The 250,230-nt window shown below is 42.8% G+C and overlaps 2 protein-coding genes and 2 long non-coding RNA genes across 26 annotated transcripts, besides 24 other annotated features; 2 read left to right on the top strand and 2 right to left on the bottom strand.

Annotated features, from left to right (window-relative positions):
- Positions 13,693–13,762: a silencer, noted in NCBI's record as "silent region_2346". NCBI's record gives its function as "represses an Ori minimal core promoter by ATAC-STARR-seq in GM12878 lymphoblastoid cells {active_cell/tissue: GM12878}" and the evidence as "EXISTENCE:reporter gene assay evidence [ECO:0000049][PMID:35858748]".
- Positions 13,859–154,181, top strand: MARCHF8 (membrane associated ring-CH-type finger 8). 15 transcript variants are annotated; one of them, XM_047424764.1, is made up of 10 exons: positions 13,859–14,531; positions 15,142–15,382; positions 18,192–18,242; positions 75,477–75,656; positions 119,349–119,399; positions 144,439–144,527; positions 144,770–145,615; positions 147,355–147,535; positions 149,499–149,646; positions 150,223–154,181. In XM_047424764.1, the coding sequence occupies exons 4-10, from the start codon at positions 75,555–75,557 to the stop codon at positions 150,525–150,527; spliced, it is 1,722 nt and encodes a 573-aa protein (XP_047280720.1). In that variant the 5' UTR covers positions 13,859–14,531; positions 15,142–15,382; positions 18,192–18,242; positions 75,477–75,554; the 3' UTR covers positions 150,528–154,181. The 15 variants fall into 15 exon arrangements, 14 of the variants coding, with proteins under 14 accessions (XP_047280720.1, NP_001388574.1, XP_011537794.1 ...); NM_001401645.1 differs by lacking the exons at positions 15,142–15,382; positions 18,192–18,242 and adding an exon at positions 55,562–55,654; XM_011539492.4 differs by lacking the exon at positions 15,142–15,382.
- Positions 14,043–14,202: a silencer, noted in NCBI's record as "silent region_2345". NCBI's record gives its function as "represses an Ori minimal core promoter by ATAC-STARR-seq in GM12878 lymphoblastoid cells {active_cell/tissue: GM12878}" and the evidence as "EXISTENCE:reporter gene assay evidence [ECO:0000049][PMID:35858748]".
- Positions 14,303–14,372: a silencer, noted in NCBI's record as "silent region_2344". NCBI's record gives its function as "represses an Ori minimal core promoter by ATAC-STARR-seq in GM12878 lymphoblastoid cells {active_cell/tissue: GM12878}" and the evidence as "EXISTENCE:reporter gene assay evidence [ECO:0000049][PMID:35858748]".
- Positions 17,164–17,664: an enhancer, noted in NCBI's record as "H3K27ac hESC enhancer chr10:46086550-46087050 (GRCh37/hg19 assembly coordinates)". NCBI's record gives its function as "activates a minimal SCP1, AML or CMV promoter by ChIP-STARR-seq in primed H9 embryonic stem cells {active_cell/tissue: H9 hESC(primed)}" and the evidence as "EXISTENCE:reporter gene assay evidence [ECO:0000049][PMID:30033119]".
- Positions 33,254–33,914: an enhancer, noted in NCBI's record as "OCT4-NANOG-H3K27ac hESC enhancer chr10:46070300-46070960 (GRCh37/hg19 assembly coordinates)". NCBI's record gives its function as "activates a minimal SCP1, AML or CMV promoter by ChIP-STARR-seq in naive and primed H9 embryonic stem cells {active_cell/tissue: H9 hESC(naive and primed)}" and the evidence as "EXISTENCE:reporter gene assay evidence [ECO:0000049][PMID:30033119]".
- Positions 48,544–51,332: an enhancer, noted in NCBI's record as "VISTA enhancer hs2065". NCBI's record gives its function as "enhancer in: blood vessels[9/9]" and the evidence as "EXISTENCE:transgenic organism evidence [ECO:0001131][PMID:17130149]".
- On the bottom strand, positions 97,201–144,491 carry LOC105378286 (uncharacterized). 2 transcript variants are annotated; one of them, XR_945919.1, is made up of 3 exons: positions 144,408–144,491; positions 99,050–99,230; positions 97,201–97,239 (listed from the first exon to the last, which is right to left on the bottom strand). It is a non-coding gene; the product is annotated as an uncharacterized LOC105378286 (long non-coding RNA). The 2 variants fall into 2 exon arrangements; XR_945920.1 differs by lacking the exon at positions 97,201–97,239 and adding an exon at positions 97,265–97,301.
- Positions 104,891–105,391: an enhancer, noted in NCBI's record as "H3K4me1 hESC enhancer chr10:45998823-45999323 (GRCh37/hg19 assembly coordinates)". NCBI's record gives its function as "activates a minimal SCP1, AML or CMV promoter by ChIP-STARR-seq in primed H9 embryonic stem cells {active_cell/tissue: H9 hESC(primed)}" and the evidence as "EXISTENCE:reporter gene assay evidence [ECO:0000049][PMID:30033119]".
- Positions 132,916–133,415: an enhancer, noted in NCBI's record as "H3K4me1 hESC enhancer chr10:45970799-45971298 (GRCh37/hg19 assembly coordinates)". NCBI's record gives its function as "activates a minimal SCP1, AML or CMV promoter by ChIP-STARR-seq in primed H9 embryonic stem cells {active_cell/tissue: H9 hESC(primed)}" and the evidence as "EXISTENCE:reporter gene assay evidence [ECO:0000049][PMID:30033119]".
- Positions 133,416–133,917: an enhancer, noted in NCBI's record as "H3K4me1 hESC enhancer chr10:45970297-45970798 (GRCh37/hg19 assembly coordinates)". NCBI's record gives its function as "activates a minimal SCP1, AML or CMV promoter by ChIP-STARR-seq in primed H9 embryonic stem cells {active_cell/tissue: H9 hESC(primed)}" and the evidence as "EXISTENCE:reporter gene assay evidence [ECO:0000049][PMID:30033119]".
- Positions 138,425–138,534: an enhancer, noted in NCBI's record as "active region_3321". NCBI's record gives its function as "activates an Ori minimal core promoter by ATAC-STARR-seq in GM12878 lymphoblastoid cells {active_cell/tissue: GM12878}" and the evidence as "EXISTENCE:reporter gene assay evidence [ECO:0000049][PMID:35858748]".
- Positions 144,281–145,480: an enhancer, noted in NCBI's record as "CDK7 strongly-dependent group 2 enhancer chr10:45958734-45959933 (GRCh37/hg19 assembly coordinates)". NCBI's record gives its function as "activates an origin of replication core promoter dependent on BRD2, BRD4, P300/CBP, MED14 and CDK7 cofactors, with strong dependence on CDK7, by STARR-seq in HCT116 cells {active_cell/tissue: HCT116}" and the evidence as "EXISTENCE:reporter gene assay evidence [ECO:0000049][PMID:35650434]".
- A 1,463-nt stretch (positions 154,182–155,644) lies between the features above and the next one.
- On the top strand, positions 155,645–164,198 carry LOC102724323 (uncharacterized). The gene is made up of 3 exons (NR_120674.1): positions 155,645–155,726; positions 155,826–155,922; positions 163,914–164,198. It is a non-coding gene; the product is annotated as an uncharacterized LOC102724323 (long non-coding RNA).
- Positions 162,649–234,550, bottom strand: ALOX5 (arachidonate 5-lipoxygenase). 8 transcript variants are annotated; one of them, NM_001320862.2, is made up of 14 exons: positions 234,299–234,550; positions 226,085–226,283; positions 212,830–212,911; positions 196,453–196,575; positions 184,619–184,725; positions 183,634–183,806; positions 180,002–180,148; positions 168,133–168,336; positions 167,336–167,422; positions 165,550–165,728; positions 165,229–165,350; positions 164,938–165,038; positions 164,480–164,650; positions 162,649–163,258 (listed from the first exon to the last, which is right to left on the bottom strand). In NM_001320862.2, exons 4-14 carry the CDS (start codon positions 196,569–196,571, stop codon positions 163,079–163,081), a joined length of 1,590 nt encoding a protein of 529 aa, NP_001307791.1. In that variant the 5' UTR covers positions 196,572–196,575; positions 212,830–212,911; positions 226,085–226,283; positions 234,299–234,550; the 3' UTR covers positions 162,649–163,078. The 8 variants fall into 8 exon arrangements, with proteins under 8 accessions (NP_001307791.1, NP_000689.1, NP_001307790.1 ...); NM_000698.5 differs by having other exon boundaries at positions 234,337–234,550; NM_001320861.2 differs by having other exon boundaries at positions 165,550–165,641; positions 234,337–234,550.
- Positions 165,057–165,825: an enhancer, noted in NCBI's record as "H3K4me1 hESC enhancer chr10:45938389-45939157 (GRCh37/hg19 assembly coordinates)". NCBI's record gives its function as "activates a minimal SCP1, AML or CMV promoter by ChIP-STARR-seq in primed H9 embryonic stem cells {active_cell/tissue: H9 hESC(primed)}" and the evidence as "EXISTENCE:reporter gene assay evidence [ECO:0000049][PMID:30033119]".
- Positions 165,826–166,596: an enhancer, noted in NCBI's record as "H3K4me1 hESC enhancer chr10:45937618-45938388 (GRCh37/hg19 assembly coordinates)". NCBI's record gives its function as "activates a minimal SCP1, AML or CMV promoter by ChIP-STARR-seq in primed H9 embryonic stem cells {active_cell/tissue: H9 hESC(primed)}" and the evidence as "EXISTENCE:reporter gene assay evidence [ECO:0000049][PMID:30033119]".
- Positions 166,953–167,184: a silencer, noted in NCBI's record as "fragment chr10:45937030-45937261 (GRCh37/hg19 assembly coordinates)". NCBI's record gives its function as "represses an EF-1alpha promoter that drives an FKBP-Casp9 reporter gene in an ReSE screen in K562 erythroleukemia cells {active_cell/tissue: K562}" and the evidence as "EXISTENCE:reporter gene assay evidence [ECO:0000049][PMID:32094911]".
- Positions 169,834–171,033: an enhancer, noted in NCBI's record as "MED14-independent group 3 enhancer chr10:45933181-45934380 (GRCh37/hg19 assembly coordinates)". NCBI's record gives its function as "activates an origin of replication core promoter dependent on BRD2, BRD4, P300/CBP and CDK7 cofactors, and independent of MED14, by STARR-seq in HCT116 cells {active_cell/tissue: HCT116}" and the evidence as "EXISTENCE:reporter gene assay evidence [ECO:0000049][PMID:35650434]".
- Positions 174,922–175,460: an enhancer, noted in NCBI's record as "H3K27ac-H3K4me1 hESC enhancer chr10:45928754-45929292 (GRCh37/hg19 assembly coordinates)". NCBI's record gives its function as "activates a minimal SCP1, AML or CMV promoter by ChIP-STARR-seq in primed H9 embryonic stem cells {active_cell/tissue: H9 hESC(primed)}" and the evidence as "EXISTENCE:reporter gene assay evidence [ECO:0000049][PMID:30033119]".
- Positions 175,461–176,000: an enhancer, noted in NCBI's record as "H3K27ac-H3K4me1 hESC enhancer chr10:45928214-45928753 (GRCh37/hg19 assembly coordinates)". NCBI's record gives its function as "activates a minimal SCP1, AML or CMV promoter by ChIP-STARR-seq in primed H9 embryonic stem cells {active_cell/tissue: H9 hESC(primed)}" and the evidence as "EXISTENCE:reporter gene assay evidence [ECO:0000049][PMID:30033119]".
- Positions 180,416–181,079: an enhancer, noted in NCBI's record as "H3K27ac-H3K4me1 hESC enhancer chr10:45923135-45923798 (GRCh37/hg19 assembly coordinates)". NCBI's record gives its function as "activates a minimal SCP1, AML or CMV promoter by ChIP-STARR-seq in naive H9 embryonic stem cells {active_cell/tissue: H9 hESC(naive)}" and the evidence as "EXISTENCE:reporter gene assay evidence [ECO:0000049][PMID:30033119]".
- Positions 182,399–182,899: an enhancer, noted in NCBI's record as "H3K4me1 hESC enhancer chr10:45921315-45921815 (GRCh37/hg19 assembly coordinates)". NCBI's record gives its function as "activates a minimal SCP1, AML or CMV promoter by ChIP-STARR-seq in naive H9 embryonic stem cells {active_cell/tissue: H9 hESC(naive)}" and the evidence as "EXISTENCE:reporter gene assay evidence [ECO:0000049][PMID:30033119]".
- Positions 187,912–188,413: an enhancer, noted in NCBI's record as "H3K4me1 hESC enhancer chr10:45915801-45916302 (GRCh37/hg19 assembly coordinates)". NCBI's record gives its function as "activates a minimal SCP1, AML or CMV promoter by ChIP-STARR-seq in naive H9 embryonic stem cells {active_cell/tissue: H9 hESC(naive)}" and the evidence as "EXISTENCE:reporter gene assay evidence [ECO:0000049][PMID:30033119]".
- Positions 188,442–189,133: an enhancer, noted in NCBI's record as "H3K27ac-H3K4me1 hESC enhancer chr10:45915081-45915772 (GRCh37/hg19 assembly coordinates)". NCBI's record gives its function as "activates a minimal SCP1, AML or CMV promoter by ChIP-STARR-seq in primed H9 embryonic stem cells {active_cell/tissue: H9 hESC(primed)}" and the evidence as "EXISTENCE:reporter gene assay evidence [ECO:0000049][PMID:30033119]".
- Positions 189,134–189,827: an enhancer, noted in NCBI's record as "H3K27ac-H3K4me1 hESC enhancer chr10:45914387-45915080 (GRCh37/hg19 assembly coordinates)". NCBI's record gives its function as "activates a minimal SCP1, AML or CMV promoter by ChIP-STARR-seq in primed H9 embryonic stem cells {active_cell/tissue: H9 hESC(primed)}" and the evidence as "EXISTENCE:reporter gene assay evidence [ECO:0000049][PMID:30033119]".
- Positions 233,563–234,171: an enhancer, noted in NCBI's record as "H3K27ac-H3K4me1 hESC enhancer chr10:45870043-45870651 (GRCh37/hg19 assembly coordinates)". NCBI's record gives its function as "activates a minimal SCP1, AML or CMV promoter by ChIP-STARR-seq in naive H9 embryonic stem cells {active_cell/tissue: H9 hESC(naive)}" and the evidence as "EXISTENCE:reporter gene assay evidence [ECO:0000049][PMID:30033119]".
- Positions 234,172–234,782: an enhancer, noted in NCBI's record as "H3K27ac-H3K4me1 hESC enhancer chr10:45869432-45870042 (GRCh37/hg19 assembly coordinates)". NCBI's record gives its function as "activates a minimal SCP1, AML or CMV promoter by ChIP-STARR-seq in naive H9 embryonic stem cells {active_cell/tissue: H9 hESC(naive)}" and the evidence as "EXISTENCE:reporter gene assay evidence [ECO:0000049][PMID:30033119]".

The raw sequence follows: 250,230 nt of genomic DNA, 5'->3' as shown, positions 1-250,230 counted from the left end.
AGTATGATATCTTTTCTGTAATCCAAGCTCGCTAAACCTGTGATAGGCAAAGGTTCATTTTCTAAACATAGAGATAAAACTGATTCCCCTTAAATTCCTTCATTTGTCTAAAATTATGCCATAGTTTATTTTGCTTTTTAATTTCTTTTTTTTGTGAAGCTCATGGGTTTTTGTTTTCCCATTACTTTTCTTGTTTATTAATGTCATTGGAAAAATATACCTGGATCTTATCATCAGATTAAGACTGTCCCTATTAAGGCTACTAATCATATAATTAGTATATTGAGAATTATTCTTCTTGAAGACATTCTTCACATAATCACTTGACTTTTAATTTAGTATTCTTATAATTTATGTTGAAATACTTTCAACTTTATAGAAAAGTTATAAGTACAGAAAAAGAACTTTCTTGGTCCCCAGCTATTAATATTTCACCATATTTGCACTCTCTGTCAGCACATGTTTAGCAATTACCATTAGCCTTTTTCTGAATGAGAGAGTAAGAGGCAGACCTCATGCGCATCCATCTCTATGTATTTCTAGTATGTGTTTTCCCTGAACAAGGACACACTCTTACCTAACTCCTCCTTTCTTTCTTTTTCCCCCTTCCTTCCCTTTCCCTTCCCCCTCCCCCTTCCCCCTTTTCCCTCCCCCATCTAGTCCCCTGGGAACTGGCTTTTGTTTATAATTTCTCATATCCTCCTCCACTCCTCAGGTTCCCTCTCTACCAGCCTCAGAGTATCCTTCTTTGCAGACTTGGGGGTTGGGAGGTAGAGTGGGATCCCAGTTTTGGGGAGAAGAGGGTCTCCCTTAGGTGACATGCAGCTTTGACTTCTGTCTCCCTGGCTTTGGGAAGCCATGGGAACCAAAGTCACACTACTTGGTTTGTCACATGTACATAGGACACAGGATTTCAGTGCTCTGTGTTCCACTTTGGATGCATGCTTTCACTTAGATTTTATCCCAGTGATTCTTGAGAGTTGTCCCAGTTCTTTGATTCTTTAAGCATATATACGTTTAAATTTTTTTTTCCAGCATTTTTAGTTTGAGGAGTGGCTCAATTAACCTATTCAGCCTTATTCCTAGAAATTTTTTATTTTAATTGAATTTTTTATTTTAATTGAATTTTTTCCAATTCATTCTCTTGGATTCTTTGTCAGTCACAATTTCTTTCTTTTGTACTGTTGGTTTTTCTCAAATGTTTGAGAATTTTGTACATAGCGAGGAAGTAAGAATATGACCAATTAGCATGGGTGGGGCCTAAGGATAAGAGTGGAAGTATTGCTTAACTTATATGTACTTGGTCACTATGCTTTATTAGGTAATCTTTTGCAAATTTATTCATTCAGATGGTTATGGAGTGCCTCCCAGGTGCAAGGGACTGTAATTAGTGTTTGGAATATAGTAGTAAATTAGGTGGAGTTTACATTGCAATATAGGCAGACTTTAAACAACTAAGTGTGTCATTATATAATTATAATTTTGATAAATATTTTAAAGGGGAAGTATGCGAAGCTATGCAAATATGAAACACAGGCACCTGACCTAGTACAGGACTCCTGAAGTTGAAACTTCTGAAAGAGTAATGAAAATTAGCTAGGAAAGTGGTGAAGGAGATGATGGGGGAGAGGTCTAGGAGAAAAAATACATATAGTTGGCCCTTCATATCTGTATTAGTCCATTTTCACGCTGCTGATAAAGACATACTCAAGACTGGGCAATTTACAAAAGAAAGAGGTTTATTGGACTTACAGTTCCACGTGGCTGGGGAGGCCTCACAATCATGATGGAAGGTGAAAGGCATGTCTCACATGGCAGCAGACAAGAAGAGTTTGTGCAGGGAAATGCCCATTTTTATTCATTTATTAGTATTACTATTATTGAGATGGAGTCTTACTCTGTCACCCAGGCTGGAGTGCGGTGGCACAATCTCAGCTCATTGCAACCTCCCCTCCAAGATTCAAGTGATTCTCCCACCTCAGCCTCCCGAGTAGCTGGGACAACAGGCATGCGCCATAATGCCTGGCTAACTTTTTTGTACTTTTAGTAGAGACTAGGTTTTGCCATGTTGGCCAGGCTGGTCTCAAACTCCTGACCTCAAGTGATCTGCCCACCTCGGCCTCCCAAAGTGCTGGGATTATAGGTGTGAGCTACCACGCCCGGCCAAAACTCCGTTTTTAAACTTCCAGATCTTGTGAAACCTGTTTATTAGCATGAGAACAGCAAGGGAAAGACCCGCCCCCATGATTCAGTTATCTCCCACTGGGTACCTCCCACAACACTTGGGAATTATGGGAGCTACAAGATGAGATTTGGGTGGGGACACAGAGCCAAATCATATCAGTATCCATGGGTTCCATGTTCATGGATTCAACCAAGGATTGAAAATATTCGAAAAAAATAGATGGTTGCATCTGTACTGAACACATACAGAAGTTTTTTCTTGTCATTATTCCCTAAACAACACAGTATAACAACTATTTACATAGCACTTATGCTGTATGAGGTATTATAAGTAATCTAGAGAATATTTAAATTATACAGGAGCATGTTTGTAGGTTATGTGCAAATACTATACCATTTTATATAAGAGACTTAAGCATCTGTGGATTTTGGTATCTGTAGGGGATCCTGGAGCCAATAGCTGACAGATACCAAGAGACAACTGTATATTCTGAAGGACTTTTTCCTAGTCAAACTTTATTCTCTATTTAGGAATGGGTGCCCTGCTGAGTGACTTCAGCCTATACTTCATTGATCAGAATCTGTTAAAAGGGTAGCCTTTCCATTATAGCAGTTTCAATCAAGGGAGAACAAGTTTGGAAAAAAAGATTGAGCTAATGATCTACAATATCTGCTACAGAAGATGATTTGATTCCAAAAGAGTATTTAAGGTTTGTTGAGACAGAAAGAAAATATAAAGAACAAAATCCTAATGAAGAGAATGCAGGAACACTAAATCAGCCCCAAAACTCATATCCAATTTGTCCAAGAAAGAAATGAAACATTTTATTATGCACGTAGAATAGAAAAAAAAGAATAAGGTTGAGGTTTTAAGTCTATATAGTATTTTAAAATTATAATCATATGTTTAGTATTTAATGATATTCAATTCTACTTTACCACAGCTAACATCTGTCAATAGAATTACTTATAAAACAAAGACCTTAAGGGGAGAAAATGTTGATAAAGTATAGAATAAATACAAATAGACTTTAGTCTTTAATAAAAAGAAAAAATTACAGATAGGATTAAAAAATAAAATCTGGTACCTTGCTGCCTATAAGAAACACCTGAAGTAGAAAGATATAGACAAATAGTAGGCTAATCTTTTACTGTTAGCTCATTTCCTTGTACTTGTAAATCATGTTTTATTATGTGAATATATTTCATTGTGACATCAGCTGAGGGGTCCTAGACGCAACAATACCCTAGCAGCAATGAGCACATGTACTGCCCACGTCTTACTTTCTAATACCATTCTCTAAAGAGGGGACACGGTTCCTTGGAGAGATGCCTGATTGTGGAACTGGGGCAGGAAATATGTCTTTTTTTTTTTTTTTTTTTGAGATGGAGTCTCGCTCTTGTTGTCCAGGCTGGAGTGCAATGGCATGAACTGGGCTCACTGCAACCTCCACCTCCTGGGTTCAAGCAATTCTCCTGCCTCAGCCTCCCGAGCAGCTGGGATTACAGGCGCACACCACCACGCCCGGCTAATTTTTTGTATTTTTAGTAGAGACGGGGTTTCATCATGCTGGCCAGGCTGGTCTCGAACTCCTGACCTCAGGTGATCTGCCCGCCTTGGCCTTCCAAAGTGTTGGGATTACAGGCGTGAGCCACCATGCCCAGCCAAAAGTATGTCTTAAAGTGCCAAAAAGTAAGGAAGTACTGAAAAACCCCAAGATATCAAAAACTTACAAGAACTATGGGGTATGCCAGGGGGACACAGGAACCAAATGAAAGCATTCTCGATGGCCAAATCTAAAACAATTTGAGCAACAAAATACAGTAGTATTGGCTTATAACTCAGTATAAAATAAATATCCATGATTCTACACTGATATAAATAAATAGATTAATAAATAAGGGAGAAGGGCCGTATTCTCCACACAAAAGAATTCTGTAGATACTCCACTCCCAAGGAGGAGGAGGAGCAAACGCCTCAAGTCTTAGGTGTGGGCTATGCATAATGACTTTCTTCCAAGTAGTACAGTCTGGAAATGGAGAAAAGAGTAACTTTATAGTGGAGAGACCTGACAAACTCCTCAGCCAAGTAGTGAAGGTCAACATCAGCAGGCATAAATCATGTTGCTAGTGTGTTCACTTGATACCATGTGGTGAGAATGACACTTTAGTAGTCTTCCTCTCAAAACCCACAACCCCAGTGTAACCATGAGGAAAACATTAGACACTGTCCATTGAGGCTCATTCTACACAATACCTGACCAGTACTTCTCAACACTGTCAAGGTTATTGAAAAGAGGAAAGTATGAGAAACTGTCACAACCAAGAGTACGGGGACATACTGACAAATGTCATGTCGTACCCTGGATGGGGTCCTGAAACAGAAAAGGGAAGGCTGAGGGAATCTGAAGAAAGCATGGACTTTAAATAATGTCTCATTATTGGCTCATTAATTGTAACAAATATACCATAGTAACGTAAGATGTTCATAGGGGAGAGTGGGTGTGAGATGTATGGGAACTACCTTTGCAAATTTTCAGTAAATCTAAACTTGTTCTAAGAATAGTTTATTAAAAAAAACTTTTAAGAAAAGATACCTGCAGAAAGAAGTGGAATAGACTAGGTACCAAGTGCCTTGATACCCATTGTAGATAGAGTGAGTCTGCAGAGAAAAACAAGGTGGCTTTTAGATTTTTGTAGAGAATGGGACAAACAGTAGGGGTTTCATTTTCTCATTTATATAATTGCTTTATAAAAAGTTCACTTTGGAGGCAGGAAAATTCATATAAAATATAAAAGTCAGCATTGCCTTCTTAGAAATACTGTGTTGCAAAATACTGTCATTAAAATCTATAGCAATAATGGCTAAAAAAATCTTCACATGTAGATCAAAGAATTCTAGAATCAATTATACTACATTTTAAAGTAGTACCTATTAAGTTTTTGAGAGCACCATCAAAGCTGTCATTACCAGAAAATTTATAGTGCTATATTCTTTATTCCAGAAAGGATTGAATATAGAAATGTCCATGTTACCAAGAAAGAAAAACTATAATCTAAAACTTGAGAAAAGATGTCAGAAAACCAAAATAGAGGAGGAAATGGAAATTAGGAAAAAAGTGAATACTGGGAATTGTATAAAATTGCAGTTGTCCTGAAATATTTCAACCAAATTCACATCAACCTTACCTTAAGAAAGAAAAGCAAACTAGCAAAATTAGAAATGAAAATAAAGTTCAATGCAGAGGAGTCTAAAAATTTATTAGAGAAAGTTAGCAAAATGAGTAGAGCCACAGAAAGATTTTCTTTGAACTTTTTCATTAAAATGCAGTATTCAGTAATTTAATAGATATTAATTGAGCCTTTGGTAGGTGTCAGGCTCAATTAAGTACTGTGGATACAGTGTTGAACTAAACATCCTTGCTTTCATCACACATTTATATTCTAGAGGAAATAAAACAAATATGCCAGATGGTGTTAGGATTCTGCATTCATTTGTAGGGCTGCCATAACAAAGTATCACAGACTGAGCGGCTTCAGGGACAAATTAATTTTCTCACATTTTTGGTCAGAAACCAGCTCTTCTGACACCTCCTTGCCTTGCAGATGGCCATCTTCTCCTTGTGTGCTCTCACGGTCTTTCCTCTGTGTGTGTCTGTGTCCTAATCGCCTGTTCTTTTTTTTTTTTTTGAGATGGAGCCTCGCTCTGTCACCCAGACTGGAGTGCAGTGGTGCTATCTTGGCTCACTGCAACCTCCACCTCCCAGGTTCAAGCGATTCTCCTGCCTCAGCCTCCTGAGTAGCTGGGATTACAGGTGTGCACCACCACTCCTGGCTAATTTTTGTATTTTTGATAGAGATGGGGTTTCACCACATTGGTTAGGCTAGTCTCGAACTCCTGACCTCATCTGCCCACCTTGGCCTCTCAAAGTGCTGGAATTACAGGTGTAAGCCACCGCACCCGACCTAATCACCTCTTCTTATGAGGACATCTGTCATATTGGATTAGGGCCCACTCTAATCTCCTTTTTTAACCTCCTCTTTAAGGACCCTATCTCAAAATGCAGTCACATTCTGAGATCTGGGAGTTAGGACTTCAACATATGAATTTTGGGGGTGGAGGGACACAATTTAGACCATATCAGATAATACATTATGCTGTGGTAACAAATCAATCCCAAAAGCTCAGTGATTTAACACAACAAAGTTTATTTTTCCACCATGGAAAACTCACTGAGCCAGGCAACTTCCCAGAACAGCTGACCCAGGCAGTGACTCAGTGATTTAGGCTGTGTCCACTCTGTGGCTTCACCACTGCAACATGTGGTCTAGATCACTGCAGCAGGGGAAGACAGAGCTGGAGGGTTGCATTTGGTGCTTTTGCCTAGATGTGTATATGCCCCTTTTTGCTCACAGCCCATTGTTTATAGGGCCTGACCTAATTGCAAGGGTTATATGAAAGGAGCTGGTAGCAAATGGATATTTAATGTGCTATAAATCTCTGCCAGAGATGGCAATAAGTGCTAATAACAAAAACCAAGCAGGGGAAGGTGACATTGATAGGAGTGCTGTTTCACAAAGGATGGTCAAAGACAACCTCGAGAAAGTCACATTTAAATAAGCTATAAAGGAAGTGAGGAAACATGTCCGGAATTGGTGGGTTCTTGGTCTCACTGACTTCAGGAATGAAGCCGCGGACCCTCACGGTGAGTGTCACAGTTCTCAAAGGCAGCGTGTCCGGAGTTTGTTCCTTCTGATGTTCAGATGTGTTCGGAGTTTTTTCCTTCTGGTGGGGTTCCTGGTCTCGCTGGCTTAGGAGTGAAGCTGCGGACCTTCCTGGTGAGTGTTACAGCTCTTAAGGCCGCGCGTCTGCAGCTGTTCATTCCTCCCGGTGGGTTTGTGGTCTCGCTGGCTTCAGGAGTGAAGCTGCAGACCTTCATGGTGAGTGTTACAGCTCATAAAGGCAGTGTGGACCCAAAGAGTGAACAGCAGCAAGATTTACTGCAAAGAGCGAAATAACAAAGTTTCCACAGTGTGGAAGGTAACCCAAGGGGGTTGCCACTGCTGGCTCAGGCAACCTGCTTTTACTCTCTTATCTGGCCCCACCCACATCCTGCTGATTGGTAGAGCCAAGTGGTCTGTTTTGACAGGGCACTGATTGTTGCGTTTACAATCCCTGAGCTAGACACAAAAGTTCTCCACCTCCCCACCAGATTAGCTAGATACAGAGTGTCCATTGGTGCATTCACAAACCCTGAGCTAGACACAGGGTGCTGATTGGTGTGTTTACAAACCTTGAGCTAGATACAGAGTGCCGATTGGTGTATTTACAATCCCTGAGCTAGACATAAAGGTTCTCCACGTCCCCACCAGACTCAGAAGCCCAGCTGGCATCACCCAGTGGATCCCACACCAGGGCTGCAGGTGGAGCTGCCTGCCAGTCCCGCGCCGTGCGCCCGCACTGCTCAGCCCTTGGGTGGTCGATGGGACTGGGTGCCCTGGAGCAGGGGGCGGCGCTGGTCGGAGAGGCTCTGGCCGCACAGGAGCCCACGGAGGAGGGGGAGGCTCAGGCATGGCTGGCTGCAGGTCCAGAGCCCTGCCCTGCAGGGAGGCAGCTAAGGCCCGGCGAGAAATGGAGTGCAGCGCCGGTGGGCCGGCACTGCTGGGGGACCCAGCACACCCTCCGCAGCCGCTGGCCTGGGTGCTAAGCCCCTCATTGCCCGGGGCGGCAGGGCCGGCAGGCCGCTCCCAGTGCCGGTCCGCCAAGCCCACTCCCACCGGGAACTCCAGCTGGCCCGCAAGCGCCGCGCGCAGCCCCGGTTCCTGCTCACGCCTCCTCCACACCTCCCTGCAAGCTGAAGGTGCCGGCTCCGGCCTTGGCCAGCCCAGAAAGGGGGTCCCACAGTGCAGTGGTGGGCTGAAGGGCTCCTCAAGCGCCGCCAGAGTGGGCGCCAAGGTCGAGGAGGCGCCGAGAGCGAGCGAGGGCGCACGCTGTCACCTCTCAGAAATGGAAGGAAATGTTCTACTCTTGAGGAGACTAAGGAACAGCAAGGAAGTCAGGTGGCTAGAGCAAAGCAAGTGAGAGGACGATGGGAAATAGGGGCTAGATCATGCAGGACTTAGAGCCAAACACTTCTGGATTTTATTCTGAATTGGGAAAATACTGGGGTTGACATGGTTTTGAAAAGTCACTTTGGCGATTGTGTAGGAAAAAAAAGACTGTAAGGAGGCAAGGATGGAAGTTGAGAGAAATATACAGCAGTCATCCACGTGGGAGATCCTAGGGCTGGGCTGGGCTGTAGCAGCTCCTGGATGATAGTCACATGCTCTCCTTTCTCAAACCACCAGCACCTCTCTCCCTCTTGTCATGCTCAGCTTTTATTTTATTAAACTATCAACAATCGAAGAGAAATTCCACATGATACAGAAACATCGGGGATTCTGTCTAAGTCTTGGTGCTCACTGCTGAGGAAGAAGACTTTAATCAGGTGTTGCAGCCAAGGAGATGGGAGGTCAGTCTCAAATCCATCTCCCTGACTAAAATTTGGGGTTTATATAGCGGGGAAGAAGTGTAACAGTGTGTTAGAAAACACGAACTAGGGAGCGGTAAGGAAACAAAAGGAAGGGTCTGGCATCTCATTGTCTGAATGTGGTAATCTGGTAAGTTTCAATTATTTGATACTTTTTCAGAGGCCAGGGGTCCTTCCCGAGAAAGGAACTCAGATAAAACAAATGTAAGTTTCGAGCTTTAAGAAAAGAAGGGTCACTTTCTATGTTTGGCCAAAAGAACTGTCTATGGGACTATTGGGTCAGTTTCATGTTCAACAACGAATCTACCAAGCTATCTGTATCTGTGGCCTGCTATTCCCCTTCTCTTGTTTTTTCCTTATCTAAGGATGACTCCTCCAATCTACTCAAGATTTTCCTTCTTACAGTTGTCACTTTCTTGTACATCCAGTTATTACAGCATTTGTATTAGCATATAAATATTTAAACAGAAAACCTCAATCCTGCATCTCTTACCTACTATGATCCTATTTCCCTGCTCTCCTTTACAGCAAGAAAGCAATGATTGTATTTACTTGTCGTCACCATCTGTTATCTCAAGAATCAGGCTTTTAATCCTACCACTTTATCTTAATTGCTCTGTTCCCAAGGTCTCAGTGATCTCTACACTGACAGTTCAGAGGTCAATCCTCAACTGACTCAGCCTCTCAGTGCAAATGACACCTTTAGGCACTTGTCTCCTGAAACATTTCTTCACTTGATCAGGACTCCTCTGTTCCAGTTCTCCTCTTAACTCTGATTGCTTCTTCTAAATTTCCTTCTTATCTCTACAGTACCAGATGTCTAGCCTTTCAGTCTCTTCTTTTGCTGCAATTATGCAATTCGGACTTATGAACGTCCTAGATCGGTGACTTTCAATGATTTTCAAACTGTAGGCCACAACTGTTACTGGGTTAAAAAAATCAATTGAGTTCGGAGTGAAAAATTTAAACAGAAGAAATCGTGCATCACACGTAGGAATGGTAAATTTGTTTCTGGAAACTTTTAAATTATATACATGTATTTGGTTAATATGTAAAATGTATTTTGTATTTTGGGTTGAGGTCAAAGATATGAAAATAATTCTCTGTGTGATCTCATCCAATCATGTGGCTTTTTGAATACCACTGCCTAATCTTCAATTTATATCTCTATATCTCTCCTCTGAATTCCAGTCTGGTGAACTCGAGTCTGGTGAAACTATATCTTTATTAAGGTTATTAATAAAAAGGAAAAAGTATTATATCAAGGCAACAACAACAACAACAACAAAAAAAAAGGAAAAGGCATTTAGATTTGGGACCAGGAAACGTGAATTCAATGTTGGCTCTACCACATAGCTTTGCAACACTTTACTAGGTTATTGCTAGTTTCTTCCTTTGTTTGCAAGCTCCCCATTAGTCCTTACATTCATCTATTCTAGTGGGAACACTAGCATATCTGTTGTATTAGATTGGGTGGCATTATAGAGCCATGCACTGTACATTTGCCATATATTTTGTCATACATAACACATTTTATTTTATTTTATTTCGAGATGGAGTTTCAGTCTGTCGCCCAGGCTGGAGTGCAGTGGCGCGATCTCGGCTCACTGCAAGCTCTGCCTCCCAGGTTCACGCCATTCTCCTGCCTCAGCCTCCCGAGTAGCTGGGACTACAGGTGCCCGCTACCACGCCTGGCTAATTTTGTGTATTTTTAGTAGAGATGGGGTTTCACCTTGTTAGCCAGGATGGTCTCGATCTCCTGACCTTGTGTTCTGCCCACCTCGGCCTCCCAAAGTGCTGGGATTACAGGCGTGAGCAACTGCGCCTGGCCAACACATTTTATTTTTTGCAATGAAACTCTTTAAAGAACTAGAACATGGTTGGGCGTCGTGGCTCACACCTGTAATCCCAGTGAGAGGTGAAGCCAGCTGGACTTCCTGGGTCAAGTGGAGACTTGGAGAACTTTTCTGTGTCTAGCTAAAGGATTGTAAATGCACCAATAAGCACTCTGTAAAATGGACCAATCAGTGCTCTGTAAGATGGACCAATCATCAGGATGTGGGCAGGGACAAATAAGGGAATAAAAGTTGGCCACCCCAGCCAGCAGAAGCAACCTGCTCGACTCCCTTTCCACACTGTGGAAGCTTTGTTCTTTTGCTCTTTACAATAAATTTTGCTGCTGCTCGCTCTTTGGGTCCGTGCCACCTTTAAGAGCTGTAACACTCACTGCAGAGGTCCGTGGCTTCATTCTTGAAGTCAGTGAGACCAAGAACCCACCAGAAGGAACCAACCCCGGGCACACCAGCACTTTGAGAGGCCGAGGCGGGCGGGTCACCTGAGGTCAGGAGTTCGAGACCAGCCTGGCCAACATGGTGAAACCCTGTCTCTACTAAACATACCAAAAATTAGCTGGGTGTGGTGGCAGGCGCCTGTAATCCCAGCTACTCAGGAGGCTGAGATGGGAGAATTGCTTGAACCAGATAGGTGGAGGTTGCAGTGAGCTGAGATCGCATCATTGCTCTCCAGCCTTGGCAACACAAGCAAAACTCGTCTCAAACAACAACAACAACAACAACAACAAAACTAGAACATGGTTGATGGGTTGATGTATTTAACCATTTGGTAGGGAGTCAGTGTGACTGGTTCTGGAGATAACACTGATCACTTGGCTCAAGCCTGAATTCTTTCTTATGTCTTCATGTCCCACAAACTGTAGGAGAGGGTAGGTAATTTCCCTATGTGGGCTAAGGCAAAGGAAAGGCAGTGTATTAGGAGTCCCCATTAACACAAGCAGGGAGGATTTGGAATTAAGCTGTTGCCACAAGGCCAGTATGCCTCTTGGAGTGAGCACCTGGTGCCCTATGAGCAATTCCCTTACTGGCTGCCTTACATTCTGAGTGCAACAGTTTCTTCCCAATTGTGCTTTGTTTCCTTGCTGGCAATCCGCCCCCCCCTTTTTTTTTTTTGGAGATGGAGTCTCACTCTGTCACCTAGGCTGGAGTGCAGTGGCATGATCTTGGCTCACTGCAGCATCTGCCTCCTAGGTTCAAGTGATTATCCTGTCTCAGCCTCCCGAGTAGCTGGGATTACAGATACCCGCCACCATGCCTGGCTAATTTTTGTATTTTTAGTAGAGAGGAGGTTTCATGTTGGCTAGGCCACGTTGGCCAGGCCGGTCTTGAACTCCTGAGCTCAGGTGATCTGCCTGCCTCGGCCTCCCAAAGTGCTAGTATTACAGACGTGAGCCACCACGCCTGGCTGGCAATCCCTTCTTGAACTACACTCCAGGTGGCAAGAATCTGGACCCAGGACCTGGACACGTTCAAGTTGTCAGCTCCCTTTCCCTCAGGACTCTGACCTCCTATACTAATACCCCGTCGCCAAAGACCATATTGGTTAACATTTACCCAACACTGTATGTATTGGGCACTTAAAAGTGTTATACAGGCATTACCTCATTTTGTCTCATAACCACTCTATTCAGTAGATATCTTTCAGAAAGCTGAAGAGAGGCTCGGAAAGGTTAAGGAAATTGCCTAGACAGTAATGGTTGCGCCAGGACTCACCCTAGCTTTGTCTCCATGAGTGCTGCTTATCAGCCCTGCATAGCTCACAGATCCCTGTTGAACTACGAAGGTTCTGCCGCTTCCTGTAGAAGGATGACAGGATTCCATATCCATTCATCAGTCAGCCAACCCTTTGGCTCAACAAGCCTGGTCTAGGCATAAGCTATACCAATGGAAGATATTGGTACTACCTTCATGGAACACCTGCTGCCAGAAGCAGTAGAGCCAACCAGGTTGTGGCAACTGGCCTTGATAACCTATTTTCCACAGTAAAAGACAAATGGAGAAAATTCATCATTTTTCTGCTCTTTGTAATACTGTATTGTAAGTGTGTTATAGAAATGGAGATGTTTTGACCTTGCTGATCCAGAGGATATCTTGAGCACACTGTTTTGAACCTGACAATCTGCTTTTTACTTAGCCAAAAATTCAAAGTGGTCAGAATTGTAGGGAGGAATTGATTAGCTATATGATAGATCACTCCGGGACAACAGAACAACTATGGAATATTTGAGAGGATTTGCTTATAATTCACTCATGAATTTACTAAGAAATACAAATTATTCATCTTTTATGCATGATTATGGGAGAAATAAAACTGGCAGTGGTTGAAACTATTTCTGGGAAGTTTGATGTAGGAAAATTGGATTTGGTAGACAGTGATGAAAGTGACAGAGGAATAATGAGAGTTTTATGTGGACAAAAGATGAATGCAGAGTCTGGCCCGGTGCAGTGGCTCATGCCTGTATTCCCAGCACTTTGGCAGGCAGAGGCAGGCGGATCACGAGGTCAGGAGATTGAGACCATCCTGGCTAACACGGTGAAACCTCGTCTCTACTAAAAACACAAAAAAATAGCCGGGCGTGGTGGCGGGCGCCTGTAGTCCCAGCTACTGGGGAGGCTGAGGCAGGAGAATGGCGTGAACCCAGGAGGTGGAGCTTGCAGTGAGCCGAGATCGTACCACTGCACTCCAGCCTGGGCTACAGAGTGAGACTCCGTCTCAAAAAAAAAAAAAAGAGATGAATGCAGAATCAAATATTTAGACGTCTGTATGTACACAGAGATGATTCCCCCATAAAAATTAAAATACAACTTAAAAGTAAGAAGTCGTATAAACCTCCTTCACGTGCTTTCTCTGGCTGAGAGGCTATGCTGTGGGAATCTTTCAGTCCAGATTAGGGAGCGAAAGCAAACAAAAATCTGTCAAGGCAAAAACCGTTATTACTTATTCCTTCGCTTTTCCTCCCGTTTGATAGCCTCAGGTAAGAAAGTATTTTCCATCTTCTTCTCCAAGTAAAACATCCTTTTGCCAGACAAAATTTCCTTTTCCTTCCAAAACACTAATATTAATAACATGTAGTCAGGGCCAGGAGACACTAAACGACACACACAGAGCTGGGGAAGTCTTTTCGGTTCCAAGCCCAGTGGGTTGTCGCCTGGGCACTGCGAAGGGGTGGAAGCACAGAAAGGCCGCGCGGCGGCACCCGCTGCAGCCCGCCCCCAGCGCGCTGCAGTCGCCGGGGCAACGCCTCCACCCAACTCGGCCGGACACGTGACGCCCGCGTCACGTGACCTGCCACTCGGTGTCCTCCCGCGGAGGGGCGTAGGGTGTAAACAGGCGACGCGCTGGGGGAGGTGCGGCCTTGCTGCGTCCACGTCTCGGGCATGCTCGAGGCGGGCCAGGGCGGTAGCGCCGCCAGCTCAGAGCCCACCTGAGGTAACTCCTGCGGCCTCTAGGATCGGAGTCCCCCACGCCGCGCGCAGCCGCCGCCGCTGGCCGCCAATAAGGGCGGCCGAGCCCCCGGCCCGGGCAGGGGGTGTGGCTGCCGGCAGCGCGTCGGCTACAGGTGGGCTGGGCTGGGCTGGGCTGGGCTGGGCTGGGTGGGGGCGGCCGCCAAGGACCCATCCCTGCGCTGCGGGCCCGGCGTGGAGCCCGCGGAGAGGCAGCGCGACTCCAGGCAGTGGGTCTCTCTGCCCCGGTGCTCGCGTCTGCCCCTGGGGCCGGGCCGAGCGGAACCAGGAATCGCAGAAACGGTCAGCGCCCAGGGCTCTAGGCCGGCCGCCCCGGGTGCCAGGTGAATTCCTTTCCCTGACCGGCTGTGAGACGTTGGCCCGTCAGCCGTCGTCTTTGGCCTGAGTGTGCACATCTGTAAAATGGAAGCTCGGACTAGTGATCCGTGAGGACCTTCCACGTCTGACGTGTGATCTCGAGAGACCTGCGTACATTCGGGGTGCCAGAAGGAAAGCATAGGTAACTATTTTGTCCTTTAATTGCTAACTTTTCTTTGGTCTTTAAATCTGTTTTCATCTTAAACGATTCGTATTCCTGTCCACCTGGGTGAAGTTTTTAATAGAAAACTTATTGGGTGGGGGTTATAATGGTTTATGTTACCGTTTTCATGTTTCTTTAATGCAACAAAACCTTTTTTTCTTAAAACCTATTTGGAAGCCCAAATTGTAAAAATAAATAAATAAAAATGGAACCCTTTTCTGCCTCACTATCACTATTCTCACCACCCATCCCCACGCTAACTACCCTTGAGGACCCCTGCAAGTCATAGGTTGAGGAGCTCTGTATGGAGTTGAGGAAATGTTTTGTGTATTTTTTAATTTGATGGGATCTGGAAAATGAATTCTTTGCATGTGTGGAGTTTTCTGTTATTTTTCTCTTTATTTTGTTCGATTGCATGCTATGTAATTAGACAGCTAGCATAACCCTCACATACCATACTTCGGGGCCTTTTTGGCCCCAAAATTTCTGATAAAGACGTTTCTCTTTCCATGTTTCCTTGCATCCCAGTCCCTGGGGAAGTAAGTGTATGTTTATAATAGTGAGACTTCATTCCTCATTGCTGATTTAGTTGCTCCGATACAGAATGGGAATGGGAGACTTTTGAGGCCAACCGAATGGGTTAGGACATATCTGAAAAACATGAAAACGCTAAAAAGCATGAAAACTGAAGGAGTATACGAACTCAAGTCGTTGAGAGTCATGAAATAATGTGAACATGCTCTTGTGTGAAATCTTGAGACCCTGGAGCAAGAGAATTTTGGATTTTGAGAGAACTGAGTTCAGGAGAGAAGGATGTCCTGTTTCATATGGTGAGTGAAAATATAAACAGTATGAGGTGGTAGTGTGTAGACAAAATTATCAGGTTTTTTTTTTTTAAGAGTAGCACATAGTTTCCTAATTGATTTTGGAGACTAGGGTTTTAAGAGATGTACTGAAACTTGAAGTTTAATGTTACAAGAGGGAAACCATACTCTTTTACACCTTGTCTGCTTGGTGCTTCTGTGAGTTGAGCAAGAATTGGAAGTGGAATGTACTGTAAGTGGTACCCAAGGTGACCTAGTGGAAAGGTTTTCTCTTTTCAAAACCAACTTACTTCCCTGATCTTTGGCTTAAGCTTAAGCAAGTCAGTTCCTTTCTTTGGTTCTCAGTTTCTGCTGAAAAATGAGGAAATTGGATTGATTACTATTCTACCTTTTGGCTCCAGCTAGGTTTGCCAGATAAAATACAGGATGCCTAGTTGATATGAATTTCAGATAAACAGTGAATTTTTGTAAAATTTTTAAAATAAATTTTTACTATAAATATTACGTGGGAGCATACTTGTACTAAAAAAAAGATTCGTTGTTTGTCTGAAATTAAAGTGTAACTGGGCTTGCTGTATTTATATTTCCTAAATCTGGCAGCCTTAGCTCCAACATTTTTGTCTCCTTTAAATTAGTGCCAGCTCAAAGCAGAGCTGGGAATGAATTGATTCAAGCAGCCAAGAAACCCTAATGGTTGTCAGTAGTAGCGTCTGGTTCTTGAGGGTTGTCGTTGATTCACTTGTGGTTTGTTTCTTTTTCCCTTATGTAGTAGTTCCATTTCTGCTATAATCACATAATGTTTAGGTTTATACTTCTGGTGGTAAGTAGTTTAAAATATCTGAAAGCAAGTTAAAAATATTGCTGAAATTTCTAAAAGTAACCTCATTTTTTCGAGCCTTGAAATGGTATGTGCTTTTTCCCCCCCGTAAAAGACACTTTACAACCCTACCTGTTCCCTAGGTTTGTGGTTGACTGCAAGACATTTTCTAAAGCCGTGGACTGTTCTGATGCCAAGTAATCAGGAAGTTATTCTTATGGCTTCTAATTTTGTTCCCTGTGAATATGAAAAATTATCACTGTATACACTATAAACATTTTATATTTTATCTGACTGTTGTCAGCTTTGTCTTTGCTGTATTGAAGGGTTTTCAATTTTGAAATTCTTTTTCAAGGAGTGTAATTTTAAACTCTTTCTTTCTTTCTTGTCCAGACCAATTTCTTAACTCACTTGGAAATGCCTGAATTTTCTAATTCATTTTTTAAATCAATAGTCAACAAAAAATTTGGTGTGTTTGGAGAGCCAGGTTGATGATGTGACTGGTGTTCTAGTTCTCCAGGTGCTAATTTCTGATAGAGGAGTTAAAACGTGTAATCTGAGGATAATATGATGAAGGCTTTGAAGAGGTACAAATGCTATGGAAATTGAGAGGAAGGATGGGTGCCCTTCAGATTGATATATGGAAGAAAATCTCTGGAGGAGGTAGAAGTGGATTCTGGACATGGAAGTAGAGGTGGGATCAGGAAGACAGAGGTGGACAGAACGGTGGAAAGAAGTGGATAAGGGCAAGGAATCTGTCTTCTCAGTTCTACAAAGCATACACTTTGCTGGATTTAAAATACTTTACAATATTGTGTATGTGTGGTGTTTGGTTCACTGTGATGCTCTCATCTCCTTTATATTTACTTTGAACTGCTCTGGTGTCTTTCTGTATTAGAAAGACCTTCAGTTGTCAGTGAAGCTCTTTGAAAAAATGTTTATTAAATGTGTCACGCATATAAGAGTATGTATTGAAAAAAGTAGAATATTACCAATAGCATTGAGACCTCCTGTGTACTTCTTCCTTCCTCTCAAAGGTAACCAGCATGCTGAATTCTGTGTCTGTCATTTCTTTGCTTGCTGCTGCTGCTGCTTTTTTTTTTTTGAGACAGAGTTTTGCTCTGTCACTCAGGCTGGATGGAGTGCAGTGGCACCATCTTGGCTCACTGCAACTCTGCCTCCTGGGTTGAAGCAATTCTCCTGCCTCAACCTCCCAAGTAGCTAGGACTATGGGCACACGCCACCATGCCCTACTAATTTTTGTATTTTTGTAGAGACAGGCTTTCACCATGTTGGCCAGACTGGTCTGTGTCTCAGGCGTCCATGTGAAGAGACCACCAAACAGGCTTTGTGGGAGCAGCAAGGCTGTCTGTTTCACCTGGGTGCAGGCAGACTGAGTCCGAAAAGAGAGTCAGCAAAGGGTGGTGGATTATCATTAGTTCTTATAGGTTTCTCAACACCTATAAGGTGGTGGAGTTAGGAGCAATGTTTTGCGGGCAAGGGGTGGAACTCACAAAGTACATTCTCAAGGGTGGGGAGAATTACAAAGAACCTTCTTAAGGGTGGGGGAGATTACAAAGTACGTTTATCAGTTAGGGTGGGGCAGAAACCAATCACAATGGTGGAACGTCATCAGTTAAGACTATTTTCACTTCTTTTGTGGATCTTCAGTTGCTTCAGGCCATCTGGATGTATAAGTGCAGGTCACAGGGGATATGTTGGCTTAGCTTGGGCTCAGGCCTGACAGTCTTAGACTCCTGACCTCAAGTGATCTGCCTGCCTTAGCCTTCCAAAGTGCTGGGATTGCAGGTATAAGCCACTGCGCCTGGCCTGCTTTCTTGATAATGTTATTTTACGTTGTATATGTATATCCCCCCAAAATATTGTTTGCTTATGCATATTTTTAAACTTTATATAAATGGCATCATGCTATGTGGACTTTTTTTCCTGCAACTTTTTAAATTAGTTACTAAGTTTCATCCATGTTTTTCTTCAAAGGTAAGAATTTCTCTGGAATATACATCTAGGATTGGAGTTGTTGTTTGTCAGGTGCGTACACCAGTAACTACTAGATACAAATTGCTTTCCAATGTAGCTGTACGGTTTTATTGTCCTACAAGCAGTGGGAGAGTTCCTGTTTTTATCCTGTCTACATGCTCCCCAGTGTTTGGTATGAGAAAACCATGTATCTATTAAAGGTCTAGTATCCAGAGTAAGTATCCAGAGTATTTAAGGAACTCTTATACCTCAGTCATAAAAAGAAAAGGAACTCAAAAAAATCGACAAAGGATTTGAATAGGCAGTTCTTCAGATAAGACATACAAATAGCCAGTAAGCACATGAAAAGATGTTTTACATCATTAGCTACCATGTAAATGGAAATCAAAACCACAGTGAAATACCATGTTACACCAACGAAGTAACTAAGACGGTTACTAAGTGACTGTCTAAGTGACCATCTTAGTAAACTAAGATGGCTATGTATAATAAAAAAGACAGGTAATAATAAGTGTTGGTGATGTTGTGGAGAAATTGGAATCTACATGTTGGAATGTAAACTGGAGCAACTGCTTTGAGAAACAGTCTGGCAGTTCTTGAAATGGCTAGATTTGGGATAAGGGATGATAAAGCAGTTCCACTCCTAGGTATATACCCAAGAGAAATGAAAACATATATTTATGCCAATATTTGTATGTACATGTTCACAGTAGCGGTAGCCATAATAGCCAAAAAGTTGAAACAACTCAAACATATATCAACTGATGAATGGTTTAAATAATGTGGTCTATCCATGCAGTGGACTATTATTCAGGAATAAAAAGGAATGAAGTACTGACTCATGCTACAAATGGATGAACCTTGAAAACATTCTAAGTGATAAAAGAAACAGTCACAAAAGGCAACACATTGTGTGATTACATTTATATGGAATGTCCAGAATACAAATATAGAATTAGATAGTAGATTACTGGTTGCCTAGAACTGGTGTTGGGGTAGGGGGTGGGGAAAAATGGGGGTTTGACAGCTAAAGAGGACTAGGTTTCTTTTTGGGGTGATAAAATATTCTAAAATTGATTGTGGTGATGGTTGTACAGTTCTGTGCATTTGCTAAAAACTATTGAATTGCACACCTGCAAAAAAGCTATTAGTGGAAAGAAGGAAATTTTTTTTAACAAAGATGCCATGTTGTATGCCTCCTGGAGAATCCTAGGTGGTAGGGACTGAGACTTGCTTATAGCCATGTGACTGAGATGGGAACCATATCCTTTTAATACATGGAGGCCTTCAGAGGATCCCACAGCTTGGCCAGCAGCTTGACTGCAACCCCATGATAGACTTTGACCCAGAAGTACCCAGCTAAGCTGTGCCTAGATTTCTGGCCTATGGTAACTATGAGGTAATAAATGTCCATTGTTTTAAACTACTGAGTTTTGGGTTAACTTGTGTGCAACAGTAAACACTCATAAGCAGCAGTGTTGCAATGTGTATTTTTTAAATTTTAGTTTTCTGGAAAACTATGGTGATTAAATTACTAAATTATAATATGGATTCTTTTTTTTTTTTTTTTTTTTTTGAAACGTAGTCTTGCTCTGTCACCCAGGCTGGAGTGCAGTGGCGTGATCTTGGCTCACTGCAAGCTCCACCTCCCATGTTCATGCCAGTCTCCCTGCCTCAGCCTCCTGAGTAGCTGGAACTACAGGCACCTGCCACCATGCCAGGCTAATTTTTTGTATTTTTAGTAGAGACGGGGTTTCACTGTGTTAGCCAGGATGGTCTCGATCTCTTGACCTCGTGATCCACCCACCTTGGCCTCCCAAAGTGCTGGGATTACAGGCATGAGCCACTGCACCCGGCCTATAATGGATTCTTTTATTCATTATTTTGTTAACCACAATTCATAACCAATAGTCAATGATACATTTATTGAGATATCCTGCCAATTATTGGGGATAAATTATACTTAAAATGGCTAAAATTTCTTTTATTACAGTTTGAAAAAATGTGTAATCTCTGTATAATACAAGTCTTTATCAACCAAAACAGGCAATTTTAAGACAATATAGCAGTACATAACATTTCACATATTGGTATGGTTTTCTGGTAACTTTTATATTTAAAACATAAGTGGTATTAATATGTTGGGAGATTTATTTATTTATGACTTCAGCAAAGGCACTCAAAAAAGAATCATCAAGGCAAAACTACCGTCTCATAGAAGCCAACCCGTTCTTGTAGGAACTATATGAAAGGAGGTTAAAAAGATTTTTGTTCTTTTCCTTTGAATATTTCTGTTCTTCAGTTGAAGAAATGTTGTATGACTGTATGGATAAGGAAAGTGTTTCGAAATTTCATTTAAGAAATGAAGACATGTTTTCACAGTTTGTAAGGATTTTCTTTTTTTTTTTTTACTTTTGACAAAATGAAAAAATATATTTATTAGCATGTAAGGATAGCTGAAATATTGTGTGAAAAAAAGCCTACTGAATTTTCTCCTATGTTCTAGAGGTTTTATAGCTCCACTATTAAGGTTCATGATCAATTTTTAGGGGTTGATAGGGTGTTTGGTATGAGCTATGGGTCTAGGTTCTTTACTTTCCTTTATGAATACACAGTTTTTTAATTTTAATTTTATTTTTTGTCCGAGGAGGCCTTGGGCTCAAGCTAGCTGGTCTAATATACATTTTTTAATATCATTTGTTGAAAAGGTAATTCTTTCCCTATTGAGTTTCTTCCCCTTTCTCTATCCTTTGCCCATTGAGTTCTCTTGGCATTTTTGTTGAAAGTCAACTGGTGATGTATGTGTGGATCTGCTTTTGGACTCTCTCCTGTTGCTTTTGCTGTCTGTTCTTATGTCGGTACCATATTATCTTTATCTATAACTTTATATGAGGTTTGAAATTGGTTAGTGTAAATCCTCCAACTTTGTTCCTTATTTTCAAAAATTTTCTGGGTATTATAGGTCCTTTGTGTTTTCAAAAGTATTTTAAAATCAGCTTGTTAGGTTTTTTAAAAAAGAAAACAACTTGTGGTTTCAATTGGGATTGTCTTGGTTCTATAGATCAGTTTGTGGAGAATTGCTATTTTAATGTCATCGAACCTTTCAATACATGAACATGGTATAGCTCTCCATTTATTTAGTTCTTTAATTTCTTGCAACATGTTTTTTAGTTTTGCAGTGTACAGGTCCTATGCATATTTTGTTGAATTTATATCTTAATATCTTACATTTTTAATGTCATTGTAAATAGGATTAAAAAATCATTTCTCAAGTATTCCTTGCTAATGTGTAAAAATACAGCTGATTTTTGTATATTGTCTTTGTGTCTTGTAGCCTTTCTGAATCCACTTACTAGTTCTGGTAGTCTTTTGGTTGGATTTTCTCCACATACAGTCATTGAATAAAGACAGTTTTACGTCTTCCTTTCCACTCATGTGCTTTCTATTTCTTTTTCTTGCCTTATGACACTGATGAGGACCTCAAGTCCAATATTATGATAGAAGTGGTGAGAGCAGATGTCCATGTCCTGTTGTCAATTTGAGGGAGAAAGCATTTAGTCTTATATGTGGTACAAAAAGCACTAACTACAACATTTTAAAAATGTTAAATTGGACTTAATAAAATTAAAACGTATGCACTTTAGGAGATGTTAAGGAAAAGAAACAGTATACTATAGACTGGGAGCAAATGTTGGCAATTTATGTATCTGACAGAGGACTTTTATCCAGCATATATAAAGAACTTCAGTAAATTAAGAAGAAGCTAGAGAACTCAAATTGCAAAATCGGTAAAAAAAAAATTTGTGGAGCAACTTCACAAAATAAGGTATTTGAAATTCTAGTAGACATACTAAAAATTCCCAATATATTTATTAAAGGAAATTATGAGCAACTTTTTGCCTACAAGAAGGGTCAAAATGAAAAAGACTAACAATACCAAGTGTTGGTGAGGATGTAGAGCAATCAGAATTTTACATAAATTGCTGATAGGAATGTACAGGCACTTTGGAAAACTGTTTGACAGTTTCCTATTAACTTAAACATGCACTTACTGTATGACCTAGACATTTACACCCCTGGGTGTAAAATAAAACCTTAAATTCACAAATGACTTGTACTCAGTGCTTAACACCGGAAAGAGTATAATCTTTCAACAAGTCTGCAATGGGATATTAGGAGAAAAAAGGAGTGAATTGCACAGTGTCACTATATGAAATTAAAAACATTATGCTGAGCAAAAGAAGCCAGACAAAACACTACATTCTGTATGATTTGATTGATGTGTAATTCTAGAACCACCAAAACATTAAGAGAGCAGATTAGTGGTTGCCTGAGGTTATAGGTAGGGGTGGGGAATGACTGCAGAGGAGCAAAAGAGAACTTTCTGTGGTGATGGAATTACTCTGTATTTTGATTGGGTGGTGGTTATACTACGTATACACTTTTTATACACTTTTGTCAGAACTTCACATTATGCTTAAGATGGGTGCATTTTATTTTATGTAAATTATGTCTTAATAGAGTTGTTTTTAAAAAGGGTCTAAAAAGCATTTACAGACTGAACATATACCTATGTGTATATATACTGAGATTTTATGTAAAATATTTAAATGTATGTATACTCATAGGAAATGTCTAGAAGGATGTTAAGCAAATTGTTACTAATTATGTCCAGGTGGTGAGAATTTTAGGTGATTAAAAAAATGATTGGACTCTTTATATCATTTGAATTATTCCTTTCAATGAACACATCTTTGCCAAAGAAAAGAAGTTTTTTTTGTTATGTAGAAGTTTGATTATCTAGATGTTTTCATTTTTCAAATATTGAATAGATATTACAATATTTATAAATTATGTATAGAATGTAAGTGCTGTTATTCTGTAATCACCAGTTAGGAACAATCTACATTACTTTTGATGCCCTTCATCTCTCTTCTCTGATCCCATTCTGTTATGTTCCCAGAGACATAACTGCTACCCTGAATTTTGTTTTTATTATTTCATTGCTATAGTTTTACCACATTTGTATCTCTAAGCTGTGTTGTTTTGCCCTGCATGCTGTTGAACTTTATGACTAGAATTGTATTGTGGGTAAACTTCTTTCATTTGCTTTTTTATTCCGTATGAGATTTGAGACTCATTCATATTTTTGTATGGCCGTAGTTCATTGGTGTCTCCTTGTCTTATTGTGTTACATTATGAATATTCCACAATTTGTCCTTTGTAGTACTGATGAATGACTGGATTGTCCATTTTTTTTCTATCATGAGCAGTGGTGATGTGAACATTGTGCATGTCTTTTTATGCTCTTGGGCAAGAGTTTCTCTTTGTGTATGGTCAGGTGTATAGCTGCTGGGTTGTAGGATAATGCATTTCTTCAACTTTTCTAGAAGTAGTAGTTTTCTGTTGCTGTGTAACTAATTACCACAAACTTAGAGGCTTAAAACAACACACATTTTAAAATCTCATGGTCCTATAGGTCAGAAATGCAGTAGGCTTGGCTGGGTTATCTGCTCTGGGTCTTAGGAGGCTGAAATCAAGTTGTCAGTAGGACTGCATTCTTTTCTGGAGGCTCTGGAGATAAATCAACTCCCACACTTATTTGGGTTGTTGGTAGAATTCAGTTCATATGGTTGTAGGACTGAGGTCCATGTGTCCTTGCTGGATGTTAGCTGATGGTCGTTCTCAGCTTCTACAGGCCATACATTTCTTGCCTTGTGATCCTCTTTCTTTCTTCATCTTCAAAGCCGGCAATAGGAGGTTGAATCTCTCTCATGCTTTGAATCTCTCTGACTCATATTTTTTTCCTTCTCTAGATGGAGACCATTCTCTGCTTTTAAGGGCTCATATGATTTGATTGGGTCCACTGGGATAATCTAGATTACTCTATTTTATCTCCGTGGTCCTTTCACAGCTATACTCAAATTAGTGTTTGAATAACCAGGGGCAGGAATCTTGGAGGACTATCTTTAGATTTCTGACTACCACTGTATATAATGTTGTTTTCCATAGTGGTGGTACCAGTATGCATTTACCTTAGCAGACATTGGAGTTCTTGTTCCATGTCCTTAATATTGTCACTTAATATTGTCAGATATTTAGGCTGAGAAGTGGTATCTCATGGTGTTTTTAATCTGTGGGTCCATAATCTGTGGGTCCATATTTATCCATAAGTAAAGATAGTTTTATTTTGTTGCTTTTTAAAAAGTTTTACATAAATAATTTTATTCTGTATGTATTCTCTAACATGTGAGATTTTCCCTCAGATTTGTGCTTTTGTGGTTTGAGTTTTAATAACTACTGTATGGTGTTTTATTGTATGAATAGATCACAATTTGTTCATTCTTTCATTGATGAAAATTTAGATTGTTTCTTAGTTCTTGTGAATGTGTGAGAGAATTTCTTGATATATATATATATATATATATATATATATATATATATATATGATTGTATATATGTTGGTAGAATCTAGAAGTGGAAATCATGTGCATCTTCCCTGTTTTACTATATAGACTTACAAAAAGTAGATTCTTTCCTTTCCTCCTTTTTTTTTTTTTTTTTTTTTGGAAATGAAGTCTCGCTCTGTCACCCAGGCTGGAGTGCAGTGGCACGATCTTGGCTCACTGCAACCTCCGCCCCTCCAGGTTTAAGCAATTCTCTGCCTCAGCCTCCGGAGTAGCTGGGATTGCAGGCGCGTGCCATCACCTTCCCTCCATTCTTTTTTGCTTTCTTTTGTTACTGCTTTTATCCAATCTGACAAGCATATGTCTTTATTGTCTTTAAAAGAGCTACACAGGTAATGTCACAATGCTAAAAAAGTCAAATACTGTAAGTACATAAAGAAAAAGTCTCATCTAGTTATACTGGGTATTTTAATAAAAGTAGCATCATACTACATACTATATTTTGAAATATGCTTTTTCACCTAGATCAATACATACAGATCCGCATTCTTTTAATAATGATGTAGTATTCCTTTGCAGGTTGAGTTTTATTTACTATTCTATACTTAGTACCTAGCAATCAATAAATATTTGTGGGATGAGTGTGAAGAATATATGGGTACATATATTCATGAATTATTCAGCCCTTCCCCTGTTAGTTGATATTTAGTGTGCTCTGATTTGTATCTTTTAAAATGGTGTCACAGTGATCATTCTCATATATATATCTTTGAACATTTATGGGTGTATTCTTAGTCTAGAGCCCTAGAAGTGGAATTGCCTGGTCAAAGGAGATTTAAATTGGATAGTGGCAATTGGTTGTCCCGTTTTTATTTCAGTCTGTACTCCCACTAATGGTGTTTTGGTGTTCTTTCCCCTATTCACTTGCCTACAACATTATCTATTACCGATCCCTTATTTTTCTGTATCTTAAAATTAATGTTGAAATTTTTATCAAAATAATACTTGGACATTGTTTAAAAATAGCGAGCATAAAGTCTTGCAATGAAAAATAGAGGCAAACTCTATTCTTGTTATAATACCTATTTTTAATATTTCTAAACATTTTATTCCACTGTTATTTGTTTATCCACTTTAAATATTATGCATTGCCTTCCCAGTTTGATAGGTGAGGATTTGGACATCTTAAACTCCTCATTTACCATTTCCCACTCTCTGACTGTGGTTACATCCGTATTTTTAGTGAAATCAATAAGAAATATTTAGTTAGTGACAACTTAACTATTCATCTGCAAAGCCAGGTAGTAGTCTATGACTACATTTCCTTTCTTATGTATTTTTTAAGTTAAGTTACCTAGTTTTTTTCACCTGCATCACTTTTTAATACAGATTCTTGGTAGATGGATCATCTTTTCTCTCAGTATTTATATTTTTATAAAACAAAAACTGTCAATCCTTTCACACAACATCTGTACAACTTGATACAGTTCTGAGGGGCGAAAGAGTTAGGAAACTTGAATTCTGCTCCTGACTTTTCTGAATAGCTTGACCTCTGGCAAGCAGCCTTGCCTCACCTCTCTCTGCCTTGTTTACTCATTTATAAAAATGGGATTGGGTTTGAACTGGCTGGTCTCTGATTCCTTTCAGTTCTGCCATTCTGGTTTTTTTGGTCTCCTGTTTAATCTTAATTGTATCACTTAAATAGCTAACTGTAACAGCTTGTGGGGGGAGTGCATTTTACAACTTGGAGAAGAAAAAGGCTTGGATGAGAAAGACAAGATAATATGGAAACTTGAAGGGCTGCTGTATAGAGAATAATTAGGCTGGTTTCATGTGATTCAAAACTAATAGCTGTAGTTGAACGGGAGGTGCTCTGGATTCAGCATAATGGACACACTCCTAACAGTTAATTCCTGTCCAACATTGAAGGGGGCCACCTTAAGTGGTGGGTATTTCCTAACACTGAAAGGACAGAGGTCAAGGTAGATAGGCAAAATGATGCTTTAGAGACAGGTTGAAGTTATTTAAGTCCCAGCCAGCCAGGGATAGTACTGGATGGCTTCTCTAACCTTTTGGCCTCCCATAGGTGGACATTATGGCATGATAAGGTTGTTAAAATAATTTTAAAAAACATATTGTGGCGTGACTCATTGGTCATTACTTTAACCAAATTATAATAATGATGATTCATATACTTTTTTGAAAATCTGCTTTTTTTTTTTTTTTGGTTGAAGTGCCTAAGTACTGTTCTCAGTTTTGAAAATGTTACTCCTTTAAGTCTTGTGTAGTTCTTGATGATTCATCTGGGAAAGCAGCCCTTTTCTTCTTTTTGAGTGATCTTTGAAAGCTTGACACTTTCCCCGTAAACTAAGCTGGGAACTTTGAGTTTGAGTTTTTAGTTGCCACAACTGTGGGGGTGCTAATGGCACCTAGTAGGAAGGGCCTGTTGAGATACACAGCTAAATTAAATTTGTCATTGATTATGTGGGTGTGTTGCCAAGTTTTCTGGAGATGTTTACCAGTCTGGGCAATTTTGATAGTATTATCTTCTTACAGTTTCTGCTGTGAAGCAGTCTTTGAAGAAATATAAGATATTTATAGGAGCAAGCCCTTGGGGAAAAAAGCATTCTTACTAGTTTTATTTGATTAATTAATTAATTACAATGCCCTCATTCCCAATTCTTGAGGTAGAATTTTGATCACCTTAGCATCTGAGTGAGGAGGTAATGTGTGTGTTTACATTTCCTGAACTACCTCAGGTCTCCTCTAACCACTGGGTGTCTTGTTCCTGCTGAATTGTACTGTGCAGTAGACTCCACTGTATTAGTGGATGCATCAGTCTGTGGTAGGATTTCTTGACCTTAGCTCTGCTGACAGTTGGGGTTGGATAATTCTTTGTTGTGGGGAACTGTTCTGTGTATTGTAGGATGTTCAGTAGCATCCCTGGCCTCTTCCTACTAGGTGCCATTAGCACCACCACAATTGTGGCAACTAAAAATATCTCCAAGACACTGGCAAAATCCCCTGGGGTGATAAACTGCCCCTGTTGAGAACCACAGACTTACGAATACCGCTCAGCTGGTCCTCTGCCATGGTTAAGGTCTTCCTACTCTTGTCTGGTTTCTCCGTGTTCCCAGCCTTGCTCACAGCCTCCTCTTACCTGACTGTGCTCTGCTTAGCTAATTAGGCAGAAAGTTGCCAAGTAGAAGGTGGAATCAGTGGGGAATAGGGCAGAGCTGGAGTCAGGTGTGGCCCTGGGTAGGGGCTAAGCTCTGGCAGCACACAGATGGGTGTGTTTTTTTGTGGTAGCTAAGATTAGACTGCTAAAGCAAATGATCTTTGACATGAAAATAAACTGACAATACCACCGGTGGTCCTAGCGCACAATACTAATCAGGTATGTGGTATCTTTATATTGTCTCAAGCCTGCCTTGGAGTCTGTTGTTAACGAAAGCTCCAAGCATGTTTCCTCCTTAATGTTTTTATTTGAAAGAAGCAAAGAAAAGTGAAACTGGTTCTTGACGAACTTCATATTCAATATAGTTTCAGTTTTCAGGTGACTTAAATAGCTAGATACATTTTTTACATATATGAAATGAGGTGGGAGAGTTTGTAAATTTGAAGCAGCAAATGTTTACTGAATGCAGCCAGGTATGGTGCCATGGCCTCAAGAAATACTTGGAGTGCACAGGGAGTGAGACAGGCACCATCATGTAAGCGGTGGTAGTTCACAGATGGTGAGGGGTGAGATCTCATAAACTGGAGACTGGGACAGGTGTTCATATTCCCTACTTATTTTCATTTTCAAACAGTCACTGTTTATAATATGTCTGTTCTGAGCTTTATGAATTTTTTTTTTTACTTAAGATCATCCTAACTGCCCATTTTGTAAACTTTATTCTCTTAACATTTATTATGTCATATTTCCTGATTTTAAATAACTTCTAATGACTGCATATTGCGTTTTGTGGTTATATCCTAAGTTGTTTACGTAATGATTTCGCTATTGTTTAATGTGGATTATTTTAAGAATTTTGCTATTATAGTTATCATTTGATGAATATCTTCAGCATAAATTTTAGTCCACAGTTTAGATTATTTCTTTCAGATAGTGTCATGAAGTAGAATACTGTGGATTTTTTTTTTTTTTTTTTTTTTTTTTTTGGAGACGGAGTCTTTCAGGCTGGAGTGCAGTGGTATGATCTCGGCTCACTGCAACCTCCGCCTCCCGAGTTCAAGCAATTCTCCTGTCTCAGCCTCCCGAGTAGCTGGGATTACAATGCCCGCCACCACGTCCGGCTAACTTTTGTATTTTTAGTAGAGACAGGGTTTCACCATGTTGGCCAGGCTGGTCTCGAACTCCTGATCTCAGGTAATCCACCCACCTCTGCCTCCCAAAGTGCTGGGATTATAGGCGTGAGCCACCACGCCTGGCCTGGTGTGGATATTTTTAAGGCTCTTGATTCATATTGCTGAACTGCTTTCCTAAAAGATTCTAATTAATGCTTCCACTAGCAAGGTGTTGAGTGGCCATTTTAGGACATCCTTGCCAATGTTGATGTTTTCTAAAAAGAAAATTACCGATTTAACAGGTGGAAAACATCTCATCTTTCATTGACTTTTTGTTTTTGCTTTCCTTTAAAACTTCATTAGCTTCTTTTGTGCAGTTGGCTGTACATGTCCTTTTCCTGTTAATCTTTTGGAGGGGTTATAGTGCTTTTTAAAAGAAATTTGCTTTATATAGCTTGTTTATATATGAAAGGTAGTGACTTTTTGTCTGTCATTTTTGTAAAAAAAAAAAGCTTACCTAGTTTTCTAGTTATGTCTTTTGCTTTATGTGTAACTTACAGAAAAAATACACAAAGAATATAGAGAATTACTACATATAATTTACTAAGATTCACCAGTTGTTTGTATTTTACCTCATTAGCTTTATCACTCTTTCCCCCTTTCTTTTTATGCATATATGTGAATGTATTTTTTGTGATTCATTTGAGTTTAAGTTGTATAAGTCCTAAGAATACTTCAACATGTATTTCTAAGAGCCAGGGTATTCTCTTGCATAACCACAGTAAAATTAGCAGTCAAGAAATTTAACAATTGGTACGGTGTTGTTATCTAATTCATAGTGCAGTTTCAACAGTTGTCCCTATAATGTCCTTTATTGCCCTTTTGTTTTCCATGTCCAGTATCCAGTCCTGAATCGCCATGAAATTATCATATTTCTTTAGTCTCCTTTAATCTGGAGTACTTTGTTAACCTTTCATTGTCATTCTTGACATTGATCTTTTGGAAGAGTACAGATCAGTTATTTTTTTAGAATGTCCCTCACTTTTTACTTGTCTGAAATTTCCTCATGGTTAGATTCAGTTCATGCATTTTATGCAAGGATAACAAAAAAGTGATTTTTATTTTTCTCAGTGCAGCATATTAGGAGCAACCTGATGTCAGTTTGTTCTAATATTGCTGATAACATCAAACAGTTGGTTTAGTTGGTATCTGCCAGATTTCTCTACTGCCATGATACTGTTTTTCTCTTTGAAGTTAATATTTGTTGACAATGTGTTAATATCCTGTTCCTCATCAAACTTTCACCCACTAGTTTTAGCGTCCAGTGATGACTTTCCAACTGCATGCTTCCTTCTGTAGCTATTGATTGGCATTCTACTGTAAGGAAGACCTTTCCCTCCTCCCTCCACATCCCATTTATTTATTTGTTCAATTATTTATTTGAATGATTCATATACATATTCTTATTTAGTGGTCTGTAACTCATTACTGTTATTATCTTGATACTAAAATCATCCCAAATTTGGTCTGTGTAAACTCTTTCAAACTGGCTTCTGTGTTTTCATATGTCTCCAGAATTCTTTGAGTACCTATTTACTTTCTGGTGCAACAAGATGATCTGGGCTCATTTTGTATGGCCCACCCCTCAAATCAGCTTTTCTTCGAGGAGTATTGTTACTATTAGTGAGGAAAAAATGGTATTTGGAAATCAAGATCTGGATATATGATGTGCTTATTGTGACTGATGTGTCATTATTTCTAGGCCTACTCAGTGGCCACAGCTAGGATATGTTTGTTTGTGTGTAAATAGATATATGTATATCCATATTTTAATTTTTTATTAAACAATTTTTTTAGAGACAGGGTCTCACTCTGTCTCCTAGGCTGGAATGCAGTGGTATGATCATAGCTCACTGTAACCTCGAACTCCTGGGCTCAAGCAAATCCCCCTACCTTGGTTTCCCAAGTAGCTAGGACTACAGACATGGGCCACCATGCCCAGCTATTTTTAAAATTTTTAGTAGAGATGGGATCTTGCTGTATTCTCCAGGCTGGTCTTAACTCCTAGCCACAGGCAGTCCTCTGCTTTGGCCTCCTTAAAGTGGTAGGATTACAGATACTTATTTTAAATTTATATATCTTAGTTCGTTATGCTGCTATAACAAAATACCTGAGACTGGGTAATTTATAAACAGTGGAAATTGATTTCTTATGGTTCTAGCAGCTGGGAAGTTCAAGGCACCAGCATTCATTCTCTGGTGAGGGCCTTCTTGCTGTATCTTCGTGTGATGGAAAAGTGGAAGGGCAAAAGGGCTGACTAGCTCCTCCAGCCCTTTTTTAAATAATATTTTTAATTTTTAATTTTTGTGGGCACATAGTAGGTATATATATATTTGTGAGGTGCATGAGATATTTTGATACAGGCATGCAATGTGAAATAATCATATCGCGGCAAATAGGGTATACATCCCCTCATGCATTTATCCTTTGTGTTACAAGCAATCCAATTACACTCTTATTTTAAAATGTATAATTGTTACTATTGACTGTAGTCATCCTGTTGTTCTATCAAATAGTGAGTCTTATTCATCCTTTCAATTTTTTTTTTGTGCCCATTAACCATCCCCACCTTCCCCACAGCCCCCCATTAACTTCCCAGCCTCCAGTAACCATCCTTCTACTGTCTATGTTCATTAGTACAATTGTTTTGATTTTTAGATCCCACAAATAAGTGAGAACATGTGATGTTTCTCTTTCTGTGCCTGGCTTATTTCACCCTCTGGCTCTTTGATGAGTCCCTAATCCCATTCATGAAGTCTCTGCCCTCATGATTTAATCACCTCATAAAGTCCTCAAGTCTTAATATTAGCATTGGCAATTAAGTTTCTTTTTTTTTTTTTTTTCTTTTCTCTTTTTGTTTAGAGACAGAGTCTCACTTTATCACCCAGGCTGGAGTGCAGTGGTGCAATTGTAGCTCACTGTAGCCTTGACTTCCTGAGCTCCAGTGATCTTCCCACCTTAGCTTCGTGCGTAGCTGGGACTTTTAAGCTGGGATGCTTTAAGGTGCTTGCCACCATGCCTGGCTAGTTTTTTTTTTTTTTTTTTAATTTTTATTTGTAGTAGAGATGAAGCCTCACTGTGTTGTCCAGGCTAGTTTTGTATTCCTGAGCTCAAACAATTCTCCTGCCTTGGCCTCCCAGAGTGCTAGGATTACAGGCTTGAGCCAGGACACCAGGGCGTGATTAAGTTTCAACATGAGAATTTTGGGGACACGTTCATACCCTAGCAACATCTATGTATACACACATATATTAACAACTATTAACAATATGATTTCATATTGATTCTACCAGTGTTATTCTAACACCATGAGGGGGTGGTACTTCTTGCATCTTCCTTAGGTTGAATTTCATCAAATGCTTTTCTTGCATCTTGCCTACACTCTGTGCAAAGATATGCTGTATTTATTTCTAGAAGTTTTATAGTTTTGGCTTTAGGTTCAGATCTATGATCAATCTCAAATTATTTTTTATTCATGGTGTGAGATGGGGTTGAAGTTCATCATTGTTCTGTATTGGATATCCAACTGATCCAGCACTATTTGTTGAAAAGCAATTCCCCATTGAATTGCTTTGATGCCTCCCCTGAAAATCATTTAACTGTATATGTGTGAGTCTGTTTCTGGACTTTGTATTCTGTTCTCTTGATCTGTTTGTTTGTCTTTAGGCCAGCACAGTACTCTCCTGATTATTGTAGCTCTGTAAGAAGCCTTGAAGTCAGATAGTTTAAATTTCACTCATGTCCCTGTGAAGAGACCACGGAACAGGCTTTGTGTGAGCAATAAAGCTTTTTAATCACCTGGGTGCAGGCGGTCTGAGTCCGAAAAGAGTCAGCAAAGGGAGAAAGGGGTGGGGCCATTTTATAGGATTTGGGTAGGTAAAGGAAAATTAGTCAAAGCGGGTTGTTCTTTGGTGGGGGTCACAAGGTGTTCATTGGGGGAGCTTTCGAGCCAGGATGAGCCAGGAGAAGGAATTTCACAAGGTAATGTCATCAGTTAAGGCAGGAACAGGCTATTTTCACTTCTTTTGTGATTCTTCAGTTACTTCAGGCCATCCGGATATATATGTGCAGGTCACAGGGCATATGATGGCTTAGCTTGGGCTCAGAGGCCTAACATTCCTGTAGTCTTATATTAATAAGAAAAATAAAACGAAATAGTGGTAAAGTGTTGGGGTAGCGAAAATTTTTGGGGCTGGTATGGATAGATAATGGGCGATGTTTCTCAGGGCGGGATTAGGAGCGGCATGGGAACCTAGAGTGGGAGAGATTAAGCTGAAGGAAGATTTTGTGGTAAGAGGTGATATTGTGGGGTTGTTTGAAGGAGCATTTGTCGTATAGAATTATTGGTGATGGCCTGGATATGGTTTTGTATGAATTGAAAAACTAAACAGAATAAGAGGAGAAAAACAGGTATTAAAAGACGACAGAATAGAGTGGGCCTGTGAGGCTGGAAGGATATATTTTCCTTGGTCCAAAAACCCTTGCCTTGTGTGGGAAGAGATTGATAGGTGGAAGTTTCAGTGGGGGAGTAGGTGGGAGTGGCCAGATGAGAAGGAGAAAAACTGCTCTGTGAGATAGAAGTTGGAACGCTGGCTGCTTTTTTTAGTTGCCCTATTAGCATAAGCATTGTCCTGGGCGATGGGATCTGATACTTTTTGATGGCTGCTTTTTTAGCTACCTTATCAGCATAAGCGTTGTCCTGAGCAATGGGATCTGATGCCTTTTGATGGCCCTTGCAGTGAATGACCCCAGCTTCCTTCAGAAGTAAAGCGGCTTTGAGAAGAGTTTTTATTAAAGAGGTATTAGTGATGGAGGACCCTTGCATAGTGAGGAATTTTTTTTTTTTTTTGCCTATATAACAGCATGGTGGTGCAGGATATGGAAGGCATATTTAGAGTCAGTATAAATATTGATGTGTAGTCCTTTTGGAAGAGTGAGGGCTCAAGTTAAGGCAATGAGTTTGGCTTGCTGAGAGGTAGTGGGGTGGGCAGAAAGTATATGCATCAGGTGTGAGAAAGAAAATAGATTTTGGAAGTTATGAGAACTGTAGAGAGTGAGTTGAGCATAGTTTGTGATTTTGAAAGCCTCTGAAAGTATTAAGGCAGCGGTAGCCGCCACATGCAGACAGGAGGGCTAGGCTAAAACAGTAAGGTCAAATTGTTTGGATAAAAAGGCTACAGGGCGCGGTCCCAGCTCTTGTGTAAGAACACTGGCTTGACTGAGGTGATGGGGGCTGTCTGTGAAGCCTTGTGGCAGTACAGCCCAGGTAATTTGCTGAGCCTGATGGGTGTTAGGGTCAGTCCAAGTGAAAGCGAAGAGAGGCTGGGATGAAGGGTGCAAAGGACTAGTAAAGAAAGCATGTTTGAGATCCAGAACAGAATAATGGGTTGTGGAGGGGAGGTATTGAGGATAGGAGAGTATATGGGTTTGGCACCACGGGGTAGATAGGCAAAACAATTTGGTTGATAAGATGCAGATCCTGAACTAACCTGTAAGACTTGTCTGGTTTTTGGACAGGTAAAATGGGGGAATTGTAAGGAGAGTTTATAGGCTTTAAAAGTCCATGCTGTAACAGGTGAGTGATAACAGGCTTTAATCCTTTTAAAGCGTGCTGTGGGATGGGATATTGGCATTAAGTGGGGTAAGGGTGACTAGGTTTTAATGGGATGGTAAGAGGTGCATGATCGGTTGCCAAGGAGGGAGTAGAGGTATACTATACTACGGTTTAAGGTGGGGAGATACAAGGGGAGGATGTGTGAAGGAGGCTTTGAACTGGGGGAAAAGGCAACAATGAGGTGTGGCTGTAGCCCAGGAATAGTCAGGGAAGCAAATAATTTAGTTAAAATGTTTTGACCTATTCAGGGAGCTGGGCAGGTGGGGATAACTAAAAAGGAGTGCTTAAAAGAGTATTGTCCAAGTTGGCACCAGAGTTGGGGAGTGTAAGAGGTTTTAGAAGCGTGGTCTTCAATACCCACAACAGTTATGGAGGCAAAGGAAACAGGCCCTTGAAAAGAAGGTAATGTGGAGTTGGTAGCCTCTGTATTGATTAAGAAGGGGATGGACTTACCCTCCACTTTAAGAGTTACCTAAAGCATCTGTGATGGTCCAGGAGGCTTCTGTGGTGATCGGGCAGCATCAGTCTTTAGCCACGAAGCTGAGAAGATCTGGGAAGGAGTCAGTCAGAGAGCCTTGGGCCGGAGTTCCAGGGGCTCTGGGAGTGGCTGCTGGGCGAGTTGGATTTCCAGTGGGGTCCCGCACAGATGGGACAAGGCTTAGGAGGAATCCCGGGCTTCAGGCATTCCTTCGCCCAGTGGCCAGATTTCCGGCACCTGAAGCAAGTTCCTGGGGGAGGAGGTTCTGGAGGAACCCCTGGCAGCTGCAGTTCAGGTGTTTGGAGTTCTTGTGTGCTGGAGATGTGGCTGGGGTTTTTCTCACAGTGGAGGCAAGGAATTGCAACTCAGAAATACATTGCTACTTGGCTGCCTCTACTTTATTATTGTACACCTTGAAGGAGAGGTTAATTAAGTCCTGTTGTGGGGTTTGAGGGCCGGAATTTAATTTTAGGAGTTTTATTTAATGTCAGGAGCTGACTGGGTGTTAAAATGCATAATTAGAATGAGATGGCCTTCTGACCCTTCAGGGTCTAGGGCTGTAAAGAGTCTTAAGGGTTGCTGCTAAATGGGCCATGAACTGGGCTGGGTTTTTCATATTTGATGAAAAAGAGCCTAAACGCTAACTGATTTGGGAGAGGTCCGATAAAGAAAAAGGAGCATTAACCTTTACTATGCCTTTAGCTCCAGCCACCTTTTTAAGAGGAAATTGCTGGGCAGGTGGGGGAGGGCCAGTCGCAGAACGAAACTGTAAGCTGGACCAGGTGTGAGGAGGGGGAGGTGATAAAAGGATTGTAGGGTGGCGGGGCGGAGGCTGAGGAAAAAATGGAAAGACTTGGGACTGTCTTCCCAAGTCCATGACCAGCGCTGGAGTTTTGGGTCCACGGATAAAACACGTTTCCTATGTCTCTACCAGAAAAGCAGCCTGGGGAGGAGGGGAGAGGTCAGATGGGTCAGTAGAAAAGGAAGATTCAAAAGACTCAGAGACGCTTGGGGTTGGGACTGAAGGGACAGGCGGGAGGGAAAGAAGGAAGATTTGGGACGAGTTGCATTGGGGAACAGAGACTAGGGATGGACCGATGTGTAAAAGAATGCCTGGACGTCAGGCACCTCAGACCGTTTGCCTATTTTACAACAAGAATTATTTAGGTCTTATAGGATGGAGAAATCGAAAATGCCGTTTTCTGGCCATTTAGAGCCGTTATCGAGTTTGTATTGGGGTTAAGTGGCATTGCAGAAGAAAATATTGCAGAAGAAAATAAGGCATTTAGGTTTTAGGTCAGGTGTGAGTTGAAGAGGTTTTAAGTTCTTGAGAACACAGGCTAAGGGAGAAGAAGGAGGAATGGAGGGTGGAAGGTTGCCTATAGTGAAGGAGGCAAGTCCAGAGAAAAGAGAGGGTAGAGACATGGAGAAAAGGGGTGGGGGTGCTTGCCCCCCAGGAAAGTGGAGAGAAAAGAGAGGGTAGAGACACAGAGAAGGGGTGAGGGGGTGCTTGCCCCCCAGGAAAGTGGAGAAGGGGTGGGGACACAGAGAGAAGGGGTAAGGGGTGCTTGCCCCCCAGGAAAGTGGAGAAGGGGTGGGGACACAGAGAGAAGGGGTAAGGGGTGCTTGCCCCCCAGGAAAGTGGAGAAGGGGTGGGTGAGCAGCCAAAGCAGGTGTCCCTGCAATTGACTTGCCACCAAGGGAATGTGGGTGAATGACAAAGGCAGGCGTCCCCGCGGTGATAAGACACCAATGAAATGTGGGTGAATAATCAGGTAGGTGTCCCCGCGTGATTAAACACCAAGGGAAGACTGTCTTCCTGAGTCTATGACTGGTGCTGGAGTTTTGGGTCCACGGATAAAACATGTCTCCTTTGTCTCTACCAGAAAAGGAAAGGAACTGAAATTAAGAGAAGGGAGAGATTGAAGTGTGGCGCGAAGATTGAAAGGAGAAAGAGATTGAGGGATAGTGAGAGAGGTTGGAGAAGAGAGTAAAAAGAGGCCGCTTACCCAATTTAAAATTGGTGAGATGTTGCTTGGGCTGGTTGGTCAGAGGACCAGAGGTCGTAGGTGGACCTTTCTCACAGAGCAAAGAGCAGGAGGACAGGGGATTGATCTCCCAAGGGAGGTCCGCCGATCCGAGTCACGGCACCAAATTTCACTCACGTCTGTGAAGAGACCACCAAACAGGCTTTGTGTGAGCAATAAAGCTTTTTAATCACCTGGGTGCAGGTGGGCTGAGTCCAAAAAGAGAGTCAGCAAAGGGAGAAAGGGTGGGGCCATTTTATAGGATTTGGGTGGGTAAAGGAAAATTACAGTTAAAGGGGGTTGTTCTTTGGTGGGCAGGGGTCGGGGTCACAAGGTGCTCAGTGGGGGAGCTTTTGAGCCAGGATGAGCCAGGAGAAGGAATTTCACAAGGTAATGTCATCAGTTAAGGCAGAAACAGGCTATTTTCACTTCTTTTGTGATTCTTTAGTTACTTCAGGCCATCTTGATGTATAGGTGCAGGTCACAGGGGATATGATAGTTTAGCTTGGGCTCAGAGGCCTGACATTAACTCCTTCAACTTTGTTCTTTTTTAAGATTGTTTTGGCCGTTCTAGGTCTTTTGAATTTTCATATACTTTCATATTTCATATACTTTTATATTTCATAGGCTTTTAGAATCAAAAGCCTAATTTCTATAAAAGTGCCTGGTGGGAATATGGTTGGAATTGTGATTTGGGCAGAATCAACATCTTGACAGTGTTGAAATTTTCGAATTACAAACATGGTATATATCTTCATTTACTTAGGTATTTCTTTCAGCAGTGTTTTGTGGTTTTCAGTATATGGGGCTTCCATATCTTTTGTTAAGTTTATTCTTAAGTAATCTGCTTTTTGGTATTGAGAAACGTTTTTAAAATTTCATTTTGTTGGTGGAATATAGAAATACAATTGTTTATTGACCTGCCATCCTGCAACTTTGCCAAACTTACTTAAATGAATCTTGTTAGATTGACATAATTCTTAAAAATTTGTTTGTTAACAATTATATTGCCTCTGAAAAGAAAGTTTTATAACTTCGTTTCAAATATTTATGCGTAGTATTTCTTTTCCTTGCCTATTACATTGGCTAGGATCTTCTATATAATATAATGTTGAGTAGACTTGCTGCGATTTCTATCACTATCTTTGCCATGTTGCCAATCTTTGAGGGAAAGTCCTCAGAATTTCATTATTTGCTGAAGGTTTATATGATAGAGGAAGTTTCTTTCTGTTTGTAGGTGTGCTAAAATTTTTATTTTTTTTAACCCGGAATGGATATGGAACTTCGTCAAATGCTTTCATTGCATCTGGTATTATAGTAAATGAAATTGCCTTTTATATGTGAATCCAAATTTTATATTCCTGGGATAAATACTGCAGTATCATGATATATTATTCTTTTTGTAAGTTACTGATTTTGATCTTTCCATTGTTTTGCTGAGGATGTTTTCATCTGTGTTAATCACCTATGGTCATGTTTTATAGTTTTTTTATAAATGAAAAATATTTTGGTAATGGGTTTATGCAAACCTTCTAAAATGAATTGGGAATTGTTTACTCCTTTATTTTCTTCCACATGTGTCTGATAGACTTCACCAGTGAAACCATCTGAGTTTTGAGTCTTCTTTTTGTAAAAGGGTAGGCTGAGTATTTTAACTTAATAAATACATGGCTGTTTAGATTTTAAAAGTTTTATCTTGTGTCAGTTGTGGAAAGTGTTGTGCTTTTCACTCTATTATTAGTGCTGTGTGGTTTATCTTTCCATCCTCTTTATTTTAACCCGTGTCTTTATATTCAAAAGGTATCTCTTGTAGACATAATTGGGTCTTGTTTTTTTCTTCTCCCCAATCTGAAAAAAAGCTACATTTTAATTGGAATATTTAGTCTCCTTGATACACAATTGATCCTCATTATTTGAGGATTCCATACATGTGAAAATTGCAAATTTTATTTGTAACCCCTAAATCAATACTTGAAGTGTTCCCGTGGTCATTCATAGACATGTACAGAGTAGCGAAAAATTTGAGTCATCTTCACACATTTTTTCCCAACTGAGGTCAAATAAGGTGACGCTCTGCCCTCCTGTTTCAGCTCTCATACTTTGAAAAACAAGGGTCCTTTTCCACACATCAAAAAAAGAAAACTGCAGGCCAATATCTCTGATGAATATTGAGGCAAAAATCCTCAACAAAATACTAGTAAACTAAATTGAGCAATACATTAGAAAGATCATTCAACATGACCAAGTGGGATTTATCCCTGGGATGCAAGGATGCTTCAGCATATGCAGATCAGTCTGTATGGTACATGATATCAACAGAATGAAGGATAAAAACCATATAATCATTTCAATTAGTGCTGAAAAAAATTTGATGAAATTTAACATCTCTTTATGTTGAAAAACCCTCAAAAAACTGGGGATAGAGGGAACATACCTCAACGTAATTAAAGCCATATATGACAGACTCACAGCTAATATCACACTGCATGGGGAAAAACTGAAAGCCTTTTGTCTAAGGCAGGTTTGTTCAATCCATGGCTTAAGGGCTGCATTCAGTCCAATACAAATTTGTAAACTTTCTTAAAACATTATGATGTGGTTTTTTTTTGCAATTTTTTTTTTTTTTTTTTTTTTGAGATGGAGTCTTGCTCTGTCGCCCCGGCTGGAGTGCAGTGGCGCCATCTCGGCTCACTGCAAGCTCCGCCTCCCGGGTTCATGCCATTCTCCTGCCTCAGCCTCCCGAGTAGCTCGGACTACAGGCGCCCACTACCACACCCGGCTTTTTTGTATTTTTAGTAGAGACAGGGTTTTACCGTGTTAGCCAAGATGGTCTCGATCTCCTGACCTCGTGATCCACCTGCCTTGGGCTCCCAAAGTGTTGGGATTACAGGTGTAAGCCAGCACACCCGGCTTGTTTTGCAATTTTTTTAAAGCTCACCAGCTATCATTAGTGTTAGTGGTTTTTTTTTTTTTTTTTTTTTTTGAAACAGTCTCGCTCTGTCACCAGGCTGGAGTGCAGTGGTGCCATCTCAACTCACTGCAACCTCCGCCTCCTGGGTTCAAGTGATTCTCTTGCCTCAGTCTCCCGAGTAGCTGGGATTACAGGCACGTGCCACCACACCCAGCTAATTTTTGTATTTTTAGTAGGCATGGGGTTTCACCACGTTGGCCAGGATGGTCATGATCTCTTGACCTCGTGATCTGCCCGTCTCGGCCTCCCAAAGTGCTGAGATTACGGGTGTGAGCCACTGCACCTGGCTTAGTGTTAGTGTATTTTATGTGTGGTTCAAGACAGTTCTTCCAGTGTGGTCCAGGGAAACCGAAAATTGGACACCCTTGCTCCAAGATCTGGAATATGACAAGGATGCCCACTGTCACCACTGTTATTCAATGCAGTACTAGAAGTCCTAGCTAGAGCAGTCAGACAAGACAAGGATATAAAGGGTATCCAGATTGGAAAGGAAGAAGTCAAATTATCGTTGTTTACAGATGGTGTAATTTTATATTTGGAAAAACCTAAAGACTCCACAAGAAAATTATTAGAACTGGTAAATTCAGTGAAGCTGCAGGATACAAAATTAACGTACCAAAATCAGTAGCATTTCTATTTGTCAACAGTGAACAATGTGAAAAAGAAATAAAAAAGTATCCCATTTGGAAGCCACACATAAAATAAAGCACCTAGGAATTACCCAAATAAATGAAAGGTCTCTATAATGAAAACTATAAAACACTGATGCAAGAAATTGAAGAGGACACCAAAAAATGGAAAAATATTACATGTTCATGGATTGGAAGAATCAGTATTGTTAAAATGTCCATACTACCCAAAGCAGTCTACAGATTAAATGCAAACCCTACCAAAATATCAATGACATTCTTCACAGAAACAGAAAAAACAATCCCAAAATTTTTATGGAACAACAGAAGACCCAGAATAGCCAAAGCCGTTCTAAGCAAAAGAACAAGACTGGAGGAATTACATTACCTGACTTCAAATTATACTATGGAGATACAGTAACCAAAACAGCATGGTACTGGCATGAAAACAGATCCATAGACCAATGGAACAGAATAGAGAACCGAGAACCCAGAAATAAATCCACACACGTACAGTGAGCTCATTTTTGACAAAGGAGCCAAGAACATACTCTGGGGAAAAGACAGTCTCTTCAATAAATCGTGCTGAGAAAACTGGATATCCATATGCAGAAGAATTAAACTAGACCCCTATCTCTTACTGTATAAAAAATCAAATCATAATGGGTTAAAGGCTTAAAGCTAAGACCTCAAACTATGAAACTACTACAAGGAAACATTAGGAAAATCTTCAAGACATTGTTCTGGGCAAAAATGCCTTGAGCAATAACCCACAAGTACAGGCAACCAAAGCAAAAATGGACAAATGGGGTCACATCAAGTTAAAAAGCTTCTGCACAGCGAAGGATACAGTCAACAAAAGGAAGAGACAACGTACAGAATGGGAGAAAATATTTGCAAACTACCCAGCTGGCAAGGGCTTAATAACCAGAGTATATAAGGAGTTCTACTAACTCTATAGGAAAAAATAATGTAATAATCCAATTAAAAATGGGCAAAAGATTCTAGTAGACATTCTCAAAAGAAGATGTACAAGTGGCAAACAGGTATATGAAAAGGTGCTCAACATCAATCATCAGAGAAATGCAAATCAAAACTACAATGAGATATCTCACCTAATTAATATGTCATATCCAAAAGACAGGCAATAATAAATGCTGGTGAGGATGTGGAGAAAAGGAAACCCTCATACACTGTTGGTAGGAATGGAAATTAGTATAACCACTATGGAGAACAGTTTGGAGGTTCCTCAAAAAACTAAAAATTGACCTATCGTATGATCTGGCAATCCCACTGCTAGGTATATACCCTCCCCCCCTCCCCCCGCCAGAAAGAAATCAATATATCAAAGAGATACCTGCACTCCTGTTTTTGTTGCAGCACTGTTTACAATAGCTAAGATTTGCCAGCAACCTAAGTGTTCATCAGCAGATGAATGGATAAAGAAAATGTGATACACAGTGGAGTACTTACTATTCAGCTGTCAAAAATAATGAGATCCAGTCATTTGCAGCAATATGGATGGAACTGGAGATCATTATGTTAAGTGAAATAAGCCAGGCACAGAAAGACAAGCCTTGCGTGTTCTCACTTATTTGTGGGATCTAAAAATCAAGACAATTGAACTCATGGACGTAGAGAGTAAAAGGGTGGTTACCAGAGGCTAGGAAGGGTAGTGGGGTGCTGAAGGGAAAGTAGGATTGTTAATGGGTACAAAAAAAAATAGAATGGATAAGACTTACTGTTTGATAGCACAATAAAGTGGTTATAGTCAATAATAATTGCACATTTTAAAATAACTTAGAGTATAATTGGATTGTTTGAAACTCAGAGGATAAACGCTTTAGGGTATGGATACCCTATTCTTCATGATGTACTTACTTCACATTGCTTACCTGTATGAAAACATCTAATGTACCTCATAAATATATACACCTACTGTGTGCCCACAGAAATCTAAGAAAGGGTTCTTTTCCAGTCTGTTCAGTGCCACATTTTCCACATTTTTATACTTCTTTTGGGGTGACTTTGCTGTTTAAAATGACCCTCAAGTGTAGGGCCGATGTGCCACCTGGTGATCCCAAGTGCAAGAGGCTGTGATGTGCCAATGGAGAAAATACATGTATTAGATAAGCTTCACTCAGACAAGAATTGTAGTGCTGTTGGCCATGGGTTTAATATAAGTAAATTAACAATAGATATTAAATGAGGTGTTTTAAACAAAAACACATATAAAACAAGATTATGTATTGCTCAGCTGACTAAGGTAGCAGGACCAGAGGCTTGCACGGACTTAATACTATTTTCCCAAGAGCAGTGGTTCCATATTTGGTAACTCAGTGTTCATGATGACTTTATAGAGCATAACTACTATGAATAAGGAGAATTCACTGTAGTTGGGTTTAGGTCTACTAGTTTGCTGTTTGTCTTCTGGTGTCCTTTTTTTTTCCTGCTACTCTTTTTCTACTTTAGGGCTAATTGAATATTTTTTAGTATTCCATGTAATGACTTTTTTTTTTTATTTTTTTGCAGTTGCATCCTTATCCTTGCCTACTTAGAATTAACATACCACTTCTCATAAAATTAAGAATTGCAATAACACAGTTCCATTCCCTACCCAGTCATTGTGCTATTGTTGTCATATATGTTTATATTTATTTTTATTTTTATGATGCAGGGTCTTACTCTCTCGCCCAGGCTGGAGTGCAGTCACAATCTTGGCACACTGTATCCTCTGCCTCCTGGGTTCAAGCGATCCTCCTATCTCAGTTTCCTAAGTAGCTGGGACTACAGGCATGCACCACTAGGCCCGGTTAATTTTTGTACTTTTTGTAGAGTTGGGATTTCACCATGTTGCCCAGGCTGGTCTTGAACTCCTGGGCTCAAGTGATTCACCCCCCTTGGCCTCCTAAAGTGCTGGGATTACAGAGATGACAGCCTACTGTCATGTATTTTATGTACACCTATGTTATAAGCCCCATGATACAGTGTTGTTATTGCTTTCAACAGCCAGCGTGTGTCTTCTAAAGAAATTAAGAGAATAAATTGAAAAATAGTTCTTTATATTTATCCACACATTTAACACTTCCAGTATTTTTTTTTTTTTTTTTTTTAGTGGATCCTAGTTTTTATATGTTATTTGCTGGGGATTAATTTCCTTAGTTTTTGTTTATCAGACCATGTCTTTATTTTGTCTTCACTGTTGAAGGATGTTTTTGCTGCATGTGGAGTTCTGGGCTGATAGTTCTCTTTGAGCATTATAGATGTTGTTGCATTACTTCCTGGCTTCTTTTTCTGATTAAAAAAAAAATCAGCTGGCCGTCATATTACTGTTATTGTCGTCGTTGTTGTTGTTTATTCTTAGTTACTGTCAATATTTTTCTCCTTTTGGTTTTCAGCAGTTTATCTACAGTGTGCTCAGTTGTATTTCTATTTGTATTAATCCTACTTAGTGTTCTCTGAGTCTTTTGGATTTATAAGTCAGTATTTTTTGCTAAATTTGGGAAGTTTTTGGTTATTGCATCTTCAATTATTTTCTCTGGTCCAGTTTCACTTTCTTCCCCTCCACCTGCATTTCTGATTATGTACATGTCATAATGATTGATATTATCTCAGAAGTTTGTGAGAGTTTGTTCATTTTTCTCCAGTCTTTTTTTCTGTTTTTCAGTGTGGGTAATTCCTATTGGTTTGTTTTCCAGTTCAGTGACTGTGTCATATTCAGTCTACTGTTAAGATCATAAAGTGCATTTTTTGTTTTAATTTTCAGTCTTTTCTGTTTTTGAATTTCTATTTGGTTCTGTTTTATACTTCTTATTTATATTTTTTGAGACGGAGTCTCACTCTGTTGCCCAGGCTGGAGTGCAGTGGCACAATCTGCTCACTGCAGCTTCCGCTTCCCAGGTTCAAGCGATTCTCCTGCCTCAGCCTCCTGAGTAGTTGGGATTACAGGTGCCTGCCACCACATCTGGCTGATTTTTGTATTTTTAGTAGAGACAGTGTTTCACCATGTTGGCCAGGCTGGTTTCGAACTCCTGACCTCAGGTGATCCACCTGCCACGGCCTCCCAAAGTGCTGGGATTACAGGCGTGAGACACCACGCCTAGCCACTTTTTATTTCTTTGCTGAGATTTCCTACCTGTTTGCTCAATAAGACCATGTGTTGTCAACTTTCTCTTACTTTTGGTGGGTAATAGCTGAAATAAGCCTTATTCTGATATGGTAATTCTTGTTAACTTTTGACTGGTGCTTACTTAACCTTTTTAGTCCTCACTTTAAACTTTTTGTGCTATTCATTGGGTATGTCTTATGTAAATAATATGTAACTGAAATTAATTTATGTTTTATAAAATAATCTTATTTGTCTTTTAATTGGCAAGTTTAATTCATTTACATAGATTATGGTTATTGATATATTTGTAATGAATATTTGCCATTTTACTTTTTGCTTTCTGTTGACACTTTCCGTGCTCTTTTCTTTTTTGTTCCTTTTAAAAATACAATTAAGGTTTTTTCACTTGATTTTTTTCTTATGGTATTTTTCCTCTGAATTGGTTTGGAAGTATTTTTGTGGTTTATTCTTGAGATATTATCATAGACTTACGTTAACAAAGCTGAATGAACCTTATCAATATCTTAATTGCCTGCTAAGACAAAGACTTTATCATCTCTCATATATACAGAGGATTGGTTCCAGAACCCTTGCGTATACTACAGCCTGCATATACTCATATCATGCTGTTGACCCAGCAGAACCTGTCTTTAAGAAAAATCGGGGCTGGGCGCAGTGGCTCACGGCTGTAATTCCAGCACTTTGGGAGGCCGAGGCAGGAGGATTGCTTGAGGCCAGGAGCTTGAGACCAGCCTGGACAACAAAGTGAGACAGTGTCTCTACAAAAAATAAAAAAATTACCCAGGTATGGTGGTGCAGGCCTGTAGTCCCAGCTACCCCGAAAGCTGAGGCAGTAGGATCACTTGAGCCCAGGAGTTGGAGGCTGCAGTGAGCTATGATGGTGCCACTGCACTCCAGCCTGGGTGACAGAGTGAGACTCTGTCTTGGAAGGGAGGGGAAGGAGAGAGGAAGGGAGGGAGGGAGAGAGACTGTATATATGTGGGTTTTGCATCCCTCATCTATGTTTGGTTTAAAAAAAAAAAACCCACATATAAGTCAACCTGCACAGTGGAAACCCGTACTATTCAAAGGGTCAACTGTACTTTAATGACCTCCCCTTCCTCATGCCCTTACCTTAAACACTGATTTTTGAGATTTTTATTTTCTCACTGTTGTTTAAATCCTGTTGCTAATTATTATTATTTTTAGCATGGGGAATGTTTGCTGACACATACTTGCGTGTTTAATACTTGAATGTCATTTCATCTGACATCTCAGATCTCTATTCTGAGCTCATTTTCTGTTTTGCTACAGTATATTCTTTTGAAGTTTCTTTTTTTTAAAAAAAATAAGCTTATCTAAGGACGAGGTTTCTTTAGTGATCATCTGCTGGTCATAAACTCTGTTACTTTAGCTGGGAATATCTTGATTTCATCTTTGTTCTTGAAGGATAGTTTTGTTGTGCATATGATGACAGTTGACAAGTTTCCTTGATACTTCGAAGATAATATTCTACTGTCTGCTGGCTTGTTACTGGTGAGAATTCTATAGTCTGAGCTAATTGTAGTAGTCTGTCTTCTGTCTTTACTCTCTGTGTTTTAAAATCTTTTCTTTGGCTTTATTTTGCGATTTACCACAATGCCTGTGAGTCTAGGGGTGGATTTCTTTTTGTTTATATTGGTAGGTGTATGTTGTGCTTCTTAAATCTAGATTTAAGTCTTTTATCTGTTTTTGAAAATTCTCAGCCCTTAACCTCTTCATGTATTGCTTCTCTTCTATTCTCTGTATTGTTTCCCACTAGGACTTAAATTAGTCATGTGTGAGTCCATCTCAGTCTATTCTTTATGTCCCTTAATCTCTTTAGTGTTTTTCATTTCCCTAACTCTGAGTAATTTATTCCAATTTGGCATGTAGTTTGGTAATCTCTCCTTAGCTGTGACTAATATGCTATTTAATTAACTCATTTGGTTTTCATTTTAATACTTAGATTTTTAATTTGTGAAAGCAATGTTTTATTGTTTGAAACTGGCTGTTTTTAGTACTTTGTTGTTTGCTCATTTTAAAATTTCTTTTTTTTTTTTTTTTTTTTTGAGACGGAGTCTTGCTCCGTTGCCCAGGCTGGAGTGCAGAGGCTCCATCTTGGCTCACTGCAAGCTCTGCTTCCTGGGTTCACGCCATTCTCTTGCCTCAGCCTCCTGAGTAGCTGGAACTACAGGCACCTGCCACCACGCCCTGCTAATTTTTTGTATTTTTTAGTAGAGACAGGGTTTCACCGTGTTAGCCAGGATGGTCTCGATCTCCTGACCTTGTGATCTGCCCGCCTCAGCCTCCCAAAGTGCTGGGATTACAGACTTGAGCCACCACGCCTGGCCTAAAATTTCTTTATTTACATAATTCGCTATTTAATAATCTGTTTCGGCTGGGCGTGGTGGCTCACGCCTGTAATGCCAGCACTTTGGGAGGCTGAGGTGGGCAGATTACTGAGGTCAGGAGTTCAAGACCAGCCTGGCCAACATGGTGAAACCCCGTCTCCACTAAAAATACAAAAATTAGCCGGATGTGGTGGCACACGCCTGTAATCCCAGCTACTTGGGAGGCTCAGGCAGAAGAATTGCTTGAGCTCAGGAGATGGAGGTTGCAGTGAGCCGAGATCATGCCACTGCACTCCAGCCTGGGTGACAGATGGAGAGTCTGTCTCAAAAAAAAAAAAAAAAATTCTGTTTCATAATTACATTATCTGAAATGATAGTGAAGGCAGTATCTGATGTTTGTTCTTTCTGCTTGCTCTCACTCATATTTACTTCTCTATGTATATAGTAATTTTTTTATTGTGAGCTTATTTTTCCAGATTTATTTTTATTCCCTTTTTGACAGATTTCATTATTACCATATTTGAATGCACTAGACAGGTGCCCTGCCATCATAGAGAACTGAAATTCTTTTCCTGTGTATAGAGATGACATAGTTTTATCATAAAGAACTGGGAAAGGACTGTTACCTTTTTTGTACTCCTTTCTCTCTTTGCCTTATTTCCCTTGCATGTTTAAACATATCTTATCCTTGTATGTATCTTATACGAGGCTTTTTTGATTTTAAGGAACAGAAACTCACATCAGTGTTCTTTAAGAATAAAGTGTTTATTTTCAGATCACAAGGAAACTGGAGCTGAATGGCTTTCAGGATCCAACACAGTTCTAGGGAGCAGCTACACTTACTGCTTATTGCATTTCTGCTGTTCTCTTCATGTCTGCTACACTCTTCCCACGAGGACAGATGTGGGGTCCGACCCGCAGACCCTGGCTGAACGACAGGAGAAAAAATGCACTCACATGCAGGTATCCAATGAAACAGTGAGCTAGGGGAGCGGGCTAGGGGACCGGGCTGCTCACAGACCCCGAGGAGGGTGCTGTAAAGAGTCAGCAGCTGCGGCCTTGACAAGCTGGCACTGTGGGCATTTATTCAGCACGGATTTAATGACAATGGCTTTGAGTCAACACACTTGTGGGTAATCAACATGGTCGCCCTCCCCGGAGTGAGCAGTCCTGTGTGCGGATGATGAAAGGCCAGGTTCGGAGGCCTAAGTAAACTAACTTATCTAGATCAGTTTTTTTACATCCCCTTGTTATCTAACCTAAGCTTTCAGGCACCAGATAAGAGAGTCTAGCTGCCTTCAGCCAAATCGTTTTCCAAAGCTTTTATAAAACCTCTTGGCCTTCCAAGAAGGTTTGCATCGTTCTGCAATTGTTCCTACCACCCTGATGGATCTCCTACAGCCAGAAGGCTTCCTCATCTACAACATTATCTTTTCTCTATTTCATATCTCGTTTTTCTGGTTCTCAGCTCCCTCTCACCTCATCTTTGCTTGTGAATCTTTGAGGATCTTCCTTTATATATTCTTTCAGCCTCACCTCCCTTTTAGTGCCTAATTTGCCAGCTTACCTAATTAGCCTCTTCCCAGCCAGCAGATTGGCTGTCCTTGGAGCAGCTGCCTGTCTGTGTGTTGCGGGGAGGAAGGATTCTGTGTTCAAATCTCACTGCCGAGGCCCGCTCCCTTGGAAGGGTGCCGTGATGTATACTTAGTGTGTATACTTACAAGGTATTTAAAATTCTTTTTGAAGCCACAAAGGATATAAAAATAAAAGGCCTCTAACTTAGAAAATGAATGACCCAGTTGCAGAAATATATTTGGTGAATTAAAAATTTTTATGCCATTCATACTTGTATGAAAACTATTGTGAGTCTAATGCACACTTGGAATTTTTTTTATGGGTTTCTAGCCAAGAAGGAATTGCAGGTTTCCAGTTATATTTATACAGGTTTTAATCTCAAAGATTTAATGTTCATGTTTATTTAAATATCAGTATACATAAGAGCATCTTCAATTAAATGAAAACAAATTCTTATGTGTATGAATTAGTAATATAAGAAATGGCCAATGAAATCCCGTCTCTACTAAAAAATACAAACATTAGCTGGGCGTGGTGGCGCATGCCCGTAATCTCAGCTGAGGCTGAGGCAGGAGAATTGCTTGAACCTGGGAGGCAGAGGTTGCAGTGAGCCGAGATTGTGCCACTGCCCTCCAGCCTGGGCAACAGAGTGAGACTCCGTCTCAAAAAAGAAGGAAGTAGCCTTAGGGACCATTGTATTTCTTAAAAATTCATTATACTGTGTTCTGTAATATAAAGTCAGATAAAAAAATTATAGCACATTTGTGATGGTAGAAACTTAACTATCATCTATGTACATACCACCGTATAGTTTGCAAGTGATTTTCACATATGTTATGGCATTCATTCTTACCCAGAGCCGTAAGGTGAAAAGCATACAGGCAGGTTAGATTTACGGTATGTTTACCAACTTCTAATTTCCAGATGATGACAGGGCTAAAGTTATTCATTCCTTTCCTAAAATACATATTCCTCCTGAATAATTGAAATTGCCATAAATTACTACATCTTAAACTATACCTTTTCTTTCTTTAAAGATGTATTTACTTGGAATATTACTTGGTTTAAAAGGCAAGAATTGTCAAAGCACAAGTGGGACTTTATTATAAATTCTTTTTTCTGATTTTACTACATATTTCTTCCCTTTAGGCCTCAATGTGTTCTGTTCTATTTATTCAAAATAGAAGTTTTATTTGTGGTACTACATAATTATAAAACAGTTAATATTGAAGAGGTGAAAGATCCTTTGTACCTCTGCTCCCATTTTCTCCCCGCATGCTCTCCGGTCTCACTGTCAGTAGCTGGGTGTTATACATACATACACATATGTATGTTTGTATGTACACACAGCCTGCTAGTGCTGGAGGCAGAACTGAGAGCCACCACCGTGCGCCTGGCACCAGAAGTGCAGCCACTGTTGTCAGTGCAAAGATCGTTTGGTTGATAGGTCAACTGTCATGGCTGTGGCCATCAGGATGTTCCTTGTTACCCACGCTGCTGTCAGTCCTGTGGCAACAGCTGCTGCTTTCCGTGCTGCTGATTCCTTGAAGTGTTACTGTTCTTCAGAGCCTTTTGAGAATGCCTTTAATTTGATTGTTCTTCTTAGAACAAATCACACAATACCACTATCATCCCTTGCTTTTATGTAGGATAGTGTGAATGACAGATACCATGTTGTCCTCCAAGCCACTACTCTCTTCTCATGGTCTGTGGCTTTCTTTGGATTAACCTGAACTCTTGCTGTAGAATGAATGTCCGTTCCCCAAGATCCCTGCCCCCTGGAGATTTCTAGGTGCTTTTGGTAAACAGGTCCTTGTCTGCCTTGACTCTGCTATTATCCTCAGTCATGTACAAAATCTCTATCTTTCCTGGAGTTGTCCCAGTGCAGACTCAGGCTAGGAGTCATGCTTCTGAAGAATAATGTATGAAAATGATTTTGAAAAAGGAGTGATTGACTAAGCGTTCATCTATTACCAAAGATAATTAGAACTATAGTAACACATGGAAAAATATCAGTGATCACTGGTCACTGATACTGATCATTGACATTTCTTACATAATATACTAAGTTATTATTACCAAATTTATAGCTAAGTCATTTTTTTTGCAGGCCTGCATAAGCATATTTAACTAAAAGTCTGTTGAATGAGACTTGCATAGTGCTTCCCCAGGTACCTGACCTAAGGCACCTGTGAGTCTGTGTGCTTACCAGGGGCCTTTCCATCATTGTTATGGGGCTGCCTAAGCAGTGGTAAGCCTTTGTTAAATGCAGACATGGAATGAGTCCTTCTGCAGCCCGTGTGGCCTCCTCTTAGCTGTGGGCCTGCCTCTTCCTGTTTTGGTTCCTCACTTCCGTTTAGAGTGACCCTGAAACCACATTCCAGCCCTATCTTCATTTCCTCTGCACAGGAGGTCGTATGGTCTTCTGTTCACAGTCAGACTTAAGACCCTTCCTATTTTCTTTAAGGACTGGTTGTTTTCTATTTGATGTTATTGTGCTGGTGATCCACAATGTATATTGTCAGAAAATAATACTTTGAAAGCTGTGGTAGCTAGAGGTCTGTGTAGGATAGAATAGACAATGGGTAGGAAGTATTAAGAATAAGCACCTTTTGGGCCAGGCGTGGTGTCTCACGTCTGTAATCCCAGCACATTGGGAGGCTGAGGCAGGTGGATCACCTGAGGTCAGGAGTTCAAGACCAGCCTGGCCAACGTGGCAAAACCCCGTCTCTACTAAAAATAGAAAAGTTAGCCAGGCGTGATGGCGCACACCTGTAATCTCAGCTACTCGGGAGGCTGAAGCAAGGAGAATCGCTTGACCCAGGGAGGCGGAGGTTGCAGTGAGCCGAGATTGTTCCATTGCACTCCAGTCCAGGCAACAAGAGCGAAACTCCCGTCTCAAAAAAAAAAAAAAAAAAAAAAAAAAAGAATAGGCACCTTTTGTTGTTCAATGGGTATAGTTTCAGTTTTGCAAGATGAAAAAATTCTGGATATCTGTTTCACAACCATGTGAATATGCTTAACACTGTTGAATGCTGTACACTTACAGATAGTTAATTTGATAAATTTTATGTTTTGTGTTTTTTACCACAAGAAAAAAACAACCATTTTTTTATGGAACATAGACTTAAAAGGTTAAGTACATACAGGGTTTTGGATTTTTTGTCTTTTTAATACTTGATTCTATTTACTCATCCTTTACTACAAGTTGGATCACTAGATTAGGGTTTTGGAAGGTTTAGCAGAGCAGAGAAGTATAGCAAACAGAATTCGTTCATTTAACATTTATTGAGCACTTCCTGGGTAGCAGGCCCTATGCTTTAAGTTGATAATTCAGAGAAATAAGGGACTTGACCCCCAGATGCCTCTTTTGTGGAAAGAACCGGAGAAGCCGTTTTAACATAAAGCAGGAAATCCTGAAAAATTTTATATGCCATTAACATTTTATTATTAAAGCATACAGACATACAGTCATACATCAAAGTTTCAAAACTTTTATTATGGAGAATTTAAAACATACACAGAAGTAAAGGAAGAATACCGTGAACCGCCTTGTGCCTGGCTCTAGCTGGCATCCACTCATAGCGTCTTTTGTTTCTTTATATCCCTCTCCCAGTCCATTTTTGGGGGTACATTCTTGTTCTTTTCATTTTATCTGTAAATATTTTAGTACTTTCACTGAAAGATAAGGGCTGTTTTTCTTAGAATGAATCACACAATACCACTATCATCCCAAAGTTATTTCACAGTTTTGTGTGTGTGTTTGTGTGTACTGTGATTTGTTTGCATCAGGATGTAAACAAGGTCTACACATTACATTCGGTTGATAGGTTTTCTTCAATATCTTTTAAGCTATAGGTTTTCCTTATTTTCTGTCTTATTGAAATGTTATTTACTGAAAAAATCATGCCGTTTATCTTGTGCACTTGCTCATACTATTATATATGAATTTTGCGAAATGATTTTTTTGCTTTGAAACAGTAGTGACCACTTATTCTTCACATAGATCCATTACTTAATCATGGGCATGCAAGATGTTGCAATTCTAATTTCATCATTCCTTTTTCATTTATTCGCTGGAATACTAGTACAGAGAAGACTCTTTTTACAGACTGTTCAGTTACCCAGAGGTATAGCTTATACAGGGAAGTCAGGTTAAATGAGTGACTCTTTCTCTTTACTTACAACTCTTGGAGGGTCCCTAGCATTTCCAAAAATGGCCAGTGCTTTTTCCTTTATTTAAAAAGTATCATTATAAACACATACTCTTTTCTTTTTCTTTTTCTTTTTTTTTTTTTTTGAGACAGGGTCTTACAATGTCGCTCAGGCTGGAGTGCAGTGGTGTAATCATGGCTCATTGCAGCCTCAACCTCCTGGGCTCAAGCGATCCTCCTGCCTCAGCCTCCCAAGTAGCTGGGACCACAGGCATGCACCACCAAACACAGCTAATTAAAAAAGAAATCGTTTTTGGAGAGATGGGATCTCACTGTGTTGCCCAGGCTGGTCTTGAACTCTTGGCCCTCAAGAGATTTTCCTACCTCGGCCTCACAAAGTACTGAGATTACAGGTGTGAGCCATCACGCCCAGCCAGCATGTGAATTTAATATGTTTGATGATTTCTTAAGTTCATTGCAGTTATTCTTTAATGAGTTAATTACATTAATTAATGATAGATCTCACTATGTTGCCCAGGCTGGTCTCAAGTGATCCTCTCTCCTTACCCTCCCAGGTAGCTGGGACTATAAGGCACAAACCAGTTTACCCAGCCACAGTTATTCTTATTAATGATCAAATTGTCCCTTCTTTTTTTCTTGAGACAAGAGTGTTGCTTTTGTTGCCCAGGCTGGAGTGCAATGGCATGATCTCAGCTCACTGCAACCTCTACCTTCTAGGTTCAAGCGATTCTCTTCCCTTGGCCTCCTGAGTAGCTGTGATTACAGGCATGCACCACTACGCCCGGCTAATGTTTTATTTCTTATTTTTATTTTTGGAGACAGAGTCTCACTCTGTCGCCCAGGCTGGAATGCAGTGGCGCAATCTCAGCTCACTTCAGCCTCTGCCTCCGGGTTCAAGCAATTCTTCTGCCTCAGCCTCCCAAGTAGCTGGGACAACAGGTGCGCACCACTACGCCTGGCTAATTTTTGTATTTTTAGTAGAGACGGGGTTTTATCACATCGGCCAGGCTGGTCTTGAACGCTTGACCTCAGGCAATCCGCTAGTCTTGGCCTTCCAAAGTACTGGGATTACAGGTGTGGGCAACCACGCCCGGCCCTAATTTTATATTTTTACTAGAGATGGGATTCTCCATTTTGGTCAGGCTGGTCTCGAATTCCCGACCTCCGGTGATCCCCCTGCCTCAGTCTCCCAAAGAGCTAAGATTACAGGCATGAGCCACTGCACCTGGTCCACATTGTCTCTTCTTTGGCCAATGGGAGTGCCTTCACATTAGCTCCTGGGTCATTTTGGCATGGGTGCTTCTGATGGCTTCTTGCTTTCTTGTGTGACAAGATGTCCAGGCTCATCTTGTACATTAACAGCCATAGATCTGGAATTATCCCTTTCTTTAACCAGCCCTGGTTCCTTTCAGAGGGAAATTGTATTTAGTGACCACAGTCTGGAAACTACAGATTGGTTGTTACTTCTAGGCCTTTTCAGTGAATGGGGCTAGGAAATACGTTATTTTTAAGGTAAAATATTTTATGAGTTTCATACTGATTTTTCCATTATAAACTTAGGAACAGATGATTTTGTTGAATTTCTTTAATTTTATCTTTGTCTCATGCTAAAAATTTTGGTTCTTGATCATAATCATATTGATACCATTACTTGTCAGTGTTACTGCTAACAATATGATTACTGAAAATAGTTTAAGAATTAAAAGCACTTTCCCAAATTCTTTTCATTTTTAGGATAGATTCCTATAGGGATGTCTGGTAAAACTGTTTTAAATCATTTGAAATAATTCCTTTTTGCATGATTATACCACCAATTCAACAAATATTTAGGGTCATTTCATTTTGCTTTTGAATTTTAGAGATGACAGTTTTTCAATTATTTTTTAAACAATTATGGAAAACATATACATGGTTCCAGAGCTAAATGTGTAAAACAAGGCAGAATCAGAGAAATCCATCTCTGATTGTGGTTCCCTCTATTTTTTTTCCTGCATTCCATTTAAAACATGAGCAAGAGTGTGTGTGTGTGTGTGTGCATGTCCATGCATGTGCACACACGTATAGTTTCTGCCTCCTAATCCCGTCTTAGGTGAATGGTAGCACACTATGTATAATTTTCTTCTTGCTTTTTTGTCTTCCTATTTTTCCTGCTGATCACTCCATAGAAGTATATAGAGACATTTGTCATGCCTTTTTGTCTATTTCATTGTGTGAATTTACCAGTTTATTGTCAGTCCCATATTAATGGACATTTGGATTGTCTTTAGTGTCTTGCTGTTAGAAATAGTGCTGCAGTGAATACCTTGTATATACATACTTATTTTTTGTTGTTGTTGTTGTCTTTTAGAGGGATATTTCAGTTTTAAATAAAACAACTTGACTTCAGGAAGTATTCAAGCGTAATGTTACTGCTACTGATGGATTGTTCTGGGAATAGTGGAGGATGCAAAAGGCCAGTCTTGTGATCTAGGGTAGTAATCTTTCTTTGAGTATTATGGGTCCTCTCAGTTCTGTATTATTGTTCTTGTAAAAACCACATTTATAGAGTAGCTTCTGTGTTTTCTAGTTTCACTCTGTTTAAAGTAGATTGAGACTTTAGGAACATCTGAAGCAGTCAGAGCATAGAATTCTATCTTTTTTTTTAAATGTAAATTTTTTTTGTAGAGATGGGGTCTTGCTGTGTTGCCCAGACTGGTCTCAAACTCCTGGCCTCAAGTGATCCTTCTGCCTCAGCTTCCCAAAGTACTGGGATTACAGGTATGAGCCATTGCACCTAGCCAGGATTCTGGTATTTTAGTGTTGTTTTCTAGTCTTTTATAGTTGTTTTATATATACTCAATTTGTCAAAAAATTTTAAGGAAAGTAATATGCCTGTATGGATGCTTTCCAAAGTATTCAACATAGGTTTTATAGAAATAGTAACTTCTTACTTTTGTAGCCACATGTTTGTCCATTTGTGATCAGTTTATATAGTATTCAATTAAATTATACCATTGCAGAATGAGTACAACTGACATAAACAGGTTTGGAGATGAAACAATAGGTTTTTGATAATGTGCACAATTCAACTGGTAGTAGCAGAAATATGCACATTGTTAGAGAGTAGCTTAAATGTGAGCATTCTTTATTTTCTGGGCATTCACTAATCTATTTTAGGGACGAATGATAGCACCAGTTCACTTCTAAAATTTTCCAGTTCCTAGTAGGAGCCTGGCACTTGGAAGATGCTCGGAAAATTGGGTCAGACTATGAGAATACGTCCTTGTCCATTTGTTTGCTTAGGTTAAATGAATGAAATATTCTAGGTCTTCCCAAAGGGATTTAAAATAAACTAAAAATCTCTAAGACGTGATAGCTGACTTTAAAAACTATTCCTGATTTACGTTTATATTACTTTAAATTTGGTCTTGGGTTATTATTTTGATGATTGACTAAAACATTTTTTTGCTTTTATTATAGTTTTTTCACTAAAAGATGTTTTCTAGGTGGAGAAAATTGAAAAGAATGGATTCCAGGATCATAAAGCAAATAATAGTTTATAGTGTTTTTTTTTTTTTTTAAATTCTACCACCTGTGTGCCAGTTAGTAATAAAACTACTAGTTTTTAATAGACATTAACCACCTTTGGGATTTCACCATGGGAAAATGGGAGCAGTATTCCTTTTCTTTCTTTCACCTTCTTTAGTATGTATACATATCACAGTCAATGGTGCAGAAAGGTTAGGAAACTGGAAGGATACAAAGTTTAGTCATAAGGAAGCACAAATTCAAGTTCCTGGAATATTTTTACCCCTGCTCTGTATGGAACACCGTAGGGAATACTAAAGAAACATGATGGTACAGAAGACTGTAGGAATTGCCAAAAAATATGCAACACTCCAGGGATCATATAGCCTTTTAAGTAGGCCAGGCTTTGTACCCTGCAAGGAATGATCTAAACTATGTGATATATTGTATCAGTCAGAGTTCTGCAAAGAAACAAAACCAATAGGGTGTGTGTGTCTGTGTGTGTGTGTGTGTGTGTGTGTACAGATATACCTATATATATAGATAGATAGCTAGATGAGATTGGGAGAGAGAGATTTATTTTAAGGAATTGGTTCATATGATTGTGGAGACTAACAAGTCCAAAATCTGTAGGGTGGGCTGGCAGGCTGGAGGCTCAGGGAAGAGTTGATTCTGGAGTTCAAGGCTGAAGGCAGTCTGCTGGCAGAATTCCCTCTTCTTCTAGGGGAGGTCAGTCATTTTTATATTAAGGCCTTCAACTGATTGGTTGAGGCCCACGCACATTATGGAAAGCAGGATATTTTACTCAGAATCCACCAATTTAGAAGCTGGGTGTGGTGACAGGCACCTATAGTCCCAGATACTTGGGAGGCTGAGGCAAGAGGATCACTTGAGCCTAGGAGTTAAGTCCAGCCTAGGCAACATAGTGAAACCCCATCTCCTAAAAAAAAAAATTGCATCTCTAAAAAAAATGTTGAACTCAAACCAGGGGCAGTTGACAGAAACTCTTGGTATCCTTTCTGTGTATCTTCCCACTCCCAATCTGCACTGTGATTTTATGTTCTTAATGACAGACTTCTGACTTATGATAATGTTATGTGCACAGGGAGGGCCTGGTGAATATTTACTTTCTAGTTGTCAGAAGAATGAGACTAAAACAGTTTTCTTGTGCATATCTGTTTTGAGAAGCAGGTCTGGCATTACTCTCATTGTATATCTAGGAGAGGAAGTTTCAGCTGAGTCATGTATTGACCTAGAGCAGGTGGATCACTTGACCTCTCTGAGTGTTTCCTCGTCTATAAAATGGGAATAAATCCGGTCTTGCCTTAAAAAAAAGTCTGCCAATTTAAATGTCAGTCTTATCTTAAAAATACCTTCACAGAAACATTCAGAATAATGTTTGACCAAATATCTGCATATTGTGGCCTAGTCAAGTTGACATGTGAAATTAACCATCACTTATATTGAAGGACTGTTTTTAATGTGACTAATGTCCACCTGTAAAGAAATTGGGTAACTGCTATGGGTTGTAAAGAAGGGAAAGGGGAACATGTTTTGCTTGTAGAGAAGAAATGCTTTGAGGTGTGGTCTGAAGGCCAGGGAATTTTGGGCCTGATGGGCAAAGAGGAAAGAGCATCCCAAGAAGGTGGGACAGAATGAACAAGGGTAAGGTTGTACATGGCATGTACAGGGGTCCTTGAGAAGATTTGTCCTGCCTGGGCAGACATATCTCGGATGGTCAGGGGGTAAGGTGAGTAGTGAGGCAAATTCTGCTCTGGTTTTTCTGGTTTACTGCAGTATGTGGAGAATATGCTTGTTCTGGCCTGAGATGACAGCTGACTGGTGCAGAGCAGTGTGTGCCACTGTCCTTACATGCTGCATTGTACAATGACATGCTGAGAATTCTTTCTGCAGGAAGCACTTCAAATGAAGTATAATTGCCTTCGATTTTTCTGTTACAAACTTTGGCCACAGTTTCTTCCTCTGTCAGCCTACTAAAGATGCTTCACAAGATCCATGTGTTTGTTAAGGAACGTGAGATCTTCAAGCGGTATGGATTGCTAGAAGGAATTCAAGTATCTAAACCTTGGGAATATTTTTGGATCTTTATTAATGTTATTCTGTAGTAGAAATAGAGTTGAGCACCTTTTTCCCCGTATTATAAAGATCATAATTAGCTTTGAATTTATAATAGGTGTGAAAACACCTTATAAAAACACTCTACTGATAAAAACTATTATTATCAGAGGAAAAAGCAGCGAAAACAACATGTGGTAAATTGTTACAAAACGGCTCCTAATGAATCACTGCCCCCTGTCCCCGCTCCCAGCTCTGCCTGTTTGCAGTATGACTTCACTTGTTTCTCCCATTGTCTTAGTCTGTGTTGTGCTGCTGTAACAGAGTACCTGAGATGGGGTAATTAATAAAGTACAGAGATTTAGTTCTTACAGTTCTGCAGCCTGGGAAGTCCAAGGTTGAGGGGCTCACATCTGGTGAGGGCTTTCTTGCTGCATCATCCCATGGTGGAAGGCAGATGGGCAAGAGAGCATGTGCCTGGGATGGAGAGAAGGGAAGGAGGCTGAACTTATTCTTCTGTTAGGAACCCACTCCCATGATAACTAACCTACTTCCTCAATAACAGCATTAATCCATTAGTGAGGGCAGAGCCCTCATGGCTTGATCACGTCTTACAAGTCCCACCTGTCAACACTGTTGCATTGGGGATTAAGTTTCCAATACATGAACTTGGGGGACACATTCAAACCACAGGACCCATCAAGTGGTAGAGTCTCTTTTCCCCCTTCTTGACTTTGGTCTCAATCAGCAGACACAGTGCAAGCAGAGGCACCATGTGTAGTGGGTGAACTGTCTTGGGATGCTGCTGCCAACATGTGAAGAAGCCTAGAAGAAAAGGCCACATGGAGAAGGCCCTGCCTTCCCTGCTGAGCCCAGCGAAGCAGCCTTTGTAAGTCAGGTAAGGGCAGCAGAAGAGCTGCCCAGCCAACCCATGGAATTATGAGAAATAGGAAATCATGGCTGTTCAAGCAACAAAGTTTTGGGTAGTTTGTTACATAGCAAGAGAAAATGGAACATCTTGTGATAAGTGGCTGGAATCCATGACTGCAATTCTAATCATGGCTTCATTACTGAGCCTTCAAGGAGGCAGCAAAGTAAACAGGTTTATTCTCTAATGATGTGCTGAATACCCAGGGAGAACGCTGGGCTGCTGGAGCCTTGACCTCTCCTTCATCCCCCTTTCGTTATCTATAGGGATCAGACACTGTTCTCTGCAGGGCAAGCACTGAAGAGCTCTTGTAGGAGCTCAAGAAGGTAGACTATTTCTTTTCTTTCTTTTTTTTTTTTTTTGAGATGGAGTCTTGCTCTTGTCACCCAGGCTGGAGTGCAATGGCATGATCTTGGGTCACTGCAACCTCCACTTCCCAGGTTCAAGCAGTTCTCTTGCCTCAGCCTCCTGAGTAGCTGGGATTACAGGCGCCTGCCACTACTCTCGGCTAATTTCTGCATTTTTAGTAGAGACAGGGTTTCACCATGTTGGCCAGGCTGGTCACGAACTCCTGACCTCAGGCGATCCACCGCCTCGGCCTCCCGAAGATTACAGGCATGAGCCACCGTGCCTGGCCAAACGCAGACTATTTCTGTGCTTGATGGATTGAAGGTGTTTTCCAAGTGTTGAAAACACCTGTTCTGTTTCTCAGACGTGAAATGCTAAAAGAACCCTAACAAATCTTCTCTTTTCCCTTTTCTTAACTTTGAGTGTTTTCAGTATTTTTGCATTCTATTACCAAGGGAATACTGTGGCTATTCCATAATTTCCCTGAGATGCAAAATCTTTCAGAAAGCCCAGACATTAGTCCAGGCCCTTTTTCCAGTTAATTGCACCTGGTTTACCTAATTCACGTACCTGCCCCGGTGGTTGTACTGAGGTCTTCCCGAGTCATGGAAGGTGTCCTGATAGCATGCACTGTCTGGAGCCGAGTCCTGCCTGCCCCACATTAGCATCTCACTCTCATGCAGCTGTGGTGTCTCTCTGTTACTCTACTTCTGGGGATTCTAAATTGCATACACTGCCTTTCAGTCTACAGCCTGACTGCTCTCTCTTAGCCAAGCACTTGCATTTGGACAGGACTTCAGCATTAGGCTTTGTTGTTTTCCTTAGGGGCCCAGTTTTTATGGAATTTTTTCCTACTGGGTAGCATTGTTGGCACACCTTGAATCCATCCATTCTGCCGCTCTTGGCTTCAACCTCTGAGGTTATGTGTTGGAAAATTACCTTGCATCTTCTACTAGAATAAAGATGAAAGAACATAAGGATGTGGGCTATAGTTTTTAAATGCAGTGTTTCTTTTCTGTGGCTTGTGATACAAATTTGCAAGTGAACTCAAAATGCTACAGTTAAATATCTGCCATGAATTCGACCTAACTATTTGAGGGGTATCTTAGTGCCTTAAAGTAACCCACTTTTGAAATATCTAATTTATTATCTTTGCCAAATTTTAGGCAGATATAACCATTGCTTTGGTTAAGTTGTCCCTCTATAGACAAAAAAGACAACAAAAGGCCTGTCACTATTTAATACTTCAAATGTGAATTCCATGTTGTCTTCTATATCCATAGGGATTATAATAGCTCTTCTTTACTACAACAAAGACAGGAACATATTATGTTTTATCTTAGTCCTTCCCGTAGCAGTGCCACTGTGAAATTAAAAAAACAAAAAACAAAAAAACCGCTACATATTTTAGGTTCACCTGATCGGTTGCTGCACACTATCACATTTAGTCAAGCATAAGTTGTGCATTTTTATCCATTCTAACATCTCTGAAATTGGCACCTTGGAATCCCCGCTTAGTCAGGGATAATTATGGTCTAGTTGCATAAAAACTTTTTGTTGACACCTTCTGTAAGGTCAAGCAAATGCTGGCAGCTGAGAGTCCTTGAAATATGGCTGTGAAAGCTTGGGCAAGTTGATTAATTTCTCTAAGCCATGCATGAAAGGGAGATAAAAGTTTCTCTCCCTCCTGGCACTGCTGTGAGATTTAAATGAAATATGCATGTAAAATACTTAAGATTTACAAATGCTTTCATCTAGTTTTTTCCTCCATTATTATTGACAGGCAGTATTTTTATACTTTTTAGTTTCTTCATATACTTTATCTGTTTAAATTATTTATGCTTTGGATTTTATTTTCCACTTATTTTCAGCATTGCTTATTTACTATTGTTTTATTTAACATTTATTGTACCCTTTATTACCTCTAGTAATGATCTGAATTTTTTTGGTGGGGAGACAAGGTCTTTCTATGTTGCCCAGGCCAGTCTAGAACTCCTGGCCTAAAGTGGTCCTCCCACCTCAGCCTCCCAAGTAGCTGGGACTACAGATACAAGCCACTGCAACTGGCAATGCTCTAAATTACTCTAGGAGATTTAAAAACTAACAAACTTCAGTCTTTTGTTTCTGGATAAACTTTAGTCTGTGGGATATGTTTGTATGTCTTATGATTTCTTCACTATTGGTAATTGCATATATATTTTCTGGTAGTTAACTTTTTTTTTTTTTTTGAGACAGGTTCTCCTCCTGTCACCCAGGCTGGAGTGTAGTGGTACAATCTTGGCTCACTGCAACCTCTGTCCCCTGGGCTCAAGTGATCCTCCCATCTGTCGACCAAGTAGCTGATACCACAGGCATGCACCACCACGCCCAGCAATTTTTTTTATATTTTTAGGAGAGATGGGGTCTCACCATGTGGCCCAGGCTGGTCTCAAACTCCGGAGCTTAAGTGATCCACTCGCCTTGGCTTCCTAAAGTGCCAGGATTACAGGTGTGAGCCACCACTCCTGGCCTGCTTTATTCTTGTTGCATTAAAAAATTTCAGCTCATGACCGGGCGCTGTGGCTCACGCCTGTAATCTCAGCACTTTGGAAGGCCAAGGCGGGCGGATTGCCTGAGGTCAGGAGTTTGAGATCACTCTGGCCAACATGGTGAAACCCTGTCTCTACTAAAAATACAAAAAAATTAGACAGGAGTGGTGGCGTGCACCTGTAATCCCAGCTACTCGGGAGGCTGAGGCAGCGCAATCGCTTGAACCAGGAAGGTGGAGGTTTCAGTGAGCCGAGATTGCACCACTGCACTCCAGCCTGGGCAACAGAGCGAGACCCTGTCTCAAAATAAATAAATAAATAAATAAATAAATAAATAAATAAAAATTCAGCTCATTTTTATATTTTAAAATGAACTCGCTGTTTTTAAAGCTAATAGTTTTAACAGGCCAAGCCCAAATAACAAAATTTGCATCAGACTGTTTTTTAGTGGGTAACATATGGAGACCTTGTGGTGTTTCTCTGTCATCTTCCCTGAAATTTCTCAGAGCTTTCAAGTTTAATTTTGGTCTTCGTTTCAGTAAAAGGCAGGAGCAGGGCAATCTTTATAGCTTTATAGCTTAAGGTTAGCCTTGCTAACCAGTGGTTAAGTGAGAGTGAGACAGAGGGCGAGATGTGATGTGGCAGGGGGAGCCTTCTTTCCTGGCTGAGTGAAGGGAAGAAGGCTTTGAGGTGATACTAGTGCAGTAGCATATTTGGGCTCTCGTTCAGCTGTTGGATAGCAAGCTTCCATAACTTGCTATCTATCCAGCATTGCGTTTTTGACTCAAAGGTTGAAATTTCTTATCTGTAACTTAGGAAACTCAAGTTTTCCTCTGTCTTAAAATGCTTTGATCAGTAATTCTTAACTACTTATACTTGTCATCTTCTAAAATTATTCTTAAAGATACTTAGATTACATTCCACTATATTTGAAATCCATTTCAATTTTCAACTAAGTCTGATGTGGTCAATCTGCTGCAGATATTTAAAGATCAGTGGGTTTCTTCCCATCTGAAATGAATTGTACCAGGTTGACAAACATGAATTTTTGTTAGTTTTTCCAAATCTCCACTAGGGTACTTGATCAGGATTTGAGACAGAGAACAGTGTTGCTTAATAGTTTGAGTTACAAATGAAATTCTCAGCCATTTTTGCCTGCTGTCTCAGGGAGATTGATCCAACCAGCATTTATTTAATAGATCTTATGTGATAGGCATTGGGCCACAGAAAGAGAGATACAAAGGTGAGCAAAATGAGATATGCTGCCTTTGGGGAGCTTACGGCTGAGTAGGGGAGAAAGTCATTAATTAAAGAACTCAATAAATGTAACATTCTGTGAACATTGTTAATGAAGTAGAGGTTCTTCATTGATCCTATAAAGAACTATGAATGTGGAATTTCCTCTGTCAGGATGGTCAGATGGTTGAGGAAGAGTTAGTTAGCCCAAAAGGGGAAGGAAGAGTGTTGCAGGCAGAGAATACCATATATATAGGCTGTGATGGTAAGGTGCTGGGAGGTCTGAGGGGACTGAAGGAACACTGCTGTTGCTGGACTATAGAGAGAGGGGTAGTACAAAATGAGGTGGGATAGATAACATAGGGCCTTGTAAGCTGTATTAAATGAGCATCTTGAGGTGTAATTTAGGCACCATAAAATTCACCTATTATAAGTGTACAATTCAGTGATTAATAAATTTGAAGTAGTGCAGTGTCATTGTAATCCAGTTAGAGACATTTCCTTTGCCCCCAAAGTTCCCTCTTGCCCATTTGCAGATAGTACCCACAACTACACCCAACATGAGGCAATCACTGATCTGCCTTCTCAAGACACTTTATAAAAACGGAATTGTATAATATATAGACTTTTGTGTCTGACTTGTTTCAATTTGCATAATCTTTGAGGTTCATCCATGTTGTAGTGTATATGATTGGTTTTTTCCTTTTAATTGCTGAATAGAATTTCATTGTATAGATAAGCCACATTTTTATCTATTCTTTAGTTGGTGGACATTTGGAATATTTCCAGTTTTGGGCTATTATGAGGAATGCTGCTATGCACATTCATGTATGTGTCTTTGTGTGGACGTATGTTTTCATATCTCTTGGATGAATTCCAAGGACTGCAGTTCCTGGGTCATAGGATAAGTTTATGTTTAACTTTTTAGGAAACTGCCAGACTATTTTCCAAGTATCTATACCAATTTATATTCTCACCAGCAATACATGAGAGATCTAATTTTTTCTATATCAAACAATTAGTATTGACTGTCTTTTTGATTGGAGCCATTCTAGTGTTTTTGGTTGTAGCCATTCTAGTGGGGGTATAGTGGTATATCATTGTGGTTTTAATTTTTAGCATCTTTTCATGAGTTTATTAGCTATTCATATGTCTTCATTATTTTATTTTATTTTTTAGAGACGGGGTCTCATGCTGTTGCCCAGAATGGAGTACAGTGTTGTGATCATAGCTCACTGTAGCCTCGAACACATGGGCTCAAACGACCCTCTTGCCTCAGCTTCCCGAATAGCTAGGACTACAGGCACATATGAGAGCCTGGCTCTCATATATTTTCTTTGATGAAATGTCTGTTAATGTATTTTGCTTATTTTAAAATTATGTTGTTTGTCTTAACGTAGGAGTTCTTTATTCTAGATACAAGTCTTTTTTTTTTTTTTTTTTTTTTTGAGACGGAGTCTCACTCTGTCACCCAGGCTGGAGTGCAGTGGCACGATCTTGGCTCACTGCAAGCTCCGCCTCCCGGGTTCACGCCATTCTCCGGCCTCAGCCTCCTGAGTAGCTGAGACTACAGGCGCCCGCCACCGTGCCCGGCTAATTTTTTGTATTTTTAGTAAAGACAGGGTTTCACCATGTTGACCAGGATGGTCTCGATCTCCTGACCTTGTGATCCGCCTGCCTCGGCCTCCCAAAGTGCTAGGATTACAGGCATGAGCCACCGTGCCCGGCCAGATACAAGTCTTTTATCAGATATATGATTGTCAAGTATTTTTCCCCCAGTCGGTGGCTTATCTTGAGTTTTATTAATGGTATCTTTTAAAGTGCAAAAGTTTTAAATTCAATAAAGTCTGATTTATCAATATTTTCTTTTTAAATAACATCTGCAAAGGTGGGCATTCAAGCCAAAGTTATGGATTAAATCACCCAGGAAAAGGGAGCACAGAATGAGAATCAGAGAGGGTTAAATGGAACTTTGAGGAATATCTGTGTACAATGTCATGCTATAGGGGATAGATCTGCAGAGGTGGAGATGGAGCAGGAGGAACACTAGGACGGTGTTATGTCATTTAAGTCAAAGAAAAGAGTATTTTAAGACTAGGAAGAGAGTAAAAGTATCAAGTCAAATAACATGAGGGCTGCAAAACAATTTTTAGGCTTAATATAGAGAGCATTGTAGACCTTACTGTACTGAAGCCAGATTGTAGTTAGTTGAAATGTGTATAGAAAGTGAAGAAATGTTGAATGTGAGTGTAGACCACCTTTTCCTAGAAGAGTAGGATAGATGGGACAGTAGTGGGATATGAATGAGGAGTCAAGTGAAGTTTTCTTGCCTTCTTTTTCAAATTTCTAATTAGACAATGTAACCTCTTTATTTATTATCTTAAATAATGATCCAGGAATAATGCCACTTTTGGAAAGTGTGTGGCATTAGATGTTGATCTGTTTAAGGTCACATGAGTCTCATACCTGTTATTCTTTTTATACTTTCTCTCCATTGAATTCTTCAGAATACCTTCAAAATCTAAAAAATAAAAGTAATACGTGTACTAAAATACATGTAATAAAAGTAATACATTTCATTTTGAAAAATGAATTGTAAGCCCATACTCTCTTATTCAAAACTCTTGGATCAGAAATATTTTAGAATTTAGAAATTCTCAGGTTTTTAGGAAAGTAGTCTGCTACAGTACTCTGCTACATATACTATAAATTATCAGATACTCCCATCGAGGCTTGGAGTAAGATCCCTTACTCAAATGCGCTATTTCTGCATTGAAGTATATATAATATTTACACTAAGTAGCATAAGTATAGTTTTGAATAGCTTCCTGTTAGTTCAGGTCAGGTTTTGGCCCCAGGGTGTTCAATCAAGTCTTTTTTTTTTTTTTTTTTTTTTTTTTGAGACGAAGTCCTGCTCTGTCACCAGGCTGGAGTGCGGTAGGACGGTCTCGGCTCACTACAAGCTTCGCCTCCCAGGTTCACACCATTCTCCTGCCTCAGCCTACCAAGTAGCTGGGGACTACAGGTGCCCGCCACCATGCCCCGGCTAATTTTTTGTATTTTTAGTAGAGATGGGGTTTCACCGTGTTAGCCAGGATGGTCTCAATTTCCTGACCTCGTGATCTGCCTGCCTCAGCCTCCCAGAGTGCTGGGATTACCGGCATGAGCCACTGCGCCCGGCCTAGGAGTTCAATCAAGTTTTAGTGTTAAATAAGTAAAGAAAGGGTAGAGTGGTTTTTAAAAAATTTTAATTTTGGTAGTTTTCTGAATTTTAGAACTATGGTTAGGAGCTTGGTGTACCCAATGTCCTAGAATGAAAAACAGTAGTCCTTTGCTCTGGCACAGTCCAAAGCCTTGTTGTTGGAATGGACAGAATCTTCCCCATAGGCAGCCGCATGTATCTTCTGAGAGTTGCTTCCATGTTTTCAAATAATATGTTCATAAACATTAGCTATTATCTGTTGACTTCCTTTTCTTACCCAACGTTCCCTCTTCCCATCCTCCCAATTTGGTTATATCTGTGTTGCTTATATGATTGTAATGTTTATACCATTGTCCGTGTTGAAATTTGTTTCATTTTAAAGCCAAATTATTACATTTTCTTTCTTCTATAGTTTTTGTTGTTGTTAGTAATTGCTTTATATTTTCACTTGCATTTTTTTAAAATTTTATTATTATTATACTTTAAGTTTTAGGGTACATGTGCACAACGTGCAGGTTTGTTACATATGTATACATGTGCCATGTTGGTGTGCTGCACCCATTAACTCTTCATTTACATTAGGTATATCTCCTAATGCTATCCCTCCCCTAGCCCCCCACCCCGCAACAGGCCCCGGTGTGTGATGTTCCGCTTCCTGTGTCCATGTGTTCTCATTGTTCAATTCCCACCTATGAGTGAGAACATGTGGTGTTTGGTTTTTTGTCCTTGCAATAGTTTGCTGAGAATGATGGTTTCCAGCTTCATCCATGTCCCTACAAAGGACATGAATTCATCCTTTTTTATGGCTGCATAGTATTCCATGGTGTATATGTGCCACATTTTCTTAATCCAGTCTATCATTGTTGGACATTTGGGTTGGTTCCAAGTCTTTGCTATTGTGAATAGTGCCGCAATAAACATACGTGTGCATGTGTCTTTTATAACAGCATGATTTATAATCCTTTGAGTATATACCAAGTAATGGGATCACTGGGTCAAATGGTATTTCTAGTTCTAGATCCCTGGGGAATCGCCACACTGACTTCCACAATGGTTGAACTAGTTTACTGTCCCACCAACAGTGTAAAAGTGTTCCTATTTCTCCACATCCTCTCCAGCACCTGTTGTTTCCTGACTTTTTAATGATCGCCATTGTAACTGGTGTGAGATGGTATCTCATTGTGGTTTTGATTTGCATTTCTTTGATGGCCAGTGATGATGAGCATTTTTTCATGTGTCTTTTGGCTGCATAAATGTCTTCTTTTGAGAAGTGTCTGTTCATGTCCTTCGCCCACTTTTTGATGGGGTTGTTTGTTTTTTTCTTGTAAATTTGTTTGAGTTCATTGTAGATTCTGGATATTAGCCCTTTGTCAGCTGAGTAGATTGCAAAAATTTTCTCCCATTCTGTAGGTTGCCTGTTCACTTTGATGGTAGTTTCTTTTGCTGTGCAGAAGCTCTTTAGTTTAATTAGATCCCATTTGTCAATTTTGGCTTTTGTTGCCATTCCTTTTGGTGTTTTAGACATGAAGTCCTTGCCCATGCCTATGTCCTGAATGGTATTGCCTAGGTTTTCTTCTAGGGTTTTTATGGTTTTAGGTCTAACATGTAAGTCTTTAATCCATCTTGAATTAATTTTTGTATAAGGCATTATTTCTGAGGGCTCTGTTCTGTTCCATTGGTCTATATCTCTGTTTTGGTACCAGTACCATGCTGTTTTGGTTACTGTGGCTAAGCCTTATGGTATACTTTGAAGTCAGGTAGTGTGATGCCTCCAGCTTTGTTCTTTTGGCTTAGGATTGACTTGGCAATGCAGGCTCTTTTTTGGTTCCATATGAACTTTAAAGTAGCTTTTTCCAATTCTGTGAAGAAAGTCATTGGTAGCTTGATGGGGGGATGGCATTGAATCTATAAATTACCTTGGGCAGTATGGCCATTTTCATGATATTGATTCTTCCTACCCATGAGCATGGAATGTTCTTCCATTTGTTTGTATCCTCTTTTATTTCATTGAGCAGTGGTTTGTAGTTCTCCTTGAAGAGGTCCTTCACATCCCTTGTAAGTTGGATTCCTAGGTATTTTATTCTCCTTGAAACAATTGTGAATGGGAGTTCACTCATGATTTGGCTCTCTGTCTGTTATTGGAGTGTAAGAATGCTTGTGATTTTTGCACATTGATTTTGTATCCTGAGACTTTGCTGAAGTTGCTTATCAGCTTAAGGAGATTTTGGGCTGAGACGATGGGGTTTTCTAGATATACAATCATATCATCTGCAAACAGGAACAATTTGACTTCCTCTTTTCCTAATTGACTTTATCCATTTCTTCTAGATTTTCTAGTTTATTTGCATAGAGGTGTTTATAGTATTCTTTGATGGTAGTTGGTATTTCTGTGGGATCAGTGGTGATATCCCCTTTGTCATTCTTTATTGCTTCTATTTGATTCTTCTGTCTTTTCTTCTTTATTAGTCTTGCTAGCGGTCTATCAATTTTGTTGATCTTTTCAAAAAACCAGCTCCTGGGTTCATTGATTATTTTGAAGGGTCTTTTGTGTCTCTATTTCCTTCACTTCTGCTTTGCTCTTAGTTATTTCTTGCCTTCTGCTAGCTTTTGAATGTGTTTGCTCTTGCTTCTCTAATTCGTTTAATTGTGATGTTAAGGTGTCAATTTTAGATCTTTCCTGCTTTCTCTTGTGGGCATTTAGTGCTATAAATTTCCCTCTACACACTGCTTTGAGTGTGTCCCAGAGATTCTGGTATGTTGTGTGTTTGTTCTCATTGGTTTCAAAGAACATCTTTATTTCTGCCTTCATTTCTTTATGTACCCAGTAGTCATTCAGGGGCAGGTTGTTCAGTTTCCATGTAGTTGAGTGGTTTTGAGTGAGTTTCTTAATCCTGAGTTCTAGTTTGATTGCACTGTGGTCTGAGAGACAGTTTGTTATAATTTCTGTTCTTTCACATTTGCTGAGGAGAGCTTTACTTCCAACTATGTGGTCAATTTTGGAATAGGTGAGGTGTGGTGCTGAAAAGAATGTATATTCTGTTGATTTGGGTTGGAGAGTTCTGTAGATGTCTATTAGGTCCGCTTGGTGCAGAGCTGAGTTCAATTCCTGGATATCCTTGTTAACTTTCTGTCTCGTTGATCTGTCTAATGTTGACAGTGGGGTGTTAAAACTTTCCCATTATTACTGTGTGGGTGTCTAAGTCTCTTTGTAGGTCACTAAGGACTTGTTTTATGAATCTGGGTGCTCCTGTATTGGGTGCATATATATTTAGGATAGTTAGCTCTTCTTGTTGAATTGATCCCTTTACCATTATGTAATGGCCTTCTTTGTCTCCTTTGATCTTTGTTGGTTTAAAATCTGTTTTATCAGAGACTAGGATTGCAACCTCTGCCTTTTTTTGTTTTCCGTTTGCTTGGTAGATCTTCCTCCATCCCTTTATTTTGAGCCTATGTGTGTCTCTACACGTGAGATGGGTTTCCTGAATACAGCACAGTAATGGGTCTTGACTCTTTATCCAATTTGCCAGTCTGTGTCTTTTAATTGGAGCATTTAGTCCATTTACTTTTAAGGTTAATATTGTTATGTGTGAATTTGATCCTGTCATTATGATGTTAGCTGGTTATTTTGCACGTTAGTTGATGTAGTTTCTTCCTAGCCTTGATGGTCTTTACAATTTGGCATGTTTTTGAGTGGCTGGTGCCAGTTGTTCCTTTCCATGTTTAGTGCTTCCTTCAGGAGCTCTTTTAGGGCAGGCCTGGTGGTGACAAAATCTCTCAGCATTTGCTTGTCTGTAAAGGATTTTATTTCTCCTTCACTTACAAAGCTTAGTTTGGCTGGATATGAAATTCTGGGTTGAAAATTCTTTTCTTTAAGAATGTTGAATATTGGCCCCCACTCTTTTCTGGCTTGTAGAGTTTCTGCCGAGAGATCAGCTGTTAGTCTGATGGGCTTCCCTTTGTGGGTAACCCAACCTTTGTACTCTTTCTATCGCCTTCTTAAAACTGGAAGGGTGAGTGAGATAGGGCAACAGTAGCCATCTCCATGTCATCTAGATTAGTTAGATTAGGGATAACACAAAGGAAAAATTAAAATTTTCTCTATCTATCTTAGTCCTTTTACTATTTCTATGGCTTTAATATACTCGAAAGTTCTGCAACCAGCACCATAGTCAATTTTAGAATATTTTCATTATCCTAAAAATAAATCATTGAATCCACTGCTTCCTCCCGTTTACCCATTCCTACCCCAGCTCTTGGCATGCACTGCTCTACTTTCTGTCTCTATAGATTTATCTCCTCTGGGCATTCCATACAACTGTCATCATGTAATATATGGTTCTTTGTGACTGGCTTCTTAGTATAATTTTTTTCTTTTCTTTTTTTTTTTTTTTGAGACAAGGTCTCACTGTATCACCTAGGCTGGAGTGCAGTGGCGCCATACCGGCTCACTGTAGCCTCAACCTTCTGGGCTCAAGCGATCCTCCCAACTCAGCCTCCTGAGTAGCTGGGACCACAGGCATGAGCCACCACACCCGGCTAAGTTTTGAGTTTTTTGTAGGGATGTGGTTTTGCCATGTTGCCCAGGCTGGTCTGGAACTCCTGGGCTCAAGCGATTCACCCACCTTGGCCCCCCAAAGTGCTGGTGTTATAGGCGCGAACCACCACACCTGGCCTACTTAGCATAACTTTTTAAAGGTTCGTCCATATTGTGGCATGTGTCAGTACTTTATTTCTTTTTATTGCTGAATATGATTCCGTTGAATGGATATAGCTTATTTGATTTATCCGTTTATCATTTGATGGACGTTTAGGTTATTTCCACCTTTTGGCTATCATGAGTAATGTGATAGAAACATTCATGGACAAGTTTTCATATGAGGAGATGTTTGCATTTCTCTTTGGTGTATATACCCTAGGATTGAAGTTGTTGGGTCATATGATAACATGTTTAACCTTTTGAGAAAGAGCCAGACTATTTTTCAAAACGACTGCATAGATCCTCACTAGCAGTATATGAGGGTTTCAGTGTCACAACATCCTTGCTAACACTTGTTTGTCTTTTATTATGAACATAATTAAAGTAATATCTAATAGTTTTGATTTGTATTTCCATGATGGCTAATGATGTTGATTAACCCATTTTTCATTGGGTTATTTGTCTTTATTATTATTATTATTATTATTATTATTATTATTATTATTATTATTTTGGTAGAGATGGGGCCTCGCTATGTTTCACACACTGGTTTTGAACTCCTGGCCTGAAGCAGTCCTCCCACCTCAGCCTCCGAAAATGCTGAGATGATAGGCGTGAGCTACTTGCACCTGGCCTTGCCCTTATGTTACTGAGTTGTAAGAGAGTTGTTTATATATTCTAGATACAAGTCCCTTATTACATATATGATTTGCAAACTTTTTCTTCTGTCAGTTGTCTTTAGACTTTTTTTTTTTTAACATTTATAAATAGAGGTAGAGTATTGCTATATTGCCCAGGCCTTTCTTGAGTTCTGGCCTCAAGAGATTCTCTTGCCTTGGCCTCCCAAAGTTCTGGGATTATAGGTGTGAACCATTATGACTGGCTGTGTTTTCCCTTTCTCAGTGGTGTCTTTTGAAGCACAAAAGTTTTTATTCTGATGATGTGTAGTTTGTCTGTTTTTCCTTTTGTGTGAGGAAGAGATCCAAATTTCTTTTGCATGTGGCTATCTAGTTGTCCCAGCACCATTTGTTGAAAACAGTACTCTTTCCCCAAGAAGTGATCTTGGCACCCTTCTTGAAAATCAGCTGACTATAGATACGTGGGTTTATTTCTGGGCCCTAAATTCTATTCCATTGATATATCTATTCATATTCCAGTATGACACAGTCTTGATTACTGTTCCTTTGTTGTAAGTTTTGCAATCTGGAAATGTGAGCTCTCCAACTTTGTTCTTTTTCAAGGTTGTTTTGGCAGATCTGAGTCCCTTGAATTTTATATAAATTTTCAGATCAGCTTGTCAAATTTCTGTAAAGAAGTCAGCTCAGTTTTTGATAGAGATTGCTTTGACTCTCTATGTCAACTTGGGAAGAATTGCCATTTTAACAATATTAAATCTTCTGATCCATGAACATGGACATCCATTTCCAATTTCTTCAACAACCAGCTTTGGCAGTATCTCTTCTAGATGTGAATGTTCATGTTAGGTGGGCTGTATTTTGCAAGTTAGCATTAGTCAAATTGAAGCCCTCATGCCTGGATTGTGAGGCATAGTGCTGAGGTTTAACTGTTATTCTGTGTAAAGATTAATTTAGTTGATATAAAAGATGTTTGGAAATTATGCAAAGAAAATAATGTAATATATGATTTGTATTTTTCATGTAAATCTTCACATAAAAAATGGCATGGCCTGTTTTATCGTTTGTTTGTAAACTCATTTTTATCCTAAATATGTGTGGCATAGGAGGGAGATTGTTTCAGGCAAACTTATAGGTCTGTTGCTTTGTTGTGGTGGTACATATCAAAAGACTAACTTCAATGACAGTGAGGAGGGATGTCCTTCAAAACTGTAAAAAATTTGAGACCCTCTTGCATCTGTGTTTCTGTGCCATAAATAGCCCTTCTCAGGCTTGTCATGGGCATGTACCAATGATGTAATAATGATGATTATATCAGAAGCACCACAGGTAGCTTTTGGCATGGTAGGTATAGGGCTGTGGATATCGTCAGTTTGACCAAGTATTCCAAGAGGCCCCATGGAGTTTGTCATCTGTAATAGAGGACGTTAGTGCATTAGTGATGAAAAAACTGCTTACCACTGACTATTGTGATCTCCCAGGGAGTATAAGGCAGCTCCGCAGTAAGTGCCTCTTGTTTTGTGTGACGTGCTTGAATACAAACATTCAGACTGTTTCTTGGGCACAGTAGTGCTCCATCTTATGCCAGCCTCATCAAAGGCTTGAAATAGAGTAGGTGGTGTGTGATACCTAGACACTAACATCCCCTATTCTATTTTCCTTTTTTTGTTGTTATTATCAATGGTCACTCACTTACTGTAAAACTAGACTTTATAAACAGATTATTATTTTAGCTAATTTTCTTCTATGTGTTGATCCCTCCCAGTTTTTGTTCCTTTTTGTTGTTCATTGATTCTAGAGTTGTGTGAAGGAAGCCATTTCGTGATTCCTGGTGCTCCTCTGCTTGCTTAGTGACACTACTAAGAATTGGCACCAGCCTTACAAACACCTGCCTTTGATCCAGAGTAGAGTTTGGGGAGAGGTAGAGTAAGTGACTGCTTATCAAATGTGACCTTGGGGTTGTCAGGCCCTGTTGTTTACCCTACCTTTTCCTACTGCCTCACCTGTCCCCACCCCCTACCCCAGCACATGGTTAATAAATGAAAATCTCCAAATTCGAGATTCATTCTTTTGGTTGAAGGCTTCCATTTTCTGTTAAAATTTGAACAACATGAAACATTTTACTACATTAAACCTTCTGGATAATTTACGTTTAATTGGTTTTGTATACAGAGTGGGATAGATCTCAGTGGGTAAGTGGGGAGAAAGAACAACACACAATTCAATTATTAGACATTTTGGGGGATGCGTAAGAGAAAACCAGAAACAGGGCAGGAGTACCTGGAATCACTGAAGACAGTTTATGCATACACTGTTATTTTACCTAAAGGCAGCCTTTCTCATGGTTCTTAGGCATGTCATGGTGACCCTTCATATTCCCTAGGAAACCCTTTACGGCAGTGTTTGGCAAACTATAGTCTGGTGGGCCAAATCTAGCCTGCTGCCTATTTTTGTAAATAAAGTTTTATTGGAACATAACTATGCTCATTCATGTACATACTCTTTTTTTTTTGGTGGGGGGGAGGTTGGGGGGTTGGAGTCTCGCTGTGTTACCCAGGCTGGAGTGCAGTGGTGCGATCTTGGCTCACTGCGAGCTCCGCCTCCTGGGTTTGTGCCATTCTCCTGCCTCAGCCTCCTGAGTAGCTGCGACTACAGGCGCCCGCCACCATGCCTGGCTAATTTTTTGTATTTTTAGTAGAGACAGGGTTTCACCGTGTTAGCCAGGGTGGTCTCGATCTCCTGACCTCGTGATTTGCCCGCCTTGGCCTCCCAAAGTGCTGGGATTACAGGCATGAGCCACCGCACCCGGCCCATTTACATGCTCTCTATGGGTGCTTTCATGCTACAGTGGCAGAGTTAATTAGCTGGAACACACTTGGACCACAGTGCCTAAAATATGTATCTTGCCCTTTATAGGAATAGTTTGCCAACAGCTCGTGTAGAGTCTCTACTTTTGGAAGGTTAAGTATGGATCATAGATACCTTGAGTTTAATTTGGACTTCCTAACCTCTGATCTCACCATTATGTGGACTCACAGACAGTGGTTTTAAGGAAAGATCACTGCTTATTTCAGGACAAATGCTTGGTCATGATAAAAAAAAAAGTTTAACTTCAAAAATATTCTTAAAATAAATGGTGGCACTGCTTTGTTTTAATCCTAAGTAGCCAATGGAAGATTATATCTCTGATTATACATGTACGTGATCCACCTGCCTCTTTCAGGTGCTCCCATCTTATTATGAGAAATGTTAGAATTTTCCCCTTAGACATTCATCTTCTATTGTTTTTGAAGACCAAACATTTATGTTGCCGTAACTTATTTAAATATACATATGAATATAAGTATAAAATGTTAAGCTCACTCTTGGAAATTTAAAGTGTTTTAGCTGAGTTATGTTTATTCTCTCTTCATTTTCTCTCAGCTTGAAATCCATGGCCCAAAATGACTCTACCAGTGGAGACTCTCTTCTGTGAAGAAGACGACCAGATAAGAGGTTGGGATGAGCATGCCACTGCATCAGATCTCTGCCATTCCATCCCAGGATGCCATCTCTGCTAGAGTCTACAGAAGTAAGACCAAAGAAAAGGAGAGGGAAGAACAGGTACTGGGAGAGTATCTTTTTTAGTTTCATTATTTTTATTAAATTTTTATTAAAGATGACCTAGAACAGTGCTTAAACTCTAAAGGTCAGGTTTTCTCTGATAATATACTGACAAGCACACAAATAGTTGTACTCAGAAGGAATTGTCTTTTTGTAGATTTCTAGGTTTTCAGATTTTGGTGTAAACTACTGTTTATAAATGGTTATAAATGACTTATCTTCATTGGTTAAATCTACCTGATTATTTTTGGTTAATCACTGTGACTAAGTTCTTTGGATTCTCAGAACATGATGCTGCTAGTTTCCTATTCATCGTAGTGTGAAATTTGGACACCAGATGGCTGGAATTTCTTAATATGTGTCTTAGTCTGCCCTAGCTGCTGTAACAAAATGCCATAGCCTGGGTGGTTTAAATAACAAGCATTTATTTCTCACAGTTCTGGAGGCTGGAAATCTGAGATCAGGGTGCCAGCATGGTTGGATTCTGGTGAGGTCTTACTTCCTGACTTATAAACAGCTGCCTTCTTGCTGTGTCCTCACATGGCATAGAGGGAGGAAGGAAGCAAGCTGTCATGTGGCTGTTCATATAGAAGGACTGATCCCATGGAGAGGGTTCCACCCCTAGGACCTAATTGTCTCCCCAAGGCCCCACCTCCAAATACCATTACATTATGGATTAGAGTTCTGGCATAAAAGTTTTGTGGGAAACATAAACATTTAGTCCATAATAGTGTGTACATGGGGAAGCTATACAAACTTGTTTGGAATAGAAAAAGGAAAATGTCCAACAGTTAGGCCAGGAAGGGAGATTCTTTTTGATATACACCCTCACTGCAGGTTTACTGTAGGTGGTTATTTAATAAAGCCTTATTGAATTTATCTATTTGATGGGATTTTTAAGGTCTAAATAAATAGCATTAATCAATTATTTGTAGAATGGGGATTTTTATTGGTATTGGGAAGAAAGAGAAACCATTCTGTCTTACCTTAGTGTGGGGATGGTTTGAACACCCAGTGGCAGCCTGACAGTTCAGGGTGTCGTGGAGCCCAGATGAGGTGGCAGTAGTGGAAGAGCAGTTGAACCAGGAACTTGCAGGGCCCCGTGAGAGCTTCAGCAGCAATGGCACAGGATGAAAATAGTGGTTGTGTTTCTAGGGTCTCAATTGTGGTATCAGGTTTGATTTGAAAGGTAAATTTTTGTCCAGTGGAGCCCATTTTTATTTATGCAGTTTTTCCTGGCACAGGTTCAACCCAAAATCTTTTGCTATGATTTCTGATCCTCCTGTGCTTGGGAGATATTATTCCTACTGAGTCCCATAAGAAGAGTGAACCCTTGCATTTTACCTAGACTCAAATAATCCACCTGTTTGCTTAGTCTAATCTGTTAACACACCCTCGCTGAAGCCCATAACTTCTACAGAGGGTTAATGACTTTTATACAGTACTCAATACAGTTGATGAATGAATGAATGAGTGAATATGAATTCAGTTTCAGTGATATGGGTCATGTCACTGTGGAGATGATCTTTTATTTCAAATACAGTATGAGAACCTTACAATAGTATACTTTCATTTCTTTCCTTCTGGCCTTTTCATTATTGTCTTTTAATAAATTTTAAACCCTAGAATATATTTAAAAAAATACTTTCTCTTTAAATACTTTTCTTTTAAATAATAATAAAGATCTGTTTACTCAGATAATTACCATTTCTGGTGTATTTCCATCTATCATTTTTCTTTTGTCTAAAGGACTTTAGCATTTCTTATAATGTGAGTTGGCTGACAATGACTTCTTTCAGCTTTATTTAAAAAATATTTTTTATTTGTTTCTTGTATTCTGAAGTTGTGCTTGTGGATCAGTGGGTTTACAATTTTCATAGAATTTGGAGCTTTTTGGCTATTCTTCAGATACTTTTTCTGTCCCCCCATTCTTTCTTTGGGGACTCCAGTATACACATTGACTGGCTTAAAGTTGTCCACTGCTGCACTTTTAATTTTTTAAGGTTATTTTTTCTTTCTGCATTTTATTTTGGATATTCCAATTACTTTGTTTATAATTTCATTAATATTTTCTTTTTCAATATCTAATCTGCCAGTAATTCCGTCTAGTGTGTTTTTCATCTCAGACATGTTTTATCACTAGACATTTGTTTTGGATCTTTTTTATATCTTCCATGTCTCTATGCAACTTTTTTAGTATATGAAATAACAGCTATAATGACAGTTTTAGTCCTCTTTTCTGTCATTGTTGGCATGTGTGACTATTCTGAGTTTGCTTTTCTCCCTCACTTCGGTCAGTTTTATTTTCATTTTTGTTATTATTTTTTACTTATTTTTGAGTACAGATCTTGCTCTGTTGCCCAGGCTAGCATACAGTGGCGTGATCACAGCATACCGCAGCCACGAACTCCTGGGCTCAAATGATCCTCCTGCCTCAACCTCCCAAGTAGCTGGCACTATAGACCATGCCTGGATAAGTTTTTCTTTCATTTTGTAGAGTCGGGGTCTTGCTATTGCCCAGGCTGGTCTCAAACTCCTGGGCTTAAGCAATCCTCCCATCTTGGCCTCCCAAATTGCTGGGACTGCAAGTGTGAGCCACTGCACCTGGCCCAGTTTCATTTTTAAGTAAAAGTTTATTTCAGACTAGTTTTAGATTTACAGAAAAATTGTTAAGCTAGGATGGAGTATTTTCATATACCTGACACCCAGTTTCTCATATTGTTATTATTTATAGATTTAGTACAAGTGCAGTGTTGTTACACCACCTGAATAGTGCACATAAGCACCCATGAGGTAATTTCTCATCCCTCACCCACTCCCATCCTCCCACCTTTCTGAGTCTCCAATGTTATTATTCCACTCTCTATGCCCCTGTGTACATATTTTTCAGCTCCCACCTGTAAGTGAGAATATGTGATATTTGACTTGCTCTTTCTGAGTTATTTCACTTAAGATAGTTACCTCCAGTTCTATCCATGTTGCTACAAAAAAACATGAATTCATTCTTTTTTTATAGCTGAGTAGTATTCCATGATGTGGATTACTTTATCCAATCATCCGTTGATGGGCACTTAGATTGATTTTATGTCTTTGCTATTGTGAGTAGTCCTGCAATAAATATTTGAGTACAGGTATCTTTTTGATATAATGATTTCTTTCCCTTTGCGTAGATCCCCAGTAGTGGGATCACTGGATCAAATGGTATTTCTATTAGTTCTTTGAGAAGTCTCCATATTGTTTTCCATAGCAGCTGTACTAGTTTACACTCCCAACAACAGTCTGTGAGCATTCCCTTTTATCTGCATCCTTGCCAACATCTGTTATTGATTTTTTTGACACCTGAGTAATAGCCATTCTGACTGGTGTGAAATGGTATTTCATCGCTTTTATTTGCATTTCTAACTTTTTAAATGTTTCTTGGCCATTTGTATGTCATCTTTTGCAAAATATGTGTTCATGCCCTTTGCCCATTTTTTAAAAAGGTTATTTTTTTCTTGTTGAGTTCTTTGTAGAGTCTACAAATTAGCTTTTTGTAAGATGCATAGTCTGCAGATATTTTCTCCTGTTCTGTAGATTGTCTGTTTTCTCTGTTGATTATTTATTTGCTGTGTAGAAGCTTTTTATTTTAATTAAGTCCCATTTGTCTATTTTCATTTTTGTAGCTTTCCTTTTGAGGTCCTAGGCATGAATTCTTTGCCTTAGGCCAATGTCCAGAAGAGTTTTTCCTAGGTTTTCTTCTAGAATCTTTATAGTTTCAGATCTTTCAGGTCTTTATACTTTCAGGTCTTTAATCCATCTTAAGTTGATTTTTGTATATGGTGAGAGATATGGGTCCAGTGTCATTCTACTGTATATGGTTACCCAATTCTCCCAAGTATCATGTATAGAATAGGGTGTTCTTCCACTAGTGTATGTTTTTGTTGACTTTGAAGAAGATCATTTGCCTGTAGGCATGTGTCTTTAATTTGGGTTCTGTAAGCTGTTTCATTGACCTGTGTGTCTCTTTTTATAATAGTTTTGGTTGTTATAGCCTTATAGTACAATTTGAAGTCAAGTAATTTGATGCCTCAAGTATTGTTCTTTTTGCTTACCATTGCTTTGGCCATTCAGGCTCTTTTCTGGTTCCTTGGGTATTTTAGGATTGTTTTTTCTAATATTGTGAAAAACAATGTTAGTATTTTTATAGGAATTGCATCTGCAGATTTCTTTGAGTAGTATGGTCATTTTAATGATACTGATTCTTCTAACCCATGATCATGTTTGTGTCATATGTGATTTCTTTCGTCAGCGTTTTGTAGTTTTTCTTGTAGAGATCTTTCACATCCTTGGTTGAGTGTATTTCTGAGTATTTTATTATTTTTTTGTAGCTATTGTAAATGGGATTGACTTCTTGGTTTGGTTCTTGATTTGGTTCTCAGCTTGATTATATCATTGTTGTATAGAAATGCTACTGATTCCTCCTCACAACAAAAAATACAAAAATTAGCTGGGTGTGGTGGCACGTGCCTGTAAGTCCCAGCGACTTGGGATGCTGAGGTGGGAGGATCACTTGAGCCCAGGAGGTCGAGGCTGCGCTAAGCTATGACTGCGCCACTGTGCTCCAGCCTGGGTAACAGAGTGAGACCGTTTCAAAAACAAACAAAGAAACAAACCCCAACTAAACAAAAGAAATACTACTGATTTTGTAGGTCGATTTTGTATCCTGAAACTCTACTGAATTAATTTATCAAATTTACGAGTGTTTTGGAGGAGTCTTAGGGTTTTCCAGGTATAAAATTATATCAGCAAACAGAGATAGTTTAACTTCCTCTTTTACAATTTAGATGTCTTTTCTTTCTTTCTATTGCATTACTGCTCTGGCCCGATAGGACTTTTAGTACTGTGTTGAGTAGGAGTGGTAAGAGTGGGGATCCTTGTCTTCTTCCATTTCTTAAGGGGAATGCTTTCAACCTTTCCCCATTCAGTATGATGTTGGCTGTGGGATTCTTGTATATGGGTTTTATTATTTTGAGGTATGTTCCTACTACACCAAGTTGTTGAGTGGTTTTTATCATGAAAGAATGCTGAATTTTATCAAATGCTTTTTCTGTATCTATCGAGATAATATGGTTTTTGTTTTTAATCCTGTTTATGTGGCAGATCACATTTATTGATTTTTGTATGTTAAACCCTACTTGTATCCCTGGAATATAACCCACTTGATTGTGGTGTACCATGTTTTTTGATGTGCTGTTGGATTTGGTTTGCTAGTATTTTCTTGAGCGTTTTTGCATCTGTGTTCATTAGGGGTACTGATTGATTCTGTTTCTGTTTTTGTGTGTCCTTGCTTGGATTTGGTGTTAGGGTGATACTGGCTTCAGTTAGAGAGGATTTTCTTCAATTTGGGGGAACAGTGTTGTCAATAGGATTGGTACCTATTCTTCTATGTCTGGTAGAATTTGGCTGTGAATTCATCTGCTTCTGGGGTTTTTTGTTGTTGGGAGATTTTTTTTTATTTTTATTACTGGTTAAGTCTTACTGGTTATTGGTCTCTTCAGGCTTTCTCTTTCTTAGTTCATTCTTGAGAGGTTGTGTGTCTTTAGGAATTTACCTGTTTCATCTAGGTTTTCTAGTTCGTTAGTGTAGAGATGTTCATGGTAGACTCTGATGATCTTTTGTATTTCTGTGGTATCATTTGTAGTGTCTTTTTCATTTCTGATTGTGCTTATTTGAATTTTCTTTCTTCTTGGTTAATGTAGCTAGTAGGCTGTCAATTTTGTTTATCTTTTCAGTGAAGCAACTTTTTGTTTCTTTATCTTTTGGGTTTTTATGATCTGGATTTCATTTAGTTCTGCTCTTCATCATTTCTTTTCTTCTGGGTTTGGTTTGTTCTTGTTTTTCTAGTTCCTTGAGGTACTATGTCAGGTTAACTTGTGGTCTTTCTATTTTTTTCGATTTAGGCATTTAACGCTATAAACTTTTCTTTCTTGAATCCATTTACAGTCAACACTATAAGCTTTTGCTGTATTCCAGAGGTTTTGGTATGTTGTGTCTCTACTTTTGTTTAAAAAATTTTTAAACTTCCATCTTAATTTCATCACTGACCCAAAAATCATTCAAGAGCAGGTTAATTTCCATGTATTTGTATAGATTTGAGAGTCCTTCTTGGAATTGACTTTAGGTTTTTTCCACTGTAGTCTGAGAAGACAACTTGAAATGATTTCAGTTTTTTAAAAATTTATTGAGACTTGCTTCATTCCTTAAGATAAGGTCTGTCTTGGAAAATGTTCCACATGCTAATAAGAAGAATGTATATTCTGTGATTGTTGGGTAGCTTGTTATATAAACATCTGTTAGGTCTATTTGTTCTACAGTCCAATTTAAATCCAGTGGGGTTTTTTTTTTCTTTTTTTTTCTGTCTCAGTGGTCTGTCTAGTGCTGTCAGTGGGGTGTTGAAGTCCCCTCTTGTGCTATAAAGGAATGCCCAAGGCTGGGTAATTTATAAATAAGAGATTTTATTTGGCTCACTATTCTGCAGACTGTACAAGAAGCACAGTGGTTGTGTAAAAGTGCCTGGCCTCCTCTCTTCAGCCTGGCTTGTTGGCTGGTAGCAGCAGCTGCTCAGGGCTCGGAAGCCTGTGTACTCCCATGTGAGTTTGAGCAATGCCTCTGTCAATCTCCAGGCAACTCACTCTATTAGGCTGGAGACCTGCGAGGGTCAAGGGGGTCTCCCACAGCTAGCGTTGCAAAAGTCCATGGTGGGAATGTGGAGCCCTGGGAGTCTCTCATCTACCCTTTCCCAGCATCTAGAAGCTTCTTTCATCTCTCAGCAATCCTGGCTGAGCACGTGCCTTGCTTCCTTCTCCTTTGTGATCAGTGATTCCTGTTGCTTTTCAGTTGAATTCCAGTGTTCTGTTTTAGATGACCTATTTGAAGGGTGAATATCTACTCGCCGTTTTGGAGCTTTCCATGGAAGAGGCATGTACTAGCTGCATCTAGTTAGCCATCTTGAACCAAGCTTCCAGTTTCTCATATTATTAACATCTTAAAATAGTGTGCTGCATTCATCATAGTTAGTGAACTAATATGAATACATTATAGTTTTAAAGTCCATGCTTTATTCAGATTTCCCTACTTTTTAACTAATGTCCTTTTTGTGTTCCAGGATCTCATCTCTAGGATGTAGCATATTACATTTTGTTGTTGTATCTCCTTAGGCTCCTCTTGGCTATGACAGTTTCTCAGACTTCCCTTGTTTTAGATTACCTTGACAGTTTTGAAGAATACTGATCAGGTATTTTGTGGAATGTCCTTCTATGGGAATTGTCTGATATTTTTCTCATGACTAGACTAGGGTTATAGGTTTTGGGATGGAAGTCCACAGATACAATGTACCAGTTCATCACAACAGATCGAGTATACTATCAACATGATTTATGACTGATTTTCTTGACCACCTGGCTGATATAGTGACTATCAGGTCTCTCCACTATAAAGTTACTCTTTTTCTCCCCTTTTGTACTTCATTCTTTGGAAGGAAGTCACTAGGCATAGCCCACTTTAAAGAATGGGGAGTTGTGCTCCCCCTCCTTGAAGGTGGAGTCTTTACATGAATTATCTGGAATTCTTCTACATGTCTGGAACCCAAATTGCAAGATTGTCCAAAAAATACATTTTTCAATTTTCTGCCCTGTCCTCCTTGATAAAGGGATCCTGAAAGAAATGATCTGTATCCCAGGATTCCTGAAAGGTGATAAGTAAGAAGGTAATTCAATGATCAACTTATATTTAAAGTAAGCTACACAGAAAATAAAAGTGGTATTTTATATATTTATAAACAGTCCTAGTTTTGGCCCTGTTGTCCTGCTACTGAGGTCAAAAGGAGGATTTTACCATGCAGCATCAGGATGATGGTCAGTAAACACAATTTCGTATTTGCTCTAAAAACACATGAGTATTGATAGATCATACTGTATTCATTTGTACCTAACATCTTTTGAAAAAATGACCTCACAATGTTCAAGTGATAACAATATCTTTAGACAGAATCACCACACTTTTACTACTTAAAAATTATTCTCTTTTCTCTATTAGATAAATTCTTCCCTTTTAAATAATAAAAACCTAATATAAGGAACTTGGAGAAAACCTCTTGAATTTTAACATTGCAGTATCTCCAGAGCCATGTGGGCAAACTCCCAGTTTAATGCTTGAACCTACTCTGTATTATCATGGCCAGTTTGTTTTTAGGGCACCATTAGGGCATCAGCCCTGATGCTAACCCACTACTTCGAAAGGCGGTTGTTTTGTGCTTTTTTTTTTGGGCTACCAGAGATTTGAGATACAGTATAAGACCAAACTGTCTGTAGCTTTCTCTTACTGACACTTTTACTTTTTGCTTCCAGGAACTGCCAGTCTTATTCTGCAGGATAAAAATCCCTTATAATCACGTATTATTAGTTGGGTCTCTCAGCATTCTAGTTACTGTCTTTTAGACCATTTCTAGCTTTTTTATAGAAGTATGTTTTCATGAAGAGATGAATATGCATCTTTAAAATAAACCTGTTGCAGATTACTGTCTGGTTAGGCATCACCATCTGTGAGATCATTTGCGTGGCTTCTTGAATCATCCATCTACCTTACCTGCAAGGGCCACAAGAGATTAATTTTCTCATACCTGGAAACCAGAATTTCTTTGTCACCTGTTTACCTGTTCTTGCTCCCTGGAGTCTTTCACTTCTGCTTCCAAGCGTGTTTTTCCTATTTGGTAATCACAGCGATCTCTGAAACCCCTTGGAAGTATCTCCTAGTTGGCTCAAACATGTATAGAAAGTTGTAGCATGCTTAACATTTAAGAACCAAAGATGACTTCTTTACTAAATGGTCATTTTCTGCTTTGTAGGCTTGTTTTCTTTGAGAATAAAGAGAAGTTTTGATGTTTTTCTAGAGATTAAAAAAGAGTATGCTGTTATAAAACATTAAATTCAGGTTGACCCATTTGAACGGCTACATCTACATTTTCTTTTGCATATATAGATTTTTGAAGCTTAAATGCAGATAAAATTATGTGCAACTTTGAGGTCCTGCAATTTTAAATATTCTTAGTAAAAAGCCAACAATATCGATTCCAGCTATTTTATATATTAGCAGCTTACCTATATCAGCCAATTCTCACGTAAAACTTGAGAACTGGTAATGGTTTGCTGTTTATTTATTTAGAGTTTAGAGATGGAAGGAATGCACAGAATAACTGTAGCTGACCTCTGTGGATGTTGGTCTAGTGAGAGTTTGCTAGTTAAGAGTGTACATAATCTAGGTAAAACCAAGAGTCTTGTCTGGTTGTGCGGTAAGTGAAGCATTTGCAGTTGGTTTCAGTGTGTTGCATATAAGTTGAGTCAAGGTGGTGTATGAATACGTTTGTCTAGGTATCACTGTAGGACTTGATGATTATGATTTCTTGGTTGTCACTACTCTCTTATAGCTGTCCTGTGTGAATTGGACAACTAGGTGGCAGATAATTTTTCAGATTTTCTGTCAGTAACTTGAAAATAAGAAAACCACTCAAATATATTTATTTATTTTTCACTCTTTGTTTTTATTTATTTAGTTTAGAGATTGGGTCTCACTCTCACAGGCTGGAGTGCAGTGGCATGATCATAGCTCACTGCAGCCTTGAACTGCTGGGCTCAAGTGATCCTCCCATCCCAGCCTCCTGAATAGCTGGGACTATAGGCATACACCATCACATGTGGCTAAATTTTTTATTTTGAAGAGATGAGATCTTGCTATGTTGCCAAGGCTGGCCTCAAACTCCTGGCCTCAAGCCATCCTCCCACCTTGGCTTTCCAAAGTGTTGGGATTATAGGTGTGAGCCACCCTATTGGGCCCCTAATTTATTTTTTAATGCAGAGATTGCAGTAAATAATACTACAGTCCTAGTGTCCTGTAATCGTTGTTAATGGCTTTTGATATGTGATGTTATTGAGATGACTTCCTTATTTTACACATGAATAAAACAGCACCAAAGATAAATGCCTGACTGTATATTTTTTTCCATATTGTTTTGTTTCCTCTAAAAAAATGCTTGCACATGAATATAGACTGCACACACATATTTTTTCATTCATTTGTGCATCAAATAGTTTTGTGTTTTTAAGAGACAGGGGTCTCATTCTGTTGCCCACGTTGAGGTGCAGGGGTGCAATTATAGCTCACTTGGGGGGCCACGTGTTGGTATTATAGACACGAGCCATCACACCTGGCTTGGAATGTTTTATATCTTCCATACCACTTTTGCATAGGGAATGAACTGTCATCCCTTTCATCCAGTCATCCTAATGCCGAATTTGTGTGTTTTTCATGTTTGTTTCTGAAGAACTCAATTTACCACATTTCAGAAGCCTGTTTTTTAAAAAGCAGAGCAGGGCACTGCTGTTGGATTCACACTGTTCAGGTAATACATGAACAGTGGTAGAATTACAAGGACATCTTAATAGCATCTTTTGCCTCAGGGCTTTGGTTTTGAGTTAGGCTTAGGATGATTAAGGTAGTGTTTATGTATTACTAGCTGTGTACGTAATTAGCACTTCTAAGCAGTCATACACCCAAATTGGGAAAGATGTGCTCAACTGATTTGTATTACACCCCAGGATTGTTACCCAAGGTGTGTAGATGTCTGTTCCCTGAGAGCAAAGGTCTTTTCATCTAATTAGCAGTGTGACCTTGGGTTCTTACTGAACTTGGAGGAGACTGCTTATTTTCTGGAAAGTGGTGGAGATGAAATGGTTACTTTGTGGGAGATAGTCACTCCCACAGTGTGTCCACTCCCAGATAGTGTCCTTCAGGCCTCAGTGGCCCTCCCATACCAATCCACTGAGAGTTGTCACCCCAAATCTAACAGTCACAAGGCTAGCATCTTTTACCAACAAAACTTTGATAATAACTGAAAAAATTATTTTATTAAATTAATATGCAGAGTTTTTTGGGGGAAATTTGAACCTTGAACCCCTGACTTTAAAAAGTTGTTTATCATTAAAAACAGAAAAATGTGGGAGGACTGTCTTAGATTATAAAAAACTAAAAAGACAACCAGTGTAATATGTGTACCTTGGTGGAACATGTTAAAAACATAAATACCTGTAAGGTGTGTTTTTTGGACAACTGGGAAAGCTGAATATTTTCTATATATTAGATAATAATGATAGAATTACAGTTAATTTTATGCATCAGAATATGTATATCAGAGAAAGAAAAAGTAAATGGGCAGATTTTATAACAGTTGATGCATCTAGGTGAAGGACAGACAGGTATTCATTGTACTATTCTTTTAGCTTTTCTGTAGATTTAAAGTTTTTCAAATCAAAAGTTTTGGGAAATAAAAGATTATGCTTGCCGAAAGTGAGCTGAAGAAAGCGTCGCAGTAGACAATAATAAATAGTAAATTATACGAAATAATTTAAAGGCCAATGGGCAAGTTATCTCACACTTCCTAGGTATTCATATAATTTTAAATCTAATTCCAAATTTTTTGTTATCTTATGTAAACATTGGTTTGCACCATGTCTGGGAGGCACAGGCAGACTTTCCAAAAGGAGCAGAAGCATGGGCAGTTTTAACGACTCCATTTTCAGATCTTTACCTTCCACATACACTTGAGCCTAAAACTGTTCATGCACCCACATTTCTGAGCAGCTAGTTTTCGACTCTGAAGAAGGAAAGGCCCCTACATTTTACTATGTCTCTTAATTTTGCTATGCTGCATTGTTCTAGGGAATAAAAATCAGGTCATCAAACAAAGGAATACTTGGAATTACTGGTTTTGGGTAATCTTTTTTACTGCTTAATCAAATCATGGTATACCTGCCTAGGCAGTTTATCTTTTCCTGTCTTATTCAAGAGGCTTCAAAATGAAGGTATTTGGGCACATTCTGGATTCAGATATATCATAGGTAGATTTATAAAAGTGACTTCATTCCCCATCAATTGTTCTTCAATGAAGAACTTTTGGGGAAAAGACCCTTAAAAGCAAAGCAGAGTGAGTTTCAAGTGATGAAAATAGTTTTCTAAAAAATGTAACGTAATTAAAGATAAGTTGATTATTTTTTTTAGCTGTTCACAGGTTTAGTTGCTACGATGGGTAATTAACTAGAAAGCAATATACCTTTGAACAGCAACTTTTCAAGATATTACAGATAAAGAACAAAGTTAAAAGTATTTTGTGATTTCTTTCAGTTGAAATGTGTATCATTCAACAAAGTAGTTAATGCTTCTTTTTATCAAATCATAGAAAATATTCCAATTATATTTAATCCTCATAAAATATTTTGTATTTTCTATCTCCTAATAAAAAATGTAATTACATTCTTGCTGTCAGACTGATTTGTTTTTAGAAGTACAGTAATTGCAGCAGGTTTTAATCTCACATTGGTATTTGCTTCACGCCCCCTCGTGTGGTAGAATGGAACTTGTAGACTAGGTAAATTCTTAGAACATAAGAAAAGCGCCTGATGGAGTCCCCCAGAAATCTGGTGACTAGCCCAGGCCACAGTTGTACTTGTCACCTGTTTTAGACCCTCGTCCCATTCTAACTCTCAAGACTGACTTTGCTTTACCCTGAACCACACATACCTTTGTACAGTTTATCCTGGCCAGCACTACTTCAGCATTGATTTTTTTCCCCAGTATGAAAGGAACTTAATTTGATATTATTTAGCTTAAATAATGCTGTATACTATGTCAAGTATTCACAGATGGTTTAAATGCTTAAGAATGTTTATTACTGTGAATACTGTTTTTTACTGTATTTAAGTAGGCCAACATATGGTATTTATAAATTGCCTCTATAACATTTATGGATTAAAATTTTTATATTTCGAATAATGGCTAACACTTACATATCATTTACTGTGAGCCAGGCACTGTCCCAAGGACTTTCCATATGTTAACTCACTAAATTGAATCCTTACAGCAACCCTTTGAAGTAGGCATTACTGTTGTGGTCATGATCACTTTATGGATTGATTTGGAAGCTGAGAATCAAAAAGGTTGGGTATGTGATAACTGATGGAGGTGGGATTTGAGTCTTGGGTCACTGCTGCTGAGTGCGTAGTTCTCATCACCTGGGCAGTGAGTGGTGCACTCCAGGTGCTGTTGTCCTCCTCAGGTGAAGGAGAGCTGCTGCTCTTATTTGTTCATGACATTCCCTCTGAGTCACCTGGGCTAGAAACTAGGGAGCTCCTTTTGCCGACTTTGCTCTTAATGCGCCACTCATCAATAAGTTTTACTGATTCCACCTCTGAAATGTTTTCTTTGTCCTTCCTCTCTGCCCTGGTGCTACTGCTGTATTTCAGGCAGCCGTGTAGGTCAGGGGCTGGCAAATCATAGCCCATGGTCCAAATCCAGCCACTGCTGTTTTTTATGACTTGCCAGCTAAAAACGGTTTTTACATTTTTAAATGGTTGGAGAAAAGTCAAGAGATTAATATTTTACGATGCATGAAAATGATATGAAATCAAAATTTCAGTTTTCATAAATATAGTTTTATTGGAGTAGAGCCATGCTCATTTCCTTGTGACTACTTTTGTCTGACAATGGCAGAATTGAGTAGGTGTAATAGAGAATATGACTTGCAAAGCATAAAATATTTCCTCTCTGGCTCTTTACAGAAAAAGTTTGCTGACCCTTGATCTAGATTATTGCAGTAGTCTACTTACTGACTTCCCAAACCTTCCCTTATGTCTCCTTCCTTTCTGTTCTCATTGTGGATGGATGGGTGGTAGTGGGAGGATACAAGAAACTAGCATCTGTATCTCTGATATGGCGTTTATTTAGTTTTGCCACATAGTCATATCTGTTAGTTGTTTACCTGTTTATCTCATGTAATAGAGTAGGAACTCCTTATTGTACAGATGATACCTTACTCATGAACAAAGGGATGGTATCCACATGATACCCATGCTTGAATGAAGATATATTCAATCCTTTACGAATGGCACTTTAAATTTTTACTCACATATTTTATATTTTCATTTTAAGATCAAATTGAAAAAGACAGCAGTTGGTGAAATCTGTCAGAAGTTTTTTTGTGTGTGTAGACTCCCTTCCAGCATATCTTTTAGAGCTTTTACAAGGTGGTGGGATCCTTGTTACTTCTTTTGTAACACTGACAAAGGAAGTGTTACGAAGGTGTTACTAGGTCCTCTCACAAGTACAGTGGTTTAAAAGCTAAGCCATTTTGATTAGTGTATGATACATGCTTTATTAGAGCCATTCTGGCCAAGAGCAATGATAGGATGCTGGTAGCTTTGGGAATGCTCTTGAAAGTTACAAGAGGGCTCTAGAACCATACCAGTGTCCAGGGGTTACAGTTTGCTGCTGAACTGAGATCAGCAGGATTGGCATTACAGAGATAATGTGGAAACGGATTTCCATTCCACAGGATGCTCCCTTGGGCAATCTGTTAGGAGTTGAGGAAGCTCCTAATATTCTGGAAGGACCAAACATGTACAGTAAAGGTCAGAGCAAACTGGATATCTCGTCTAGAGTATTGGGCAGTGTTTGAGGAGGCAGGTTTTGAAGATCATGGAAAGCAAAAGTTCTTCAGATCAGAGTCTTTAGAGCAGTAGTCTAGGCAGGGAAAATCCATGAATGGGTGAACTGCAGGCAGGTAGGTTGTTGATACTTTCCTGCTGCCTCAAGGACATACCATTGCTGTTGTCTTAAGAGTTCTGAGGTCTTGGTTGTAATGTCAGCAGTGCGAGAATACACATGTCATCAAGCTGCAAACTGCGTTCTGTGTCATCGGAGCTCTCTTTTCTGTACTGATGTGGCACTGTGATGGTAGAATCACAGATACTCAGGGGTCAGTCCAACTTTAATTCAGAGTTCTTCTGAAGGTTGGAAGGACTTGCCTGATAACCATCACCTTGCCTTCATTGATAATTCTTATGAAAGCCTGCCCCTCCATAGTCATCAGGCCTTTTATCTCAGACAACCAAGAGCAACCAGAATTCTTTATGAGACACCTGAGATACGATGTGCACTCATCACCTCTTGTATTAGCTGCCAGGAAGCCTAGTCTCTGAGAGAAGTACCTGATAATGCAAAAAAATTAAGTTTTAACTTAAAATATTCAAGAAACATAGATTGCTAAGATCACGATCATCTTAAAATTGGAGGGTTAGTTTATCACTTACAATTAATAGTGCCTAGCAGTCTCTTATGCTTGTTTGACATTTGTCATGAAAAAACATTGCAAATCCTTGCCTGTGTTATATATTTGTTCACCCAGACATCAGTCTGCTAAGGAGGACATGGAGAATATAGACTTTCATGAAGGTATACAAGAAAATGTGAAGGGCACTGTATTCCAGAGTCTTTTTGTGTGAAGTTTTAGTTATAGCAGTTCTAAGCCCTTATGTTAGGCTGTCTTGTTGCTGTAAAGAAATACCTGAGACTGAGTAATTCATAAAGAGGTTTAATTGCCTCGTGGTTCTGTAGGCTGTACAGGAAGCCTGACACCGGCATCTGTTCAGCTTCTGGTGAGGCCTTGGGCTGCTTACAGAAGGCAGAGGGAGAGTGTTGTCTCATATGGCGAGAGCAGGAGCAAGAGGTCTGGGGAGGTGCCACACATTCTTAAATGACCAGATCTTCTGAGAAATCACTCTATCATGAGGACAGCACCAAGGGGATGGTGGTAAAAACCATTCCTGAGGGATCAGCCCCCATGATCCAGTCGACCTCCCACCAGGTCACACCTCCAACATTGGCAATTAAATTTCAACATGAGATTTGGTGGAGACAAATATCCAAACTATTTTGAGCCCTTCTTAAGAGGTTCTCTTTTTACATTATATTCATATTACTATTCTTGGGATGGGGAATGGAAGGAGGCCCTAAAACATCGGTAGAATTGTTCACGTGTATAGTCCATAAGAAAAGTTTTTAATAACTTGGTTAAGTGCTAGTGGATTCACAACTCTACTGTCAACTAGCTGATACTCCAGGGAAATTTGGTGTCCATGTTTTGACTTCTTGTTGTGCTACTCACCACTGTTGCCACCATTGTGCCAAACTGTCTGTCCTTTTAATTTGCTTTTACAATCCAGTGTTCCCATACATACTGCAGGCCAAAGGGTGAGCCTGGCTGTTAATAAGGAGGTACATACATATATTTTAGCAGAGTGAATAGATTTAGCTGCCTTGGCAGGTGACTGGAGAGCTGTCTGGGAGTGTTGAGAGAAACAGCTGGGGTTGCCATTTTATAGGATTGAGGCTCTGGATTGGGTTGGACTAAATGATCTTTATGTCGCTGTTAATTCTGAGGATTTTTTTGAGCACTCTTAGCCACACTTGATTCTTTTTTTTTTGAGACAAAGTCTTGTTCTGTTACCCAGGCTGGAGCACAGTGGCGCAGTCTCAGCTCACTGCAACCTCCGCCTCCCAGGTTCAAGCGATTCTCCTGCATCAACTTCCTAAGTAGCTGGGATTACAGGCACGTGCCACCACGCCCAGCTTATTTTTGTATTTTTAGTAGAAATAGGGTTTCGCTGTATTGTCCAGGCTGGTCTCGAACTCCTGACCTCAGGTGATCCACCCACCTTGGCCTCCCAAAGTGCCGGGATTAACAGGCGTGAGCCACCGTGCCTGGCCCACACTTGATTCTTAATAATCAATCAGTTTGAGCCAGGCACAGTGGCTCACACCTATAATCCTACCATTTTGGGAGCCGAGGCAGGAAGATCTCTTGAGGCCAGGAGTTTGAGACCAGCCTGGGCAATATAGTAAGACCCTGTCTCTACAAAAAATAATTAGCAAAATGAAACATACTGGAGATCACTGTTTTAGTGATCTCTTGTGTCTAGGCTGGGAATGAAGTAGAGAAGACAAGAAGCATAGTGATCAACCTTAGAACTGATTATCTTCATCAGGAAACTGGGAGTTAGCAGAACGCAGGGCAAAAGAGAACATCAAGGAAATAAGTCTCTGTAGAGAACAGGAAGTGGAAGAAGGGACACATTGTGAGCCTCAGGTGATAGGCCCTCTTATCCTCTCATTCATGGGATGGGGTAGGGGAGTGGGTGGTCAGGATTTGGAGAAAAAGGAATGTCACTTCAAAAGGGGAAGAGAACAACTTGGGCTAGACACTTTCTGGTGGACATGAAATCTCGTAAGACATTGAGGGGATTACAGAATGTTGAGGAAAAGGATATCCCTGGGAGAAGAGAACAGAGTTAGGGCTTTCAATAGAGACTGGTTCCTTTGTCTCTTTACCACACACCATGAACTGCCCTCTCCGCAGCATGCCTGCAGAAAGCTGCTTGAATGCGGCATCAGCTCCCAATAGCTGGAAGAGGAAGGGTTCCCCTAGACAACACGGCATCACACACACACAAGCCAGATCGAATGTCCTTGTGAAGTGGAAGGCAATGAGGGGACTTGGTGAGGCCTCTGTACACATGTCCGGACAGTGAAAGGCTCAGTGCTTGTGGAATGATGCAGAGTCTGTACTGGAAGAAATCATTATTTCCCTGCAAAAAAGGAAGAGAATTCCTATCTACTGTGGAATAGTATAATAGGAACTAGAAGTTTATAAAACATAAGTTCAGAAGTGATAAAATAGGTGAAAAGAAGAAGGTGAAAAGGGAAAATACAAGGGCAAGAAACACTTGGGGAACTTGTTTGTTGCAGAACAACAAATAAATTAGAAGCAGCGAGGAACAGAATACTCATGGCTGAAAAATTACCTTAGTGACAGCAAAAGCTTGAGATGTTTACAGTGAGTTCAGAAGAGAAAACATTGCAGCAGTGAGAAAAAAGGACGGCTATGGGAAACAGGTGGAGAACATTACAGGTGATTGGACTGCCTACAGGTGCAGTTGAGATGATACCATTATTGGCCTTCCCTTCTCTGGTTCAAGTTTGTCTTGGAATGATGATTTTAAGTTGCAGAAAATTGACTTCTTTAGATATGACTCATTTGGAAATATGTAAGCATGGACAAATTGGTGAAAATGAATATTCATGTACTTCCTAGAAGAATACCAATGAGATGGACGATTTATTTATAGCCTGAAACCAGGAAAATTCCTCCTTGAAGCAGTTTGTTTCCTGGCATTGATACGCAGAGCTCCCCTCCCCCACCCTGTGATGATGGTCTGCAGGAACTGATCTTTTACTAAATGTAAATACTGACCTGCTGATCACAGGGCAAGCATTTTGCTGCTTTTTCTGCATCCAGAACTCATTATGTAGGGTGGGTTTTGTGGGGAAAAAAATTTTGTTTTGTTCTGTCAGACATCTGTGGTTAATCATTTAGCTTTTCTACATTAAAAAAAATATTTCAAGTAAGTCTGGGTGACAGGTTGGCACACAGGAAGAGCAAACAGATCCTGTAACATTTACTGTCATTGACGGGAAACTGAGCTTTCATTCCTTGTATGGCACCAAGTAAGTCTTAGAATCGTTACATTGCAGATTGCTATGGGGAGACTATAGGCAGAGGTGAAATTGGTTGCTAGAATGGACTTGTCATGAATTATTCATTCACTGCCTCGTTCCTTGAAAATCAGCTGGAGGAAGTAGTCCAGTTTGATGGCAGGAGTGGTATGCTGAGGGCTTCAGCAAGCCCTCACAAGTCCAGCTGCGACAGCCAGCCATGTGCTGCTGCTGGCAGCTGTAGGGTGGCAGCTGCTGTGCAGGCAGCGCCTGTTCCCCGGCATCAAGCACAGGGACCATGTTGCGGGGAAGCGCTGCACTGAGCGCACACCAATGCATTCTTGTTGGAAAATGAAGCTTCAGGTAGGAGACGTGCCCTGTCAGCTGTGCCTGGTTTCTCACTGATTCAGGGATGCCATTAGGCTTTATGGAACAGACGTGTAGAACCCAGAGTTGCTCAAGGATGCCTCACTCTTGAGGTTCCCAGCCAGAAAAACTTAGCAGTTTAATTTTAATTTCATTTTCAATGATGTACTTTGTTTCTAACAAAACTGTTTCTTGAAATTGCGAAAAGTATTCTTAAGCCAGTAAGCATTTAAACATATAGATTATAGCATTTTTAAATGTATCGTCTTATTCTTGATGTAAAAAAATCTTTTTTATTGATATAATATTGCCCACTTAAATTATGGAGTTATGGCTTTGAAAAACCCTGAGAAAGACAACTGAGTTCATAATTTTAATGAACGCACCTTCAGGCTCTATTGCTATTTTCTAGAGGAAGTGTTGTTTTCAGAAGCCACTCCAATTCTTTCTGCTGGAGCATTCATTCTGGGAAGATCTTTTAGCTTCTCATAGGGTGGAAAAATGCATAGAAGACAGAACAAAGGGTCTTTGTTCTGTTTTGTGGTATTATTTCCCACGTGTGTGTGTAAGCCAGACATGTAATTTCATTTGGCAGGGCTGTTCCAGTGTTGCCATTTGCTCCCTCTGTCTGATTTTTTGTGGATGCCGTCTCTGTTAACTTTGCTGAGGCTATGAGATGTTCTTGAGCTGTGGGGACATGCAAATAGCAAAGATGAAAAGAGCCAGAGTATTAAGGAATCCAGGCCAAATTGAATACACTATTTCATCAGTAAATATATCATTTATAGTTTTAAAACTCTAACAAACATCCCCTGAACACAAGCCCTGAGCTCTGAGACAACCAGAGAAAATGGACAATCTCTTTCTACACTGTTTTCATAAGCTCTACAACAGCAGGGATCTTTGTTTTGTTCACTCATCATTCGCAGGGGCTGGACCTGTACCTGGCTCATAGTAGGTGGTTAATAAACGTGTTTCTGAATGAGTACATTCTGCACTAAAGACCATTAACTGTCTTTCTAGAAAGGTTACTTGCTCATATAGCACTGTAGGAAGCAGTTACAGTGTTATAATTTCTTTTTTATTTTATTTTATTTATTTTTTTTTAATTGATCATTCTTGGGTGTTTCTCGCAGAGGGGGAGTTGGCAGGGTCATAGGACAATAGTGGAGGGAAGGTCAGCAGATAAACAAGTGAACAAAGGTCTCTGGTTTTCCTAGGCAGAGGACCCTGCAGCCTTCCGCAGTGTTTGTGTCCCTGGGTACTTGAGATTAGGGAGTGGTGATGATTCTTAACGAGCATGCTGCCTTCAAGCATCTGTTTAACAAAGCACATCTTGCACCGCCCTTAATCCATTTAACCCTGAGTGGACACAGCACATGTTTCAGAGAGCACAGGGTTGGGGGTAAGGTCACCGATCAACAGGATCCCAAGGCAGAAGAATTTTTCTTGGTACAGAACAAAATGAAAAGTCTCCCATGTCTACTTCTTTCTACACAGACACGGCAACCATCCGATTTCCCAATCTTTTCCCCACCTTTCCCCCCTTTCTATTCCACAAAACCGCCATTGTCGTCCCGGCCCGTTCTCAATGAGCTGTTGGGTACACCTCCCAGACGGGGTGGTGGCCGGGCAGAGGGGCTCCTCACATCCCAGTAGGGACGGCCGGGCAGAGGCGCCCCTCACCTCCCGGACGGGGCGGCTGGCCGGGCGGGGGGCTGACCCCCCCACCTCCCTCCCGGACTGGGCGGCTGGCCGGGCAGAGGGGCTCCTCACTTCCCAGTAGGAGCGGCCGGGCAGAGGCGCCCCTCACCTCCCGGACTGGGCGGCTGGCCGGGCAGAGGGGCTCCTCACTTCCCAGTAGGGGCGGCCGGGCAGAGGTGCCCCTCACCTCCCGGACGGGGTGGCTGGCCGGGCGGGGGGCTGACCCCCCGACCTCCCTCCTGGACGGGGCGGCTGGCCTGGCGGGGGCTGACCCCCACCTCCCTCCCGGACGGGGTGGCTGCCGGGCGGAGACGCTCCTCACTTCCCAGACGGGGTGGCTGCCGGGCGTAGGGGCTCCTCACTTCTCAGACGGGGCGGCTGCCGGGCGGAGGGGCTCGTCACTTCTCAGACGGGGCGGTTGCCAGGCGGAGGGTCTCCTCACTTCTCAGATGGGGCGGCCAGGCAGAGACGCTCCTCACCTCCCAGACGGGGTCGCGGCTGGGCGCTCTCACATCCCAGACGGGGCGGCGGGGCAGAGGCGCTCCCCACATCTCAGGCGATGGGCGGCCGGGCAGAGACGCTCCTTACTTCCTAGATGGGATGACGGCCGGGAAGAGGCGCTCCTCACTTCCTAGATGGGATGGCGGCCGGGCAGAGACGCTCCTCACTTCCTAGACGGGATGGCGGCCAGGAAGAGGCGCTCCTCACTTTCCAGACTGGGCAGCCAGGCAGAGGGGCTCCTCACGTCCCAGACGATGGGCGGCCAGGCAGAGACGCTCCTCACTTCCCAGACGGGGTGGCGGCCGGGCAGAGGCTGCAATCTCGGCACTTTGGGAGGCCAAGGCAGGCGGCTGGGAGGTGGAGGTTGTAGCGAGCCGAGATCACGCCACTGCACTCCAGCCTGGGCACCATTGAGCACTGAGTGAACCAGACTCCGTCTGCAATCCCAGCACCTCGGGAGGCCGAGGCTGGCGGATCACTCGCGGTTAGGAGCTGGAGACCAGCCCGGCCAACACAGCGAAACCCCGTCTCCACCAAAAAAGTAAGAAAACCAGTCAGGTGTGGCGGCGCGCGCCTGTAATCGCAGGCACTCGGCAGGCTGAGGCAGGAGAATCAGGCAGGGAGGTTGCAGTGAGCCGAGATGGCAGCAGTACAGTCCAGCTTCGGCTCGGCATCAGAGGGAGACCGTGGAAAGAGAGGGAGAGGGAGACCGTGGGCCGTGGGGAGAGGGAGAGGGAGAGGGAGAGGGCACAGTGTTATAATTTCTATAACAACCTTTACAGCAAATGAATTCTGACTTATATTGACATAGATTATTTCAAGGTTTTCGTGTATTTATTGGATACATTATTTTAAAATGGCAGAAATTTATCTGTTCATTTTACTAATGTATAATTAAGATTTTTAAAAAGTCAGCAATGAATACAAAGACCTTTGTTTTTAGCAAACCCTTACTTCATATTCAGAAAATGAAAATGAAAAATACTTAATGGAGAAAGCATTTGGAAAAGATTGTATTCTTCAGTACATTACTAAAATATTATGATTCTAATCATATGTTATATGTAACTTTTAAAAAGCATTTAATTTATCAGTCTATATTAGAAAGGCTTGGGGAACTATAAATCCATTTTTTCATAACTTTAAGGGTGAATTTTCAGCTGCAGTGTGTGGTGCTGAGCAGCGCTAAGCAGGGCAACATATTCCCCATAGATATTTGACTCTCAGAGGAACCAAAGGGGTCATCTTCATTAACTCTACTCTCCTCCTCCTTCCACTTCCACATAGTCCACTTTATAGAGGAGAAAGCTGAAATCCAGAGACCCTAGATGAATGGCTTAGAACAAATGTGTGGCTGTTATGGTCTTGTGCTTGGTTGTTTCATATTTTCTAGTTGCTTGTTAACTTCATTATTGCCACAATGAGGTTTAAAAAAGAAAGCAGTGGTGGAAACAGATAATCACATTACTAGAAATTTGGACTATATTATTATACTGAAGACAAATATTGATGCATTTTGACGTTACTTTAAATAAATTACCTTAGTTTGTTGAAATATAGTTTTATAAGAAATAAATTTTCCTGTCTTGACTTCTGTGATGTAATTGTTTTTTTCCTGAGTTAAAATTTTAGTGACTAAAATATGTACTAAATTTTATTTCAAAATTGAACTTCTTGTAAAATGGTACTTTATGCCATTTTTGTTATTCCTTAAGACGACTTGGCTTTTCCTTTTATGTTTGAGATAGATGTAGATTATGTCATAATTTTCCCAAATCTATTTTACTAACTGTATTAGTCTGCTTGGGCTGCCATAAGAAAATACCATAGACTGCATGGCTTAAATAATAGAATTCATTTTCTCAAAGTTCTGGAGGTAGGAAAGTCTTAAGATCAGGGTCTCGCAGTGTGCAGTTTCTGGTGTGGCCTCTCTTGCTGGCCTTCTCTCCATGTCTTGACATGGCCTTCTCTCTGTGCACAAGCTGAAAGCATCTGTAAGCTGAATAATTCTAGTTTCCAACCTCCCGATGTTAGAATTTGTTTAAAAATTTGAGAGACTGTACTACTCTATCCCATTCTGTCTTCTCCCTACGCTACTCTTCAAGTCAGGCACGTATGAGATGTTTAGTCTTCTTTCCCCAGATTACAGGCGTTGTTCAGCTGGGCACAGCAAGAGTGTTAAAAGTTCCTTAAAGTTCTTAAGTTTGCTCTGCTGCACGTTTTCTTTAGGAATCTCAGATTGGATTTTTTAAAGCCTCTTGTTACTAGTGATCTTAAGGCTAGGAAGCTATGCCAATAACTCTATATCAGATTTCACCTGTTTTATTTATAAGAATTCCTCATTTCTTGAGGTCCCTAAAATATCCTAAGACTCATGGGCCTCCCAGGAAGTGGCTTTTCTTACTCACCTGCAAGGCTGGGAACTCTGTAAGCCAGTTTTTCCAAAGAAGGCTTTGTAAGGATGACTCTGTAAAGGCAGTCTTAGTTCCTTAGTTCCAGAACACTTAAAAGTGTTTAGTCATATTTGATTGAATGAGCATCATTTTCAAATGTGAGTTTAGTTGCAAAACCAATATTTCCACTTATGTCCTAGTAAAAAAGAGGACAGATTCTTATTTAATCTATGCAAATAACTTTATTGCCCTGAAAATAGAATATTTATTACGTTTCTGAACTTTGGAGGGCTCAAGCAGGGAGAATAAGATGTTTACAAGTGTTTCATTTCAGTATACAAAAGCAGAGTCTACTAAGTTATGAGTTATAGATAGCTTTAAGAAGAAAGAGAAAAGGCTTCCTTATATGTCTGGAAAATACATTCAAACAGCATCAACAATATTCCAGACAAAAACTACAGTCATCCCTCATTAGCTCATTCAGCCATATCTAGTTAATTTTTGTTCCACTGGATGTGGGGTTAGTAGTATTATCAACCCATCGGCTTCCTCATAAGAGTCCTGGAAATTCTGACTTAGGCCACTGGTATGGTCTGAAAGTTGTTTAAGCAATGTCATTTAGAAGCCTGTGCCCCAAAGTACCTGGCATAGCCCTTTTCCATGGGGTTCTGATTCCTTCTGGCCTGTAGCTGATTGAAAAGGCTCTGAGGGAAACATCAGAATAAAACAGCAACAAATAGATGTCTGCAGATAAAAACATTTAAAATGGCTGCAGTTAATTTTTTACTGATCATTTTCAAAAAATGAAGGATCTGATGAGAGTTTGAGAAAAATATAACTGACAAGGAAATCTGGTTTCTGTGACATGCAAAACAAGATAATAAAGTCAATAAAAAAATTTTAAACAATTTAAAATGTAATAATGAACTCTATAGTTAAAGGATGTAATATTATATCTGATTTATAAAAGCAGATGAGCATAAACTTTACAGAGAAATGAATCTTGAAATATAGCAATAATCCTAGATATTATGTACCAATAATGTATCCAGAATATCAAGTGAAAAGATCTAGTAAGTCTGGAGTGGGTCCTAAGCTTCTGTATATTAATGAAACTCCATCTCCATAGTAAATTATGTGAATCCTTAATTGAAAACCACTGGCCCAGAAGATGCTGCATTCACATTTGAAAAGTGAAGTTGTAACCAAGTTAACATTTTAAAACATAAGAGTGATAACAGCTATACAGTGCAGAGTATCAGGACTTTGATAAATAGAAACTAATCATGACAGTGAGAGCATTGACAAATCTCTTCTGATTTGCTAATTCCTCCCATGCAGTTTCATCAATAGTAACAAACACAATTGTTTCCAGTACTTTTTTTTTTTTTTTTTTTTACTGTGAAAGAATAAATTTTTGTCCTCTTTCATGGGCCCTCTTATAAATCTCAGAGACAGTTTTAGTCCCAAAAGTATCTCAAATTTTTTATTTTATTTTACATTTAGGATTTGAATTTGTAAAGACATAAATGAAAAGTTACCAGGAGATTTCAACACTTAGGAATCAGATCATAGGTGCCTGAGAAATACTTTCCTACTCATTTCAAAGTGACATCCAAACATTTGAAAATAAAGTGAAGGTTACATGATTGTAAAGCATTTGGCTCTTTCATAAGTGAGAAATATTTAATCAAGGACATTGTACAATCAACATGAAAAGCACAGAAAACTATTTTGGTAAAACAGAATCTTTGTTATTTATACAGCAGATATCTTACAATCTCTTACTAAGGGCAGATCAATAATCCAAGAAAATTTTCTAATTTCAACAGAGAAAACCAAACTCCAGTATTGTATCAGTGTAATATTTGATACTACAGGAACTACAAGCACTTTTATAAAATCTTTTTTTTTTTTTTTCAAAACTGAGCTAACTTTGGCCAAGGCAAGTAAAATTATCTTTTCTCAAATCTTCTACAACTTTCTATATCAATTTTTGTCCTTTACAGCTGATGTAGTTTGGATATTTGTCCCCTCCAAATTTCATATTGAAATGTTATCCCCAATGTTGGATGTAGGGTCTTCTGAGAGGGGTTTGGGTCATAGAGGCGGATCCCTCATGAATGGCTTAATGCCCTCCTCTGGGTAATGCATAAATTCTCACTTAGTTCCTCTGAGATCATATTAAGAAGAGCCTGACACCTCCCTCCTTGCTCTCTTGACCTGTCGTCCTTCCTCTCACCTTGTAATCTCTGTTCTCCTTCTCCCTGTATCATGAATGGGAAGCTTCTTGAGTGTCTCTCTGGAAGCAGATCCTGGCACCATGCTTCTTGTATAGTCTGCAGAACCATGAGCCAAATAATCCTCTTTTCTTTATAAATTACCCAGCCTCAGGTATTCCTTTATAGTAATGCGAACAGACTGAGACAACCCTCTTTCTCGTTCTGGAACAACCAGCCCTTTTATTTTAGGACAAAACTATTTTTTTTTCCTTAATAAACAAAACCCATCCTACTACCTCACACGTAGTGTTGTACCTGCCTGCCACCATTGTTCTAGTAGTCTCATTCACATGTTATTGATAACTTTTAGCCAAAGTAACTTTTATTACACAGAGAAAACTAGGGAGTGGATAATTGTGAGCTGTTGCATGCCACTGTTTTAGCAAACTAGCAGAGCTAACATCCAGAGCTAACACAACTTTAACTGTGTGTACACTTTCATTGTGTACAAGTCTCAAGAGTGGCAAAAATGAACACATTTAACTGATTAAAAGAGCCAAAGACATAGCCTCTTTGTAGCATATAAAAATAAGAAACAAGTATATTTGTCAGGCCTCTGAGCCCAAGCCTGCATGTATACATCCAGATCGCCTGAAGCAACTGAAGAATCACAAAAGAAGTGAAAATTTTCCACTACCTACCCAAATCCTATAAAACTGCCCCACCCCAACTCCCCTTGCTGACTCTATTTTCAGACTCAGCCCATCTGCACCCAGGTGATTAAAAAGCTTTCTTGCTCACACAAAGCCTGTTTGGTGGTCTCTTCACATGGACGTGCGTGACAATATTAAATTTATGCTTAGTTATAAATGTCTCAATATTCAGTCTTACTTAGAAATGAGATCAGTATTGAGTGCATATTCATTAGTTAATTCAAATTGATACCAGTTCGAGTTTTTAAGTTTCCTAAAGATCTTGGAAATTTGTCTTCAAGCTGATATATTGCAAGACATAATTACTGTTGAAATACAAGGTCATCAGAATAATGATTTTGTTTGGTTGAACACAAATTTACCTTTTCCATAATCTTAGACATTAAGTAGAAGTAACGCTAGTTTATTCAATCAGTAAACCTGTATAGGTTTATGAATGACGTACCCAAATAGAATAAAAGTCTATGCTTATACTTAATATTGATAAATCAGTAAAGATACAACTGTTTCTTTTAAACCATAAATATTAAACTGGTCCCATTTCCAAAGATTTGCTTTTTTTATGTGAACTTGATTTCTTAATACAGCTCAATAATTGGTTTCTTGAAAGTGTTAGATCTTCAACCTCCTTATTTTCTGGGAAATTTAGGAATATTCTGTTTATATATGTACTTATTTACCTCTATGAGTAAATCAGAATATATTACTTTAAGAGATTTCATAATGTAGTAGATTTTATAATCTAATTTGTTAATCCCATTCTGAGGTAGAAAATTATTGCACCTTCACACATTGAAAGACAACAGCCTTTCTGAATTACACATAGACACGCAGATGCGGAAAGAGTTTATGACTTCAATTCTGAAATTTCAACTATGGGGCCATGGCAAATACAGAATTATAAAACTCATCAGTCCGTGTCAAAGAGTTGCTCTCTTCCCAGTGAGCATGAATTCTTAATTGATTCGTGGTGAGAACAGACAAATAGACAAACAGAAAAAAACTAACAAACCAGACTATTTATAGTTGCTCACCCATTAAACCATTCACAAAGATTAGAGATTTTTATAAAATGGCCAGACCATAAAACCGAATCCCCATTGGGAAATAATTTGTTGGAGGTCCCAAATTTCACAGCCATGTGGTTTGAATAGGATAGAATCACCTGTAGCTCCAGATGGCTCTAATTGGCCTAAAGCAATTAATGTTATCTTGTTCTTCAACCAGTCACTGTGGGAAAAAGTAGGGGTAGAATGTTGCTGGGAAACAGAAGTTTTCTGGCTTAAACAGTAACTAGATCACATCTGGCATTAATTACAAGCCTGTGGTATTGATTAAAAACAAATAAATGGATAGCAACTTAACTGTAACAGAATTTGGCGATAGCAACTGGGTAGTTGCAAGTAACAGACCCTAATATGTGAAATTGGCTTAATAGATACAAGTGAAGTCAGGCAGTCTCTTGCCACAGGGATTGTTTTAGGATAGTGTCTACCCCTAGGACTGGGAGTGGGGACCCAATCCTACTGAAAGTCAATGCTGAGAAGTTTAGGGCTCTTCAGGGGAAGGTAAAGGAGAGAATAGTGTTGGAAACTCTGATTTGTGATAGGGACAAACTGAGCCATGGAGGGAGCCATCAAGGCGGGTCTTGATCCTGTGCTGTGAAGTAGGCAATCCTTCTTTCTTATTCAGGAGTAGCTGGATTAATAATATGTCTTGTTTTTTGAACAGTGAGATCTTGATTAAAGGCAAGAAGGCATAAGTGCTTAATTGTATATATAATTAACAGCTCGAAATGAGCAATAAAATGAAATTTATGTCTCTTATAAAAGTAGAAATGCAGAATGTAGGGCCACCTTTGTAGAATGTCGGAATTGTTAATGATCTCTGGCCACTCAGTATAAGCCCCTACTCAGGAGGAAGAGGGACGCAGTAAGGGAAATACTAGTGCTAAAAGTGACAGTATTTTCAGCAAATTGGCATATTTTTCTTTTAAACATGCCAGATACGCGAACATGAATCTTGACATCCTTAGCTCTGATTATAGTCATTAGTATCCTCTTTAAATTTAGGAAACACCATCTAGAAAGAAAATTGGCTATATTTATTCACCATGTTTACAGTATAAGAATGAAATTCATACTGTATGGTGTTTTGTTGTTAGATTCTGAGTGAGTGTCCATTCACTTAAATTTCCAATATCCAGTGCTAGCTTTGTGCTAATGGCTTGTAATTAGATAGCTGGTGTCCTGTATTGATTAGCTTATACAGAAAAAACACTGGAGAAAAAACAAGGTGTATAGCACAGTGTTTTATACATCATAGGTTATTTTTTGGATCTTAGTTTTTTTCGAGACGGAGTTTCGCTCTTGTTTCCCACGCTGGAGTGCAATGGCGCGATCTCGGCTCACCGCAACCTCCGCCTCCCAGGTTCAAGCGATTCTCCTGTCTCAGCCTCCCAAGTAGCTTGGATTACAGGCATGTGCCACCTTGCCCACTAATTTTGTATTTTTAGTAGAGACGGGGTTTCTACATGTTGGTCAGGCTGGTCTTGAACTCCCAGCCTCAGGTGATCTGCCCGTCTCGGCCTCCCAAAGTGCTGGCATTATAGGCGTGAGCCACTGTGCCAGGCCAGACCTTAGTATATTTTAAAAGTTGAGATACAGCTTTCATACCATTAAATCACCCTTTTAAAGTGCCCAATTAGTAGATTTTTAGTGTATTCATAAGGTTGTACAGCTGCCACCACTGTGCCAGTCCAGAACATTTTCATCACCCGAAAATGAAACCCTCTACCCATTAGCAGTCACTCCCCATTCTCCCATCCCCACAATCCTTGGTAACTGCGAATTTACTTTTTGTCTTTGTGGATTTGCCTATTTTTGACATTTTATATAGATGGAATCATATAATATATGATCTTTTGCTACTGGCTTCTTTTACATACATAGCATAATGTTTTCAGGGTTCATATTGTAGTATGTGTCAGTATTTATATCCTTTTAATGACTGAATAATATTCCATTGTATGGATAATACCACATTTTGTCTCTCCATTTATGTGTTGATGGACATTTGAGTTGTTTCTACCTTTTGGAAATTTTTATTTGTGTTTGCTTGGTATATATTTTCCCATTCCTTTATTTTACACTACCTGTATCAATGAAACGAGTTTCCTATAGATAGCATATAATTGGTTGTTTTTTATTTATTTTTAGTTTTTATTTTATTTATTTATTTATTTATTTATTTATTTATTTGAGACGGAGTCTCGTTCTGTCGCCAGGCTGGAATGCAGTGGCACGATATCTCGGCTCACTGCAACCTCTGCCTCCCGGGCTCAAGCAATTCTCCTGCCTCAGCATCCTGAGTAGCTGGGATTACAGGCATACGTCACCATGCCTAGCTAATTTTTGTATTTTTAGTAGAGACGGGGTTTTACCGTGTTGGCCAGGATGGTCTTGATCCCTTGACCTCGTGATCTGCCCGCCTCAGCCTCCTGAAGTGCTGGGATTACAGGTGTGAGCCACCGTGCCCGGCCATAATTGGTTGTTTTTTTAAAAAGTCAGTTCTCCACATTTGTGTCCTGTAATTGCAGTGTTTATGTACACTTAATTGTTGCTATATTTATCTATTTGGAGTTTGACTATCTCTTTGCTTTTTAAAAAATGAGTTACAAAATACATACTTCTCAGAGTCTATTTAGAATCAGTATTTTGCTACTTCAATTGTAGTGTAGAAACTTCGCTAAAATATAGAAAATATATCACAACTTTCACTTTCCCCCTTTCTGTTACAGTTATCTTACATTCTACATTGCATACCTTCAGAGCCCCTCATAGAATGTATTATTATTATTATTATTTGCTTTCAGCCGTCAAATGTAAAGAATCAAGAGAAAAAGAATAGTCAATTGTTTTTGTCTGAATGCTTAGCCTTTCTGTTGCTCTTTCTTTATTGCTGATATACACATTGTTTTCTGGTATCATTTTCCTTCCATGTGATGAATTTCTTTTAAGCAGTTCTGTTGGTTGCTAATCTTGTTGTTACTCTTTGTCTGTGACTGTTTTTATTTCCCTTCATTCCTGAAATATATTTTCACCACATACTTAGTTTTAGGTAAACAGGTCTCTTTTGTCAATATTTGAAAAATGATGTTACTTCTGACTACTGGCCTTGAGGGTTTCCTGATGAGCAAGACACAGTCATTTGAATCATTGTTCCTCTATAAGTAATGCATCCTTTTTTTCTCTCTGCTTTCCAGATTTCTTCTTGTCTTCATTAATTTGACTATGGTATGCCTGGGCATAGGTTTCTTGTAGTTCATTCAGTTTTTTGAATGCATAGGTTTATGTCCTTCTCCAAACTTGGGAAAATTTTAACAAATTTCTTCAAATATTTGCCAGCACCGTACTTTCTCGTTTACTGTTTGGAATAATTTGTAGCCATTTGGGATTGGCTTTTTAAATTAAGTGTAATTCTCTGGAGATTTCTTCCAGGTTTGTGTTTATCAATAGTTTGTTCCTTTTTACTAGTGGAGTAGTTTTCCATGTTATGCACGGACCACAGTTTTCTAACCGTTTACCTGTTGAAGGACATTTGTTTGAACAAAGCTGCTATAGACACCTATAGGTTTTTATGTGAACATGTGTTTTCATTTCTCCAAGGTAAATCTTCAGGAGAGCAATAGCTATTTCATGTTTAATTTTTAAAGAAACTTCCAAAGTTTTTTCCAGGATAACTGTCATTTTATTTTCCTGCAAGCAATATATAAGTGATCTAGTTTCTTTATATCCTCAACATTTGGTGATGTCATTATTTAAAAAAAAATTTTTAGCCATTCTGATAGGTGTGTAGTAATATCTCATTGTGATTTTACTTTCATTTATCTAATGGCCAGTGATGTTGAACATCTTCTCATGTGCTTATTTGCCATCTGAGTATCCTATTCATTAAGATGTCCCTTCACATGTTTTGCCTATTTTCTAATTGGATTTTTAAAAATGTTCAGGTCTAAGAATTCTTTCTGTATTCTAAATACTAGTCCTTAATTGGATATTCATTTGCAAATATTTTCCCCCAGGCTATAGCTTTTATCTTCAGCCTTTTAGCGGGGTCTTTCATGGAGCAAACGTTTCTGATTTTGATGAAGTTTAATTGATCAGTTTCTTAAATGGATCCTGCTTTGGGTGTGTAGTATAGGAACTCTTTGCCCAACCTTAAATCCTGAAGATTTTCTCCTATTTTTTAAAATGTTTTATGGTTTTAGATTATACATGAAGTCCATGAACTATTTTGAGTTAATTTTTGTATAAGTTTGAGACTCAAGTCAAAGTTCATTGCTTTGTTCCAGCATCATTTGTTGAAAATTCTCTTTCCTCTATTGAATTGCTTTCTTAAAAATCAGTTGGGCATATTGTATGGGTTGATTTCTGGATTCTCTGTCTTGTTCCATTGATGGTTATGTCTGGTTCTTCACTAGTACCACACAGTAGTGATTACTCTGGCTGTATATTAGTTCTTGAAATTGGATGGATGGATTTCTCCCAGTTTTTTTATTCTTTTAGGATTCTTTAGGATTGTTTTAAGTATTCTAGTTCCTTTGCCTATCCATATAAATCTTAGAATAACCTGTCTATATCTAAAAAAAAAACTTGCTAGAATTTTGATAGGAATTATGTTTAAGCTGTTTATCAATTTGGGGAAGAGTTGTCAGCTTACATTATATTGAATTTTTCATTCCAGGAACAGTATGTATTTTTATATGTTGAGATCATTTTTGATCAATTTTTTTTGCAGCATCAGCAATCAGATTCATGTTTTACTTGATGTGCACCTAAATACTTCAGTTTTTTTAGAGTGGCTCTATAATAGTAATTGTGAGTTCTTTTGTTCATTGCTATATGTGTGTTATATATATGTATATATATATATAGCAATGCAGTTAATTTTTGTATGTCTATTTTGTATCCTCTGACTTTGCTGGACTCCTTCGAGGACTTTGTTGTTGCTATTGTTAATACCTTAGGATTTTCTACATAAGCATTCATGTCATGTGCAGATAGAGATTTTTATGTCTTTCATTCTGATATATATGCCTTTTATTTTGTTTATTTTCCTAATTGTGGTGGCTAGAACTTTTGGCACTATGATGCATCAGAATAGTAGAAAACATTCAAGAAACTGGGAATAGAGGGAAACTACCTCAACATAATAAAGGCCATATATGAAAAGTCTGCAGCTGACATTATAGTCATTGGCGAAAGTCTGAAAATTTTTCCTCTAAGATCAGGAGCAAGATAAGGTTGCCTGGTTTTGCCACTGCTGTACAACACATTACTGGAAATCCTAGCTGAGCAATTAGGCAAGAAAAAGAGGTAAAAAGCATCAAAATTGGAAAGGAGTAAAATTATCTCTTTACATATGACAAAATTTTTTATATAGAAAACCCTAAAGTTTCCATGCAAAACAAACAAAAAATCAGACTAAATGAATTCAGCAAAGTTTCAAGTTATAAAATCAACACACACACACAAATCAGCTGTGTTTCTATATACTAATAATGAACAATCTAAAAAGGATATTGAGAAAACAGTCCTATTTACAATGGCATCAAAAATGCATAAAATAGGAATAAACTTAACCAAAGTGGTAAAGACTTATACACAGAAAACTACTATATATTGATGAAAGAAATTAAAGAAGACATAAAATAAATGGGAAGACATCCTGTGTTTATTGGAAAACTTAATATTGTTAAGATGACAGTACTGCCCAAATCAATCTGTATATTCGGTATAATCCTTCTCAAAATCTCAGTGACTTTTGTTTTACAGAAATAGATAAATCTGTCCTGTAATTTATATGGAATCACAAGGGATCCTGAATAGCCAGAACAATTTGAACAAAAAGAACAAAGTGATGGTGTGATGCTCCCTGACTTCAAAACTTATTACAAAGCTACAGTAAACAAGTTAGTGTGGTACTGGCATAAGATAGACATAGAAACCAATGGAATAGAATAGAGAGTCCCAGAAATAAAGCCTCACATATTTGGCCAAATGATTTCCCACAATGGCGCCGAGACTAGTCAGTGAGGAAAGGACAGTCTTTTCAACAAATGATATTGGTGGGGGTGGCAGGGGTCTGGATATTAAGAGGCAAAAGAATACAATTGGACCCTTACTTTACACCATGTAGAAAGATTAGCTCAAAATGGATCTAAGACTTAAAACTATAAAATTCTTAAAAGAAAACCTAGGGAAAGAAGCTTCTTGACTTTGGATTTGGCAAAAATTTTTTGGATATGACACCAAAAGCAAAGGCAACAGAAGTAAAAATACAGAAATTAGATTACATCAAAATTTAAAACTTCTGGGCATCAAAGGAAACAGTGGACAGGGTGGAAAGGCCACTTAGGGAATGGGAGATATTTACAAATCATATATCTGATAAAGGGATAATATCTAGAATATATAAAGAACTCCTACATCTCAACAGCAACAAATAATCTGATTCTAAAATGCTTGAATAGACACTTTTCCAAAGAGGATATACAAATGGCTAGTAGGCATATGAAAAGATGGTCAACATCATTGATAATTAGGGAAACGCAAATCAAAACCACAGTGAGATACCACTTTACAACCATCAAGGATGGCTGTTATATATATTTTAAAAATGTGTTGATGAGGATCCGAACAAAGTGGAACGCTGATTGTGCACTGCTAATAGGAATGTAAAATAGTGCAACCACAATGGAAAACAGTATAGGAGTTCCTTAAAAAGTAAAAGATAATTATTACTGTATGACCCAGGAAATCCACTTCTGGGTATATACCCCAAAGAATTAAAAGCCAGGTCTCAAAGAGATATTTGTATACCTGTGTTCATAGCAACATTATTTACAGTGCCAAAGGGTGGAAGCAATACAAGTGTCCATCAAAGGGTGAATGAATAAATAAAATATGGTACATTTATTGCATATAGTTTCACATTTGTTTTAAAAAGAAAAGGATTCTGGCTGGGCACAGCGGCTCACGCCTGTTATTCTAGCACTTTGGGAGGCCGAGGAGGGAGGATCACCTGAGGTCAGGAGTTTGAGACCAGCCTGGCCAACATGGTGAAATGCCATCTCTACTAAAAATACAAAAATTAGCTGGATGTAGTGGTGTATACCTGTAATCCCAGCTACTTGGGAGGCTGAGTCAGGAGAATTGCTTGAACCCAGGAGGTAGAGGTTGCAGTGAGCCGAGATCATGCCACTGCACTCCAGCCTGGGTGACAGAGCGAGACTTCTCAAAAAAAAAAAGGCTTCTGACACATGCTACAACACGGAGGAATCTTGAGGACATTATGCCAAGTGAAGTGAGCTAATCGCAAAAAGAAAAATACTGTTATGATTCCACTTGTATAAAGTATCTAGAGTAGTCAGAATCATAGAAACAGAAAGTAAAAATTTTTAAAAATATTTCGGGGGTAGGAAGATATAGGGAATTGTTTAATGAGTATAGAGTTTCAGTTTTTGCAAGATGAAAAAGTTCTGTAGATTGTGCAACAATGTGAATATACTTAATACTGAACTGTACACTTAAAATGGTTAAGATGGTGAATTTTATATTATGCATACTTTATATGATGGTGTGTTTACATTGTGTGTATTTTGCCACAATTAAAATGTTAAAAAGAAATGGTGAAAGCAGATAGAATTGCTGTTAAAATTTAGGGAGTAAGCATTCAATCTTTCACCATTAAGTATAATGTTACCTGTAGTTTTTTAGTAGATGTTTGTATTAGTCTGTTCAGGCTGCCATAACAAAATACCACAGACTGGGTGGCTTAAGTAACAGAAATTTAATTTCTCACATTTTTGGAGACAAGAAGTCCAAAATCACGTTGCCAGAAAATTTGGTTTCTGGTAGGCCTTTCTTTCTGACTTACATATGACTGCGTTTTCTCTGTACCTTTCTTTAATCTTGTCATTTACAGCTATAAATATCCCCCTAAGCACTATTTTAGTTGCATTGTGTAAGTGTGGTATTTTGTGACTTCATTTTTATGAATCTCAAATAAATTTTCTAGTTTTTTTTTGGTGAGTTCTTTTTTGATTTACTGGTTATTTCAGATTTTGTTGTTTAATTTCCGCATTTGTGAATTTGGTAGTTTCTCTCTGCTGTTGATAAACAATAACATTTAACTCTAAAGTTTAACTCTGTTGTAGCCAGAATCATACTGTATATGATTTGAGTCCTTTTACATTTACTGATGTTTGTTTTGTGGACTACTCTATAGTCTGTTGTTGTGCACTTGAGAAGAATGTATATTCTGTTGTTGTTGTTGGGTTTTGTATTCTGTGGATGTCTGTTAGGTCAAGTTGGTTTAGTGCTGTTCAAGTCTTTTACATAGCTCGGCTGTTCATTGTTGAAAGCAGGATTTTGAAGTCTGCAAGTATTATCTGTTTTTCAGTCAGCTCTGTCAGTTCTTGCTTTATGTATTTTGTGGTTTTCATATTAGGTGCTTATATATTTATAATTATTATACCTTCATGATGGTTGACCTTATCATAGTAAAAGTCCCTCTTTAGCTCTAGTAAAATTTTCCTAAGTCTTTTTTATCTGATATTAATATAATGACTACCCCTTTTTATGGTGGTTGTTTTTGTGCTATGTATCTTTTTGCTTCTTTTACTGTAATCCTGTTTATAATTTTGAGTCTAATTGTATCTCCTGAACTTAGAATACAACTGGATTTTGTGTTATTGTACATCCTGACAACCCTTCCTGTTGATTTGTTAATCCATTTGCAGTTCATGCTATTAATGATATGGTTTGCTTGTTTGCCATTTTACTTTTTGTTTTCTATGTGTCTTGCCATTTTTGTTCCTGTGTTCTTCCTTTATTGCTTTCTTTTGCATTATTTTGTATTGTAATATTTTAATTCCTTAAATGATTTTTAAAAAAGATTTCTAATGCTATTTAAAAAATTATTTTCTTAATGGTTGAGGGTTTACTATATATATATATATTTTTCTAACAGAATCTTCTTCAGATTCATATTGATTTAATTCCTGTAAGACATAGAATGATTCCTCCTATGTACCTCTATTTCTTTACTAATTATTGTTTATACATATCTATTTATGTTACAAACCCAACAATACATTGTAGCAGTTATTAGTTTATTTAACTGTCTTTTAAAGACATAAAGGAAAGGAGAGCATTATATGTTTATACAGTTTGTTATTTTAAAGTTAGCACTCCTTATTATCTTCATTTGTTTCAGTGTAGAGTTTCCATGTGATATCATTTCCTTATGCCAACCTTTCATAGTAGAAGTCCCTCTTTATCTCTGGTAAAATTTTCTGAATTCTGTTTCGTCTGATATTAGTATAATGATGACAACTTTGTACCCACTTATCTTGTATTACTATTAAATACATTACATTTCTTTATGTTATAGGTTTAACAATACAATTATAAACATAGTTTTTATATAATTCCTTTTTAAATTATTTAAGAAAGGAAAATATATATGCAAAATATATATGCATTTATATTGTCTTATAGTTACACAGTTACTTTTGACTACTGTTTGGCAGTACATGCTTTCAACTCAAAGAACTTCCTTTAGTATTTCTTTTCAGGTGCATCCACTTGCAATGAATTCTCTGAGTTTCTGTTTATCTATGAATGTATTTTTCATCTTCATTTTTGAAGATAGTTTTGCTGAATATAATTATCTTGGTTCACATTTTTTTTCTTTGAGTTCTTTATGTCCTTCCACTGTCTCTGGCCTCCCTGGTTTCTGAGGATAAGTCAGCTGTTAATCTTTTTGTGGTTCCCATGTACCATGGAGAATATGATGAGTCATTTATTTCCTGCTGCTTTTAGTTTTTCTTTTCCTTTCTCCTTTCTTTTCTTTTCTTTTCTCTCTTCTCTTCTTCTCTTTTCTTTTTTCTCTTTTCTCTTTTCTTCCTTTCCTTTCTCCCCTCCCCACCTTCCTGCCTGTCTCCCTCCCCTCCCCTAGCATCCCCTCCCCTCCCCTCCCCTCCCCTCCTAACAAATTAAGAGATAAGAAAGCTTGTGATAATGTTTGTGTAGATGGGAGTGTCTTTTCCTCTTCTTCATGGCCATAAAACTCCTCCTAGACAGGGGAATTATGGTACGTTTACTCTTGATCTCCTTCCTGGGAGTAAACCGTTGAAGAGGGAATTTATGGCAGCCTCATTTGTCACAGTTTCTGCTTTTAATCATATAAGGGAAGTATGGAGAGGGCTTCTTCCTGCATTCATTGAATATCAGATGTCTTCAGCTTAAAATCATGATTATGTCAACTCTGAGTTTTGAATGGGTCCTCACAAAAGCATCAGATCAGAAGAGATTTAATACATAAACAGATGCAGGAATCTAGCTGTCTTCTATTAAACAATGAGATTTATAAAAATGTACAGGAGTGCCACTCTGCTCACTAATTTTTTTTTTTTTGAGAAAATAGTTAAACTTCATTGAAATGTTATTTATGTTAACTGGGTTTATTACTAATGCTAAATGAATTAAGAGATATAGTTTTTACGCTGTCAGTTTTAATGTCTAATATTGCAAATACCCATAGATAAAACCCTACATAATCCAAAGGTTTTGGGAGTCCTTAATCTTTTTCTTTTCTTTTTTTTTTTTTGAGATGGAGTTTTGCTTTTGTTGCCCAGGCTGGAGTTCAGTCGCGCGATCTCGGCTCACTGCAACCTCTGCCTTTCAGGTTCAAGCAGTTCTCCTGCCTCAGCCTCCCAAGTAGCTGGCATTACAGGCATGTGCCACCACGCCCAGCTAATTTTTGTATTTCTAGTAGAGATGGGGTTTCACCATGTTGGCCAGGCTGGTCTCGAACTCCTGACCTCAGGTGATCCTCCCACCTCGGCCTCCCAAGTGCTGGGATTACAGGTGTGAGTCACCACGCTTGGCCCTTAATCATTTTTTACAGGATAAAGGGGTCCTGAGACCAAAAAGTTTCAGACTTCTAGTAACTATCTTCTTCATAGTCCCAAAGTGAACTGCTTTACTTCGTGGTATTACGTCTATATTCCAGGCTGGATGAGGGAGGAGGAATTCCAGAGAAATGGGCAATGGCAATATCAGGAAAGCAAAATGTTTTCCCAGGAAATCTTTAGTTAATTTCTTTCAAAAGAACTTTTTATATATTTAATAGTTTTCCTTAACTGCAAAGTAGTGTGGAAAAGTGAGAACTTTTAGCTGGGTTTGTTGCTGCTCAGGACAAAGTCAGGGTTCTTTTGGTGGGGACAAAGGGAGATAGGTATTGAGTATGTAGTTAGCGGTGTTCATTGCCCACATATTTTGTCTTTTTTTTTAAGGACCAGTCCTGGTCAGAGTTTCAGGAAAACCCCACATGATGAAGTCCTATTGTTTGACTCTTTCATACAGAATCCCAAAAACTCGCTTAGGCATCTCACCTCGTTGTCTTCTTGATAATTATTGGTTTCTACTTTCCAGGGTGTATTTGGTCTATGTGAGTTTTATGCCTTGGCTCTACCCACAAGTACATTCTGTTGGGAGCCACATGTGGACTTGTGAAAAACATCATTGACAGCACTGATTAAATTGTAAAATGTGCCTTATTCTTCAGCAGAGCTTCTCTTTATCTTTGTGATCTGGTAGCTTCTCACATTAAGAAAACTTTGTTTTCTCACACCCTCAGACTCAGTCTTTCCCAATCTGTACCATTGTGTTTCCTGATTGATTGATTTGTATTAACTCAATTGTGGGCTCACAGCCATCTTTTACATAGGAATTTACTTTTAAAATGGTCATGATTTGCTTTTTAAAACATGAGTCATAAATTGGGTGCAGTAGTATGCCTGTAATCTCAGCTACTTGGGAGGTTGAGGTGGGAGGATCACTTGAGCCCAGGAATTAGAGACTGTAGTATGACATGATGGTACTCGTGAATAGCTACTGTCCTCCAGCCTGGACAACATGGCAAAACCCTGTCTTAAAAACAAACAAACAAAACTCATAGACTTTATTGATTTTTCTGGTTCAAGATTTGGAATGAAAACTTGCACCTCAAACTGTGGTCTGGGGACAGCAGCATGGGAGTCACCTGGGAGCTTTTTGGAAATGCAGAAATCTGAGTCCCCCCTAGACCTAACAAACCACAATCTACATTTTAGCAAGATCCCTAAATGATTAGGTGTCCAGAGTTGGAAAAGCACTGGCTAAAGGAGAAAACAAATGAAATCTAGAGGGCATGAGGCTGTGTTCTGAGGAGCTCTCATGTTGAATGTAGATGAAAAGAGCCCACCAGAGAGATGTGGAGATGAAAGCCAGGGTAGTGTGTGGCATCTCTTAGTACCTTCTCTGAGGAAGGAAGGAAGATGCAGCGAGGCTTCCATCTCTCCTGGGGTCACAAGGTGGTGGTATCCAGTAAGCAGTGACTGAATGTGTTAAAGAGCTGTAAATAATTTGCCAGGGTTTTTATTACTTGGGCATTGAAGCTTAGTTTGGGCTTGAACTGGAACTTTTTTCTCCTTGGTATGTCTAATTCCACTTCTTTACATTGATGCTTGGCAAACTTTACTTCTCATTCAGAACCAAGATGCCATTCTGACTACAGGGCAGAGTGGTGTCACACTTCCACCTTGATATACTTTATGTATGTGCTTCTTTTATGTCATTCTTAAGCTCTTCCCTAGTTTGGACATTTCTCACCAAAACACTTTTTCAGAGGAGTTCAGTGGTAATACACGTTGAGCGTCCCTAATCCACAAACTCGAAATCCAGCATGCTTCAAAATCTGAAACTTTGGAATGTCAGCATGACACTCAAAGTAAGTGCTCATTGTCACCTTTCAGATTTTGAATTCTCAGATTTGGGATGCTCCACCTGTAAGTATAATGCAAATATTCCAAAGTCCAAAAAACTCAGAAATATGAAACAGTTCTGGTCCCAAGCATTTCAAATAAGGGATTCTCAATATTATCATTGGCATATGGTTAGGAGTGAGATTTTGGTCCATATTCTATGCCTGACACAGTTGTTCACACATAGTAGTTGCATAGTAAATAAGTGTGGAAAGAATGACTGATTTGAATGAGTTTTGGGACTTGCTTTCTGGAAAATATCTCTGATGTTGTCCTGCACTATATATTTTAAGTCCAAATAAATGGACATCTAAAGAGCAGTGTTTAGGCTGGGCGCAGTGGCTCACGCCTGTAATCCCAGCACTTTGGGAGGCCGAGGCGGGCAGATCACGAGGTCAGGAGATCGAGACCATCCTGGCTAACACAGTGAAACCCCGTCTCTACTAAAAATACAAAAACTGAGCCGGACATGGTGGTGGGCGCCTGTAGTCCCAGCTACTTGGGAGGCTGAGGCAGGAGAGTGGCATGAACCTGGGAGGCGGAGCGTGCAGTGAGCCGAGATTGCACCAGTGCACTCCAGCCTGGGCGACAGAGCGAGACTACGTATCAAAAAAGAAAAAAAAAAAGAAGAAGAAGAAGAAGAAGAAAAAGAGCAGTGTTTATTGGGGGAAAATAAAAGATGATCTGGTCTGCTGGAACTGAACTGTTAAGATCCTACCAAGTAGTGGAGAAGCAACCCTAAATATTGACAGGTTTCAGGCTTTAAAACCCCTGTGTTTTCTAGGGCTTGTTATTTGTTTGGTTTTACCAATGTAAAATATGAATTGTTCTAACAAGAAAACAAAATAAAAGCTTGCATTATCAAATTTATTTCTTAAAGGGTAAGGAACAGCTTTAGCTCTCAATCTGGGTTTATAATGTTAAGTTAGCAGGTAGTTCTCCCTCACCCCAATATCCATTCTCTGTTGAATAATTAATGTCAAAAAGGTCTGAGGATATGATTTATTGGCTTCTCTTAGTACTTGTGAACTTCTCTGTAGATTTCCAGATGGTGTCAAACCAGCCATTCCTTGTGAGGTAGTAAGTAATGTAGCAGTGGTTATAATTGGCTTTCTGTACAGATAATCCAAGGCCTATGGTGTCTTTGTTTGAACTTAGTAGACTACACTAAAATTTAATAGTAAGTCACCAGTAGCTTGGCCTTAAAATTGGGACTCACAGCAGTGCCCTGTGTTTACCTATAAGTACATTCTTGACTAATGAATGAAACTCAGATTACTTGTTCTCTGGACAGAGGGCTTTCATTCCCAGTGAATGAATGTGTGAATAATATGATTGAATTAAATTGCTAGTTAAACTTGGTCTTTTTTTGTTGTTGTTGATACGGAGTCTTGCTCTGTTGCCCAGGCTGGAATGCAGTGCAGTGGTGTGATCTCAGCTCACTGCAACCTCTGCCTCCCAGTTTCAAGCGATTCTCCTTCCCTCAGCCTCCGGAGTAGTTGGGATTATAGGCACGTGCCACCATGCCCGGCTAATTTTTGTATTTTTAGTAGAGACGGTGTTTCACCATGTTGGTCAGGCGGGTCTCAAACTACTGACCTCAGGCAATCTGCCCGCCTCAGCCTCCCAAAGTGAAACTTGATCTTTTAGAAACATTCTTTGGTAACATTCTCCCAACACTTTGAGCATACTTTATAATTTACTAATTGACTGCCTTAAGATGAAGAAACAGGTCAGGTATGGTGACTCATGCCTGTAATTCCAGTCCTTTGAGAAGCTCAGATGGGAGAATTACTTGAGGCCAGGAGTTGAGCCTGGGCAGCATAGCAAGACCCTGTCTCTATAAAAAATACTTAGTCAGACATGGTGGCACATGTCTGTAGTCCTAGCTGCTCGGGAGGCTGAGGCGGGAGGATCACTTGAACCCAGGAGGTTGAGGCTTCAGTGAAGCATGATTGTGATTGTGCCACTGCACTCTAGCCTGGGTGACAGAGTGATCCCTGTCTCCACAAAAAGTATTTAGTCAGACATGTTGGCACATCCCTGTAGTCCCAATTCCTCAGAAGGCTGAGGCAGGAGGATCACTTGAGCCCAAGAGGTCAAGGCTGCCATGAACCATGATCATGCCACTGCACTCCCAGCCTAGGTGACAGAGCAAGGAAATACAACTAAGATCTTCTCTTCCTTAGGCAATAGTTTTTGTTACTCATTTGGGTTTAGAGCAAGAATGAGTAGATTCAGGAAAATGACTTTATTTTTAAAAATCAGATTTATGTTTAGAGTGTTCACTTTTTTTTTTTAAAGAAAGTCATAGGATGGAAGATGATCGTAGTTGTTTGAGGGTTGCCATAACAAATTGCCATACGGAAGGTGGCTTAAACAACAGAAATTTATTTTCTCATAGTCTGGAGGCTGGAAGTCCAAGATGAAGGTGGCAGCAGGGCTGGTTTCTCCTTGGCTTGTAGATGGCCATCTTCTCCCTCTGTGTTCACATTGTCTTTTATCTGTGTGTGTCTGTGTCACAAACTCCTCTTATTACAAGGACACCAATCCTATTGGATTAGAGTCCACTAGGATTAGAGTCACCTCCTGAGTAGCCGGGACTACTATTGACCTCATGTAAACTTAATTACATCTTTAAAGTCCCTATTCCAAATAGTTATATTCTGAGGAAGAAGGAGTTTAGGACATCAACATCTAAATTTTCACAGAAGGGAGGGGAATACACAGTTTAGCCCATGATAGTTGTGTATCAGGGAGGTCAACCTAAAGGCAAAAAGGCCAGGTGGGATGTTATTCTTCAAGAATTCTAGCTGAGAAATGAAGAGAATCTAAACTAAAGCATTGTCAATAAAAATGAAAATGAGTTGTGATTGAGAGGAGGAAGAATTTGATACAAGACTATGTGACTGAATGTGGAGGGGCATGAGAGGAAGGAGGCTGGCATGGCTCCCAGATTTCCCTGCTCCAGGAGGAGAAACTGAGTTGAAGGAGATGTGAGCTGTGTGATATCCCGATTGAGTATTCAGCACTTTGTTAGCCAGACACCCCAGGACTGGTCAGCTGTCCTACTTTCTTCACTCTTTCGCCGTGACTCCTCATAATGTGGACTGTGTCACATACAACTGAGCATGCAGCCTCTCCACTTGAAATGTGTCTTAAGACACTTATCACCATCTGAACTTTCACGTGAAATGTGACTTAAGACACTTATTACCATCTTATTTTGACAGTGAATTCTAAACTCTTATTTTTTCCTGATAATAAAAAATTAAATCTCTTAAATAAAATGTTAAATCCTTTAGGACAGGGACTATTGTGTATTCATTTTGCCCAAATGTGCAATATTTACTGCCTGGCTACATACATCTAGTATATAGTAGGTTGTGCTTTGCAAATTCTAGTTCAGGGAATGATTTGTCAGTAGGGTTGTTGTGATCAATTACTTGTTCTTTGCATATTTTAATCAAAGATTGATAATTAAAACCTGTTTGATTTTCTTGCAGAATGAGAAGACTTTGGGACATTTCATGAGTCATTCAAGCAACATTTCTAAGGTAGAGTGCCACTGAAAAATGTTATTTATTACCTTGAGTCTTTTCTGTTCTTATGCCTTACATGTGTTTATACTCTTTTTTTTTTTTTTGAAAAGACGTTAGAGTTCTTGATACATTTCTGTAATCTGTTCTGGGACCATAAGAGGTATGTGGCAGTTACATTTTTCTGGTAAGGCAATTTTGAGTGTGTGTTGGGGGAAGTGACTTCTGGGAGAAAATTCCATTTTTTCCAGAAAACCATATACTTTAAGGCAGAAGAAATCTCAGGCACAGGAGAGTCTGTTGCCACAATTAGGAATATATTTGACTGAAAGTAACAGAAAGCTAACTATGATGACTTACATAATTATGGATTTATATGGTTCATTTGACAAGGTGTCTGGAAGCAGGTGATCCAGGGCAGAGTTGATCACAGATTGTAGTGCACCCGATTCTGTGGCTGTTCGGGGTGCCACTGTGTAACCCGCATGGACCTAGGGGAACTGAACAAGGGGTGAAGGCGGGAATAAAAGACAAGAGACAAAAGAGTATATTTGGAAGAAGGAGGCATCTTGGCTCTAGTGGACAAGGGCCCTGAGCTTTACACAGCCCTCCATATTTATTAGGCAAAAGAGATAGTGAGAAGGCGGGTGGAAGAAGGGGTCAGCTGCTCAGTCTAGAGTAGGCTTGCAAGACTGCATTCCTTGAACAAAAGGTTCTAGATGTTGCAGTAGAGAACCTTGGCGCCAGGGAGTGATTGCCTCCAGCAAACCTTCTGTTGGCAGGAGCAGTCGGCCGGAGCAGTCGTGAGTTTGCTCATATCCTGCATTCATGATGAACGGTTTGCTGTTTGATCATATAGTCTCCAGGGGAATGCTGAGTTGGTCACGTCCCATGGGTCTTCGGCTCCCTGTAACAGATGTTGCCAGGGACCCAGGCTCTTTCCTCTCTGTGCTATCTCCTACTTGACACATGGTCTCACGATGAGAGCTGGACCTTCAGGCATTGCGGTTGTGGCCTTGGCAGGAATTAGAGGACTGATCAAGGATTAACAGGTCTGTTAGCTGAGAGTCACCATTTTCAGCAGGAAGGCAAAAGTTGTCCCACAAGTCCCACCTGGCCGCCTGAAATCTGCTTACATCTCCCTGGCCAGAACTGGATCACAGGCCACCTCTAGCTGGAAGGCAGCTAGGGAAAGGAGGGCTTGGGAAGTGAATCAGCCATCCAACAGCATCTCCTCACCTGTGGTGTGGTCTTTTTAGCGCACCAGGAGCACACTGGCTGCTAGGGTATGGCCTGGGAACCAGCAGAGTGTATCTGATGCAGTGAGCTTGCTTCCAGGCAGTGCTCCTCTCTCAGCCCACACATTGACTCTGGCCAACCCCTTCGCCATACAGTTAAGGCCATGAAAGTTCTTTGTAAGGGTGGACCTTTTCCCCATGTTTTTGGCATATGGCCAAACACACCACAGATTCAGCTGGGAGGATTTGAACAAGTGACAAAGTCTATCTGCTGTCTCAGGCCTCCTAGATACTCTGAAATGAACAGTTACATTATATGCCATTTTAATGTGCTGACTACATATATGTTTTCATTCAGGTCACCTTATTTTTTTAAGACTAAAAGTAAACTCTGGCAAACCTTCTTAAGACATTTGTCTGTTCTTAGGCATATTTGTAATCTAATTATATTATTCTTCCGCTTAATTTTGCGTTAAAAATAGGAATGCCTTTCACAAAATATTTTTTCCCATCCAACCTCCATTTCTTTTCTTTTGCTGTCCCTTTGGCCAGGAATGCTGCAGTGCTAGAACTATGCAGTGGTAAACCATTGCTGCCCATTTTTGCACCTTTTAAAGGAGCTAATCAGTGTCTAAGCACGGAGAAAAGTGAGAAGGTGCAGCTGCAGATGGCCTGTTTGCTTAAGTTGAATTAAATGTGTTAAAAAACGCTCAGTAACACATGTATGTCGCCTTGCCCTAGTAGCCAAGGGCAGTTCTGAAGGAGGACATCCTATGCTTTAAATATGTACCTGTTCATTCATGGATTTCAGTCACATTTTATTTAAAGGAAACTTCTTCCTATAGTTAAAAAAAACTGTTTGCAAACCACCATCTTAAAAAGTCTAGAGGAAAGGCTATTGTCCTGGCTTGGGTTGTGGGTATTTTGAGCTTTGTAAGGGTTTTGGAATTAACATGGATGATGGTTTACTAGCCATGTGATTTTGAAAAAGGACATCTCTCTGAGCTTTAATTTAGTTATCAGTAAAAGTAGGGTAAGCCAGGCGTGGTGGCTCACACCTGTAATCGCAGCAATTTGGGAGGCTGAAGCGGGCGGATCACCTGAGGTCAGGAGTTTGAGACCAGCCTGGCCAACATGATGAAACCCCATCTTTACTAAAATTCCAAAAAAATAGCCAGGCGTGGTGGTGCACACCTGCAGTCCCAGCTGCTTGGGAGGCTGAGGCAGGAGAATCGCTTGAACCTGGGAGGCGGAGGTTGCAGTGAGCTAAGATCACACCATTGCACTCCAGCTTAGGCAACAAGAGCAAAACTCCGTCTCAAAAAAAAAAAAAAAAAAAAAAGTAGGGTAATAATACAACCTTCAGGGTTGTTCCGAGTCTTGGGATTAACATTTGCATGGAACCATGGGGCAGCTCACCCATTACACTGAGCCAACAAACCTGACTCTTGTCAAAGTTCGTTGAATCCTGGTGACCTTAGGTTGATTGGGCCAGGACAGTTCATTTAATGGTAGCTTTATTATTTATTGCTGAACAATGGAGAACCATACATTATTTTTTCCTTCTTGCATACATTTTTTTTTAGACAGAGTCTCGCTCCGTAGCCCAGGCTGGAGTGCCGTGGTGCAATCTTGGCTCACTGCAACCTCCGCCTCCTGGATTTAAGCAATTCTCCTGCCTCAGCCTCCTGAGTAGCTGGGATTACAGGTGCGTGCCACCACGCCCAGCTAATTTTTGTATTTTTAGTAGAGACAGGGTTTCACTATGTTGATCAGGCTGGCCTCAAACTCCTGACCTCCTGATCCACCCGCCTTGGCCTCCCAAAGTGCTAGGATTACAGGCGTGAGCCACCGTGCCCGGCCCCTTCTTGAATACATTTTTACTGTGTGCTGTTTGCGACTGGACACTTAGTGTGTCCAGTGAGTTCCGGGATGCTTACTATGGTCATTGGAGAGTATCTGAGTGGAGTGAGCCTTTAGAACATTTGATTACTCACAGAACTTCCTGGTTAACCTGTCAACGTGAAATTCTGTTGCAAAGTGTACCCTTTTGTAACGAAGATAGTTAGCATGCTGTATAAGGTGGTTAGACATGAACCAGTTCAGTGGGACCAAGGAAGGGAGGGCAGGCCCCCTGTGGAAGATAACTGTTTTTGAGAAGACAGTTTTTTTATTGGAGTATTTATTAAATGAACCTGCTGTTTGAAGCCAGTTTTAGGCCGTGACATGTAAAATCGTATCTTCAGTATAGCAGACATACTCTTGAGATTAAAGGAGGCCACAATGTGGACATACTGTATGCTACCTGAAATCCCCGTTGTCTCTGTCAGGAGACTTTCTGCTGACTTTTAGACCCCAGCTGGGGTCAGCACATGAGCCAGTCACTGCAGTCTGCTTTATGCTTCTGCAGTTCACCTCTTGCTGGCGTAAATTTAGAGGTTGAAAAGAGGTAAAAAATAAACCTTTAATCATGCCTCCTAGTATTCCATCTAGATTTTATTACAAAGTGTCTCAGTGTGTATTGGAAGCATATTGACTTTAAAAACCAGGCTCCATTTTCAAAGAAGGAAGCAGGTAGGTTGGATGAGATGTTTATGAGGCTGCTAGGTCTGTGGTGGCTTGCCTCTCTTCAAAGTGGGCAGCTGGATTTGATCCCCTTAAGGAGTTAATAGAAGAAGCATATTGGGATATTTAAGCAATTACAATGGCAAAGTCTTCACCCAATACTTATTTTGTATTGATAGTACAATGTTAATGGATATCATTTGTTGAGCCTCTGTTACCAAGGGATTTCATGAAATTTGTCACCTCCAATTAACATCCTAAGGGGTCCAAAGTCACCTTTTCCTTTTATTTTTCAGGATCGCACTTATCACTGCCTGGGTTTTCATGAATTTTTTTCCATTGCACCTTCACCCCACATGTAACCTTCATGAGTGTAGAGCCATGCTTTGTTTACCCCTAAATCTGCAGAACCAGTGATGGGATGGAGCCCTGGAGGTTGTCAGTACATGCTGAGTCAATGTTTGCATGCTGTTCTGCTAGACACTTGATACCCAGCCCATTGGTTCATCCCTCTTCATCATCCCAGCCACTTCCCAGGCCCAGGCCTCCTAAACTCCTGCAGTAGCTTCTCAAGAATCTATCCCAAACCATCTAGCACCCAGTAGCCAGTAAGTAGAATTCCTAATGCTTCTCTTTTCAATTCTTCAGTGTTTCTGATTACACTACCTTGAGCTGTCACATCTAAGGTGACCTGGGCCTGGCCACTTGGAACCTGATCCTGTGCAATATCCCCTTGGTCATGATGATCTAGGTATGGTGTCTACCTTGATGATTTTCAAACAAGCCAAATTCCTATTTGCGCACCTTTTGTTCTGTCCGAGAGGCCTCTCCCAATCTTACCCCTTTTTTGCATGAATGGCTAAAATTCCTAACTCATTTCTCTTTCAGTTCTTAGCTTCTTTAGAGGCACTTACCCTTGACACCCTCCCCTTAGTCTAAATTTTATCACCCATTTGGGTTTTGTTACTCTTTCTTCATAGCACCTATCACAGTTTGTAATGATAGCAGTGTGTAGAAAATCTTATATTTTTAGAAGCAGCAGAATGTCCCCCCTTGGAAAAAAATCTGTTTAATTGACTGGGTGCTTGGAGAAGTTTGAGGCAGTTTGAGTCCCACAGGTGACATGCTTTATACAAAGACGGGCACTGGAATGCAGCCCCCATGAAATCGCCATGCATCTTGCCCAGACCTTCACCTCACCGCAGGGTCCTTGACCATGTGGGCCCACGAGCCATCCTGGAGGATGTTCCCCAGATGCCCCATCCACACTCAGTCCTCACCCTATGTACTTCCCTTGCTGCTGTTTGCTTAATCATTTTCTAAAGAACAAACTCAAAGTTTTATATCATTGTGTAGTATCTGAAATCACATTTGATTGGTTTTCTTTTTTTAGTTTATTTGTACATATTTATGGGGTACCTCTGATATTTTGTTACATGCATAGACTATGTAATGATCAAGTCAGGGTATTTGGGGTGTCCCTCACTGTGAATATTTATCATGTCTATGTGTCAGAAACAATTTAAACCTCTCTTCTAGTTATTTTGAAGTATATAATATATTGTTAACTGTAGTCACCCTACTCTGTTGTTATTGAACATTAGAACTTATTGTGACTATCTAACTGTATTTTTGTACCCATTAACCAATCTCTCTTTATCCCCCACTCCTGCCTCCATGCACACCCTTCCCAGCCTCTAGTACCTATAATTCTACTTTCTACCTCCATGAGATCAAATTTTTATAGCTCCCACATGTGAGTGAGAACATGTAATATTTGTCTTTCTGTGTCTGGCTAATGACCTCCATCCATGTTGCTGCAGATGACATGATTTCATTCTTTTTGTATGGCTGAATAGTATTTCATTGTGTATATGTGTCACGAATTCTTTACCTGTTTGTCCATTGATGTGGACACTTAGGCTGATTCCATATCTTTTGCGAACAGTGCTACAATAAACATGGGAGTACAGATATCTCTTTGATAATACTAATTTGTTTTCCTCTGGGGAAATACTCTGTAGTGAGATTGCTGGATTATATAGTAGTTCTATTTTTAGTTTTTTGAGGAATTCCCATACTATTTTTCATACTGGTTGTACTAATTTGCATTCCCACCAACAATACATAAGAGTTCCCTTTTCTCTGCATCCTCACCAACATCTGTTATTCCCTGATGATTAGGGATGCTGAGCAGTTTTTCATGCAGCTGTCGGTCATTTACATGTCTTTTTTTGAGAAATGTCTAGTCATGTCCTTTGCCCACTTTTTAATGGGATTGTTTGTGTTTTTAATGTTGTTTGAGTTTCTTACATATTCTGTATGTTAGTTCCTTGTTCGATGGGTAGTTTTCACATGTTTTCTGTCATTCAACAGGTTGTGTCTTCACTCTGTTGATTGTTTCCTATGCTGTGCAGAAGCTTTTCAGTTTAATATAGTCCCTTTTGTCGGTTTTTGGTTTTGTTGCCTATGCTTTGGGGTCTTAGCCATAAAATCATTGCCTAGATCAATGTCTTGAAGTGTAATCCCTGTGTTTTCTTCTAATAGTTATATAGTTTCAGGTCTTATGTTTGAGTGTTTAGTCCATCTTGAGTTGATTTTTGTATGCGATGAGAGAGAGGGCTTCAGTTTCATTCATCTGCGTATGGATCTCTCATTTTCCCAGCACCATTTATTGAGAGGGTATCCTTTCCCTAACGCATGTTTTTGGTACCTTTGTTGAAAATCAGTTCGCAGTAAGTACGTGGATTTATTTCTGTGTTGTTGATTTTGTTCTATTGTTCTGTGTATCTGGGTTTGTTTTGTTGTTGTTGTTTGTTTGTTTTTTGAGATAGAGTCTTGCTCTGTCGCCCAGGCTGGAGTGCAGTGGCACTATCTAGGCTCACTGCAACCTCTGCCTCCTGGGTTCAAGCAATTCTCCCTGCCTCAGCCCCCTGATTAGCTGAGATTACAGGTGCATACCACCAAACCTGGCTAATTTTTGTATTTTTAGTAGTGATGGGGTTTCACCAAGTTGGCCAGGCTGGTCTTGAACTCCTGATGTCAGATGATCCACCTGCCTTGGCCTCCCAAAGTGCTGGGATTACAGGTGTGAGCCACCACTCCTGGCCTGTATCTGTTTTTATAACAACACCATGCTTATTTTGGTTTCTGTAGCCTTGTGTAATATCCTTTGAAGTCAGGCAGTGTGATCCCTGCAGCTTTGTTTGTTTTTCTTAGGATTGTTTTGGCTATTTGTGCTCTTTTTTGGTTCCATATGGTTTTAGGATTGTTTTTTCTGTTTCTGTGTAAAATGACATTGACATTTTGATAGCAATTGCATTGAATCTGTAGATTGCTTTGGGTAGTATGGTCATTTTAATGACACTAATTCTTTTGATCCGTGGACGTGGGATATCTTTCAATTTGTTCGTGTCCTCTTCAGCTTCTTTTATCAGTGTTTTGTAGTTTTCCTTGCAACGCCTTTCACCTCTTTGATTAAATTTATTTCTAGGTATTTTATTTTGTATAGCTATTGTAAATGGGATTGCCTTTTTGATTTCTTTCTCCGCTAGTTCATTATTGGTGTATAGAAACACTATCAACTTTTGTATGTTTATTTTTGTATCCTATAACTTTTCCAAATTTATCAGATCTAAGTTTTCTAATGGAGCCTTTAGGTTTTTCTAGGTATAAAATCATATCATCTGCAAAAAGGGACAAATTAACTTACTTTTTCCAATTTGAATGCCTTTTATTTCTTTCTCTTGCCTGATTGCTCTAACTAGGACTTCCAGTACTGTGTTGAACAGGAGTGGTGAAAGTGGGTGTATTAGTCTGTTTTCATGCTGCTGATAAACACATACCTGAGACTGGGTAATTTTTAAAGAAAAAGAGGTTTAATGAACTCACAGTTCCATGTGGCTGGGGAGGCCTCACAATGATGGCAGAAGGCGAAAGGCATGTCTTACATGGCAGCAGACAAGGGAGAAATGAGAACCAAGCGAAAGAGGTTTCCCCTTATAAAACCATCAGATCTCATGAGACTTATTCACTACCACAAGAACAGTATGGGGGAAACCACCCCTATGATTCAGTTATCCCCCACTGGGTCCCTCCCACGACACATGGGAATTATGGGAGCTACAATTCAAAATGAGATTTGGTGGGGACACAGCCAAACCATATCATTCCGCCCTCGGCCCCTCCCAAATCTCATGTCCTCACATTTCAAAACCACCCATGCCTTCCCAACAGTCCCCCAAAGTCTTAACGCATTTCAGCATTAACTCAAAAGTCCACAGTCCAAAGTCTCATCTCAGACAAGGCAACTCCCTTCCACCTGTGAGCCTGTAAAATCAAAATCAAGTTAGTTAGTTTCTAGATACAATGGGGGCACAGGCACTGGATAAATACACTCATTCCAAATGGGAGAAACTGGCCAAAATGAAGGGGCTAAAGGCCCCATGTAAGTCCACAATCCAATGGGTCAGTCCATTCTTAAAGCTCCAAAGTGATCTCCTTTGACTCCATGTCTCACATCCAGGTCATGCTAATGCAAGAGGTGGGCTCCCACGGCCTTTGGCAGCTCTGCCCCTGTAGCTTTGCAGGGTATAGCCCACCTCCTGGCTGCTTTCACGAGCTGTCATTGAGTGTCTGTAGCTTTTCCAGGTGCATGGTGCAAGCTGTTAGTAGATACACCATTCTGGAGTTGGGAGGATGGTGGCCCTCTTCTCACAGCTCCACTAGGCAGTGCCCCAGTGGGGACTCTGTGTGGGGGCTTGCAACCCACATTTCCCTTTCACACTGCCCTAGCAGAGGTTCTCCATGAGGGCTCCATCCTTGCAGCATACCAGTGCCTGAACATCCAGGCATTTCTATACATTCTCTGAAATCTAGGCAGAGGTTCCCAAATCTCAATTCTTGACATTTGTGTACCCGCAGGCTCAACACCACATGGAAGCTGCCAAGGCTTGGGGCTTGCACCCTCTGAAGCCATGACCTGAACTATACCCTGGCTGCTTGTATCCTTTGGTTAGAGTGGCTGGGATGCAGGGCATGGAGTCTCTAGGCTGCACACAGCAAGGGGGCCCTGGGCACCAGCCCTTGAAACCATTTTTTTTTCCTCCTAGTCCTCTGGGCCTGTGATGGGAGGGGCTGCCAGCAAAGATCTCTGACATGCCCTTGAGACATTTTCCCCCATTGAGTTGGTGATTAACATTTGGCTCTTCGTTACTTAGGCAAATTTCCACACCCAGCTTGAATTTCTCCTCAGAAAATGGGTTTTTCTTTTCAATGGCATCAGGAGGCCACAAATTTTCTGCTTTTATTTTCTGTTTCTCTGAGAATGCTTTTAAAACTTTTTAAAACTGAATGTTTTTAACAGCATCCAAGTCACTTCCTGAATGCTTTGGTGCTTAGAAATTTTTTCCTCCAGATACCATAAATCATCTCCCTCAAGTTCAAAGTTCCACACATCAGGGGCAAAATGCTGCCAGTCTCTTTGCTAAAACATAGCAAGAGTCACCTTTACTCCAGTTTGCAACAAGTTTCTCATCTCCATCTGAGACCACCTCAGCCTGGATTTCATTGTCCATATCATGATCAGTATTTTGGTCAAAGCCATTCAACAAATGTCTAGGAAGTTCCAAACTTGCCCACATTTTCCTGTCTTCTTCTGAGCCCTCCAGACCATTCCAGCCTCTGCCTGTTACCCAGATCCAAAGTCACTTCCACATTTTCAGGTATCTTTATAGCAGCACCCCACTTACTGGTACCAATTTACTGTATTGGTCTGTTTTCACACTGCTGATAAAGACATACCCAAGACTGGATAATTTTTAAAGTAAAAGAGGTTTAATGGACTCACAGTTCCACATGGCTGGGGAGGCCTCACAATCATGGGGGAAGATGAAAGGCATATCTTACTTACATGGCGGCAGACAAGGGAGAAATGAGAACCAAGTGAAAGGGGCTTCCCTTACAAAATGAGATTTCATGAGACTTATTCACTACCACAAGAACAGTATGGGGGAAACTGCACCTATGATTCAGTTATCTCCCACTGAGTCCCTCCCACAACCTGTGGGAATTATGGGAGCCACAATTGAAGATGAGATTTGGGTGGGGACACAGCCAAATCATATCAGCGGGCATTCTTATCTTGTTCCAGTTCTTAGAGGGAAGGCTTTCTTTCACTTTTCCCCCATTCAGATTTATGTTAGCTGTGGGTTTGTCATATATAGCCTTTATTAATATTGCAGTATTTCTTTCTTTGCCTAGTTTGTTGAGAATTTTTATCATGAAGGAATGTTGAATTTTACCAAATGCCTTTTCTGCTTCTATTGAGATGATCATATGGTTTTATCCTTCATTCTGTTTACATGATGTGTCACATTTATTGATTTGCATGTGATGAAAGACCCTTGCATCCTAGGGATAAATTCCCTTAATCGTGTACTGTCTTTTTGATGTGCAATTGGATTTGCTTTATTCGTATTTTGTTAAGGATTTTTTGCATCTATGCCTATCAGGGATATTGGCCTGTAGTTTTATTTTTTGTTGTGTCCTTGTCTGGTTTTGGTGTCAGCATAATGCTGGTCTAGTAGAATGAGTTAAGGAGAATTCTCTCTTCTTCAGTTTTTTGGAATAGAGAAGAATTGTTCTTCTTTGAAAGTTTGGTAGAATTTGGCAGTGAAGTCATCCAATCCTGGACCTTTCGTTGTTAGGAGACTTTTTATTACTCTTTAAATCTCATTACTTCTTATTGATCTGTCCAAGTTTTCTGTCTCTTTCTGATCAATCATGGTAGGTTATGTGTCTATCCATTTCCTCTAGGTTTTCCAGTTTGATAGCATGTAGTTCGTAATAGTCTCTGATGATCTTTTGTATTTCTGTGTTATTTGTAATGTCTCCTTTTTCATTTCAGATTTTATTTAGGTCTTCTATCTTTTTTTCTTGGTTAGTCTAGCTAGTCTATCAATTTTAGTTTTTCAAAAAATTAATTTTTTGTTTCATTGATCTTTTTTTTTTTTAGCTCCTATTTAGTTTAGTTCTCCTCTAATGTTTATTATTTCTTTTCTTTTACTAATTTTGGATTTGGTTTTTACTTGGATTTCTAGATCCTTGAGGTGCATCCTTCGATTGTTTGTTTGAAATCTTTCTACTCTTTTGATGTAGGTGTTTATTGCTCTGGACTTCCCTGTTAGCACTACTTTTGCTCTATCCCACAGGTTTTGGTATGTTGTATTTCGATTTTTATTTAAGGCATTTTTATGTTTTCTCCTTAATTTCTTCCTTCACCCAGTGGTCATTGAGGAGCATGTTGTTTAATTTCCATGTAATTGTACAGTTTCTAGTTGATTTCTAGTTTTAAACATTGTGGTCTGAGAAAGATACTTGACATGATTTCAATTTTTAAAAACTTTGTTGAGACTTGTTTTGTGTCCTAACCTGTGGCCTATCCTGAAGAATGGTCTGTGTGCTGAGAAATGTGTATTCTGTAGTTGTTGGATGAAACGTTCTGTAACTGTCTGTTTAGTCCATTGTCCTAACGTGCAGTTTAAATGTAATGTTTGTTCATTTTCTGCCTAGATGATCTGTCTAACGATGGGAGTGGGGTGTTGAAGTCCTCAGCTATTATTATACTGAAGTCTGTCTCTCCCTTTAGATTTAATAATATTTGCTTTATACATCTGAGTGCTCTGGTGTAGGGTGCAGATGTATGTAGAAGTGTTATAGCCTCTTGATGAATTAATCCCTTTGTTATTATATAATGACTCTCTTTGTCTTTTACTGTTTTTGACTTAAAGTCTGTTTTATCTGATATAGGTATAGCTAGTCCTGCTTGCTTTTGGTTTTTATTTGCATGGAATATCTTTTTTCATCCCTGTACTTTAAGTCTATATGTGTCTGTACAGGTGCGATGAGCTTCTTGTACACAGCATATAGTTGAGTAATGTTTTTTTAAATCCATTCAGCCAGTCTCTGTCTTTCCAGTGGAAAGTTTAATTCATTTACATTCAGGGTTGCTATTGATATGTGAGGGCTTATTCCTGTCACTTTATTAAATAATTTCTGGTTTTGTATATCCTTTGTTTCCTTCTTTCTTATTGTTTATAATTGTGGTTTGGTGGGTTTCTGTAGTGGTAACGTTTGAGTCCTTTTTTTTGCTTATTTGTGTGCTTGCTCTACCAGTAGGTTTTATACTTTGGTATGTTTTCATGATGGCAAATACTGTCCTTGTGCTTCCATGTGTAGGATTCCCTTAAGCATTTCTTATAGGACCAATCTGGTGGTGAATTCCCTCAGCTTTTGCTTGTCTGGGAAGGACTTTATTTCTTCTCATTTATGAGTGATAACTTGGATGGATATAGTATCTTTGGCTGGCCTTTTTTTTTTCTTTTAGCACTTTGAATATATCATCCCATTCTCTCCTGGTCTATAAGGCTTCTGCTGACAAGTCTGCTGTTGGTTCGATGGGGGTCCACTTATAAATGACTAGATGCTTTTTTCTTGCTATTTTTAGGCTTCAACTTTTGACTGTTTGACTATATAATGTGCTGTGGAGGAGACCTTGAATTATATTTGGATATCTCTGAGCTTCTTATATCTAGATGTCTAAATCTTTTGCAAGACTTGGGAAGTTTGCAGCTATTATTTTGTTAGATATTCCATCTTTTTTGTTTTCTGTTTGTCTTCTGAGACACTGAAAATTTGAATATTTGGTCATTTCATGGTGTCCCATATGTCATGTATGCTTTGTTCTTTCTTTTCTATTCCTTTTTTAAATTTTTTTGTCTTACTGGATTATTTCAAAAGACCTGTCTTCAAGTTCTGAAATTATTTCTTCTACTTGATCTATTTGTTGAATATTTCAAGTGTATTTTGTATTTCATGTAATGAATTTTTCAGTTCCAGAATTTCTGTTTGTTTTTTTTTTTATAATGTATTTTTGGAAAATGTTTCATTCATATCCTGAATTGCATTTCTCATTTCTTTGTATTGTTTGTCTGTATTCCTGTGTATCTCACTGAGCTTCCGGATCTTGGTCTGTTGCCCAGGCAGGAGTACAGTGGTGCGATCATAGCTAACTGCAGCTTCCAACTCCTGTGCTCAAGCAATTCTCCCACCTCAGCCTCCTGAGTAGCTGGGCCTACAGGCACACATCACCATGCCCAGCTAATTTTTATTTGTATTTTTTATAGAGACGAGGTCTCACTATGTTGCTCAGACTGGTCTCGAACTCCTAGCCTCAAGCAATCCTCATGCCTGGGGCTCCCAAAGTACTGGGATTACAGGTGAGAGTCACCATGCCCAGTGTTCACTGAGTTTTAATATCATTATTTTGAATTCTTTTTTTGGGATTTCATAAATTTCTTTTTGATTGGAATTTATTGCTGGAGAATTATTGGGTTCCTTTGTGGGTGTCATATTTCCTTGATTTTTCATTTCTTGTGTCCTTATGTTAATCTCTGCACGTCTGGTGTAACAGTCTCTTCTAGTTTTCTTAATTTGCTGTTGTAGGAGAGGAGTTTTTCCTGAGGGTGTGTCTATGGTGTTGGTTGTGCAGGGCACTTTAGCTTTGATTCTCATTGTGTGCAGTAGTATAGTCTCTGTATGATTTCTTTGGCTATAAGTCATGTTTGTGGTGTCTGTGATTTCCTCAGTATCTTAGGGTATGGTGGAGGCTGTAGTGAGGTTTTGCTGGGGACAGGGATACCAGGTTGGCCTGTCCTTGGTCCCAGTGGTGGCAGTAGTGGGGTGAGTATGCCTGCCCTTGGGCCTCAGTGCAGTATATGCTGGCACCAGTGTTAGCAGGTCAGGTGGGTTATTTTTGGGGGACCTCCTTGTAGCTTGCTCAAACGCTGGTAGTGGCAGTGGCGAACTGGGTGGGTGGGTGAATTCTTGGGCTCCTGGGCAGCAGGCATGATATGGGTGATGGCAGCAGCAGTGGCAGGACAACCCTCTGGCTCCCAAGCAGTTTGCGGCTGTGATGGGCTGGTTGAACCAGTCTTCAGGCCCAAATGTGTACGCAATTGAGTGCTAGATGTGGCGGTAATGGCAGGTTGGGTGGGCCTGACCTCAGATGCCCAGGCAGTATGCTCAGGTTCCAATAGTGGTGGAATGGGCTGCGCAGTCCCCAGGCCTCAGGATGGTTTACTCAGGAACTGGGTAGGACATACTTCAGCCCCCCCCGGGGATGCATTCAGGCTCTAACAGTCTTAGGTAGGGGCTGGGTGATTCCAAGGCCCTGGCAGAATGCTCTGGTGGAGGCAGCAGTGGCTATACTGCAGCCCTACTACTGGGGAGAGTGGGGTTGCTTTCAGTGGCAATAGGTATGCCAGCGGCTAGGGAGTGCACACTTTGCTCACTTTGTCCTTGGCGCTTGTGAAAACGTGCAGTGGCTTCACTGCTGGAAGCAGCAGGGTCTTTGCCAAATGGTTTGCACTTCATCCCTGGCAGCAGCAGCTAGCTGCTGCAATGGCTGTGGTGAGGAATATCAGTGGGGTTCCAGGGATGTGAAGAAGCAGGGACTGTTGGGCCCCCAGCAGGATGCAGTCTCCTGAGGACTGGGCTCTCAGTATGGTGTCTTCTTGTAGCTGCCTTGGACTCCAGGGGTGTGTGGGACCCATCACGAGCTCCCTCCCTGGAGCAATGCCTTCTCGCCATCTCCAGGCAGCTCCCTCTGTTAGCCTCAAGGCCTGTGAGGGTCTAGGGCTCTGTCATGGCTGGAATTGCAGAAGTGCATGGTAGGAATGTGGACCGCTGGGGATCGCTCGCTTCCCCTTTCCCCACACTGGGGAACCTCTTGGCTGCCTTGCCTGACTGCCCTCTCCTTGCCTGCTCTAGGTGTTTTCTGTCACTTCTCTGTTGAATTCGTGTTCTCTGTTAGATGATCTATTCAAAGTCTGATTCTTCCTCGCTATTTTGGTTCTTCTTTGTAGAGGAGGTAAGTACCAGATGCCTCTAGTCAGCCATCTTGAAGCCCCTCCTCTAGATTTTGATTGGTTAACTTTTTAATGTGAAAATATAACTATTAAAAAGCATGTTCTTCATTATATCACCTAAACTCATTGTGATGGCCCTTTGTGAGATAGAGCTCTGACAGATGGGTATTCAGGAGGCTGTGTGGTAGAGAGAAGGGAGGGGTGGGGATGGGGCAAGCCAACTTTCCATCTCTGCTGTGAGCCTCTGCCTGTCAAGGGGCCATTGTCTCGGGGTACCAGGAAGCCATAGAGTATGGCTGGCAGGGGCGATGCACAGTGTACTGGGCATGGCCTCAGGGTGGACTCAGGTGACGTGAGGTGACTGCCTGTTCAGGACGTTGTGTCCTGTGCCACCACTGCCCCCACCTGCAGGCTGTCTTACCATTTGACAATATGTCTCATCTCTAACATGGAGACAAGGAGGCCATGCAGAGTTTACGAGGATTGCACACATTGAGATTTTGTCCAGCACCTAACTGTGTGCCAGAAATTGTGCTTTGAATGCTGAACCAAACAGCAGAGGGAAGTACGCAGACCTCTATACGATACCACGGATGGAGAGAATTCCTACAAAGGGAACAGTAAGGAGCTTAGGTAGAGAATTACAGGGAACCCAAGTTGAAGGACTGCTCAGAGAAGATGTGGCTCAGGAGAGACATGTAAAGCAGATGTGAGAGGTGGAAAGGAGCCAACCAGGATGAGGTTAAACTGTAGTAGAAAGATCATTTGTCACCTGCTTGGAAAGTCCAGTACTTTAGATGGACAATGAAAGGCATCTTCAGTGGCTGGGGGTGATGGCTCTCATGGCACCCTATTGCAGGTGGCTGTAACCACAAGATTGTGTTGACTGTGGCTGTTCATGTGAGTACTTTGGCCTAAAATCCTATAGAGGCTGATTGAAATTCGCAGAGGAGGCTTAAACCCACTCTATTCAGCTGGAATTTCTTTAATACCAGGAATTGGCCTAGGCTAGGCTAATCATAGGGGCTGGACTTTTTGGAGCCTCTCTTGATGCCTCTCAGAGGAAGATTGTGGTGCAAAAAGGGCAGTACATAGACACAATGTTATTTTATCCCCAGGGAAGCCTTCTCATTCAACCCTGGGAATCAAACTTGGTCCAGGTGACACAATTTCTTGAGCAAGTTCATGATTGGCAGCACTTACCCCAGGGAGAAGGCAGTGGAAGCCCGTAGCACGAGTATCTCTCTGCCAGCCCCCTAGCCAGCCTGGCTCTGTAGGCTCTGGCAGTTGCCCAAGGCTGGGGCCTTGCAGACTGTGATATGTACCTCTTGTTAATCAAATATTCCTGGGTAGAATCAGACTGGACATGTTTAATGAGCAATTACAATGATTGCTCTATTGCTTGGCAAGCACATCTCAATGAATTTGAGCACTAACCCTCCTAGGCCTCCTGAATATTTTCCGGTTATTGTTGCCATTAGACAGGGATGAGATACAGCAGAATGTCACGTATCAGAGGGACATTCCTTACAAGGAATTCTTGCTGACCCACTTTTATTACGCGAGGGCAGACCTGGATGTGATTGTCAAGACCAGGGTTTGCTTCTTTCTGTTTCTGAATGCAGAGTTGACCAGTGACACGCTCAGGTTACTCAAAACTTATGGGTTACAAATAAGGCAAAATGTGCTTTCTTAATTTATTCTGAAGAAAACAGCTGTCCCAAAACAGGATATTTATTCCTAAGTGACAAAAACAAAGGATGAATTGGAGGAGTTTCATGGCATCAGGTGGCCTCAGCACCACTGAGCCTCACTCGAATCCTGACAGCACTGAGGCAGTGTTTCCGTTCAGCTCCCCTTTTGCAAAGTTTAACCGACTGTCTTTGCAGTATTTTTTCATCTGACTGTTACAGTTTAGTTTTTGGCTGAAGTTTGGTTCAGTCTCCTGAAGGTGGAAGGGGGGCAGGTTTAAAACAATTTCCCAATAATACCAAGATTATTTCCATTTTTCACTCTCATTCTTCCACAAGTATACAGCGGAGTTCCAGAAGCTAAGCAACATGCAGGATAGCATCTTCCTTAGCTGGTGGAATATGTTCCTGTGTTTTAAGATGTTCTAATATAGCAAAGATGGAGAGATGGAACCCGTGTAAACAAAAGCTTTTTGTGAGGGCCTCAGTAATTTTTAAGAGTTTAAGGAGGTCCTGTGGCCAACAAGTTTGAGAATCTCTGTTGTAGAGGCACAGTCTCCCCAGAGGGTAGCTGTTTAGTTCATTGAGCAAATGTTCCCTAAACACCTAGTGTGTACCAGACCAATCAGCAACAGCTTCTAAGTTAACATATCCCAGTAACATCTTCTTATAAACCTTGATAGGTGCAGTGAAAGAAATGAATAGGGTACAAGGATATGATAACAGGGATGAAAAGCCCTTTCTCCTCAGAAAGGAGGAGGGGCCATCATGCTGGGTTGGAATGTGGGAGTGTTCCTGGGAGGAGGAGGAGGGGTGGGAAAGGCCACCAGTTGCCGGGAAAGGAGGGCCTAGGCCTAGAGGAAGTGAGGGTCATTTTTCCTGCCTGCCATGTTTCTGTCAGTAGTATACTCCGCGGCTCAGGGTTCGCTCTTAGAGTTCTGTGCATCTTGGGCCAGGGCTGGCCAGATGAGTAGCCTGAGCAGAAGCTGTTTTCTTCCCAGGTGGGTGGACGGTGGTTACCTTGGTTGGAATGAGGCATTTTGTAGCAGATATGAGACCTGCAGGTTTACTCTCTAGGTCATCAAGAATCAAGAGTGGTAGTCACACGGAAGTCTTGTTCCACACTGGAGGTGTGCCTGGAGTGGTGTGTGCTGCATTTCTGCATCTCCCTTGACTTTATTTGATCCTAGTAGCAGCCCTGTAGATTGTTGACCTCATTTTTTAAATGATTAAACTCCTGCTCGGTAGTGTGCTCAGTGGACTGGCCCCAGAACACAGAGGGAAGACTTTGGGGTCAAAAGCCAGTGCTTTGGCCACTGCCCCAGAATTCTCTCAGAGGAAATATTTTATTGCCTCTTGGCAATGAAAATGTATTTCGACTATATTTGAAAAGTTCAATATTTAAAGGAAATCAACAGTATTAAAGGGTCCTTGTGAGTGATAAGTAACTCACAAACACAGCCCCTTTCACCGTGTTATTTCTGGTGATTTTGGATTTTTATATGGTTACATCTTTAGTTTCTGGGACTGTGAAGCCACCTTTGCTCAGAAATCATTGTCTTCAATGTAATTTATTGAAAACAAATTATATTTGCAAGATCCTCAGCTGCAGCATGGAGGAAGACAGTCCTGAAAAAGTCCCTTCAGCTGTGGCCTTCTGTCCCCTCCACCAGTGCTGTAATATATTCCCCTCATTGTTCTGGGGATTTATTGCTACTCAAGTAATTCCGACTCCCTTTAAAAGGCCACTGTAGAAAAGAATTCCATGTTAGTGCTACTTGGCGTAAGCAATGCTAATGAGAGTCATTTATAATGGATATCATTTTAGCATTCAGTAGTTTTTAATTGTACATGCTTCTCTGTAAGTATATTGTATATACTTACTTTTTTAATGGTCAGTTTTAATTAATTGCCTTTGTGAAAGCTTGTTCTTGGCACAGCCCTTCATAAGAGTCAACATGTATTTATCAGAGCAAGCCACAGAAAAGCCACAGAATGGCCTCTTTTCTTTTAATTGTGGCTCATTTTTGAAGTTGAATACAACTGGGTATTTATCGAAAGCAGAGTTACTCATAATGAAGCATTGGTTTGACAGAGTAACTTCTGTGCTAAGCAGAAAGTTTGTCAAGATGTAATCTCAGTCTGCACATTGCAATATGTAAACACCAAGTGAGTTTATCTGGCTCTGTGGTATGAAGTCAGGCCTGCCGAGTTGACCGTTAGGAGCAGATCCCTATCTCTTAGTTTGGAAGTGGGAGGGCAGTAACCGCTAGCAATCTCATGAGCAGGAAGCACAAATAAAAAAGTGATCTGGTGAGCAAGATTTCTAAAACGGCCCCCAAAAATGTCCCCACAATTGCCTGGAACCTGGGAATGCATTGCTATTATTACTCCTATGATCATGTTGTGTTGTGTGGCACAGTTGACCTTAAAATAAGGGAGATTATTTGGGGTTATAAATACAGGCCCAATGGAATCCCACAAGTGCTTAAAAAGCAGAGAACGTTCTCTGACTGGTGGCAGAAAGGGAAGTCAGAGAGATTGATACCGCAAGTGGGCTTTGAAGATGGGAAGGGGTCATGTGACTGCAGATGCATGTGGCCTGCCCCAGGTGGAGTCAGCCAGCAGACGGGCCCTCAGTCCTCAAGCTTTAGGGAGCTGTGTTCTGCCAACAACCTGAGAGAATGTGTAAACGCAGTCCTCCCCAGGCCTCCAGGAAGGAGGGAGACTGACCAGAGCAGAGAGTCTCAGCATGCGCATGTAGACTCCTAGTCTGTGGGAACTGTGAAGTGATACATTTGTGTAGTTTTAAGCCACTAAGTTTTGTTTACATAGCAACACACCTCTTATATGGGTGGCAAATGCTTTCCATGTAGAGGAAAACCTTCTTTCTAGAGATCTGTAAGAGCCATTTGCTTCTAGAGCCTCTGGGCCAACAGCCAACATGAACTCTTGATTTAGCCATCTTCTTCTTTTATTTTTTTTTGATAATTTTTATTTTCTTTGTAGAAATACAGTCAGGCAGTGACTTTCAAGTGACTTTGACCATGATCCAAAGTAAGAAGTAGCTTTTTTTTTTTTTTTTTTTTTTTTTTTTTGAGACGGAGTCTCACTCTGTCGCCCAGGCTGGAGTGCAGTGGCGCGATCTCGGCTCACTGCAAGCTCCGCCTCCCGGGTTCACGCCATTCACCTGCCTCAGCCTCCCGAGTAGCTGGGACTACAGGCGCCCGCCACCACGCCTGGCTAATTTTTTGTATTTTTAGTAGAGACGGGGTTTCACCGTGTTAGCCAGGATGGTCTCGATCTCCTGACCTCGTGATCCGCCCGCCTCGGCCCCCCAAAGTGCTGGGATTACAGGCGTGAGCCACCGCGCCTGGCCAGAAGTAGCTTTTATATTGAAACCCAGTTCACTTTTGCATACACATCTGAGAGACAAAATTACCTCAAAAGACTTTATCCTTTTTATGTCAGATACATTCTGACATATTCTATTTTATTGTACTTTTAAAAACATAGGTCATCACCCACTACATTGATTTCTTTACCTGTCATCCCAAAGTCGGAAAGTTGTTGCAGTTGGTTGTGCTTCTGCAGTTTTGTTTTACTTTTTAAAATCATCAATCACCTGTTATTTTAAGAATGAATTTCTGTTTGGGAAATGTTGCTCAGTGTAAAGTGGCATTATGGTTTTGTGGGTCTCTGTGACAAGTCCATGTCCCTCCATCCAGGTTCCCTGGTCTCCCTCCTGAGTAGTCTGTGCAGCACCAGCACAGATGGCAGTGGTGCCTCTCTCTGCTTGTTTCACTTTGTGTGTTCATTACTGGACATAATGAGAACTTTTCCCATTTTTTTAATGATTGCTGATATTTCTTTCTGTAGATGGAACAGTGTTGCCTCAGCTCCAAGGTGATGGGCATTTAGGGTGATTCCAGCCGTTTGCTGTCACAAACTAGTGCAGTGTACAAACCTCTTCCCGCAGGTGTGTGAGGATGAATTCCTAAAAGAATTGCTGAGACAAAGTATATGTGCCTTTGTCATCCTGAGGGCAGTTGTCATCCTGTGGAGGTTTACCATTTGCTCTCCCACCAGCAATGTATAAGCATACCTGCTTCCCAACACTTCCGCCAACACATATTATTTGATTAATTTTCTTGGCTGATAATGGTATCTCATTGTAGTTTTAATTTGTATTTCTCATTGTGAGAGAAATGAAGCATCTTTTCATGTTTTGAGAGCCATCTGTGCATCTTTTCCCATTGTTTCTGTTAAGTCATTGATTTGCAGTACTGTAATTTGTGATGAGTTGTAAACATGAGCTCTTCTGGCCTCTTAACCATCCTTATCCAGCCTGTCTTCACGTTCCTCCTTGCCTAAAAACAAGCTCACTCAAACAGATCATTCCTGTGGCCCTCTCCCTTTTGAAATAAATCAGATGGGCAAATTTGCTTTTGTTAGGGGCCTGAGACCCAAATGTTTAAAAGTAGCTTAGCTGATGAGTGAAAAGGAGGCCCAGTTGGGGGTTGCACAGAAAATGAGGGGCGTGGGTAATAGAGGAGGCTGGGCAGTAACCTGGCAGAAGGCGCCAGAGGCCAAGGAAGGTGCGCTGGTGTCCTGCAGTGAGAAGGATGTGTGCACTATCAACTGGGTAAACACACTGCTATAGCTGCTCCAGCGACAGCAGGCACTCTCAGAAGGGAACTGAGAAAAGGGGAATGCCAGTTTCTGCCAAGGATATATGGAAAAGTTTTTTTTCCCCGTATGTTCTTTGGCAACCTTGTTAAAATCATTTAAAATGGTGAATTTGATAACAAAGCCAGCCACTAAAAGACTTGGATGTAGCAAAACAAATTGTCAAAAAGTATTTATCATTTCTAAGAAATAAAATAAACTGGGATTTAGGCTTGGATAGAAATCCAGAGGTTTGTTTTGGCATAATTAATTACAACATCTGAAGAAGGGAGGATTTTTACAAGAATTTTTTTTTTTGTAGTGAGATTGCTTTATATTCCTTTTCATGACTGGAGAGTCTGTCATTTGGCAACCCGCAAAGAACTTCAGGAACAGAGGGCCTAAGTTTTCTTGACACATTTGGATTTTTGCATGATGAACATTTGCACTTTTATTAGTAATTGTCGAGTCGTGTGTGGTCTGATCCTATGGAGAGGAGAGTGTAGGTGTTCTCTGGAGCTAGTACTGCCCCCGGCTCACACGTGCCACACTGCCTGCTGCTTTCAGAAAGAGCAGGACGGCTGGTCCTGTCCCATCTAGTGAGGTCCTGTCCCATCTAGTAAGGTTCTGTCCTGCAGAGCTCCTAAGAGGGGATTGCTGGCCTTTGATTACACTGGCTTCCAGAATCTGACCATGGAACCATTATTTGAAGCTGTCAGCTTCATTTTGTTGTTGATCAGGCCAGTCTTTTAGGTCTTTGTTGGTTGATAGATTTCTCTCAGGTCTATAGCAGCAACAAATAAAGCTCTTTAAAATTATTTTCTTGACCATTCTGCCTATGGATTGGTTCTGACCTTTGAAATGTTTGCTGTCCTTTAGATCGTGACAGAAGGAGCCTCTTCTGGGAGCTGTGAAGACCCCACAGATCTCACTGGTTTTCTTGCTTTTATTGGAAGAGTTAGCATTTGTTGAAGTTTATATTTATGTAAAATAACAATAAGTAGATTTTAAAATTTTTCTTTAAATTCTGTGATCTAATAAGAAGAGAGACTCTTTCTCTGTCATTGGGAGGCTTGATGAGGATCGGACATACCTGCTGAGAGTATCCTGTAATGTTTTCATAAGATTGGAAATGGTGAAATGAGAGCAGAAATGTAGGCAGAGGATGCCAACGCTGTTTCCTATTTCCTAAGTAAAACTGAGCAGGGCAGAATCTCCCCAGCCCTGCCAGAACTCCCTTCCTCCTTGGGTCCGCTGTCACTGTCATGCTGGCCTTGACATCTGCTACAAGTGCACACACATGGGGAACCACACAGGGAAGTGAACACATGTCCTGACGTGTGTGTGTGCCTGGTGTGGCTGCTTCCTTGATCCAGGCTTTGTTTTGTTACGAGGCTCTGCCCTCCTACCTTCAGGCCTTGCTCCTCATCATGGGCATGCAAGGATGGAATCGTTACCCCAGAGTACACTTTTTGACTTGGATTACTTGTAGTTTAGTACTGGAGTTCAGAACTTTAATTTCCCATCAGAAACCTGCCTCCCGGACCCAGGACACTGACCTTGATTGGGCACGATTTTCCAGATAAGACCTTACCTCCTCCCAACAGGGTTTGCCTTCCCTTCAGAATACAGGAAAGTACACGTGGTTCCAAGAGGACCATGCTCTTACTAAGATAAAAGGGAGGAGGGTGACTAGGTACTTTCCTCTGCTGCCATCCCTTGAAGGAAGGGGGCTTCCTTCAATGCCTCATCAGTTCCAGGGAGTATGCTTGACCCAGCAACACAGAGGAAGAAGTGACCTCATAGCAATGAGGGGCAAGCATGTGGATATTGCTGGGTATTTCTTCCTCAAAGTCTACCTGGGGACAGGTGATGAAGACGCTTACTTCTCTGCAATACACCGTGATCAGGCTTTGGTCTTCATGACACATTTTAGCCTTGCCTATGTGTGTTGAACAGAGCTGGTCATCCTCAGAAATAAAAGAAGAGAGCAATAAGTACAGGAAGGCTTTCAGTCCCAGAATAGTGTTAGGACTAAATGTCAGAGAACAGGGGGACTGTAGGAGTTTGGGGACCTTAGCATGGATACCCTCTCAATCTGCTCCCCTGTGGTATAAACAGTAAAGCCCATTGTACTAAAAGGCCTTGAGTGCTTGTCTCTGGGGCAGGTGGAGCCAGTGATGGGTGCCCCGAGAGGAGGATGCTGGAGAGGGGACAGTGTCTAAGGCAGTTGGAGAAAAAGGACAATGGCTTATGCAGTCAGGCCTAGAAGATGCAAGGGATGTCACAGCATAGTGTCCACAGGCATCCCTAGATGTCTTTCATTTTGTTTCAGGAAGAATATTGACAAAGGTAGTGATGGGAGGGTTATTTCAAGGATGCTATTTTCATGTGTCCAAGTAAACTTAAGATTCCTAAGAACTTTGACCTCTAATGCTTTTAAAGACCGTGTACCTCATGCCCATATGCACATTCAGTTAGAAAATAAATGTAGATTCTTTGGTGAATTCGAAGATGTGCTCATGGAGTGGCACAGCGTGATCTCAGTGTACACATGAAGCATGCTGATGAGAGCTTCTTGGATCTTGTTTCTTCAGGTGGACTTGCATTAAAGTGCTGTTGAATCTCTGCACTGGGAGTGGGAGCAGCCATGCGATGGGTGCCTTAATCCGAGTGCCATCCTGGCTCTCTCCAGGCTGCTTCATTTGCTGTGAGGGGTAGGGGGAGGAGGAGTTTCCAGGCAATGGCCTTATCTGTTCTGGTGGTTGACCAAGGGTCGGGGGTCCCAAAGGTGGAGTTCCAGGATGAGAGTGCACCCTTGGGGATGGTACTTAGAAAGAGTGGGGACTAGGCCTCAGCCAGGGAATGGTGGGCCAGGGTGGAGCTCCTTTGTATCAAGGAGTTAGGGCCAAGGGCCATGCAGGTGGGCCTGCAGAAGGTGGGTGGTGATATGGCCTTTCTGGTGATAACAGACTCGTGGCACTGTTTTCCTGGGGCTGTTGGGGTTGCATGGAGCAGATTCTTACTCAGGCTTACTGTCTTAAGGAGGGAAGAATGCTTTTTTATGAATACGCATAGGTCTGTGGGGCTGTGGAGCCTGGGGAATCCGAGGCTGGCGTGGGAGTCTGGGGCCCTCTAGCGGTGGTGGTGCATCCTCAGCTCAGTGCCACTCACTGTCCCTATTTCTCTCTGTCCATTTCTCTCCTCACTGCAGTGCTTCCTCTCCTTCCTAGATTTTTTTCTCTAAGTTTGACTATTCACCACCCCAGAGACTCTGTTCTATCCCATGACCTCTTGCTGTACTTTCTTTCAAATCTAAATTTTCTTGATTATTTTTCTTAATTTACAGTTTCAAGATTAGATCTGTTGGGAGCATTCTGTGCTCTACCTCAGCCCCTGGTTGAGCTATGGATTGGTGTCCCCCATGGTGACGTGGTCTGGACTCCCTTTTGTGTGAAGAGCTGTGGCAGGGCAGTGAGGTTTTGTGGAACTCAGGGAGCATCTGGCACTATGTATGAGGTTGTGAGGTGGGAGAGAGCTCTTAAATCTACCAGCCTTGTTGATCTTGGGAACTAGGAGAGAGTGCTAGGGAAGCCAGTGCCAGCAGGCCTGGAGCCTCATATTTCTTTGGCATTTGTATGATACCTTCTAGTACTTCGTTTTTTGACTTATATATGAACTAACTCAATTTAGATGCTTAGAAAATAAACGGCCACTGGACCTGCAAGAGATTAGTAGTGGTGTTCCATAGCCTTAGACATTTCTTACACTTTTATCCACAGATAAGAAAAAAATAGTGATATTTGATTTGTTTTGCCAAGGCTTAGAAGGATCTAATATGTGTTACTCGTTGAGCAGCGGGAAGCAGCAGACATTTCTAGGGTTTCTCCCTGTCACCATTCAGGAGACAGTGCACACAATCCCCTTGGCTCTTACCTGAACACTGACCACAGGTCTGTCATTGCAGGCTGGGAGTCCTCCGTCAGCATCAGCTCCGGCTCCGGTGTCCTCCTTCTCTCGCACTTCTATCACGCCATCCAGCCAGGACATCTGCAGGTAACACTCTGCTTCAGATGCTGCCATGATCAGTGTGCAGCCAGAAATAAGCATTAGTGTCTGTAGGTTCTTGAATTTCCATTTGCTTAATCAATCTGCCTTTGGTCTAAACAGTTGGCGAGTTTTATGTGTGGTTTGCTCACCAAGTTACCCATGCTAGTCTCATTTCTTCACTATGATGTCTATTCTCTTTTAAAATTGTTTTTACTTTCTGTGCTTTTATCCCACTGTTCTGCATGCAGTTCCAGTGCAGTGTTTTCTGAGTGTTGTCACCACAGTTCCGTGCAGTCTGCTGTTGTCTCGAAAGCTCCTCACTGCCAGAGTTCTCTGACACAAGGGCTCACTGTGACAGTTATCTGTAAGGACACATTACAGGCGTCAAAGAGAAATTCCTTTGGTTCAGAATGGGCCCAGGCCTTGAAGCCTGCTAAGAATACCAAAGCCAGAAGAACACTAAAGTTCTCAAGGTCCCTCAATGATGTGGGTGAGAAGGCGCAGGATACTTCAGAAAGTTTTGCCTATGTGGAAAGAACTTGTTCTGAAGGGAAATTAATACTCCCTCAAGATACGTGTCTCAGAACTAACAGGTTTCATCATAAAGAAAAAAGAACCCTGAACCACAAACCTCTTGGCAATTCCAAACATTCTTGTGTTTCATGCCTTTCTGCCGGTCGCTCAACTGCCTCAGAGGTGGAAGCTGGCAAGGGGGGCAGGCCCGGCCTGCTGCTGGAAGAGAAGGCGGATGGTGAGGCCACGTCCCGAAGCCGGCAACTGCTCCAGTACCTGTTCTCACTCTCGCACGGCTTGAGCGCCAGCAGCCTGCACAGGTTCCATGAGCTGGAGAGCTGCGCTGCTCGCCTGCACACTGCCAAGTCCTCCAGCGGGCTGGCAGGGAGTATGGGCTTCTGCTCTGACGAGATGGGAGACGACGATGTCTTTGAGGACAGCACATCTGCAAAACTGAAGAGTAGGGTTCTGCGGGCGCCCCTCTGCTCCACGGAAAAGGACAGCGACCTGGATTGTCCTTCTCCCTTCTCTGAAAAATTACCCCCCATATCTCCCGTGTCCACGTCAGGGGATGTCTGCAGGTTGGTTTGCCAGGAAGTGCCATTCTAGCCATCTCTGCTCGCATCAGGAACCTCCTCTTGCTTTAGTATGTGAAGTTTCAGGAAAATGAAGTAATAGGAAGTTGTAACCAGTTGTGGGTTGATGGTTTTCTCCAGAAGAATGGAGTATCAATATCGTTTGAAAAACTTAATTTTTATGATGTGAGTCCCAAGATAGTTTTACAAATGATAAAAGAGGAAGAAGCTGGCTGGGCGCAGTGGCTCACGCCTGTAATCCCAGCACTTTGGGAGGCTGAGGCGGGTGGATCACCTGAGGTCAGGAGTTTGAGACCAGCTTGGCCAACGTGGCGAAACCCCGTCTCTACTAAAAATACAAAAATTAGCCGGGCGTGGTGGCGGGCGCCTGTAATCCCAGCTACTCAGGAGGCTGAGGCAGGAGAATTGCTTGAACCCGGGAGGCGGAGGTTGCAGTGAGCCAAGATTGCGCCATTGCACTCCAGCCTGGGCAACAAGAGTGAAACTCTGTCTAAAAAAAAACAAAACAAAACAAAAAAAAAAAGAGGAAGAAGCTACACATATTAAAGGCCAAGCTGACTCTTCTAAACTAAAAATAAGTAGACTTTGCATAAAGAAACTGGAAGAAAGAAACTAGTATCTTCAGTTTTCCAGCCTGATGGTCCAGATTTTAAGCATTGTTGCATCTCCCAGCCTCTTTTTTAACCCTTGCTCCCTACCTACCCCCAAAAGGTGTGTGGGGACTGGCTGTTCTCCAGTAGCTCCTTCCTTCCTTCTTTTTAACTGAGGTGTAGCCACCTATGTCCCATCCTAACTCTGTTTCCCCCCTTTATCTTCCCTTGTGCAGCATCCTTGTCTGGCCTCCATAATTCACTTTTTGTCATGACTCTTGTGCCCTCCTCATTCTGACCTTTCTCCAGTCTCCGCTCCTTAGTGCCAGCTGTCATCATTTCTAACATTTGGATCAGAGATCCCCTCACTAAAACAGCCTGAGAGCCTGGCTCCTTCCAGGACGAGTGCCCCAACCTGTTCTCTAGCTGCTGGAAAAGACCCCTCTGTTTCTTAAAAGCCTGTTAAGTTCCTTCAGGCTAGTAGCTACACCTTGTTGCATACTTCCTTGGAAATAGAGAGTGCTTTCAAATTAATTTCTCACTTATTGCTATTAGTGGTCCCAAGAAAAAGAGATGAAATTGCAGCATCTTGTAATGGTGAGTTTTTTAGGTCTAGGAGAGAGGTACTGTCATCTTTGTTTACTTGCTGAGAGACGACAGAAATGTGTAGTTGTGGGGTATGAAGGTAAAGTCAGTGATTATAGCTAAAAAGCAAACGTCATTTAAGGTCACTGGTATTTTTGGATGTTGGAATGCAGGTTTTGTTTTACATAGAAATTTTCCCTCTAATTATTTTACCATCTTATGTTCTGGAAAATGATTCCATGTTGCTTTAAATTCATCTTTCAGTGAAGTTCTTATTTCTTACCAAAAAATGACAGCTTTGTCATTTCTTACATCGTTTTTTCCTTTCTGTTGCCAAATGCCCTCCAGACTTTCCATGTTGGTGCGGTAAGCTAGACATTTTTAGTTTGTAGTGATTGTTTTCGTTTGTGTTTGTATGTTTTTGTGCCCATAGTCACTTCTGTAATGTTCGTTTCTGAGTTTCCTTTGGGGGGATTAACCTGCCACTGAAGTGTCAGCTTCCCTGTCATGGGACTGTCCTTGGAATGACAGGTTTTCCTTCCACCATAGGATCTGCCACTGTGAAGGAGATGATGAGAGCCCCCTGATCACCCCCTGCCACTGCACAGGAAGCCTCCACTTCGTGCACCAGGCCTGCCTGCAGCAGTGGATCAAGAGCTCCGACACGCGCTGCTGCGAGCTCTGCAAGTATGAGTTCATCATGGAGACCAAGCTGAAGCCACTGAGAAAAGTACGTGGGAGGAAGGGATGCTTCACCCTTCCTGAAACCAGTGACCCCCAGAAAGCTGGTGTCTCAGATCATGAGGTCATGGCTTGCCTGCGTTCATTTCCTTAAAAAGCTGGGGCTGGTGCTTACATTTGCATTGTAGAGATTGTTGTTTCTGGTGCTGATTTTCAAGTCCCTCTTCTCAGGAAGAAGCTCTTTCTGACCATTCATAATCCTTCTTTTCCCTTCAAAGTAAGACTGCTTGCTTGTCGGTGTCAGTCCTCTGGCCTTTGACTACAGACTGTTTGTGACATATCTTAGCACCTAATTTTATACATATTAACTGTTGACGTCCTGCTTCTCTGATTAGGACTGTCTGTTGGAGATTAGTATCTCCCCAGCACCCAGCACAGTGTAGCATACAGTAAATTTATTTGTATACACCCATGATAACTATTTGCTGGATGGGAGTGTGAGTAGGTGGATAGGGAAAAGAAAGGAAGCACAAACGTTGCGTGATGTGCAACTGTCTTCAGAAAGGACCCACAGGCATTGCATGACACGCAGCTGTCTGGAGGCCCATGTCACTGCTCCCTCTGAGAGGAGCTTTGTCCGCCACACTGGCTTCCTGTTTAAATTTTGACTGTTTCATATATCTCTCTAGATGCCCAGCACAAAAGGTTTTGTCTGGAAGAATAAAAAACTGTTCCTATCTCAGAACATTAATATATAAATTGCAAGATAAGTCACATAATCAAATACTAGCCAATTAAATGCTAAATGGTGTGCTGGTAGAGCATAACAGTCATTCAGAAAAGGAAATGCTCATTATGAGCTAGAGTGCTGGGGAAGTGGAGCGATGGTAGCCTCATAGGGTGTTTGGGTTTTAGAGCAGTTCTTGAAGGATCACTAGGATTTGGAGGCAGAGTGCAAGGAGTTTAGAGAGGTCAGGCTGTCTGTGGAGTAAAGCATACCCTAGAAAGGTGAAGGTGAACATTGACAGGGTGTCAAGCTACGTGCGTTGTAGGAAGTAGCAGGGAGCATGGGGCACTGAGGCACTGACTCTGTATTATAGGTAGGAAGACCAGGGAACTTGCTAGTGTATAAAATCCCAGCAGAAAACAACCAGATTTAGAGAAGGCTTGTGCAAACTGCTTAAAAAAATGTTTTGCCCAGTAGAAACCTTGTAATTTATTGGGTGCCTACTCTATGCTAATCTCTCAACATGGGAAGTCCTTGAGGCTCTATTTTCAACTACCCTGCATAGACTCATCTGGAAAGAGGCTGTGACTAGGGTTGGCAAAGGATATGTGCAGAGTGTTTACACATTGTTCTTTCTCTCTACCTTTATGTGTTTTCTCCTGATTCGGAAACCAGTAAATGAAAAAGAAAGTCTGGCTATTTGGAGTAAATTAATGAGCTCCTAGAGGAGATGGGACTAGCAGAGTCTGCTTGTACCAGGAACTCTTAGCGTCGATTTCGAGCTGTTGCTGCCAAAGTAGCAAGGACCAAAGAGTGAGCGTCTTCTGCCATTCACCTTCACAATGTAGTGTGACCCATCTGCTAGTGTGTTGTGGCATCATCAACCCTCTTCTTCCGCTCGTCCATGCCAGTCAGCACATCAGGGAGACTTAAAACGTAGTACCTGGGTCCTGGGCCAACATACTGTTTTCATTAGGACTGAAATCATAGAATTCTTTATCAGGCCATCTTATGTCTGCTTGCAAGAATAAGCAGACAAGGGGATTTTTGATGGTAGTTCTGCATTCATCTTGATCCTGGCTTCTTTTCATTGCATAGAAAGTTGGCTGCACCTGGTACCTGGTTGAAGCCAAGTGGTTTTAGGAGAACAATACTTGGGGGAATGCATCTAGTTTGGGAAGGGAGAAGTGGGGTGGAAAGCCAATCTTACCTACCTACAATGCTCTCACCCCACCGGAGCCCTTCCCCAGAAGCCTGAGCCTCACACTCTGTGTTGTCTTTCTAGTGGGAGAAGTTGCAGATGACGTCCAGCGAGCGCAGGAAGATCATGTGCTCAGTGACATTCCACGTCATTGCCATCACATGTGTGGTCTGGTCCTTGTATGTGCTCATTGACCGTACTGCTGAGGAGATCAAGCAGGGGCAGGCAACAGGTGAGTTCTCAGGCTGGAGCAAGCTCAGCATGGGGGCCGGGATAGCTCACAGGAGTCCTGGGGTCAGAGGATTTTCCAGTTAGCCAAAAACGTCTGGGTTTCCGGAGGAGGGACATCAGTTAGGAGGCACTAGCCTCCTTTTTGGCATTTCTTTTGCTGTGGTGGTAGTTTTTGAAACCCAGTCAGGAGAGTTCATATTCTGGAGCATGAGAATCTCCGCAAACTACATCCTATAAAAGCAGGAAGTAGCTGGACACTGTCTTCCACTCTTCTTTGACTGAGCAACATTGGATGAGTTGTGAATCCATTGGTCAGTGGTGCAGGCTTGTGGTCCCCAGATACTTGAGGCTGAGGGATGGAGGATTGCTGAGGCTCAGGAGTTCAAGGCTGTAGTGTGCCATGATCACACCTGTGAATAGCCACTGCACTCCAGCCTGGGCAACATAGCAAGACTCCATCTCTTAAAAAACAACAACAACAACAAAGAATCAGTTGATTATGGGAAGTTCAGAAGTTGTGTTTTTCTTTACTTCATATCTTAAATAAAATCTAATAGGCTGAGTTTTTCCCTTCCAGGAATCCTAGAATGGCCCTTTTGGACTAAATTGGTGGTTGTGGCCATCGGCTTCACCGGAGGACTTCTTTTTATGTATGTTCAGTGTAAAGTGTATGTGCAATTGTGGAAGAGACTCAAGGCCTATAATAGAGTGATCTATGTTCAAAACTGTCCAGAAACAAGCAAAAAGAATATTTTTGAAAAATCTCCACTAACAGAGCCCAACTTTGAAAATAAACATGGATATGGAATCTGTCATTCCGACACAAACTCTTCTTGTTGCACAGAGCCTGAAGACACTGGAGCAGAAATCATTCACGTCTGATTGTGTGCGGGTTGTCATTTTCCTGGACATCCATGAAGAGCTGAAGGAAATTGTTTACTGCCAATTGTATACCTTTCTTATGTCCTTTAATAGCATAGACTGGACAGGTGACTATTTATAGTGGCTTCTCTTTTTCTAAACCCTCCTTAGTCTCCTAGAAAACCTTCCTGTGGGCCAGGCATGCCTGGGTCCTGCCTCTGCCTGGCAGCTCTGTGGGAAAGTGGAAGACCCCATGATGACATCATGGGGAGCCAGCAGAGTTCCTGCCCATGGTCTTGAGCTGAATGAGAGAATAAAATGCCAATCCCAAGGGAAGAGGAGGAGCAGGGGTGCCCAGGCCCTGATACCCAGCCGCCTCCAGCTTGCAGTGGTCCCCAGCCTGGAGCAGAGCATTGGGGAGTGTCTAGCCATGACGAGAAGATTCCCTCTGCATCACGGCGAACCCCAGGAGATGGTATTGAAACAGACCCCCAAACACAGACTCCTGCCTGCCCTCTGCCGATGCTGCCTCCTCCATGCTCTTGAGCAGGTGGAGCCATGGTGCTCTGTGGTGGCGCATGATTCACTGAGCAAACAGCACTTTACAGAAGAAAATCTTTATTTTGTAATATGTGTGTCCAGCGGGATTGACACTCAAAAAAAGTCTCACTTAGAAATCTTCCCTTCCTTACCTTTGTATCTCCTTTACATCATGAGAGATCAAAAATCCATTTTGCCTTACATATGCTAAGAAGCGTGGCATTCTTTCTGTTCATAAAACAGACTCATGACTTTTAAGACAGGACAAGCAGGCCAGAGGCTTTTTTTTTAATCACAGATCTCATGGGAATTAGTGGATGCTAAATGGCAATTAAAGCATGATTCCTATGCTTTTGAGCCTGTTTTATGACAAGGTGTTACTTTGTAGACCTGGCCCATACATTTCTTTTTTGTCAACACTGAAAAAGAACAGTTTCTGAGATCGAAATGGAAGGAAAGGAAGTGAGTAATGACAACAAAACTGAATATTTAAAAAATATTCCTTTATAGTTAAATCTCTCCAGTTGGTGTTGGCTTCACATTGAAAGAGCAGCCATGTGCCACCCTGGCCGGGGTGTGTGCACTGCATGCAGGTTCTCCCTTGCATGCAAGATGGGTGCTGGCCCACTGTGAGGCTTCTGCTCGGGGAAGTTCTGTGGAGTCACTACCAGGGCCAAGAGGCAGGTGGGCTGGCTCTGGGACGAGGGCCAGGTGTGAGCAAACTGCCAGGGTCCGCTGTGCCACTGCTCCCCGGCCACATGCCCGCCCAGCTGTCGCCTTAACCAGACTGAACAGACAGGATCCTTCAGGGCCCTTGGCCCCACTCTCAGTGCATTCTGTCATCAGGGATTACCACCTGTACCATTTTCATAAAACAAAACCAAAATCACTACCATCAAATGGCCTTGTCCCTCTAAAAAGTCTGCTTAAAATTCTGTTTTTAAAACCCAGTTTCCTAGTTTTCCAGGCAAATAGTTACCTCCGGGAAAGTTGCTGGGGGGGCCTGAAGCACAATGTAGCGCAGATGCTTCCTTTCCAGGCCATTCTCTCACCCAGCCTGCACGGAGGAGATGGGAGATGCTGGGGGTCCTGCCCTCAGTCTTTTTGGGCCTTAGGCGTTTCGTTCATCCTGCTAAGGGGATGAAGCAAACACGAGGTGATTCCTTTGCCTTTCAGAGTGGAAGCCCTGGAGTTTGTTTTGAAGGCCAGGAGGCTGAAGGATCTCTAAGCTACGGTGTGGGCTTAATAGCAGCAGGCTTTGTCCTCCTGTCTCCTCCAAGCCAGTGTCTGATTCCTTGGCAACACAGGTCTTAGTCTGTGGAGTGGCTCTGCTGTGGCCTTCCTCTGGCCGGGCAGGCACTGTCCAGCCATAGCCAGCTCCTGAGAATAGGTCAGCCTCTCCTTTCTGTCTCCCAGGGCACATCCAGCCCGTGCCTGTGTTCACTGTGCCCCGAAGTGCAATTACCCATACCCCTTCTCAGCCTGGGGACCCCAGGCAACCACAGACTGTCCACTCAGGGGAGCTGAATCCCAGGTCAGCCCTGCCAATGTCCCTTAGGAACTGCCCAGGCAAGGCCCCTGGTTTTGTATACTTGTTCCTGCCACCCAGCAGTAGATGAGTGTTTCAGGTGAAGACCAGGATAGATTTTCTAAGTGTGAATCCCCACTTCACATATGGAACCCCTTATGCTGAACTTGAAAAGCACCAAGACTTCCTGTAGACAAGAAAGTGCTTAGGTAGGGACAGCCCCTGGGCATCCCACCCAATGTAGCTGGCACCCCACTATGGCAAAGGTGCCTTGATAACTGAGCCCTGTATCCCTCCCATGCCCAGCCAGATTCTCATGGGAAGCCCTCTCCCTTCTTTTCTGCCTAACACCATCTCATCGTTTCTGGCCTCACTGTGGACAATCCACACACATTCTTCTTTCCTCTCCTGGCGGGGCACAGAGCCACCCCCTTGCCTTTTCTTTTCTTGAAGGTTCTAGTTCAGCTCCTGATTCATCAGACCCTTCTAGCCCCCTGCATCTAGCAGTGAAGCATGAAGCCTGGTGGGGATGTGGTACTCCCATCTGGTGTGGCCACCAGCTCTGCCAATGTTCCTGTAGCCTTGGAAAACTTGCTCTCTCGGTTCTTTTGGGTGCTGTGTACTCCCCAGCTTCCCCCCTTCCCCCCCCATTTTGCACCTGGGTTTAGTGAAAGGATGGCATTTGGTTGACCCATATAGAAACCCAGAATGAGGTCTCAGGGCCAGGAGGCCTGGTATTTGTAGGCCAGGGAAGGGGAAGAGGCAAGTGGTCTGGGGTATCACCAGCCAGCCCTCTCTGATTTGGCCTCTACTCCCCATAAGTCACAGTACCATAAGCAGGCTTCTGGCCTCAGCAATTTGGTCTTTGTGCCCAAGTTTATTGTGAGAATTTCCTGAAAACTCTATAAAAGGTCTCTTCCTACTGTAGGCCTCTAATGTTTCTCCCCTTTTTGCTTCAGTCCACTCTTCAGTCTTGTAGGCCTAGTTTTCAAACCTGCACATGTGTCCTACCTGGCCACAGGCATGCAGGCCTCAGGCAGCTGGGCCAGTTTGGGAGCCTCGGGTGATGTCTGCACGATCTGGGGCTGCCTCTGCACCCCTGCTGTGGGCTTCAGGGTTGGAGAAGGGCTGGGACCAACCGGGTGAGATCCACAAGTCTCTGGATGTGGCTGAAGGCAAATACACAATTGAAGTACTTTCTGTTTTGAAGTGCTTTCCCTTTTGAATCTGGTTTGAAACATGCAGCTTCTGTCTCTAGCCCAAGGAAAGACCAAAACATAGGGAAATAAAAGCATTTATCTTTGTCTTGGAAGTAATTGTTGAAGTTGTGCAGTTGATCAGTGCACAGTTAGATGCAATGTTTATAGAAATTGATTGTTAAACCAAATTTACACTGGCATGTGTGGTGTAGTTTCTAAAAGGCACTTCACATTTGAAATTTTTCTTACCTTAGAAAGTTTCTAGTGATCTAAATGTCTAGTTTTGTATTCTTTTGTGTGTGTTCACTGTTTCTCAGTATTACCACTTGAATAATTCTCTGTACAGGGGGGTTTGTGCTATACACTGGGATGTCTAATTGCAGCAATAAAGCCTTTCTTTAAAAAGGAGTTTTGCCATGAGAGTGTTTTGCTGCAGGGAGGCTGGGGACGTTGGCAGGCACTCCGGTTCCCTGACCTCCTTTCCAGGGTTGTCTGGCTTACACATCAGGAAATAGTATGCGGCTCCTGGAGGTGTCTGTTTTCCTCAGCCTCCCTCAGACACGTGTGTCGGGGGTGGGCTGGCAGTGTCTGGACGAGTGTGTGGGATGGGAGTGAAAACAGGCATTTCTCACAGGTGTGCTTGCTTCAAACATCCCGTTCCTACCTGAGCTCACCACCCTGAGAGAAGGCAGACTCGAGTCTGTCGCTGCATGACCATGGAGCACTAGATTATGATCCAGCCTTATCCATAGAAATTTGTCCTGACCCACAGCCCAGCTGAGAAAGCACCAGGGAGACCAGCAGGGTTGCCAGTGACAGCTCTGCCACGCTGCATCCCCTGGCTCTGGCAAGGCCTCTGAGGGAAGGCAGTGCCACGATCCTCAGACAGCAAACCGCCCACAGGTCTGGGAGTGCTGAGGCCTGGTTGCAGCTTCCCTACCACATGCATGGCAAGGGTCAGAGGTTGCAGGAGGTGAGGGGTGGGAAGCCAGGCTTGCCCAGATGTGCTGCTGTCTCAGAGGTGATCCACAGAATTGTTCCACTCTGGGCTGCCAGCTGACTTGGGAGCTAGGCACAAGGCTGCTTTGCAGAGCCATGGTCACAGCTGTCCCCAGGAGTGGAGGCCTGCAGCTCCAGGTGGGGGACAGGCCCGCAGAGCTGCTGAGCCTGTGTGGGAAGGTCTGTGCTTGCGGCCAAGAGGAGGTGGGGATGGCCCCTGAGCTCCGTGCTGAGGAGGGTGGAACCGGAAGAGGAACCTGCCCCTGTAAGAAGGTGAGGGAGGTGGCTCTCGGGGAGCCACTGTGCTTTTGGGGAATTTTAGGAGTTTTTCTGAAGACACACTCGACAGTGTCTGGGTGCAGGCAGGCTTGAGAGGATGGAACCAGCCACACTGATGGGGTACTGGCTGCCTGTAGCTCGCTGCCACCAGGGACTCCCCACAGTCTCTGTCGGGGTAGCAAACTGCTCAAAAGCAGCTGTTTTTGTCAATAAACTATTAGCAAACAGCAGTGCACATTCACTTAATATTATCTACGGTTGATTCACAGCTACAGTGGGCAAAGTTGAATTGTTGGGACAGATAGTATGGCCTACAAAGCCTACAGTATTCACTGTGTGCCCCTTTATAGGAAAAGCTTGCCAACTCTGTCAGTGTGAAGGGTGTCCCTAGAGTTGTTGCTGCACAGCCTGTGTGACATCTTAATAACAGAGGCGTTGAGTCACTCTCCAGGGCCTTGGAAGTGCCACTGTGACATGCAATCCTGCCACACCTCTGAGTTGCTTGGCCTCGAAAAAGCCAAGGGGCAACTCCTCACCACTGGGGTGTCAGCCTGGTGGGAGGCACATGATCCCTGGGGCTCACCTCGAGCTCAACCAGATGACCATGGAATGCGGCTGTCTTTTCTTTGGAAAAGAGGGAGTGTCTGATGAAGCACTAAGGAGAGCTTCTGTAAGGTAAAATCAGTACAGCGGAGGGAAAGGCATATGACAAGCAAAGCTGTCAGCATGGTGATAACAAAAGAGACTGAAAATCAAACCTGGTTCCTTTCCCAGGGAAAGGCCCCTCAGGACAGTCAGGGGCAGAGGCTCTGTTACAAGGTCCTGCTCCCGGAGCCACAGCTATGCAGTTGGAGGCATCACGCTCATATAGGTAAATACATAGAAAGTACTATATATATGATGTATTTTGCTTACTGCATTTACACATTACCTCACTTTGCAACTTGCTTTTTTCATCTAACAACCAGTTTGATATTTTCTATGTTAGAACCCAGGCATCTACCTTATTCTTTCTAACTCATGCAGGATTTCTTTAAATCCTCATGGATACAGATTTTTAGGTTGTTTACTGATTTTTGGTATTAGAAACAAGGCTGCAGTCCACATCCATGTCATTTATTTTTGTACACTTGGGGGTGTGTGAGGGAGGGAGGGGCACTTCTGAAGATACATTTCTAGAAGTAGAAAAAGGGTAGATGCATTTGATCTTCTAAGTTGCAAAACTGACCTCTAAAATGATTCACTTACCTTCCTACAGTGAGAATATGAATCTTTCCTGAGCCACATCACAAGTGTTATTTTTAAAATTGTTCCTAAAATGATTGTTACTCCTTTGTATGTCACTGAAGTTTTACTCTCCATTTCTCAGATAAATGAAATTGAGCATTGTTTATTTACTGCCTATTTCTACTTCTGTGAATTTCCATGGCTTGGCCATTTCTCTTGGCTTTTTTGCATTTTTACATTGAATTATAGGTGTTTTTTTCCTGATGTAGGGACACTAATTCTTTGTTTTTATGTAAGTGACACATATTTGCAATTTATAAGTTTATTTTCTTGTTTAAAAGATTTCATTTTTTAGAGCAATTTTAGGTTCACAACAAAATTAGGAATAAAATGAGGCAGGAGAATAGGGTCTGGAGGCAGGTAACCTAAGGGCTTCCTACAACTAAATAAAAGGGAAAAACCCTAATTTTCTACACCAAGTAAATAACTTTGTAACCTCCCTTCATCCTCTTCATTTGCGTAGGGTATACACCAAGTAACCAATGGAAACCTCTAGAGGGTATTTAAACCCCAGAAAAATCTGTATTCAGGCCCTTGAGCCACCTGCTTAGGCCTGCTCCCACCCTGTGGAGTGTACTTTCGTTTTCAATAAATCTCTGCTTTTGTTGCTTCATTCTTTCCTTGCTTTGTGCGTTTTGTCCAATTTTTTGTTCAAAATGCGGTACACCCTCCACCGGTAACAAAAGTAGAGATTTCCCATTTACTCCTGTCCCTACACATGTACAGCCCCCCAGTTATCAATATCCCCCCCCCCCCACAGTGGTGCATTTATTACAATCCATGAGCCTACACTGACTCATCCTCATCACTCAAAGTCCATAGTTCAAGGTTCACTCTTGGTGTTCTACATTCTGTGGATCTGGCCATGTATCCAACATTATAGTGTCATACAGAGTAGTGTTATTGCCCTGAAAATCCTCTGTGCCCTGCCTATTCATCCCTCCCACTGCCCTAGCCCCTGGCAATCTTTTTACTGTCTCCACAGTTTTGCCTTTTCTGCAATATCATATCTTTGGAAACTTATGCACCCTTTTCAGATTGACTTTTAGTGATACACACTTCAGTTTCTTCCACGCCTTTTCATGGCTTGATAGCTCATTTCTCTTTAGTACTGAATGGTATTTCCATTGTCTGGATATTATTTATTTACTCACCTACCGAAGGGCATCTTTGGTTGCTTCCAAGTTTTGACAATTATGAACAAAGCTGCTCTAGACATCCATATGAGGGTTTTTGTTGGGATGTAAGTAAATACCAAGGAGTGTGATTGCTGGATTGTGTGGTAAGAGTATATTTAGTTTTGTAAGAAACTGCCAAGCTGTCTTCCTAAGTGGCTATACCATTTTGCATTCTCTCTAGTTCCTGTTGCTCCACATCCTCCTCCACATTTGGTGCTGTCAGTGTTCTCAATTTTGGCCATTCTAATATGTATGTAGTGGTATCTTGTTATTGCGTTATTCTAAATTTGCATTTCCCTGATAACATAGAATGTGCAGCTTTTTTTTTTTTTTCTTGAGACAGAGTTTTACTCTTGTTGCCCAGGCTGGAGTGCAATGGCGCGATCTTGGCTCACTGCAACCTCCACCTTCCGGGTTCAAGCGATTCTCCTGCCTCAGCTTCCCAAGTAGCTGGGATGACAGGCATGCATCACCATGCCTAGCTAATTTTATATTTTTAGTAGAGACAGGTTTTTCCATGTTGGACAGGCTGGTCTCTTGACCTCAGGTGATCTGCCCGCCTTGACCTCCCAAAGTGCTGGGATTAAAGGCGTGAGCCACCACGCCCCCCAGCTGTGCAGCTTCTTTTCACATACTTACTTGCCATTTGTATATCTTCTTTTGTTTGTTAAAGTCTTTGGCCCATTTTTCAATCAGATTGTTTCCTTACTGTTAAGTTTAAGAAGGCTTTGTATAATTTAAGTAACAATTCTTTATCAGATGTGTCTTTGTAAATATTTCCTCCCTCTCCTAGTGTGGTCTTTTGCAGAGCGGAAGGTTTTAATTTTAATTAAGTCCAACTTACCAATTATTTCTTTCATGGACCATGGCTTTGGTGTTATGTCTAAAAAGTCATAGCCATACCTAGGTCATCTAGATTTTATCCTATGTTATGGGAATTTTATAGTTTTGAATTTTACATTTAGATCTATAATCCATTTTGAGTTAATTTTTGTGAAGAGCATAAGGTCTGTATCTAGATTCATGCTTGTTTGTTTGTTTTTGCATGTGGATATCCAGTTGTTCCTGCACCACTTGTTGAAAAGACAATCTTTGCTCCATTGTAGTGTCTATGCTACTTTGTCAAGGATGAGTTGACTGTATTTATGAAGGTCTATTTCTTAGGCTCTCTATTCTGTTCCATTGATCTATTTGTCTATTCTTTCACCAATACGGCACTATCTTGATTACTGTAGCTTTATAGTAAGTCTTGGAGTTGGGTAGTATCCATTTTCCAAATTTGTTGTTTTCCTACTATATTGTTGTGTTAGCTGTTCTGGGTCTTTTGCTTCCCTATCTAAATTTTAGAATAAGTTGGCCGGGCGCGGTGGCTCACGCCTGTAATCCCAGCACTTTGGGAGGCCGAGACGGGTGGATCACGAGGTCAGGAGATCGAGACCATCCTGGCTAACACGGTGAAACCCCGTCTCTACTAAAAATACAAAAATTAGCCGGGCATGGTGGCGCGTGCCTGTAGTCCCAGCTACATGGGAGGCTGAGGCAGGAGAATGGCGTGAACCCGGGAGGCGGAGCTTGCAGTGAGTCGAGATCGCGCCACTGCACTCCAGCCTGGGCAACAGAGCGAAACTCCGTCTCAAAAAAAAAAAAAAAAAAAAAAAGAATAAGTTTGTCAGTATCCACAACATAACTTGCTGAGATTTTGATTAGGATTGCATTGAATCTATAGGTCAAGTTTTGAAGAACTGACATCTTGACAATATTGAGTCTTTCTGGGGAATATTTACTTATGTCTATTTCTTTAGTTTCTCTTTGATTTCTGTCATCAGGGTTGCAGTTTTCCTCATAAAGATCTTGTATGTATTTTATTAGATTTAAACCTAAGTATGTATTTTTGGAGTATTAATGTAAATAGTATTTTGTTTTGAATTTCAATTTCCACTTGTTCATTACTGGTGAATAAGAGAGTGATTGACTTTTGTATATTAACCTTGTATCCTACAACCTTACTGTAACCACTTATTAGTTCCAGGAGTTTCTTTATCCATTCTTTTGGATTTTCTACATAGATGAGCATGTCATCTGCTAACAAAGACGGTTTTATTTCTTACTTCCCAGTACATATACCTTTTATCTCTTTTTCTTGTCTTACTGCGTTAGGTAGGATTTCATGGTTTTTCAACATTATAAAAATTTTTAAACATAAAAACGTTTAATTATATAGTGAGAATATATATAAACCCTAGAATCTACAATTAACATTTTTCTCCGTATGCTTTACCACAGATTTCTATCTATTAATCACTGTATTCACCCATCAACTTAGGTTTTTATGTATTTCAGAGTCAACTGCAGCCATAATTATACTTCACTACGAAAGTTTCAGTATGCATGTCGTTCACTAGAAGTCAGTATTTGCTCATGGTTCTTGTTGATTTTGGGGTAATATTTACATACAGTGACATGCGTACATCTGAAGTGTACCATTTGATGACTTTTGATAAATGTATCTATCTAGGTAACCTAAACCCTTATCCAAATATAGAACATTATCCTAATCCAGAAAATTTCTTTTCTTTTTTTTTTTTTGAGACGAAGTCTTGCTCTTGTCCCCCAGGCTGGAGTGCGATGGCACGATCTCGGCTCAAGCAATTCTCCTGCCTCAGCTTCCCGAGTAGTCTCAACAGCTAATTTTTGCATTTTTAGTAGAGACAGGGTTTCACTGTGTTGGCCAGGATGGTCTCAATCTCCTGACCTTGTGATCCACCCGCCTCGGCCTCCCAAAGAGCTGGGATTACAGGCATGAGCCACCACGCCCGGCCGCCTGGCTAATTTTTGTATTTTTAGTAGAAATGGGGTTTCACCATGTTGGTCAGGCTGGTTTCGAACTCCTGACCTCAAGTGATCTGCCCACCTTGGCTTCCCAAAGTGCTGGAATTACAGGCGTGAGCCATCGTGCCCGGCTGTGATGTTTTTATTCAAGCAAGCAATTAACTTAGTTGATCTCAAACTGCAAACTATTTGAAAGTTCAAATATCACTTTGGTTGTGCAATGATTTGAATGTATGTGTCCTTCCAAAAATCATGTGTTGGAACTTAAACCCCAAGGTGATGGCATTAGGAGGAGGGGCCTTTTGAGAAATGATTAATTCTTGAGGGTTCTGCCCTCATGAATGGATTGATGTCCTTATAAAAGAGGCTTTTGAGAATGTTCGCCCTTTTTTGCTCTTCTGCTGGGTGAGGACACAGCACAGAGGGCATCCTCTTGGGAGCAGACACTGATCCCTCCCTTACCAGACACTGAAACTGCCAGTGCCTCCTCTTAGACTTCCAGCCTCCAGAACTGTGAGGAATCAATTTCTGTTCTATATAAATGACCCAGTCTGAGGTATTTTATTATAGCAGCACAAACAGAGTAAGACAGGCTGTTTTATCCTAAATTGGGCTGTTTGCAGTTTGCCTTATGTACATGTGTCTTAGGGGTCATCCAGAGGTTTAGACAGTCTATGCACAGAATTTGGGATTCTCCCTCTCCTGTGGTAGCAGTGGAGCTGTGCTACTCAGATACCCAGCTCCAGGGAACCAGAAGGACCAGCTGCAGAGAACATAATTAACTGACGATCTCAGCTGCCACACGTTTGGATCCACTGTGGGGTTCATGCCAAACTATTGCTGTCATTTCTGCCAGATGTAAGATTTCTGTGATGGTGACTTTGAGGACTCTTCATTAGCTGGCATGAGACTTTTTCAGAGGTTCTCTGCCATCTGAAGCCCTTCCAACCCAATCCTTCTCTGTCACTTTTGCCAATGTCAGACCTGCTTCACCACCCCTGCCTACTCCTATTCGTTTCTCCTCTCTCCTTGACCACATGGCCTTGTTGCCTAAAAGTTGGTATGTTCATTCTCACAGTGGCATGGAGCTGAATGCCTCTACCATAGCTGTATGTTTATGTCACCTGTCCCGAAGATCATTCATAAGTGTGGTGGGAAATTCTCCGAGGGATGGCAGGGAGTCTGGGGCATTAAGGGGCTGGACCTCAGTCTCTAGTCCCCACCCCAATAGTCAGGTCTCCTCAGAAGACCTTGTGGCTTCAGGAACGCATGCACACCTCCCCCCTATGCCATGCTGGCCCTGTAGAAGCCTTTACCCAGACACTGAGCTGATGGCCTGCCACACTGGAAGCACCTTCCAGAGACATGGGAGACCCTGATGACATGATTCCGAAGCCAGGGGCTGGAGGGCTGGGAGTTGGGCATGTGAGCACGAGGAGAATGGGTCACCATGCCCAGGCTCAGAGCGGGCTCTGCTACTTGGGGCTGGGGAAAGAGAATGCGTTTTTATTTAATTTAATTTATTTATTTATTAACTATTTGAGACAGAGTCTCGCTCTATTGCCCAGGCTGGAGTGCAGTGGTGCGATATCCACTCTCTGCAACCTCTGTCTCCCAGGTTCATGCAATTTTCCTGCCTCAGCCTCCTGAGTAGCTGGGATTACAGGTACCTGCTACCATGCCTGGCTAATTTTTGTATTTTCAGTAGAGATGGGGTTTCACCGTGTTGGCCAGGCTGGTCTTGAATTCTGACCTCAAATGATCCTCCCACCTTGGCCTCCCAAAATGCTGGGATTACAGGCGTGAGCCACCGCGCCCTGCCCATTTTTATTTTTTATGTCATGTTAAGAACCCTGCCTCAGGAAAAAATAAGCCCCCAGCTCCCAAGACAATGCCTAATATCCATTAGCTAGGTGCCCTTCCAGGAGGAAAAGGAGAGAACAGCTGAGTGCTGGTGCCTTATGCCAGCCCTGGGGCACAGACATAAATAAAGTGGGTTTTCTGTCCTTCCAGGGGCTCCTGTCCCAAGGGAGAGACCACAGAGGGGGCAAGAACAGAGGTTCTGACAAATCCAGGGTAGAGACAGGAACCAAGGATGCCTTCCCAGAGGTGGTGACATTTGGGATGTGTTCCAAAGAGAGTAGACACTGCTTGAGGGAAAAAGCACCTTCTATCCAGACTTGGGTGGGGAGGCTTTTGCCTTGATAAAATCACGGTGACTATGGCTTTTTTTTTCTCTTGGTGTGGGAGATGGCAGTGAGCTGTTTGGGGTGATTGGAATATAACACATGGAACAAGACCCATTTTAAATGAACTGATTTATTTTTATGGCAACCAATTCTTAATTCATTCAATAGTAATTGAATTGGGTACCTACTATGTGCAAGGAATTGGACTAAGCACAAATAGAACAGAAAATAATCATCCCATGTCTCCAACAAGAATAGACATCTATCAGTGGTCGTGATTTGCTGTTGCTGCTTGGTGTGGAAATGCTGAGCTGGGTGTGGACAGGACGCTGTGCAGTCCTGCTCTGTGTAGAATGGGTCCCTATGGTGTTTACACTTTGATCAATCTATGCAGTTCCCTGAAGATCAAAGAATAAATGGAAAGGTACTGGCCTCGGAGGAAGAGATGTGACTGCCAAGAGGCCTGGCCAGACAGCCTGCCAGGCAGGCTGGAGTCCATCTGGCTGGGGCAGCTGGCCTTCCCACAGTGAGACTGGCAGTGTGCTCAGATGGCCACACTGTTCGGAATCCGGTCTGGGGACAAGTAGTAATATGGCAGCTGCTTCTTCTTGTTGCGCTCAGCAATCACGCTGACAATGGCCTCGAGGTTCTTGCGGAATCGGGCCATGGCTTCCTTCACAGGCTTCTCGATAAAATGCTCTTCTGGGTACATGCCCAGGAACAGCTGAGGGCCCAGACATGGACACACACATAGGTCAATCCACTACCCGTGTAAACTGACAGGCCTGTCTCATCCCAAGGGGCCAGCCACCGTTTGGGAGATGAAGGAGGGAGCATCTATTCACCTCCCCATATTCACCCTCTGCTGCCTGACAAGAGGGCCTCGGGAAGGCAAGTGTCGTCGCCTCCAACCTGCTTCTCTAAGGAAGGCTCCAGGGCTGGGGCTTCATGGATAAGTGGGAAAATAACTGCCTGCTGCCAAGTGGTTACGAGATGATGCAGATGAAGCTGGGGGCTGCTGGTGTTTGCAGCCATGGTATCCTGCTGTCTTGGGCCACCCCTGCGCAGCACTCTCACCTCCCATCAGGGGCGCTGGGGCCAGCACTGGCCTCTCCAGCCCAGGAAGGCAGAAAGCGGGCCAGGGAGCCTGAAGGGGTGGCTGCCCTGTTGGGGTCCTGTGCTTATTTGCATTCTCACACAGATGTCTGCGGGGCAGAGCTAGATATCATTTTAAAAAAATACTGTATTGGATTAAGATCACAAAGCTTCTGAGCTGGAAAGGTCCAAGAAACATAGGCTATTGATAATGGGATTTTGAATTTAGTTTGTGGAGGGCAATTCAGTATCAATATTCTTTGACCAAGGAATTTGTCTGCTAGGAATGTGTGCGGTCATACTGAACACATGTGCAAAGCCACAAAAACAAGGATGTCCAGTGAGGGACCAACACATTGGCCGGGAACAACTCAGACACCCAGCAGTCTGGAGCAGGTTGGACTGGTCCGGCCATTCTATGCAGTACTGAGCTACCCCAAAGCGGGTGCATCCACGAAGACACACCGGATTCAGTTGTTAGGTTAAATGAGATGCACGTGTCCGGAAGGAACCCAGGAAACTCTTGGTCATTCCCTCTGGAGTACCAGGGTAAAACACATGTGCAAGAACTTTGTCAATAGCTGGGGGGAGGGGGCGTCACACACGACCCTCTGGTGACAGTGAGCAAAGCCTGGGCTGTGTGCTCTCCTGCCCTGCACACCCTGAGCTCTGTCCAGGCTGAGGCCGGGGGACCTGGTGGCGGCTGCAGCCTTCTGGGCCCTTCCAGCCTTGGAAGTCAGGATTCCTTTGCTCCAAGTGAGCCTTGGGGCCCGAGTCACAAAGCCCTGAGGCTGAGGAACCGCTTAACCTGGGGTGACCTGGGGCTGTGCCCCGCCCTGCCCAGCTTCACCTCGTTTTCCTGGAACTGGCTCAGCGCCCACACTGCACCCAGATGCCAGCAGGAGCGGCCGCGGTCGGGCAGCGTGTCCACGATCTGCTCAATGGTCACCACGCCCTTGGCAGTCGGTGGCGGGGCTCGCATGGTTGGGGGCGCATTGGGGATCCAGGAGCACCAGTCGTACTGCGGAGACGACCGCCAGCAAGCGTGGGCACCCCCGAAGCCCTGCTGCCCAGCTGCCCCCTGGGCCCCGTCCTCCCCGTGCCCCCCAACTCCAGCGGGCCCTGCAGTCCGTCCATCCTCTTTCCCCGCGGCCAGCGCCCTTGGCTGAGCGGGCAGAATCCATCCTGCAAGTCCCGTGCCAGGCCCCGAGGCTGTCCGAGGGTGCAGTACGCGTGCAGAACCGGGGCGGGGGAGGAGGCAGCGGCCTTGAGAAGGGAGCCCTGCCCAGCGGGCCCGGCCCTGCCTACCTGGCCGAAGTTGACCGCGGCGTGCTGGGCGGAGGCGGTGAAGATCACCACGGTCAGGTACTCCGACAGCTGCTCCCGGCTCTTGACCGACTTGGGGAAGCCTAGGGTGGAACCACCGGCGGGCTGAGGCCCAGTCCCTGAGGACCCCAGGGCCCGGCGCCCACCCCGTGCCCGGATTCCCTGCCCCAAGGCCGGAGGGCACCCTGGGCAGGACACCCCGGAGGGGTGGCGGAGGGGCCAGCGCTGCCGACTGCGGGGGAGCCGGGTCCGGAGACGTCCCGGAGGCCCTACCTGAGGACTTGCGGCCCCGCATGCCGTACACGTAGACATCGTTCACGAAGTCCTGCAGCTCCGGGTCCTCCTCCACCACCTGGTCGCCCTCGTAGTAGATGTCTACCACCTCGGCCGTGAACCTGGCTCAGGGGGCGCAGCCGGGGTGGGCGACCCAGCCAGGTCTGCGGAGCGGTGCCCGGCGGCAACCCCCTCACGGACGCTGGGACTCCCCCACCCCGTCCCCATTCAGCGCTAGCGGTGGAGGGGCCAGGCCCGCCCCAGGTAGTCAGGCAGGGGTCCCGGCTCCTCCCCCAGGACCACCGCCCCGCGGGCGCTCACGTCCTGATGGCTTCCCACACCAGGAGCCCGTCGTCCCGGTAGAAGTAGTAGGGGATGTCTTCTTTGCTCTCCATGCCCCGGGCCTTGATGGCCTCGGGAAAGCACAGGGAGGCATAGGTCAGGTCCTTCATGGCCCTCTGCACCATCTGCACGTGCCCACCGCCCCCTGTGGCGTTGGCCTGGAGTGGGAGGTAGAGTGCCCTGAGCGGGTGGCTCCTCCCACAGCTGTCCAGACCCATCCCTGAGGAAATGTGCCAGGGGAGGCGAGGAGGCCAGGCAGGCAGAGGTGCAAGCCCTTGTCCTGTGAGATGGGGGAGGGATGTTTAACGCAGAGAATGACAAGGGCAGCCGGGTGGAGAGGTGCTAGGGAGGAGCCTCCCGCCCAATCCAATGCAAGGGACTGAACCGTGGGGCTGCAGAGTACAAGAGGGAAGGGTGCGCTCCCAGCCACAGGAGGGCAGCAGGCGTGGGCAGGTGTGTGGGGGACCCCAGCACCAGCGGGCCTGGGCTGTGAAGTCTGCTCTAGTGCTGAGCACACGACCCTCAGTCATTGCTCTCAGTGACCCTCAGTTTCCAGGACCCATGCAACTCTGTTGAGGGCCTGTTGTGTGCTCAGGTGAGGGCTGGAGAGACCCACAAGGAGGGATCCTGGTCCTGATCCCGATCCCGGCTTCTGAGTGATGCAGACACACTCACAAGCTCACTGGCACATATGTGTGTCCACGTGCACACACACACATGCAAATACACCCAGGGGGCTGGGCTGTCGGTGCCACAGAGGTTTTGAAGAAGGACTTGGGTGCTGGGGTGCCAGAGATTGGTCCACGGTGGGCATTCAGCCCAAGCAGGACCAACCAGAGCTGCCCCCCAGCACTTTCTGTTTAGATGCGGCTGGGAGATAATGGCCACATGAGAACCTGAGGTGGAGCTACTATGATGAGCTCCTGTGCCCTCTCCCATGGGGGCCTGTCTGCAGCAGGAGAGTGTGATGCCAACACAGGTGAAAGAGACAGAAAGAGGGAGCCAGTGTGCATGCACCCTGGGGCATTGCTTGAGTCCCTGGATCCATTTCTGGCTGAGGCCCCCGACCCTCTATTGTGTCCAGGTATTTGAGATAAGGCATGTCTTGTCCAGCTGCAGCTGGTTTGAGTTGGGTTTTGTCATTTGCAGCCCAAACAGTGTCTCAACTTCAGTGGTCATCTGGCCTGGTCACTAATGGGCTGGGGAAAGGAGGAAGGTTGGGGCAAGGGCCCATGTGAGAGTCCAAGCTTGGTAAGGCTACAGAGGGCTCAAAACGAGGTGGGGTGCTACCTGAGGGATGCGAGGGCTGGGCAGGGCCTGGAGTCCCCGATGCAGGAGACAGTGGGTTGGGAGGGTTGGGACCCGGGAAGCAGAGTGCTGGGGAGGTCCAGGTCAGGGTGGCAGGGGTGTGGCAGATTAAGAGGCAGACACAGGTTCCTGGTGCGTAGGAGGTCAGGGGGCCATAAGGAGTGTGTTCCAGAGGGGGGTCTACACCCAGGTCCCAGAGGCTGGGAGAGGGGAGGGGTGGGAGGAGGGGACCAGGAGCCATCAGTGAGAAGGAAGACCTGGTGGTGCGCCTGGAGGAGTGCTCCTGGCTGAATGGCACGGGCTGGAGACATCAGGAGGATGCTGGAGCCAGTGCTCTGAGCAGACTCCAGCCTTCACCCTTCCAGGCCTCCTGAAAGGGTGTCTAGATCTCAGATAGGGAGTGAAGGCGGCCAGGCTGGGCTCTTCCAGGCAACAAGTAGGGTAGGAGGGCACCCACCTTGTCAAAGAGGCCACACTCGCAGATGAGCTGCTCACGGGCCTTGGTGTTGATTGCAATGGTGAATCTCACGTGTGCCACCAGCAGCTGGGGAGGGGAGAGGAGGAGGCCTCAGAGGGGGCCCAGTCAGGTGACCTGGTGCCTCAGGGACCCGCAGCTCCCCCACCCAGGCCTGCCCTATAGGATGATGCTGGGCGCAGGGAGGAAGTGAAGGCTGGGTGCTGATCTTTCTGCTGAATAAGTGCTGGAGGCCTGCACCCCTCTGATGCTTACTAAGCATGATAATGATTCAGAGGGTCCTGGCCAGCACTTGTACAATGCTTACCTCTTTGCTCCCTGAGTTCACTGTCTTAATCTGACCATCATTCTGTAAGGCAGCTGTACTATTTGACCTGTTTTACTGGTGAGGAAACTGAGGCACATGGGTACTTTTAGCATGCAGTCACCCCAGCAGCCAATGCTTGTAGGATTCGAGAACAGGGACGGAGAGTGATGGCAGGGGCGGCCATCAGCATCAGCCGAGGATCACCATGAACTCATTTGCCTTTTCCAACTCTACTGGCTGGCCAGCGAGGCCCGTGTGTCAGGCCCATGCCCCAGCCGCGTGTCCTGGGGAACAGCAGGCTCCTAGCTGTTTTCTTCCTTTAGGGGCATTACTGACTCTGAGAACATCTCTCCAGGGCTCCCTTTCTGCCACCCACTCCCAGCCACAGGTCCCCCTGTGGGATGTCAGTGATCCCTCCCACTCCACATCTCAGATGCCCTCCCATAGCAGGTGGGGCGGTAGCTGGCTGTACCTTGAAAATGGGGTGCACAGCAGGCAGCTGGCGGTACATTGCAATGCCAAAAACCTCAGACACCAGATGTGTTCGCAGAAGGTGGGTGATGGTCTGGTGGACGTGGAAGTCACTGGAACGCACCCAGATTTTGGCCAAAAGCCAGTCGTATTTTGCATCCGAAGGGAGGAAAATAGGGTTCTCATCTCCCGGGATTTGGTTGAGCTGATACATTGGGGGAAAGGAAACACACTGCTATATTTCACTTCAGAGTATAGTTGTTGGAGAACTTCGCCTCTTGGGAAGTTCCAGAAGTATCTGAATTTCTTTAACAGTGACTTTGGAATCAGAAGAGCCTGGAGGGGGTAAAGGGCCCTGCGGTGGTATTTCCTGTCCCAGCCATATTACTTACAACCTGCATGACTCTGGATGACACACTGGGCTTTCTAAGCTCCGGCTTCAGCATCTGTCATGTGGGGACAGTGATCGCTCGGCTCACAGTTACTCAGGAGCTGGCAGCATGGAAGGAGCGGGCAGGCCGAAGGCCCAGCAGCGGAGGGGGAGGATCGCTGTCCCCCTCTTCCCTCCTTGCCCTGCTCCCTCTTCTACTGCCTCTCCTTGGTCTCTCATACTTTCCTCCCTCTCCTCTTCCCTGAAATGCTGGAGCTCCCCAGGGTCTGCCCTGGTGCTCCTGTCTTCTTTTCTTGCCCTAAGTCAGCTCCTCCTGTTTAAAGGCTTGGGGCCCTCCTGGTACTGAGCCTCCCAGATCAGGGTCTGCAGCTTGAGCTCTGCCTGGAGCCCACACCTGTGGCCAGGCACCTCCTGTAGCAGAGGCTGGACCTGTCTTCCCTTTCCAGTTTCCACTCCACACTGGGACAAGGTGAGTTTTTTTCTTTTCCAAAATGCAAATCATGTCATGTTAACTGCCTCCTCAATCACCTCTTAATGCCAGAAAATAAAATCCCCAAGCTCTGTGGTGACCTGGTTGCTGATGCCTCTGTACACACAGCCTCACTTTCGTGCCCCCACACCAGCACCCAGCCCCAGGTCCCTCCATGCCAGCAGCCCTGCACGTTGCCCCCTTATTGAGAGCCCAGCACAGCCTCAGCACCCGACAGTGAGTTCTCACGGGAGCCGGCAGCAGGTGCTGGCATTGCCCATTTTTACATGAAGACATGGGGTATTGGAGGGGTTGACAGAAAGAATGAGGTGGGTGGCAGGGCTGCAGCCAAGAGCGGCCAGGAAGGGGCATGGCCAGACTTTAGGTGCTGGGAAAGACCAGTGTCACTGCAGCACAGTGGTCATGGCTGGGGAGGGAGAACTGTCCCAGAGCACACAGCTGTGTCACTTGCTATAAGTATTGTGGAAGGTGGGGTCCTTGGGCGTCTCTCCCTCGAAAACAGTGCTGTCCAATAGACATATAATGCTACCCCACACATGGAATTGTATATATTCAGGAAGCCATATTAATAAAAATAAAAGGAAACAGGTGAAATGCCGGTGAATAATATAATTTTATTTTACCCAATATATCCAGAATATTATCACTTCAACATGAAACCAATCTAAAACTATTAAATGAGATATTTCACATTCCCCACCTCCTTATTCTAAGTCTTAAAAATCAGGTGTGAACTTTGCACTTGCAGCAGGTTTTGGTTTGGACGAGCCAAATCCCAAGTGCTCCAGAGCCCTGGTGGCCAGTGGCTCCACCCTGGTCAGAGAGACCCCAGAAGCCTCAGCACTCCCTGAGGACCAAGGAGGGGGGAGGGAGGAGGGAGAGCAGAGTGTGACTTGCACATTAGGCGTGCCTGTCTGTTTATACTTGAGATTAGTTGGCTGCTTTTAAATACCAGACAGTTTCACATAAAAATTTGAATGACCTGGTTTTCTTGAAAAATTAGAAGGTCTCAGAACTCTGCACCCAGGTTCTCACAGAACTACGCTCTTGTCCCTTTTACAGAGTCCCAGCTCTCAGGGTCCCCACTGCCACACCCGTTTGCATGAGATGCCTGGGCCACTGATACCTGATCTGTGCCCTAGAATGCTGGGCTGCCTGGCATGCTCTGAGACACTTTCTGACATGTCCCCACATGCTCTGACATGTTCCTGATGGCTCTGGGACACTGACATGTTCCTGATGGCTCTGGGACACTGACATGTTCCTGACATCCTCTGGGGCCGAGGAGCCCCCCTGTTGTGTGCTAGGGGCTTTACCCATGCTATCTCACTTAATCCTCACTTTGACCCTGCAAGGCAGATATTCCTTGCTGTACCCATTTTACATGGGGGGAAACTGAGGCTCCAGCTGGTTTAGCAGCTCTCCCAAGTCACACAGTAGGTAAAGAGCTCAGCCGGCAACATGATATTGAACAGGCAAAAATTGGAAGCAATCCCCCTAAAAACTGGAACAAGACAAGGATGTCCACTCTCACCCCTCCTATTCAATAGAGTACTGGAAGTCCTAGTCAGAGCAATTAGGCAAGAGAAAGAAATAAAAGGGATCCAAATGAAAAAAAAAAAAAGAGGAAGTCAAATTATCTTTGTTCATCCATGATATGATTCTATACCTAGAAAACCCTGAAGATTCCTCCAAAAGACTCCTAGACTTGATAAACAACTTCAGTAAAGTCTCAATGTTATAAGTAAAATGCTTGTTTAGAAACAGAATGCTTGTTCCTCGGTACTGCAAGGAAAAATCAGCATTTAGACAAAAAGTTTTTTTAGCAAGCCAATTTTACTTTCTGCAGAAAGGGTGCTCCTCGCAGATGGAACAATGGCGAGAGCACACCTGAATAATGGAGAGAAGCAATTTTTATTCCTTACGCAGCTTGTCCCTGCTACCGTGTCCTGTCTCCATTGGCTGGAGCCAAACCTCACAGTCTAAACTAAAACCCGACTGGCTAATAACTTAAAACTTTTCTAAATAGGTAAAAGCAGTGGAAAGACAAAGGAAAAGAGGAAGTTGCTTATGAAAGGACTTAGAAAAGTAATAACATTTCCAAATAAGGAAGGGGCATGGGCTGCAAGCTGGGACATGCCTGTGAGCACGTCCAGCACAAATATCTTGGTTAAAGTACAAGGACATAGAATGTACTCATTCCCTTATATCTAACAGCTACATATGATAGGGCTTAACAAAAAGTTATTAGCACAAAGCGAAAAGGCTTAAAAAAAGTTAGTCTTTAGAAAAAACTATTATTTCTAACACATAATTTACTCCTTAACAAAAAAAAAACTTTTGACTTTCTACACTCAAGATACAAAATCAGTGTACAAAAATCAGTAGCATTTCTTTTTATTTGAGACGGAGTCTCACTATCACCCAGGCTGGAGTGCAGTGGTGTGATCGCAGCTCACTGCAACCTCCGCCTCCCAGGTTCAAGCAATTCTCCTGCCTCAGCCTCCCAAGTAGCTGGGATTACAGGCAGGTGTTACCACACCTGGCTAATTTTTGTATTTTTAATTGAGACGGGGTTTCACCATGTTGGTCAGGCTGGTCTCAAACTCCTGACCTCAGGTGATCTGCCCACCTCGGCCTCCCAAAGTGCTGGGATTACAGGCGTGAGCCACTGTGCCTGGCCTAAAAATCAGTAGCATTTCTATGCACCAACAATGTTCAGGTTCAGGCTGAGAACCATATCAGGAACGTGGTGATCTCAGTTACAATAGTCCCCCATACACAAAATAAAATACCAAAGAATGTATCCAGCCAAGGAGGTGAAAGAGCTCTACAGAGAGAACTATAAAACACTGATGAAAGAAATCATAGATGACACAAAAAAATGGAAAAACATCCCAGCTAATGGGTTGGAAGAAAGCAATCTACAGATACAACACAATTCCTATCAAATTATCAACATCATTTTTCACAGAATTAGAAAAAAAAATCCTAAAATTCATATGGAACCAAAAAATAGCCGAATAGCCAAAGCAATCCTAGGCAAAAATACAAAGCTGGAGGCATCACATTACCTGACTTCAAACTATACTACAAGACTACAGTAACAAAAACAGCATGGTATACTGGTACAAAAATAGGCACAGAGATCAATGGAACAGAACAGAGAACCCAGAAATAAAGCCATATACCTGCAACCAACTGATTTTTGACAAAATCAACAAAAATAAACAATAAGGAAAGGACATCCTATTCAATAAATAGTGTTGGAAAAACTGGCTACCTATATGCAGAAGAATGACGCTGGGCCCCTACCTCTCACCATATACAAAAATTACCTCTAGATGGATTACAGACTTAAATGTAAGACTTCAAACTTTAAACATTCTAGAAGAAAACCTAGGAAAAAATCTTATGGACATTTCCTAGGCAAAGAATTTATGACTAGACCTCAAAGGCATATGCAACAAAAACAAAAATTGACAAATGAGACTTAATCAAATTAAAGAGCTTCTGCACAGCAAAACAAACTATCAACAAAGTAAACAGACAACCTACAGAATGAGAGAAAATATTTGCAACTATGCATCCACAAACGACTAATACCCAGAATCTATGAGGAACTTAAGAAAAAACACCACCATTAAAAAGTGGGCAAAGGACAGGAACAGACACTTCTCAAAAGAAGACATACAAGTGGCCAACAAACATATGAAAAAATGCCCAACATCACTAATCATCAGAGAAATGCAAATTAAAACCACAAAGGGATACCAGTCAGAATGGCTATTATTAAAAAGTAAAAAAATGACAGATGTTGGCAGGATGCAGACAAAAGGGAATGCTTACACACTGTTGGTGGCAGTGTAAATTACTTCCATCCCTGTGGAAAGCAGTTTGGAGATTTTGCAAAGAACTGCAAATAGAATTACCAGTTGACCCAACAACCCCATTACTGTGTACCTACCCAAAGGAAAAGAAATTGTTTTACCAAAAGGACATAGGCACACATATGTTTATTGCAGCACTGTTCACAATATCAAAATCATGTAATCAACCTAGGTGCCCATCAATAGTGGCACCAGATAAAGAAAATGTGATACATGTACTCCAAGGAATACTACATAGCCATAAAAAAGAATGAAATCGTGTTCTTTGCAGCAACATGGATGCAGCTTAGGATTGGCACTTAAGCCATAATCTTAAGTGAATTAACCCAGAAACAGAAAATCGAATACTGCATGTTCTTATTTATAAGTGGGAGCTAAGCATTGTGTACACATGGGCATAAAAGTGGGAACAAAAGACACTGGGGACTCCAGGAAGGGGAGGGAGGGAGGAAAGGGTTGAAAAACTGGGTATTGGGTACTATGCTCAGTATTTGAGTGATGGGTTCAATAGAAGCCTAACCCCAGCATTATGCAATATAACCATGTAACAAACCTGCACATGTACCTGAATCTAAAATTTTATATATTAAAAAAAAAAAAACTGTTCTGACCAGTAAAAAAAGAGCTGAATGAGGATGGGCCCAGTGCTCTGCCTATTTCAGCCCATCACTCTCCCTTCTGCTTCTCTTCACCTCCCGGCCTGACCGGGCCTCACCTGCCCATCTCCTTGAGCTCTTGTACCACTGAGCTGGGCCTTCCCCAACCCATCCTTCACATCCTCCCACTCCTGTCCAGGATTTTGGCCTGCCATGGGATGCCAGAACTTGCCCTGAGCAATTTGTGTTTCTTAAATTTGTTTTTTGGGTAAGGAAGTAGCTTTGCGTTTCTGATTAGAAAAGAATATGTGCTTATCGTAAAAAGAAATCTGAGTCATGACAGGAGAGCCTGAGAAAGAAAACATCATCTCATCTTCCAGCGCCCAGGGATAACCACCAAATTCTGGGGAGCCTCCTTTCATAGGTCTTTGCATGTGTGCACATTTATCTGTCCAATTTTCCATCAACTGAATATGATTATAATCAACATCTGTCTCTTTGTTTTGCTCACCTGTCCCCCACTGGGCCATCACTGTGTTCCTACCTGGTGACACTGCGTCCTTGTGTCCCCATGCTGGCACAGTAGGCCTGCTGCATCCTTGCATTCATTTTACATAAGTGAGACCATGCCCATTGCCTTAGCAGTTTGAAGGAGCTATTTGTATACGACAGATATGTATCCTTTATCGGTCCCTTGTGTCTTGTTTTTCCACTGTTAACTCATTGTGGAGACCCCTCCAGGTCAGCTGGAAGGGAACCAAAGCATTCCTTTCAAAGACGCCTCAACATTTTATGGTGAGGACATGGAAGGGCTCACTCACTCAATCCTCTTCTGCCTTCAGACTGTTTTCAATTTTTTTCCCCATCACAAACTATGCTCCTGTTGCTACCCACACACATTTGTGCTTTCATTTCTGCTGAGTGGCTGCTAGCGAAGGCTGAGCCTTGGGGGTTTGGGTATGTTTTCGAGTAGACAGTGCCTGCCCTACTGTTCCTCAGACAGTTTCACTCTCCTGGTGCACACCTGTTCAGTGCTACTGGCTGTCAGAACACTTAAACAATAAAGTCCCCTCCAGTGCTCCTCCAATTGAGACGGGGCAGGGGCCTCCTCTTAGGGCACTGTAGCCCCCCAGCCCCGCAACAGGGCATGGAAATGAAGGAAAATCCCGAGTTCCTTGAAGGGAAGTTCCAGGCACCTAGCTAGCCCTGAGAAATAAATGAGCAACTTGACAAACAAGAGGGTAACAGCAGCCTAAAACAACAGCCAAGGAAGCCAGAGTCCTGGGCTGTTTGGTTCCCTCTGGAAACTAAAGAGAACCCCTGAACATGTGTCTCTGAGTTGTTTTTCAGAAACCCAGACCCCCACCAAACCGATCCACTGGCACAGAGACCTCAGATAAGACGGAACTGAGGACTGAACTCTGAGCAGGCTCTTTGTTCTAAATTTCTTCCTGGGGGGCCTGGGGGAAGTCCCGCCCACAAGCCACAGCTAACATTCCTTTCTGGTAACCCAAATTTTTAAATGAAACTTCTCTTCCTTAACCAATTTCAAAACAACAAATTTTTGAATCTACCTATGACCTGGAAGCCCACCCCCACTTCAAGATATCCCGCCCTTTTAGGCCAAAACCAATGTGTACCCTCCATGTATTGATTAATGATTTTGCCTGTTAACTTCTGCAATTCCTGAAATTCACTCTGCCTTTAAAAACCCTTACCTGCAAGCCATCAGGGAGTTCCGGTCTTAAGAGTGAGCTGCCCAATTCTCCTTTTTTGGTCCCCGCAATAAATGCCTTGTGTTCTCGTAGATTATATCCCAATCTCAGTGTTTGGTTTTGCTGCACTGGGCAAGCAGATCCCAGTCCAGCTCGGTAACACAACTGTCCTCGCCACGACAGCCTCAACCCCAGGACCCTCTGACCGCCCACTGCAACATGCACCTGGTACAGCAGGCGCTGTGGGATCTGCTCCGGTGCTGGCCGAAGCTCTGACCTTGCTCCGGTGCTGGCCGAAGCTCTGACCTTGGGCTGCCCAGGCCCACCAGTTATCCCGTGAACACTGCCAGGCTGCAACAACTCATGAGCAGAGCATGGGGCTCCGTCCTTGCTGGTGTCTGGGAGTTACCCCTTTGTTTTTCCAACCAGGCATGTCAGAAATGATATCTCATTGTTAACTTTCATTTGCATTTCTCTAACTACAGGTGAAGTTAGGAGTTTTTCCATATGCTGGTTGCCCATTTACATTTCTTCTTTTGTGAATTGCCTATTCATATTCTCTGCTCATTTTTCCACTGGAGTATTGGTATTTTCCCGTCAATGTAAAGGAGCTACCTGTGTATCATAGATAGGCATCTCTTAGCTGTCACTTCTGTTATGGTTACTCACCCTAATCTCTGTTTTGCTTTTTGGCTTTGTTTATGGTTTATCACTCAAGTTTTAAAACATTACATAATCAAATATGCTTAGCTTTCCCCTTATAACTTCTTGGTTTCCTTTTCCTTCTAAAAGTCTTCTGAGTGTCTGCGTAATTAGTTTTTCTAAATTCGTTTACTTTTTTCATTTTAATTTTTACTTCATCTGAATTTTTTCTTTTTCTTCTAAGCAACTCCTCTACATGATGAGATTTATTTTTGTAAATGGCATGACAGAGCAGTCCAATTTAATTTTCTTCTCATGCAAAGGCAGTGTGATAGCATCATTAAAATAATATCCCTTTTTCACTGAGTTGAAAAACCTCCATTGTGATACACTGAATTCCTCTGTGGGGGAGTCCATTTCTGGATCTTACTCTATACTGTCCCCCAATTCTCTCTGTTTTCAAGCACAGTGTCTGCTTAACAGTAACCTTACAAATCCAGCAAGGAAAGTGTTCCTTCTGTGTTTTCTTTTACTTTTTTTTTTTTTTTTTAAAGATAGGGTCTTACTCTGTTGCCCAGTGTGGAGTGCAGTGGAGCGACCATGGCTCACTGCAGCCTCAAACTCCTGGACTCAAGCCATCCTCCCACCTCAGCCTCCTGAGCAGTTGGGATTACAGGCATGCGCCACCATACCTAATTTTTTCTATTAATTTTTTTTTTTTTTAAGACATGAGGTCTCACTTGGTTGCCCTGCCTCTCTATGTGGTTTTAATTTTTTTCAAAAAATTTTTGACTATGCTAGATTTCTTTTTCCATATGAATCTTTCAATTTTTTAATTGTTTTCTCTCCTTTTTAGTTCCTCTTCACCACCACCACACCCCCACCAAGAAAGATAAAAAATTCTGGCTGAAATTTTACTTGGAAGTGCATTAAGTTTTTATAATAGAATTTGGTAGAACTGACATTTTTACAGTTTCCTCCCCAATATCAAATCACTGTTAAGAGTTCATTGTATATCCTTTAAAATAACTTTATAGTTGGCCGGGTGCGGTAGCTCACGCCTGTAATGCCAACACTTTGGGAGGCTGAGGCAGGCAAATCACAAGGTCAGGAGTTCGAGACCAGCCTGGCCAACATGGTGAAATGCCGTCTCTACTAAAAATACAAAAAATTAGCTGGGCGTGGTGGCAGGTGCCTGTAATCCCAGCTACTCGGGAGGCTGAGGCAGGAGAATTGCTTGAACCTGGGAGGTGGAGGTTGCAGTGAGCCGAGATCACGCCACTGCACTCTAGCCTGGGTGACAGTGCGAAACTCCATCTCAAATAAATAAATAAATAAATAAATAAATAAATAAATAAATAACTTTATAGTTTTTCCTTATATGGGCATTATATTTTATTGTTAGTATGGAGAAAGGCTATTGATTTTTTTGAGAAATATATTTATCTAAACACTTTGCCAAATGAATTTATTAATCTAGTAGCTTTTAAAAAAATTAGAATCTCTTGTGTTTTCTAGGTCTACCATAGCATTACCAGAAAAGATCATCTTCCCTGTTCTTTGACAATATGTTTATTGATTGTTTTCCTGTTTTATCATGTGGTATGACCTCTAAAATAATGTTGAATAAAAACAGTGATATCAGCATTCTTATTATTTTAATGGAAATGGCATTAGAGTTGCACCTTTTTGATGTTAGCTATCTTTATCATATAAAGTAAGGTTCCTCCTATTAATTTTTATTAGTTGTGGCTATTAAATGTTATTAAATTCCCTTTTAGTGTGAATTGATATAATCATAAACTTTATCCTTATGGGTATAATAAATTATGGTGGTAGCTCTCTTGATATTGAAATATCTGGAATAAACCCTGCTTGGTTATTACATATAGTCATTTAATACACTGCTGCACTCACTTCGCTAATATCACCTTTAGTTTTCTTTTAAATCTTTATTTAATACTTGGATTGGTCTTCAGCCTTCTTTTGAAGCCTGCCTGTATCCAGTTTCAGAACTAAGCTTACACCAGCTTTATATGATCAATTTGGGGCTGATAAAGAGCCCTGGAAATGTCAGCTGTCTAGTGGCTGGGTGAGACTCAGCTGCTCGCTGTGTAGGTCTGTTTCCAATCACTATATGGAAATTGGCCTATTTTCTACAATTTCTTCTAATTTATCTTTTCCTAGGTTTTTATCCATTTCTCTAATTTTTCAAATTTTTGCCATATTACTCTCATTTAAAAAATATGTAATCATAATTACTGTTCTTTTTTTTTTTTAAGAGACGGGGTCTTGATATGTTGCTCAGGCTAGACTGCTGTGGCTATTCACAGGTGTGATCATAGCACACTACAGCCTCAAGTGAGCCTCCTGCCTCAGCCTCTCAAGTAGCTGGGACTACAGTTGTGTACCACCATGGTGCCTGGCTATAATTACTCTTTTTATGATTCCTTTTTTATTCCGAATCTTGCATTTTTTTTTTCTATCTCTTTTTTTCCATCAGCCTCATGAGGAGGTTATTATTATTATTTTTTGGACCTTTCAAAGAACCAGATCTTGGATTTACTATCCTCTGGCTTTCATTTGCTTGAGTCTTTATAGTTTGCAAAGTTTCCATTTTCAGAAGAAGAAAGAGACCCAGGAACATTCTGTGGCTTGCTCAAGGTCCCACAGCCTGCTAGCAAGTGGCTGAACTGGAATTTAAGCTAGGCCCCTGACTCCAGGCTGCTCCAAGAGATCTCTGAGCCAAGCTTTTGAAGGCACCATCAGTGGTGCCTGGGATCTCCGGGGATCTCCCAGCAATTTTGTCTTCTTTTAGGTCACCTGTCCCTTTACCTGCTGCTTCAGTTTCTTAGGCACAGGGCTTCTCTCTGGTAACAGACAGGAAGCTCCTCTGAGGCTACGTGCCCCTGGGAGACTGTGGGGAGGCTGGAATCTAGAGTCAGATGACCTGGCTTGAATCCTAGCTCTGTGGCTGGCTGTGGGCACCTGTGTCTCAGTTTTCTTATCTGGGTAAAATGATCAACATCAATAGAGCCCACTACCTAGGATGGTTGTGGTGATGATTACACAAATAAAGATAGGTTATCTAAAACCCCAGTGGTCAAATGTGCTTCAGAATCCAGAATTTTTAGGATTTTAGCAGTGGGTATACTTCATTATGTGCCATACCCCCTCCCACCCCCAGTCTAGGGCAACATACTATTTTACAATCGAACAGAGCAGTATTTCTGCAGTGATCCACATACATATCACATTGAATGGAAAAAGCCTCTAAATAACCTCACCTATTGCTTCAAAGAAGGTTTGTTTACAAACAATGAATTTGCTGCACAGTTTTGAAATATGCAGCAGTTTTCAGATTTTTTAGATTTAGAATCGAGGGTAAGGGATTGCGGACTGTGCAGGTTAACCCATAGGATAGCCTTGGCATGTGGCTGGTGCCTGACCTATCCAGCTGCTATTGTGTCCACAGCTCCCAAGGTCCAGTTCATGGACATTATTTGCTGAATGCTCATCTGCCAGTCTCCCACGGTGTCCTCTGCGCAGTTCCTCCCTACTCCCAGGGACCTATGCCCAGTCCAGTCCTGGCCTTGGCCCCTGCTGTCTGCACACCAGCTCCCAGCCTGGCAGCAGGCTGGTGCCAGGAACAGGGGGAGACAAAGCCCTGTGCCCGCCTGCCTTTCCTCCAGGGTCTCCCTCTTCCTCCTGCCTCATCTCCGGTGGACATAAGAACTCACATCATCATCAAAGGTGGCATACCAGGACTGGCCTGGTTCCTGACCCCAGAACCCATGGTGCCCCTCAGTGGTCTTGGTCTCCAGCTTAGTCCACAGCTTCACCTGCCTGGCCCCTGGCAGCACCTTGACTGGGGGCCCTTGGTCAGGGTGCTGGGGTGGAGAGTGCAGAATATGATCCCAGGGCAGGTCCTCCACAGTGTGCCTCGACTGGCCAGGGGCTTCTCAAGTGTGCCTTGGGGAGTAGAACCCTCTCCGCCCCTATGGACAGCCCACCTCAGGGCCTGCAGGAAGCCCTAGTGTCTTTCAAGACATAGCTTCCTCAGCTGGAGTGTGAATGGAGCCACCCAGGAGCCCTGGATCGCAGAGGACTGAGCTGCTCAGAAAGGTGTGCCCCCCAGCAGCCTACCTGGATGGCAATGGGGACAATCTTGTTGGCCAGGTTCTTATACAGCAAGCAGATGGGAGCGGCCAGGAACTGGAGTGTGCAGGGGTCTGTTTTGTTGGCATCGATGCCATCCAGCAGCTCAAAGTCCACGATGAAAATGTTCCCTTGCTGCAGGAGGCAGAGAGATGTGTCCAAATCAGGCTCAGCAGACGGACCAAAAATCAGGCCTGGGGAAAGAGTGATGACCTCTGGGCACCCCTCTCCCTTTCCTGCGACTCAGCGGAGCTCAGAATGTGTACTTCTCTCCTCTGACTCCAAGGCTGATTGATTCACATGGAAGGTGTTCACAGGTTGTGGCAGTTCGGGGTAAGATGAAGGAATGGCAGCAGCTCATTCGGCATTTGTGGTGTCTGAAACCTGCTTGACTGGCACGAAAGATGAGAGACCGACCCGAGTGTCAGTTTACTAAGAAGAAAGAGGTTAGGTGAAATAGATGTGACGAGTTAAATGCCAAAAAATGATGCTGCCGGACTCTACACATAAGTCAAAACTGGCGAACTCAACCCCAGTCAGAGCCAGGACAGGGGTCTCCCTTGGGAGGAAGAGACAGGAAGCGAGGCGGGGCTGTCCGCCGGGTGGGGTAGGGGGGCTGCGGGGGAAGGGGGAGGGGATTCTGCACGGGCAGGGGACTCTACAGGGGTTGAGGGGGGTCTCCAGGAGGTAGGGAAGGTCTGCGGGGGCGGGAATGAGCGTGTTTCGGGAGAGGTGCTGCAGAAGCAGAGGGGGAAGGGTCTGCAGTGGCTGGGGAGGTGGGGGTGGTCTGCAGGGTTGGCGTGTTGTGCCCTGGTCTGAGACTGGCGACACGGCGGGTCATTGGTGTAAATTCGTCGGGCTTGCTGACCCGCGGATCCGTGCCCTTTGCTGTAGGAGTCAACACACCTCGACACGCAACGAGCGTGCCGGTGAAGTGGGAGGCGGGCGGCCGCTGCGAGCCGCGCAGTGGGTCCCGCAGAGGGGCCCCTAGGAACGCCAGGTGCAGGGTAGGCCTGCTGGGCCGGGAACGCAGCGCTTAGGCCGGGGGCATGGCCGCTCCTTCTGAAGCCTTTTCTGTTTCCTGAGTGATGAAGGAAAGGGTGAGGGTCCCGGCTGCGGAGGGGTCAGTATCTACTCTGCCTGGAGACATCCCAGAGCGCCCCCCTGCAGCTCCACCGACCGCGCCCGCGCGCAGGACCCCCGGGCTGCCCGGCGGCACGCAGGACAGAAGCCACCCACCCAGGACGGCAGGAGCTCGGAGCCTGGCCACCGCCCTCCTCCTTTATGTGGTGTGACACCAGGGATGAGCTCTGAGCATCTGTCGCGATGGGCGGGGGAAGCAGGGGTGGGGACGGGGACTATCCCCGCGGAGGCACTCAGGGCACCTTGTGTTGAGGGGGGCAGGTGGAGACCCTTGGGTTGGTCGGGCACAGTGATGTCTTGCCTTCTAGGACTATGGCTGGATAGCTGGACTTTGAGAGCTGAAGTGACCATCAGACTCTACCCAGAAGGAATGGCTGCTAATCCAATCTTGAGACCACCCAGGCTGGTGAAGGTGATACTGGGAATAGGAGGCCTGAGATTTGGGGCCAATGCCTGCAGCATTTCTCTGTTATCCCAAGCCTCCCTTTCATATTTCTGGAAAACGAGGGGCGGGCCTACCTTTCAGTTCTGACATTTTAGGATTCTGCTTCTGACAGTGGAGTTTTTGCCTGTCTAGAGTCCCTGTCCCCTCTAGGTCAGTGTATTCCATTCTCCTGGCCGTGGGCACTGGCTCACAGAATCAGTGAGGCCCGAGGATGGCCTAAGACATCTGCTGGGAGCATTGGGAAACAGGGTCTTTCTTGCTGGGAGTGGGTGGTGTTTGCTAAGCTGGTGGAAGGTAAATCTGAAGCTGCCGGTGATCATTTTTTACCTCCACATAAGGAAACCCTCCTAAGGAAAAAATCACCAGAGGCAGAGGATTGAGACATGGAGCGAGAGAGAGACAGTGCAGGGGATGATCTGAGCCCTGGTCCCAAATGAGTTAGCATTGCTTTTTACTGTTGCCTGAGCCAATAGAGTTCTTGGATTAAACCAGATGGAGTTGATTTTTGTGATTTGAAACCAAAGAATCCAAATATAAAGTCTAAGAACTCAAACTTGAGCTGGAACACTGAATCAATACCAACAACAGGGATACAATTTCTCTATTCATGATCCGGAAAATAACTGCACATTTTAAAAAACAATGGAGGCGTTTTTAGTAGGCCACAAGCTTGCTGTAGATCATTAAGGTGCTGCCAGATGGGCAGCGTGAATGACTGTGGGGATTAAGAATCATGCTGGTGTGTATTAGACGGGGCAGTGTGTGTTTAAGAGTCTAGTCAGTGAGGGGTGGGTCAGCTCAAAGGAAAGGTGACTCATAACCCACGTGCCCTGGAGGTGGCCGGGACTCCCAGTGGGAGGCTGATGCCCTGCCAGGTGCTGAGGATGGCCACTCCTTGGCTGCTGGGTGCAGAGATGGCTGCTCAGAGTCTTCCAATTCTAGGATTCTATATGGCTTAAAGTTCTATGATCTCTGACTTGAAGTTTGAAACCTATAGCCACCAAATCAATGTTACTACATCTAGCAATTCAGTCCACTCAGGAACACAGATGCTCTCTCAGTGTGTGGGGGATTGTAACTGTCAGCTGTTCACATGACCAGGAAGTGTTCTGGGCCTGGTTGGGTGCAGGAGGAGGAGGAGGTTAGGAAACACTGCCTGCACTGGGGCAGGAGACTTGCCCAGGGACTTCAGCTGGGTGGGTGGCCCTCTAGATTCAGGTGGGCCAGGTACTGGGGCTGTAGGTTTATCTCTAAAGGGCACCAACCATCCCTCTCCAACTAGGGCCTCAGGGTAAGCTGAGCTCAAAAGACTGGAAGCAGCAGAGGCCACCTGGACACCTGGGGATAGGCAGCAGGGCCTGGGTGGCAGGAGGCCCCATCACGCTGGATCCATGGGGAAGAGGCAGGCTGATGGGCCAGCGCCTGTTGCTGAGCCCCACCAGATCCAGGTGGAGTTGGTTTGAACTTCTTCTGTCTCAAGACTAGGTCAGCCTTGCAGCCGGAGGCAGCTGAGTCTGCAGGTGAGGGTGGGGAGGAGGGTGCGACAGGAGCATGGGCAGCAGCATTTCTAACGAGAAAATCAACCATTCTGTTGGGTTTCTCCTCGTGCCCCTTTTTTATTCTCACACAAGGTCTGCTTCTTTCTCCAGTGTTCTCCCCTTTGCAAGGTGGGTGACAACTGATGACCTTGTGTGTAAAGCACCTGTCACAATGCCTGTCCCACCACAGGCCCCTAATCAAGGGTAGCTCCTGTAATTATTGATACTGATAGTGAAAATATTGACATTATGTTCCCAGACTCGAGCATCATGGAGAAACATTCCCCGCAATTCCTCCTCTGATGTTGCACAAGACAGTCTGCATAATGCCCAGGACCCTGGCTGACACTGCTGCCAGGAAAAGGAAGCGGCTGCTGTAGGCCAGATGGGCCTGCAGTTAGCGTCTTGGTGGCCTATGAGCACTGGCCAGGAGGAACTGGCTTCCACCTGACAGACTGTGACCTTGGCCACTTCCCCAGCCCATCAACCCCTACCTGGACCTCCTGCTCCAAGCTGAGCTGCCGCTCCAGGCTGCACTCTACCATCTCCGTGGTCACCGGGAGCTTCTCGGGCAGCTCTGTGCAGCGCCGGATCAACACAGGGTTGCAGCCATTCAGGAACTGGTAGCCAAACATCAGGTCTTCCTGCCAGTGATTCATGACCCGCTCTACCAGGAGAAAAGCGAGGCCCACCCTGAGCTCTGAGTAGAGGGCAGCCAGGGCCATGGCCCTCCTGACCTCACCTAAGAGCAGAGTCCCTGCTTGGTCTCCTCTCCCGAGTGCTCCCTGGATGGGCACAGCTCCAACTGCTGCCCCCTGCCCATCACTGGGTCAGGCTGTGGCACCAACTCATCATACCTGAGCTGGCCCTTCGTGGCTCAGAAGCCTCCTGGAGCACTCAGGTCCTTCAGCCCAGCATGGAGTGTCCAGGATGGAAGAAGGAGGGCGTGGAGGAGAGTCCCTGGGGGCAGTTTGCCAAGTTTGGTTCCCCATGTCCTGATTTCAGCACCTCTTCTTGTCCAGCCATTCCTGCCTTCCTAACGTCCTTCCCATGCCATGACTGGCCACTATGAAGCTAGTGCTCTCATCAAACACATCCTAGTCCAAAGGAACCCAAAGTTGCTTTTGTGTAAATACCTAAAACACAAGCCAAGTTCTGCCTTTGCTCTGTTCAGAAGCACAAATGATTGATTTGTGCCAAGAAAAAGTTCTGATACTTTTGAGACTTTTGATAGTGAAATGAGGTTGAGGGTGCTCGAGCTTGAATATCTGAGGAGGAGAAACCTCTGGGCACAAGGGTGACCACAGTGATGGTAAAAGGTGTGGAGTGTAGGGGGTGCTGTCCAGGGTGGCATGGTGGCAGCGAGGCCCCCATGCTGCAGCAGGCAGGAAGGCCCTTGTCAATTTCCCGGCAAGTATCAGACAGGAGAGCAGCATCCCCTGTCCCCAGCACCACTTGGGCCCCCAGAGGCACACTCACCAGAAATAGTGTTGCTGATCTTGACAAAGATTTTCTCAAAGTCGGCGAAGTCATTCCAAGAAGACTGGAACATGTGCATGAAGCGGTTGATGAACAGGTTCTCCATCCTGCAGACCAGGAGAGAGGTCACCTTGCGCACACTAGCCATGCCTCCCTCTGCAGAGCCCCTTCACACCAAGCTCTCAGGGGTCCTCACAACCCCCGCCCCCTCCAGGCAGCTCTGCAGAGGTAGGTGACTGGCTTTTCAGAACCAGGTCAGAAACTGGCATCTATACGGGATGCTGTTCTACTGCACCTCACCTGTCGAAGAGACAGGCCAGTACCCTCCAGAATAGCCTGCAGTGCCTTGAATTCCATTCACACATGTGTTCATTCATTCACTCATCGGGCACTTGCAGTCCCCCACTCGGTGGGCCAGTCCCTGAGAAAGCTTCTACGAACAGAGATCCAGCTGCTCTACCGTGTTGCCTGGCTTTTGGGGCGATGAACAGTTCAATTGACTTGAAAACTCATGTATTTTCTGCTAAATGGCTCCGTGTTTGGTGCTGAGGAGAAGTTTCCAAATGCTCACTGCACAGGACAAGAAAATAGAAACCCAAGGCCAGAGCTTGCTAAATTCAGAATGCAGGCTGCAGGTACTAAGGAGTGAGATGTGAGTGTATGAGCAATCCCCAGGGCTTCCTGGAGGAGGCAGGGTGTGGGATGGGTCCAGGAAAGGTGGAAAAGAGGGGAGAGACTTCCCAGGCTTCCTCCATAACCCTGCAGAGTGCAGGACAGGAGCGTGGGAGTGCTGCCCAGTGTTCACCATGACACACTGTGCCTCAGTTTCTCTCTCTGGCACACAAAAGACTGAGATTAACAAGATAGCCTGTTGCCTCTCCACCGTCAGTGCTCAATCACTGCCCACTCTTCAGCCTTGACTCTGGTTGCCCCTCAGAGCTCAGGCCTTTGCCTTGGGCCTTTGCACATCTGTTTCCTTCAGGCTGGAATGCTCTGTGCCCCTTTCTTTTCTGCTGTGGACTAAATTGTGCTCCCCAAATTCATGTGTTGAAGCCCTGACCCCCAGTGTGATGGCATTAGGAGATGGGGCCTTTGGGAGGTGATTAGGGTTAGACGAGGTCACGAGGGTGGGGTACCCGTGATGGGATTAGCATCCTCGTAAGAAGAGGAAGGCACCGAGGGCTTATTCATGCCCTGTCCCCCTCTCTCTGCCACGTGACCATGCTGTGGGAACACAGAGACATCTGCAAGCTGGGAAGAGGGCCCTCACCAGCAAGTGGATTGGCTGGCACCCTAATCTTGGACTTCTAGCCTCCGGACCTGTGAGAGACAAATATCTGCCGTTTAAGCCATCTGGTCTGTGGTATTTTGATGTGGCTGTCCCAATAGACTATGCCATTCTCTTACTGCGCACATGGGGTGTATCTGGAGGGCTCACTGGAGTGATGCTGTCTCTGTTCATTTCCTCTGTAGCTCTTACTGCAGCTTAAGTGCAAACTCACGTGTATGAATCTATGCCTGCTGCCCTATGCATGCTGAGGGCACAGTCATGCCTGCACTTTACTCAGCATTGAGCCCAGGCCTTCTAGTGTCCAGAGGGGCTCATGCAGCATCGCCTCATGGACTAAGAGGTGACCTCACCTGGTGCAGGGGACTGTGCCCGGGGCACTCCTCCAGTGGCTCCCCTTCCTGCCCACCCCTGAGGAGGCAGCCCTAGGTGGCCAGGACCCAGTGCTCTGCCTGGACCCACTTCTCAGGTGGAGCATGGCTGGGTCTGAGCTGTAGACACACACCTTGTCATGGGGAAAGCTGGGGAGTCAGGGACCTCCCCACATCCTCCTGATCCAGCAGAATGAGAGGATGGAGGCTGGGGAGAGCCTGGCTGATGGGACACAGGGCTTGGTGACATCCCAGCTCTGTTGTCTCAGGGGAATCACCCTGTGAACATGCATGAAGGCAGCAAACTGGAGCAACCACAGGGGGGAACTCCTAGGATAAGCAAGAGACACTGGGGGTCTCTCCTGCCTGCCCTGCCAGGTCTAGGGGTGCATCCAGGCAGAACAGCAATCCCCTTCCATCCTTTCTTAGCTTAGCAAATGCTTCTCTCCTTTGTCCTGGCTACCCTGGGTCTCCTAGGAGGCCATGATGCTCAGGAGAGGGTCCTGGGGCCACAAGGCTAGAGGCCTTTGTGAGTACTGTCTTTTTCTCCTCATGTGTCAGGATGAACAAGGAGCCTGCAGGTGACCGAGAGGGTGTACTGCTGGAAGTTGCCATGGCACAGCCTGGGCAGTGTGGCTGGCTTTGTGATGGGCTGCATACAGTAGGTGCTCAGTGCTACAGCACCCTGGAGCTGTCGAATAATACCAGCATCATCTTCCAGTCCTTCTGGTACCTTCTTCACTTGGATCCAGCCCCTTGTGGGGAAGGAGGGGCTTTTACACAGGTGCTTGCTTCCAGGGAGGCTGCTGTGGTCTCACCATGGCTACGACCAGCAGCCAGGCACTGGAATACCCAGAGAAGCTTCTTTCAGCCTTGCTGCCTCCTTCCTCCCCCAGCACCCCTCGTCAGCTGAGTGTTCTGGGCTAGGAATGCTTGTCAAGCTGGAGGGGTAAACCTCACTGTAGCATCTGGTGTCAGTCTGGGTGGGGAAAAGAACTTATTTCTGGGAGATGAGAGGCCTACGCAGGCCCCGAGAGCCCTGTAGGGCCTGAAGATGGCCCAGTGCCAGAGGGTGCCCCAGAAAGAGGTCCTGTGCTGGGGCACCTGAGGTCCCGGGTGGTCCCTTGCCCCTGTTCTTTGGAGGAACCAGGAGTGAGTCACCAATTACCCAGCTGGGTCTGTTTGACCTCAAAACAGGAGGTTTACTCTGAAAACAGGGTGGGTCTGGTAGTTCTCAGAAGAAGCCACAGATGTAGGAAGAAGTGGAGTTAGGAGGAACATATTTACATGTCATCTAGAGGCAAAATATTTCTATATCCTTACAGATAACTGGAATATTCAGGGCTTCGAAGACCCGCTTTTGTAAAAAGAAGGACCCTGCAAGCCAGAGAGGGCACCAGGCTTTTTCAAGGCCACACAGGCAGGTAACAGCCACCTTGATCACCTGGCCTAGGGGCAGTGACCTAGCTTTCTCCTGCATCTTCAGCTTTCTCCTGTGCCAAACTGTGGCCCAGGCTGGGCACCAGCTGTTGGCCATGTGCCCGGTGAGCCCCCCACCCCTCGCCCCTACTTCTCCCAGGACGGGCCGCATTTCTGCACTGTCCCGCCTCACTGGGAAGGAAACTCTCTTTCTCAATTTGCTTTAATGAGGCCATTGAGGTTCACCTAACCTCTGTCTCCCTGCTCTTTCCTTCTGCTACCAGCTTTTCCATTTTTTACGCCACAGTTGTGCTGTGCAGGGCAGGAGCAAAGCCTGCTGAGGAGGGCTGGCCCCCTTCCAGGTACAGCAGGTGGCTAGGAGGAACTGCGTGCCAGAATTACTCAGAAGCAGCGGCGAGGAAACCAAGCTGTCGCCAGCCAGAGGTTTAACGGGGAAGGCCTCCTCGGTGACTTCAGCCAAGTTTCAGTTTCCTGCCAGTGGGCACTGAGTTTAACCCACTCTAGGCGGGGAGTGTAGCCATCCAGATTTTAGCAAGGGCCCCAGGGGATTCTGACGCAAGCTATACTTTGAGAACCACTGCTGAAGAGTTTGCAATGTTTTCCAAATTAATTTGACTACAGAACAAATCATTTTTTTGAGGGAAACATGACTTCATGCTTTGTATTAACTCTTGGTCTTATTTTATGATGCATTTTTAACAACATGATGCTACCTTAGCAAATAAAATTGAAATTTTCTAGCCTCGTCTGATTTTTAGATGGGATACCACCCTACATTTTCCAAACAAATTTATTTTACAATGGGACACATCCCTGATTTCATAACAAAATTTAATGAAAGTCAATATGTTTTATAGGCATCAGTTAATAGAAGGGGATTATTTTTTAAATTTCCAAGGATTTCAGAGGCTTTCGGGTAGCATTTGGGAAGTTAAAAGTGGGAGAATCCTACTTGTGTCACAGGAAAAGTGGTTCCTATGAGTGCTTTGGTGACTTGGGGCCAAATGGTTTCTGAGTTGGGATGACGATAAGAGGGGATGTGGTCTTCTTCCCATATACAAACCCACGCTTTGCTTTCCAGTGCCAGGCCAGCAGGCCCCCTCCTCTTCCGGCCTCTCTTTCCTCCGCCATCACTTCTCCCGATCCCCAGCCTGGGTCCTCACCCTTCCTCCTGCTGCTACGTCCCTCCCTTCCTCCACAGGCACCCTGCCCGTCCACTGAGCTCAGGGCCCTTCTCTCCTGGCCTGGCCCCTCCGCAGCCTTCCTTGCCTGGGGGATATCGCTCCTTCCCTACACCCCTGGTGCCTTTTGAAACAGGGTCTCACTCTGCCGCCCAGGCGGGAGTTCAGTGGCGCAGATCACTGCAGCTTCCACCTCCCCGGCTCAAGCGATCCTCCCGCTCGGGAATCCCCGAACACTGGGATTACAGGCGTGAGCCTCCGCACCCACTCCCTACCGATCATCCCCCTTCAGGACGCTGCCATCCATGTAGCTGGGTCGTCTGGAGCACGGGGCATGTGGCTGGCCTGCGGGGCTGGGGGAGGGCCGGTGGGAGTGGCTGCCCTCAGAGCCCACCCCCTAGGCCTCTGCCTGCCCCCAGGTTCCCTCTCCCCCGTCCCTTGTCGGGAGTCACTCGTCAGCTTCTCTTCTCAGCCCGGCTGCGCAGCGCTCTCAACCCAACCCCTGGACTCATCTTCGCCCCAGCCTCCTTCGTGCCCAGCGTCCCTTGTAAATGACCCCCCCGGCCGGGTGCCCCGCTTTCTCTCTCGGCCTCTTCCGCGTGGTCTGCTCTCCGCCCGCCTGCGCTCGCCCGGCCTCCCTGCCTCTGCGCCTTCACCTGACCGCAAAGGCGGCCAGGGCAGCCTCCGCGCGGCCTGACAGTCACGGCTCCCAGTTTGTCCCTGGACGTGGGAAACTCGGGCTCATAGCGCCTCTACGTACACTGCGGCACAGACTGGCGTTTCCTACGGCGCCTTCACTGGAAAGCGCCCCTGTGGTCCTGGGGAGAGGGCGGCTCCATCCGCCACCCTTCCCGGAGCTGCCCCCGCCCATTCTCATGGGAGGAAATCGCAGGGCGTGTGAGCCCCCGACCCCTCGCCCCCACCTCTTCCAGGACCGGCCGCATTTCTGCACTGTCCCGCCCCACTGGGAAGGAAACTCTCTTTCTCAATTTCCTTTAATGAGGACATTGTCTTTTCAGCCCTGCCACCCCCTGCAATCGTCTTCCAGGCTGCAAACAGCGAGTGGGGAGGTGAACACATCAGCTTTTCCTCCCTCCACACCACCAGGAAATTTCGCAAACCACTTGGCTCTCGGCGGCCTGGCCTCGCCACACCTGTGCCCACAGTCTCTCTCCGCTGCAGCCCCCTGTGCCATTCTCCAGGCCCCACGTACCTCTGCCTGGGCCCAGTAAGACCTGGTCAGATGGCCCCCGGCTGCAAAGCCTTCCTGGGCCCCATCAGAGAGGACGCCCAGGTGAAGCGAGGGTCCCCTGCCCACCCTGCAAGCGCAGGGGCCCTTCCAAGAGTGCAGCCCTAGGCCGGTGTGTGATGGTGGAGACGCGGTCCCAGAGGGCCTGAACCAAGAATGGAGAAGACAAAGGCTGTCTTTAGGGAGAAACTTCCCTGAGGGGCTGATGTGTGCGATCCCATTTTAATCTCACAACCCTGGGGAGGAGCTGGGGCCGGGTCTCATTGTTCATTTGAGGACACCGAGGCTCAGGGAACTTAGACGACTTTCCTAGGGTCCCCCCAACCCCCACCGGCCCAGGGCCCTCTCCCAGGCACCCCTCATCCCCACACAGGCTCCTCTAAGCTGCTTCCTTGTGGTCCAGCCCCCTTGGCTCAGCTCCTCAAATACAGGGACACCTCTTCTCTCCCCCGCAGAACTCAAGGGTCTCCATCCACTGTGCCAGCACAGAGGCGGTGCTCAGAGTGGGGCTAAGCTTACTGTCCAGCCTGCTGGGCCAGGAGGGGCAGAAGGGCCCCTCTCAGGATTCCTTCGCTCTGCTCCTGCCAATAGGCCATCACTCAAGGGGCTAATGACAGGACGATGTGGAGAAACGTGGGCTGCAGCACTTCTGGGGCCAAGGGCAGGGTGGGCGGCACTGGGGAGTACAGGGGAGGGGACCTCACTGGGGCCAGAGGCTTCTAGAAGCTTCTGCAAGAAGGGGCCCCTCACCCATGTCTTGGCCAAGAAGTGGGGAGGGTGGGTGTGGCAAAGGAAACAGCTAGGTCAGAGACAAGAGATGCTCTGCAAAGCCCTGCTGGCTCCCCACGGTGGAGCATCCTATGCATGTAGGACCTGAGAGATGGCAGGGGCGGGTGCGTCCCTATGGATGTATCTCCATTTCTGGGCAGAGACATCTGGGCTCTCACCTGCAATTGAGCCAACCAAGAAATTATATTTACTTTTTAGAGCGAGCCTCCAACAAATTATACAAGCACTTGAGAATAAGCCCTCCCACTGTCTTGAGAGATGGAGCCCAGGGAGGCAGCTGGAAAGATGCTCCTGCCCTCACTCAGGAGAGATGGTGGAGCTGGGAGAGGAGGAGGCACTCCCTGGGACCCAGCAGATGGACTTGACTCAGCAAATAGATGCAACCATATGTGGGGGGTGGGGAGGCCCAGAAAGGCATTACAGGCCAGTGTTCTTAATCCTGGCTATACACTGGAATCCACCAGTAGCCCTAAAATATAACTGTGCTGGACTTCCCCTGGTTCCACAGTTTGTGCAGAGTGGGCAGCATGGAGTCTGTAACACTAAACACACAGGATTGAGAACCATATGTCTAGGCTGTTGTTAGCCATGATGGGGATACATGAAAAGGAGGTGCACAGTTACCTTCTATACCACAGGATAGGTGCTCATTAAACCCTGTTAAAATGGACTGTGACCCAGCTGGCACTCAGGGGCACTCAGGGGCCAGGTGGGTCACACTTTCATTTTAATAGGATTTAATGAGCACCTATTCTGTGACAGCTGCTAAGATACAGAGGCTCCTGAGATACAGAGATGACAATGACCTTCAGAAACACTGAACAGAGATAAGAAAGGCACAGTCTGGCCTTCACTCCACCATTAATTCCTCCATCCATCCATCCATCCATCTATCCATCCATCTCTCTGTCTATACTTCCATCCATCCACCATCCATTCACCATCCACCCATCAATCCATCCACCCATCTATCCATCCATCCATCTCACTATCTGTCATCCATCCATCCATCCACCATCCATGAATCCATCCATCCGTATATCAATTTCTCATCTATCTCTCCATCCATCCCCCATCCACCTCTTCTTCCATCCTTCCTCCTTCCCTTCATCCATCCATTCATCATCCATCCCTCAACCCATCCATCTGCCTGTCCATCGGTTTGATTGTCCATCTGTCCAGTATTCCTCCATTCCCTCCAAACTGGGTGGCAGTACTCTCCACCTCACTACCTCACCATCCTTATTATTCCCTCCAAACTGTCTCTTTCACAAGGGCCTTCTGTCCTGCCTGTCCCATCCTGGTCTGGGACCTATCCCACTAAAGCTACATGGCTTTGATCAACAATCCCAATCCCAGAGTAGGGGAAGGGAAGTGAGCCCCTAACTGCCGTGATGTTTCCAGGGAGATGGTGGATACTGCTGCATTACTAATCCAGATGTTAGGTTTTAATTTTTCTCTCCAGTAGACCCCAATTGTGGTAGGAGAAAAATGCCCCAGCTTTGGACACAAACAGACCTGGATTCAAATCCTGGTTTTGCCAATTTCTGCCTAAATGACTTTAGGCAAACTCCTTGACCTTGACCCCTTGGAGACTCAGTTTCCTCACCTAGAAATGGTCAATAATATTATTTACCTCCCAGGATGGCCATGAAGCTTAAAATAGATTATTGTACCCCCCAAAACACCGACACAATGTTTAGAAATAAATAATATTATTTTAAGCTTTGAAGTCTGGCTGGGTTCTCAGCCTCGTCTACCTGCTGGGTGTGCAGACTCAAAGCCAGGGTCCCACCCTCATAGACTGTCATCTGTGGGTGTGGGGTTGGCCTGGCACTAGCAGGTGCTAATGCTCCTCAGAGGATTCTAGGTGTAAAAGGAAATGAAAATCTTTGGACCCCAATTCACTCTGCCAAAAGGGAAAAATTAAGCTGAAAGCTGAGTGATGCAAGAAACGAAGATAGCTACAGATAAAAGGTGAAAACCTCCACAGGTAGCTCTTGGTGTTCACCTTATCAAGTGCTGATGTACTAAGCGCAAGAGGAATACATAACTGACTATTCCCCTACCTGCTCCTTTTCTTTTGCAACATGTGGATTCAGTAACGTGACCATGCCCTCCCTTTCTTCCTTCCAGCCTGTTCTCCTTTAAATATTGATGCCCTTAAAGACATCTTCGGAAAAAGGCACAGTCCACCAACTGTTCCTGTGGATTTGTGTTCCTTTTTTCCGTGTATGTCTTTTTTTTTATTATTATACTTTAAATTCTAGGATACATGTGCACAACGTGCAGGATTGTTACATATGTATACATGTGCCATGTTGGTGTGCTGCACCCATTAACTCCTAATTAGGTATATCTCCTAATGCTATCCCTCCCCCCTCTCCCCACCCCATGACAGGCCCTGGTGTGTGATGTTCCCCTTCCTGTGTCCAAGTGTTCTCATTGTTCAATTCCCACCTATGAGTGAGAACATGCGGTGTTTGGTTTTTTGTCCTTGCGATAGTTTGCTGAGAATAATGGTTTCCAGCTTCATCCATGTCCCTGCAAAGGACATTAACTCATCCTTTTTTATGGCTGCATAGTATTCCATAGTGCATATGTGCCACATTTTCTTAATCCAGTCTATCGGTGATGGACATTTGGGTTGGTTCCAAGTCTTTGCTATTGTGAATAGTGCCACAATAAACATACGTGTGCATGTGTCTTTATAGCAGCATGATTTATAATCCTTTGGGTATATACCCGATAATGGGATGGCTGGGTCAAATGGTATTTCTAGTTCTAGATCCTTGAGGAATCGTCACACTGTCTTCCACAATGGTTGAACTAGTTTACAGTCCCACCAACAGTGTAAAAGTGTTCCTACTTCTCCACATCCTCTCCAGCACCTGTTGTTTCCTGACTTTTTAATGATTGCCATTCTAACTGGTGTAAGATGGTATCTCATTGTGGTTTTGATTTGCATTTCTCTGATGGCCAGTGATGATGAGCATTTCTTCATGTGTCTATTGGCTGCATGAATGTCTTCTTTTGAGAAGTGTCTGCTCATATCCTTTGCCCACTTTTTGATGGGGTTGTTTTTTTCTTGTAAGTTTGTTTGAGTTGTTTGTAGATTCTGGATATCAGCCTTTTGTCAGCTGAGTAGATTGCAAAATTTTTTTCCCATTCTGTAGGTTGCCTGTTCACTCTGATGGTAGTTTCTTTTGCTGTGCAGAAGCTCTTTAGTTTAATTAGATCCCATTTGTCCATTTTGGCTTTTGTTGCCATTGCTTTTGGTGTTTTAGACATGAAGTCCTTGCCCATGCCTATGTCCTGAATGGTATTGCCTAGGTTTTCTTCTAGGGTTTTTATGGTTTTAGGTCTAACATTTAAGTATTTAATCCATCTTGAATTAATTTTTGTATAAGGTGTAAGGAAGGGATCCAGCTTCAGCTTTCTACATATGGCTAGCCAGTTTTCCCAGCACCATTTATTAAATAGGGAATCCTTTCCCCATTGCTTGTTTTTGTCAGGTTTGTCAAAGATCAGATGGTTGTAGATGTGTGGTGTTATTTCTGAGGGCTCTGTTCTGTTCCATTGGTCTATATGTCTGTTTTGGTACCAGTGCCATGCTGTTTTGGTTACTGTAGCCTCGTAGTATGGTTTGAAGTCAGGTAGCATGATGCCTCCAGCTCTGTTCTTTTGGCTTAGGATTGTCTTGGCAATGCGGGCTCTTTTTTGGTTCCATATGAACTTTAAAGTAGTTTTTCCCAATTCTGTGCAGAAAGTCATTGGTAGTTTGATGGGGATGGCATTGATCTATAAATTACCTTGGGAGTATGGCCATTTTCATGATATTGATTCTTCCTATCCATGAGCATGGAATGTTCTTCCATTTGTTTGTGTCCTCTTTTATTTTGTTGAGCAGTGGTTTGTAGTTCTCCTTGAAGAGGTCCTTCACATCCCTTGTAAGTTGGATTCCTAGGTATTTTATTCTCTTTGAAGCAATTGTGAATGGGAGTTCACTCATGATTTGGCTGTCTGTCTGTTATTGGTATATAAGAATGCTTGTGATTTTTGCACATTGATTTTGTATCCTGAGACTTTGCTGAAGTTCCTTATCAGCTTAAGGAGATTTTGGGCTGAGACGATGGGGTTTTCTAGATATAAAATCATGTCATCTACAAACAGGGACAATTTGACTTCCTCTTTTCCTAATTGAATACCCTTTATTTCCTTCTCCTGCCTGATTGCCCTGGCCAGAACTTCCAACACTATGTTGAATAGGAGTGGTGAGAGAGGGCATCCCTGTCTTGTGCCAGTTTTCAAAGGGAATGCTTCCAGTTTTTGCTCCTTCAGTATGATATTGGCTGTGGGTCTGTCATAAATAGCTCTTATTATTTTGAGATACATCCCATCAATACCTAATTTATTGAGAGTTTTCAGCATGAATGGTTGTTGAATTTTGTCAAAGGCCTTTTCTGCATCTATTGAGATAATCATGTGTTTTTTGTCATTGGTTCTGTTTATATGCTAGATTACATTTATTGATTTGCGTATGTTGAACCAGCCTTCCATCCCAGGGATGAAGCCCACTTGATCATGGTGGATAAGCTTTCTGATGTACTGCTGGATTCGGTTTGCCAGTATTTTATTGAGGATTTTCGCATTGATGTTCATCAGGGATATTGGTCTAAAATTCTCTTTGTTTGTTGTGTGTCTGCCAGGCTTTGGTATCGGGATGATGCTGGCCTCATATAATGAGTTAGGGAGGATTCCCTCTTTTTCTATTGATTGGAATAGTTTCGCCAAACTGACATGATTTTTAAAATTCCCTATAGGGTCAATGTGCAGATTTAAAGATCCCTACACTCAGTAGTCCTGGGATAGGGTCGGGGGATCCATATGTTTAACAAGCAGCCTAGAGTCTCCCGATAGCCTGGGCAAGCTTTAAAAAGCCCTGCGGACATTCGGATGAAACAAAGGTGCACAGAACCTATATCTCTGCCATTTATTAGCTGGGGGCCTTAGGCAAGGAAGGTAGTCAACCTCCGTATTCCTCAGTTCCTCAACTGTAAAATGGGGATGATGACTGTGGCTCCCTCGTGGGGTTGTGACGGAGGAACAGGGGACATATGTCCTGGGATCAGCACTGGCAATTTGGCCATTCTTACCATAGCACCTGCCATCTTGGTGACAGCCTGGACACAAAGCCTTCACACCTTTGAAGTGGCCATAGAGAGCATGAGATATGGATGGGGAGGAGGCATTCCAACTAAAGACCCCTGCTTTGGGCCAAAAACACATGTATGTCTGGTGTCTGGAGTCCTCTGGTTATGCCTTTTTTAAGATACCGGTTGTCCTGCAATTGTGCGTTGAGAATCCACTCTATGGCCAACATATCATCAAAGCGTTTGGCTCAGCTAGGCTGTTCCCCCAACCCAAGGACCCCATGAGGAAAGGAGTGAGGGTTCCACCCCCAGCACCAGCCACTGGAGGGGCTGCCCAGAGTCCCTCAGTTCTCGTAAACTTACGCTTTGGAGTAATTCAGAACAAAGTCCACTCCTTTTTCACTATCAAACTGGATATCACGGGGTAAATCCTTGTGGCATTTGGCATCGATGCTCAAGGGGAAGCCAGGGTTCCACTCCATCCATCTGAGCATGAGAAAGGAGAAGAAATTGAGTTAAATGCCAGCCTTTGGTCTGCCCCCTCAGCTGAGGGCCGCCCACACTGTCAGACGATGTTACACAGGGAGATTGATGTACTCAAAATAAAGTCAACACATCATAGGCTGACCCTGTGTCCAGTAAGGTTCTGGGACCTCTTCCAAAGTCCAGTCGCACCAACTTTGCTGTGCCCTGAGCATCAGAGTGGGAACCCTGAGACTGGGCTTATAGTGGTACAGGTGTGCACCACTGCATAAAAAGTTCTGTAGGTAGTCTAGGGAGACCTCACTTACTAGAGGTGACATTGAACAGTAGAGGCCTGCCTTGCCAGTCACTGGAGGTAGAAGGTATTAAGGCTGCCCAGCCACGCCCAACCTGGACATCCACCATTCTGCCAACTTGATCAGTGTGTGCCCTGGACTGCGTGCATGTCCTGCATGTGGCATTTGGGGAAATGGGACAGTTCTTCTGCCTTCACAATAGGACGACACGGCAGCAGGTGGCCTGGGAGAGGGACCCAGGCACAGATGGCTAAAAGGCTTCCCTCTCTCACCTGCTGGCCAATAGCAGCTTTAGAGATTATTACAATCAAAACAGCTTCCCCAAAGACAAGCCACGGACTGCATCCAGTAAACATGCTCAGATCCTGACATCCTTGAAACGTATCCCGTGGCATTGGGCATTTGTGTTTTTGAAAAATGTTTATTTTGCTTTTTTGTTTACTTATTGAGTAAACTTAAATTGTGAAAATGTCAGAGGTGTTTGAACCACAGCAACTCCATCTTGAATAGGGGCTGGGTAAAATAAGGCTGAGACCTACTGGGCAGCATTCCCAGGAGGTTAGGCATTCTAAGTCACAGGATGAGACAGGACATTGATGCAAGATACAGGGCAGAAAGACCTTGCTGATAAAATGGGTTGTGGTAAAGAAGCCGGCCAAAACCCAACAAAACTAAGATGGTGATGAAAGTGACCTCTGTTCATCCTCACCACTCATTATATGCTAATTATAATGCATTAGCATGCTAAAAGAAACTCCCACCAGTGCCATGACAGTTTACAAATGCCATAGTAATGTCAGGAAGTTACCCTATATGGTCTAAAAAAGGGAGGAACCTTCAGTTCCTGGAATTGCCCACCCCTCTCCTGGAAAACTCATGAATAATCCACTCATTGTTTAGCACATGATCACGAAGTGACTGTAAGTATGCTCAGTCGAGTAGCCCATGCTACTGCCTTGCCTATGGAGTAGCCTTTCTTTATTGCTTTACTTTCCTAATAAACTTGCTTTCACTTTATGGATTCACCCTGAATTCTTTCCTGTGGAGGTCCAAGAACTCTCTCTTGGGGTCTGGATCAGGACCCCTTTCTGGTAACAAAAACAAAATGAAATCCTGTTAGTTTCTTTGGGGAGGGAGAATGATTTTGTGTTTGTTTAAAAACCAGATTTTACATTTTAGGGTTTTAGCTTTTTCATTTATATTCCTAATTCTCCTTCCTTTTAAAATTTTCTTTTGAGAGGAAAGTAAAATATCGAGATTTTGGGTCTTAAAAAAGTCCTGAGTTATTTTAATATGATCTTGTGCTTTGACTTTCCCCAAATCCCAACTGTCACAGTGTCCTCTTGGCCCAGTAGCCTCTCCTTAGGATCACAAGAAGTGAACAGGGACCGGGTATGATCCTTCTGACAGCAAAGGCATTTTGTCAAGTGTTTTCTGTTATGTGGCACCTTACATTTCTCACTGTTGGTTTATTTAGAATATTCTACGTCCTCAGATTTTAAGAAAACCTTCCATTTTTGCTGTTTGTATTAATGCCAATGATAGTATATTAACAAGGATAAAAATGTGGACAAGTCTACACATTTTTTGTTTGTTTGTTTTGGAAAATGACTCAAGGCATCTCCAATATATATCTAAAATTGAGCCATTCAGTAGCCTCACTGGTAGTAATGATCAATTAATTAGCTATCATTAGTCATATCAATTTAAATATTACTGATGATTTTCTCTTTGCCTGGACAGTTCAAGGGCTCTAGTTAATTTTAAAAGCTCAGTGGAGCTAGATGTTTTTCAGTATGTAAACAATGAGCCATGCAAGGGCATCTGTGCCAGCAAATGGCATTAATGTTTTCTTAAGTGAATAGTCCACTTGGACGGATGTGGAATACTTCTTCAGCACCAAAAAGACCTTCTTGCCCCATGCCCTGCCCTGGTCTATGGAGGGTGGCAGCACCAATGGGCAGAAATGCCCCACTTGTGTGGTTAGAAGATGATGGCCTCACAGCACATGGAGACAGGACAGCTTGCTTGCTAGTTCACTACTGCCCCCCTGAAACCAAATGTTTATGTCCCTTCCACTGCAGGTCACTGCTGCTTAAGAGACCCTGACAGGCTGACCTGCACAGGAGCCGAAGGCCTGCATGGCCACAGACATTAACTGGTGGAGATGGAATCCCACTCCATTGAGGAAGACCAAGTGGAACACCCAGGCAGAAGGAACAAAGAAGTAGAAAGGCATTTAATTTATTGGAAAAAAAATGAGAGAGAGAGAGAAAGAGAGAGAGAGAAAGCAAGAGAGACAGAGAGACAGAGAGAGAGAGAGAGAGAAAGAGAGAGAGAGAAAGCAAGAGAGACAGAGAGACAGAGAGAGAGAGAGAGAGAGAGAGACAGACAGACAGAGAGATCCTAAGGGGATGCAGTTAGTATAATTGGAGTGTAAAAAGACTTTCTGTAACCACAAACATGATTTCTGAATGAAGACTTCAATAGAGAAACAGACAAAGAGAATAATCACTGTGAGATGTTTGGTCTCTTGTATTAAAAGAAAAGCTTTAGACAAATTAAATTTAGCAGTTTAATTGAGCAAAGAACAATTCAAGAATAGGGCAGCCCCTAAACCAGAGCAGGCTCCGAGTGACTTTGATGCTGTCTCATAGTTGGATAGGATTTATGGGCAGAAAAAGGAACGTGATGTACAGAAAATGGAAGTGAGGTACAGAAACAGCCAGATTGGTGATGGCTCAGCATTTGCCTTACTTGAGCCCAGTTTGAACAGCTGGCCACTGTGAGTGGCTGAAGTCTGGCCGCTGTGATTGGCTGAGACTTGGTTACTTGCTATGAGAGTAGGTGACAGTCTGTTTACACATCCAGTTAGGTTACAGTTCACTATGTACAGAGAAACTTTTAGGCTGAATTTAAAATATGTAAGGAGAAAAGTTTAAGCTAAACTCATTAACACCTAGAAGAGAGAAGGTGTTCATTCGACAACTAATTATGGAGCACCTACTATGTGCCAGGAAGTGCTTTGTGCAAAATAGAAGAACATGTAACCCAAATACAGGGTGAAACTACAAAGAAATGGAAGCCATAAATGAAACTATGAGAGACATAAACCAAAAATAAAATTCTAAGCCCCTGAACTGACTGATGGACCCTCCCCTTGGCCAAGGGCATTCCAAAGTTAACCTGAAAAATTAGTTCAGGCCATGATAGGAATGGGTGGCTAAACGTGCCTCATTGTACTCTCCTCCTCTTGGAATTCAGGCACAACTGATCAGCATTCACATCAACACAGAGATGTTAAGCCCATTAGAACAGACTCTTTAAGATTGATAAGAAACATTTACAATTGATTCTACCTGAAGCCTGCTACCTGGAGGCTTCATCTGCATGATAAAAAACTTTGTTTCCACAACCCCTTATCTTAACCTAGACATTCCAAGTTTTTAGATAATAATTCTTTTAAGCAGTTGCCAATCAGAAACTCTTTGAATCTGCCTATGACCTGGAAGCTCCCCTCCCCCAAGTTGTCCCACCTTTCCAAAACCAAACCACTGTCCATCTTACATGTATTGACTGATGTCTTATGTCTCCCTAAAATGCACAAAAGCAAGCTGTACCCCAACCACCTTGGGTGCATGTTCTCAGGATCTCCTGGGGCTGCATCATGGGCCACTGGTCACTCATATTTGGCTCAGAATAAGTCTTTTCAAATATTTCACAGAGTGTGACTCTTTTCATTAACAGACATGAAAGCCAGATACAGATGTAATATGCAAGGAGTAAAAGCTCCAAAAGGAGAGAGAGTAATATATGGAGAAGTGAAAAAAATCAAAGAAATAAAAGAAGAACTCCTTTAAGCTGAAAAATACTTCAATATCTTAAGTCTGTGAAAGGAAATTAAATTTTAGGACCCCAAACTCATTTAGCCAAAGGGAAATGTCAAGCTGGGAACTGTGTCATGCAAACCTGCCTCCCCCTTTTGGTTCCTAAATAAGATGGCTATGATGAAAAGCTACATGTCTCCACCATATTTTGCTCACAAGGAAATTCCTAGTGAACCGTTAAAATTTCACCATGGCAATGCAAATTGATAGCTTATCTTTACAAGTGCAGTCACCCACCAGATACAAATGCATATCTGATTGTTCCCCTGCCTTACTTTATCTATGTTCTCTTATGTAAAATGCAGACTCCCTGCATTTTTCCTCTGCCTCATTTGTTTATGTCATCTTATGTTAAAAAAAATGCAGATTCACTGAGCCAGAGAAAGGCATGAATAACTATTTTTCCCTGCCCTGCTCTTACATGAAAATTGTGTACTTCTCAATATCCCGCCCTTTTCCCTTTAAATTTGGAGCCCTCAAAATCACCTTCAGAGAAAGGCATAGTGCTGTCTCCCGGGCATGCGTCCTTAACTTTCGCAAATAAATTTCCTAAAATGATTGAGACTTGTCTCGTCATTTTTCTCAATGACAAGTCCTAGGTGGGGGGGAAAAAAAAAAAGGAAAAAGATACACCTAGGTATATACTGAATACATTTTAAAATGTCCAAGAGACAGGAGAAACAGAGACAGAGAGAAGGAAAGAGATGCAGAGAGTGAACGAGAGAGGAAGAAAGTGGGGGAGGGAGGGAGATAGAAACTCTAGGAAAAGAAACAAACTATCATTAGATTTCTCCTCTGTCATTCTGAAAATGGGAAGACTGAAGTGTATACACACTTTTTTTAGATCGTCATCTAAGCCTCTCATATTGTCATCAATGAGGGCAGGGGAATTTGTTTGAGGGGATGGGTAGGGGGACAGGACGACAAGCACAGACTCAGATCTTACACTACACATGGACCTTCTGAGGAAATTAATTGAACAAGTTCAGCTGAACAAAAATTAAATTAGAATGAATCAATAAACTCCTAAATACAGCAAAGAATATGCATTATAAAACTACAGCAAATATAATAGTAAACAAAGAAACAAAAATATGAGAGGGATGTTCATCACTACTACCACTACTTGTTTTGGGAATTCCAGACATGGAATAAGAAAAGAATATCAGTGGTGTAGATAATGGAAAGTAAGAGACAAAATTATTAACATTTAGATAATATGAGCACATTAACTAACCAGACTCACTAACAACAAACAAACAAAAACAAGTGATTAGAACCAATGAAAGAATTCAGTAAGGGACCAACACACAGTAAATGTAAGAAACAAGTAATTTACATTTATCCCAGCAATATTTTTGCAAACAGAAAAATATCCTACTCAGAACAGCAAATGCTAAATGTAGAGTAGCTAGAAAGGTGAAGGACCTGCATGAAGAAAACTAGAAATTCTATGGAAGTACGTTGACACAGGATCTAGAGAGGTGGAAAGACACGCTGTGTTCCTGGATGGAAAGACTGAATCTCAGTAAAATGCCAACACATAACACAGTTATGTGAAGTTCAAAGTAATTCTCATTATGAAAAACTTAAGAAAGAACAGTGAGATATGTAACAGACATTAACATTTATTAGAAAGTTATGATAACCAAAAGCTGGTGCTGGGGTCTCGAGTAGAAAAATAGGCTAACACATAAAGTGCGGAAACAGACCCAGAGACTATGTATACATAATACAAAACTCGCCAACACTTATCCAGTGCTTTCTATGTGCCTACTACTATTCTCTGTGTTTTCATGGTTTAACCTATTATCTCAAACCCCTAAAAGGAAGGCACTGTTATTTCCCTCATTTTACAGATGAGGGAAGTGAGGCACAGACAGATTAAACAACTTTCACAGGACTGGAGAAAGTGCCAGTAAGTGTGAGTTGAGCCCAGACACTCGAATCCAGAGCTCATGACTGCCATCCTATGCCAGCTTGTACCGTGGGTATCATCATCCCTGTCATCCAAGTCAGGAGGAAAGACATCATCCCTGTCATCCAAGTCAGGAACGAATGCTACCGGGAGAGTTCCACCCAGGTATGTATGAAAACACGTGGCAGGAGTGGGGCATGGTGGCGCACGCCTGTAGCCCCAGCTACTTGGGAGGCTGACGTGGGAAGATGGATTGAGCCTGGGTTAGTTTGAGGCAGCAGTGAACCATGATCATGCCACTGCACTCCAGCCTAGGAAACAGAGCAAGACTCTGTCTCAAAAAAAAAAAAAAAGGTAGATGAATGAAAGCTCTAAACTCAAAGGGGAAATTATAAAAGTATTAGACAAAATTACGGGGGAAGTATTTGTGTAACACTGGGATGGAAAGGGTTTTCTTAAGCAAAGGAGGAAACCCAAAAGTTATAGATGTAAACAATACATAGTTAATAAAATAAAGAACTAAAATCTCCTGTGGCAAAAGCAACAGAAGACAAATAATAAATGCTATACATATGTAACAAACGGATACTATCCTGATATAGAAAGAGCTCCTTTAGATTAATAATTGAAAGAACAATAGGGAAAAAAAGCTTATAAATAGGCAATGCAGTGATGCTTATTAGTGGTCAGGGGAGTGCAGACTAAAACAACCACAAGGTCTTAGGGATTTTTAGACTGTCAAACAAGGTCATCGGGTACTGACAAATGTATGGATGGGCAAAAGTATCTTTTCATACACAGCTGGTAGGACCGCAAATTACGATACAATTTTGTGAAAGGATTTTTGTCGGTATTTCTTAAGATGAAAAAATGCTGATTTGTTCCAGCAATCTGAGTTCTGGAAATGGATCTGCCATTAATTAAAGCACCAGTACATCAAGATGTTTGTACAAGGTTGGTTCTGGCAGCATTGTTTGTACTGCAATACCCAAAACAAACAAACACATCTACAAATGGGAAATGAACTGAACGTCAGTGAATAGGGGAATGGCTAAGTAAATTATGGTGCATTCCCAGAAGGCAAGAAATAGTAGCAGTTTAAGAAGGGGAAAATATATGAGATACTATTTCACACGCAAGAATGAAAACATCTGAAGATGCGAAGTGTTGATGATGCAGGGAAACAGTGAATCTCAGAAACAGTTACTGGGGTGTCTACTGGCAGAATGCCTTTGGAAAACAATCAGCAATATCTAGAAAGCTTAAAAACACGTGGTCTGCAACCCTGCAACTCTACTTCTTGGAATATTCCCTACAGTAACTCTTCCATGAGAGCACAGAGAGATGTGTGAGAAAGCTCACTGTCGCTTGGTTTGCAACAGCTAGAAATTAAAGACAGCCCGCCTGCCCATCAGCAGGAGAGCGGACGAGCGCATGGGTTATTCAGATACTGATATGCCATGAAGAAGTTAACTGCATGAACCACATCTATCTGTGTCAACCAGATCCTCTTCAATACTTAGTGATGAGTGAAAAGTGCAGGTCACATAATGATTAGATTAAATTATATCGATTAACAAACACCTACACTTTGCCATTTACTGCTGTGTGTGAGTGTGCATGTAACACAGACAGATGTGGTCACAGTGGGAGAGCACAAGCTGTGGGCTATGACCTGGGTCTGCTTCTCCTTCTCCCTGCGTGGCTGAGTGAGTAAGGAGGGCCTGCAAGAAGCGCCAGCTTTCTGACATAGTGTGGACTATTCTTAGTCATTGCTTTACTTCCAAACTCTGATCTGGAAGCCTGAGAAATCTTCTGAGAAAGAGGAACTCCAAGATTGTGCAGACAGTGCAAAGTTCAGTGTTTCCTGAACGGAAGCAAAGGAGGGTTTCTGAAAAGGACAGATGAGTGGAAGGAGGAAGAAAAAAATGATTAAATCTAAGAAAGGGGGAAACGATCTCACCAGAAGCCCCCTGCTGCAAGATTATGATAATGTTAAGTAGCTCCCAGATAATTGGGCTAGTTTGTGTTATCTTAGATGAGTAGATAGCAAAGTCTAATTAGAGCCCCACTAATTCATACTAAAGTGTTAGTGGCTTATAACAAATTAAATGAATTTTATGGGCATTTTATCTTAACCCAGATTCACAGGCCAGAAGTGCTCTGAGAACTGGCTGCAGGGGCTTTGCCATAGGTGTCTGAAACAGGGAGGGAAGCCAAGGAAGAAGCATAGAAACAACAGCCCTTTGGGATGGGAGGCAGAGCTCAAGCACAACGTGTGCACTGCACCAGGTATGGAAGTCTGGAAACACATCATATGGTGCCTGAGCTGAGAGGCTTGTGCACAAATACTCTAAAACAAATCACACATTTATAAACCCTTAACATGACCCACAGCACAGCAGGTTACTCTCCCACACTTGATGCTAATGGCATGTAAGTTTTATTTTTGATTTTTCAATTGGGAAATAGAATATATAAAATATGTATGGATATGTATATATGCACACACACACTCACACATGCAGAAAAATGTACAAAACACCTGTACGAACACCATCCAGGTAAAAAATCAGAACATTGTCCGTACCCTCACCCCCACCTTTCCCAATCAACCCTCCTTCCATCCCCGGTAATGACCATCCTCGGCTTTATGATAATCATTTTCTTGTTATTGTTTAAGGTTCCGCTATGACACACCTCCCTAAACAATTTCATTCCAAAGTTATGAATTGGCCAGACACGCTCCTGGCTTCTTTCCTTCAACACTGCGTCAGTGAGGTTTGTCCATGTTAGCAGCAGTTTGTTGATTTTCCTTGCAGTGTAGAATTTTCCTTGACAATTTGTCTGTTCTACTGTTTGTTGGACATTGAGTTGTTGCCATTTTTTGGCCATCATGAGTAATGCTGTTGTGAGTATCCAGGCGCACATGCACACAAATTTGGATCCCACTATAGGATTTCTGGGTCATAGATTATAATGTAGCTTCAGTTTTATGACATATTGCTAAATTGTTTTCCACGGAGGTCTTACCAACTTGTCCTCCTGCCGGTGGTATATGAGTGTTCCCAGCCCTCTGGATCTTCTTTAATACTCAGGTGTTGTCAGTTGTTGAAGTGTTGCCCATCTGGGGGCATATGTGTGGTAGTAGCAGCAGTTCACTGTGATCTTCTGATTTCCCCGAGTCCTAATGAAGTTGAACACCTTTTGTATACTTGCTGCTTATATTTTGTACAGTAAGTACTCAAACTTCTTGCCCATTTTCTAGTGAATGACACTCCCCTTCTTAAAGATTTGTAGGTCCTTCACATACTAGGAATAATTCTCGTCAATCACTCCATGACTTGCCTTCACTCTCTCCTGGTGTCTTTCAATGAACAGAGTGTCCTTATCTTGAGGGAGGCAAACTTACCAATCTTTTCCTTTGTGTTTAATATGTTCTGAGTCTTGTTTGAAAAATCCTTTTAGCTTGAGACCTGGAAGAATAATCACCTGTAGTCTAAATGTCTTACAGTTTTGCCTTTAACTTTTAAGTCTAATCAACCCCAAGCTGAGTCTCCTGAATGGCAAGAGGTGGAGTCTGATTTCTTCTCCTTCTCCTTCAGCCCTCCGTGCTGGCTGGCCCCTGTCCTCGAGATGCATGTCCAGTGGCCCAGTGCCACCCATCAGCCGAGCCCTCCGTAGCAGACCCAGTACCCACATACGTGTGGCTGTTTGTTGTTTCTTTATTCTGTTTCAAGGAATGTTTTTGATGAAAAGGGGGATGAAGCTAAGACAGTTTTGAGGTGGGGCAATTGTGTTCTTGGTGTGGGATTTCTCACCCCTTGACAGCAGTGGGTGGCTGGGCATAGGGGAAGAAGGAGCTACAGGGTTGAGGGATGCTGTTGCAACTTAGAAAAATTAAGAAAAATGAAGATATTGCTCAGTTATGGCAAGTGTTTGATGAAACAGGGACCCATACATGGCTCGTGAAAACTGGTTAAAGATTTTTTTTTTTTTTTTTTTTGAGACGGAGTCTCGCTCTGTCGCCCAGGCTGGAGTGCAGTGGTGCAATCTCGGCTCACTGCAAGCTCCGCCTCCCAGGTTCACGCCATTCTCTTGCCTCAGCCTCCCGAGCAGCTGGGACTACAGGCGCCCGCCACCACGCCCGGCTAATTTTTTGTATTTTTTAGTAGAGACGGGGTTTCACCGTGTTAGCCAGGATGGTCTCGATCTCCTGACCTGGTGATCCACCCACCTCAGCCTCCCAAATGGTTAAAGATTTTTGAGGAGAAATTTGTCAATGTATACTAATAACTTTTACTATTTGGTAATTTCATATCTGGGCATCTGTCCTAGGAAAATACTTAATAATGTATACAAATTTCACATACAAGGGTTTTCACTTTGCTTATAAGAATACAAAAATTAGAAACCTCCTAAATGTCCAGGGAAGCTGGGTGTTTAAGTGAATGATGAGGCATCCATCCAATGGAATAGTACATAGAAACTAGAATAATGTTTATGATGAGATTTTGAAAATATGGGAAAATGATTTTTGCTACACTGCTAAAGGGCAGCAAGGAGGATGCAAAGTGGTATATATAGCACAATCCCAAATTTTAAAAAGTGAATAAGACAAAGTGAAAACAATTAAACATGAATTTTTATGAAAAAGTTCATAAAATTCATAATTCATACAGAAAATAGGTATTTTTCTGGCTCTATATTATTTTCCTTCTTTTACTTTTTTGAGTTAAAAAAACAACCCAGATATACTACATATTCCTTGTAAGAAGTTCAACTATTGAGGGATATGTAGAAAAGTATCACAATATTGGCTCCCAAAGGCCCCTCCACAGCCCAGGTAACTTCACTGTCCATGTAGAATGATTCCTTCCACTTTCTTCCCTTGGAAGGAGGCACAGACTCAAATGTTTCCAGGGGCCAAAGCAGGAAATGAAATGAAAGAAAACCTTGATATAGACAACAGACAAGTGTGGACTGGGGAAGCCTGAAGAATATCTCTGTTTACTCATAAGTCAATAATGATCCATCAAACACTTGTAGAGGCTGGATACAGCCCATCAGCCACCCATTTCCAGAGGAGCACTCTGTAATGTGTTATTATCTTCCAAAAAGCTTTACTGAGATACATTTACATACCATTAAATTCACCCCTTAAAAATATGCTATCAAAAGATTTTAATATATTTGCAGAGTTGTATGTGTAACCATCATTATAACCCAATTCTGAAATAATCTCATCCCCAGAGGACACCTCGAACCCATTAACATTCACTCCTTGTTTCCCCTCCCCAACTCCTAGTGCTAGGCAACTACTCACCTACTAACCTGACTCTGTGGGTTTGCCTATTCTGGACATTTCATACAGATAGAATCACACAATATGGGGTCTTCCGTAAGTGAGTTTTCCATTTAGCATATTTTTGAAGTTCATTCAGTGTTTGGCATCTATCTGTAGTTCATTTCTTTTCTTTTCTTTTCTTTTTTTGAAATGGAGTCTTGCTCTGTCACCCAGGCTGGAGTGCAGTGGCGGGATCTAGGCTCACTGCAACCTCCGCCTCCCGGGTTCAAGTGATTCTCCTGCCTTAGCCTCCCAAGCAGCTGGGATTACAGGCGTGCACCAACATGCCCGGCTAATTTTTGTATTTTTGTAGACATGGGGTTTCACCATGTTGGCCAGGTTGGTCTCAAACTCCTGACCTCAAGTGATCTGCCCGTCTCAACCTCCCAAAGTGCTAGGATTACAGGTGTGAGCCTCCGCGCTTGGCATTCATTCCTTTTTGATGCCAAAAAATATCCCATTGTATGGATAAACTATATTTTGTTTATTCATTCCTCAGTTAATGGAATTTAGGTTGTTTCTACTTTTTGACTATTGTGAACAATGGTGCTATAAATATGTGTGTACAAGTTTTGTATAGACATGTGGTTTCAATATTCTTGGGTAGAGGCCTAGGAGTAGAATTGCTGGGTCATATTGTAGCTGGGTTTCAGATTTTGAGGAACCACTAAACTGTTTTCTGAAGTGGCTGCATCATCTTACATTCCGGTAGCAGCATCAGGGTTCCAGTTTCTCCACATCCTTGGCAGCACTTGTTACTATCTGTCTTTTTTATTCTAACCATTTTAGTGGTTAGAATTGTATCTTGTGGTTTTGATTTGAAATTTCCTGATGATTAATAATGTTGAGCATATTTTCACGTGCTTATTGGAGATTCACAAATTTTCTCTGGAGAACTATTTAATTAAATCCTTTGCTAATTTTTAAACGGGGTTTTTTGTACAGAATATTTTAAAATTGAGTTGTCAGAGTTCTTTATATATTCTGGATACAAGTCCCTTATCAGACATATGATTTAGATATTTTCTCCATTCTGTGGATTGTCTTTTCACTTTATTGATGATGTCCTTTGAAGCATAGATCTTTTACATTTTAATGACATCTAACTTGTCTACTTTCTTTTGCTGCCTGTGCTCTTGGTGCCATATCTAAGAGACTTTGCCGAACCCAAGATTATGAAGACTTACTTGTATGTTTTCTTCCAAGAGTGTTATGTTGTTAGCCCTTACTTTTAGATCTATCATCCATTTTGAATTAATTTTTAAATTTATCTAGCAGCGTTATTGAAATATAATGCACATACTGTAAAATTTATCCATTTAAAGTGTTCAATTCAAGGATGTTTAGTATTAATTTTTACACAATGGACAACCATCAGTTTTAGAACATTTTCATCCCCGGCAAAAGGAACACTGTATCCTTTAGCTGTCACTCCCATGACCACTTCCTCATTCCCTGCCCCTAGGCAACCAGTAATCTACTTTATATCTGTACAGATTTTTCTTTTCCAGAAATTTCATATAAAAGGAATCATACAATATATGATCTTTTGTGACTGGTTTCTTTCACTTAGCATAATGTTTTTGAGATTCATCCATGTTGTAACAAGTGTCAGTATTTCATTCTTCTTTCATGGTCAAATTATATAGATATACTATATTTTATCCATTCATCCATTAATGGACGTTTGGGTTGTGTACACTTTTTGATAGTTACAGGTCATGCTGCTATAATCATGCATGTACAAGTTTTTGTGTGGGCATATGTTTCCATTTCTGTTGGGAATATGCTTAAGAGTGGAAATGCTGTCATATTGTAACTCTCTGTTGAACAGTCAGGAGCTAGCAGACTGTTTCCCAAGCAGCTGTGCCATTTTACATTCCCACCAGCAGTGTATGAGGGTTCTGATTTCTCCACATCCTTGTCAACACTTGTTCTTGTCGGATTTTTTTATTCTAGCCATCCTAGTATCAAGTGGTATCTCATTGTGGTGTTGATTTGCATTTCCTAGATGACTAATGGGTCCTTGGAGAAATATCTATTCAGATCCTCACTCATTTTTTTCATTTTTTAATTGGACTATTTGTCTTTATTGAGTTGTAAGAGTTCTTTATAAATTATGGATGGAAGGCCCTTATCAGATATACAATTTGTAAATATTTCTTCCATTCTGTGGTTCATCTTTTCACTTTCTTGATGGTGTCCTTTGAAACATAAAGGTTTGTAAATTTGATGACATCACTTTATCACTTTATCTATTTTTCTTTTGTTGCTGATGCTTTTGGTGTCATATCAAGAGTCCTTTGTCAAATCCAAAGTCATGAAGGTTTACTCCTGTGTTTTCTTAAAAGAGTTTTATAGTTTTAGCTCTTACATTTAGGTAGGTATTTGACTCATTTTGTGTTAATTTATGTATATGGTGTGAGCTAAGGATCCAACTTCATTCTTTTGCATGTGGCTATCCAGTTTTGCTAGGACCATTTGTTGAAAAGACTATTCTTTCTCTGTTAAACTGTCTTGCTGCTTCTGTCAAAAATTAATTGGCCATAAGTGTAAGGGCTTATTTCTGGACTCTCAAGTCTATTTCATTGATCTATATATCTATCCTTATGCCGATATCACATTGTCTTGAATACTATAGCTGTGTAGTAATTTTGATATTGAGAAGTGCAAGTCCTCCATCTTTGTTTTCTTTTTATCAAGATTGTTTTGGCTATTCTGGGTCCCTTCCATTTCCATATGAATTTGCAGAATTGACAGCTTGTCAATTTCTGCAAAGAAATCAGCTAGAATTTTGATAAGGGTTGTGTTGAACGTGTACATTAATTTGTGGGGTATTGCCATTTTAACAAAATTAAGTCCTCTGATTCATGAACATGAAATGTCTTTCAACCTATTTAGATCTTCTTTAATAATGTTAAACAATGTTTTGTAGTTTCATTGTACAAGTCTCAGACTACTTTGTTAAATTTATTCATAAATGTTTACTGTTTTTGATGCTATTGTAAATTGAACTTTTTCTTACTTTTATTTCACATAGTTGGTTGTTAATGTATAGAAAAACAATTGATTATCTTGTATCTTGCAATCTTGGTGGTTTATTAGTTCTAATAATTTCTTTTGGTGAATGCCTTCAGATTTTCTATATATAAGATCATGTTATTTGTAAATTGTGGTAGTTTTACTTACTGTACTCCATTGTGGGTGCCTTTACTTATCTTTTTATTCCCTAACTGAGCTGGCTAGACCCTCCAGTACAATGTTGAATAGAAGTAGCAAAAGTGAACATCTTTATCCTGTTTCTGGATTCAGCCTTTCATCATTAAGTATAATGTTAACTGTGAATTTTCTTTTTTTGTGTATGTGGGGGGACGGAGTCTTGCTTGTCACCATGCTGGAGTGCAGTGGCATGATCTCAGCTCACTGCAACCTCCGCCTTCTGGGTTCAAGTGATTCTCCTGCCTCAGCCTCCTGAGTAGCTGGGACTACAGGCGCATGCCACCACACACAGCTACTTTTTGTATTTTAGTATAGACGGGGTTTCACCATGTTGGCCAGGATGGTCTCAATCTCTTGACATCGTGATCCACCCGCCTTGGCCTCCCAAAGTGCTGGGATTACAGGTGTGAACCACCACGCCCAGCCTAATTGTGAATTTTCAAACCTTTATCAGGTTGAGGACATTTTCTTCAATTCCTATTTTTTGAGTGTTTTATCATGAATGGGTGTTGGATTTTGTCAAATGCCTTTTTTGTATGTCTATTGAAATGATTATGTACTTTGTTTTGTTTTGTTATTTACTCTATTGATATGGTGAATTCAATTAATTGATTTTTGGATGTTAAACCAACTTTGCATTCCTGGGCTAAATCCCACATGTTCATATTGTTTAATGCCTTTTATATACTTCTGGGTTAGGTTTGCTAGTATTTCGTTGAAAATGTTTATATCTATATTGCTAAGGGATATTGGTTTATAGTTTTCTTGTGATGCCTTTAGTTTTGGTATAATATGGGTATGAGACAATGAATTGGGAAGTGTTCCTTCTATTTCTTAAAAGAGTTTATGCAAGATCAGTATTAATTCTTTAAATGTTTGATAGAATTAGCCAGTGAAGCTATCTGGGTCTGGGCTTCTATTTGTGGGAAATTTTAGAATTAGTAATTCAATCTCTTTGGTTGTGATTGTTTTATTCAGATTAACTATTTCTTCATGAGTCAGTTTTGGCAGTTTGCGTCTTTCTAGGAATTTGCGCATTTCATTTAACTAGTTTGTTGGCATGCAATTGTTCATAGTATTCTTTTTTATTAATTTTAATTTCTGTATTGATTTTCCCTCATTTTATGAGTCTCATTTTTCCTTTTTTATTCATTTTAATTTCTGTATTGATTTTCTCTTATTGCTCATTTTAATGGTTTGAATCCTCTGGTCAGTTGGCTGAAGAGTTGTCAATTTTATTGCTGATCATGTATCACTTTTATAATTGAATTGTTATAAGAAGACATAAGAAGTAAGAGGCAACCCCTACAATGGAGAACATTAAGGTACACTCAAGCTTTTCTGCCCATTCTTCCTACATGCCAATATGGTTGATCCAAAGTTATTTTCATTACTCTCCTCTCCATCTCTTGTCTGGAGTTGTAGGTAAGGTGAAGTTTGGGGATTGTGCACCCACACTGGGAGCTGGTGCCTTGGTGACTTTCCAGCAGTGACAGGCCATACACTGTGGAAAGGGTTTATTTCATACCATGCTCTTGAGATAGAAGAAACCATGGCCCCGTGGCCACTCGATCTGATGTCATAACTCACCGATATTGTTTTTGCCGTGTTTCCAGTTCTTTACGTCGGTGTTGCTTGAGAATGTGAATTTGGTCATCTCGGGCCAACTTTGCTGTAAAGAAAGAACAACATGAGAGGAGCCTGAGGAAGAACAATAACAATGCCCAATGCCAAGTGTTCAGGCTTCCCTCAGATGCCCTGCCCATGCCGAGTGCTTTATGTGCATGACCTCATTTGAGCCTCAGAGCACTTCCCCAATTAATGATGAAGAAACTGAGGCTTAGGGAAGTTGTGTAGCTTTGCTCTTGAACTTTACCCAAGGTCACACACCTAATTAGTGAATTTTCTTTTTTTTTTTTTAATTCTACTTTAAGTTCTAGGATACATGTGCACAACGTGCAGGTTTGTTACATATGTATACATGTGTCATGTTGGTGTGCTGCACCCATTAACTCGTCATTTACATTAGTTATATCTCCTAATGCTATCCCTCCCCCTTACCCCCACCCCATGACAGACCTTGGTGTGTGATGTTCCCCTTCCTGTGTCCAAGTGTTCTCATTGTTCAATTCCCACCTATGAGTGAGAACATGTAGTGTTTGTTTTTTTGTCCTTGCGATAGTTTGCTGAGAAGGGTGATTTCCAGCTTCATCCATGTCCCTACAAAGGACATGAATTCATCCTTTTTTATGGCTGCATAGTATTCCATGGTGTATATGTGCCACATTTTCTTAATTCAGTCTATCATTGATGGACATTTGGGTTGGTTCCAAGTCTTTGCTATTGTGAATAGTGCTGCAATAAACATACGTGTGCATGTGTCTTTATAGCAGCATGATTTATAATCCTTTGGGTATATACCCAGTAATGGGATGGCTGGGTCAAATGGTATTTCTAGTTCTAGATCCCTGAGGAATTGCCACAGTGTCTTCCACAAAGGTTGAACTAGTTTACAGTCCCACCAACAGTATAAAAGTGTTCCCATTTCTCCACACCCTCTCCAGCACCTGTTGTTTCCTGACTTTTTAATGATTGCCATTGTAACTGGTGTGAGATGGTATATCATTATGGTTTTGATTTGCATTTCTCTGATGGCCAGTGATGATGAGCATTTTTTCATGTGTCTGTTGGCTGCATAAACGTCTTCTTTTGAGAAGTGTCTGTTCATATCCTTCGCCCACTTTTTGATGGGGTTGTTTGTTTTTTTCTTGTAAATTTGTTTGAGTTGTTTGTAGATTCTGGATATTAGCCCTTTGTCAGATGAGTAGATTGCAAAATTTTTTTCCCATTCTGTAGGTTGCCTGTTCACTCTGATGGTAGTTTCTTTTGCTGTGCAGAAGCTCTTTAGTTTAATTAGATCCCATTTGTCCATTTTGGCTTTTGTTGCCATTGCTTTTGGTGTTTTAGACATGAAGTCCTTGCCCATGCTTATGTCCTGAATGGTATTGCCTAGGTTTTCCTCTAGGGTTTTGATGGTTTTAGGTCTAACATTTAAGTCTTTAATCCACCTTGAATTAATTTTTGTATAAGGTGTAAGGAAGGGATCCAGCTTCAGCTGTCTACCTATGGCTAGCCAGTTTTCCCAGCACCATTTATTAAATAGGGAATCCTTTCCCCATTGCTTGTTTTTGTCAGGTTTGTCAAAGATCAGATGGTTGTAGATGTGTGGTGTCATTTCTGAGGGCTCTGTTCTGTTCCATTGGTCTATATCTCTGTTTTGGTACCAGTACCATGCTGTTTTGGTTACTGTAGCCTTGTAGTATAGTTTGAAGTCAGGTAGCATGATGCCTCCAGCTTTGTTCTTTTGGCTTAGGATTGTCTTGGCAATGCGGGCTCTTTTTTGGTTCCATATGAACTTTAACGTAGATTTTTCCAATTCTGAGAAGAAAGTCATTGGTAGTTTGATGGGGATGACATTGAATCTATAAATTACCTTGGGAGTATGGCCATTTTTATGATATTCATTCTTCCTATCCATGAGCATGGGATGTTCTTCCATTTGTTTGTGTCTTCCTTTATTTCGTTGAGCAGTGATTTGTAGTTCTCCTTGAAGAGGTCCTTCACATCCCTTGTAAGTTGGATTCTTAGGTATTTTATTCTCTTTGTAGCAATTGTGAATGGGAGTTCACTCCTGATTTGGCTCTCTGTTTGTCTGTTATTGGTGTATAAGAATGCTTGTGATTCTTGCACATTGATTTTGTATCCTGAGACTTTGCTGAAGTTGCCTATCAGCTTTAAGGAGATTTTGGGCTGAGACAATGGGGTTTTCTAAATATACAATCATGTCATCTGGAAACAGGGACAATTTGACTTCCTCTTTTCCTAATTAAATACCCTTTATTTCTTTCTCCTGCCTGATTGCCCTGGCCAGAACTTCCAACACTATGTTGAATAGGAGTGGTGAGAGAGGGCATCCCTGTCTTGTGCCAGTTTTCAAAGGGAATGCTTCCAGTTTTTGCCCATTCAGTATGATATTGGTTGTGGGTTTGTCATAAATAGCTCTTATTATTTTGAGATACGTCCCATCAATACCTAATTTATTGAGAGTTTTTAGCATGAATGGTTGTTGAATTTTGTCAAAGGCCTTTTCTGCATCTATTGAGATAATCATGTGGTTTTTGTCTTTGGTTCTGTTTATATGCTGGATTACATTTATTGATTTGTGTATGTTGAACCAGCTTTGCATCCCAGGGATGATGCCCACTTGATCCTGGTGGATAAGCTTTTTGATGTGCTGCTGGATTCGGTTTGCCAGTATTTTATTGAGGATTTTTGCATCGATGTTCATCAGGGATATTGGTCTAAAATTGTTTTTTTTGTGTGTGTATCTGCCAGGCTTTGGTATCAGGATGATGCTGGCCTCATAAAATGAGTTAGGGAGGATTCCCTCTTTTTCTATTGATTGGAATAGTTTCAGAAGGAATGGTACCAGCTCCTCCTTGTACCTCTGGTAGAATTCGGCTGTGAATCCATCTGGTCCTGAACTTTTCTGGGTTGGTAGGCTGTTAATTATTGCCTCAATTTCAGAGCCTGTTATTGGTCTATTCAGGGATTCAACTTCTTCCTGGTTTAGTCTTGGGAGGGTGTATGTGTCGAGGAATTTATCCATTTTTTCTAGATTTTCTAGTTAATTTGCTTAGAGTTGTTTATAGTATTCTCTGATGGTAGTTTGTATTTCTGTGGAATCCGTGGTGATGTCCCCTTTATCACTTTTTATTGCGTCTAATTGATTCTTCTCTTCTTTTTTTTTTCTTTTTTTTTAATTGATCATTCTTGGGTGTTTCTCGCAGAGGGGGATTTGGCAGGGTCATAGGACAATAGTGGAGGGAAGGTCAGCAGATAAACAAGTCAACAAAGGTCTCTGGTTTTCCTAGGCAGAGGACCCTGCGGCCATCCGCAGTGTTTGTGTCCCTGGGTACTTGAGATTAGGGAGTGGTGATGACTCTTAAGGAGCCTGCTGCCTTCAAGCATCTGTTTAACAAAGCACATCTTGCACTGCCCTTAATCCATTTAACCCTGAGTGGACACAGCACATGTTTCAGAGAGCACAGGGTTGGGGGTAAGGTCATAGATCAACAGGATCCCAAGGCAGAAGAATTTTTCTTAGTACAGAACAAAATGAAAAGTCTCCCATGTCTACCTCTTTCTACACAGACACAGCAACCATCCGATTTCTCAATCTTTTCCCCACCTTTCCCCCTTTTCTATTCCACAAAACCACCATTGTCATCATGGCCCGTTCTCAATGAGCTGTTGGCTACACCTCCCAGATGGGGTGGTGGCCAGGCAGAGGGGCTCCTCACTTCCCAGTAGGGGTGGCCAGGCAGAGGCACCCCTCACCTCCCGGACGGGGCAGCTGGCCGGGCGGGGGGCTGACCCCCCCACCTCCCTCTCGGACGGGGCGGCTGGCCGGGCGGGGGGCTGAACCCCTCCCCTCCCGGACGGGGCGGCTGGCCGGGCGGGGGGCTGACCGCCCCCCACCTCCCTCCCGGACAGGGTGGCTGCCGGGCGGAGACGCTCCTCACTTCCCAGACGGGGCGGCTGCCGGGCGGAGGGGCTCCTCACTTCTCAGAAGGGGCGGCTGCCGGGCGGAGGGGCTCCTCACTTCTCAGATGGAGGGGCTCCTCACTTCTCAGATGGGGCGGCTGCCGGGCGGAGGGTCTCCTCACTTCTCAGACAGGGCGGCCGGGCAGAGGCGCTCCTCACCTCCCAGACAGGGTGGTGGGGCAGTGGTGCTCCCCACATCTCAGATGATGGGCGGCTGGGCAGAGACGCTCCTCACTTCATCCCAGACGATGGGCGGCCAGGCAGAGACGCTCCTCACTTCCTAGACAGGATGGCGGCCGGGCAGAGACGCTCCTCACTTTCCAGACTGGGCAGCCAGGCAGAGGGGCTCCTTACATCCCAGACGATGGGTGGCCAGGCAGAGACGCTCCTCACTTCCCAGACGGGGTGGCGGCCGGGCAGAGGCTGCAATCTCGGCACTTTGGGAGGCCAAGGCAGGCGGCTGGGAGGTGGAGGTTGTAGCGAGCCGAGATCACGCCACTGCACCCCAGCCTGGGCACCATTGAGCACTGAGTGAATGAGACTCCGTCTGCAATCCCGGCACCTCGGGAGGCCGAGGCTGGCGGATCACTCGCGGTTAGGAGCTGGAGACCAGCCTGGCCAACACAGCGAAACCCCGTCTCCACCAAAAAAATATGAAAAACAGTCAGGCGTGGCGGTGCGCACCTGCAATCGCAGGCACTCGGCAGGCTGAGGCAGGAGAATCAGGCAGGGAGGTTGCAGTGAGCCGAGATGGCAGCAGTACAGTCCAGCTTTGGCTCGGCATCAGAGGGAGACCGTGGAAAGAGAGGGAGAGGGAGACCGTGGGGAGAGGGAGAGGGAGACCGTGGGGAGAGGGAGAGGGAGAGGGGAGAGGGGAGATGGGAGAGGGGAGAGGGGAGATGGGAGAGGAGAGAGGGGAGAGGGGAGAGGGGAGAGGGAGAGCTGATTCTTCTCTTTTCTTCTTTATTAGTCTTGCTAGCAGTCTATCAATTTTGTTGATCCTTTCAAAAAATCAGCTCCTGGACTCATTGATTTTTTGAAGGGATTTTTGTGTCTCTACCTCCTTCAGTTCTGCTCTGATCTTAATTATTTCTTGCCTTCTGCTAGCTTTTGAATGTGTTTGCTCTTGCTTCTCTAGTTCTTTTAACTGTGATGTTAGGGTGTCAATTTTAGATCTTCCCTGCTTTCTCTTGTGGGCATGTAGTGCTATAAATTTCCCTCTACACACTGCTTTAAATGTGTCCCAGAGATTCTGGTATGTTGTGTCTTTGTTCTCATTGGTTTCAAAGAAAATCTTTATTTCTGCCTTCATTTCGTTATGTACCCAGTAGTCATTCAGGTGCAGGTTGTTCAGTGTCCATGTAGTTGAGAGGTTTTGAGTGAGTTTCTTAATCTTGAGTTCTAGTTTGATTGCACTGTGGTCTGAGAGACAGTTTGTTATGGTTTCTGTTCTTTTACATTTGCTAAGGAGTGCTTTACTTCCAACTATGTGGTCAATTTCAGAATAGGTGTGATGCAGTGCTGAGAAGAATGTACATTCTGTTGATTTGGGGTGGAGAGTTCTGTAGATGTCTATTAGCTCCGCTTGCTGGAGAGCTGAGTTCAATTCCTGGATATCCTTGTTAACTTTCTGTCTCATTGATCTGTCTAATGTTGACAGTGGGGTGTTAAAGTCTCTCATTATTATTGTGTGGGAGTCTAGGTCTCTTTGTAGGTCTCTAAGGACTTGCTTTATAAATCTGGGTGCTCCTGTATTGGGTGCATATACGTTTCGGATAGTTAGCTCTTCTTGTTGAATTGATCCCTTTACCATTATGTAATGGCCTTCTTTGTCTCTTTTGATCTTTGTTGGTTTAAAGTCTGTTTTATCAGAGACTAGGATTGCAACCCCTGCCTTTGTTTTCCATTTGCTTGGTAGATCTTCCTCCAATCCCTTTATTTTGAGCTTATGTGTGTCTCCGCACATGAGATGGGTTTCCTGAATACAGCACACTGATGGGTCTTGACTCTTTATCCAATTTGCCAGTCTGTGTCTTTTAATTGGAGCATTTAGCCCATTTACATTTATGGTTAATATTGTTATGTGTGAATTTGATCTTGTCTTTACGATGTTAGATGGTTATTTTGCTCATTAGTTGATGCAGTTTCTTCCTAGCATTGATGGTCTTTACAATGTGGCATGTTTTTGCAGTGGCTGGTACCAGTTGTTCATTTCCATGTTTAGTGCTTCCTTCAGGAGTTCTTTTAGGGCAGGCCTGGTGGTGACAAAATCTCTCAGCATTTGCTTGTCTGTAAAGGATTTTATTTCTCCTTCACTTATGAAGCTTAGTTTGGCTGGATATGAAATTCTGGGTTGAAAATTCTTTTCTTTAAGAATGTTGAATATTGGCCCCCAGTCTCTTCTGGCTTGTAGGGTTTCTGCCGAGAGATCAGCTGTTAGTCTGATGGGCTTCCCTTTGTGGGTAACCTGACCTTTCTCTCTGGCTGCCCTTAACATCTTTTCCTTCATTTCAACTTTGGTGAATCTGACAATTATGTGTCTCGGAGTTGCTCTTCTCAAGGAGTATCTTTGTGGTGTTCTCTGTATTTCCTGAATTTGAATGTTGGCCTGCCTTGCTAGGGTGAGCAAGTTCTCCTGCATAATATCCTGCAGAGTGTTTTCCAACCTGGTTCCATTCTCCCCATCACTTTCAGGTACACCAATCAGATGTAGATTTGGTCTTTTCACATAGTCCCATATTTCTTGGAGGCTTCGTTCATTTCTTTTTATTCTTTTTTCTCTAAACTTATCTTCTCGCTTCATTTCATTCATTTGATCTTCAGTCACTGATACCCTTTCTTACAGTTGATCGAATCGGCTACTGAAGCTTGTGCATTCGTCACATAGTTCTCGTGCCATGTTTTTCAGCTCCATCAGGTCATTTAAGGACTTCTCTACATTGGTTATTCTAGTTAGCCATTCGTCTAATCTTTTTTCAAGGTTTTTAGCTTTTTTTGCGATGGGTTCCAACTTCCTTCTTTAGCTGGGAGAAGTTTGATCATCTGAAGCCTTCTTCTCTCAACTCGTCAAAGTCATTCTCCATCCAGCTTTGTTCCACCACTCGCGAGGAGCTGCCTTCCTTTGGAAGGGGAGAGGCACTCTGATTTGTAGAATGTTCAGCTTTTCTGCTCTGTTTTTCCCCATCTTTGTGGTTTTATTTACCTTTGGTCTTTGATGATGGTGACGTACAGATGGGGTTTTGGTGGTGTGGATGTCCTTTCTGTTTGTTAGTTTTCCTTCTAACAGTCAGGACCCTCAGCTGCAGGTTTGTTGATGTTTGCTAGAGGTCCACTCCAGACCCTGTTTGCCCGAGTATCAGCAGCAGAGGCTGCAGAACAGCGAATATTGCTGAACAGCAAATGTTGCTGCCTGATTGCTCCTCTGGAAGCTTTGTCTCAGAGGTGTACCTGGCCATGTGGGGTGTCAGTCTGCCCCTACTGGAGGGTGCCTCCCAGTTAGGCTACTCTGGGGTCAGGGAGCCACTTGAGGGGGCAGTCTGTCCCTTCTCAGATCTCAAATTCCATGTTGGGTGAACCACTAGTCACTTCAAAGCTGTCAGACAGGGACATTTAAGTCTGCAGAGGTTTCTGCTGCCTTTTGTTCGGCTATGACCTGCCCCCAGAGGTGGAGTCTACAGAGGCTGGCAGGCCTTCCTGAGCTGCGATGGGCTCCACCCAGTTCGAGCTTGCTGGCAATGAGCAAGGCTCTGTGGGCATGGGACCCTCCGAGCCAGACATGGGATATAATCTCCTGGTATGCTGTTTGCTAAGACTGTTGGAAAAGTACAGTATTAGGGTGGGAGTGACCCAATTTTCCAGGTGCTGTCCGTCACCACTTCCCTTGGCTAGGAAAGGGAATTCCCTGACTCCTTGCACTTCCCAGGTGAGGTGATGCTCACACTCAATGGGCTGCCCCCACTGTTCTGCCCCCACTGTCCAACAATCCCCAGTGAGATGAACCCAGTGCCTCAGTTGGAAATGCAGAAATCACCCATCTTCTGCATTGCTCATGTTGGGAGCTGTAGACTGGAGCTGTTCCTATTCGGCCATCTTGGAACCAGTCTGAATTAGTGAATTTTCAACATAAAACTCAACTCCTGTGCTCTTAGCCACTCACTTTACAAAAGCCAAATCCAGTTCCTCATCCTCTTGCCCACTCACTCAGCAAGCCTTGGGGCCCCTGCCTTTCAGTGCTTAGAGAATCATGTTCAGATGCAAGAGCCAGGCTTGGTTCTCACTGGGCTTGGCAGGCACAGTACATGCCTAACTCTGGCCTGCGTGTGCATTTCCACTTGAGGTCCTAACCTTCCACTCAGCCCCTCAAGACTCTTCAGGGACCTAAGGGCCCCTGGTGCAGAGCTGCCTTTTTGCTCCAGGAGAAAGGCATTTCGTGGCCCTTGGTGGGTATCTTTAAATCACTGCAGAATAGTTTACTCCTCTTCTCTGAAATTCTTATACTGAGCAAAAACGGGAGTTCACTCTGGGTTTTAGTGTTGCCTGTGAGAGCAGCAGTTCTCACAGCTCTTATGTTTCTAAGTCCATTTCATTGTTTCATGGAGAAATGTGTGACGATGACACAACCCGGTTTCCTGTCGTGCCTACACAGAGGATTGAGAATGAGCTCCATTCTAAAAGAGTGCAGTGTCCTAGATGGCTTTAGAAGAGACACATGTGCTTGGACTTGGGCTCTGTCACTGAAGCTGTGTGACCAAGAGTTGCCCTGACCCCCTCACATGTAAAATGGAGATGATAATGCCTACTTCTCCGGGTCATGGTGTGCATTTGGGGAGAGAATGCAGGAAAGCCCTCCACACGGCGCCTGGCACGCAGTAAATGCCAATGGATGGGAACAATGATCATTATCATTATGCCTATAGTCATCACTGGCCTGAGGGTTCTGCTCCTCCCTCTAAGCCTAGCTCTGAGAGCATCTTATCTCTCAGCCTGTCCTGCTGCCGTCTCTCACTGCAGGAGTTGGAGCAGGTAGCAGGTAGCTAAGGGCGGGGCTGCTTCTCAGAGCCTTTAGAGCAGATGAGGTCATATCATGACCACTCTTTAAACTATTGCTTAAGGCCAAGCCTGTGAACGCAGCCCATAGAGCTGTGAATAGGGGGAGCCCAGATCTCCTGAAAACAGGTCCTGGAATAGTTTCTCTAGCTCTCGTGGTAAAGCATTGTGTTTTAAAACTTACTTTTCAACACAGATTATTATATTTTTGTAAAATATAATAAAAATTAATTACTAGAAAAATGAAATTTTAAAAACCCAAAGATATTCAAAATCCAAGTCTTTTTTTTTCTTATTAGGTGCAAAAGTCACAAAATTGTTCTGTTAAGTTGCTATAAAAGTTTCTAAAACCCCTCCTCTGAGTCTTTGTATTTTATTTTGTATTTATTTTATTTTTATTTTTTTTAAGAGACAGGGTCTCCCTCTGTCTCCCAGGCTAGAGTGCAGTGGCATGATCATAGCTCCCTGCAGCCTTGAACTTCAGGACTCAAGTGATTCCCCAACCTCAGCCTCCTAAGTAGTTGGGACTATAGGCACACACCACCACACCTGGCTAATTTTTTTTTTTTTTTTGAGACAGAGTCTTGCTCTGTTGCCCAGGCTGGGGTACAGTGGCATGATCTCAGCTCACTGCAAGCTCCACTTCCCAGGTTCACGCCATTCTCCTGCCTCAGCCTCCCAAGTAGCTGGGACTACAGTTGCCCACCACCACATCCAGCTAATTTTTTGTATTTTTAGTAGAGACGGGGTTTTACTGTGTTAGCCAGGATGGTCTCGATCTCCTGACCTTGTGATCCACCCGCCTCGGCCCCTAGCTAATTTTCAATTTTTTTTGTAGAGATGGGGTCTCTCTACATTGCCCAGGCTTGTGACAAAATCCTAGACTCAAACAATCCTCCCGCCTTAGCCACCCAAAGTGCTGGAACTATAGGCTTCAACCTCTGTACTGATCTAATTGCAGACCTGGACGCAGTTAGTTCTCAGATGACACTCAGGCCACATTCTGAGCTGTCCACCCGACAGCACTTCCAGGCTGAGACATCTTCATCCTTGAGCTTGGAACTGGGGTCCAAAAAGGAATATTAACGGGATACCTCTGCATCCTCCCCTGGGGATGTAAAGCCAGCCAGGAGGGGAGGCTTGAGGCCACAGAAGGCAAGCTGAGTATTAATGGTGACAATAACTGTTATCATTGGCTATGGGGGTAATTCTGGAGGCACTCAACATTCATCATCTCTTATCTACCTTAAGGAACCAGCTAATCTCTTGGGCACCTTGACTCTGAGGAGCTGGATCTCTTCAGTTTCACTGGTATGAATAAGTCAGTACATGCGGAATTGCAACATGCCAAGTTTCAAAAAGAGAATAGTTCTGTCTCCCCTGGTCCCGAAGGTGTTTGAAGAATTTATCCAATGGCTGATGAAGTTCTGGGAGCACAGCAGGATGAGAAAGCCTGGACTGACGGCAGAAGAGCTCAGCAGGGCAGGTTCCAAGGACTGACACAGTGCCTTAATGAAGCTGTCCCTTCACACAGATGCTCTGGATCTGTGGGGCCACAGTAATGGCCCTCTGACATTCATGTTCACCCAAGGTGTAGTGGTGAAATATTAGATTTAAGGGGTGATCATATGGTGAGTAATTGAATCACTTGTAGGCTGGCCCCCCTCATTTCCAGGTTGTTCAAGGGATTGGTTGTTTTGCCATGTGGTGGATTAATAATTGGCCACAGCTGGACATGGTAGCTCATGACTGTAATCCCAGCACTTTGGGAGGCCGAGCCGGGTGGATCACCTGAGGTCAGGAGTTCCAGACTAGCCTGGCCAACATGGCAAAACCCTTTCTCTAGTAAAAATACAAAAATTAGCCAGGCTTGGTGGCTACCTGGAGCCTGTAAACCAAGCTCCCTAGGAGGCTGAGGCAGGAGAATCGCTTGAACCTGGGAGGCAGAGGTTGCAGTGGGCTGAGATCGTGCCACTGCCCTCCAGCTTGGGCAATAGAGTGAGACTCTGTCCCAAAATAATAATAATAATAATAATAATAGGCCACAAATTCTTTGACATTCCTTCCATTGAGAGATGGGGGGGTCTGCATCCCCACCCCCACCCCCGGAGTCTGGGTGGGCTCTGTGACTGCTTGGACCAGTAGAATATGATGGAAGTTACAGTGTGCCAGTTTCCAGGCCCAAGCCTGAAGAGATTGGCAGCTTCCACTTTCTGTCTCTTAGAAAACTTGCTCTTGGAAGCCAGCCATCATGTAAGAAATGCAGGCACCCAGAGGACACCATTCTGTGAGAAGCCTTAAAGAATGAGACTCCATATGGACAGAGAGGCCAAGGAGCCTAGAGGTGCCAGACACATGACAGAAGAAGGCCCAGCCCCCTTCAGCTGATGCTACATGGCCACAGATGAACTGCCCAGTGAAGCCTTTCCTAAATTCCTGACCTGCAAGAGCATGAACAAAATTAAATGGCTGTTTAAAGTTACCAAGGAGGTTGGTTTTACAGCAGTAGAGAGAATGGAACTTGCTGGACAGCTTCTCTATGCTCACCCTCCAACCTGTGCTGTCCCTGAAAGTGATTGGAATGAGATGCCTCAATGGGTTTTCCACTGGGAACTCTGACCAGAAAGGAGGGAATGTGTAGAGGAAGGAGAGGCCAATCACTCCCCAGAACCTTTCTACTGAGGGCCGCAGCTCCTCCAAGGGTGCTGTCTCCAGGATACTTCTGCATTACTCCCACAACCTTCCCCCTCCCCCTGCATCAGGACTAGTGGTGCTGATGGCCCCGCACTCTGCATGGTCCCTCTGCACATGGGCCCACACCTTTGTGATGCCCCTTTGTTAAACCCTCATCCTAGTGTACCATCTGTTTTTTGCCAAGATGAGCTGAAGGGTCTGCAGGAAGAAGGGCTTCATAACCGAGACCTTGGGTAGATGTGCAGGAGGGAGTTTCAGAGCCAGCATTTTCTAACTACCAGAAAAAGAGAAGTGCCCTGTCCACAACCTTCCACATTCTGTTGACCACAGGAATAAATGAACTTTGTGATTTTTTTTCCTGTCATTAGGTAGGGGGACAAAAATCCTCTTAACTCCATGTTCAGAAATATTCTGGAAATTTGGTTTCTTAAGTCAAATTCCACATCAGAAACGATGGGATGTGGCCTGGTAGCTTAAGAACAGCAGGTACAGAATAACTTTTTTCTCCTTTGTCTCAGTTTTCTTAGCTATAAAATGGGGGTAACAGTCATCTCTTCCTACCTACCCCACCAAACTTCGTGAAGAACACACTAGCTACAGGAAACTTGGCAAAGAGAAAGAGTTTGACGCTGTCATGGCAGAAGCAGTGGCTTTCTCTTATTACGGTGGCTGCCTGGCCTTTGAAGGCTTATCTTTCCAGGTTTAAACTGAGAGCAAGCTGAAGGGTTATGACTCGAAGTGAGGTAGGATTTTGCCAGGCACACTAGGAGGCTGGGTATGCAAGGTGGTTCATTCAGGGAGCCTTGGCTGACCTTGACGCCTGCGTCCGTCTCTGATGCTCTGTACCAGGTCAGCTGTGTGTCCCTAACAAAGAATGGCCTCCTAACTGGGGTCTGCACATCTGGGCATCTTAGTAAGGGGAACAGATTTGAGGTTCTTCTTTCTTTCAGCGAAAGGTGAGACTTCGGGTTGAAGAACTGGTAACTGTGATTTGCAGGCTTGTCCATGGCTCCTCAGAGCTGGCACTTGGGGTGCTCCTTGTCCACCCCTTCCCTCCCTAGGCCCACATGGGGCACCCTGAGCTTGCCTGAGCCCTACTGTGATCTCACGGAGGGCAGGCTATGAACTAGAAAGTGATGCCACACCCTGGCAACTAGAGAAGTGCCCATCCAGGGGCATGTCCCATAGGTATCTGCCTGTATGGACCCTAGTTACCCACTGACAAAAAGAGGGGCACAACCCTCCCCTGTAGAACTGTAGCGCAGAGTGAGGACATGACGACAGTGAGGCCTGGGGCCACCCGCTCCACCCTCAGGGGCTTGTAAGAATCCCAAGGAAAGTCATGCCTCCTGCAGGTGTGTCGAGGCACAGGGCAGAGCCCTCCCACTTCCCGCCCCTGCACAGCAGTGTCATTCCTCCTATGACTACAGTGCTTTGAGGACAGGAAGAACTTTCGGTTCTTGGGAAGCCCGGGGCAGAAGGGGCCTGAGCTGCTCACCGCGTCCATCCCTCAGGACAACCTCGACATCGCCGGTGATCCAGCGGTAGCAGGGGAACTCGATGTAGTCCCCGTGGGGCGTCTTCAGCGTGATGTACTTCAGGTACCAGTCGTCATTCAGCCAGTACTTGCGCTTCTCGATTCTGACCAGCTGGATCTCGCCCAGTTCCTCGTCCACAGTCACGTCGTATGAATCCACCTGGGAAGGAGAACAGGCAATCAGGCCATGCGTGGTCTCCTGAGCCTTTGTTCTGGAGGTGTTAAGAATTTGTCACCCCAAGGTATGCTGCTGTGGCACAGGGACTACGTTGAATGAAAAGCACTTAAAAAAACAGCAGGTGCAAGATACTCTGACATTCGTGCTGTTTCTTAGAAGCAGGAGATGAAAGTCCCCTATGAAAGATGTCCTCACTATACCAAAAGGAAAGTAACACTCTTTTCATCAAGGTTGGGAAGTTGAAGCCAAAGGAAATCCATACAAACAGATCTTGTACAATGAACGCTTACCTCCCGAGTCACTTCCCTGCCCAGTTACCTGCCCTAGCCCAAGCCCCTTGGCCTTATCACATCTCACGATGATTCATTCAATGCAGTATCTAAGGGGGATTGACTCTAACTGCTTCTTGGGGTCTTCATCTTTTTAAGAGGGCTCCCATGCCACGTACAACTTGTATTAAAGAAATCTGTAGGCTTTCGCCCATGAATCTGTCTTATGCCGATTCTCAGACCTAGCTGAAATGGGAAGAGGTGGAGTTTTGCCTCCACTACAGTTCATGGAGCCAAGATTCTTCATGAACACCTTAAATGAACTCCTGAATTCATTTACCCAAGACATTCACTGAAGGCCTGCCCCTGACAAGGCTCAGTGCTACGACCCAGGCAGGTGAAAGAAATGGACAAATCCTGGGCCCTGCCCTTGAGGAGAGAGAATCCAGTGAGCCAGGATGGTGCTGTGCTGCTCAGAGGGCAACGCCTGCTGACTGCACTTAGCTCAGGCTGGAGGATGGGGAGATGCCCAGGCTCATGCCTGCACCTGCGAGGCTGTGCCCAGTGAGGGTCCGCAGCTGCCCCCACATGGGATAGCCTTGTGGGAGACCTTTACAACTGGAGATGGGCTTGCTGACAGTGGATCCCCACAATGACTCTGGGAGTGCAGGGGAGTTACCACCCCTTCCACAGATGAAGACAGCGAGGCTCAGTGACTCCCACCTCTGCCACTTGCCAGCAGAGCTGGAGTCACACCCCAGGTCTTTCCATCATAGCCACTTCCTCTCTTTCCAGTTTTCAGTGGGGATAATAAGTGAGTGAAAATGGTGAGGCTTAGATACAGGGAGCTTGCATGGATTCGAGTCGTCCTGGGACATTTGCAGTTCACAGCTGCATGGTGATGCCCAGAGAACAGTGAGACCAAGCAGCTCTGCTGCACCTGTGGCATTACTGGTGGCAGGGTGAGGCTAGCCTTGCAGCTAGAAGGCACCACCCCAGGCTGTGTACAGCGCAGCTGCCCAGGCCTCTGGGACAAGGCTGCTTGGCCCCCTCCCTGCCAGGCTCCTGCTTCCAGGACACAGGCGGCTCTGAGGCAACAGCCATAGCTTCTGGAGGGCTTTTGTCTCTGCAGCAATGGATGGCAGACAGGAAGTTGGGATGAGAGGCTCAGGCATTGCATCACGCATTCTGATGACCAGCAGGTTTGGAAAGCCCCGGACTCGATGCCCTCCAAGGCATGTTCTTTTTTATTTTGAGGTGGAGTCTCACTGTGTTGCTCAGGCTGGAGTGCAGTGGCTCGATCTCGGCTCACTGCAACCTCCACTTCCAGGGTTCAAGTGATTCTCCTGCCTCAGTCTCCCAAGTAGCTGGGACTACAGGCACCTGCCACCACATCTGGTTAAGTTTTGTATTTTCAGTAGAGACAGGGTTTCACCATGTTGGCCAGGCTGGTCTCAAACTCCTGACCTCAAGTGATCCACCTGCCTCGGTCTCCCAAAGTGCTGGGATTACAGGCATGAGCCACTGTGCCTGGCCCCTGCAAGGCACTTTCTAAGCCAGATTCATCAACCCTTGAACTTTATCCCTGGCGGCAGAACCTAGAGTTCTCAGCATGATGGCAAAGTGGAAGGGGCGAGGGGTATCATCCTTTGTGCGAGCGCAGGCATCCCCATTCCATGCCCTGCCTCCAAGCTGCCAGGAGGACCCCTGGAGGGCTTCCTAAGAGGAATGGGAACTTGAGTGTTTTCCACAAACCTCCTGGCTCTGAATACCGTGAGCAGTTTGGGGTGGCTGACGCTGAGGCCAGACGCTTGTGGTCAGAAAGCGGAAGCTTCCTCCCTGTGCTCTGTAGTCTAGGCCAGAGGCCCTAGGAACAGTTTCTGATGACAGAGGAGCCAGGCCCATGTGGTGGGATGACATGTCTTGGGTCCAGCCACATGTGGACCAGCCTCGGCCCCACGACAATGCCCCTCCTGCAGGGAGAGTATCAGCCTCATCTGCCACCTCTGAGAAAGCCTTCCTGCCACAGCTTGTCCTCAGGAGAGCAGGGCCACACACAAGGCCTCGCCCATCATGGACAGGGTGGGCAGGTTCTGATGGGACAGGAGTCTCAGCATCTCAGGGGCTCGGGCCCATCTGGAGGAGCAGAGTGGGGGCTGAGTGGCCCAGGACTGGATACGCGTCGGGCCTGCCCCACGCCAGGCCCTGCATGCCACAGGGATTTACAGAGGCCTTAGCTGCAGGTTGTGAGCCAAGACAGAGATTCCTGATCCCACCGAGGAGTGGGGAGAGGGCAGTGAGGGGTAGAAGGCTCGGTGGGCCCTGGGGTCTGGAGCTCTGAATTCACATCCCAGCTTCAGGCAAGTAGCTGGATGGCCTGGGCACATTGCTTCATTCTCTGAAGCTGTTTCTTCATCTACCCAAAGGAGATACCCCTCACTTGCAGGACCATTGAGAAAATGAAATGACACCATCCTGGGTGGCCTCCTTTCTCCAGAGGCACAGGCCACCGGTTGTGTGCATCAGAACCACCAGTGCCCCTTCCTGAATCCAGGGGGTTGCAGGGCACCAGGCCCCACACCGCCTGTGAGCTAGCATGGGCCCCTGCGTCACGGCCACTTCGTGACTACATGTGCCAATCCGAGTAACTGGAGCACACATGGGAGGAGGAAACTGAACCTGTGACCTCAAACTCCTTCACTCAAAGCCCAGAAGGAACTCCTGAAAGGCTGGAGACAGGGCTGTGAGGACAGAGGGAGAGTGGGAGGCATTCTGAATGCTGGTGGGGCAGGCAGAGCAAGTCTGTGTGCGGTGAGGACTGAGGGGCGGCCACCAGAGGCCCGGGCCTGGTCTGAGTGTGGCTGCTGCAGGGGAAGTAGCTTTCCTATGGCTCTGAGGGGCTGGAGAGGGAGGAAGGTGTCCCCAGGGGATAGATGACAGGAAAGCTGGGGTGGGGTGGGAGGAGCTAACAGGGACACTCTCATGGGAGGGAGGCTCCCAGTACCTTGGACTAAGAGGGGAGGGAGATGGGCTGAGGAGGCATTCCAGGACTGGGCAGGTCCCACAGGGAGGGCCCGATGTCTACCTGGGGGTGACGACCCACACGAAGAGACTGAGCAGCTTCTCTGAGGGAGTGGACAGTGGGGTGACCCTCCAGCACACCTGTGGTGCAGTCACAGGGGACTGGGACACTCCTGGCCCCCTGCCCTACCTACACCTGCAGGCACCTGGTGGAGAGCCCCTGAGTTTCACTTGGGGTGAAATCACTAGGCAGATTTACAAGGACTCCATCTGCCATCTGACAGGGACTTCCACAGCAGGAGGGGGCCAGGCCTGCAGTCTGGCTGGTCTATGGCCAGCCCAGCCACTTTCCTGGTGCTGGCTTCAAGCCTGAATATGATAAGAGGTGAACAAGGGGCAGAGGGCTCCAGCCTTGACCCAACTCAGGGAGTAAAAGACAAAGCTTGATGGCTGTGGTTCTAACATCCCAGGGGCCACTAATGGAAGAATGACAGATAAAGGCCTCCTTCCAGGAAAATACCAGGGTCACATGTGTCAAACTGCAAAATATCTTCGGAAGGTTTGTGGAACTACAATGGCCACCTTCCTCCCTCCTCTCTGGGCCAAGTACACTGGGCTGATGCTATATTTGTCTATTTGCTGTGACACATTAAATTCTCAGGTGACACACTGAATTATGGTGGGCACTATCAACAGTGGACACCCCCCAACAGGCCCTCAGGAAGCACTGGGCCTGGGAATGGCCGAGCGAGTGATTATCCTGCTTTACAGATAGAAACTGAGGCTCAGAGAGCAATGGTGGCCTCAAGATCAGAACCTACACCTGTGTGATGGCCAAGCCCAGGTTCCTCCCACAGTTCCCCAAGGCCACATCTTGAGAAAAGCCCTGAACCGGAAGCTAGAAGGCCCAGCTTTGAGCCCTGGTTTGTACCCTGGATGGAGTGTAAAGGGGCAATGTGGAGTGGCATGGAAGGACAGGGAAAAGCTTCATAAGAGGGTATTTCAGGCAGCTTTTAGGGGCTGATCAGATTTCAGAGGGCAGATGAGTAGGAGGATGGGCATGGGTAGCACATTTCAGATGTGGGGAACTGGGAGGGCAGGGTCCCCGGGGGATTCACACGTGGGAGGAGGAAGGCTGGACACAGTTTCTGGGGACAGAAGTGGGTGGCGTGGTGGTGCAGATGCTGGAGAGAAACAAGGGAAACCTGCAACTCACCGGCCTCATTTCACAAGGGGCCACTTTGCTGATTTTGCTTGTTGCTTTTAACTTTTTATTGGATATGTAGTTTTAAAGCTTTTGAATATTTCGGCAAAGAGTCAGTTGGTCAGTTTTCATGTGAGCTTTCTATCAGCATTTTAGGAAAGTTTTCATCTGTCTTTCATCAGATCTCTGCTGTTGCTGGGACAGGGAGACGGATCTCTCTGCGGAAGCAAGGATGTGTGCCCCACCCCCAGACTACCCATCTTGGAGGGGGACTAATGAGGGGCTGTGGGAGGAGGAAGCTGTAGAGCAGAGAGGAAGATTGGGGGCCAGACAAAACAGAGACTCGGGATGAGAGAGGGGGAGGCTATGGGGAAGAGCTGAGGAAAACAAGGGACGGAGAGAGGGATTGGGGTAGTGGATAGGGAGACCAAGGGGCAGAGAAGGGGGAAAATGTGGGACAGAGAGCCGGAGATTGAGGGAGCAGAGAAGGGGCCTCTGAGAGGTGGCTGGAAGACAGAGTGTAGAGGAAAATTCAGAGCAAAAAAGAAGGGAGAGTTGTAGGGTAGAGAGCAGAAACGGGGGGCATTTAGGGAACTGGGAGCAGGGGAAGGAAGAGGAGGCAGAAGAGGGGGCAGAATGTAGGGAAAAGATGGCTCAGAGGGGGAGACTGGGAGATGAGAGACGGATTGAGGGTCATACCAAAGAAATATTTATGCTCCACTAATATATTCCCATTCACAAGAAGGAGGTATTCTAGAATTAATTTTTCATGAATGTAAGAATACTCACTGACTTAAGAAGCATGAATCATTATAACACTTTTCTACACTTGTTGAACATATTCAAGTATCATATATTAAACACCACGCTATTGCCCTTAGCTTTCTTAAAAGTACCAGCACAGAATGAAATGGGCCAACTAAGATTTCTCAGAAATCTTCAGATCTGTTACAGTTATCGTATCCGATCTGAATTACTTTAAATTTACAGAGTTAAAGAAATAAATCAACTTGTTAAATTTGCCTAGACTTGGGTTAGCCTCTGGAAACAGGGCCATTCTGTGTAGGATCCCGGCTTTCTCCAGCAGACAGTGAGGAGCCAAGGAAGACACAACCGTTTATAGGATAATCCCACCTGCGAAGGACTTGATTCCCAGTCCTGACTGAATCACTATGCGGAACTCTGATGAGAATAACAAGGGACCTGTGACTCACTTTATCAAGGAAAAAATCAGTCCTGTCCATTATTTGACTGAACTATGCCCTGGAGGAGGGGGGTGTTGACCTGCCAATAACTTGGAAATGATTAAATTGTGTGGAAATACCTTTATTGTTATTGTTATCGTTACTACTGTTAACAATACAGATTTTAACACTTTTCCCTGTAAAATGGGATAACCTTGTCTTCTCAGCAAGTACTTCCTCTAGGGTTTCTCTTTTACCTTTACCCAAAAAGGATGATTGTCTTTACAGATACCAAGCTGGGAGAATGAGGAAGTAGTTCTGGGCTGGGCAAGAGAAAGTGTTGAGTAACTTTGCATCAACAGGAACTTTCTCAAAAGCTGATTTTTTCAAGGAAACTTTCAGCCTTAGCTGGTTCCCCACCCTGCGGTAGCCCCCACCCCCAACCACCCCCCGCCCCACCCCTGACTTATAGCCCTCTCAACCCAATGGAAATGTGACATGCAAATCTCTCCTGAAATTTGCCCCTGGGATTCCGGCTGAGGTGTTTAATTATAATGTCATTTGAATGACTTCTCAGGGTAGGGGAAGACAGACCGAGAGAGGGAGATAGTGGACAAAACAGTGCCTTCACTCTTTGTCCGAAGAGCCCGCTATGGCCACGTTATCATGTCCCCTGCAGGAGGAAAGCACACACGGGGTGCCCGTGCTGTGCAGTGTGAGCACACCAATGGCCTGTGCTTCTAGAACCTTATGATGTGTGGAGGAGAATGGGGAGGAGGAAGCACTTACAAAGGGGAAGTAGCCTGTACCCTGTCCTTCTCCCCCAGGTGTGGGGAATCCATGAAATAATGGAAGTAAATGAAGGTGCGTCAGAAATGGCAGAGGGTGCCATCACCCTAAATGGACGACACATTAACTCCAGGGCACCGCAGTCCTCAGGGTCAGTTCCCCGACTGGGGCAACTAAGCAACTGAAGGTTGCTCTTGTACTCAACACCTAACTCTTCTTGAAGGGAGCTCAAGCCAGGATGCTAGTGAACTTGGCTGAGGGCCATGTCGTGCTACAGCGAGGGTATGGGCTCCTGGATAGGAATCGAGCCCATGGAGAGCTTGGAATCCAGAAAAAGAGTAGTTTTTACTTACTTTAGGCTCTGCACACCTAAAACACAAATTTTATCCAAGAGTAATCAGTTGAAACATGAACTTGCCGGTTGTATTTGTCCATTATGAGCAATTTCACAAGGTTTGATCAAATAATAAACTAAATGGTGAGAAGGCAGCTTGGTAAAGTCTAAATCTTTTTGGTCCAGTTAGGAGCTGGGGTGGGGTGGAAGGGAACTGATATTCCCTGCGCACCTGCAGTATGTCTGGGACTATTACCAGTCATTTACGGAGCGCTTCCTCTGTGCCAGGTACTGGATTAGGCACTTCATTAAAGGCTCAGTGAGAACTGCGACCTGCCCATGCTCATGGAAAAGAGTCGTGGGGCTGGAATTCAGGTCCAGATCAGCATTAGGAACTAGCTTCCAAATGCTGAGGGCTCCCTCGCGTCCTCACACCTAGCGTGGAAGTGTTCCCTGGTGTACATTCTGCTGGGAGGGAGTGCAGCCCCTCCATTTAGGAAAAGCCTCTCCTGGCCTGGGTTCTGTTCCTTCCCTTTAATTTCCTCTGGGGACTGTCCTGAGAATGTAAGCTGCCCAGGTGCCGTCTGAGCCACCAGATGGGCCTGGGCTCACCCATGACTCATGGACCAGACTGAAGCCAACCCTCCATTTTCAGCTGGGGAAACTGAGGCCCAGACAGACGGTAGAGTGAGCTGGTGGTCATGTCTGGACAGAACTCAGGCCTCTGGACCCGCTGACGTGCACCCTTCCCCACGGCTCACAGCTGGCTGCTCCGAGGTGCCCTCAGAGTTCTGTGAGCATGACTCATCTGCCTCTCCCTCCCTGTGCGACCTGCAGAAGGAGCCTAAGGAAGAGGTGGCACAAGAAACGCGGCCCAGTGAAGGGGGCTCCGGAGCCTCGGAGCCCAGATCTTGAAGTGGAGGGGAAACCTTGGGCCTTCTCCTCCCAGGGAAGACGCCTTGCAGGCGGCACGCGGGAAGTCTCCGTTTCCGACAGGGGTCGCGGCCGCCGCGAGGGGTCCTGGACGCTTGCCCACCAGGGTACCCACCGGCCACTGGGAGCCCAGGGCACGCCCCACCGCAGTTCTGCCCTCCCTGACAGGGTCCTGGACACCCCCAGTCCTGTCCGGGCCGCCCCGACGGGCCCTCGGCGCCCCCGCCCAGGCCTCTGCCGTCCAAACCGGGTCCCGGACGCACCTCAGCCCGCGCTCCACCCGTGCCCCGCCCGCGCTCACCGCGCCACGCTCGAAGTCGTTGTAGAAGGGCTTGTCCAGCAGGTGCTTCTCGCTGCAGCCCGCCGAGCCCACGAGGCTGAGGTAGATGTAGTCGTCAGTGCCGGCGAACCACTGGCTGCCAGTGGCCACGGTGACCGTGTAGGAGGGCATGGCGCGGGCCGCGGGAGCAGCGAGCGCCGGGAGCCTCGGCGCGGCGGTCCAGGTGTCCGCATCTAGCGCCGCAGCCTCCTCCCACCACTGGTCCCTGGCCCCGGTCCCGGCCCCGCCCCGGTCTGGCTCCAGGCTCCCGGCTGCCCCCGCCCCCGCCCCCGCCCCCGCCCCCGCCCCCGCAGTACTTCTCTCCCACTCTTCACGCGGCGCCGACTGGGCGGGACCTCGCCTCGGGCGGGGCAGGGGCCTCGCTCCTGGGTCTCTCCTCAGCGAGGTGTCTGTTCCTGCAGCCAGGGGACTGGGGCAACCTCGGCTGCCACCCCTCATCCATTCGTTCACTCGTTCTCTCCTGAATTGCTTCCACCCTTTGCCCTGCCTGCCTGCCTCGGCTTCGCCCAAGGCCAGGCTCCTGTAGGCCCTGGGGTGGAGCTGCGGGGACTCCCTACAAATCTAGGCACAGCCTCTGCTCTCCCCAAGTTCTCAGTGCCACTTGCGGTACTTGGAGCAGGGGTGCTCCGGGAGTCTGCAGAGGAAGAGCGACCCATGAGAGAATCAGAAGGGCTTCCTGGAGGAGGCCACCCCAGCGCTGATACTGAGGATGGATTCTGGAGCACAGAGGCTCCTTCAGCGCGGGCTTCTTCACTGGCTGGACCTGCGGCTCCTGGCGGGGGCAGGCGGGCGCCGAGACCGCGCCCAGGCCCAGAGATGGCCAGTGGTCGCGGGAGGCAGGCGGGACGGCACATCTGGACATGCGGGGCTGTCTAGGGGAGGCCAGGGGTCACGGGTCGGCTCTCTGAATCGCGGCGGGCAAATGCCTGGAAGGGTGTGGAGAAGGTTTCGCGCGCTCCTGGGCGGCTTCCCGCGGCTGGGGCCTGACCCCCAGGTTCCCGCCCACTCCTGGCGCCCGCCTCTCCCAGCCCCGCCGGCAGCGCAGGGTCTGACGGGCACACAGTCGCGTGTATTGATCTCGGCTAAGTTTAAACACTAGCTCACCGTGCGTGGGGCGGCGGGGATGTGAAGTCCCCAAAGGCGGCTGCCTACATTCTCACCAACGCTTCATGTCTGTGAAGCAGCAGAGTCCCTGTAGCATCTCCTCATACTGTCTTGGGTTTGTGCACCTGGCAAATGGCTTTGAACATCTTTTCACATGCTTGTTGGATATCTGTATATTTTTGGAGAGATGTATATTCAGATGCTTGACTCTTTGGAAAACTGGGCTATTTATCTTTTTTATCATTGAATTGCATTATTTATATATCCTGGATAGAAGTCTCTAATCGGATACATGACTTACAGACATTTTTATTGCTTCTGCGGGTTGTGTTTTCACTTTCTTGATGATGTTTGAAGCACAAAAGTATTTAACTTTAAGTCCAATTTCTTTTGTCGCTTGTGATTTTGGGGTCCTATCTGAGAAACCACTGCCTACAATAACATCTTAAAGATTTACTCCTAGGTTTTCCTCTAGGATTATTATAGTTTTAGCTTTTCATTTACATCCGTGACCCATTTTGAGTTAGTTTTTATGCATGGAGCGATAGAAGAATTCAAATTCATTGTGTTGCATGTGCATGTCCGGTTGTCCATGCATCATTTGTTGAATTCATTATTCTTTTCCCATTGCGTTGTCTTGACACCTTATTAAAAAGTAATTCATTATAAACATAACGGTTTATTTCTGGACATTGATTCTAGTCCACTGATCTGTAATGTACATGCTATACAGTGCCACACTGCTTGATTACCGCAGTGCTATAGTAAGTTTTGAAATTGGAAAATGTTAATCCACCAACGCTGTTCTTTATTTTTCAATATTGTTTTGGTTATTCTGGATCCTTTGAGATTCCATATAAATTATAGAATCAGCTTGTCAATTTCAGCCAAAAAGCAAGCTAGGATTTTGATAGGGGTTGAGTTGAAGCTGTAGATCAATTTGGGGAATATTGTCACTTTAACAATATTAAGTCTTCTGATCCATAGAATATGTTTCAGCTTATTTAAATCTTTTCTTTTCTTTTCGACTCTTTGGAGTCTCCCTCTGTTGCCCAGGCTAAAGTGCAGTGGTACAATCTCGGCACACTGCAACCTCTGCTTCCCAGGTTCAAGTGATCCATTTACTTAAATCTTTTCTGATTTATTTCAAAATATTTTGTAGTTTTCAGTGCACTTTTTATTTCTAAATAATTTATGTTTGATACTATTGTAAATGGAATTTTAATTCATTTTGAGATTGTTAATTGCTAGTATATAGAAAAACACTTGATTTTTGTACATTCATTTTATATTCTGCAAACTTGCTGAACTTGTTTATTAGTTCTAATGGTTTGTGTGTGTGTACATGTGCACATTTTCTATATGCAAGATCATGTCATGAGCGAGTAGAGATAGTTTTACTTCTTCTTTTATTTGGAAGCCTTTTATTTCTTTTTCAGGGATAATTGCCCTAGCCAGAACCTCAGTACAAGGTCAAATGGAAGTGGCAAAAGCAGGCATCTTTGTCTTGTTCCTGGTTCAAGAGGTGAACACCCAGCCTTTCTGTATTAAGTTTGATGCTAGCTGGGGGTTTCCACAGATGCCATTTATCAGGTTGAGGGAGTTCCCTTTTATTTCTTTTGTTTTAAAGTGTTTTTATCATGAAATTTTCTGTATCAGTCGAGATACGAAATTTTTTCCTGTATGCTATATTAATATTATGATTATTTTCGTTTTAAAATATTTGATTGACAAATCAAAGTTTCTATTTCAAGGGGTAAAATGTGATGATTTGATATATGTATATATTGAATGCTGATTGTCACAGTCAAATTAACATATCTATCACCACCTATAGTTACCATTTGTGTGTGTGTATGTTGGGGGGGTGCTGGGGATGCTTAAAATCTGCTCTTATCCAATTTCAAGTAATAACGCAGTTATAAACTATAGTCACCATGCTGTACATTTGATCCCCAGAACTTATTCATCTTTTTTTTTTTTTTTTTTTTGAGACAGGGTTTCGCTCTGTCACCCAGGCTGCAATGCAGTGGCACTATCTTGGCTGACTGCAGCCTTGACTTTCCAATTTCAAATGATCCTCCCCCCTCAGCCTCCTGACTAGCTGGGACTACAGGTGTATGCCACCACTCCCAGCTGATTCTTTTATTTTTATTTTTTGTAGAGATGAGGTCTCACTTTCTTGCCTAGGCTGGTCTCAAGCAATCCCTCTGCCTCAGCCTTCCAAAGTATTGGGATTACCAACATGAGCCATCGCACCTGGCCTTCATCTCATAACTGAAAGTTTATACTCTTTGCCCAATATTTTGCTTCTTCCCCACATCCCCTAGCTCCTGATAAATACTGTTCTACTTATTCGTCTTCAAGTTTGAAATTTTTAGATTCGCATATAAATGAGATCATACAATATTTGTATTTCTGTGTCTGGCTTATTTCACTTAACATAATGTCCTCTGGGTTCATTCATATCGTCACAAATGGCAGGGTTTCCTTCTTTGTTATGGCTGAAAAATAGTCCATTGTGTATGTATACATGCACACCCCTCCCCCCATTTTCTTTATCCGTTGATGGACATTTAGATTTTTTCCTTATCTTGGCTACTGTGAGTAAAGCTGCAATAAACAAGGAAGTACAGATATCTCTTTGACATAGTGATTTGATTCCTTTGGATGTACACTCATAAGTGGAATTGCTAGATTGTATGGTAGTTCTATTTTTATTTTTTGAGGAACCTCCATTCTATTTTCCATAAAGGCTGTTGCAATTTACATTTCTACCAACAGTGTACAAGGGTTCTTTTTTCTCCATGCCCTTGCCAATATTCATTGTCTCTTGTGTTTTTCATAATAGCTTTCCTAACAGGTGTGGAGTGATATCTCATTGTGGTTTTGATTTGCATTTCCCTGATGATTAGTGATGTTGAACGCTTTTTCCTGCACTCGTTGGCCATCTGTGTGTCTTCTTTGAAAAAATGTCTATTCAGGTCCTTTGCCCATTATAAAACAGGTTATTATTTTTTTGGTATTGAGATATGTGAGTTCCTTATATATTTTCTATATTTTGATATTAACTTCTCATCAGGTATATGGTTTGCAAATATTTCCCTCCATTCTGTAGGTTGCCTTTTCATGTTGTTGACTTTCTTTTGCCATGCAGAAGCTTTTTAGTTTGATGTAGTCCTACTTGTTTATTTTTTCAAAAGTCTGTGCTTTTGGTGTAATATCCCAAAAAATTATTGCCAAGGCCAACGTCAAGGAGCTTTTCCCCTATGTTTCTCTCTAGGAGTTTTTGGTTTCAGATCTTACATTTAAGTCTTTAATTCATTTCAAGTTAATTTTTGTATATTAACTTGGGTCCAGTTTTGTATATTAAAAGGGTCTAATTTTATTCTTTTGTATGTGGATATGCAGTTTTCCCAACACCACTTATTGAAGAGATGAGATTATATTAATTTTATTTATAGCTATTGCAAATGGGAAATGGGATTACTTCCTTGATTTCATTTTCAGATTGTTTGCTATTGACATATAGAAATGCTACTGATTTTTGTATGTTAATTTTGTATCCTGAAACTTTACTGAATTTATCAGTTCTAATCATTTTTTTATGGAGTCTAGGTTTTTCCAAACAGAAGATCATACCATCTGCGAACAAAGGTAATTTGACTTCTCTCTTCCCAGTTTGGATGCCCCTTATTTCTGTCTCTAGTCTGTTCTAGCTAGGACTTTCAGTACTATGTTCCACTAACACTGGTGAAAATGAGCATCCTTGTCTTGTTCCAGATCTTAGAGGAATGACTTTCAGTTTCTCCCCATTTAGTATGATTCTAGCTGTGAGTCTGTCATATATGTCTGTTTATTGTGTTGAGGTATGTTCCTTCTGTCTCCAGTGTTTTTGAGGGTTTTTGTCATGAAGAGATGTTTAATTCTCTCAAATACTTTTTCAGCATCAATTAACATGACCATATGGTTTTTCTTCTTCATTCTGTTGATATGATATGTTACACTGACTGATGTGTATATGTTGAACCATATTTGCATCCCTGGGATAAATCCCATTTGGTCATAATGAATGATTTTTAATGTGATGTTGAATTCAGTTTGCTAGCATTTTTTGAGGATTCATCAATATTCATGTGAGATATTGGCCTATAGTTTTCTTTTTTTGATGTGTCCTTGGTTTTGATATAGGAGCAGTAATGGCCTCATAGAATAAGTTTGGAAATATTCCCTCCTCTTCTACTTTTTGGAATAGTTTGAGTAGGATTGGTATTAGTTCTTTAAATGTTTGATAGAATTCAGCAGTGAAGCCATTGGGTCTCAGGCTTTTCTTTGCTGGGAAAATTTTAATTATGGCTTTGATCTTGTTACTTGTTTTTGGTCTGTTCAGATTTTGAATTTCTTCATGGTTGAATCTTGTTAGGTTGCGTGTGTCTACGAATTTATCTATTTCTTCAATATTTTCCAATGTTTGGCATACAGTTGCTCATAGTAGCCATTAATGATCCTTTGAATTTCCGCAGTATCAGTTATAATGTCTGCTTTTTCATCTCTGATTTTATTTATTTGGGCCTTCTCTTTTTCTTAGTCTGGCTAAACATTTGTCAATTTTGTTTATCTCTTTAAAAAGCCAACCTTTCATTTTTGTTGATCTTTTGTATTGTTTTCTTCATTTCAATTTTATGTGTTTCTTTTTTTTTGGGTTGGGAAGTTTAGAGAATGGATTGATAGAGAAGTTTAATGGTATACTTCGCTGATGCTTAAAAATTGTACAGTCTAACAAGTGATCTCACTCTTTCTAAACTGCATTCTACTATCCTGTGTGAAAAAGGGAAATGGAAACTTCTTCACAGAATTAAAATTTAGATAAGAAAATCTAAACTTAAGGTTGTTATTTTTGCTATTTACTATTGTGATGTGGTATTACCCTGGCACCATGGAATGTGCGGAAGTGAAAGCCATCTGCTCCCCAGCCACTCCTAATGTTGGAAGGGGATTTATTTTAACAATTTGGTGTGTATGCCTGAATACTTTCCATGTGTATCCAGACACATAGTGCACATGCAGAGTTATATTAGGTATACCCATCTACAATTTGCTAGTAACATTTTCTTTTTTTCATTTTTATTATACTTCAAGTTCTAGGGTACCTGTGCACAAAGTGCAGGTTTCTTACATAGGTATAGATGTGCCCTGTTGGTTTGCTGCATCCATCAACTCATCATTTACATTAGGTATTTCTCCTAATGCTATCTCTCCCCCAGTCCACCACCCCCCAACAGGCCCTGGTGTGTGATGTTCCCTGCCCTGTGTCCAAGTGTTCTCATTGTTCAGTTCCCATCTATGAGTGAGAACATGCGGTGTTTGGTTTTCTGTCCTTGTCATAGTTTGCTGAGAATGATGGTTTCCAGCTTCATCCATGTCCCTGAAAAGGACATGAACTCATCCTTTTTTATGGCTGCATAGTATTCCATGGTGTATATGTGCCACATTTTCTTAATCCAGTCTATCATTGATGGACATCTGGGTTTGTTAGAAGTCTTTGCTATTGTGAATAGTGCCACAATAAACATTCGTGTGCATGTGTCTTTATAGTTGCACCATTTGTAATCTTTTCGGTATATACCCAGTAATGGGATTGCTGGGTCAAATGGTATTTCTAGTTCTAGATCCTTGAGGAATTGCCACACTGTCTTCAACAATGATTGAACTAATTTACACCCCCACCAACAGTGTAAAAGCATTCCTATTTCTCCATGTCCTCTCCAGCATCTGTTGTTTCCTGACTTTAATGATCGTCATTCTAACTGGTGTGAGATGGTATCTCATTGTGGTTTTGATTTGCATTTCTCTGATGGCCAGTGATGATGAGCATTTTTTCATGTGTCTGTTGGCTGCATAAATGTCTTCTTTTGAGAAGTGTCTTTTCATGTATTTTGCCCACTTTTTGATGGGGTTGTTTTTTTCTTGAACATTTGTTTAAGTTCTTTGTAGATTCTGAATATTAGCCCTTTGTCAGATGAGTAGATTGCAAAAATTTTCTCCCATTCTGTAGGTTGCCTATTCACTCTGATGGTAGTTTCTTTTGCTGTGCAGAAGCTCTTTAGTTTAATTAGATCCCATTTGTCAATTTTGGCTTTTGTTGCCATTGCTTTTGGTGTTTTAGACATGAAGTCCTTGCCCATGCCTATGTCCTGAATGGTAATGCCTAGGTTTTCTTCTAGGGTTTTTATGGTTTTAGGTCTGACATTTAAGTCTTTAATCCATCTTGAATTAATTTTTGTATAAGGTGTAAGGAAGGGATCCAGTTTCATCTTTCTACATATGGCTAGCCAGTTTTCCCAGCACCATTTATTAAATAGGGAATCCTTTCCCCATTTCTTGTTTTTCTCAGGTTTGTCAAAGATCAGACAGTTGTCGATATGCAGCATTATTTCTGAGGGCTCTGTTCTGTTCCATTGATCTATATCTCTGTTTTGGTAACAGTACCAAGCTGTTTTGGTTACTGTAGCCTTGTAGTATAGCTTGAAGTCAGGTAGTGTGATGCCTCCAGCCTTGTTCTTTTGGCTCAGGATTGACTTGGTGATGCGGGCTCTTTTTTGGTTCCATATGAACTTTAAAGTAGTTTTTTCCAATTATGTGAAGAAAGTAATTGGTAGCTTGATGGGGATGGCATTGAATCTGTAAATTACCTTGGGCAGTATGGCCATTTTCACAATATTGATTCTTCCTACCCATGAGCATGGAATGTTCTTCCATTTGTTTGTATCCTCTTTTATTTCGTTGAGCAGTGGTTTGTAGTTCTCCTTGAAGAGGTGCTTCACATCCCTTGTAAGGTGGATTCCTAGGTATTTTATTCTCTTTGAAGCAATTGTGAATGGGAGTTCACTCATGATTTGGCTCTCTGTTTGTCTGTTGTTGGTGTATAAGAATGCTTGTGATTTTTGTACATTGATTTTGTATCCTGAGACTTTGCTGAAGTTGCTTATCAGCTTAAGGAGGTTTTGGGCTGAGACAATGGGGTTTTCTAGATATAAAATCATGTCATCTGCAAACAGGGACAATTTGACTTCCTCTTTTCCTAATTGAATACCCTTTATTTCCTTCTCCTGCCTGATTGCCCTGGACAGATCTTCCAGCACTATGTTGAATAGGAGTGGTGAGAGAGGGCATCCCTGTCTTGTGCCAATTTTCAAAGGGAATGCTTCCAGTTTTTGCCCATTCAGTATGATATTGGCTGTGGGTTTGACATAGATAGCTCTTATTATTTTGAGATACGTCCCAGCAATACCTAATTTATTGAGAGTTTTTAACATGAAGTGTTGTTGAATTTTGTCAAAGGCCTTTTCTGCATCTATTGAGATAATCATGTGGTTTTTGTCTTTGGTTCTGTTTATATGCTGGATTACATTTATTGATTTGCATATGTTGAACAAGCCTTGCATCCTAGGGATGAAGCCTACTTGATCATGGTGGATAAGCTTTTTGATGTGCTGCTGGATTTGGTTTGCCAGTATTTTATTGAGGATTTTGGCATCAATGTTCCTCAAGGATATTGGTCTAAAATCCTCTTTTTTGGTTTTGTCTCTGCCCGGCTTTGGTATCAGGATGATGCTGGCCTCATAAAATGAGTTAGGGAGGATTCCCTCTTTTTCTATTGATTGGAATAGTTTCAGAAGGAATGGTACCAGTTCCTCCTTGTACCTCTGGTAAAATTCGGCTGTGAATCCATCTGGTCCTGGACTCTTTTTGGTTGGTAAGCTATTGATTATTGCCACAATTTCAGCTCCTGTTATTGGTCTATTCAGAGATTCAACTTCTTCCTGGTTTAGTCTTGGGAGAGTGTATGTGTCGAGGAATTTATCCATTTCTTCTAGATTTTCTAGTTTATTTGCATAGAGGTGTTTGTAGTATTCTCTGATGATAGTTTTTATTTCTGTGGGATCGGTGGTGATATCCCCTTTATCATTTTTTATTGCATCTATTTGATTCTTCTCTCTTTTTTTCTTTATTATTCTTGCTAGCGGTCTATCAATTTTGTTGATCCTTTCAAAAAACCAGCTCCTGGATTCATTAATTTTTGAAGGGTTTTTTTTGTCTCTGTTTCCTTCAGTTCTGCTCTGATTTTAGTTATTTCTTGCCTTCTGCTAGCTTTTGAATGTGTTTGCTCTTGCTTTTCTAGTTCTTTTAATTGTGATGTTAGGGTGTCAATTTTGGATCTTTCCTGCTTTCTCTTGTGGGCATTTAGTGCTACAAATTTCCCTCTACACACTGCTTTGAATGCATCCCAGAATTTCTGGTATGTTGTGTCTTTGTTCTCATTGGTTTCAAAGAACATCTTTATTTCTGCCTTCATTTCGTTGTGTACCCAGTAGTCATTCAGGAGCAGGTTGTTCAGTTTCCATGTAGTTGAGCAGTTTTGAGTGAGTTTCTTCATCCTGAGTTGTAGTTTGATTGCACTGTGGTTAGAGAGACAGTTTGTTATAATTTCTGTTCTTTTACATTTGCTGAGGAGAGCTTTACTTCCAAGTATGTGGTCAATTTTGAAATAGGTATGGTGTGGTGCTGAAAAAAATGTATATTCTGTTGATTTGGGGTGGAGAGTTCTGTAGATGTCTATTAGGTCTGCTTGGTGCAGAGCTGAGTTCAATTCCTGGGTATCCTTGTTGACTTTCTGTCTTGTTGATCTGTCTAATGTTGACAGTGGGGTGTTAAAGTTTCCCATTATTAATGTGTGGTAGTCTAAGTCTCTTTGTAGGTCACTCAGGACTTGCTTTATGAATCTGGGTGCTCCTGTATTGGGTGCATATATATTTAGGATTGTTAGCTCTTCTTGTTGAATTGATCCCTTTACCATTAAGTAATGGCCTTCTTTGTCTCTTTTGATCTGTGTTGGTTTAAAGTCTGTTTTATCAGAGACTAGGATTGCAACCCCTGCCTTTTTTTTGTTTTCCATTTGCTTGGTAGGTCTTCCTCCATCCCTTTATTTTGAGCCTATGTGTGTCTCTGCCCGTGAGATGGGTTTCCTGAATACAGCACACTGATGGGTCTTGAATCTTTATGCAATTTGCCAGTCTGTGTCTTTTAATTGCAGCATTTAGTCCATTTACATGTAAAGTTAATATTGTTATGTGTGAATTTGATCCTGTCATTATGATGTTAGCAGGTTGTTTTGCTCGTTAGTTGATGCAGTTTCTTCCTAGCCTCGATGGTCTTTACATTTTGGCATGATTTTGCAGCGGCTGGTACCGGTTGTTCCTTTCCATGTTTAGCACTTCCTTCAGGAGCTCTTTTAGGGCAGGCCTGGTGGTGACAAAATTTCTCAGCATTTGCTTGTCTGTAAAGGATTTTATTTCTCCTTCACTTATGAAGCTTAGTTTGGCTGTATATGAAATTCTGGTTTGAAAATTCTTTTCCTTAAGAATGTTGAATATTGGCCACCACTCTCTTCTGGCTTGTAGAGTTTCTGCCGAGAGATCCGCTGTTAGTCTGATGGGCTTCCCTTTGAGGGTAACCCGACCTTTCTCTCTGGCTGCCCTTAACATTGTTCCCTTCATTTCAACTTTGGTGAATCTGACAATTATGTGTCTTGGTGTTGCTCTTCTCGAGGAGTATCTTTGTGGCGTTCTCTGTATTTCCTGAATCTGAATGTTGGCCTGCCTTGCTAGATTGGGGAAGTTCTCCTGGATAATATCCTGCAGAGTGTTTTCCAACTTGGTTCCATTCTCCCCGTCACTTTCAGGTACGCCAATCAGATGTAGATTTGGTCTTTTCACATAGTCCCATATTTCTTGGAGGCTTTGTTCATTTCTTTTTATTCTTTTTTCTCTAAACTTTCCTTCTCACTTCATTTCATTCATTTCATCTTCCATCGCTGATACCCTTTCTTCCAGTTGATCGCATCGGCTCCTGAGTCTTCACGTAGTTCTCGAGCCTTGGTTTTCAGCTCCATCAGCTCCTTTAAGCACTTCTCTGTATTGGTTATTCTAGTTATACATTCTTCTAAATTTTTTGAACGTTTTCAACTTCTTTGCCTTTGGTTTGAATGTCCTCCCGTAGTTCGGAGTAATTTGATCATCTGAAGCCTTCTTCTCTCAGCTCGTCAAAGTCATTCTCCGTCCAGCTTTGTTCCATTCCTGGTGAGGAACTGCATTCCTTTGGAGGAGGAGAGGCGCTTTGCCTTTTAGAGTTTCTAGTTTTTCTGCTCTGTTTTTTCCCCATCTTTGTGGTTTTATCTACTTTTGGTCTTTGATGATGGTGATGTACAGATGGGTTTTTGGTGTGGATGTCCTTCTGTTTGTTAGTTTTCCTTCTAACAGACAGGACCCTCAGCTGCAGGTCTGTTGGAGTACCCGGCTGTGTGAGGTGTCAGTCTGCCTCTGCTCGGGGATGCCTCCCAGTTAGGCTGCTCGGGGGTCAGGGGTCAGGGACCCACTTGAGGAGGCAGTCTGCCCGTTCTCAGATCTCCAGCTGCGTGCTGGGAGAACCACTGCTCTCTTCAAAGCTGTCAGACAGGGACATTTAAGTCTGCAGTGGTTACTGCTGTCTTTTTGTTTGCCTGTGCCCTGCCCCCAGAGGTGGAGCCTACAGAGGCAGGCAGGCCTCCTTGAGCTGTGGTGGGATCCACCCAGTTTGAGGTTCCCAGCTGCTTTGTTTACCTAAGCAAGCCTGGGCAATGGCAGGCGCCCCTCCCCCAGCCTCGCCGCTGCCTTGCAGTTTGATCTCAGACTGCTGTGCTAGCAATCAGCAAGACTCCGTGGGCATAGGACCCTCCAAGCCAGGTGCGGGATATACTCTCCAGGTGCGCCGTTTTTTAAGCCCGTTGGAAAAGTGCAGTATTCAGGTGGGAGTGACCCGAATTTCCAGGTGCCATCTGTCACCCCTTTCTTTGACTAGGAAAGGGAACTCTCTGACCCCTTGCACATCCCGAGTGAGGCAACGCCTCACCCTGCATTGGCTCGCACACAGTGCGCGCACCCACTGACCTGTGCCCACTGTCTGGCACTCCCTAGTGAGATGAACCCGGTACCTCAGATGGAAATGCAGAAATCACCCGTCTTCTGTGTCACTCACGCTGGGAGCTGTAGACTGGAGCTGTTCCTATTTGGCCATCTTGGCTCCTCCCCCTTCTTCTAGATTTTCTAGTTTATTTATGTAGAGGTGTTTATAGTATTCTCTGATGGTAGTTTGTATTTCTATGGGATCAGTGGTGATATCCCCTTTATCTTTTTTTATTGAGTCTAATTTGATTCTTCTCTCTTTTCTTTATTATTCTTGCTAGCGGTCTATTAATTTTGTTGATCTTTTTAAAAACCAGCTCCTGGATTCATTGATTTTTTTGAAGTGCTTTTTGTGTCTCTATCTCCTTCAGTTCTGTTCTGATCTTAGTTATTTCTTGCCTTCTGCTAGCTTTTGAATGTGTTTGCTCTTGCTTCTCTAGTTCTTTTAATTGCGATGTTAGGTTGTTGATTTTAGTTCTTTCCTGCTTTCTCTTGTGGGCATTTAGTGCTATAATTTTCCCTGTACACACTGCTTTAAATGTGTCCCGGAGAATCTGGTATGTTGTGTCTTTGTTCTTATTGGTTGCAAAGAACATCTTTATTTCTGCCTTCATTTCATTATGTACCCAGTAGTCATTCAGGAGCAGGTTATTCAGTTTCCATGTAGTTGTGTGATTTTGAGTGAGTTTATTAATCCAGAGTTCTAATTTGTTTGCACTGTAGTCTGAGACACAGTTTGTTGTGATTTCTGTTCTTTTACATTTGCTGAGGAGTGTTTTACTTCCAATTATGTGGTCAATTTTAGAATAAGTATGATGTGGTGCTGAGAAGTATGTACATTCTGTTGATTTGGGGTGTAGAGTTCTGTAGATGTCTATTAGGTCCACTTGGTGAATAGCTGAATTCAAGTCCTGGATATCTTTGTGACCCTTCTGTGTCATTGATCTGTCTAATATTGACAGTGGAGTGTTAAAGTCTCCCATTATTATTGTGTGGAAGTCTACATCTCTTTGTACGTCTCTACAGACTTGCTTTATGAATCTGGGTGCTCCCATATTGGTTGCATATATATTTAGGATAGTTTGTTCTTCTTGTTGTATTGATCCCTTTACCATTATGTAATGGCTTTCTTTGTCTCTTTGGATCTTTGTTGGTTTAAACTCTGTTTTATCAGAGACTAGGATTGCAACCCCTGCTTTTTTTTTTTTTTTTTTTTTTTTTGGCTTTCCATTTGCTTGGTGGATCTTCCTCCATCCCTATGTGTGTCTTTGCATGTGAGATGGGTCTCCTGAATACCGCACACTGATGGGTCTTGACTCTATGCAATTTGCCAGTCTGTGTCTTTAATTGAGGCATTTAGCCCATTTACATTTAAGGTTAATATTGTTATGTGTGAACTTGATCCTGTCATTATGCTGTGAGCTGCTTATTTTGCCAGTTAATTGTTGCAGTTTCTTCATGTCATCGATGGTCTTTACAATGTGGCGTGTTTTTGCAGTGGCTGGTAACAGTTGTTCCTTTCCATGTTCAGTGTTTCCTTCAGGAGCTCTTGTAAGGCAGGCCTGATGGTGACAAAATCTCTCAGCATTTGCTTGTCTGTAAAGGATTTTATTTCTCCTTCACTTATGAAGCTTAGTTTGGCTGGATATGAAATTCTGGGTTGAAAATTATTTTCTTTAAGAATGTTGAATATTGACCCCTACTCTCTTCTGGCTTACAGGGTGTCTGCTGAGAGAGCTACTTTTAGTCTGATGGGCTTCCCTTTGTTGGTAACCCAACGTTTCTCTCTGGCTGCCCTTAACATTTTTTTCCTTCATTTCAACCTTGGTGAAGCTGACAATTATGTGTCTTGGGGTTGCTCTTCTTGAGGAATATCTTTGTGGTGTTCTCTGTATTTCTTGAATTTGAATGTTGGCCTGCCTTGCTAGTTTGGGGAAGTTCTCCTGGATAGTATTCTGAAGAGTGTTTTCCAACTTGGTTTCCTTCTCCCCATCACTTTCAGGTACACCAATCAAGTGTAGATTTGGTTTTTTCACATAGTCCCATATTTCTTGGAGGTGCTTTTCATTTCTTTTTACTCTTTTTTCTCTAATCTTATCTTCTTGCTTTATTTTGTTAATTTGATCTTCAGTCACTGATATTCTTTCTTCCACTTGATTTAATCAGCTATTTAAGCTTGTGCATGCATCATGATGTCCTCATGCCACGGTTTTCAGCTCCATCAGGTCATTTAAGTTCCTCTCTACACTGTTTATTCTAGTTAGCCATTTGTCTAACCTTTTTTGAAGGTTTTTTAGCTTCCTTGCAATGGGTTAGAACATGCTCCTTTAGTTTGGAGTAGTTTGTTATTACCGACCTTCTGAAGCCTACTTCTGCCAACTTGTCAAAGTCATTCTCCACCCAGCTTCATTCCGTTGCCGGTGAGGAGTTGCAATCCTCTGGAGGAGAAGCGGTGCTCAGTTTTTAGAATTTTCAGCTTTTCTGCTCTGGTTTCTCCCCATCTTTGTGGTTTTATCTACCTTTGGTCTTTGATATTGGTGACTACAGATGAGGTTTTGGTGTGAATGTCCTTTTTGTTGATGTTGATGCTATTCCTTTTTGTTTGTTAGTTTTCCTTCTAGCAGTCAGGTCCCTCAGCTGCAGGTCTGCTGGAGTTTGCTGGAGGTCCATTCCAGACTCTGTTTGCCTGGGTATCACCAGCAGAGGCTGCAGAACAGCAAATATTGCAGAAGAGCAAATATTGCTTCCTGATCCTTCCTCTGAGAGCTTTGTCCCAGAGTGGCACCCACCTGTATGAGGTGTCTGTCGGCCCCTATGGGGAGATGTCTCCCAGTTAGGCTACATGGAGTTTAGGGACCCACTTGAGGAGGCAGTCTGTCTGTTCTCAGAGCTCAGATGCCATGCTGGGGCAACCACTGCTCTCTTCAGAGCTGTCAGGCAGGGACGTTTAAATCTGCAGAAGTTGTCTGCTGCCTTTTGTTCAGTTATGCCCTGCCCACAGAGGTGGAATCTATAGAGGCAGTAGGCCTTGCTGAGCTGCGGTGGGCTCTGCCCAGTTTGAGCTTCCTGGCCACTTTGTTTACCTACTCAGTCCTCAGCAATGGCTGACACCCCTCCCCCCACCCAGCTGCAGCCTCGCAGGTTGATCTCAGATTGCTGTGCTAGCAGTGAGCCAGGCTCCGTGGGCATGGGACCTGATGAGCTAGGCTTGGGAGAGAATCTCCTGGTCTGCCGGTTGCTAAGACTATGGGAAAAGCACAGTATTTGGGTGGGAGTGAACCGATTTTCCAGGTACAGTCTGTCACGGCTTCCCTTGGCTAGGAAAGGGAAATCCCCCAATCACTTGTGCTTCCGGGGTGAGGTGACTCCTCACCCTGCTTCACCTCACCCTCCATGGGCTGCATCCATTGTCCAACCAGTCCCAATGAGATGAACCTGGTACCTCAGTTGGAAATGCAGAAATCACCCATCTTCTGTGCCAATCATGCTGGGAGCTGCAGACTGGAGCTGTTTCTATTAGGCCATCTTGGAGCAGAAGTCCAATTTTATTTATTTCTACTGTGATCTTTATTAGTTCTTTTCTTCTACTAATTTTGGGTTTGGTTTACTCTTGCCTTTTTAATTCTTTAAGATGCATCATCAGGTTATTCACTTGAAGTTTTTCTTCCTTTTTGATGTAGGCCCTTATCTGGAAATATCACTCTTGGTACTGCTTTTGTTGTATCCCATAGGTTCTGGTGCATTATGTTTC

This window comes from Homo sapiens, chromosome 10 (assembly GCF_000001405.40).
Source record: "Homo sapiens chromosome 10, GRCh38.p14 Primary Assembly".
In the NCBI taxonomy this organism is placed as follows: Eukaryota; Metazoa; Chordata; class Mammalia; order Primates; family Hominidae; genus Homo; species Homo sapiens.
The sequence above is the reverse complement of the archived record's forward strand: the minus strand, read 5'-3'. Positions and strand labels throughout refer to the sequence as shown.

Coding starts and splice junctions, on each gene's coding strand:
- MARCHF8 (NM_001401646.1), top strand. CDS start 75,555: ATGAGCATGCCACTGCATCAGATCTCTGCCATTCCATCCCAGGATGCC. Junction 145,616..147,354: donor ACGTCAGGGGATGTCTGCAG/GTTGGTTTGCCA, acceptor CTTCCACCATAG/GATCTGCCACTGTGAAGGAG. Junction 147,536..149,498: donor AGCTGAAGCCACTGAGAAAA/GTACGTGGGAGG, acceptor TTGTCTTTCTAG/TGGGAGAAGTTGCAGATGAC.
- ALOX5 (NM_000698.5), bottom strand. CDS start 234,486: ATGCCCTCCTACACGGTCACCGTGGCCACTGGCAGCCAGTGGTTCGCC. Junction 212,912..226,084: donor TGTCCTGAGGGATGGACGCG/GTGAGCAGCTCA, acceptor CTTTCTTTACAG/CAAAGTTGGCCCGAGATGAC. Junction 183,807..184,618: donor GATCAGCAACACTATTTCTG/GTGAGTGTGCCT, acceptor TTCTCCTGGTAG/AGCGGGTCATGAATCACTGG.